At 44.4% G+C, this 288,358-nt stretch overlaps 2 protein-coding genes and 2 long non-coding RNA genes across 11 annotated transcripts; 2 read left to right on the forward strand and 2 right to left on the reverse strand.

Moving 5' to 3' along the window:
* Window positions 1–36,884: 36,884 nt before the first annotated feature.
* Window positions 36,885–37,806, forward strand: TMEM174 (transmembrane protein 174; the record flags this gene model as incomplete). The annotated part of the gene is made up of 2 exons (XM_079917850.1): window positions 36,885–37,510; window positions 37,701–37,806. The coding sequence occupies 2 exons, from the start codon at window positions 36,885–36,887 to the stop codon at window positions 37,804–37,806; spliced, it is 732 nt and encodes a 243-aa protein (XP_079773976.1).
* Window positions 37,807–93,170: 55,364 nt separating this feature from the next.
* Window positions 93,171–220,489, reverse strand: LOC307184652. 8 transcript variants are annotated; one of them, XR_013827781.1, is made up of 8 exons: window positions 220,403–220,487; window positions 219,730–219,821; window positions 216,460–216,618; window positions 175,613–175,679; window positions 174,887–174,957; window positions 162,177–162,246; window positions 121,471–121,628; window positions 93,171–93,249 (listed from the first exon to the last, which is right to left on the reverse strand). It is a non-coding gene; the product is annotated as an uncharacterized lncRNA (long non-coding RNA). The 8 variants fall into 8 exon arrangements; XR_013827778.1 differs by lacking the exon at window positions 219,730–219,821 and having other exon boundaries at window positions 220,403–220,489; XR_013827779.1 differs by lacking the exon at window positions 219,730–219,821 and having other exon boundaries at window positions 174,887–174,962; window positions 220,403–220,489.
* A 12,707-nt stretch (window positions 220,490–233,196) lies between these two features.
* On the forward strand, window positions 233,197–238,314 carry LOC307184249. The gene is made up of 3 exons (XR_013827685.1): window positions 233,197–233,390; window positions 237,600–237,694; window positions 237,922–238,314. It is a non-coding gene; the product is annotated as an uncharacterized lncRNA (long non-coding RNA).
* Window positions 238,315–279,871: 41,557 nt separating this feature from the next.
* FOXD1 (forkhead box D1) lies at window positions 279,872–281,793 on the reverse strand (the record flags this gene model as incomplete). Its single annotated transcript, XM_079918020.1, has 1 exon — window positions 279,872–281,793. One exon carries the CDS (start codon window positions 281,791–281,793, stop codon window positions 280,363–280,365), a length of 1,431 nt encoding a protein of 476 aa, XP_079774146.1. The 3' UTR covers window positions 279,872–280,362.
* Between the last annotated feature and the right edge of the window lie 6,565 nt (window positions 281,794–288,358).

Genomic DNA, 288,358 nt, shown 5'->3' on the forward strand with positions numbered 1-288,358 from the left:
GCTTAGTTGCTCTGCGGCATGTGGGATCTTCCCGGACCAGGATTAGAACCCATGTCTCCTGCATTGGCAGGCGGATTCTTAACCACTGTGCCACCAGGGAAGCCCCTGTGTGTGATTTTGTCTGTATACCTTTGCTTTTACCATTTGTCATAGTGTTCTTTCCTTTTTTGTTTGTTTTTTTGGTTTTTCTTTTTAGTATACTTTTTAGCACTTGTTATCATTGGTGGATTTGTTTTTTGGTTTGGTTGCTCTCTTCTTTCTTTCTTTCTTTTTTTATAACTTTTTTTAATAATTATTTTTTATTTTAATAACTTTATTTTATTTTTTCTTTCTTTCTTCATTTTTTCTCCCTTTTCTTCTGAGCTGTGTGGCTGACAGGGTCTTGGTGCTCCAGCCGGATGTCAGGTCTGTGCCTCTGAGGAGGGAGAGCCGAGTTCAGGACATTGGTCCACCAGGGACCTCCCAGCTCCATGTAATATCAAAAGGCAAAAGCTCTCCCAGACATCTCCATCTCAACGCTAAGACCCAGCTCCACTCAATGACCAGCAAGCTACAGTGCTGTACACCCTATGCCAAACAACTAGCAAGACAGGAAGACAACCCCACCCCTTAGCAGAGAGGCTGCCTAAAATCATCATAAGGTCACAGACACCCCAAAACACACCACTGGACGCAGACTTGCCCACCAGAAAAATCCAGCCTCATCCACCAGAACACAGGCACTAGTCCCCTCCACCAGGAAGCCTACACAACCCACTGAACCAACCTTAGCCACTGGGGGCAGACATCAAAAACAACAGGAACTATGAACCTGTAGCCTGTGAAAAGGAGAACCCAAACACAGTAAGTTAAGCAAAATAAGAAGACAGAGAAACACACAGCAGATGAAGGAGCACGGTAAAAACCCACCAGACCAAGCAAATGAAGAGAAAATAGGCAGTCTACCTGAAAAATAATTCAGAGTAATGATAGTAAAGATGATCCAAAATCTTGGAAATAGATACAAGAAACATTTAACAAGGACCTAGAAGAACAAAAGAGCAAACAAGCAATGATGAACAACACAGTAAATGAAATTAAAAATTCTCTAGAAGGAATCAGTAGCGGAATAACTGAGGCAGAAGAACGGATAAGTGACATGGAAGATAAAATACTGCAAATGACTACTGCAGAACACAATAAGAAAAAAGAATGAAAAGAATTGAGGACAGTCTCAGAGACCTCTGTGACCACATTAAATGCACCAACATTCGAATTATAGGGGTCTCAGAAGAAGAAGAGAAAAAGAAAGGGACTGAGAAAATATTTGAAGAGATTATAGTTGAAAACTTCCTTAATATGGGAAAGGAAATAGTTAATCAAGTCCAGGAAGCACAGAGAGTCCCATACAGGATAAATCCAAGGAGAAACACACCAAGACACATATTGATCAAACTATCAAAAATTAAATACAAAGAAAAAATATTAAAAGCAGCAAGGGAAAAACAACAAATAACATACAAGAGAATCCCCATAAGGTTAACAGCTGATCTTTCAGCAGAAACTCTGCAAGCCAGAAGGGAGTGCCAGGACATATTTAAAGTGATGAAAGGGAAGAACCTACAATCAAGATTACTCTTCCCAGCAAGAATCTCATTCAGATTCAACAGAGAAATTAAAACCTCTATAATAAAAGGTTTTTAATAAAATAAAATAAAATAAAACGTTTTAAATAAAAACAGACAAGCAAAAGCTAAGAGAATTCAGCACCACCAAACCAGCTGTACAACAAATGCTAAAGGAACTCCTCTAGGCAGGAAACAAAAGAGAAGGAAAAGACCTACAATAACAAACCCAAAATAATTAAGAAAATGGTAATAGGAACATACATATCAATAATTACCTTAAATGTAAACGGATTAAGTGCTCCAACCAAAAGACATAAATTGGCTGAATGGATACAAAAACAAGACCCGTATATATGCTGTCTACAGAGACCCACTTCAGACCTAGGGACACATACAGACTGAAAGTGAGGGGATGGAAAAAGATATTCCATGCAAATGGAAATCAAAAAAAGCTGGAGTAGCAATTCTCATATCAGACAACAGAGACTTTAAAATAAAGACTATTACAAGAGACAAAGAAGGACACTACATAATGATCAAGGGATCAATCCAAGAAGAAGATATAACAATTGTAAATATTTATGCACCCAACATAGGAGTACCTCAATACCTAAGGCAAATGCTGACAGCCATAAGGGGAAAATGACAGAAGCACAATAATAGTGGGGGACTTTAACACCCCACTTTCATCAATGGACAGATCATCCAAAATGAAAATAAATAAGGAGACACAAGCTTTAAATGATACATTAAACAAGATGGACTTAATTGATATTTATAGGACATTCCTTCCAAAAACAACAGAATACACTTTCTTCTCAAGTGCTCATGGAACGTTCTCCAGGATAGATGATATCTTGGGTCACAAATCAAGCCTTGGTGAATTTAAGAGAATTAAAATCATATCAAGTATCTTTTCTGACCACAATGCTATGAGACTAGATATCAATTACAGGAAAACTGTAAAAAATACAAATACATGGAGGCTAAACAATACACTACTTAATAACCAAGAGATCACTGAAGAAATCAAAGAGGAAATAAAAAAATACCTAGAAACAAATGACAATGAAAACACAACGACCCAAAGCCTATGGGATGCAGCAAAAGCAGTTCTAAGAGGGAAGTTTATAGCAATACAATGTTACCTCAAGAAACAAGAAACATCTCAAATAAACAACCTTACCTTACAATTCGAGAAAGAAGAAAAAAAAAAACCCAAAGTTAGGAGAAGGAAAGAAATCATAAAGATCAGATCAGAAATAAATGAAAAAGAAATGAAGGAAACAATAGCAAAGACCAATAAAACTAAAAGCTGGTTCTTTGAGAAGATAAACAAAATTGATAATTCATTAGCCAGACTAATCATGAAAAAAAGGGAGAAGACTCACATCAATAGAGTTAGAAATGAAAAAGCAGAAGTAACAACTGACACTGCAGAAATACAAAAGATCATGAGAGATTACTACAAGCAACTCTATGCCAATAAAATGGACAACCTGGAAGAAATGGACAAATTCTTAGAAAAGCACAACCTTCTGACACTGAACCAGAAAGAAATAGAAAATATAAACAGACCAATCACAAGCACTGAAATTCAGACTGTGATTTAAAATTTTCCAACAAACAAAAGCCCAGGACCAGATGGCTTCACAGGCGAATTCTGTCAAACGTTTAGAGAAGAGCTAACACCTATGCTTCTCAAACTCTTCCAAAATATAGCAGAGGGAGGAATATTCCCAAACTCATTCTATGAGGCCACCATCACTCTGACACCAAAACCAGACAAAGATGTTCACAAAGAAAGAAAACTACAGGCCAATATCTGATGAACTGATGAACATAGATGCAAAAATCCTCAACAAAATACTAGCAAACAGAATCCAACAGCACATTAAAAGGATCATACACCATGATCAAGTGGGGTTTATCCCAGGAATGCAAGGATTCTTCAATATACTCAAAGCAATCAATGTGATACACCATATTAAAAAATTGAAGAATAAAAACCATATGATCATCTCAATAGATGCAGGAAAACCTTTCGACAAAATTCAACACCCATTTATGATAAAAACTCTCCAGAAAGTAGGCATAGAGGGAACCTATTTCAGCATAATAAAGGCCATATATGACAAACCCACAGCCAACATTGTTCTCAATGGTGAAAAACTGAAACCATTTCCACTAAGATCATGAACAAGACAAGGTTGCCCACTCTCACCACTATTATTCAACATAGTTTTGGAAGTTTTAGCCATAGCAACCAGGGAAGAAAAAGAAATAAAAGGAATCCAAATCCAAAAAAGAAGTAAAGCTGTCACTGTTTGAAGACAACATGATACTATACATAGAGAATCCTAAAGAGTCTATGAGAAAACTACTAGAGCTAATCAATGAATGTGGTAAAGTAGCAGGAATCAAAATTAATGCACAGAAATCTCTTGCATTCCTATACACTAATGATGTAAAATCTGAAAGAGAAATTAAGGAAACACTCCCATTTACCACTGCAACAAAAAGAATAAAATACCTAGGAATAAACCTACCTAATGAGACAAAAGACCTGTATGCAGAAAACTATAAGACACTGATGAAAGAAATTAAAGATGATACAAATAGATGGAGAGATATATCATGTTCTTGGATTGGAAGAATCAACATTGTGAAAATGACTATATGACCCAAAGCAATCTACAGATTCAGTGCAATCCCTATCAAACTACCAATGGCATTTTTCACAGAACTAGAACAAAATATTCCACAATTTGTATGGAAACACAAAAGACCCCGAATAGCCAAAGCAATCTTGAGAAAGAAAAACGGAGCTGGAGGAATCAGGCTCCTGGACTTCAGACTATACTACAAAGCTACAGTAATCAAGACAGTATGGTACTGGCATAAAAACAGAAATATAGATCAATGGAACAGGATAGAAAGCCCAGAGATAAACCCATGCACATATGGTCACCTTATTTTTGATAAAGGAGGCAAGAATATACAATGGAGAAAAGAGAGCATCTTCAATAAGTGGTGCTGGGAAAACTGGACAGCTAAATATAAAAGAATGAAATTAGAACACTCCCTAACACCATACACAAAAAGAAACTCAAAATGGATTAAAGACCTAAATGTAAGACCGACACTATCAAACTCTTAGAGGAAAACATAGGCAGAACACTCTATGACATAAATCACAGCAAGATCTTTTTTGACCCACCTCCTAGAGAAATGGAAATAAAAATAAAAATAAATAAATGAGACCTAATGAAACTGAAAAGCTTTTGCACAGCAAAGGAAACCATAAACAAGACAAAAAGACAACCCTCAGAATGGGAGAAAATATTTGCAAATGAAGCAACTGACAAAGGATTAATCTCCAAACTTGACAAGCAGCTCATGCAGCTCAATATTAAAAAAACAAACAACCAAATCCAAAAATGGACAGAAGACCTAAATAGACATTTCTCCAAAAAAGATATACAGATTGCCAACAAACACATGAAAGAATGCTCAACATCACTAATCATTAGAGAAATGCAAATCAAAACTACAATAAAGTATCACCTCACACCAGTCAGAATGGGCATCATCAAAAAAATCTACAAACAACAAATTCTAGAGAGGGTGTGGAGAAAAGGGAACCCTCTTACACTGTTGGTCGGAATGTAAATTGATACAGCCACTATGGAGAACAGTATGGAGGTTCCTTCAAGAACTAAAAATAGAATTACCATATGACCCAACAATCCCACTACTGGGCATATACCCTAAGAAAACCATAGTTCAAAAAAGTCATGTACCACAATGTTCATTGCAGATCTATTTACAATAGCCAGGACATGGAAGCAACCTAAGTGTCCATCGGCAGATGAATGGATAAAGAAGATGTGAAGATATATACAATGGAATATTACTTAGCCATAAAAGGAAATGAAATTGAGTTATTGGTAGTGAGGTGGATGGACCTAGAGTCTGTCATACAGAGTGAAGTAAGTCAGAAAGAGAAAAACAAATACCGTATGCTAACACATATATATGGAATCAAAAAAAAAAAAAAGGTTCTGAAGAACCTAGGTGCAGGACAGGAATAAAGACATAGAGAATGGACTTGAGGACATGGGAAGGGGGAAGTGTAAGCTTGGATGAAGTGAAAGAGTGGCATGGACTTATATATACTACCAAACGTAAAATAGCTAGCTAGTGGGAAGCAGCCACATAGCACAGGGAGATCAGCTCGGTGCTTTGTGACCACCTAGAGAGGTGGGATAGGGAGGGTGGGAGGGAGACGCAAGAGGGAGGGGATATGGGGATATATGTATATGTATAGCTGATTCACTTTGTTATACAGCAGAAACTAACACACAATTGTAAAGCAATTATACTCTGATAAAGATATTTAAAAAAAAAAATGCTGGTCAGGGCTTCCCTGGGGGCGCAGTGGTTGGGAGTCTGCCTGCCAGTGTGGGGGAAACAGGTTGGGGCCCTGGTCCAGGAGGATCCCACATGCTGTGGAGCAACTGGGCAGGTGTGCCACAGCTGCTGAGCCTGCGCTCTGGAGCCCGCAAGCCACAACTACTGAGTGCACATGCCACAACTACTGAGGCCCGCGCGCCTGGAGCCCATGCTCTGCAACAGGAGAGGCCACTGCAGCAAGAGGCCCGCACACCACAGTGAAGAGTGGCCCCTGATCGACGCAACTGGAGAGGGCCTGTGCACAGCAGCAAAGACCCAACACGGCCAAAAATGAATAAATAAAATAAATCCATACATTAAAAATATATACTGATCAAAAGAAGCCAGACACAAAAGAAATAAACTGTATTCTTGGATTTATGAAGTTCTTGACCAGCCAAAACTATCCATAGTGATAAGAATCAGACCAGTGGTTGCCTGGGGCAGGAGTTGAAGGGGTGACTGGTTGCAAAGGTGGCATGAGGGAACATTTTCTATATTTTGATTGTGGCGGTTGTTATAAGGGTACATATATATATGTATATACACATGTGTATATTAAACTGAAACTGTACATTTAAAATGGATGCATTAAAATGAATGTTAATTGTACTTCAGTTAAAAAAAGTCTAATAGACGAAAGAAAAATAATAACCAAATGCACTGTGTGAATTCCAGCTGGATCCTGATTTGGTGAAAACACACCTATAAAAGATTTTTAAGATGACTGGGGAATTTTGAATATGGTCTGGCTATTAGATAGTATTACAGAACCATTGTTGATAGTCTCAGGTGTGATAATGTCATTTTGGTTGGGTAGAAGCATGTCCTTACTCTTAGGAGATGCATGCTGAAGTATTTAGGATTGAAATGTCATGATGTCTGCAACTTATTTCAAATGGTTCAATAAGAACAAAACTATGTACACAAATACACACAGAGAGATGAAACAAACCTGGCAGATGTTAATACATGTTGAAAAGACGAAGGACATATAGAGTTTCATTGTACTTTCAACTTTTATGACTTTTCTACATTTCCCACCAACTTTCAATAATAATAATAATAGCTATTATTACTACTGTGGGAAGAAACGTTAACGTTGAGGTGTTATGGCTTGCCCCAAAGTCTACAAATTCTTCTTTAGAAGACACTTATGAAGACATGGCTAGAGTCATAATTTTCTCCAAGTTCTTCTAAGTGCTTGTTTTTGAACAGAATCCGGAAACGAAGAGCGTTACAAATACCTGATTGCAGCTCCGGTGGCTTTCCGGCTCTCTTGGTAGCTCGCTGGGGCAGGGAGGGTCTCGAAACATGTTGTGTCAGGGACACCCAGGCAGGGGCCACTTCTCTGCTGCCCTTGGTAGGAGGGAGGTGAATGGATAACTAGTTACCCTCCCTTCCCCCGCACGGTTGAACCCTTCTCTGAGCCTGCACAGGCATTCCCCAGCTGAATCCTGCCAGCCAAACCAAGTCTCAGGGAAAACAAGACGCAGGTGGCCCTGTTGGCTAAACAGTGAAAAGCAGGCTTATGCAGGCACCTTACAAAAGGCTACACACCCCTTACAAAAGGTTACATTTTGGCATTAAAATGTCTCTCTTCAGACCTCAAAATCACCAGTAGCCTGAGACAGTGCCCAGAGCCTTGGGCAGGTGAGGTCTTGGAGCTGGTGAGGGAAGGGTAGGAAATCTGGAAGTTCTTCCTTAGGAAGGCCCACCTTCAGCAAGTAGGGGGCGGAGCCAGGGAAGGGAGGGGTCTGATGGGGGAACGTGTGATAAACGTGGGAAACGTTACATGAGCGTTTCTGAGGTTAAGGGCTGAAAATAGTTCACTGGATCGGGGCTGCTGGGTGGGCTTGGGGCTCAGGGCCTTAGTAATTTCCTTAGGTAAGGGCTGGGGGGTAAGTAGAAGGGCTTAGAGATTGCCCAGGAAGGAGGGAAATGGGGGCACAAGGTGCAAAGGATTCTTCAAGAAGGTGGGTGCAACACTGTGCTGGTTGTGGTAGAGGGCGTGAGGTCGGGGAAAGGAGGAGAGGGTTTCAGTGTCTGGAGACCTGAGTATGCCCAGAGACCGAGTGGAGAGACTGGGACAGAGGAAGTGGGATAGCTAAGAAAGCCAACGGTTAAGGATGAGATCATAACCCACGTGGAGGGCAGTTTAGCAAGAAGAGACTTCTCTGAGGTGGAGAGAGAGAAAGAGGGGGCAAAGACGTGTGGGTGTTTTGAAGTCCTGGGTAGATACCAAGGCCACCCAGCCAGTTTACCCACTACACATTCTACTTTCATATCTTTAGAAATAAGAGTGACATGACATAAATCACAGCAAGATCCTTTTTGACCCTCCTCCTAGAGAAATGGACATAAAAACAAAAATAAACAAATGGGACCTAACGAAACTTAAAATCTTTTACACAGCAAAGGAAACCATAAACAAGACGAAAAGACAACCCTCAGAATGGGAGAGAATATTTGCAAATGAAGCAACTGACAAAGGATTAATCTCCAAAATTGACAAGCAGCTCATGCAGCTCAATATCAAAAAAACAAACAACCCAATCCAAAAATGGGCAGAAGACCTAAATAGACATTTCTCCAAAGAAGACATACAGGTTGCCAACAAACACATGAAAGAATGTTCAACATCACTAATCACTAGAGAAATGCAAATCAAAACTACAATGAGCTATTGTCACCTCACACGAGTCAGAATGGGCATCATCAGAAAATCTACAAACAATAAATGCTGGAGAGGGTGTGGAGAAAAGGGAACCCTCTTGCACTGTTGGTGGGAATGTAAATTGATACAGCCACTATGGAGAACAGTATGGAGGTTCCTTAAAGAACTAAAAATAGAACTACCATACCACCCAGCAATTCCACTACTGGGCATATACCCTAACAAAACCATAATTCAAAAAGAGTCATGTACCACAATGTTCACTGCAGATCTATTTACAATAGCCAGGACATGGAAGCAACCTAAGTGTCCATTGACAGATGAATGGATAAAGAAGATGTGGCACATATATATAATGGAATATTACTCAGCCATAAAAAGAAACAAAATTGAGTTTTTTGTAGTGAGGTGGATGGACCTAGAGTCTGTCGTACAGAGTGAAGTAAGTCATAAAGAGAAAAACAAATACTGTATGTTAACACATATATATGGAATCTAAAAAAAAAGGTTCTGAAGAACCTAGGTTCAGGACAGGAATAAAGACACAGACATCAGAATGGACTTGCGGACACGGGAAGGGGGAAGGGTAAGCTGGGACGAAGTGAGAGAGTGGCGTGGACATATATACACTACCAAATGTAAAATAGCTAGCTAGTGGGAAGCAGCCACATAGCACAGGGAGATCAGCTTGGTGCTTTGTGACCACCTAGAGGGGTGGGATAGGGAGGGTGGGAGGGAGTCACAAGAGGGAGGGGATATGGGGATATATGTATATGTATAGCTGATTCACTTTGTTATAAAGCAGAAACTAACACACCATTGTAAAGCAATTATACTCTATTTAATAAAGATGTTTAAGAAAAAAAGAAAGAAGAGTGACGATGGTTACTAATACTGTACTGCACATTTGGAAGTTGCTAAGAGAGTAGATCTTAAAATTCACAAGAAAAACATTTTAACTATGTCTGGCAACAGACGTTAACTAGACTTACTGTGGTGATCATTTTGCAATACATGCAAATATCAAATTATGTTGTACACCTGAAACTAATATAATGTTCTGTGTCAATTACACCTCAATTTAAAAAGAGAAAAAAAAGAACAGAAAACATAAACTTTATAAACATATTTTATGTGTAGATGTAGATCTAGTTAATTACAGTTAACTCAGGAAGAAAGTCAGAAGGGAGAGGGGAATAAAGAAACAGATGAGTGGGAGTCTGAGACAATGAGGAAAGTCAAATCAGGAAGTGATTGAAAGGCATGGAAAAAGTAGCAAAGCAGAAAAAGATACAAGGAAAGATCACATTAAAAACCCACCAAGAGGTGGATAGTCAGGTCAGGCACACAGACCCCTCTGAAGGAAGCCCACTAGGAGTGTCCCTCTAAGTGAATTGCTGTTGCTTTTTCGCATCTCTAGGGGCAAGTCACATGGCCTGCAGTTGACTCAGGTATTCTGTCCATCTGCTTTAAAAATGTTTCTCAGGCTTCCCTGGTGGCGCAGTGGTTGAGAGTCTGCCTGCCGATGCAGGGGACACGGGTTCGTGCCCCGGTCTGGGAAGATCCCACATGCCGCGGAGCAGCTGGGCCCGTGAGCCATGGCCGCTGAGCCTGCGCGTCCGGAGCCTGTGCTCCACAACGGGAGAGGCCACAACAGTGAGAGGCCCGCGTACCGCAAAAAAAAAAAAAAAAATTTCTCACTTGGCTTGGATCCATTCTCTCTGAAAAGAGACTGGCAAAACAGGTAGGTCAAATTTCATTTTCCAAACATGGATTGCAAAGCATCATCTTAGTGCCCATACAGATAGAACAATGAATAAAAGAGGCTCTGTCCCTGCAGCAAAACGGTTCGGGCCTCAGGCTGTGAAGTGGAATGCAGCAGTGAGCCTGCTCTCAGAAGGGTCATGGCCGGTAGGCTTGGAGGCAGGTTTGGGGCTCAGAGGTAGTGATGACCTGGAGGGAGGTTCTTTATAGTACACACTGGACTGGGCTTTTCCTGCCTAAAGATGGGGCCAACTTAAGGCTAAAGAGGCCTGCAGGGGCTCTTGTCATCCTTACAGCCATTTACCATGAGCGGTCCCGTGGTGACTGCCGTAGGTAACAATGGTTGTGTTATCCATATTGGGGGCTATAATCCGCTTCCTTCCAGAAATACACAAATGAGGGAAATAATATTGCCCTCTTGGAGTTAAACCCCCCTCAAATCCACTCAACACGTACAGGATGGAACCGAGAGAAGCACATTTACCGGAAGAGGTGTGCCGGAGAACACTGCATGCATCCCAAGAGTGTGTGTCTTTTCCATGTTGTTCCCTTTGCTGGAATGCCCTTCCCTGCATCTCTAGCTACAAAAACACTACCACCCCATGTAGCATTGTCTACCCTCTAGAAGTATGTGTTTGACTTTGTTGTAGTCCATATTTTATTCTATCTTGGAGTAGAGTTTGTGGTTACATGTAAGTCTTCCTTACTATAATACAAACTCCTTGACCATAGGAAACAGGTCTTACTCCACACTCTCTGCATATCATGGGTGGTCAATAAATGTTGTTAAATGAGAAACTGAGTGAATATGGGATGACCCCTCACTATGCATTGAAAGGTCTGGAGGCCAGTCCCAGTACTGCACATTCCTAGAAAGAATGCATTCCTACTAGTAGCCAATCACAAAAAAATCACACATTGATGTCAATCCATAGTATACTATTGTTACTTACTTGCCCGAGGAAAGGTCTGTCCTAGGTTGGGATATGCAGAAACAGCCTTAGAGGGGGATTCTCGTCCTTGTGATATGTTGAGGAAGTGCTCTCAGGAGAAAAGGTGTGAGGAAAGAAGGAGATGGGAGGTGGTGCGGGGACACTAAGCAAGGATGCAGTCTCAGCTGGAGACCAGCGTCAGCCGGATCCCACGAAGCACAGGAGCATTAACTGCCCCGCTGAGCTGGTCTTCCATGAAATAAGGAGACTGGTCTTTTGTACCCCCATGTCAGCTTGACTTTGGCTGGGGGTTCCCTTGGGGGTGGGCGTAAGCCTCTGGGAGAGAAGGCTCCCATTGGCCGGGGGCAGTTCTCTAGATTGGGAACAGCTGTGAGCTGTCAGGAGCCGCATTCACAGCAGCTGAGGGTGGGTGCCCAGGCTCGGCTAAGGAAATCTGGGCCAGAATTTTTAAGCCATTTACAGTGAATCTCTGGTGGTTTCCAGGAGCTCCCCTCCCCTAGTCTTCCTGTCTCTTTCCTTTTCTCCTCCTTGGCTAGCCCTACAGGGTCCTGGTTTCAACTGGCTGGTACCATGACTGATGGCACTGCAAGGGCCACAGAGAATTCCTGCAGCTGATGGTCCCTGATGGCTCAGGTCAAGTTCTGTGGAGAGGCACGCCCACAGAGAAACAAATATTTCATCCGCTAATACCGTTCACCTTTCATAGTTTAACCTTGAACTGTCCTTCAGCTGAACGATCTCTTCCCACTAGTGGTGAAGAGGAGGGGGAATGCAGGGAACAGAGGAGATCAACAACCTCTTACTGCCACCCATGTAAAGGCACCACCTTAGAATTTCCCCTACTTGGTAAAAGAGATATCGTTCCTGCAACTTTGCGACCCTAGTCAGGGTTCAATCTAAGCTGCTATAATAAGCAGACCCCAAGGTTGTTGAGCAAGACAGATGTGTATTTTTCTCTCACAAAACAGCCTGGAGGAAGCTGAGGGCTGGAGAGGTGGCTCTGCCCCATAAGGCTGTCTAGGGACCCGGGATCAGGAATGAGAGTTGCATTGCCATCCCTGATATGCAGCTTCACTGCAGTGGCTGTGCAATTGCTGCCCCAGCTCTTGCTGTCATGTCTGCACTGCAGCCAGGGGAGGGGGAAAGGGCCAGAGGGGTCCCTTGCTTTTATTTGTTTGTTCATTCCTTAATTTATTCATTGTGGTAAAATACACATAACATAGAAATGATTTTTTTTTTTTTTTGCGGTACGCGGGCCTCTCACTGTTGTGGCCTCTCCCGTTGCGGAGCACAGGCTCCGGACGCGCAGGCTCAGCGGCCATGGCTCACGGGCCCAGCCGCTCCGCGGCACGTGGGATCTTCCCGGACCGGGGCACGAACCCGTGTCCCCTGCATCGGCAGGCGGACTCTCAACCACTGCACCACCAGGGAAGCCCGAAATGATCATTTTTAAGTGCACAGCTCAGTGACATTAAGTGCACAGTTCAGTGGCGTTAAGTACATTCACACTGTTGTGCGACCAGCACCGCTATCCAGCTCCAGAACTTCGCCTGTTTCTTTCACGGGCATGATCCTAACTTGGCATAGATCACTTCCACTCACCTCCTTTAGCCAGAAATTAGTCACATGGCTACACCTGCTGGGAGGGAGATGGAACTGAATGTATTCTCTAACCAGACGATTATGTGCTCAGCTGAAACTTGAAACTTCCTTGGTTAAAGGAAAAATGTGCAGCCCTACCGACCCCACTCTATTTCATCCTCCAAGAGGCTCTGCTCCTTCGCCTGTTCTTCCAGTCCTGTGTTTTGTCTCCTGTCTGTGTGCTCTTTATGTGTCTGCCAGCATCAGGGCTGGCTGCCTGGGGTCTGGTGCCTAGAAGACACAGATGCTTTAAACTGCTGGTGGCGGGCCACGTATGAGAATTCAGCACATACTGACATGTTCCCAAAAAGTTGAGTCTAGATCAATTTTTGTAAAGAAAATTGTCTTTAACTTATTTGAAATACTTGCACATACAAAGGATGTTACTGTGAATCATTTGGTAAAATGCATAATTATTTCTAAAAGATTGGCCACTACCTGATCTGTCGTTCATGTAAATGTGGAGTCAGATCCCTAGCTTGGTATGGGGCTACCTACTGCATTTAGTTAGGTTCTTCTGGTCCTGCTGTGGCAGGTGCGGTTCTGAGGAGAGATCAGGCCACAGGTTTTATTACTTCTTCAAGGTCAGCTGATCCTGGTATCTATTGCTGTATACAAATCACCCCCAAACTTAGGGGCTTAAAGTAATAACAGTCACTTTATTATCTCTTATAAACTATGGGTCTCTGGGTCAGAAAGGAAGTAGTGGGTTGGCCTGTCACTTCCAGCTCAGGGTGTCTCATGTAGTTGTAATTACATGCTAGGTGGAGCTGGAAGAGAGAAGGGATGAAGCAGCTGGGGGCTGACCGGGCATTGGTCGCTCTCCTCATGTAGTCTCAGGACCTCTGTGTGTGGTTTCTCTACATGGAACAACTTAGGCTTCCTCACGGCATTGCTGCCCCTGGGCAATCAGACAGCTCCCATGGCGACTAAAGGCTTCCAGAGCGAAAGCACCACTGAACAATGTGGAAGTTGTGTCCGATGACCTAGCCTTGGAGGTCACATGGTGTTGCTTCCACCGTACGCTATGACACGGTCACAAAAGCCCATCAGTGTCAAGGGCAGGGAACATAGACGCCATCTCTTCATAAGAGTAGTGTCCAAGTAGCAATGTAAGAAGAGAACGAGAAACGGGAAATGCTATCGTAGCTACCTTTGGGAGAAAGTCTATTGCGCCAGCTTTGGCTAATTAAGAGCTTCGTGAGCTCCAGAAGATATGAGGCAGGAATCAGGAAGTCACTTGGGTTTCCCAAGTTGAAATTTCTAAGTGTGCTGGGTTTTGCTTGTCTCTTTTTGGTGTGGAAGATAAGCAGCAGTGGTCTGGAGAGAATTGGCTTTTATACAGACGAGTCATCTGCTGTAGTCTTCTGCTTGGCAGTGAAAGCAGAAGCAGCAGCAAACAGAAGCATCTGGAAAGACTCTGCAAGGATCTGAAATTGGCCACGGTGGTTTTTAAGGAAAAAGCTACTGAAAGTCAGTTTTCCTCAAATAAAATCAGTGTCCTCTACTTACTCAGTTTCTGCTCTTAAGTTCTGTTTACACGTGACCAATATGCAGCTCTTCAACTCTCCCTGCCCTCTGTCTATGTCACAGCGCTTCTATTTCAGCCACTGGCATCAATTTTTAGTTTCCCAGTTTCTAACTGAGAATCTGATTTCCCATGCTGTTGTTTTGAACTTGGCTACACAGGTCGTAAGTCCCCTCTTGCTAGGATGACCAACTTGTCCTAGGGATTTTCTGGTTTTAGCACTGAAAGTTTTGTGTCCTGGGAACCCCTTCGGACCAGGCAAAGGTCTGATGGTTGGCCGCCCTTCCCTCTATCTAGGGAAGGGTTGCCCTTGGATCAAATGTTCACCTTAAGAGAAGGAGACCTGGGTCATCTGGTGTCCAGCAGTGCCACTGTCTTTCAGCAGTGTGGGGTAGCTTCTCTGAGGAGGGGTTATGAGTTGGGCCAGCAATGATCAACGTTTCTAGTTAAAACTGTAACTGCATGAATTACTCATTAGAAGGGGAGGAATGGAGGTTTTGTAAGTACACGTGCAGCAGTTTGAATGTAGTTAGGAGAGCAGTGAAATGGGAATCAAAATACCTGGTTTCTGCCATTAAGTGGCAATAAAACCCCAGAGCCAAATAATTCAACGTTATGAGCCTCAGTTTCTCCATCTGTAAAATGAAAAGATTAGACTAAGCCTTGCTTCCTTTTTTTTTTTTTACTTTTGTTCTAGAACTTCACTCTAGAGGGTAGAATTACTCATTCTCTTCAAGACATGGTCTGGTACCCTCATCGTTCCAGCAAGTTTCTCTCCTCCCCTCCCTTCCCCTCTCCCCCCGCCCCGCCCCTCTTCCCTTCCTGCTTTCTCCATTCCCAGCACTGATCCTTTTTCTCCCAAGAGACAACCACATCAATGTGAAAGCTATTTATCTTTGAGTGGGTACGTAGTTTTATAACATATGAGTATTGTTTCGTGTATGGATTTTTAATTTTCCTATGCTATATTGTGCTGTAGACTTCATTTTATTCCTAACTTTTTTTGTTAGTCTCTAAGGCTCCTTCCATAGTGACATTTTATGAACCTTGTTTAATATTGCAGAACGCTGTTATCCAGAATTCTACCTAACTGGAACCAAATGATCAGCGAGCTTTCTAGAGTGACAGAAAAGAGAACAAAGTATCTTTAATCCCCCCCACAACCCCACCCCCTGCCAATTGTACCATTTGGTCTGCATGAAGGGAACCAAATGGTTGAATATGCAGAGAACACTGCTGGGGAATAGAGGAAGTGTTAGATGGCAAGAGCAGTTATGAAAGCACCTCCGGGCTTCTGACTCTCTGGACTATGGGGCCTTCCCCAAACCTCCAGATCCTCTGAACTCTCACTGGGGGAGCTCACCTCTCCCTGAGGCTGGTGGGCATTTTCCTAGGGGAGGCGGGCGGAGGAGTTCCCTGGCTCTGGCTCGTGCTTCACCAGGCACAGAAAAGGAAGGCAGCTGCTTAAGACCTCGGCCGGAGATCCAACTCAAAGAGGGCAGATACTTGCAAGCTCTCGCTTCTCCTTCCCGGGCCGAGGACCCGGGTGGCGTCCTGCCCGGAGAGTTCCTGTGGCTATTGGAGGCTATTAGCAGATCAGTGACTCACAGGCTGAGCCGCTCTCTTGGTGGCAGTGAGGCTCCGGGCGCCATGTGTTGCCTGGGAAGAGGCTGCAGGTGGGGAGCAGCTGTGGGTATCAGCCCCTCGTGTCACTGCCTGCCGACGCCTGGAGACCAGATTCCATTTCGGGCAGCAGCGAGTCACACTGGGTGGCCTCTGGCTTGTCTTCTACGTCAGCGCCATGGAGAACTACCCAGAAGACTGGCAAAAGCAGAGATCCCCTCGGGGGAAAGAGGGCCTCTCCTCTCTCCCAGGTTTCTGGCTCCAGCCTTCACTCTTCTGGCCCCTCAGCAAACTGGGCAAGATCTCGCCAGGCTTGGCTGGTGAGGGCCGGGAGGTCAGGGTGGGACGTGGGGTGGAGGGTGCCTTATGCTCCCCCAAGTGACACACCTTATCACCAAAACTTCATACAGAGGCACATCTGGACTCTATTCCAGGCTTAACGATTTCTGCTTTGAAGATACAAAAACAACAAAATACAAAACCAAAAATAAACAAACATATTAATAGGCACACACACAGATGCAAAGACCTATTGTTTCCAGCCCCTCTCCAAATTTCGGCTGACTCCACATTAAGATATGTGGTTTCCACCTTGTGTTTTTCAGCTTCCCAGAGGAGGAGATAAGTGCAGTCCTAGGAGTACGTACACACTTCACCTATATGTCTTCCTTTGCAGTAATAGCACTTAAGCTGACTCTAAGAATCAGAGAAGGTTCACCTTGGCTTTCAGACCTAGTAGCAGCTGATCCTTTGTACCCAGGGAATGGCTTCAGGGCCTCCTGGCAAGGGCCTGGGTGCTCCAGCCCTACCAGGGACCCAGCTCCTCAAGTACCCAAGGGGGAAGTTTAAAGTCAGATAACATACTTCCCCGTTTCTGAGATTAATCATCTATAAAGGTGTCCCTCACCAGGATATTAGGAAGCTCAAGCAAGAGGATGGGATAAATGCCCAGAATCTGTACAGCAGTGATCCCTGCCCACCCACCCCTCCCCAAGATTCTTGTTATTCTTATAACAAAGTAAAATTCACGGAGACCGTTTTGATTTTCAACATGACTATAGTACAGCTATGATCGGCGCTGAGCTTACTATGCTACGTTCTCTTTCTGTATCATCACTTGCCACTCATACCCTTATGAAGTAGGTACTGTTATTAGCCTCTTTTATAAGTGTGGAAACCGAGGCTCAGAGAACCTAAGCAGCTGATCCAGCTGCACATCTAGTGATTGGTGGAGCCAGGATTTGATCACAGAAAAGACTGCAGAGCCTAAGCTCACTCTTAACCATTACGCTTGTGTAAGCTCACACACACACACACACCACACACGTACACACACAATGGTGTATACACGTGCACTTTGGTTTATGAAGTGTGATCATTTTAATAATATTCACAGAATCATAGGTTGTTGGAAGTCACCTTAGAGATGACCTATCTGGCCCCTCCCTGACTTTTTTTTTTTTAACATCTTTATTGGGGTACAATTGCTTTACAATGGTGTGTTAGTTTCTGCTTTATAACAAAGTGAATCAGTTATACATATACATATGTTCCCATATCTCTTCCCTCTTGCGTCTCCCTCCCTCCCACCCTCCCTATCCCACCCCTCCAGGCTGTCACAAAGCACCGAGCCAATATCCCTGTGCCATGCGGCTGCTTCCCACTAGCTATCTATCTTACTACGTTTGTTAGTGTGTATATGTCCATCCTCCCTGACTTTTGATTTCCACAAAAAACCAAAGTGGGGACTTGCCTTAAAGAAATAGTTCTTAATTGAGCAAGAATCAGAATCACCCAGTTGCTCTGGACCCCAACCCCAGAGCGGCTAATTCAGTAGGTCTGGGGTGAGGCCCAAAATTTGCATCTCTGACAAGGTCCCAGGTGATGCTGATGCTGCTGGTCCTGGGACGGCACCGTGCGAACAACTGCGTGAGAGTGAACTGGACTCGGTAAGGACCGTAAGACCTGCCGCAGTGTTGTTACTTACACTTTCTTAGCAATGTCGACAAAACCTACACATGGTCACTCTTAGCTGAGTCACTTGTTCCTAAATAACTCTCCGCCTCTCAGCAACAGAAGCAGAATGTGGTAGGAAGAATTCTAAAAAAGCCCTTCCCCCAAAGGATTCCATACCCGTTGTTCCCCGAACCTGCGAACGTGATAGCATTCCTGTGCCCGTGTTATGTTATACGGCAAATCCATCTAAAAAGGAATGATCTGAGTGGGGATAATTTAATCACACAGGGCTTTCAGAGAAGCAGAGAACTTTCTGTAACCGTCACAGCAACAGAATAAGGCAGAAGGAGGAGGTAAAACAAGTCAGAGAGATTTGAAGCCTGAGAATGAGGCAAAGTACCATAGCTGCTGTGACGATGGAGAGGGGCCGCAAGAGAAGGGACATGCAAGCAGAAAGTGACCTTCAGCCAGGAACCGGGCCCTCACTCCTGCATCTGCACAGGATCCAATTTGCCAACAACCTCAAGGAACATGGGAACAGATTCTTCCCAGAACCTCCAGGTAAGACGATGCCCGACTCACTATCAATATAATATGAGGGTCTTGTAAGCCTCTAAGTCTGTGGTTGTGACCACAATAGAAAGCGAATACACAAGTACACAGATTCCTGGATCCAGAAGGGAGCTACTGCCCAGTGCAGACCTACCCCATCGGAAGATCCTCAGAAGAGCTGAGCCCCCGGGAGGCTTACCTTATGGTGTGACGAAAATGTCAGGGGCTGTGACCTAAATCCCAGCCCCAGCAAGGTAGCATTCAGTTCAGTCTGAAAAAAGGTTGTCGGGGAGAGCAGCCTGAAGACCGCCTGCCCCAGCGCCCCTCGCAGACAGCCTGGCTCAAGCACTCGCCAGAGAGCTTGTCAGCATGTGCCTGTCCTTCGCAGAGGAGGAGTTTAAAAGCAGTTTAGGAAAACAGATTGTCCTCCTGTGCCGCTACTTGGTCAGATAACATACTTCCCCGTTTCTGAGATTAATCATCTATAAAGGTGTCCCTCACCAGGATATCAGGAAGCTTAAGCAAGAGGATGGGATAAATGCACAGGATCTGTACAGCAGTGATCCCTGCCCACCCACCCCTCCCCAAGATTCTTGTTATTCTTATAACAAAGTAAAATTCACGGAGACCGTTTTGATTTTCAACATGACTATAGTACAGCTATGAATGATTCAACCACTGTGTCTTTTTATTGTAAAAGGTGAATGTAACTCTCTGATGCCACGGTCAGGTGCAATTCAAGTAAATAAAACAGGTTAGCAGCAGAGAACTCCTGCTATTGAGATCCCGCCAGATACCTCCAACTGACTTATAGACACCTGACATTCGTCTAAGTACAGATTCACTTCTCAGGGCTGAGGTTCCACATCTGTTCCACCTGTACTGCGCATCGATCCTCCTGCCACAAGTGCTTGTCCCGGTACTGCTGAGTACCACGTGCGGCCTGGTTCATGTTCCCTGATGTCTGCACCCTCGGCCCTCTGAAGGCACGGAGTTGGTCGGAGCATGGCTTTTGGACCCTAGCCGCCCCCTCCATGACAGCTGCCTGTTTCCCCTCCTCTAGCACTAATGACAGGCACGTCCTGGTGGAAGTACCTGCCTTGTGTGGGACACCAGGACCATTCTAGGCCCTGGACTTCCGAGCAGGGTCAGGAGCTGTGCATTCTGACCTTCTTTTCCTCTCACATCAGCTGAATGCAGAGTTGAGCCCATGGACCAGGTTCCTTGAGAACCCAATCACGCCCTCCAAACCTTTTCTGATTTTGTTGATCTTCTCACCGTTGGGGATGATGGTGGCCATTGACAGATGACAGGCCATTTTGACATTGGCCTACTGTGCAGAGCAGAGCATCCAGCCCCCTTCCTGCTGCTGCTTTGTTTTCCCCCACCCCCTCCGACAGTGTGCTAGGTGTAGGGGAAGCCACATGGTGTCATTTCTACCTAAATGTTTGGGGATAAATTCTTTCTGAATTCTGGAAATCTTGAAGGGTTTTGAGACACATATTTGAAAGCAATACTAGTAGATTGCTATTTTCCCATGTTGTCCAAGCTCATGGTTTTGTTTCATTCTATTTTGCCTTTTATGTGCTTTGAGTGGTTGAGATATTTGGTACTTTTTTGCTATTAGAGAACTGGTGGTATTTCATCTGTAATCAAATCAAAGTGAATATGGCCTGCACTGTAGCAGAAACAGGTTTTGCTGCAGGAGCATGGCCTGAGCAGCTAGAGTGTTGCAAAATGAATTGGTCACTTTACCAAACTTTTTTTTTTGTGTGTGTGTGTGTGTGGTACGCGAGTCTCTCACTGTTGTGGCCTCTCCCGTTGCGGAGCACAGGCTCCCGACAAACAGGCCCAGCGGCCATGGCTCACGGGCCCAGCCGCTCCACGGCACGTGGGATCTTCCCGGACCGGGGCACAAACCCATGTCCCCTGCATCGGCAGGCGGACTCTCAACCACTGCGCCACCAGGGAGGCCCCTATCAAACTTTAAAAAAAAGCCATTTGATCACACACATAACACACACACACACACACACACAAATTCCACAAAGCAATTTACTCTCACCACAATGTGTTCAGTCAAATGTTTTGTTAACAAATACGTGACTGTGTTTTGTTTCACTTCCCACAAGAGTTCTCTGATAAGCTCGGAAAACTCTTGTTTTTGTGGTTTTAGCGTCACTTTTCATTCATCTCTTTGTACTGTAATCATTTCAAAATTACAGTTGTTAACTAGGAGTGTGGATTGGTGGTTAAAAATTGGAAGTTTGATGTTTAAGTCTGAAAAACAGTGGGAATATGCAAGAAACTCAGGACAAATCAGAACTCGGCGTTACTGACGACTGCCACAGAGTTGCCCGAGTAGGTCCGATCCAGAATTTGCCAGTAAAGAAGGATGAGGTTACTAACCACCGATAAGAGAATGAGTAGACAAACATGCTTGATCTGAAATCTTGGGGCATACTTGGATGTCCACATAGACAAACGTTCAAGCAGTAGCACAGACGAAACAGTGAAAAGCCAGTATCCCTCTGTGGAAGATTGTACTTTCCAGAGAGCGGCAGTAATACCTCCTATGCCACATGTTCTTCTGCACTGTGACCTTGACATTCTTCCCCTAGAGAGGAAGAATCTAATTCTCTTTCTTTTGTATCTGGGTTGACTTAGTGACTTCCTTGAGCAATAGAATGAAATGCAAGTGATATTCTGGGACTTCCAAAGCTAGGTCACAAGACGCCTTGCAGCTGCCACCTGGGACTCTTGGAACACTCACTCTTAGGACATTCCCTCTCGAAACCCAGTGCCATGCTTGGAGAAATCACATGGAAAGGCCACAGGTAGGAGCTCTGGTAGACAACACCCATTCAACTCCCAGCAATGGCCAGAGTAACTCTCAGCCGTGTGAGTGAAGCATCTTGGACGTCCAATTCAGTTGGGGCTTACGGATGACTGTCACCCTAGCCAACTGTCCAGCAAAACTCAGTCAAGTTACAGAATTATGTTTTAAGCCACAAAATTTGGGAGTATTTTGTTATATAACTGGAATTTCTCCCGATTCTCTTTCCCAATTGATTATGCATCCTTTCAGTGATATTTTATGCATGTACTTTCAATAACAAGTATACGTCACTCCCCTTGCAAATGGTAGCATAGTAAATACACTATTCACTTTACTTTTTTTTCAGTCAACGACACATCTTCGAGATTATCCCATACTTGTTCACATAGACATGGCTTGCTCTTAAACAGTGGCAGAAAACACACACACACACACACACACACACGCACACAACCAATGTTTGTTCCCAAATAGAAACATAAATAGGGCAGAATCGAACACTCTGTTCTTCTCTCTTCCAAAGTAAAAAAAAAAAAAAAGAAAGAGAGAAAGAAAATAAAAAAGAAAAAGAAACGCAGGGCTTGAGGCTGTACCCCCTCTTCAACAGTGGCAGGATACCCCATTGTTTATCACTGTAACTTATTTATCCAGTCCACTACTGATGGATATTTAGGGGTTTTTTCCCCCAAAGACAGTGATTCATTGTTTATTCTGCTAAAATACTCTTTTATGCAGGTGTCTAAAGGATATACTTGGGTTACATTCCTATAATTCAATTCTATTCTATTGTATGTACATTTTAAATTTTAATAGATATTGTTCCCTTCCAAAAAAGTTGTTTCAAGTTGTACTCTCACCAATTAGATTTTAAAATGACTATTTTCCTATACTCTTGCCCCAACAGTGTATTACCAAAGTTTAAAAATTGTTTACCCTGGATTCCTATTCAGATTATGGATTTTATTATAGTAGCCAAAAATGAACTTAATCATTGATTTCTATTTGATATCTTGATACATCTTGTTTGAGAAACTCCTAGCTATAATTGCATCAAACAATTATTTTTGTCAGAATATTAAAAAATAAATTGTATGGATTGGGAAAGATGGCATGAGCTATTAGGTAAAAAGAGAGTTAATGAATGACATAGTTTCACGTGACTCCATTTCTATGAAATGTGTAAACTTGTTGTAAGAAAAAAATAAGTCTGGAAGTATAGATACAAAGTGTGTTAGTAAGAAGCAAAGTCTATCCAAATTATAGACCACAATCAAACTAGCAATAAAACACTGCCTGAAATTTCCTGCAAGGTCAATGTCATGATTGCTTCAGAAGGAAGAGGCTCTATTCTTTAGATATGGCTGAAAAAAAATTTAGGTTGAAAGAGGGAGCCAAACTGAAAAGGGTGCTCATAACAAAAGATATATATTAATGTGCTAAAGGCCCTATTTACACTGATAAAAATTTTGAAGAGAGAATAGAGAAAGAATTGGTTCTTATAAACTGATGTAGAAAAAGAAGCATTTGCCAGATCACTACATATCAGGCGCCAGGGGCTATGATGATTTTCTCGAGTTAAGATCTATATTTGGAACATCAACTACAATTGGAATCACCACTTGATAAATTTATAATTTTCTTAAGAAGCCAAAGGGGTGAATTAAATAGGGATGTGATAGGTATCACCACCCCTATATCTTTCAAGTCTTTCATGATGACACTGATCTCTGCAGTTTCCTCCAGGAAAGTGTCATTGCTTTTATTTTTCTATCCTGATAGGGAAGGACTTCTACTTGGCTCTTCCTACCATAGTAGCCATGTTCCATGGGTTAGAGAATTAATGTGGGGATTCGCCAGTTGCCACGTATGTCGATTCTAATTTTACATTCAGGAACTGGGGAAATAAACACAGGGTGGTTTCACAGAACTACTGGCCCCACTGTATTCAACAAGACAAAATTCCATTTAGCACCCAACCACACTAAGCCCCCCACTTTGACTTATGGACCACAGTGGCATTTTGGGTCCCTAGAAATAGTGTCAGTTCAGAGTCAGGGTGTATCAATTCCCAGAGGTTTGGACAAATGACTGTATGTCCTTTGAAAAATACTTGGAGGAAGATTTAAAGTATATATACTTGTAGCAGTTGTGGCAGGGTTCTTTTTGAAGGGGAACCCGCCTCTCCTCCAGTCACGGAGCTCCAGGTCTGTGAATGGCTTAGGTTCAAAAACTGAATAAGAAGCCTTGACTTTCTATTGTGATGACACGAGTCAGGTTTTTGGTCACCAGATCTGGAGTTTTACCTGTTATGCACACCAAGTAACATTTTAGTAGGATGCTCACCTTTTTCATTCCTAGGGACATGATGATCAATTAGCCATAACCAAAGGTTATGGTGGGTCAAAATATTCTGACTACCATCCTTCATCCCTGATACCCATTATGGTAAATGCACTCCTCTTGTCTTTGGCTATTAAGTGCTTTCTCTTGGCCTCTACTAGTCTGAAATTCCCATATCAGCCCCGTTAAAATCAGTGGGCCCACCTTATTGGCAACATTTCTTGATATCATACCTGGCCTAGAGAAGACAGCCATCAGTAAACTTTTCAAGGATATTGATGCTTTCCACACTAATGTATTTCTCAACACCTTGGTGAAGGGATCAAGGGGTAGAAAATAAGTGTAAAGGTCAGTCATAAAAAGTCTACTCCAACATCTCTATCTCTCAAAGTCTTTGAATTCCTCTACATTATACCAGAGAATTTCTGGTATCTCAACCTCATTGAATACAAGCCACTGTAGAGTCCAAGTGTCAATCAACCAACCAAGTGCACTAGTAAGGTCACTTCCAGCTATACACATTAATATTAACATTAAATCTAGAATACATTAACATTAAATTAAACAACAATAAATTAATAACACTAACATTAAATCTAGAATATCTGTTAAGTGCACCCATATAAAAATTTACCAATCCAAAACTATATTCTATTAATCCTTAGGATTAATTTCTACCCCTATTCTCCACATTTCTGCTGATATAAATTTTTAAAATTTTATAATTCTTTTGGAGAGTAAGCCATTTTCTCCTGAGTCAGAATAGAGTGTACTACACCCCTAGAGTATGCTGAAATTTGATAAATTACGTTTAGAGGCAACAAGAGGTACCTGGCGTGAATTTTGAGAATAGGCATCCTTTGCTGCTTAAGGTGAGGTTATTGTAGTATATTCAGGTGAAATAAGTGGAGAGAGTTGCTTCTTCTAACAAGGATGGCTCAGAATGACTCAGGGGCTCAAGATTCTCAACTTCATCTGAGCCTACATGTGTGTCCTCATTCCAAGTCTGAGGATCCCAATCGTTCACAATCAACCCCCTAACTTTCATATTAGATACTTGATAAGGCTGTGAATTAAACTTTTGTTGTCATTATGTACCCTGAATATTTAAATTTTGTGTTTGATTTTCAGTGAGGTCAGCCCTGAAGATACTAGAAAGAAGAGGTTCTTTTAGGGCCACTGTAGAAGCCCTTTGGTTTTCTGACCATCACTTGAGCTGATATTTTAAAGACGTGAGATTGCTATTTTTCCTTTTGTAAGTGTTCTAGGGCGCTCAGAAGTGGCCATCTCCATCTCACAATCCTCATAGCCTATCATAACTATCATACTAGTTAACTGTAGCAGCCACTTGGTCCCTAGGGCTCTTCCTTCACTAGGCACTTTTTTTGCAGCCTACCACAGGTGATATTTTGATTAATTTTGATGTTACTACGTGACTTGGGTTACTAATGTCCCATTTTTCATTGAGCTTAGCACTGTATTTGAGGCCAAGAATGTGACCAAACCAACTCCAGAATCCCACCTTTGTAGGTATGTTTCCTAAACCCACTGTTGGTACTACATATCAGTCAGGATCCAGTTAGGGAAACACAAACCATACTAGTTATTTTAATAGAGAGGATTTAATTTAGGAAACTAGTTGAACAGGTATTGGAGGACTGAAAACGCAAAAAATGAACACCGAGGTAACTCAGAGATAGTAAAAATAGGTTGGGGGAACAGAGGGAAGGAGCTGGAGTTACATTAGAATATAGAAGCTTAGAGAAGGGACCCCATGGAGCTGGCGCCTTGCTTTCTGGATAAAGGATGCCATTCAACTTGTGCTGGCATCTCAGGAGTTGGGATAAAGAACCTCTGGGGAGCCTCCATAAAAGCCCAAAAGGACAGGGTCCAGAGAGCTTCTAGGTTGGTGAACACGTGGAGATTTGGGGAGAGTGGTGCACTCCGAGAGACGATGGGAGCTCTGTGCACCTTTCCCCATACCTTGCCCAGTGCATCTCTTCTGTCTGGCTGTTCCTGAGTCATATCCTTTTAAAATAAACCAGTAATCTATTAAAAAAAAGAACCTCTGAGGAGAGAGCATTGTTTGTCAGGTGGTGGTGTTTTTGAAGGGGCACAGTGAGGCTGGCTCTTGGTGTATGTGTGGAGGGAAACCGGAAATTGGAATTGTTCCTACCAGGATGAAGAACTGCTGATGGGGTGACACTGACAGTAGCAGCAAGCAAAAGACGAAGTAGTACAGCTGACCCTTGTACAATGTGGTGGGGTGGTTAGGGATGTCAACCTTCCATGCAGTTGAAAACCCATGCATCACTTACAGTCAGCCCGTGGTGTCTGTGGTTTCCCTGTATCTGTGGTTCTGCATCTGCAGATTCAACCAACCGCAGATTGTGTAGTACTGTAGTATTTACTATTGAAAAAAATCCCAGTATAAGTAGACCCATGCAGTTCAGACCCCTGTGGTTCAAGGATCAGTTGTAATTGCTTTCTCCTTCCTCCCACCTTGCAGTCTCCCTCTAGTACCCCCTACTGGCAGAGTCTAATATGGAGCCATCTGGCAAAGGGAAATATTTGTTCTTGGCAGAGTCTCAACTAAAGCAAAGTATCAAGGGGTGGGTTTGGAGCAGAGTCACAACAGCTTAATAATCAGCCTAGTTCTCTCGATTGTAACCTGGTTGTTAAAAGGATGAAATGAAACCATGTACATTAAATATCTAGAATTGTGCCTGATGCATTGTAAGTGTTCAATAAATCTTAACACTTTTTTTTTTCCTGGTGTGCACTGAGATGAGCCTATGGGGTCTTTTCCCTTCAACATAGTGTATTACATGGATTGGTTTTCATATGCTGCACCATTCTTGCATTCCAGGAATAAATCCCAGTTGGTCGTGGTGTATAATACTTTTAATATGCTACTGAATTCAGCTTGTTAGCTTTTTAAAAAAATTGGTATTTACTATATATATACAGAATTTGAGTTTTTAGGGAGAGAGGCAGAGTCAAGGTGACCTTGAAAGTGTAAGTGGAGGGATCTGAATTGAGAGCTTAGACAAGATGGTAGAATAGGAAGACACTCAGCTTACCTACTCCCATGGCACACCAAAGTTACAGCTATTTACAGAGCAAGTATTGGTGAGAAAGACTGGAATCTACCAGAAAAGATCTTCTACAACTAAAGGTATAAAGAAAGAACCACAACGAAACATGTAGGAGGGGCAGAGTCGCGGTATATTCAAGACATAGGCCCCCAGGTTGGTGACCCACAAATGAGAGAATAATTACGATTACAGAGGTTTTCCCCAAGGAGTGAGGGGTCTAAACTCCACGCTGGACTCCTCAGCCTGAGAGTCCTGCCTGGGGAAGACAAGTCCTCAGAACATTTGGCTTTGAAGACCGGGGGGCTTACTATTGGGAGACCCAGAGGGCTGTGTAGAGACTCCACTCTTACAGGGCACACACAAAATTTCACACACTCTGAGACCCAGGGCAGAAGCAGTAATTTGAAAGGAATCTAGGTCAAACCCACCTGCTGACCTTAGAGAGTTTCCTAGAGAGGCAGGAAGCAACTGGAGCTCACCCTGGGGACATAGACTCTGACAAGAGCTATTTCGGGGAGCTTGTGGACACTGGCACTGGCCAGTTCCATTTTGTAATCCTCCCTGTAGCTTGTTAGCCTCAGGACCCAGTCCCACCACTGCCTACCAACTTGTAGGTACCAGTACTGGGATGCCTCAGGCCAAGCACAGCCCCACCTGCCAGCAGGCAGGCAACCTTAAGACATTCTGAACACACAGCCACCACTGGACACAGCCCTGTCTACTGGAGGGCCCACAGCTTGGCCTCACATATCACTGCACAGGCACTAGACCCGGGACCCCCAGGGTCCTACACCCAGAGACCCCAGGACCCAGTGGGAAGACACCAATCCCAGGACCCCTTGGGCCCCAGTCCTGCCCATCCGTGAGCTGGATCTAACTTGGGATCAGCCTCACCCAACAGTGGGCAGGGACCAGCTCCAGGATAACCACAGCCCTGCAGCCTGCTATGGCAGGACCCAGCCTACCCACCAGCAAGCCAGAACCAGGCCCAGGACCTTCTGAGCCCCAACCCTGCCCATCAGCCGCCCTACACAAGACACCTTGGGGGCTTCCCTGGTGGCGCAGTGGTTGAGAGTCCGCCTGCCGATGCAGGGGACACGGGTTCGTGCCCCGGTCTGGGAAGATCCCACGTGCCGTGGAGCGGCTGGGCCCGTGAGCCATGGCCGCTGAGCCTACGCGTCCGGAGCCTGTGCCCCGCAATGGGAGAGGCTGCAGCAGTGAGAGGCCTGCATACCACACACACACAAAAAAGACACCTTGGACCCCTCAGCCAGCTGCCCTGGGATATGGCCCCACTCACCAGTGGGTTGACACAAGCTTCAGGACACCCTGGACCCCACAGCCAGCTGTGTCAGGAATCAGCCTCACCCACCAGTGGTCTGACACCAGCTCTGAGACTCCTGGGCCCTGCAACCAGAGATTCTAGGGCCTGAATCTGCCAGTGGGCTGCCAGTAGCCTCAGCACCAGGTTTCACCCACTGGTGGGTAGGCACAAGGCCCAGGAACACCTGGACCCCAACCCCAGCTACCAGCAAGTGGACACTGGCTTCAGGACAACTGCAGGACTCAGCCAACATACCAGCAGGCCAACACCAGCCCCAGCACCCCTGCAGCCCTGGCTCTGTCCACCGGCAGGCCAATTCCAGCTCTAGGACAACTCAGGTCCCCGTCCCACCCACCAGCAGGCCAACACCAGCTCTGAGGTACATTGGACTCCTCATCCAGCCATGCTGAGATCTAGCCCCACTCACAAGTGGGCCATTATCAGCATTGGGACACCCTGGAACCCACAGCCAGCTGTGTCAGGAACTGGCCCCACCCACCAACAGGCTGACACTAGATCTGGAAATCCTGGCACCACAATTACCCACCCCAGAACCTGGCTCTGCCCACCAGTGAACCAACACTAGCCCTGGGACCTCCTGGAGTTCACAGCCAGTCACCTTGTGATCTGGCTCCACTAACCGGCAGCTGGCAGCCTCTGCACAAAGCAGGGCCTGGCAACTGAACAGACTGGAGGCCAGACACACCTACCAGACTGTAGTCAGACCCCACAACAGAAGGACCCAGGCAGCTCACATACGGAGCACCCCTAGAGCATATAGCTTTGGCGACAAGAGGGAAGTGCACTGCTGGGATGCCTAGGATGTCTCTTACAAAAGGCCACTTCTCCAATGTCAGGAAATGTAACTGACCTACCAGATACATATAAATAAAAACAGAAAGTTAGGAAAAATGAGGCAACAAAGGAATATGTTCCAACTGAAGGAACAAGATGAAACCCCAGAAGAAGAACTAGGTGACGTGGAGACAGGCAATCTATCCAATAAAGAGTTCAAGGTAATGATCATAAAGATGCTCAAAGAACTTGGGAGAAGAATGAATGAACACAGTGAGAAGTTTTACAAAGCATTAGAAAGTATAAAGAAGAAGCAAATAGAGCCTACGAATACAATGCCTGAAATGAAATATACATTAGAAGGAATCAACAATAAATTAAATGATACAGAGGAATGGATCAGTGAGCTGGAAGACAGAGTAGTGGAAATCACAGAAAAAAGAATAAAAAGAAATGAAGAAAGCATAAGAGTCTTCTGAGACAACATCAAGCGTACTACCATTCACATTATAGGGGTCCCAGAAGGAGAAGAGAGAGTGAAAGGGGCAGAGAACATATTTGAAAACATCATATCTTAATAGCTGAAAACTTCCCTAACTTGGGAAAGGAAACAGACATTCAGGTCTAGGAATCACAAAGAATTCCCAATAGGATCAACCCCAAAGGGACCACACCAAGACACACTGTAATTAAAGTAGCAAAAAGTAAAGATAAAGAGAGAATATTAAAAGCAGCAAGGAAAAAGCAACAAGTTATGTACAAGGGAATGCCCATAAGTCTATCACCTGACTTTTCAGTAGAAACTGTGCAGGCCAGAGGGAACTGACACGATAGATTTAAAGTGATGAAAGGGGAAAACCTACAACCAAGAATACTCTATCTGGCAAGGCTTTCATTCAGATTACAGAGAAGCAAAAGCTTAAAGAGTTCATTACCACCAAATCAGCTTTGCAAGGAGTATTAAAGGGAGTTCTCTAAGTGAAAAAGAAAAGGCCACAACTAGTAACATGAAAGTTACAAAAGGAAAAAGCTCACTGGTAAAGGCAAATATACAGTGAAGGTGGTAAATCAACCATGTACAGAGCTAGTAGGAAGGTTAAAAGACAAAAGTAGTAAACTTGTCTATGTCTGTAATAAGTAGTTAAGGGATACAGAAAACAAAAAGATATGTCAAAAACAGTAATCACGAGGGGGAGTAAAAATGCAGAATTGTTAAAATGTGTTTGAAACTAAGGGATCAGCAACTTAAAATAATCATATCTGTATCTATCTATCTATCTATCTATCTATCTATCTATCCACCCATCAATCTAGAAAAAGGTTGCTATATATAAACCTCATGGTAACCAAAAACCAAAAATCTATAATACACACACAAAAAAGAGAGAGGAATCCAAACATAACACTAAATATAGTCATCAAATCACAAGGGAAGAACAAAAGAAGAAGAGAACAAAAAAGAACTACAAAAGCAATCCCCCCAAATGGCAATAAGTACATACCTATCAATAATTACTTTAACTGTAAATAGACTAAATGCTCCAATCAAAAGACAGAGAGTGGCTGAATGGATACAAAAACAAGACCCACATATACATATACTACTTATATACCCATATATATATAGTGACTCTACAAGAGACTCACTTCAGATCTAAAGACACACACAGACTGAAAGTGAGGGAATAGAAAAAGGTATTCCATGCAAATAGAAATCAAAAGAAAGCTGGGGTAGCAATACTTATATCAGGCAAAATAAACTTTAAAACAAGACTATCACAAGATACAAAGAAGAACATTATGTAATGATGAAGAGATCAATCTAAGAAGAAGATAAAACAATTGTAAATATATAGGCATCCAACACAGGAGTACATAAATACATAAAGCAAACATTAACAGATATAAAGTGAGAAACTGACAGTAACACAATAATAATAGAAGATTTTAACACACCATTTACATCAATGGACACATCATCCAGACAGAAAATCAATAAGGAAACACTGGCCTTAAATGACACATTAGGCCAGAGGGACTTAATTGATAGAACATTCCATTCAAAAGCAGCAGAATACATGTTCTGTTCAAGTGCACATGGAACATTCTTCCAGGATAGATCACATGCTAGACCACAAAAATGTATCAGTAAATTTAAGAAAACTGAAATCATATGAAGCATCTTTTCCAACAACAATGCTATGAGACTAGAAATCAACTACAAGAAAAAACTGCAAAAACACAAACACATGGAGGCTAAATAATATGCTACTAAACAACAAATGGATCACTGCAGAAATCAGAGAAGAAATTTAAAAATACCTGGATACAAATGAAAATGAAAACACAATGATCAAAAATCTATGGGATGCAGCAAAAGCAGTTCTAAGAGGAAAGTTTATAGGGATACATGCCCACTCAGGAAATAAATATCAAATAAACAACCTAATCTTACACTTAAAGGAACTAGAAAAAGAAGAACAAACAAAACCAGAAGTTAGTAGAAGGAAAAAAAGTCATAAAGATCAGAGCAGAAACAAATGAAATAGAGACAAAGAAAGAAAGAAAGAAAGAAAGAAAGAAAGAAAGAAAGAAAGAAAGAAAGAAAGAAACTAAGAGCTGATTCTTTGAAAACATAAGCAAAATTGATAAACCTTTAGCCAGACTCATCAAGAAACAAACAGAGAGGGCCCAAATCAGTGAAATCAAAAATGAAAAAGGAGAAGTTACAACTGACACCACAGAAATACAAAGGATCATAAGAGCTTACTTTGAACAGCTATATACCAAGCAAATGGACAACCTAGAAGAAATGGGAAAATCCCTAGAAATGTACAATCTCCCAACACTAAACCAGGAAGAAATAGAAAATATGAACAAACAAATCACCAGCAATGCAACTGAATATGTAATAATAATAATAAAAGAACTCCCAAGAAACAAAAGTCCAGTACCAGATGGCTTCATAGATGAACTCTACCAAACACTTAGAGAAAAGTTAACACCTATCCCTCTCAAACTATTCCAAAAATTTGCAGAGGAAAGAATGCTCCTAAACTCATTCTACAAGGCCAGCATTACCCTGATACTAAAGATATCACAAAAAAAGAAAATTACAAAAAAAAAAAAGAAAGAAAATTACAGGCCAATATCACTATGAACATACATGCAAATATCCTCAACAAAATATTAGCAAACTCAATCCAACAATATATTAAAAGGACCATACACCATGATCAAATGAGATTTATCCCAGGGATGCAAGGATGGTTCAAGATTTGCAAATCAATCAAGGTGATATACCATGTTAACAAACTGAAGATTAAAAATAATGTAATCATCTCAATAGATGCAGAAAAAGCTTTTGACAAAATTCAGCCCCCATTTATTATGAAAACTCTCCACAAAATGGGTATAGAGGGAACATATCTCAATGTAATAAAGGCCACATATGACAAGCCCACAGCTCACATCATTTTCAACAGTGAAAAGCTGAAAGCATTTCCTCTAAGATAAGGAACAAGACAAGGATGCCCACTCTTGCCACTTTTATTCAACATAGTACTGGAAGTTCTAGCCATAACAATCAGATAAGAAAAAGGAATCCAAATTGGAAAGGAAGAAGTAAAACTGTTGCTCTTTGCAGATGACAGGATACTATACATATACAATCCAAAAGACACCACAGAGAAACTACTAGAGCTCATTAATGAATTTGGTAAAGTTGCAGGACACAGAATAAATATACAGAAATCTGTTGCATTTCTATATTCTAAGTACAAACTATGAGAAAGAGAAATTAAGGATTTACAATTGCATTAAATAGAATAAAATACCTAGGAATAAATCTAACTAAGGAGGTAAAAGACCTATATTCAGAAAACTATGAGACACTGATGGAAGACAGTGTCTGTCTGTCTGGAATGTCTGAAATGGAAGACAACACAAATAGAAAGATATTCCGTATTCATGGATTGAAAGAATAAATATTGTTAAAATGACTATACTACCAAGACAATCTACAGATTCAATTCAATCCCTATCAAAATACCAATGGCCTTTATCCTGGAACTAGAAAAAATGATTTTAAAACTTGTATGGTAGCACAAAAAACCCTGAATAGACAAAACAATTTTGAGAAAGAAGTACAGCACTGAAGGTATCATGCTCCCTAACTTCAGACTATACTACAAAGATACAGTCATCAAAACAATATGGTACTGGCACAAAAAACACATAGAACAATGGAACAGAATAAAAAGCCCAGAAATAAATCCACACACTTATGGTCAATTAATCTGTGACAAGGAGGCAAGAATATACAATGGGGAAAAGATATTTTCTTCAATAAGTGGTGCTGAGAAACTGGACAGCTACATGTAAAACAATGAAATCAGAACATTTTCTCACACCTTATACAAAAATAAACTCAAAATAGATTAAAGAGCAAAATGTAAGACCAGAAACCACAAAATTCCTAGAAGAAAACAGAGGCAGAACACTCTTTGACATAAATCATAGTAATAGTTGTTTTGAATCTGTCTCCTAAGTTAAAGGAAACAAAAATATACAAATGGTACTTAAAAGCTTTTGCACAGCAAAGGAAACCATTGACAAAACAAAAAGACAACCTACTGAATGGAAGGAAATATTTGCAAATGATATGACCAATAAAGGGTTAATATCCAAAATATATAAATGGCTTATACAACTTAATATTAAAAAACAAACAACCCAATAGAAAAATGGGCAGAAGACCTAAGTAGACATTTTTTCCAAATGACCACCTGGCCAATCTGCACATGAAAATATGCTCAACATCACTAATCATCAGAGAAACGCAAATCAAAACCACAATGAGATATCACCTCACAGTTGTCAGGATGGCTATCATCAAAAAGAACACAAATAACAAATGTTAATGAGGATGTGAAGAAAAGGGAACCCTTGTACACTGTTGGTGGGAATGTAAACTGGTGCAGCCACTGTGGAAACAGGACAGAGGTTCCTCAAAGAACTAAAAATAGAACTACCATATGACCCAGCAATTCTTCGGGTATATAGCCAAAGAAAATGAAAACACGAATTCAAAAAGACACAAAACAAAAACTGACCCACAGACATAGAAAACAAACTTATGGTTACCAAAGAGGAAGGTGCTGGGTGCGGGGAGAGGGATAAATTAGGAGTATGAGGTTAACAGATACACACTTCTATACATAAAATAAGCAACAAGGATTTACTGTATAGCCCAGGGAACAATATTCAATATCTTGTAATAACCTATAATGGAAAATAATCTGAAAATACATACACATATATGTATATAACTAAATCACTTTGCTGTACACTTGAAACTAACACAACATTGTAAATCAACTATACTTCAATAAAAAAGATACATGCACCCTAATGTTCAGAGCAGCATTATTTGCAATAGCCAAGATATGGAAGCAACCTAAGTGTTCATGAATAGATCAATAGATAAAGAAGATGTGGTATACATATATACAATGGAATATTACCCAGCCATAAAAATGAATGAAATTTTGCCATCTGCAACAGCATGGATGGAGTTGGAGGGTATTATGCTTAGTGAAATAAGTCAGACAGAGAAAGACAAATACTGTATGTTATCATTTATATGTGGAATCTAAAAAATGAAACAAATGAATGAGTAACAGAAACAGATTCACAGATATAGAGAACAAGCCAGTGGTTACCAGTAGGGAGAGGGAAAGGGGGAAGGGACAAGACACAGGAAGGGGATTAAGAGGTACAAACTACTATTCATTAAATAAATAAGCTACATGGCTATATTGTACAGCAGAGGGAATATAGCCAATATTCTATAATGACTTTAAATGGAGTATAATCTGTAAAATTTTGAATCACTTTGTTGTACACCTGAAACTAATATAATAAATCAACTATGCCTCAATAAAATATAAATAAAATAAAAAGGAAGTATAACTAGAATTTCCTCACCAGTCTGCTCTGAAAGCCATTCCAGTTTTGGATTCACGAGCTGTTTAGAGGAAGGTGCTCTCTCTCCCCTGCTCTGTCAGTGTTCCCAGTTGTCATAATTGCAAATGGATGTAGCTAAAGACAAATGCGAAACATAAACTGAGTGGTTTAGAAGAACAATTTGGAGAGCCTAGCTCTTTCTAAATGCCAGGGACTTTCAGGGGTTAAGAGCCTGTAAAGAATGTCAGCCTAGCTGACCAGAATTTTTACGATTAAAGAGAAAAGTTGGCTCCCCTGGATCTCTGATCTATCCCAGTGGGACAAGGGGCAGACCCCTCCTACTGCAACACCACTCCATCCTTGCTGCTGGAGGACACGCACGGGGAGATACCTGAGGGGGTCACCTGCTTGCTTTCCCTTCTGTTTGGCAGTGAAGTTGAAGATCACCAGCCTTGTCCTGTAGCAGGGAGAGGCATTTTGGAGGGGAAAAAAGTCCCCTGGTTTCCCAGGAGCACTTGGGATAAACGTAGGGTTTCCAAAGATTTCTGATGATAAGAACCACCTGAGGCACTTACTCTCCCTTGGAAATGTTGGTTCTGTTGAGCTGAGTTGGGAACTCACATGCTGCCATTTAAAAAAAGTGGCCCAGGTGATTTTTATCATCAGGCAAGTTTGGGAAGCCCTGCCCTAGGGCAAGAGGGCAACTCCTCCTGGACCTTGAGCTCATGCCTGCAAAAGGGAGCTGATATAATATTTAACCCCTGAAGAGACACATCTGTTTGGAGAAGATCTGTCTAGGAAAGTTACAGGGCTACAGTTACTATTCTGTGGAGGACGAAATTGGTTGGGGCTCTTCTGAAGTTCTGTAGTTATGAATGACAGATCATGTCATTGAAGGGCAAGTTTTCTTCTTGAAATCAGCTTGGGTTTGGTTGCAAAACACAGCAGACTTGAAAATCCAGCTGTTTACTTCACGATGGAAACTGGGGACTGTGCTGCCACTACCGAGCCAGGGTCTGAAGTGCGTGTCCCTGAGACCCCAGGTCATACCTGATGCTCTGACAATGACGTGGTGCATGGAAAGGCCTCTAGGGTGTCTTTCCTCTCCCACAGCTGGAATTGTTCCCCAAATGCTGAAAGCCAAGGCACTTGGAGCTGGCCAGGAAAGAGCAGGACCTCAGAGCTTTGTGAGAGCTGCCATGAAAGTTTAAGTGTCATCACAACTAGGGATTCCTGGGGTGGGAAGGAAAACAGACAGTCATGAAACAGGTCTCTATTTCTAGTGAGCTGACCCAGCAGGAAAGTTGGGTTAGATTCCTGAGCATGTGGTGGACACATCAAGGGCCCCTGCACAACCAGAGGCCCTGCGGGGGGGGGGGGGGGTCCTCTGCTATTTCTACAATCTTGGTTTGGGTAGGATGCAAACAGAGCCTTGGAGCAGTGCCTAACACATCTAAAAAAGTACTGCCTGGCACATAAGATGGGCTCAGTAAAAACTTTCTGAATGAGTGAATGAATGGGAAGAGAGAGAGCTTGTCATTGAATTGCAAATCAGAGGCCTCCAATTGTTGACAAGATATGAGAAAGATTCAGGCTTCATTTCTCAGACCTTTATTCTTCTAAACAAAGTTCAGTGCTCTGCATGTTCTACTCTGTTAAGCACAGAAGCCCAAAGTTCTTCCATAACTAATCTGAACCTGGGATGCCTTTGCTCTGCTCTCAGGAGCTCTCACAACCTCTTTCCCCTTGAAGCAGTGTAAGGATGATGGAGCAGGGCCGCGGCCGCATGGAAGATTTCCCTCTCAACGTGTTTTCGGTCACTCCTTACACACCCAGTACTGCTGACATCCAGGTGTCGGATGACGACAAGGCGGGGGCCACCTTGCTCTTCTCAGGCATCTTCCTGGGACTGGTGGGGATCACGTTCACCATCATGGGCTGGATCAAACACCAAGGAGCCTCCCACTTTGAATGGACCCAGCTCCTTGGGCCCATCCTGCTGTCAGTGGGGGTGACATTCATCCTGATTGCCATCTGCAAGTTCAAAATGCTCTCTTGCCAATTGTGCAGAGAAAGTGAGGAGAGGCTCCCGGACTCAGAGCAGATGGCAGGAGGACAATCGTTTGTTTTCACTGGTATCAACCAACCCATCACCTTCCATGGGGCCACCGTGGTGCAGTACATCCCTCCCCCTTATGGCTCTCAAGAGCCCATGGGGATGAACACCACCTACCTGCAGCCAGTGGTGAACCCGTGTGGCCTCATACCATCTGGAGGGATGGTGGCCACCATGCCAAGCCCTCCTCAGTACTACACCATCTACCCTCCAGAGAATGCTGCCTTTGTTGATGACCAGGACTACCTTTCCTTCGTGGACGGTGGAAATGACAGGTAGGATGTGTGCCTTGGCGATGCTCCCCTTCCAGCTGTGGCAGTCACGGTCTATGGCTGTGTTTGGTCTGTAAGGAAGGTGGTGGGAGACTGCAGATCTCCGTGTGGCCCGTTGCCAGGATGGTGGCATTGGTTCTGAGAGCGGTGCTGTGGGCTGTAACGCATTTTGTGCTTTCTGCTCCCGTTTCAGGACCGGCCCTGATGCTGAGCAGATAGAAGAGACACAGCTGGGAGATGAGGACTCTGCCTGCTTCTCTCCTCCCCGCTATGAGGAAATATGCTCCCTCCCTCGCTAGAGACTATGCGGCTGGGGGCACAGAGTTTTAGTTTTTTGTTGACAACTGAAGTGTTCTATGCTGTGACCTTCAGAAGTTAGACAACAGGGCAGCCCAGGAAGCCTGACAGATACCATTCGAGGTGGGGAAGGGGGAAATGGGAGGTAGAATCTCTCTGACTGTTAAAAATTAGGCTAGGGTGGGGATATGCACTTCCGATCGAGCTAGAAATCCCCTGGATATGGCTCAGGATCAGGAATTTCACCTGTTTATTCACCACCCACCCCTTTCCCACTGGAACGCACTGGTGTCTTAATTTGAGCTCCAGTAGCCAAGGGAAAACTCACTACTGCTGTGACTTTGGGAGTTTCCACAGTAGTGAGAATGGGGGTAGGGGAAGGAAGCAGGGAGTAGAAAACGGGCTCAAATGGGGATTTCCCAGTTCCTGTTCTCAGCTGGGGATCTTCATACGTACAAGAACTTGGTTGCCATCTGGCGTCCCTTGAGGACTCTGGCATCTTAAAGGCGGCAAAAATAAATGAATTAAATGGAATAAAATAATGTCTTCTGTTAGAACAGTATTAGATAGCTGGCTCATAAAATAGACAACTGATGGGAACATACTGTGTAGCATGGAGAACTCTACCTAATGCACTGTGGTGACCTAAATGGGAGGGAAGTCCAAAAGCGAGGGGATATCTGTGTGTGTATGGCTGGTTCATTTTGTTGTGCAGTGGAGGCTAATGCAACATTGTAAAGCAACCGTACTCCAATAAAAATTAATTTAAAAAAATAATAGGACGATGATGTCAATAAATCCTTAAGTTACCACGGAGAGACACATCACAGCGACTCTCAGCTGTCGATGTTCTCTCTTAGCAAGGCTGAAGCTTGAGGTGCCCACCCCAGCATGGGATTTGTGCTGGACCCAGTGGCCAACAGAACACGAGCACCTCCCTACACATAGATGAGATCTGTTAAATTAGACAGAATAGAGCTGCTGTGTCAACACCTGGAAAATCATGTCATGGAAACAATCTTTATGGTCAAGATAAGCTCACCTTCTTTATAAAAATACTTAGGTGCTCTTAATCTCCCAGAATCTGGGCTGTGTAACAACAACCAGAACAGATTCACAGACTTTAGAAGAGACAGACTAAACCATCAGAGTTTAAAAGAAAGTATTTTCCATAGGCTACAAAGGTAGGCCACTCAAGGTAAGGGTGCGTGGCTCATCCCAAAGGAAGACCAGGATTTAGCAATCCTTTAGAGTTTTGGTACTGTGTTCGTATATGGAGTGATTTTTACTAATCTTTATCAGAAGTATCTAGTTTTCCAAGGATATGATTAAAATAAGCTTGGTATATTATTATTGTGATTTGTATTATATCTTAGGGATGAAATCTCTTTTTTTTAATTTAATTTTTATTTTATATTGGGGTGTAGTTGATTTACAATACTGTAACACACTCTCCTTTAATGGTCATGGCTACTTTTTTTTTTGTATCTATATTGTACTTCACTTTTTTTAACATCTTTATTGGAGTATAATTGCTTTACAATGGTGTGTTAGTTTCTGCTGTAAAACAAAGTGAATCAGTTATACATATACATATATCCCCATATCTCCTCCCTCTTGTGCCTCCCTCCCACCCTCCCTACCCCACCCCTCTAGGTGGTCACAAAACACCGAGCTGATCTCCCTGTGCTATGCGGCTGCTTCCCACTAGCTATCTATGTTACATTTAGTAGTGTGTATATGAATATATATGTCCATGCCACTCTCTCACTAGGCACGAAATCTCTTTGTATGAGAATTCATTTTCATGTTCAGTGATAGCAGGTGATTGAAAAATATGATTCAGTTAGCAGAAAACAGCTTTTTGCTCAGCATATTCATGAAATACTGGACTCCTGGCTGAAGGCCATCAGTTCAGGGAGGACGTTAGGTGACAGGGACGTAGTTGAGCACCACCGTGGCATGCCCACTGGCAACGCCCACACACCTGCCTCCCTCATCCCTCTCCCTCGTCATCCTCACCCACTGCATAACTTTATGTTCCTGGATTTGGGTACCAATGAGCATCAAGGGTAGTTCAAAAGGGAAAGAGATGTTAAGAAAGGACAACCACGTGTGAAAGGTGGGACGGTGGGACAGCTACTTTGTCTCAGTGATGCCTGGAGTCCGATGTGCAGGGAAGTGGCCTTGGGGGCTTTTTAGCTCTAGGCTGCAGTCATTCAGCACCAACTGTCCCTGTTCCAAGGCAGACAAAGTGCTAACGCAGAGGTAATTTATGCTTCTGGAGACAGTGCACCAGAGCTGACAGCTCAAGGTGGGAGGTGGGGCTCAGAAAATAGGAATTCAGCACTTATTTATTGAGCACGTCCTCTGTGTCAGGACTCGGGCCATCAAGTAGGGTTATAACATTGAAAAACTGAACCCGCAGAAAAGCAGCTACGGCTAGTCTAGAGAGAGAGACAGCTACTGATCACTTATGCCCTGACACCCAAGAGGGGTCCTGGAGCCATAAGAGGGATTTGGACTAGTTGGGAGGGTCAACAGAGCTGACTTGGGAAAGTGAAGTCGGGACCACGGCCCTGTATAAACCCGGGAGCACCGTTACATGCACAGCCATGACATCGGACTCCCTGGACCTCTGAGGCCGGTGCCAGGAGCTAAAGGAACAGCAGCTGATGCTAGACAAAGAGGAGGAGGAGGGGCCAGCTGTGTAAACCTTTTCATTTTGCTGCTGCTACGGCCCTCAAACAGAGCTGCCGGGCTTCCCTGGTGGCGCAGTGGTTGAGAGTCCGCCTGCCGATGCAGGGGACACGGGTTCGTGCCCCGGTCCGGGAAGATCCCACATGCCGCGGAGCGGCTGGGCCTGTGAGCCATGGCTGCTGAGCCTGCGCGTCCGGAGCCTGTGCTCCGCAAGGGGAGAGGCCACAACAGTAACAGTGAGAGGCCCGCGTACCGCAAAAAAAACCCAAAAAACAAAAAAAACAGAGCTGCCTTCAAGCACCTGGGAAATTATATCCACCAGCTCTCTGGCTTTGAAGCAACCCCACCATGCTCTCTTTCTGTTTTCCTTTGGGTTTGCAGGGGCCAACATAATGGGAAGCCCACCAACTGGCCCCTGGACTCTGACGCCAGGTCTTCGCTGGTCTCTTTGACCAGCGAGGACACACGTCTGGCAGAGTTTCAGGTTTGTTTTCTGGATATTTTCCTTTTCTCATTCTCTCTCTCAGTATCTTATCAGGGCTGAATGGAGGACTGTGATCTGGGGAGAGTGAATTGGGGTCTGTCTGGTCCCAGCTATGCCATCCACCCTGAGATTCGGGGTGTGGAACGTGGCCCTGGCTTTAGGCACATGCTCAAAGGTCCAGTGTCCAGGCCAGAACCCATGGGCCATTGTCGGCCTTGTTAAACATCTTAGTATGTGTCTGCAGAGCAATTGGGAAGTCATTGAAGAGTTTGAATGACGAGGGAGCTGTGATCTGATTCTGAACACTTCCTGGTTAGGGCAAGACCCAGAGGCACACAGGGTGTGATACTGACCTTGCCGGGAAAGTCCAGATGTCAGTGACCGGAGCACCAGGAGACATCCCTCTCCTCTACCCTCAGTCTTCACCGGGGTGCCGTGGCTGGGCATGCGCTGGCAATCTACACATCATTCAGAACAAAGCCAAAAAGGTCTTGTTAATCAAAGGGGACGGGTGTCGTAAAAACTAAATGTTCACATCTCTCGGGAGCCGGTTTGGGTTGGGCCTCTGGTCTGGAGGCACTGATGACCGCTGCCAACCTTGATAGGACAGGAACGGACCCTCCAAGCCTGGGTAATGAGGCCCAGGCACCAAAGGGAAGAAACTTTCACAAAGCTCTTAGCCGTCTTGCTCCTCTCGGGCTGATCTCTCCTGCAGTGTGGGTCTGGCCACGCCCTCTGCAGGGCCCTGGGAGGTAGGTATCCCGCAGGGATGGCAACCGTTTTCCCTTTCGCTCCACTGAACCAGGCACGGGTCTAAGTTTCAAGTGCAGCAAGTGGCTCTGCTCCAAAACAGCCCTTTAAGGGCTCCCCCCACTTTTTGGGGGGGTGGGGTGTACAGCGTGAAAACAAAACACTTGTTTGTGATGAGCTGGCCTTGGGTGGCTGTTTTCAGCTTCGGCCCTCTGGGGTTCGTCGTTGGCCTTGTTTACTATCGGGTCAGTGCTGTGGGGCTGAGCTGAAGGTCCACACCCCCAGGGGGCTGGTGTTCCTCCCCCAAAACGGAAGTGCCTCACAGTGGTCGTGGGATAGACACCTTCTTACCAACCAAGAGAAGGGGGCGGGCAGCCTAGCTCTCAGTAGTGTCCCCGCCTGTCACAAGCAGGCAATGTCTGCAGACTGCCGCTTACACCCCTTGACAGTCACCAACGGCCTCACGCAAAGCCCTCTACGGATGCTTGGTTCCTGGTGCATAACAAATGTGAAATGAATAAACGAAGAACTTTTCAAATAGCTAACAACCACTCTAGTTCAACTTAGCTCTTTTTTTTTTTCTCATTATGTAAAATTTCAAACAAGTACAAGATTAGAGAGAATAGTATATGAAACCCTAGGTAGCCATTACCCACCCTCAACTCATGGCCAATCTTACTTCTTTTATCCTCCCACCCACAATCCCCCACCTGGATTTTTAAAAAGCAAATCCAAACCCTCAAGTCATTTCATCCTAAAACATTTCATTGTGTATCTTTAAAAGATAAAAACTCCAAAAAATACAACACCGTTATTACACTCCCCAAATTTATAATAACTCCTTAATGTCTTCAAATATTTCGTCATTATTCAATGTCTTCAGTTTTCTCTATTCTGTTTAATTTTTTACCTCTTTGTTTTGTTTGAATCAGGATCCAAATGAGATTGGCTTTTGGATAAATGGATCCTTAATTTCTGTCTATATTATACTATATTTTGGAGGCAGAGAGTTCGCAAACTATTCACGGTAGCAGAATCATATTTATTAAATTTCACTTTCCCCAAAAAAATGTTTTTCAAGGTTTTTTGCTTTATATTTCCCTGGCAGTTCCCTGAAACCCTAGGACTCTCCTGGAATTAGAAACTTATTTTTTTCTACTTTTAGCATATTATTAGAGATTTTTCTAAGCACAGTCCTAGAAAAAAAATTACATAAAAAAAATCTTTGAGTGTCTGAGAAATATTTGTTGCATAATAGTTTCAAGAGTTTCAATAATATCAGAAAACTGATAACCATCAGTATTCCTGGCTTGGTTGGTGAAAGTTTTTAGGAAAAAAAAAAAAAAAGTTTTTTACTCCAGAGACCATAAAAACGCCTTTGAACATTTCAAAAGTGGGGACCAGCGTCTTCTCTCTAAGAAATAAAACCTCTTGCTCTGCATTAAAATACCACCTGGTACTATTAAACTCTCTGAGGTTATTGACTGTGGGCCTCTTACCAATGAGTTCTCAATTTTCAAATTAAAAACGAATATATTTTCTGGTCATGCCTACAACTCTTCCTTTGAAGGTGTGTGTGTAGGGGCGTGTGTGTGTGTGTGTGTGTGTGTGTGTGTGTGTGTGTGTTCACCTACACCTTCTTATTATTGAATGTGATTTATGGATTTCTTTCCCACTCACTACTTGTAAATCATCAAGAGTTTTATGTCCCAAGCAGTCAGCAGTTGGTTATAAAATCAACAGAGAGCCGTACTAAATAAACCCTTACTGGATTGCTCCTAAGAACTGATGACAAATCAGAAAGTGAAGACAATTCCATGGGAATGATTCTCACCTGCCTCTGGGATACCACAGAGGTCTCAGATATGGGGATTTTATTTGTCTTGCGCTTTTAGGAAGATTAATAACCAGATGAACTGGGAAGGAAGTCAGTTTTCTAGGTTCCAGAAGTTTTCTTATAACAAAGAATTTTTCCTCCAGCACAAAACCTACACATGTGTAAATCATAGACACAAATATGTGTGCTGGAGTCTGTGCTTACACACAAGGGGCTGGAAATGAAGCTATGTGATTTTCCTGTTTTAACCTTCCATGAGTTTAAAAGAACACATTTTTTTTTTTTTTAAAAAAAGGGGTATGTGTGTGCATACTCTTTTTTAAATATATAGAATATCTCTTGAAGAAGACTTAAAAACTGGTAATAATCATGTCTGGGGCAGAGGATGGGAGACTTATTTTTCACTTTAATTCATGCTAATTAATAAATTTTTTTATCATGTTCATAATATTGCCTGTTCATAAAATTATTTTTAGAATACAGGAAGAAAAGGAAATGATCTCTCTCCATGTGCTTTTAATGTTAACCTCACCTTCTTGAGTCCAAGGATAAATGATTTTCATTGTCACTGCTGCTTATACATGTAACAGGTAAACACACACAAGACACAGAAACAAATGTGGTACGTATGCATACATCTATGTGGACACAAGGCAATGTAATATGAGTAACACTTCTATATACACACACAAAGTCTCTGGGGGAGAGAACAGAGCTTTCACTGTGTACGTGAAAGAATTTTCACACATATATGTTGTTGCTTAAGTCCTCTGCCCATGGGGTAAAACACCGACCAACGTCAGTGTAACGGCAGCGCACAGAGTCATGAATCTGATTCCACATGGTTCTTCCTTGGATGATTTGTCTCAATCCAGATTCCTCCTTCACACTTGAAAAACTGTTCACAGCAGACAGCCATTCACTTACCAAAGAGCACCACCACTGTACCTTCAGAGGTGAAAGAGAGCAATCTAAGTGAACGGATTCCTCATCAGAAGGCGCTCCAGGGATTAACTTTGCATGCTTCCCCTCCCTCCCCACCCCAAGTGGGTGTGAGAGGGAATCGTGGCTACAGCAGCCCCCCCTGCTCCTTTCTGTCCTGGAATTGGTCCGGGGCTCCTCCTCCGGGGCCTGTGGGGCTGGTCTGATCCCATCTCATCCAGGAAGGACGCCCTGATCCCTCAACAGCCTGAACAGGAGCCACACAAGCATGCTTGGAATTTTTCAGAAGGCAAATAGATGGCTTTGTGTGCTGTCTACAAAGCTCAAAGAGGACAGGTTTAGGCTAGAGTGTGTCTGTGCCTCATTAGAGCCCCTTGGAGGCCATGGCGGGGGGGCTCATCCTTGGGGGTCACCTTTCTGGTCCCTGTGCTCAAGTGACATCCCAACCGACTTCCCAGCCTACCCTGTGGTCCTCGAAGGCCTGTGGCAGGAGGCACCATAGTTATTCACTCGTGCATTTGGCAGACGTTCTCAAAACTGAACAAAGTGAGCCTGTCACTTCAAGGGAAATAACTGACAGTATTTGTTGCCAATGATAACATTCAACCTTTCAAGTGAAAATTAGAATTTTTGAAAACTTCTGTTTGTCATCGTGAGCTTGACAACTTCTCCAAAATTGGACTTTTCTTTTGAGATCGGTATTGATATTTTAAAATGTAATTTCTAAAAATTTATATAATGAAATGTGTCAGCATTTGAAAGGTCAGTATAACTCAGTGAACGAATATTTTCCACATGACCACTACATGATATTACAAAATCATGTGTGGGAAAAATGAACTCAGTGTACAAGATAGACCAATGGATTTTAATGTAACAGAGTACAAAATGTTCATTGATACAATTTCAGATTCCACATTGCAACTAGCCTTTCAGAACTTACCACCTGGGTTTTGGTCTGGTATCCAAGAGGAATATCCACAATTACCTGAAAAGCTTTTAAAATACTTCTGTATTTTCCAACTACACATCTGTGTGAGACCAGATTCTCTTCATACAGTTCAACCAAAACAACACATGGCAACAGATTCAAAGCAGAAGCAGATATGAGATATGAGAGTCTGGCTGTCTTCTGTTAAGTAAGATAATAAACAAATTTGCAGAAATGGAAAACAATATCACTTCTCATTTTCTTTTTTCCTTTGGAAAAATATGCTATTTAATACAGAAAGAGTTTATAATTGTAATTTTCATGTTTTAATATTTTCGAAGGTCCTGGAGCTGTTTTAATTTTTTTCCAGCTTTATTGAGGTATAACTGACAAAAAATTGTAAGACATTTAAAGTGTACGATGTGATGATTTGATATGTGCATTATAATTTTTAAATGAATAAACAAATATTTTATGCTTTTTTGGCTTTAATTTCTAATATAGTAAATGGTAAATACTAATAGATAGTCCATAAACAGAAGTTCTTTGGGTTCCTCAGTAAATTTTACAGGTATAAAGGGTTTTCAAGACCAAAAATGTTGAGAACTGCTGGCGTATATTACTGGGGGGAGAGGGAGAGGTGGCAACGTGCCCAGCAAAAGACTACACTTCCCAGCCTCCTTTGCAGCTAAGTTTGGCCATATGACTAAGTTCTGGCTAACTGGATGTAAGGAGACGTTTTTGGAAGGGGCTTCCTCAAAGACTGCTTAGAAAACAGCTAGGGGAATTCCTTTTTTGACTTTCTCTTTTTCCTCATTTTGTTTTTCTTCCTTGAAGACTACGACTTATATGTGATCACAGAAGCTTCAGCAGCTACCTTGAACCATGAGGTGACCTTGAGGATGGAGACCACTTGTTACAAAGATAGAACAGAAAGATAGAAGAAAGCTGGGTCCCCAATGACTATGATGCTGCCTGACTATCTACGTCAGAGTTCTTTTAAGAGAACTTTTTGAGAGAGAGAAATAAACTTTGAAATCTTGTTTAAATCAGTATTATTTTGGTTTGTCTGTTCCACATAGTAGAACCTAATTCTGCTCCTTTTAAGTGTGGCAATGTGCTAAGACCAGCTACAAAGGACCTATTTTATGTGGATTATATAATTATTTCATAGGTATTTCTAAGATTGGGTTTTATTCCCATGTCAACCACTGTCTTAAGGTGTGATGTTGAAAAAGGATTATTCAGTGTTACTATTATAGGCACTCAGAAATTCATTCACATTGTAAAGCAATGATACTCCAATAAAGGTGTTAAAAAAAAAAAAGAAGTTCATTCAACTCTTTGAGCGACAAACATTTAGGAAGCCCATCTCATTGGCAGGCAGTGAAGCAGGCACTGGGTACACGTGCCCTCAGAGCCCTTGTGGTCCGTGGAGGAAATCGCCTCAATCCAGGACCTAGCACTGCCCTCACAGCTCTGCTGCAGGCCCTACACTAGGATAACAGACTATTCTGGGTATGGAGAGAAAAGCAGACGGCTTGTCACTTAATTGGTATTTCCAGGGCGTGACTTAAAGTTCTCTTGAATAAATTTCATTGTCACTACACTCACTGAACCAGAATGGCCCAAATAAACCAAAAGACTTCCCTCTCCTTAATTTTGATGGGTTAACACATCTCACATCCCCGATTAGCCACGTCAGTTGTTGAGGGCCCTCTCACGCTACATTGTCAATATTGTAAGTAACTGCCTGGATTTGAAAGTCTAGTTGTAGGAGGCCATCAAACCTTGTCCATGGAACCACCTGTAACTTAAATCCTCTAAGCAAAGGCAACTTTCTATGGACCCTCAACAGTCTCTTCTCTCCTGTTATACAGAATCTATTACCATTTATGTGGGGCCTCACAGGCGGGGGCTGGATAAAGGAGAGACACACAGAAGCCTTACTTGCAAAGTCCAGTAGATTCCAGAAGGGGAGCATCTTTGGGGTAAGCAAATCTCTCCCAAGCTCCTTGGGTGCAGAATGGATTCAGGCCGGATCTGACCACTGCACAGCCTGCTAAGGACTAAACATAATAATACTGTTGATTAAAAGCTGCACATTCTACAGAGCTGTAGTTATTGACTCATGCTGCACTGACAGGGACAGCAGTGTTAAGTAAACGCATAGGCTGAGTTAGAATACTGCCTCTGTCGCTTATTAGCTGGGTGACTTGAGGCATGTGGCTTAACCTTGCTGAGCACAAGACATAGTTATGTCCATGTCCTCAAGTCATGCTGCTCACTCTAGCAGATGGACTAACATGGGCCAAAGTGTGCTGACATACTATAAGAAATGACTTTTCTGTTAACTTTACCCTATCCTCATCTATCACGTAGGATTAGATTTGTTTTTGTATAAATTAAAACCCCAGATAACTTTAACTTAAACAAGATAAGTTTATTTCTCTCTCACATATAAAAAATCCAGAGGTAGATAGTATCAATACAAGGCTGATCTGTCTGTCATCAGTGGCCTCTTTTTCCGCCACCCTCATTTAGCACCTGGCTTTCCTCCTCCAAGTCATCTCATGGTCCATGACGGCTACTGAAGCTCCAGCATTATGTCTACATTCTAGAAGGTAGGAGAAAAAGAAAAGAAAAAAAAGGACACACCTCTCACCTGATTTGATTCCTTTCAAGAAATCCTTTCTGGAAGTTCCATATCATACTTCCACTTCTACCTCTTTGACCAGAATTTGATCCTGTGGCCATACCAAGATGCAAAGACATCTGGGAAACGTAAATTTTTAAAAATTACTGTTGTTAAATTACAAAGGGAAAAGAGTAGGGAAAAAAAGGACACCATTGGAAGAAAGGATGAAATTGGAGGATGTACTGCAGACTATATAAAAAGAGTAGAACAGATATTGGGTAAGCCACTAGCAGCCTCTTCCATACTTGGTTCTCTCTCTCTCTCTCTCTCTCTCTCTCTCATTCACTTTAGTCAGATTCAAATAACTGCTCAAGAATTTGGAACTTTTCAGAAAATGTTTGTTTTAAATCCCTCTGCTGAACCAAAAATATTAACTCTGAAATGCCAAGTATAAATACACATGCCAGATGCAAGGTTTCAGCCAACGAAGTTCAACTTGTAATTTTAGAATGACAGATGCACTCGTGGTGGGGGGAGCATCAGTGTGTTACAGAGCATCTACGTTGTAAAACAGGCGAGCTTTTGACCGAACCGTGAGTCAACAGATTTGCTTGTATCACATATCTGTCTCACTTCTCTGGGTTTTTGTGGGATTTTTGGTCAGCCTCTTTGCCCCATTTGAAGGATGTTAGTTGTTATAGGAAACGGTGACATTAAATGCAGATGGCAGGATCTGATGATACTGACGTATGCAAAACAAAGTGAGTTCATTCCAGAAGCTGTGATTTAGTAAGTTCAAATTGCTCAGAGTTTAACTCGCTCCCTGAGTTTGGAGAGGAGGTTGGGGTAGGGGGAGTGTGGGAAGCCAGACACCTTTGGGAGCTGCCATAACTTCTTTGGGGCATTAGAGCTATATTTATTGCAATTAAGTTGCTAATTCAGTAAAAACTGCACAGTTCCCTTGCGGCCTGGGAGAGGGAAATGCAGCTGCTAACAGTGGCTGATTTATAATCACGGAATGACCTAGGTACCAGGGGAAATAAGCCAGATTCTTCCGAGGGCCTAAATCACTCTCTCAGCCAGGCGATCAAAACAGCATGCTCACCCTGGGCAGAGCACCGAAGTTGGGTAGCCTCCAAAACCAGGCTTGAAAAATTCCCAGTTTTCAGTGGGATTAGACCCCTGCCTCTCCCTCATCCCTCAGAAGGATGCAGGAAGTGTTAAGAGAGCCTTCAAAGACTCAGAGATCAGTACCTACGCTCTCCTTAACCTCAATCCCAGCCCTAGGGAAAACAAGACTCAAAAAAGTGTGTATTTAGTCTGTGATCTCTCCCACTAGCGAGTTCAGGTCATTGAAGATCACATATGGGGGCGAGCAGGGCCAAGCTGAAGGGCTAGCAGGTTGTATACCCCACATCCCCAGGGCATGCCATTCTCAGCATAGTCTAATTCAGTGGTTCTCAAACATGGTTGCATATTAGAATTACCTGAGAAGCTTAAAAAATCTCAGTGCCCAGACTGTACTTCAAACCAATTAAATCAGACTCTCTGGAGGAGTGACCAAGACATCAATAATGTTTAAAGTCCCCCAAGCGATTCCAGTGTGCAGCCGGGTTTAAGAATCAATGGTCTACCCTCAGAATGGGAGAAAATATTTGCAAATGAAGCAACTGACAACGGATTAATCTCTAAAATTGACAAGCAGCTCATGCAGCTCAATATCAAAAAAACAAACAACCCAATCCAAAAATGGGCAGAAGACCTAAATAGACATTTCTCCAAAGAAGATATACAGATTGCCAACAAACACATGAAAGGATGCTCAACATCACTAATCATCAGAGAAATGTAAATCAAAACTACAATGAGGTATCACCTCACACCAGTCAGAATGGACATCATCAAAAAATCTGCAAACAATAAATGCTGGAGAGGGTGTGGAGAAAAGGGAACCCTCTTGCACTGTTGGTGGGAATGTAAATTGATACAGCCACTATGGAGAACAGTATGGAGGTTCCTTAAAAAACTAAAAATAGAACTACCATACGACCCAGCAATCCCACTACTGGGCATATACCCTGAGAAAACCATAATTCATAAAGAACCATGTACCACAATGTTCACTGCAGCTCTATTTACAATAACCAGGACATGGAAGCAACCTAAGTGTCCATCAACAGATGAATGGATAAAGATGTGACACATATATACAATGGAATATTAGTCAGCCATAAAAAGAAATGAAATTGAGTTATTTGTAATGAGATGGATGGACCTAGAGTCTGTCATACAGAGTGAAGTAAGTCAGAAAGAGAAAAACAAATACCGTATGCTAACACATATATATGGAATCCAAAAAAAAAAGATCATGAAGAACCTAGGGCAAGACGGGAATAAAGACACAGACATACTAGAGAATGGACTTGAGGATATGGGGAGGGGGAAGGGTAAGCTGGGACAAAGTGAGAGAGTGGCATGGACATATACACACTACCAAACGTAAAATAGATAGCTAGAAGCCGCATAGCACAGGGAGATCAGCTCGGTGCTTTGTGACCAGCTAGAAGGGTGGGAGGGTGGAAGACACAAGAGGGAAGAGATATGGGTATATATGTATATGAATAACTGATTCACTTTGTTATAAAGCAGAAACTAACACACCATTGTAAAACAATTATACTCCAATAAAAATGTTATAAAAAAAAAGAATCAATGGTCTGACTCATAGACTTCGCTGTGAATGGCCCCTGCTGCAGCTGCGCTGGGGACAAACTGCACAGACATATGTCACAGCCCTGGGTGGTGGTGAGAAGAAGAGAAGTGGCAGAGGACAGTAGGGAGACGAGTATGCCTTCTGGAAAGGAAGAACTCAAAAGGGAATCTAGAAATTGGGCCTCAAACCAGCAACTTGTGACTAGGGTGAAAAATTAAGGCACTGTATGATTTGCAGTCCCTGAATGGCTTATATGATTGCAAATTTCACTTTTAATTTGCCCCAGTTCCTGAGCTGCATTTCTTGGATATTTTATTTTCTAAGATATGTATTTTATTTCATTAAAACAGCAACCCACACTCAAGTGTCACTTCAGAGTTTGCAAAGCACTGTTTCCATACCCACCATCCTTACTGGGCTGCACACCTTGTAAAGACCCTGCCTTAGTCTGTGGAGTCCGAGCCCCTTTCTCTGTCAGATCCACATGCCATTAGAACTGGATGGTCGGTTTTCCATTTACGGTTTCTGCTGGGAATTTTTTTTTTTTTTTTTTTTTTTGTCTTCTTCTCTGAGTTTTCAATTCCTATGGGCAGACTTAGAGGATAGAGCTTAAGGGAGAAATCAGCATTTATGATGTAGCCTCATCCTCACCAAACTTCACCCTCAAGCTGGACTCCAGGTCAAAGGGCACTGCCAAGCCCCCCACCAAAGGCTCAGTGTTTGGAACAAGGGAATCACTCAGTGATACTTGTGCAACACGTGCACAGGTGAATGGTGCAGCGGCAAACCCCGCTGGGAGGCCACAGGTCAGAATGAAGGCTCTGGGTGCTGAGAGGGAAATGATGGCCCTGGAGAAGAATGGAACATGTGTGGTTATTCATTTATTTTACTGAAGTATAGTTGATTTATGGTGTTGTGTTAGGGTTAGTTTCTGGTGTACAGCAAAGTGGTTCAGGTTTTTTTTCAGTTTTATGTATATATATTCTTTTTCAGATTCTTTTCCATTATAGGCTATTATAAGATATTGAATATAGTCCCCTGTGCTACACAGTAGGACCTTGTCTTTTATCTTTTTTTTTTTTTTTTGCGGTACACGGGTCTCTCACTGTTGTGGCCTCTCCCGTCACGGAGCACGGGCTCCGGATGCGCAGGCTCAGCGGCCATGGCTCACGGGCCCAGCCGCTCCGTGGCATGTGGGATCTTCCTGGACCGGGGCACGAACCCGTGTCCCCTGCATCGGCAGGCGGACTCTCAACCACTGCGCCACCAGGGAAGCCCCCATATCTATTTTATATAAAGTAGTACGTATCTGTTAATCTCAAGCTCCTAATTTATCCCTCCCCCACCACCAACTTTCCCCCTTGGTAACCATACATTTGTTTTCTATGTCTGTGAGTCTGTTTCTGTTTTGTCAATAAGTTCATTTGTATCATATTTTTAGAATCCACATATAAGTGATATCATATTTGTCTTTCTCTGTCTGACTTGCTTCACTTAATATGATAATCTCTAGGTCCATCCATGTTGCTGCAAAAGGCAGTATTTCATTCTTTTTTATGGCTAATATTCCATTATATATATGTACCACATCTTATTTATCATTCTCCTGTCGATGGACACAGGATGCTTCCACGTCTTGGCTACTGTAAATAGTGCTGCAATGAACATTGGGGTGCATGTATCTTTTCAAATTAGAGTTTTGTCTTTTCTGTATATATGCCCAGAAGTGGGGTTGCTGAATCATATGGTAACTATTTTTAGTTTTTTGAGGAACCTCGAAACTATCCTCCATAATGGCTGCACCAATTTACATTCCCACCAACAGTGTAGGACGGTTCCCCTTTCTCCACACTCTCTCCAGCATTTATTATTTGTAGACCTTTGGATGATGGCCATTCTGACTGGTATGAGGGGATACCTCACTGTAGTTTTGATTTGCATCTCTAATAATTAGCAGTGTTGAGCATCTTTTCATGTGCCTGTTGGCCATCTGTGTGTCTTCTTTGGAGAAATGTTTTAGGTCTTCTGCCCATTTTTTGATGAGGTTGTTTGGAACATGTGTGGTGAAACAGTTGCAAATCTGGCTGAGGGTTCTTCTGGCCTCAGTCTGCCCTCAGCCTTTTCAAAGGCAATAGTCAAAGGGGCCTCCAACACTGTCCGGATCGCGGTCCTGGTCCTCGGGTGGCTCTCATGCTCACCTGCAGTCGCCAGGCCTCTGGCCTGCACACAGCAGGGCACAGCGGTCAAGGGTCGACTTCTGTAGCCAAAGGCTTGGCCCCTTACAGGCTGAGTGACTCTGAGTACGCCCCCGAAACTATCCCACCTCTGTCCCCTTTATCTGTCCAGGGGGTAGTCTGGGCCCCTTAATGTTGCCCTGAGGCTCAGCATGGGCCTGGAGCCCTGGTAGGAACCCTGTGAATGGTGCAGTGGTGTCCGGGCACTGTAGCTCCGGGGCTACAATTTCACTGCCTTCACCAGGTGAAAACTGGCAGATGGAGGCTGGTGACCCTCTAGGTCTCCCTGGGCCCTGATTTGATGGGTGCTCTGTCCCGACCATGGTGTAAGTTTCATGGGTCTAGTGAAAGCAAACACTTCTGGCAGATTACATTCAACCTCTAAGGTTGTGGCTCAGTCTTTTTCTTTAAGGACATAGAATGGTGTTTAGTAAAGCCAGTTCTGGAGTCAGAACAGGCTCATCTCTCTCCATTATTCTCTTATGACCTTTGGCAAATTCTTGGCCCTGCTAAGTCTCAATTTCCACATCTTTGGGAATGGAAGCAACATTACTATCCAGGTCATAAGGTTTATTGGGAGAATCAAAGGATATAATGCCTGGAACATAATTAGCACCTGATAAAAAAGAGCTGATATTGCTGGGCAATCTTGTTTACATCCCCCCTCCTCCCCGTGGGCCAGGTCTGGAGGGTCTCTCTGGGCCCCATGGCTTCCCATGGCAGTTCCTGCCAGCTTCAGTTCTGCTCAACTCCAAGCTTCCCCAGGGAGCCCTGTTTTCCAGGAGTTTCCATTCCAAAGTGTTGCCACCTGATAGAAATTCCTGATCTCCAAAAAGAGCTCTTGCTTCCTAGGGAAATAACCACTCAAGAAAATATTCTAACATTTGATCACATTGTCAATGTGCCCCATTAGGTCCCCTCTCTCTTCTTCCCCACTGCTTCTGCGGGCAGACCACGTCCTGTTTCAGCAGGGCTGCTGTATTCTAAGACATTGTGCTATTCAAAATGGACACTTTCTCAGACCTAGAGATGATCATACTAAGTGAAGTAAGTCAGACAGAGAAAGACAAATACCATATGATATCACTTACATGTGGAATCCAAAAAATAATACTAATGAACTTATTTACAAAACAGAAACAGACACACAGACATAGAAAACAAACTTAGGGCTACCAAAGGGGAAAGGGTGGAGGTATGAATTAGGAGTTTGGGACTAGCAGATACAAACTAATATAAAAAATAGATAAACAACAAGGTCCTACCATATAGCACAGGGAATTATATTCAATATCTTGTAACAACCTATAATGGAAAAGAACATGAAAAAGAATATGTATATACGTATAACTGAACCACTTTGCTGTACACCAGAAACTAACATAACACCGTAAATTAACTATACTACAATTAAAACATAATAAAAAATAGGGGCTTCCCTGGTGGCACAGTGGTTGAGAGTCCGCCTGCCGGTGCAGGGGACACGGGTTCGTGCCCCGGTCCGGGAAGATCCCACATGCCACGGAGCGGCTGGGCCCGTGAGCCATGGCCGCTGAGTCTGCGCGTCCGGAGCCTGTGCTCCACAACAGGAGAGGCCACAGCAGTGAGAGGCCCACATACCGCAAAAAATAATAATAATAAAAATAAAATAAAATAAAATGACACTTTCTCCAAGGTAAGCCAGTGCCCCCCCCAAGCCTGGCAGACTGCTCTGCCCAAAACACAGGGCTTGGGAGGGGTGACCTGCACAAACGGACAACTCCTAGACTTAATAATAACTCGTTTCCCCTGTATTGAACTATTTTGTGTTTATTCATGGCCCTAAGCCCCACCTACACCAATTTGACATCACTGTTTCGATAGCAAATAATTTTCAAATGGAATAAAGCAGAAGCTGAAAGCCCCACAAGATGCAGCTGAATGAGACAAACATGTTCCTTAAACAATGGCTACAATGGAGCGGTGTGGCTGCCAGCCTGTGTATTTATGTTCCAGATGACTTCCGTATCTCCACCCCTGTTTACCCCACTAATGAGGAATGAGGAAGGCTGGCTGCTACAAAAACAATACACCACAACTTCACAAAACCCATAGGAGCATATATTTATTTTTTGTTGTTGTTTTTTTAAATAAATTTATTTATTTATATTTTATTTTTGGCTGCATTGGGTCTTCATTGCTGCATGCGGGCTCTCTCTAGTTGTGGCGAGCGGGGGCTACTCTTCATTGTGGTGCTCGGGCTTCTTATCGCGGTGGCTTCTCTTGTTGCAGAGAATGGGCTTCAGGTGCATGGACTTCAGTAGTTGTGGCACGTGGGCTCAGTAGTTGTGGCTCATGGGCTCTAGAGCGCAGGCTCAGTAGTTGTGGCACACGGGCTTAGTTGCTCCGTGACATGTGGGACCTTCCTGGACGAGGGTTCGAACCCGTGTCCCCTGCATGGGCATGCGGACTCTTAACCACTGTGCCACCAGGGAAGTCCCAGGAGCATATATTTATACACAGAGACGTGACTCTCACATTAAAAGTTAAGACTTAAGGCTTCCCTGGTGGCGCAGTGGTTGCAAATCTGCCTGCTAATGCAAGGGACACGGGTTCGAGCCCTGGTCTGGGAGGATCCCACATGCCGCGGGGCAACTAGGCCCGTGAGCCACAACTACTGAGCCCGCGCGTCTGGAGCCTGTGCTCCGCAACAAGAGAGGCCGCGATAGTGAGAGGCCCGTGCACCGCGATGAAGAGTGGCCCCTGCTTGCCACAACTAGAGAAAGCCTTCGCACAGAAACAAAGACCCAACACAGCAAAAATAAATAAATTAATTAATAAACTCCTACCCCCAACATCTCCTTTAAAAAAAGTTAAGACTTATTAATGAAGCCCTGCATCTGGGGCATTTGCTACTCTTCAACATTTCAAAGGAAGTATTTGGACTTAAGTTCTCTACAGAATTTAGAATAGACCCTGGAGTCTCACTCTCATTCACTGTCTGTAGCCCTCCTTTGGCACCCAGAATAGGTTCTTTTATTGGCTGCCTAGATTTTTATGTTTAGGTGTTGACTGTAAGCTCCTTAAGGCAGGGGCCCTGCCTTACAACAGAGACCTTGATGTCCCAGAATCCAGCACAGAGTCTTACACATAGAAGTAGGTGTTTCTGTTTCCTGAGGAACAGGGTGACGTAATACTTGCCCAAGAGAGATGGGAATCCATGTGACAGGTAATACCTGAATACGCTGAAGTACATTTTGTTCCAGGACGTCCTCAAAGGACATGAACTCATTCTCACCTTCACTTCGCAAAGTGTGGTCCACGGATCAGCAGCGGGACATCACCTGGAGCTTGTTAGAGTCTCAGGCTCCAGCTCAGCCCTCCTGAGGTAGAACCTGCATTTTAACAAGGTTCCCAGGTTGTTTATGTGCACATTAAAGTCTGAGAAGCCCTGGTCCGTCTACACTATCTTCACGTGGATGGTTGAGAGCAGTGTTCAAGTCAGAGTGTGTGTGTGTAAAAGAGAGAGCGTGACAGAGGCAGAGAAGCCAATAGTAACATTCTCCGAGCGCTCAAAAAGAGGCTCAGAAGTAGGTACTATCATTATTCCATTTTACTAACTAGCAAGTTGTGGAGATCGAATTAAACCTACGGAGTGTGCACTCGTAAACCATTCTGTTAGGTATCCTAGGAGCTGTGGGAATCCTGTGGCGTTCACTACCTCAGTAACACCTGGAAAGAAGTCTAACTCACATTCAGGTAGCAGCTTCCTCTCACGGGGCATCTACACACTGACAGGACTTCAGGCAGCCTATATTCTTTACCCTTTAAAACATGTTTTACAAGAAATACCTGCTTACTGAAGAACAATTAGAAAATACAGATAAGCACAAAGAAGAAAGTAACGCCCAGTAATAACAACATAGTTAACATTTTAATAAATATACTTCCATATATCATTCTATGAATAGATATGTGTCTGCATGCAGATGTATATACTCATACGTATGAGTATATTTTTTTTGTTTTTAACAAAAAAAATCATTGTATCCATACCGTTTTGTGACTTTCTCTGTTTTAAAATACCTGTAGCATTGTATAATAGATTTCTCTAGCTCTCACCTTCTTCTTTTCTCTGCAACTGTTTTAATTCCCACCCGTCCTTGAAAAAAATTAGCTCAAGGTGCACCTCCTCCAAGAAGCCTCCCCTGGTCACCCAGCCCATGGGTACTGGTGACACTCAGCTGACATGGCCAGCTTGGCCACCTCTACCTGTGTGTCATGTAATGCTCATTCCCAGGTCAGGTCAGCTCAGAACAGGATTCGGACGATATTCATAGGACGCTGGTCTTGTCCTCCAGCTCCTGCGCAGGGAAATGCTTCGGCCACAGCAAGCTCCTTTCTCTGGGCTCAAGGGCTCTCTTGAATATCTCAGGCCTTATCTGACCTCTGACCTCCCCCACGCTGGCTTCTCCCCACTCCCTGTACTTACCCATCCACTGTGTTAATATACCCTCTTCTCAGCCACAGCTGATGCTCTGCTGGCGGCTGAGCTGAATTAGAATTAACAAGTGAAATTGTCAATACCCTTCTGTTTTTGACCTACCTCAATGGCAATTTCATGAGGTTCACCCTGACACTCCCCCTCTTACACTGGATGAGACCACGCCTCTGTTTAGCTCTGACAGCTGTTCCTATTACCTGGAACAAAGACCTCCCACCTACCTTCCACTCCATCATTGGGGCATAAAGCAGGACGAAGCTCTCCTCTCAGTTTCCCTCAAGCTTCTGGTGGACCAGGTCTTTCACTGAACCTGCGCTTTCTTTCAGGTGATATCACGTTCTCCTGAAGAGGCTGCCCCAGAGCCCTTGGGTGGACTGGACTAGAAGACAATCAGAGTAACCTGCAATGGGCAGTGCCGAGAATGGTTCGTCTTCACTGACTGCTCACCTGTGTTCTGGTCTGGCTTGGCCTCCACAGGGGGCCACATCCTTATCAGGTCACTGCCTGGGAGTCCAAGGGGGCCAGCGCTTCTCTCGTGCTTGGTGTTACCGTCACTCCAAAGAGGCTGCTGCCTTCTGACCTCACTCATGCCCAAACACCCCAAATTTCTCAGTGGGTGTCAGCTCGCACCCTTGCTCTGGGGGTTTTGTTATAATTAGCTTCCTCTTTCTACCTGCTTGGCCGGTAGCATGTGTGGGATCGTACTGGTGGGCTCAGCTGGGTTTCGAATTCTGGCTCCAACACTTGCTAGCTTGCATCAATTTCTTTGGTGTTTCAGGGTCTCATCTGTTAAAAGGAGATAATAAGAGTGTCTGCTTCATTAGGTAGTTTTGAGGGTTAAACAGAACCACGCAGGAGAGATGCTTAAAGCAGTGCCCAGAACACAGAAAGCACTTAATAAAATCTAGCCTGGAGGCACTGATGACATTTCCCACCTCTGAGCACTTTGGTGTGTGCCTGAATACATACTCGGTGAATGATTAAGGCTACCTGTAAGAAAACAGAGGCAGCAGTGTCTGTGTTAATTACAGGGCAAGCAGACTGTGGGGGGGGAGGGTGAGTGAGGGGAGACGTAGGTAGAGGAGTCTGTGTCAGAGGGACACTGCGCCCGGTCCCCTAGCTCCTGGTCACACCCATCGCCCCAAACCCCTCACCCCTGGGGGCATTTCTGTCCAGCACCTACATACACTCAGGTAACTGCAGGGGCTTCTGGAAGCCTCAGGCAGGAGCAGCATGAATTCCAGAACCTTGGGGAAAAAGTGTCCTCACCACATAAAAAAGTCATGTACGCCCCCAAGAACCTGGGAACCAACTGCAGAGACATCGTAAACATCAGGATCTGACGACTTCAACAGCGGATTGTTCAGTTCCAAATATATACAAAGACTCCACACTGATGTGTAACTTCTGAAGATCTGTGGAAATCAAACGCCAAGGAACAAGAGGGGACTCTGCAGGGAGAAATGCTCCAAACTGTCAGCACTAGGTGAGCGCTTACACTGGGAGCAAGCCGGACGCTTGGGACACACGTGTTACCATTCAGGCCTCCCTGGACTTTCAACCCCGCTCCACTGAAATCCACCCAAAAGTGCCCCCCGCCCCCCGCCAGCTTCACTTTCATCTCAGCTTCCTTTCTATGCACCACCATGGTCTTCACATTTAGTTTTATAATAATACATATTAAGTTTATATTTAGCTCTGTTTTAGACGTGTGTAGTGATGATTTGGTGAACGAGCATTACTTGTAGACATATAACGGCGCAACCAAACACGAGGTGGGTATGGTGCCTGCGGTGTGCAGTGGGGCTGACCTGTGGTTAGTGTCCTCTTTTTTTTTTTTTTTTTTGCGGTACGCGGGCCTCTCACTGCTGCGGCCTCTCCCGTTGCGGAGCCCAGGCTCCAGACGCGCAGGCTCAGCGGCCATGGCTCACGGGCCCAGCCGCTCCGTGGCATGTGGGATCTTCCCAAACCGGGGCACGAACCCGTGTCCGCTGAATCGGCAGGCGGACTCCCAACCACTGCGCCACCAGGGAAGCCCTAGTGTCCTCTTTAATTGCTCCAGCCTTCAGTGAGGATTTCTGCTCAAGTTGTAAGATTTGGAAACTTCTGCTAAGTGGGGATGCAGCGGGCATGTATTTTTGCAAGACTGGCTACTAATTCATACATGACTACAAAATGACAACGTGGGGCTCCTTGTTCAGAAATTAAGAGTTTCAAGATGGCGACGGCAAAGCATTAAACCAAGTGCAAGGCTCTTCTGAGTGTGAGGCTCTGGGTGACTGCACAGGGTACGTTCCCATATCGTCAGCCCTGAAGTCTAGGCCACAACGTCAAATTCAAGGAATGTCACATTCCTCTATTTCCCCCCAAAAAAATTTAGCCTCCTACGCTGTTGGTGGGAATGTAAATTGGTGCAGCCACTAAGGAGAACAGTATGGAGGTTCCTTGAAACACTAAAAATATCAATCCCACTCCTGGGCATATATCTGGAAAAGATGAAAACTCTAATTCAAAAAGATACATGCACCCCAATGTCATGCAGCACTGTTTACAATAGCCAAGACATGGAAGCAACCCAAATGCCTATCAACAGAAGCGGCATATGTATACGAAGATGTGGGATACACACACACACACACACACACACACACACTCACACACACTCACACACACACTCAGCCATAAAAAAGAATGAAATACTGCCATTTGCAGCAACATGGATGGACCTAGAAATTGTCATACTAAGTGAAGTAAGTCAGACAGAGAAAGACAAATATTATAATGTATCACTTATATGTGGAATCTGAAAATAATACAAATGAAATGAATCTATATACAAAACAGAAACAGACCCACAGATATAAAAAACAACCTTAGGGTTACCAAAGGGGAGAGGAGGAGGGGGGATGGACAAATTAGGAGTATGCAAGTAACAGATACAAACTACCATCCCTAAAATAGATAAGCAACAAGGACTTACTGTATAGCACAGGGAACAATATTCGATATCCTGTAATAACCTATAATGGAAAACAATCTGAAAAAATATATATATATATAACTGAATCACTTTTCTGTACACCTGAATCTACACAACATTGTAAGTCAACTATACTTCAATAAAATAATTTAGCCTCGAAAATATTAGGGTGTTCCCTCTCTTAATCCTGCGATCCTACAAGAAACCGGGCTTCTGTGGTGCTAAACAATGGCGGGGGTGGGAAGGAGGCCAGGAGGCCCTTGGGCCCTGGTGGCTTCCTCCTTTACCATTGCTCCCGGGGGCTACAGGAAGCCACAGCTGACCGCAGTCCTCACAGGCTTTTGGGCACTCCTGAAGCTCAGAGAGGCCCTCACAGCTCTCCTCCCCACTGGCCACAGACTTGGCATCTACTAGCTACCATACCTCTGCCTCTCCATGTTCCCTGACCCTCCCTTCCCCTCTCCAAGTCTGGGAGAAATCAGAACCCTCTCTCAGGACCTGGCTGCTTCCACTCCCCACCCCCCGAGGCATGTCCCTTCACCCTCCTTTCTAAGATGTTTCCAGATCCACCCCTCTCCGAGTGCCTTCAGGAAGACACCGCTGCTCCCTCTTTCCTAAGGAGGGAGAAGGGAAAGCAGATACCTACCTCAGTGGGGCAGATTTTTTATATCCTCACCATGATTCACCAAGATTGTGGTGGGGCCTGGACCTCACGTCTACGTCTTCAGATCTCTGCCATTCTTTGCATACGCAGAGGACTGGGGAAGCCCAGCGGGAGACGGGTAGCAGGGGAGTAGGTGGAGCAAATGAAGTGGAGTAAACAGAGACCTTACTGAATGCTGACTCCATTGCCCTCTGTTGTTGTGACCTTAATTTCGCCATCTGTGCAATGGGCAGCAGCACCTGCCTCCCGGTATGGTTGAGGAAATCAGAGCGCACGCTAAGCCCTTTACCACTATTAGTTCTCTCTCTTCCCTTCCCTTCCTCTCATCTTCTAACCTTGAAGCAACCCCAGGCCAAAGGAAAGGAAATCAGAGGAGTTTTGGGAAACTATCTCAACGTATTCATAACAGACCACTGAGTAAAAATGCAGGTGATAAACTAGCAGAGCCTGATTCCTTTTATGTAACATCACACACACACATTTCCATCAGAAATGCTCAGGATATTCGCCAAAACATTAATGGTGGTTTTCTTCAAATGGTAGGATTTCAGGTGGTTATTACCTTGTTCTTTGTACCTTTATGAGTGATTTACATTTTTTTTACAATGAATATGTCTCTTTTTAAAAAAATTTAAAGCTTAAAAATGTTGTAAAACACAACTGTCTAGAATAAGAGTGGTTGGTTTAGAAGATCTCTAAAGGTGAAATGCATAACATTGTCTGTATTAGGACACTGGGCAAAGCTATGATGTAAGCTCAAAACATAGCTGCCTCCAGTATGAATTGGTCCAGCCTCTTCAAGAATCATTTCGCAGCATCAAGCAGGACCGAAAATCCATATTCCCAACAATTCTATTTTTTGTTACACTCCCTAGAAAAACTCTCACGGCTGAGCACAAAGAGATACAGGAAAGATGTCAACAGCAGCATTGTAAATAATAGTGAAAAACTGGAGAGCAGGACAATGGCCATCGTCTTAGTCTGTTTGGGCTGCTCTGGTGTGGTTTATAAACAACAAACATTTATTTCTCACAGTCTGGAGGCTGGCAAGTTCAAGATCATGGCAACTGCAGATCTGGTGTCGGCTGAGAGCAGATGATTCACATTTTATTGGCCAGAACTAGTCACTTGTCCCTTCCCACTGCAAGGAGTTCTTTTAAATGAAAATAGGGCTAAATGTATCTGGATGTTGCTATTATTCTTTAAAAGTGGTCATATGTAGCTTTGTCTAAACATGGGAATGGGTTAAAGGATGTCGTAATAATTTCTGAGTCTGTTTAGTAAGCTTATTGTTATGCAAAGAAACTGGAAACAGAAGCAGGAAACTACTTTAGTTGCTGAAGAAATCATTGCACTAACCCAGGCAGTGGCAATGTGCATTTCTGAAACTCCTAGGGCCCTGGATCACTGTGGGAAACAGGTATCTGACCCTACACTTTCTTCTATTTCCACATAAGCTTATTTCTGTGTTTATTCCTGCTGCTCTCAAAGAGCAACGTCCATCCCAGCCCATTTCCCTATTTCTGCCTCCATCTAACCTTACAGATTCACTCCTAGCTTTGTTTTTCATTATTAATTTTCATACGTTTAATTGTTATTAAAACGTTCTGCATATATTTACAAGGCATCTTGCCCTGGAGTTGCTGAAATCCCTCGTCTATTTAAAGAACCCGTCTCCCATTATGGGGCCAAGTTCTGGGCAGAGCAAACAGTTGAGGAAAGAAGTGCTCCCCAGAATCTGAACACCCTTCAGGCAACACAGTGCCAGGCAGACAGAGGACCCCGCCTGCAGCATTTGTCATTTAAGGAACTATTATGACACTCTGACTGGGAAGAAGCCCAGTTGAGGCACCCTATGTGGAGAGCCTCCCAGCCACCTGCCAGAGGGCGGACCAATGCTGAGCTTGTCTTCACCCTTCGTACCCTATGGATTCTGGTTCTGTCTGTACAGCCACCGGTGCCCAGTCACCCTCTGGCAAAACCACGGCTCCTCTCTCCCTCTTCTCTCTCCCCCAGGTCCCTAGGGCTGGATAATCCTCGCTTCTTGGAATCTGCCCTTCCCTGGCCGTTGCCCAGCCTCTCCTCCTTGCATCTGCCCCTCTGCAATTGTTTCTTGGCCAATCTCCCAGCCTCCAGTTTCTCCCACACCCAGCGCCCTCTGCCCTTCGCCTTACTGGGACTCCAAGAACTTCCCTCAAAACTGCAGCGGCTCCCCCTACAGGACAAAGGAGGAAACTCAGTGGGGCCCGAGACCCTTCTATCACATCCAACCTCACACCTCTATTTCCGCCACTTTCTTCTGCACAGACTTTCAGCCACACTGTGACAGGGTCTATCCTGGGTGGAAGGTAGGCAGGAGGGTCATTTGGCTCTAACCCCATTTTCACAAAGAACCTCAAAGTTAAACTTCTGAAGTAATCTGCAAATGAGGTTATGCGTAGAGTCTCAGAGATAAACTGACAGATGTCCCCATACAACTTTATCTTAGGTCCTGTTACTGGACCACATTATCTGTGGAGAACTATAAATTAATATATTTTTAATAAATTCTGTAATTTTTTGGTAATCGTAATCATAATTGTTTCTGTAGATGTAAAGCACAATTATCTAGCATTATATTAAAATAATTAATTGGTCAATGAAGACATACTATAAAATGACCACAAACGTTATCACTCTGTTAAGCATTTCTTTCTCATATCCTTTACTTTCTTCCTTTTTTCTGGAGAGGGTGGGGTTAGGATTCATTTCTTAGCATACAGAATCTTTTTTTTTTTTTCCCCTTTAATGGCCTGTCTTTCCTTGTCTCTGCTGTGCATATGGCTTTCTCCCCTCCTTCCCCAAATAATCACCAAGCTCCCCCTGCCCAGAACTGTCTCCTTCCTGCTGATCTCAGGCCAGGCTCCTGCCAGGCTCAGTTGTCACCTCCCAACCTCTTGGCCCTCCCATGATGGCTTAGCTCACTGAGCTGCAGTGCATAGCGCCAGCCCTTGTTTGGGCTTGGTGTAAGCCACCTTGAACTTCATATTGTCTTTCTTCTGGTGCGGCATGTCTTTCCAACTAAACTGGAAGCAGGGGCTGCATCCCACCCTCCCTTTTTGCATCCACAGCTCCCCTCAGTGTGCCCTGAACCCCATTAACCCCACAGCGAACGCCCCATAAGCCCTTCCTCAGGCTGCTGAGGGTCCAGCTTGCTGTCCCTGTTTGTGGCCTCCTCTTAGGGAATGTCCTTTACGATGGGCATTCTTAACCAGAGATCCTAGGGCAGGCTTGGGGGGGCTCCATGAACCTTGCAAAACTGTGCAAAATCTTCTGTGCGAGTGCAGTTTTATGATGAGAGGGTTTATAACTTTCATCGGAGTCTCAAAAGGCCCTGTGACCTAAAAAAACATGGTGAACTGCTGCCCTGAGGTGCTCTGGTTGTTATCAGCACAGAAATGAATGAAAGAACTCAGTTGTCTTATCTGCAAACTGGGAGTAATAACGGGGGCCTATATGGAGGGGGTCCTCAGGAAATAGCAATTATTAGTATCCCTGACCTAGTTCCAGAAATGCCTTAGCTCAGGGGTTCTCAAACTTGGATAGTCATCAGAATCACCTGGGGGGCTTGAAAAATACAAGTTCCTGTCCTGCATTCCAAGACCAAAGGAGAGACAGTCTCCACAGGAGGAGCCGGAGTTCTGCATCTTTATCAAGCCTCCACCTGGTGCTTCTGAGGATCGACTGGACAGGTCTGGGAATCGCTGCTGTTCTGTTCTCCCCTGCCTCCGCAAGGCATTCTCAGCCCCATCTTGCCTCTTTGTGGGAAGTACACGTGTTTAAGGAAACTGCCCAAGCCTCTGAGGGAACAGCGGGCTGCACAAGTCTTTCAGAACAAGGAATTAAGTATCTTTATAATTATATCCAGGCCTATATTTAGGCCCTGGCTCCTATGGCCTCTTGAACTTCAAATAAATACCTATTTTGTTCCTTGTTTAAACAGGTGTAACAATATCAGGGATACTAGATTTATCCAGGCAGGAAGGCAGCTCCCACAGCTGTCAGAAAGCACGCTACCCTCATTCCTCACAAGAGGAAAAGCTAATTATACTGTCATAGAGCAAAATAAATGTACGATGTCTACCCCTGAGTTCACTGAACCACTCGGGACTGCGCTCTGGCGGGATTCAGGGCCAGCTCGGCGGGCACATGCTGAGATATGATAGAAGCCACTGCAGTGGGGCGATTCTGGGTTGGTGAGGTCCGCTGTCCCCAGAATGCTTACACTCTCACACACAAACTCATGCCCACACACTCTCATACGGGAAGGCACAACTCTCACACATACACATGGAACACTCACACACACACACACACTCACACAAATACACACACACTCACACACACCCCTCTTCTGATGCCAGAGCGTTCCCACCCAAGCGTGAGAGTTTACTCCCCGTGGACTTCTGACTTCCCATTCCCTGTCCAAATGCCAGGGACTTTCCTGATTTTAGCACTTAAAATCTTAGGTCTGGGAACACCCCTCTCCCCCAAAGTCCTGGGCAAAATGGGGTGGCCGGTCACCCTAAGGTGCACCTTCTGCTTTCTCGGCTGCGCGGTGTCCTGTGAATGGGGTCACCTGCTCTTCCGAGAGGGATCTGAAGTCCTCGTGGTTACTGACTCTGCAGAGCTGACACACCCAGGCAAGTACGCCCCGGGGCAGCCAGCACCTACACAGCTCCGGTGAAGGATATAACCTGCTGATTAGGGGTCCCGTGGCGGTCCTGACAGCACATTAGAGTCACCTGGGAGACCCTGACCTGCACCTTGATGCCCTGGCCCTACCGTACAGAGTGTGGTTTACCTGGCTGGGGTGGGGCCCGACGCTGCCAGGTTCTTCTAGTTTCTGAGGTGGCCTGAACGTGCAGTCAGGATGGAGAATCGCTGAATCCGGGCAAAGCGTACAGCAGTCAGGTCACTCACTCCCTAGTGCCTTCCTCACACCTCTGCGGGGTGTGGGGCTTATGAGCACGGGCCAGAGGTCCTGTCAGGAGAGAGGAGCCCTGAATCTCCTGCTCCTGCACTTTGACGTGGACATGTTATCCTATAAACCAACACACAGACCCGTGCAGTAACTGAACCTAAGGCCAGTGCCACATTAAGACCTTCTGATTATGCCTCTAGCCAAAGGCTCAACTCCAACCATTTTTTTGCAACTGAAAGAAGTTTCCAAGCAGCAGTTTTGACTATGGCTTGCCACCTATCATGGCAGAAAAAGACACTTGTAGGACTGAGTATTCCTGTGGATGAACAGGTTGGCGTTGAAGAACAGTGGCTCATAATCTGCTCTCCGAGAAGGGGCATAAAGATGGGTTGCAGGAAACAGCAAAGGCTTTGGAATTAGCTGAAGTAGAAGTGGCATCCCTTCTCTCCACCTATCAGCCACTGATGTGTGACCTTGGGGCAGTTGCTGTACTATGCCGAGCCTCGGTTTCCTCCTCAGTAAAAAGTGCATAACAATACCTACCACCAACGGTTCTTGCGGGTCTATCAGTGACTAGTCCAGACCTTGGCTTGGTGTAGGTGGCAGTGGAGTAAACGACAAATGATAACCATTGAAAAAAAGTGAACGGCGACGCTGTTTCCTTCTTCATGTTGTACCAGCTTGCTCCCATCACGTCCTAAAGAAGGTATTCTGTTCTCAAGTCACATAAACAATTAAGTTAATGGAAAGTACTGGTTTCCTGTTGCTGTTGTAACAAATTACCACAAACTTCGTGGCTTAAAATCATGCACATTTTTTATCTTACGGTTCTGGAAGTCAGAAGTCTGAAATGGGGTTTGCTGGATTAAAATCAAGATGTCGGCAGGGCTGTGTTCCTTCTGGAGGCTCTGGGGGAGGATCCAGTCCCTTGACTTCTCCATCTTCTAGAGGCTTCCAGCATTCTCTGGTTCTGGACCTCTTCCTCCATCTTCAAAGCCAGCACTCTAGGATCTTCAAATCTCTCTCTGACTCTGACTCTTTCACTTAGTATCACCATTGCGACTCCATTGGGCCCATCCAGACAATCTAGGACAATCTCCGCATCTCAGGATCCTTGACTTAATCACATCTGCACGGTCCTGTCTGCTCTGTAAGGCAACATATTCACAGATTCTGGGGATTAGAAGGTGAATGTTTGGGGAAGGCTATTATTCTGCCTACTATGTGGAGACAGCTTTATCAATGTTAAATTTTTTATCTTCTCTAGGTTTTTCTCCAACCTTTGATACCTACTCCCAGTCACTGGGTAGCAAATGCTGGCAGAAGGTTAAAAAAATTGCCGAACAAATTAAATTAGCATCACCAGAATATTCAGAAACTGCCCATCAGAGACTTCAATAGTTTCCCGTGTGTGTGTGTGTGTGTGTGTGTGTGTGTGTGTGTGTGTGTGTGAACCTGTTTACTGGTGGTTGTGATTTCGCGGTACAGTACGTGCCATAGCAGGATCATAGTTTTTGCCTGTAAAATTGTTCCTAGAACATTTGAGGGGACTAATTGGTGACACGGTGTCCTGCAGAGACGACTGTGACTTTGCAGGCATTCTAACCTCTGACAAGTCTGAGGGCTGCCCCAGGGGGCTGCCAGGCTTAGAACTTTAAAAGACCACTCCTCCCCTGAGTGGGGGACCACTGGCAAGCCCGGCCAGGAAGGAAAGACTTGAACTGAATATGCAGCGAGCTCTCATGTCCTTCAGATGAGTTGAGACCTCAAATCTGAAGTTTGGATAGGAAACTGGGACTCAGTGGGAGGTCTGCGAGGGTGGAGGACGGGGGTGCTTCCAGGCTTTCAAAACACAAAACAGGTGGTTTTCAGTGGTGCTGGCTGGCTGGGGAGAGTGGGGGAGGTGAGGGGTGAATACGAGGCAGGCAGGCTTCTGGAAGGGTGGGACCCAGGGCTGAAGCCTGGGCTGGCTGCCTGAGAGTAGAGTGACAGGGGAGGGCTCTGAACCTCCCTGCACGGGAGGGACTGCCAGGAGGTTCGGGGAGGAACCCCAACCCCGGCCTGAGAAATGCTTTTCTCGGGCTCAGAGGCCAGGGTGCACGAAAGTGGGAGTCCAGCCAAGCCAGAGGTCCCCCAGCAAAGAAGAGGACCAAGGAGCAGAGTGGTGTGAACCCGTTCTTCTAATGAAGCAGCAGTGATGTGGGTGACAAGGAATCTGAAGGCATGAGCCCAGCCAGAGGTGGGATCAGCCAGGTCTGACAGGCTTTAACTATTTTAGGGTAAGAAATCTGTGCTCGGTAAACACACCAGATGTTTATGCTTTTGTATGTTTTGATTTCTTGTTTGTTTTCCTTGTTGTTGATGATGATGATGTTGTTTTAGTAAAACTCTAACTAAGAAAAGGGTGACGGGGTCCTTGTTTTTGCCTGGGAGGGCCCAGCTGGAGAATCAAGGAATCCTTGTGCGGCTGAGGCCTCCGGTGAGGTGAACCCTAGAAACGTGACAAACCTTAACCCCAGAAGAGGCTGCCCTCAAATCTCCCGGGGAGTCTTTAATTACCTCTAACACACGTGGCGTGAGTGAGGGAAATGGTGATTTTAGTGACATACTGGGCATGGGGACAGCAAGGGCAGGCATCGAAATGGACAACTTAGCCATGTCCCATTTCACTCACACAGAAGGCGGGACAACAGTGCTTTCTTAAGTAGCTTGGCTGACCATGCAAAATGCCTCCTGGCTCACCCAAGGGCCGCCATGGCTGCCCATTTTCCCTTTATCCTCTCTAGCCCTTATACACACAACCAAATAAACAGAAGTCTACATTCTTCCCAACAGACCTGCCTGACATCAATTAACACTAACCTCTGGCGAGTGGCAATCCTCAAGGAAGCTCCAAGATGTTTTCAGTGCGAGGATTTTGATGTGTTCTCTAAATGAGTGTTCTCATGGTCATTTTCCTGACAAGGCAACTGGCCTCAAGATGGTAAATGGAGACACTGGTTAAGTGATCCTGCACGCAAGGGATAAATCTGTGCACAGAATATGGTCCGAGGGCCCCAATTCCCTGCCTATTCCATTAGACAATCAAAATCTCTCAGTCAAGCATGTAGCAAATGGGTGTCCCAGGACTGGCAATGGACTGATACGTCCCAGAGCTCACATTCTAAGCTATTGTCCAGAGAACACCCCGACTGTTCACATGTGTGGGAAGCAGGGGGAGTGGCAGCGGAGAGAAGGGGTGGGTAATTTATTCGGGAGCTGGAAGCTGAGAAACAGATTTGGTAAGCAAATACTTCAAAGCCCACTAGAGAACTCCCATAAAACACAGGCCCTCTGAAGCAACCAGGGAGTGATTTAAATCCACTTGGAATTTTGAGGGGGAAGGGGGAAGACTTATCAACTCTGTTCAGAGCCTCATGAATAATTTCACCTGACACGGGACACTGAACCAGCAGAAAGCTGGGATGTACAAAGGAAAATAGGTTTCCAGCTAATCTTTGGTACTCAAGTCTTATTCCAAAGTGGGGAACCAGGGTGCGTGAAGCCCAGACAGGAAGTTCACCATTTTTAGACACATTATATTTTGTCCTTGTGAGAGAAGTGTTAGATGGGAAACACATTTTCTGGCAACCGAAATTGGGCTGGCTGGTTGGCTAAGGGAAAGGCCATGCACCCACGTACTACCGGGATGTGGAAGTCGTTTGGAACTCTCTCTAGGCTAGTAGAGGCAGTGAGAGAGGGGCCTTAAAATGAAATGAACATGTAAGCCCTGATCTGCAAAGGTGGTGGCTGCCACAGGTCCTCCTGTTGCCCTAAAACGCAGGACACCGTTCCCCTACCTTCTACCTCCACACTTCATTTCTGCGATAGATACTTCAGTTACTGCCAACGAGACGACGAGCCTGGCGCTGGGAGAGGGTTCCCCCCGTTGTTCTCATTTTTGTGGACAGAGTGGGTTTGGGGGACGGTTGCCTGAACCTTCTCGATGATCCCAGGGGGTCTCGGTCCCGCGGGAATCGCCTCCGTCCCCTTAGGAGTGCAGCCTGTCCACCCAGGTGCCCGCCGTCGAGGTGGCAGCGGCGGCGGCGGCGGCGGCGACCCTGGCCGGCCAGGACCGAGGAGCGGCCGCGTGGCTCTCCCCGCGATGGCCGCAGGGGGGCAGGACAGAGGGACCGAGGACACCGGCCCTCCGAGGCGCCGGGCGCTCGCGGAGTGCGGGGCTCGCGGGGGGCCGCGCGCGCTCGGGTCCGGAGCCCTGGGAGTGGCCGCGCGCTCCGCCGCTGCCCGACCTGCGCTGGGGGACGCTCGGGATCGAGGGGGCTGTGCTGGCCGAGGGGTCCCGCCGCCCCGAAAGCCGGGGGGCAGTCATGGCAGCCTCTGAGAGGAAGGCTGCCCTGGGAAGGAAGGTGGCCAGCTGCTCCCCGCGTTCCGTCTGTCTTCAGGGCCGAAACCGCCCTCCCAGCATCTGGCGACCCCGTATTCCCCCCACCCTCCTACCCCCGTTTCGCAGGTATAGAGGCCTGGAGGTGTCATGAGCCTAAAGGACATAATTTAGACCGTAAATCAATTCTGCTAATTCTGAGCCCTGGGGTTCAGAAGGTTTAAATTCAGGAGCCAGGTTTTTACGTCTAATTACATGGACACCTTTTCTTGTTGTTTTCTCCGACCGCGGCCCCTCCACGTCAACTCTTTTATCTTTTAGTACAAACTTCCGCACATTTTCAGCATTCACCCCAAGAAGTTACGGTCATCCCGGTTCTCTTCCCTTCTTCACATAAGTCTCCATTTCTCTTTTTCTTCCTTTTTCCAAATTTATTCCTGACGCGTTTGAGCCGAAAAAGTACTAGTTCAGAGAGCTCAGACACAAATGGAAATGGCCCCGGAAAGGAAAGAGGCAGAGCAAAAATCAAATTGCATCTTTGAGGGTACTGAGTAGGCATTAACTTGTTCAATAAAATATTCTCGTCTTTAAAAAAAAAAAAGGAAAAAAAAGCTTTATCCTAAAATGACTTGCATTGATTTGTTTCACTGATATTTATTTTGAGATGTCAAATATCCTTACAGACCCTGTAAACATTTTATGTTCATTAAACGTAGACCTGGATTCGAAAGGATTGTGAAACACTGCTGTTCTGACGTTATAAACCACCGAGTTAGAAAAAATAAAAAGCACCGAGAGGGGGAGAACACTAAAGTGAAGGCCAGTGGGATTTACAAAGGAGTCCTAAAAATAGAATCTTCGTCTTTTTCCTTCCTCATCCTGGGAGTAAACTGGCAGTTCAGTTGAGGAGAGGGCTTGGATCAGTCCACCGCCTTGGTGCTATGAACCCAGGGAGGAACCTCCTGATTGTAGCTTACTCTTGTTCATCTTGGGTGAGCACACAGATGGTCACACTGGGCAGAGGGTAATGATCTGAGTGTGACAGCTTTGCAAAGTAGAACTACTCTGCTGCTTCTGGCAACTGTAGCCCAGGACTCCAAGGCAAGGCTCCTCCTGGGTTGCACCTTTCTGCTAAGACTCCAGGGCCTTCTAGTTCCTCAGCGTCTGCTTTTCTAGCTTGGCAGTGGCCCAGGCCCCTGATCTCCCACTCTTCTTTCTGCTGGCCTATTTGTCTGGCAGTTTGGCTGATGCGTTAGCATCTCCACCAGAGGGTAGGCAGGGAAACGGGGAGCTTGGAACTCCAGGCAGCCTTACTTTTCTTAATGGTCCTTATAGCGCTGGGCTTGGTGGGAAAAGAGCCGTGCTGTTGGCTAAAATGGGATTTTGGGATTATCTGTGGATTTAATTTGGTCTTCTCACATCTACCATTTCCACAAATAATTAGAGATTACTAGATACATTCAGAAGTTGCATTAGCCTTAAAGAATTTGGAGAAAATCTAAATAGGTTTAAGAACCATCTTGGAGTCCAGAATGTTAAGCTCTATGCTCCAGACAATTAACATTTTTAAGCCCCACCCTCACCCCCGGAGCTAAAATCTCTCCTAGGTAACAATTTACTGAACACATTTTAAAGATCATATGGATATATCTTGCAGGAAGGGTGAGCTGAGTAGGGAAGCAGTAAATGCAGTGCAGCTGTGTTAAGAGAGAAGGCCAGGCAGCACCGGTGATTTGCAGCTTCTCTGTTCTACAAAGGTATCGGCTGATCCTGGAGGTTTGAGAGTAGCTCTCATTATTAACATGTGGGAGACAGGCAGGTAGAGGGCAAATCCTAGAGCCATGTCCTCTCTGTGAGCGTGAGTGCGCGAACCATCCTCCCGGTGAGCACTCTGGCCAGAGCGTCCATGGGGAACGGTGGGTGATGCTTAGAGCGGGAGCATGGCCCTTTCTCAGTGCTCAAAGGGCTCCTTACGGAGAGCTCGAGTGGAGGCAGCGGCATTCTTTTGATTATTTTCTTCCCAGTGGGAATCCTACATTAGCACTGACATGAAAATGGCATCCTATTACTGCAGGATGGTTGAGAATATGATGATAATCGTATCTTGTGCCTCTGGAGTGCTTGACAGTTTTCAAGGCAATTGTATATATGTTCTCTTATTTTAGCTTTGTAATAACTGTGAGGTAAGAAGGACAAATATTATCATCTCTCTTTCTTTCTGATGAGGAGACTTAGCCACAGTCAGAAAGCAAGTTTAAAAAAAATGCAAAGCATAATTAGAATCCAGGCCTTCTGAAACCCCCCTCCACATACTTAAAGTTTTGTAATAAAACATCATAGCTGCTCATTTGACTCCATTATCATGCCTGCTGTATGTTCTTTAAATGTCCACTACACGCCAGCATGCTAATTTCACACTGGTTTATGCAAATTATACTCATGAAAAAATTTTAAGTGTCATTTTTAACACTATGTCTCTTTTGGAATACCATTATTGTAATTCTTCCCACTGGTTGTATTTCTCCTCCCTCATAATCAGCAAAGTGTTAATCTAGCCGTGTTGGACAATTTCCCAAAGTCACTTGTAAAATATCACCTGGTATTCACTTTACCCCATGGATCTTCTTTTCCATCACTGGAATTGAGTGCATACTGAGATATTACACAAAGAAATGGGGCAAGATCACAATTTACCAAAAAACCTCTGGCACAAATAGAATGTTCAGTGTATATAATAACTACAAATTTTTATATCTATAGGTATTTTTAGAAAGACTGATAAAAAATTCTCTGACGTACCCCACATGGAGATAGTCCAATTCATGCTCAAAAAAGCATTTCAGCTTTTTTCCATCAGCACCATTCATAGTTTAGAAAACCGACTTTGCAGGGGTCTCCCCAAAGTATTTCCTTAAACCTCTGCCAACCTACGGGGACAGGGAGTGAAGATATTACATAAATATCTGCATCAAGGTCTTGGATAGAGTTGCACAATGGCCATATATGGTGAAAGGTAGATTTTCCCCTGTGACTATATTCTTGGAATATGTTAAAATGCGTATGTCTCCATTTCTGCTCCCAAGACGCTGGTGCACAGATGTTTAGTATTGGGGTGGTGGAAGCACTGCTGTCTACAGTTTACATGATGTCTAATAGGCCTCTAGAATGTGCTTAAAAGGCAGTGTTCAGAATTAGGCCCCTAACCTTCTTTGACATAATTGTCTTTCTTTGGAGTCACATCTTGAAGGGAAGGATGAAGATTTGGAAAGGGAATTAATTTTCTCAACCAGACTTACTATTTTCCCCCTGCACTTTATAGTAATCCTCTAAACGCAAAAAATTCAGCTAATTATGGATTTCTACCTGAATAATGCTGCCATCTGAGTGGTTGCATGTCACTGTTTCTGGTTTCTGACCCCTTGTCAGGCCAATTCTGCCTGATTTCACTCATGTGCTGCTGCTTTTTATAATCTGAACATTATTTCCACTCAAATGTTTCCAGCTTTACAGAGAACCTAAGAATTTGAAAGGTGGCAAAAGACCCTTCATAACTGTTATTTGGATAATTATCACTTTGAGTTATTCTGATTTTTGCTGCAAAAAGGACACTCTGAGAAAGGCATTTGAAAAATGTTAAAAGTTTTAGTTTAAAACTAAATTTTCGAACTTACATTTTAAAAATAGAGCTTAGGCTGTCTTTCTGGTAATTATAATATGATTTCCCCCTTTTTTTCTATGCTCAGTAAACTCTAACTATTACAATGTATTTTGAAACATAGGACATTAAGTCTAGGGCATTAAAGAAGTTAAAAGGCTTTGAGGGGATTTTTAAAGATCCAGTTTCCTAATATGTAAAGTGGAACCAGGAAAGACTTCATGGTGTTTAATATGTTTTTCCCTATCTTCTAAATGCAATAATATCTGACCGCCACTTGATCGTTAGAGATTTATAGTCATGATAATTTATGTCAACTTATATCTGGGACTCTTTTTTTTTTTTTTTTACAACGTTTGGCAGCCAACTGCTGGTGGAAACTAGAATGTTTCACATTAGTCAGCAGACCTCTTAAATTATTTCTATGAAATAATTTACTGTGGATTACAAATTCTTATATGGCATTTATAGTTAATGATTAGGTAGAGAGATATATCAAAAATATGATTAGTCACATATGTACCTACCTTGCATGGTTTTAACTCTACGCGTGTTTTATAAGAATTGCTTTTTAGAAAGATATTTTAGGGCTTGTATTTTTATATGTTTTTCCAGCAAAAGGCAACACGTTTTTAAAGGAAAAGAAAAAATAGATACACACGCTCTTATAAACATTCTCCTCTAATTAAATGTCCATAAAATTATTTTCTATTTCCTGATGGCCTTTTACGGCATAGGTACTGGTGTGTGGTCTAAAACTACAAGAACTGCTAAAAATCTCTTGTAGCACCACTTGAAGTCGAGATGTACAAATACTAACGAAATTTGAGATAGTCCATGAAAATTGTAATGTCTCTTTTTCACTGCAAAGAATCAGTAATGAAGTCATGTGCCTCAACAGAACACGAAATGAAAGGAAACCCAGAGTTCCTCCTGCTAATCTGAGAATGAGCTAGTTCCTAACTCATTTTCATTCTTCCACATAGGTATGGTTAAGGCTTTTAGAAATTTCTTTGTTCGATTTTACTTATCATCCGGGAAAGTTAAGACGTGGAAGGATGGCTGTGAAAGTTGGGTTGAAATTTTACTTGCATGGAAGCGGCTCCCAGAGCATCTCTTTTGTATCTCAGATATTTTCTTTTCTCGTCCCTTCCTCTCTCTTTCTATTGAACGGTGGTTTTCTTTAACTCAACTATTTATGATTCATTTCATGAAAGCCTAGGTTTTCTCTGAGGGTACTAAAACGTCTTAAAGTGGTTTTAGAGACTAGCAGCAACAAGGAACCATTTTCCTTCGTGCTTAAAATAAAGTCATTGTCAATAGCCTACAACCTGCAATAAACTATTAAAAAAGGAATTTATGGTGGCTGGGTATTATCCTCCTGAAATAATGTTGTTACAAGTCCGCCCTTGTCAGTCATCTGCAGGAATCAGATCTCAAACAAAGGGAGGATCTGGATCCACACAGAGGCTCATGGCAAATTACCCGGGGGTGGCCTGGCCTGATAGGCCCTATGCCCTTCATCACCTTTTCAAAGCAACAAAGTAATAGCCACACATGTATTTTATCCTGATTGCACTAAAAGGCACCTGTTTGTGAGGTGGGGTTAGAATTGGGAATTAGGAAAATATCTGCATGGCTGGTAACAGCAAATTTTGTGGGAGTGCCTTGGGGGCATTGGGGGACTAGCAGGCAGGACTTCAGAAAGACAAATAGAGCATCCTGCACACGCTTAAGGCTGCATATCAACTCTTTTCCTTGTTTTTGACGTTAACGTTAAGTCCTCTTCCTCTCCTTGCCCTGTGAGCACTTCCCTTTGCTGAAGCTGGGTCTGTGTGGTAAGCCCCTTGCAGGGAGGGGAGGGGAGGGGAGAGCACCCTCTGCGTGGGCAGGGGAGGTGGAGGGAGCGAGTGGTGGAAGGAACAGAATTAGTCGTCAGTGGCTGGATTAGCCTGAAGTTGCAGGACCACCAAAGGCAGAGGGTCCACCCTGGAGAGAGAGCTGCAGAGAGTGAAGAATGAGACTGTGTGTGGCTGCGGAAGGACGTGAAATTGTCAAGGAGGTGGACGAGGAGGAGGGAGGAAGAGGAGTAAAGAAGCAAAGGCACGAAAATGGTTTCATTAGATTCCAAGAGCTGAAGATAAAAAGTTCCACGGTCTGGGGCTTCCCTGGTGGCTCAGTGGTTGAGAGTCCGCCTGCCGATGCAGGGGACGCGGGTTCGTGCCCCGGTCCGGGAAGATCCCACATGCCACGGAGCGGCTGGGCCCGTGAGCCATGGCCACTGATCCTGCGCGTCCGGAGCCTGTGCTCCGTAACGGGAGAGGCCGCAACAGCGAGAGGCCCGCGTACCGCAAAAAAAAAAAAAAAAAAAGTTCCACGTTCTAAACCTTAGTAGTATAAATCATCATTCCCTGAAGACAGTAATAGAATTTCACTGGTAAAACCATGGCTTTCTTCAGTTGAAAAAAATTATGTTGTGCCTGCAAATGTGAAAAAAAAAAGAAAAAAAAGCTTCCCAAGGTTTGGGTGTATATTGCTTAATGTTTACTGCTAAACCAAAGAAAATTGGTTTGAAAATGAGAATAAAAATTAGAAACTAAGAATCATCACTTCTTGGACATTAATTTACATAAGTCTACTCTAACATGCTGTGCTGTTCATTACTTGTTTTAGAAAGCTATCAGAAGCATATGTTGAGTACGTTTTGAAAGCCAGCTTCCTTGGTGTTGTGAAGCGATCGCTGAAGTTAGTGCCTATGGAAAACAGAATAGCACACGTATGACTTTAATCCCATTATTCTGGAAACTTGGGAAAGCTTTGGTATCACCTGAAATGGTTGATTTTCTTGTTTTGTGTACTTAGACAAGCACTAGTGATTTTCTTTAGGAAAAAATTATGTACATTTAGAAAACTGAAAATCAAAATCTAGAATTTAAATTGTCACTTAAATACAAAGCCCTAATTTGTAATAGTCGCCATATAAGTGACGTCACTTTACCATTCCCTCATAGCATTACCTCTACAGTTTAGCAAGGCTTTCTAAAACTCATCTCCTGAGGAAAATCTAAATTCTGCTAAAATGTTGTTACACAAATTTGCAAATGAAAGACCTAATAAAATAAATATCATGAAACAATAAATGCCATCTGCCAAAATAATGCTAATTTATATTAATAACCTGTTTGGTTTTTTGTACAAAACGTCAGAACAGCCACTATCCACTAACATGTATAAAATAATGGCTTGTGTAACAGTCCCTGCCCTTCACTTAATCACCCACCCAGTAAGTCCAAAGCGGGAATATTTTCAGCAACATTTATCAAACGTCACTTTTAAGTGATTGAAACTATCGACGACCGCCTTTTAGTAGACTCTCTGCTTTTGGTCAAAATATGGCTAGAGAAGTCATCCCCCTCTGAAGGGCCATGTATTACGTCTGCAATCATGTTGTCAAAGTAAAACGTATTTAAGGCAGAAGGAAGAGAATTTCTTAATTAACTGTGGCAAAAAAAAGCACAGAGGACTATGTTCATTCTTGTAACATAGCCCCATTCTATAATTCTCGGTAAGTTGCCAGAGGAGAGGAGGCTCAAATCGGTGGCCTTCTGGTCAGAAGATGGAAAAACCATTGAAAAGTTATGAGAATTTGTCATCGTCCTAGCAAAATAAAATGCAATCGAAATACAGTTTTCTAAAATATTTTTCTAATTAGCACTTTGGATCTCTGTGGTTCTGTAAAGAAATAGAAAGCTAAGCCCTTCATTTCTTCCTCACGTCAAACTTAGCTACGATACTCCTAAAGGAAAACACAGTTTTCTGGTGTTGTAGATGTCAGTAGCAGTGAAGAACAGATATGCAAGAATTCTAGGAAAGGCTGTGGAGGATGGCGAGAGCAGTCACGGGTGTGCTGGAGAGTGTGGCCTTGTCTCAGGCTGCCCACCCCTCATTCTGACCCACTCACCACTCTTTGCTAAGAGACCATGTGGGACAAGCAGAGCCGCTAATGTCGGTTCATTATCACCTGAAACACCAATGCTATCACCAACACTGCTGTTATGCCCCGGTGGCAAGAAAATGCTGAAATGAGCAGTTGTTGAACCATAGAATGCTAGAGCTGGAAGGAACATTAAAGGGGTCTCTCTGGGTACAGTGTCCAACTAACTGGGGGCTAAACTGAGAATAGAGTAACTCTTGACTCTGAATCCACAGCTCTTTAACATGTAACTATCAGGAATGGGCTTAGCCAAGAAATTAGAGATTATAACATAATTTGTAAGGTTTATACCTAAATATTTCATGACTGTCTACATCATAAATTTGAGTCTAGGTCCTTAGAGTCCCGAATTAAACTGGGAGCACTGTTGCCCCGTCTGAGCCACAGAGACCAGTGCTGTCCAACAGAAATGGAATGTGAACCACACAAGTAATTTAAAATTTTCTAGTAGCCACATTTTCAAAAGTAAAAAGAAACCAATGAAATTAATTTAAATAATAGCGTATTAGTTATTTAGTGCTGTGTACCAAATTACCACCAAACTTAGCTTAGAACACACATGTATTATTTCTCACTTGCTATGGGGCAGCACGCACAGTGGCTTAGCTGGATAGTTCTGGCTCCGTGCTTCTCCTGAGTCTGCAGTCAAGCTAGTGGTCTGGCTACACCATCTGAAGCGTGGACTGGGACAGGAGTGTCCACTTCCAAAGAGCATCACTCTCGCGGCCGGCGGTTGGATTCTCCGGGGCCTCTCTTCTCCATCTGGCATCTTCAGCGGGAGAATCTGTTCTTCACTGATGACTAGGCTCTGAGATGGAAAGAGAGAGAGGGAGCAAGCTATTGAGGGAAAGAAGGAGCACCCAGAAGAGGCGCTGCAGTCTTTCTTTTTGTGATCTAATCTTGGAAGTTACTTCCCGTCACTCCTGCCAAATTCTATGCATTAGAATTGAGCCATGAAGTCCAGCCTACTTTCTAGGAGAGGGAATTACATATGGGCATGAATACCAGGACGCTGGGGTCATTAGGGGTCACCTTAGAAGCGGCTACTACAAATATATTTTATCCCAATATGTCTAAAGTATTATTTCATATATAATCAATATAAAATGATTGAGGTATTGTACATTCTTTTTTTCATACTAAGCTGTGAAAATCCAGTACATATCTTATGCTTACAGCATCTATCAATTTGGACAAGCTACATTTCAAGCAGCAGTAGCCACATGTGGCCAGTGGCGACTGTGTCACAGCCCACATCTAGAGGCTCTGAAGCCACCTGAAGACCCAAAGACCATAATTACGGGGATCTTCCTTACCAGGAACTTAAATGATTTCAGTTATCCATCAGACCTGTATCAAGTGCTTACCATGGTGCAAAACGTGGGGAACCCCAAACCAATAAATCATAGTGCCTGCCCTAAAGGAACTCAGCCAGTCTAGCGAGAATTCAAATTCCGAATCTACATTAACCATGCTGGACCTACCTCAGAGAGCTCTAGCCTGTGATGGGTTCTGGAACAAAGCAGAGCTCAGACTCCCCACAGCCCTGGGAAAGGTGGCTGAGACGGTGTCTGTTTGGTCCAGCCAGAGCCTCCAACAATGACCACACACATCATTCACTCCCAGCCAACCTGAGGCCATGTCTCCGGCCCTAAGCTGGAGCCCATATGTTGGCCTGAAATCTGATTTGCCTTGGACATGGAGCAAGTTAAATATTTGTTTAACTCAGTACATTGTACTTTCCACTATTCTCCACAATCGGGGCCTGTAGGGGAAGAAAGATGCAAGGGGTACCTTAACTATTTCAGACTCCTTGGGTGCTTTGGAGGGGGCTCTGTAGAAATGCTGGTACATCTCATGGTTGCACCAAGCTTCATCTATATGTGACTACATTTATGTGGAGGAAAAAAATGTCCATAATTATTTTACCAGCCATGAATGGATTTACCATCAGGGAGAATTATTTTTAGTCTATTCTCTGTCCTAACTCTGATAATACAAATGTCTTTGCTTTTGCAGAACATACATATGTATTTGACTTGCATCTTTTCACACAATGTATCTCCTGAGGTGTATTTGCAGTAAGTTATAAGCATCTTGAGAGGATAACTCTGTGCAGCCAGGGCCTACTAGAAGAAATTCTCATCCCCCCCAAATAGCACTTACATGCTATTTATTAATGGTGATACGCCTGGCAGTCCAGTTTAAAAATTCCAGGTTTCATTTGCGGGAAATGCAATATACTCTTCATTAGCAGTAGAAGAAAACAGATTCTGGTCTTTCTACTAACGCAAATAGTAGTAATTAATTTTATTTTATTTTTATTCCAGTTTTATTGTAATATAATTGACATAAAGCACTGTATAAGCTTAAGGTGCAGAACATAATGATTTGACTTAACATATATCATGAAATGATATACCACAACAAGTTTAGTGAACATCCATTATCTCAAATAGATACAAAATTAAAGAAATAGAAAAAATTTTTTTCCTTGTGATGAGATTTCTTAGGATTTACTCTTTTAATGATTTTCATATATAACATAGAGCAGTGATAATTATACTTGTCATGTTGTGCATTACAGCCCTAGTACTTATTTATCCTATAACTGGGAGTTTGTACCTTTTGACCACCTTCATCCAATTCCCTCTCTCCACAACCCCGACCTCTGGTAACCTCAAATCTGATCTCTTTTTCTATGAGTTTGTTTGTTTTTGAAGTATAACTGATCTCAAAACTATGTTAGTTCTTGACACACAATATAGTGAATTCCATATTTCTACGTATTTCAAAATGATCACCATGTCTAGTTACCATCTGTCACCACACACACATGTTACATAATTATTGACTGTGTTCTCCACACTGTACATTTCATACCGGTGACTCATTTATTTTGCAGCTGGAACTTTGTACCTCTTAATCTCCCTCACCTATTTCTCTCCCTCCCCCACACCCTTCCCCTCTGGCAACCACCTGTTTGTTCTCTGAATCCATGACTCTGTTTCTGTTTTGTTACGTGTGTTCATTTGTTTTCTAGATTTCACACATAAGTGAAATCGTACAGTATTTGTCTTTCTCTTTGTGACTTGTTTCACTTAGCATAATACCCTCTAGGTCTACTCATGTTTTTACAAATGGCAAGATTCCATTTTTTTGTGGCTAATATTCCATTGCTTGTATATGTGTGTGTGTGTGTGTGTGCGTGTGTGTGTATATATACATATACACGCACATATATATATGGAGGGATAGATATAGAGATAGATAGATACATAAATCAATCTCACATCTTCTTTATCCATTCTTCTATTGATGGGCATTTAGGTTGTTTCTATATCTTGGCTTTTGTAAATAGTGCTGCCATGAACATAGGGGTACATATATCTTTTCTAATTAGTGTTTTCGTTTTCTTCAGATAAATATCCAGGAGCGGAATTGCTGGATTGTATGGTAGCTCTACTTTTAGTTTTTTGAGGAATCTCCATACTGTTCTCCAAAGTGGCTGCACCAATTTACATTTCCACCAACAGTGCACGAGGGTTAGTAGTCATTTATTTAAAGTTAGAGGAAAACCCATGCCTGTCTCAATGGGAAAAAATCAGTTTCATTCAGGTGGTATCTGGAAGAATGATCTTGAATATCTTCTTCATTTTTTGTCTTCGTAAAGTTATTGTTTAGAAAAAAAGAAAACAACTGTGTGAAGACAGTTTCGAGTAAAGGACTACAAATAAAACAATACACCTCTTACACGTAAAGGCCTTCATCAAATTTTTATCATATATGCATAAGCGGTTTCATCAATGTTATAGTAGTTGCATCTTTAAACTAAAATGTCTTTGTTCTACAAGGTGGACACAATTAAAAAAAAAAACATGATGACACATCTCCTTTCTGTGTTTAATAATGTCATGATTTTGGATGAGCTGCCATAGGCTAGGGCTCAACCATACAACCTGGAAAAACATTCAAGGGGTCTGGAACATAGAAAAAATCCCCAAAGCTGTTTGGCTGGAATTTGAATGGTGAAATTAAAGCTTCTGTTCTGTGTAAATCTGTCCAGATTTAGTGTTTTACAGCATCAGGCACTGCTCTGGGAGCCAAGAACTGACTGTGTCTAAGGGTCCCTCCAAGAATAGAAGCCCCTATGCCCTGAAGTCAGGTTATATTAGAGAAAGAAATGAATTTTAAACATTCCACTGAAAATATAATTTATACATGTCATCTTTTCGTGTGTAGAGTGGCTACATTCTAAAAGTACCGTTTGCTCCTGTTTTGGAGGTTCTAAATAAAAACTAAAAGAAAATAGCATTTTAATTGGCCTTTGAGAAGATCAGCATGCTCCAGCATAGCATATGTGATGGGATACATGACTGTATTTTTGCAGCTTTAGGATGCAAATTTAAGTCCACAGTATATACCCAAATATGCGTGCTATCTATACATGAGTGGATACACACACGCGCACATAATGTGTATAAGGACAATGGTTTAAAAAGTCTGTATTTGTTTTGAAAATTTATAGATCTTATTGTCATTAATTCTAACATATCCCACAAAACAAATGTTTCATTGCTGTAGTAGTGCAGGCAGCTGTGAAGGATGGGGGATATGCACCTCTTTGAGGAAAGAGGAAGACTCGAAAGTGGATAACATCTTTTTGCCTTTTCCATGCGAACTTGGGTTTGCTTCTTAAAAGGAGAAGCTGAGTCCATCAGCTAAGCCGCGAAGCTTGAGATTTGCTTTAAAACTGGAACTCCCGCCATTTAGCGGGGTCGGCGACTGCCCGCAATCCCCCTGGGTCTCCGGTTCCAGTTTGCGTGCCCTGGTTCGGCGGAAAGGGGGCCTTCCCAGCCCGGGAAAGATCTTGTTTGCTGCCCTCTCCCCCCACCGCCGGGCCCACCTTGCCGCACGAATCCGGAGACGCGCGCCCTCGGCGGGGGCCTTGAACCCGCTGCACCCAGGCGGGAGCAGACCCGGCTCGGGGGCTCGCTAGACCTGCGATCTTGACGTTGCGCCCTACTCCCGGGGCTCGCGGGGCACAGGTTCAACGGCAGCGGGTCCCGACCCGCGCTGGAAGACCGGGACGGCGGGCACGGCTTCCGGGCAGTCCGCACAGCCTTGGTCGCCCAGCGCTCCCCGGCCGCGGGGCCAGAACGGGAAGCGGGGGGGCCCGTCGAAGCCCCGGGGCTCCTGGCTGGAGGCGATCCGCGCTCGGGTCTCCCCGCTCAGACCTTCCAGGGGGAGCTCCTTAAAAAGTCCCAGACTCCTGGGGGACATTCGTAAATTACGCCGAGGTTCCTCACCGCCCAGGGGCCGCGTCCACGCGGAGCCCACGCCTCGTAGAACCTGCAGGCTTCCACGCAGGCCGGAGCGGGCTGGTGGCCTCCCTAGCGGGGACCTGTGGGACCAATAGATCTATTTTTAAAACTCCAAAGCGACTTTATCATCAAACTCACGAAGCTTAAACTTCTGGGTCCTTCACTTGCACTACCCCTTCCAAATCCCTGGGAGGGGCGCTAGCAACTCCAGATCCGAACTGTGGTCTTTATTTAACTTCCCCCCGCCCCTTCTAAACTCAGACCCGCAACTCCTCGGGGCGGCCCGCCTGCCTCGACGCTGCAGCCGCCGGTCGGGACCCGCCCTCTCCTGCATCGCGCTCTTCGGTTTTCCAGGCTGTTTGGGGTGCGGCCCGCAGGCGTAACTGTGGAGTAACTCCGCAACGCCAAGGTGACGTTTGCGGGGCACCGATTCAGATGTATTACGTCATTTTCACACCTCCTTTTTCGGTTTGTCTCGCCTATTTTGAGCCCACCGAGGGAACAGGCCCACAAGGCACCGTAAGCAGAAGTGGTGTAATTCCGAGGAAGTAGAGATTCGATGGAGGTTCTCGTTTGCCCAAGAATCTTTGTTTTTCTTCTTCTTGGTATAATAATTTAATCTCTTGGCCAAGGTTCTGAAATTGAATATTAAATTTCATGGGTTTTATGTGTTGTTGAAACCAGTGTGGTGTGATGAAATATATGCAATATTAAATCTCAAAAACAAAGCAAAACAAAGTGCCAAACCAAAGCTTTCTCTTCAGGGCAGCCTGATTAAGCAGCTGGAGAGAGAAGACGGAGGATTTCGGAATCACGAGAAAGGAGCAGGAAGGTCTCCTTTGCTGTCATCGGAATAGTCTCCCCTTCCCCCAAAACAAATAAATAAAGCGTTGATTGCCTCAAAACCTGAGGCCTAACCTGAAAAGTATGCCGCAGTCTGAAAATTCAGATAGCATCACCCATTTCTACGAAAGGAGACTTTGCAAATCAAGGCTTTAAAAATTTTCCCTGACTTTTATACTCACAGGAGGGAGGTGTGATAGCTCATTCTTTTATGGTAGAGAAACACAACACTTTCCCTCATTTAGAATCTTCCCAACTATTCTCTGGTCAAGAGAATTCTCCGAAGCCTACAATTACAAAAATTAAAAAATCTACCGACAGTTATAAACTTTATTTTGTATTTAATCCTCAACAAGCTAAAGGTATCTTAATAAACTGGCAATTAGAAGTAAAATGAAAACAGGTATTCAAAAAATAGCATTTTCTCTTATTTCTCGGAAATGTTGCTGTCGTTCGGTTTTCCCGAAAAGAAAGGGGTGAGACGAAGGGCAGAAAAATGTAAGCAAGTGTGCGTTTTGTCCGGATCTGAACCTTTAGATCTTAAAGCTCTGTTTGCAGAATAGTCCTGTCTGGTGAACCCAAGCTGGCTTTGGGTTAATGTAGGCGATCCCTGCGGGGCCTATATCTAACCCGCGGGTGCTCTATCTAAGGCCACTGTGGGAGACCCAGGTGGTCGCAGCCAGCCAGGGGAAGTCCAGAGATCACCCCCGCCGCCTCCCCCAGTCCCAGGCCAACCCGGAAACTTTTAACCTTGAGCTTTATCTGAAGTACACAGTCTTTGCAAGCCAGGTGGGCCAGCTTCTGCTGGGCCAGCAGGCCCCAGCGCGCGTCCTCTGCTGCGTGGGGAGGGCCCAGTCGCGGGAGGATCCGTCTGGGCCACAGCTGCAGGGTCGGAAGCTCGTCTCGGACTCGGCTCCTTTCAGAAAACCTTTTTCTTGTCGGATGTGGTTTCCCTTTAATCAATTACTCATGCCCGCGTGTTCGCCGCGGCGCTTCCCCACTCTTCCTTCAGCCCCGCATATGATCCGTATTTGGAAGCGGAGCGCAGGCCCGAGCATCTGGGGACCGCGCGGTTGTGGATTCCGCCGGCCACCAGGCTGCCAGCCACCTTGGAGAGACCCCAGCTGGTGATACTCTGGAAGATCCACTCCCCTCTGCGGACTTTCTAGCCTGTTGGCCACGCAGGCTTCAGGGTTTTGCAGTTCCAGGCCTCGGTCTGGGTGGTCCAGGTGTTGCCGGTGGTCTCGAAGACCGTATTTCCGTCAGCTTCTCCCCCTTCTCCACCTTCCTCCCTCCCCTTCCCTCCCCTCGCCTTAGGAGCTGGCACCCAGCTGGCAGGAGCCGCTTTTTGCCCCCCACCTCCACCCCACTCCTTCAAGGAAACTTCCAGGCCTGGCTTGGCCTTTTCGGGCCCTGTGGCTTCCTGGACTACAAAGGGCAAACTGGCCAAGCTCCCAGAAAGTTCGGCCCCCGGAGATTGTTAGCCGAGGCCTCTTTGGTCTCCTCCGGAGGGCCCTGGCCCCAAACCCCATCATCAAGCTCGCCTCGGGATTGTGGGCCTTGTTGCCGGGCCCTGAGGCAGCGGGTGTGCATTAAGCTCGTTTCCCTAGTTGCGTTTAATTCTCTTGTCACTTCCAAGCTACGAAGGGAGGCCTCCTACGCGGGCCTTGGCTTCAAGGGCGCAGCCGGATGTGGCTGGGACCACCTTGGGATTCGGGTGTCTCCAAATGGGGCGCAGGCCGCCTCACGCCCAGAGAGATGGGACCGGATATTCATTCCCATTTTGTGAGCTTTAGTGGGTCTGACAAAGGCCACCTGGGGCTCGGGGTGCAAACCTGCGTAGCGGAGCCTCTGGAGCTCTGCCGCACCCGACGCCTTGGGCGGCTCGGGCGCCACGCCCCTGGGTCCCTGGCCACCTTCCCCCAACCCGCCGCCGTGCGCTGGGAGCGGGCCTCTGCTGCCCAGCCCCGCTGCAGGCCCCTGGGCTGCAGCGGGCTTCCGAGGCCGCAAGCGCCAGGCGGAGAGACAACCCGCTTTTTCCGAGCTTCGCGAGGGCCGAGCGCGAAAGCGGACCCCGCGCGTGGACTCGGGCGGCTCCGGGCCCGGAGGCCCCCCCCGCCCACCCGCGGCCAGACTCGGCCGCGTTCCCAGCAGCCGGGAGCGCTTCCTCCCTTGGTCACGGATCCAGGCCGCTGTTCCAGCTGTCAAAACAGGGGGTGTCTCTTTCATTCTGGCTCACAAAGTCCCAAAGGGGAACAGGGGGCCTTAATGCTTGTGTTTGGACACAAGCAATTATCCCTAATTATTCTTTTTCTTTTGAGCCTGCCCGTCCCGCCGGCGAGCTCGCCGCGAAACAGGCCCCGTAATCCTCCCCGGTCGGCGGATCGCAGTGGGTTCTGTGCGGCCCGGGGCTCGGGAGCTTTCATGTCACTGCGGGTTTAGAGCTGATTCAAACTCATTGCGATGGGGGAATTAACCCCGGGGCCCGGGCTTTCAGGGGCCTCTGATAAGAGATTATACGTGTTGATGGCAAGCTTTTCTTGGCAAAATGTTTTCAAAGGGCTTGGAGTTGTTAAATCAAAGCGCCATTGAATTGCTCGGGACCGCCCCCTCCCCCTCCTCTTGCCCTTCCCCCTCTCCGTCTCTTTTCCCTTCATCCCCGCCCCCCGCCCCCCATCGTCGCCCAGGCCTGCCCACCGTGAACTGCCCAGCCTTCCCGGAGTTGCAAGTCACTTTGCTTAGTACGATTTTCCTTCGGTACCTCACCAAGGGAGAATTGTTTTTGTAGGTGCTCCTGCCGCTGGGCACTTTGGTACCCCCTTCCCCGCCCTCTCTCCCTCCGCCGTCCCCTCCCACACACACTTGCTCTGGTAAAGAAAACATATCCCAGATGAAAGACTTTTCTTTTTTTTTTCCAAACGTACATGTGTTTTTTAGAAAACGGAGGTGACAGGGTGGGATAACGAGGAGTAAAAAAGGGTGGTTTCCTTGCCTCCCCCACCCCCCATCAAAGGTCAGCGCAGTCAGAGGGGTAGCTGTAGGGTTACACAGTATTGTGGGCAGAGTTCAGATGTCCCGTGAATCTCACGGTCCTGCCCTGGGGGCGATCTGGGGCTGCCCAGAGGAAGAAAGCAAGTGTTGGGAAGACTGTGTGGGTGCCGGTTCTGTTCTGTGGAAAGTCTCTTTATTCAGGGAATGGGGGCCAAGTGATAAATTACAGAGGCTTATTGGGTACTCTGCTGGGCCCCGCTAGGGTGGAGTGGGGAATGCAACTTTTAGATGGGGGCTGGAAAGGCCCTACAGGGACTAGATAGACATCTCCCCTTGAAAAAACAAGATATTAAAAAACAAGTGCCAAACATGTAAAACTGTGTCCCCTGTCATCTTCTCTAACCCCCACCACCCAAATATATCACATATTCCACACTGTACTGGTCAATTTCCACAGCTAGACTTCTTGGCCATCCAGAGTTTCGTCCCTCCTCTCCTTCCACCCACCCCCATTCCTACCCCTGGATTGGAACCCTGCCCTCCACCCGTTTGGCTGGTCTGACACGCTGGCTGGTCCCTGCCAGGAACCCCTGGGGTAGGTGGAACCGGATCCTGTTCTTTATACATTGGCCAGTGGCTGGGGTCTTGCTGGGAATGGACTGGTCATTGGGAGCGCTGACTGCCTGACTCAGTATCCACACCGTACACTGGATTGGACCCCATGGCACACCAGCTGCTGCCGCTGCTTACTAGAATTCTGCATTGCATCAGGTCTCTAGGCTATTAGTCCGCCCACCCTCTTCCTGTTTACTTTTTCCTTCCCAGGCTGGCTTTGCTAAGACCCAGTGTGCCTGCGCAGAAGCCTGGTCAGGAGCCCGACCAAGTTATAACAAACTTGGTACCAAGTTGGCACCCATTTGGTCTGCTGGCTTCCTGAAGGATAACTGGTTCCTTGATTTGTTTTTCTGCTTCTTTCATGGTTAATGAGCTATGGACCCTGCAGGAAACAGAATTCAGTTATGACTTTTTGTGTTACATTGCCATGGAATCTTTGGCCCTGTGTCTCCCAGTAGCTGGCTAATGTGTAGCTAGCTTTTTCTTTTTTTAGCTTATATTGTCTGAGGTACATATGTTTTTTATAATCTTAATCTATTTCATTGGTAACATTTTATTTAAATTTTTGACTGCATGAATAACTGAGACTCACTCAGTCTTTCTTTTCTCACACTGTTGTCTGGTTTTGGTATCAGTTACACAAAACCCATTGCATTCCAATCCACCAATATTCATTGAGTGCTTCCACTGTTCTAGGCACTCTCAACAGTGAACAAAACAGATGAGAAACGGCAAAAGTCCCTGCCTTTATGGAGTTTACATTATAGCGGAGAGACAGACAATAAAAAACTCAAGAAATGAATGACATAGCGTATTGGAAAATGATAAGTGCTGTTGTAACAATAAAGCAAGTATTAAGAAGATATAATAAAATATGTTGGAGGGGATATGGAAGAATTGCAACCTTCATACACTTTGGTTAGAAATATAAAATGGTGTAGCCACTTTGGAAAACAGTCTGGCAATTGCTCAAAAGGTTAAACATGGAGTTACCACGTGGCCCAGCAATTCTACTCCTAGGTATCTACGCAAGAAAAATGAAAACGTATGTCCACACAAAATGTTGTACACAAATGTTTATAGCAGCATTATTCATAATAGCCCCAAAGTGGAAAAACCCTAGTGTCTATCAATAGATGAATGAATAAATGAAATGTGGTATATTTTATTTGGCCCTAGAAAGAAATGAAGTGCTGACACATGCTACAACATGCATGAAACAAAAACTTAATGCTGAGTGACAGAAGCCAGTCACAAAGGAACGCATAGTGTATGAGTCCATTTATATAAAATGTCCAGAAGGCAAATCCATAGACACAAAAAGTAGATCAGTGGTTGCCAGGGGCTGGAGGGTGGGGTGGAATTTGGGAGAAATGGGGAATGACCGTAATGGGTGTAGGGTTTTGGGGGGGGTGATGAAAATGTTCTAAGATCGATTGTGGTGATTCTGTGACTGTAATAACTAGTATTGCATTGTATACTTTAAATGAGTACGTGTCATGGTATGTGAATTATAGCTCAAGAAAGTGCGTACAAAATAAATCAGGGGATGGTGATTAGGAGTGTGGTGGTGGTGGAGAGGTTGCCTGTGATTTCTGAAGAAGACTTGCAGACATTTGGGCAGAAATGTGAAGTGAGGGCATTACCCACGCAGACACCTGCAGGCAAGCATTACTGGCGGAGGAGACAGTGATGGCAAAAGCTCTAAGTTGGGAGCCTGGCTATTTGAGGAACAGTGTGTAGGCTGGGGTGGCTGGAGTGGAGTGATGGAGCAGGGGGCGGGGGGGAAGATGAGGAAGGAGATGAAACGGAGATAAGGTATGGGGGTGGGGAGGCTCTGTGGGTGCTGTAAGCCTTCTGCTGTGTGGGCCTGGGGAGGTTTGAGTAGAGGAAACACACAACCTTGCTTACTTTTTAGGGGATTTCTGGACTACAGAACAGTAAGGATGACGCAGGAGACCAGTCAGGAGGCTCTACAGGAGTCCAGGTGAGAGACAGAAGCTCAGAGCAGGGCAAGTAGCAGTGGAACTAGTGATAAGTGGTCAGTTTTAGGTATATTTTGAGGTATAGCCAACAGAATTTCCTGATGGATTGGATGTGGAATATTAGGGGGGAAAGGGTTTTAGACTATAAGGTTTTAGGGCTGAGCTACTGGAAAGATGGCATCACCAACAACTGAGATGGGGAAGATGGGTGGAATAGGGTGGTGGGAGAAGGCCAGAATTTCAGCGCTGGCCATGTTAAGCTTGAGGTTTCTGTTGGATACCCAAGCGGGGTTGGCTGTTAGGCAGTTAGATATATGAATCTGAGGCACAGGGGAGACGTGTGGTCTGGAAATTGTTGCATATTGATGACATGTAAAGCCATGTGACTAAGTGAGAACAATGAAGGAATGAGTATAGATAGAGGAGAGGATGAGGAGACGAGCTCTGTGACAATCCAATGTCGAGAAGTCAGGGACAAGAGGAAGAGCCAGCTAAGGAAGAGACAGAGAGAGTGAAGTGAAGTAACATAGAAGCCAAGTGGAAGGCTACCAAGGAGAAGGGAGTGATCCACTGTCTTTATCTTTTTTTTTGACATCACTATAGGTTTTATAGATATTTAAAAAACAAAAAGGGAATATTTTGACAACTTTGTGCCCAAAATTTTGGCAATTTAGATGAAATAGACAAATTCCTTGAAAAGACATGATTTACCAAAGATCATTCAAGAACCAAGAAATACCCTGAATACCTCTTTATCTATTAAAGACTTTGAATTTATAGTTAAAAACCTTCCTCGCTGAGACTGGAAAAGGGTGCTTTCAATGGAGTGGTGCAGGGGAAATCTCCATTTCAAAGAGAATAGGAGGAAAGGAACTGAAGTGAGTGTAGACAACACTTTCAAGGAATTTTGCCACAATGATGAGCAAAGTCATTAAATGGAGATGGTGGGGTCCAAAGGAAGTTTCTTTCAAGATGGAAGAAATAACCATATGTTTCTATGCTAATGGAAATGATCCAGTAGAGAGAGAGAGAGAGAGAGAGCAATTGCTGGAGAGATGTCCTTTACTAGCCCTTAGATCAGAGGAAATAATACCTAGCTCTGAAGTGGAGGGATTGACTTCAGATGGAAGCATGGATAGTTCCCTTATAGTAGTAGATTAGATGACAGAATATGTGGCCCTTAGACCAGAAGGAGAGTAAAATCTGTAGAATTTCTGATGGCTTCATTTTCCTCAGCCAAATGGAAAGCAAGGTTTTCAGTGGATGAGGAGGTGGGATTAGGTGTTGGAAATTTGAGAACAAAGGAAAAGGTATGACATAGTCGAGTTTGAGGAGATAAATGGACGAGGAAATATAGTATGTCTGCCAGGCAGCATTAAGAGCTCACTTGAGGTTTGTGATCCTGAAATTAAAATAGGCCTTTCAGATTGGGGGTGCATTTTTCTTCTGCAGGCTCAGAGTAGGTGGAAAGTTGGGTTTAACTAGGATCATGGTTTTGCTGAGCGAGTAGGACTAAGGAGAAAGGGGCAACAGCACTGAGGAATTTCAGCTGGGTAAGGTGGGAGGGGAAGAGGACATCAGGGCATGGGAGGCAGTGAAAAAGGTGGCAGAATCAGTGGTTGGAGGTCCTGGTAGGTCCAAGGGTTTTTGAATGTAGAGTACTAGAAAGAAGGACCTGGAAAGATACAAGGAGGTGGTTAGAGGTAGTGGTTAGAGTAGAGAGGGGCTGCATGAAATGGAGATTGTGCCCGGTTCCAATCACAGGGGTGAACAGCTGGAGGACAAAATCATCAGAGGGCAGGAGCTCAAAGAACCAAGTGTTCAGACTGTTGGAAAGGTCGTCTAAGTGTATATTGCATTCACCAAGAATGAAGATAGGAGAAAGATTGATAATGACACAGGAGCTAAAATAGTTGAGAAATGAGAATAAGGACCCAGAAATCGTAGGTAAAATAATTTTGGACATTTCCATCTTTCTTTGGAACAGTTTGTGTAATATCAATACTTGGATTACCAGTTCCTTAAATAATTGGAAGTTTTTAAACTAATGATTCAATTTTTTAATGGCTAATACTCTATTCATATTTTCTATTTCATCTGTAGCTTGGATAATTTATCTTTTTCCAGGATTAATGATCATTTTGTTGAAGTTTTCAAGTTTAGTGACTTGTTCAAAATTATCCTATAATTAAAAAAATCTTTATCTTTAGGTAGGTTCCCTTTCTAGTCTCGATTTCTGTATTTGTGCATTTTTTTTCTCTTTTTTGATCAATTTGAAGGAAGTTTGTCTTATTTTATTAGTTTTTTTCAAAGAGCCTATTATTGGCTTTGATGCTTCTCTTTAAGTTTGATTTATCTTTGATCTATTTCTGCTCTTGTTATTTCCTTCTTTCTACTTTGGGTTTATTCAGCAGAGGTGCATTAGTGGTAAGTTATCTCAGATTTTGAGAAGGTCTTTTATTTCATCCTGACTTTTGACCCAGTGGTTTAGCTGGTGTAGAATTCCAGTTGTCAGCACTTTGCAGATATTATTCCATTGCTTCTGGCTTCTGTTGAGAAGTCTGCTAACTGAATTGCTATTCTTGTAAAGATTACCTACCTTTCTTTCTGGTAGCTGTTAAGATCTTTCCTATGTCTTAAGAGTTTCTCTCTTTCATTATGATATGCCTGGGGATGTTTTCATTTTGATTTACACTGTAATTTCTGAAACAATTAGTGACTTCTATTGCTTCTTAAAAATTTTCAGCCATTATCTTTTATAAAAAGCATCTTTACTGACATAATTCACATACCATAAAATTCACCCATTTAACGTGTACACTTCAATGGTTTTAGTATATTCATAGAGTTGTGTAGCCATCACCATCCGTTACTGTTTTTCTTCCTTTCATCTTATTCTCTCTTTCTGGAATTCCTTTTAAATATATATTGGACTGTTTGGGCTTTAGGGGGCCCTCTCCCCCCACTAAAAGTCAGAATTAATTGAGAGGTAAGCAAGGAAATTAAACAGATGGAAATCAAAACAGTTATTGCTAACAAATGCTATATTGGAGGATGTAGCTTAGATGTGTGACAAGCATAAATCTTTCGGAACTAACCCTTAGATGACCCACACCCTCTGCCACAGGTAGCACTGAATTAGCACATGCTCGCCACATGGAACTTGTCTTGCAAAATGTGTGGCCAAGAGTTGTAGGTCAGAAAGCATGTTCTCTGTGGGCAGGCTGGCTCCCAAGAGGAGGGGCCGGCTCTACCCCAAACTCACCAATAAGATAAGTCACTCCAGCAGAAGGAAGCCACATTGTCACACGGATGGATGTTCCTCGACATGCACATGCCTGCAAAGGTACCCAGATCATCTGATGAAGCAAACACAGTTCTGATACTAAATCCAATAAATATAAACAAACAAAAACTATAGATATTTTGAAAATGCACAACTGGGGGAAACAGAATTGAACATTATATGTTGACTATAAAGAATAATATGTAAAATATCATATTTACCCCAAAATTTAAGGAGATTGTAATTGAGAGAAATTTATGAAATATATTGATATAAGTATATATTAATATGAGTCACTAAGAGGGAATGTGATCATTTTAATAGAGGTTCACATAAAAACGTTACAGGATAACAGAAAAGAGGATACTTTCTTAAGCCGGTATCCCAAATTATACAAAGACAAATTTGACATGCTCACTTGAAAATCCAGAACATAGTTGATCTTAATAACATTAATTTTATCTTGGAGGGGTGAACACGTTGTATGCTTTGAGGCAACAGAAGAAATCACAGAGGAAACAATCAACAGATTTAACTCTATAAAAGTTTATACTTCCGTAAAAATAAAAATAATTAAAATAAGAAGACACGGGGAAATACATTGATAACACACACACAGACACCAACAAAAAGTAGGGTTAATGTATATTCATATAAAGAGTTCCCTTACAGTACTTAAATAAATCATATAAAGAGGTCTCTGACAGTACAGTAAATAACCTATGTTATGTTCATACAGTGGAATTCAAGTTAGTCATTAGAAAGAATGAATTGGATCTTACAGTTTGTCAAAATGTAAGTAAATCTCAGCAAGACAATAATGAGTTTAAAAAGAGCAAGTTGCAGAATGCCAAGGTTGGTATATTATCACTCATAAAATTAAAAAACGTACAAATCAATACTGTGTGTGTGTGTGTGTGTGTGTGTGTGATGACTAAAAATATTAAAATGTGGAATGGAAAGACATATAGCAACTCTAAGTGGTTTACCTCTGGAAGAAGGGGCAGAAAGTGGGATCCAGGAAGTTTATAAAAGGAGCTCTAAGTGTATCTGTTACTTTTCTGTATGTCTGAAATATTCCATAATTCATAAAAGAGGACTTATGAATTGTTAAGGAAAAACCCTTAAAACTCCAAAATAAATATGTGAAAACAACATGAACAAACAATTCACAGGAAAGGAAATATACACATTGAAAGATGTATGGCCTCCTTAGTAATCAAAGAAGTTAAGACTAAAATGAGATACCAATCACACTTATTAAATTGTAAAGAAAAAAAAAATTTAAAGGAAAAAACATTGTCCCACATGGTCCAAAAGTTAGTATGATGTTTTAAAATACTTATACAAAGACAGAATCTTAAATTTTCAGAGTGGACGGAATGGCCATCTAGAGTAAGAACTTCAAGCAGTGTTTGAGATTTTTCACTTGTCTTTTTCTTGTCTTTGCAGTTAAGACCACACTCACCATCACCCCTGAATATCAGGGGCAAATTTCTCTTTTAAAGAACTTCAAACTTCCTGGAAACAAAGAAGATTCGTGAAAGTAGCTACGGACGGAGTCTGCCCTTAATGTTTCCCAAATAACCAACTCTTGATCCTTAAATGGCCCTCAAATAAAACTTCTAATTCTTAAATATCCACCAAATCCTCAAAGTTTCCTCAAAACATTCAAGGCAATTCGTAATCCTGCAAATCAAATCCAGACTCTTGTGAAGCCCCCCTCCCACCGATCCATGAGCTTGCGTACACACACACACACACACACACACACACACACACACACACACCAGCACTGACTTGTGCTTTTTGTTTTTAAGGTCTTGTCAGTCTGAAAGAGTACGCCTCTTCTATACCGGCACATACTCTAACCCCCCAGTGACTGCCATCAACACTCGGCTTTTTCCATTTGTTTTTAAAGCAAATGGCGGGGGCGGCGGGGGGGCATCAGTGGAAGAGAAATGTTGAAGCGGCAGGAGGCATTTTTATTTTTGTTTTTGTGTTTTCACAAGGGAGCCCTAAATATACTGAATTTCTGGCTCCTCTCAGGTCCTAAAGCTGTTTCTTTGGGATTCCACTCTTCTGTGAGGTTCTTCATCCTCTCACCCCTCCAAGGTGGCTCAAAAGAGAGAGAGCAGAGAAAAAGTTACATTTCCTTTAGAATCTAAATATTGGAGTTCGTGAGTAAGTGGAGACATGTCTGTGTGACAGTTCTCACCATTCATGCCTCCTAGTGACCTCAAACCAAGATAGAAGGGCAGCCGGCAGTTTGCAGGTTCAAAGGTGTCTAACAGAGAATGCCCAGAGCCTGTGCTGACTGAACCGGGGAGGAGCCAGGATCCCAGGGTCAGTAACCATGGAGACGGCTGCAGCGAAGACAAGCTGAACCGAGGACTCAAAGCAGGTGATTCACAGGGACAAAACGTCTTCGGCTCAGGTAAGGGTGAATGGCAGCAATGGCACAGTAAGCGCCAACTCTCCCAGAGGCTGTGCCGTGTGCCAGATGGTATTCCAAGCACTTGACATCGCTCCACTCATTCAGTCTTCCTAAAAACCTCTGAGGAAGATATCATTATCCCTCCCATTTGCTGTTCAGGACATCCTGTCGTGGCTCATGCTCATGCGAGTGCATGAGAGCTGGGACAGGCGCCTCTCTATAGACTCCGGAGGTTTCATTTTGAGTCGGGTGAAACACACTGACATTTTACTGTCTCATCTCCCAGACCAAAGGCTTTCTTCTTAATACTTTTCTTTTTCTTTTTCTGTGAATGTATCACTAAGGATGCAGAAATTATAACACCCTTCAGCTTTGTATGTCCACTGAACTCTGCCTGTAGTGACTCTCTGGTTTAATTTGATGCATGACTTCATTCTTTTCAAAGGTGATTTTTAAGAAACAGACTTATTAAAACTCAGCGCTAGAATTAATCTTTAGGCTTTGGTTAACTTTACAGAACTGAACGATCTATATGCATACTGAACAAATACATATAAAAAGTGCAATATAATTCATTTAAAAATTCAAACATAAAAATCACTTCGAGTTTATGTAATACTTAAGGCAAATGATATGTTGACATATTTCCATCTGAATCGTTCAGGGAATTTAAAGATATTTTAGGATAAATAATCTTAAAGAAGCTTTAGAAGGTTAGAATGGGACCTGCTTGAATCATAAAGAATATTATATTGCTTTACTGTTTTAAACTAAGATCTCATTGGTTTTATTAAATCTGGGCAATATTTACAAACTGTTCTTAAACGATGGTAATGCTATTTTTACTTTCTCCTCACATCGCTGAGACTGTTTTAACAGTACAACTAGAGGTGGGGTGGTACAAGAGTTACATTCAAGAGAACTTTGTTTTATTTGCTCTACTTCCCTTTCCTTCCTTCCTCAGCCCCACCCCTGCTCCCAGCCCCAGCTGTCTCTTTTACTCAGAGACTGGGCCTGAGATGACTGGGCCAAGGACAGACACCTGACCCAAAGGGGAACCAATTTATAGGCCAGCTGAGCCAATCCTCCTCCCAAGGGCATTTACATATGGAGACAGAGAGACTGAGTCAGCCTGTTGATGGATGGTGATGGCCCAAAGGTCATATGGAGTCAGAGCTGGAGTGAATCTATGCGCCAGTTTAAGTCACATGGTGATCAACCAACAGAAGCAGGAGCAGCTGCTCGGTGGAGGGAGGTGGGAGAGCAGAGCCAAGGCACAGAGAGGAGGAGGCAGGAGCCCCACATCTTTATTTCCTGGTTCAGACAGCTACGGCCAGATAACTCTGGTGTCCTAGTTCTGAAGGCCTGAGGTTGCTTATTGTTCATTTTATTAAGTTCTCTAGGTAGGTTTCTCTCCAGATGAAGATAACGTCATATATCAAATGTCAAGTCCAGGCTACAGAATGGTTCCCTACCCCTTCAGGATCACACCAAGTCACCCAGATTTCAAAGGTCCATGGAGCAACACAGGGAAAAATACAGGAGATAGGCAAGATATAGGAAATGGATATACAAGGGGCTTTGCCGTGTGTTATAGCTTGTAAATGCCCAACTTCCAGTCTGACATCTTCTGATAGCATTTCCCATTAAGCTTTTTCACCTGCAACCTCTGTGGACCAGTATGTATGTTCTGCCAAGATCAGGGCTCAGCACCCTCAACATAGTCTCTGCTGAGTCATGAGTGACATCATTCCAACAAGGCATGCTCCTGTGCTCCTGACAGGCGGTAACAGAACCTTCTAGGGATGCCTAAGAGAAAGTTTCATTCATTCAATAAATATTTATTGACTGCCTGCTCTGGCTGGGCACTGTGCAAGGTGCTAGGGATATAGCAAGGAGCTAAACAGTAAATCTCTTACCTGCATGGAATTATATCCTGGGAGGTGGGAGGGGGGACTTGTGATGAAAACCATGAAGCGTGTAAATAGGGCAGCCTTAGAGAATAACTTGTGATGGGAGGGCTGGATGACAAGCCTACCTAGATGGGCTGGTCAATAAAGGCCTCTCGAGGAGGAGAAAGAGTCAACCACGAAAAAAATTAAAAATTGCCGAAGAGGCGTGCACAAAGGTCCCATCATGGGACAGAGCTTGGAGAGATCAAGGAACTAAAAGAAGATAGGGTGCCTGGAACACAATGATAGGGAGCACGACCTGTTATGAGGTGGGCAGGGGCCAGACCTCATAGGGATGGTGGGCCATGGTGGGGAATTTGGATTTTAGAATATGTGTTTGTCAATCTTTTGATCATAAGGGTGATAATAGTTACCCTCTTATTATGTTGCATTATACTTTCCAAGGACCTCATGTTTTGATACGTTTTTTTCCATTCTAATTAATCCAGTCATTACCGCAAATTACATCTTAGGCTTATATAACTTGGAATATAACTTAGGGTAGTATACTCCCAGCTTTTAAAGACAAAATTAAAGTTTTAATTGATGTGTTGGATTAAAGATGGCTGCAAATTGTTGATAATCTTCCTATTTCCTCTCCCTTTGAATCTGGGCTTGCCTGTGACTACTTTGACCAATAGAATACACAAGTGATACGATGCGAGTTCTGGGCTAAACCTTGAAGATAACTGACAGTTTCCTGCTGGAGGTCTTTTGGAACTTTGAGCTGCCATCTAAAAGGTCTAAGTACCCCCCTAAAGAGACTACATGGAAAAGGAGAGGGGCCCAGCTGAGCCCCAGCCTCTAGATGTCCTTGTCAAGGTGCTAGGCATGTGAACGAAGACACCTTGGAGCCTGCAGGTCGGGCTCACTGCCACCTGAATCCTGCCTCATGGCCCCAGTTAATGCCTGTGGAGTAGAAAAACCGCCCCGCCAAGCCCTGCTTAAATTCCGCACAATGTGAGATCCAATAAATGGCTGTTTGCTTGAGTCAATGGTTGTTTATGTTTCAGGCCAGTTTGTCACACAGCAACAGAGAGCCAGCAGAGTTACCATCTGCATTCTTAACAGGAATGACTAATGCATATTTATATCCAGCTTTTTAAATAACTGCAAGTAGTCCACAGGCCTTTCTTATCAGTGGAAGCCTCAGATTGGGAACCACTGATTTGTGGTCTTTCCTATATGCACCTCCCTGGTGCCATGCTGCCCCACATAATTTCCCTCTTCTGATGCATTTGTCTTATCCGGATTATTTTTCCCCAAGTCTCTTAGTTGGATCTCCACAATCTCTTTCCCATTCCACCCCTCCTCCTCTATCTATCTCGTCTATCTCACACCTGTTGGTCCTGTCAGGCCTCCCTGTCACATCCCTGAACTATTGCAACCACCTTCTAGCTGCGGGGGCAGTGACACAGGTCTGTTCACTGCTGTAGATCAGCATCTAGTGTCTGGCATCAGTAGGTACTCAAAAGATATCTACTAAATGAATTAATGAGATTTCCACTCCTGTCTTCACCCTGCCTCCTGCCTCCCATCCTGCACCCCTATCAGCATCCCGTAAGCTCTTGCCAGGATTATTGCTCTGAAACAGAGATCCAGTTATGTCACTTAGCAACCTAAAAATCCTCTAGTGATTGGTCCCCTTTGCTAAGAGCCCAAAACCTCCAATATCACCTTCAGAATTTGATCCCAATCTACCTTGTAGGCTCATCTCCCCAACACTAAGCCCAGTCACGCTGAAATATCATCTGCTGAGACATCATTCACGCCCTCTGTTCATGCTCTGCTCTCCCCACTGGGATTGCCCACCTGCCACCTTCTCAGTTAGGCTACACATTCCCCATTCTTCAAACCCCAGCCCCCTTGCATGTCCCTGGTACTGCCTTCTCCTGCTAGAGATGCCCAACGTCCCTTCTGAGCTCACGTGCTTAGTCCATATTGCTCCGATGGCCCATCCCACTCATCACCCATTAGCTTGCATATGTCTGTCTCTCCCAAGAGATGGCAAACTCTTCATCTTTGTGTCCCAGTTCTTAACACAGAGGCACATGTGAAATGACTAATGAAAGCTAAAATCTACCGAGTGCTTGCAATGTGCCAGGTAGTTCACACAATTAGCTCTTTAATCCTCAAAATAATCATAGGAGGCAAATCATATCGTGGCTACTATTCTAGAGTCAAGGAAACTGAAGCTTAGAGAATTTAAAAGAACTGCCTGGGGCTGCACAGGTAGAAGCTGCAGCAGAGCCCAAAGGTGAACCCAGGCAGCCTGACTCCACAGCCTGAGCAGAACTGCTACACACGCTGGATCCCAGAGTAACCCCGAGTGCTTATCACAGTCACTCGAGGAAACCCCGTGCCTGGGCCCCATCTCACAACTGGACCACTACAGCAGTGAACTTGGGCATAGGCATTTTTCAAAAGCCCCTCAGGGTTGAGAACCCTGATGACAAGTATCACCTGGAACATTTGTTAAATATGTAGATTACCGTGTCTCTTTTCCAGAAAATTCTGTGTCAGCAGAGGAGGGTTGGAGCCCAGCAATTAGTGGTTTAAGATGCCCAGGTAATTCTCATCTTAAGGGAAGTTTGGGAAATACTGCCAGAGGTCAGGGTTTCAGAGACATTTCAATAGGTCTTTAAATAATCCATCACTGAAAAACTCTGTGGGAGGTTTTTGGCTCTGTTTTCAAGTGAATGAGCCTTAAAACTTCATCGGCATTGCTTTTGAGGGGGGCTGGGCTGGAGCAGCTGAGAGCACCACACAATCACACATCCCTAACACTGCCCACTGATAGTACCTGACATGAAAACCCAGTATTTTGGCAGTACTCACTTGAGCATTCTATATGCTTTAACCGAAAACTGGAAGAGAGGCTTCGTGCCTCCTTAGTGAGTGTCGAAGGAGCTCGTGTAGGGACCAGGGAAGCAGGGCCTGAGGACTTCTCCACCTCCACCTCCTCTTCTGGGGCCTCCTGAACTCTGCCTGCCAACACGCACACGCACACACACATGCACACAGGGTGGCAACGCAGATAATGGAGTGAGACTCTCATCATCACCATAATTTCCTTAGATGTAAACTTATAAAGTGCCTGGATTTGCCTGTCCCCACCCACCAAATAGCTCACATATGTTCCCTTTTGATAGTCTCCTGTCTCATGAATGACTCTCTGGAGCCTTGGTCAGCTCATGTCTGAGCTATTTCACAATCATCATTTTGACCAACCCCATTTTATGCTTCTTAACTGTTGCATTTACTGACCTTTCCCCAAAGTCAGAAGGAAACACCTGCTCTTTCACACACAATGCATATAATGTGACTCCTTCAATCAAGTCAAATCTCTCCTTTGCTGCTTTCTTCTTCTCCCTTTGTCACGCCAAGAAAAGTCCTGAATCTATTTGTGGACAATGTTCCAGTTCTAGAATTTACCCTGCCAGAAAATCTTCCTAATGGGACATCTAATGGGGCCTCCCACTGACAGAGGAGACCACCCCATCTGCAGCTAGGGACAAGAGACACTCCCAGTCCAGATGTAAAGAGATGCAGCAGCAGATCAGGGCTTGATGTATATTCATTGCTTATTTAATATTCAAGCACCTTTTTCTAAAGATATTTCTATTGAACTCACTTGTGGTGTCACCATCTGGAAAATATCAAGCCTCACCCCACTGAGGTAAACCCCTATGGGGTATTCTTTCCCTTTTATGTGAGCCCAGTGGACATGGAGTGTGTATCTCTATGTTTAGCACAGTTCCTTGCCAAGGCAGCCCTCAGGCACATGGCACTCTCTAAATAAATCAGTGTTGTATAGACCCATTAACAGCCCCTCCTAATTGATGCTAACCGAAAGTTTAAACAGGGTTCTACTAAGGAGCCTCCATGACTTCTTGATGTGAGGTCCTTTTTACATTTTAAGGTGCTAGATTAGGGTTTTAAGAGAGAGTCAGCTGTCCAAAAACTCATTTATTTCATTGCAATCAGCTTATAAATCGGGCCAAATCTTCTCCAAAGTCTAGAATTAGACCTGTGTCTAAACCTATAAATAAAGGGTTTATTTAACTCTGAAGGATACAGGCCAACAGGGTAAGCAGTGGGCTACAGACAATTCAACCAATGGAAATTGAAAATCCATCTATGTTAGACAAGAGAGATTAAGATAAAAATTTATATTTGGGTGGGGAGAGTATTCATAGCTTTGTCTTCTGAAAAGTGTTAAGAAAATTAATTTCCATTCTCTGGGTGTTCATACACTGCTGGTTTGGGGAAGTATCTCAGATGTAGTCTAGTTGGCAGATGGAAAACGTCTTGATTTTTAAGTTTGTTGTGGATAAGGCAACAGTAGATAAAATTTATTTATTCAAAAGTTTATGAAACACTTGCTCTGTGCCAGGTAAAATGGTCACCTAGAGAGAATAAGACCCCCACCTTCCTCCCAGGAAGCACTACCCAGCACACTGAGCTCAACTCAGGTGGAGATGATGTTGGGGCAATATATTAAGTCTAACAGTAATGTGCTTCAGGCTACTGCTTTAAAAAATTATCCATTCATTTGGTGATCACCTCACTTTCCCCTATGCCTAGTAAGTATTACATAGAGGTACTGAAAAAAAGTGATTCTAGATAAAAAGAACAAAAGTGAGATTGATTTAAGGAGGAGGAAAGGAGACAAACTTGTTCTACTTTTGACCTGAATTACCATGGAGAGGAAATTATGAAGTGGTTAAGAAGTAACGTAGTCTAACAGGAACCATCCCCTTGCAGGCACTCTCTTCCCTCTCCAACAGGGTGGCCTTGAATTTCAAAGGTAAACCCCCAAGTGAGTATAACAGACAGGTTTGCCTACTCAGAACCCTGCCAGGACAGGGGTCAGAGCACAGAGTTCTTATGCAGTACCCTCACACTTTCATTCTTTTTGTACCACTTGTTCCCACAGATTTTGCTGCTATACTTTCCCATCCCCCCTTGCAAGGCTCCCTCCACGTCATCACATGCTCATTATTTCTGTCATTTGCATCAGAGCATTGCTCTTCCTCAGGCCATTTGGCAACAATTTACCATACAGCATGACATCATTTCAAAAACCATTTTGTTGACATAAGGACTGAGACAATGTCAGAATCCAGATGCGATATTATATCATCTATTTGTCATATGTACGCTTGGGGACTGAATTTTTATCATATGCCTACTCTAAGATAATTAGGTATATCAAATGAAAAAGTATTGTCCTAGAACAGTGGGTCCTAGCATTTTGACATTTCTGAATATTGAAGTAAAATAACCTTTCTCAAAAGGGAAATGACCCAAGTGAGATTATCATTTGCTTTTCTCCTTTTCTTTAGCAAGAAGAGGTTTTGTTGGAAAACAGCAGGTGAAATGAAGTTTTCACCAGAAAGTTTTTGGAGGAGTAACCCACTCTCTGTTCATGAGCACATAACACTGAACAAAAAATTGGAGGTTTGTATGCACCAGGAAAGGTGCCAAGTATCTGGATAAATGTACCTGAGCCACATTTGCTGGAACAGGGGTCTGTAAAATGACATTGGAAGGCCTGAGGAGGAGTTAATAAGACTGTCTGAGAAGGAACAAGGAAGAATCAAAGATGACACTTTTGTATATTAACCTGTGTCCTGCCACCCAGCTATACTCACTTATTACTTTCAGGAGTTTTTTATTGATTCTTTGGCATTTTCTATGTCATCTGAAAACAAAGACAGTTTTATTTCTTTCTTCCAAATTTGTATACATTTTATTTCCTTTTCTTGTCTTGTTGCATTGGCTAGGACTTCCAGTGTGATATTAAAAATGGGGCGGTGAAAGGGTACATCCTTGCCTTGTTCCTGATCTTAATGGCAAAGCTTTGAGTTTCTTAACATGATGTTAGGTATACATTTTTTGTAGACTTTTAAAAATCAAGTTATGAAGTATCTCTCTATTCCTAGTCTGTTGAGAGCTTTTATCATGAATGAGTGTTGGATTTTGTCAAATGCTTCTTCTGCATCTATTGATATGATCATGTGATATTTATCTTTAGCCTGTTGATGTAGTGGAATACATTGACTGGTTTTCATATACTGAACAAATCTTGCATACCTAGAATAAATCCCACTTGATCATGGTATTATAATTCTTTTATACATAGTTGAATTTGATTTGCTAATTTTTTTTGAGGATTTTTGCATCTATGTTCATGAGAGACACTGGTCTGTAGTTTCCCTTTCTTGTAGTATCTTTGTCTGGTTGATATTAAGGATAATGCTGGCCTCACAGAATATGTTAGGAAGTTTTCTCTCTGCTTCTATCTTCTGGAAGAGATTGTGGAGAATTGGTATCATTTCTGCCTTAAATGTTTGGTGGAATTTAACCAATGAAACCATCTGGGCCCAGTGCTTTCTTTTTTGGAATGTTATTAATTTTTGATTCAATTTCTTTAATAGATAAAGTCTTATTTAGATTATTCGTTTCTCCTTGTGTAAGTTTTGATAGTTTGTACCTTTCAAGGAATTGGTCCATCTCATTTAAGTCATCAAATTTGTGAGCATGGAGTTGTTTGTAGTATTTGTTGATTATTCTTTAAAATTTCATGGTAGCAGCAGTGATCATGCCTCTTTCATTATTAATATTTGTAACTTGTGTCTTCTCTCTTTCTCTCTTGGTTACGTTGGCTAGAAGTTTATCAACTGTATTAACTTTCTTCCTAAAGAACCAGCCTTTGGTTTTGTTGATTTCTGTTTTTCTGTTTCAGATTTTGTTGATATATTCTCTAATTTTTATTTTTCTTTTTTCTCCTTTAGGCTTAAATTGCTCTTTTTTTCTCTAGTTTCCTAAGAGATGAGGCTTTGAGACACTTAAGCTGGGTATGTTAGTCTGAATCCTCTGAGAAACAGACACCAAGATAGAATTAAACATTTTCATTAGAGGAGACATCTGTGAGAGAAGATAGAGAAGGAACCCAAGAAGGCTGGGAGAAACTGTCAGACCACTATGTAAGTCTGACCTGGAATAAGAAGAGAGGGAGGGAAGGTTGATCGTCTAAGAAAGGTTCAGCAAGACTGACAGGGAGTCTTCAAGCCAAAGTAGGCTGTTGAAAAGTTCTGTGTCTCCTAAGAAAGGGCCTGCCGTAATATTCTGCCAGACTCTTTCAATAGCTGGGAGCATCCCATGGAATTAGGCCTTACTACAAATGTAGCAATGGATTTCAGTGCATACAAGCTGGGGCCCTGGTCAGTTATGTATCCTGTAATGGGAGGTCTGAAATGTACACTTTCATGTCTACCTCACCAAGTTTTAAAAGGGGGAGAGAAGGAGGCAGAGGCCCCTAGAAGCATGGAAGAACTCAACATGAGTTTGAAATAAGTAATCCTGTTGGCTAGAGATTGGACTAAGTGGTTAAAAGGGCAAGAGATTTGTGTGCGGTGGGCCTTAGAGGACAGCTAGGGAAATTTTGGATTGTATCCTGAAGGCAAAGAAGAACTATTGAGGGGTTTGAATCAAAAGAGTGACAAGATTAGATGAGATCAGTTATAGGAAGAGGATTCTGGCAGCAGTGTGAAGTATTGAGTAGGGGGCAGAAAGTGGAGGTTGGAAGACTACTGAGGAGAGTGTGGCCTTGGTCTAATGAGAGATGATGAGGGCCCGAACCAGGCAAGAGGTGATGCAGAGGGACCAGATTCAGGAGTTCTTTAGGAGGTAAGATTGATATGACTCAGGCATGGGATGGGAAAATTATAAAATGAGCCCCAGACACTTGACTTAGGGGACTCAGGGACAGGGGAGAAATTTACAGAGAAAAGGAATTACAAGAAGGAAAGCAAGTGTGGAGGAGGAAATCAAGAGTTTGGTTGGTTTTGGACAGGTGGCTTCTGAGGTTCATCTGTCTAGCTGGTATTTGCATACATGGGTCTGGGTCTCAGCATCATTGCCTGGACTAAATATAGAGGTTTAGGTGCATTCTGAGGCCATGAGTATGAATCACCCAGACATAGGACATAACTTTGGGAGAAAAGGAGGCCAAATACTGAAGTCCAGAGAACTCACTGGTAGAGAGGCACAGAAGAGGAACCAGTAGAGGAGACTGAGGAATAGTTAGGTGGGTAGAAAAGAAAGAGTGATTCCCTGAAAGTCGGGGAGGGCGAATTCTGAGTGGAGTGTGATCAATAGTGTCAAATGCTGATGCAGGGGAGCCAACAAGATGAGAACTAGGAAATGCACAGTGTCACAGGTTGAATTGTGCTCCCAAAAAGATATGTTCAAGTCCTAAGCCCTGGAACCTCAGAATGTGGACTTACTTGGAAACAGCGTTGTTGCAGATATAATTAAGACATAAATTAAGATGAGGTCATACTGGAGTAAGGTGGGCTCCTAATCCAATATGACTGCTGTCCTTTTAAGAGGAGAAAAGACAGATATGGAAAGAAGAATGGAGGCACAGATTGGAGTTGTGCAGCGTAAACCAGGGAACATCAAGGATTGCTGGCAAACACTGAAGCTAAGGAAAAAAACATGGGGCAGATCCTTCCCTAGATCCTGCCAAGAGAGGATAACCCTGCTGGAACTTTGATCTAAGACTTCTAGCCTCCAGAACTGTGAGAGAATAAATTTCTATTGTTTTAAGCTACCCCAGTTTGTGGTACTTTGTTACAGGAGCCCCAGGAAATGAATATGTAAAGTTAAAGAGGCATTTTGCTGCAAAGCCAGACAGGTAAGTCTTCCTTTAAGGTTGGAGGAAAGGTAAGTGCAGGTGCAGAACTGATACCTTTAGATATGGGGAGTAATGGAGTGGGAGATGGAAAGAGTTACAGACTGTTGGCATTTTTTTCTACAAAGTCAGGGCCGGGGATCATCTGCTGAGAGTGAAGGGGGCTGAAGGAGATCACAACTTCAATTACAACCTGTATTAGTTCTCTATTGCTGCATAACAAATTACCCCAGAACTTAGCAACCTAAACAGCAAACATTTATTATCTCACATAGCTTCTTTCTAAGAGTCAGGAATCTGGGAATGGCTGAACTGAGTGTTTCTGGGTCAGGCTCTCTCGTGAGGTTGTAACCAAGATGTCAGCCAGAGCTGCAGTCCTCTGAGGTTCTGACTGGGCTGGAGAACCTGCTTCCACAGTGGCTCACTCACATCCATCTCTCTATAAGGTTGCTTGAGTGTCCTCACTACACGGCAGCCAGTTTCCCCTATAACAAGTGATCCAAGAGAGAGACCAAGGCATAAACCACAATTTCTTTTATGACCTAAGCTTGGCAGTCGTATACTATCATTTCTGCTGGTGATGGCATATGTATCATCTATTGATTATACAGACCAATTCTGATACAATGACTACACAAGAGAACAAATACTAGGAGGCAGGGATCATTAGGGGCCATCTTGGAGGCTGGCTACCACATCACCTATATGCTGAAGCCTCCCGACTCTTGATACACGTCCTAATGTCTCCCCCTGAGTTTCAGACACATATATTAAGGTATCTTCTGGTCATCCTTTCTTGGATGTCCCATGAGCACCTCAAAGGCAACGTGTATAAAACTAAACTCTTCATTGTACTCCCAATCAGGTTCCTTCTCTAACACTCTCTTAGGCATAAGCTCTTCTAATGACTCAAAACGCCCAAGCTAGAAGGTAGGATCATCTACGATCACTTTCCTTTACCAATTCTTCCAATCCAAACCATCACAGGTCATATCAATTTTACTTTCTAAATATTTCTGGTATCTATTGCCTCCTCTCTATACTGACTTTCATAGCCCTAGTTAACGAATTTATCTTTCACCTGAATCACTGCAACAGCCTCCAAACTATTGGACCAACATACAGCTGTCAAGAACCACGAAGGATCTCAGATTTACCCTACTCAGGCTGGATGCTAGCCATTGCACGGATGCTGACAGAATACATGAGACTCCTGGGTCAGATACGAAGGACTTTATAACTTTCAGTAGAGCAAGTAGCTGGGAAACTACCCGTTTGTTCTGGATTATTCTTTCAAGGATGTTTGTATAGCAAGCATCTTTGGAAGATGGAGATAGAGACTCAAAGGGCAGCAGCTTTGCTTGCAGCCCATTATAAAATTATAAAATATTCAGGTTCCCTAAGCTCACTTGGGGTTTCTCACAGAGACAGAACCTCCACTTCATGTATAGCATCTGCCTGAGTCACTCCATGCTGTCCCTGTGATTCTCAAGAAGCAAGGAGGAATGGAGATGAGTTAGTATCTGATTCACAAGACATGCAGAAAAGTGATAAACTCATGGGGAATTGTCTCCCAACAACAGCCAAAATCTAAATCAGGCCATTCAATGGCTCCCTGCACCTACAGAACAAAGTCAAGTTTCTTAAATGACACTGTCCACCTCTGCCCCTTGCGTTCCTCCTACTTCCTGCCTCACAACATGGCTCAGAAATAACATGCAGCCCCTCAACAATTTGTGTTCATTCTTGCCTCTAGGTCTTTGCTTGGGTCATCTTCTTTGCCTGAATTTCCCCCTTCCCTTCCCTAGAAATTGTTCATCTTAAGCTCTGTGAAGTAGCTTCAGAGGCTCACATTCATTCTGAGTGTTACTGGGTTAATGTTTGTCTATGGGCACATGGGGCCAACCATCCTTACTCTTTAATGGACTAATATTTCCCACTCACAACTGTTTTCTTCTTCCCATAATTGGAACTGCCCTTTGTGTGATGAAAGTGCAGCCTGTTACAGTAAAATGAGTCTCCATGATTTTCTTGGCAACTTCTGTGGTGGGATCGGGTAAATACCTAATTTCTATTCTTACTTCTGATTCTAGTTTGCCTCTCAGCTGTGCTGTCTCCCCAGCAGGCCTGAAGCAGCTCCATCTGGGTTCTGTTTCTGGTTGTTTTCACTATCTCAGAGTCAAAATCAAAGGCAGATTTTCATTTACAAAATAGCCATTCCCACCATAGGTTTATAAATCTCTGACTGGAGCCCAACTGCGTGCCTGGATGGAGCAGAGTAAGGTTTAGAATGGTGGCCCAGGGCCTGCTTGCACAAGACCATCTCTCAAACAGAGCTGAATAGACTGTGTCACAAAAATGGTGTAACTTTGGATAAGACAGCTTTGAGAAATGCTGTGAGAAAACTATTGATATTAATTCATTTCAGAAGTGAACCCTGGTGGTCATTTGACCATATTTTGAGAATCAACTGTTTCGAAAGAATTCTTAGCAACACTGATTTCATTTAACTCCTTTCTTTACTTGCTCCCATTTTGCTTGTTTATTTGTTGTTTTTTGGTTTTTCTGAGAAATGAAGTTAATAGCATGAGGCACCAGCCTGGCTCAGGGTAAAGAAAACTAACGAGGAGTGATAGCATAAGGCTGGAAAGCACTCATGAAACTTGAGTGAAAAACGCTATGTGAGATCATGCTTATGTGGGTGGGATGAAAGGTACAATCTTCCCATTTGGTACTTTCTTTCTGGTTGTGCGAGTGTCACCTTCTGGGGTATCTGCCCAGCTGACAGTGATCCTTCTTACTGAGGCCCCTGCTGGGATTTATAGGGTTGGGCTCCTGGAAACCATATTTATGGAACATAATTCTGGCCCCCATCTCCCACCCCACAGGAATCTTCTTCCTTCCCTTATGTATCTCAAGCACCTACGGCAGTGTCTGGAACACAGTGAGTGTTCAATAAACATTTGTTGAATTGATGGTCCTGGGGACTGAGATGATGGAGAGATCCCTCCTGTGCTTGAGGCTGGGACTCCGGAGCTATGGGAAGCCTTGCCCCCTCTTGGGACTGAGGGGCAGCGGAAGGAGGAGACCAAGGAGACTGGGAGACAGATCTGGAGAGTGAAAATTTGGGCTGGCTCCCACTGATTCTCTAGTCCTGCTACCAGGCCTTTCCAAGGCCAAGCTGCAAACCACTCTCACTGAATCCACCCCTTTGTCCGTGCTTACACTGGCTCCAGAGTGTTAGCCCAAGGAACGTAGAAAATTTGGAAGTTGACATGGCAAAAGTCTAGGAGTGATTAACAGAAAAGTGGGTCACTCACATTACCATATGATCCAGCAATTCCACTCCTGGGCATATATCCAGAGAAAACTATAATTCAAAAAGATACATGCACCCCTATGTTCATAGCAGCACTATTCACAATAGCTAAGACATGGAAACAACCTAAATGTCCACCGACAGGGGAATGGATAAAGAAGATGTGGTACACATATGCAATGGAATACTACTCAGCCATAAGAAAGAACAAAATAATGCCATTTGCGGCAACATGGATGGACCTAGAGATTATCATACTAAGTGAAGTAAGTCAGAAAGAGAAAGACAAATACCATATGATATCACTTACATGTGGAATCTAAGATATGACACAAATGAACCTATCTATGAAACAGAAACAGACTCACAGACATGGAGAACAGACTTGTGGTTGCCAAGGGGAAAGCGGGGGTGGGGGATGGATGGACTGGGAGTTCGGGGTTAGCAGATGCAAACTATTACATATAGAATGGATACACAACAATGTCCTCTTGTACAGCTCAGGGAACTATATTCAATATCCTGAGATAAACAATAATGGAAAAGAATATAAAAAAGAATATATATATATGACTGAATCACTTTGCTCTACAGCAAATATTAACACAACACTGTAAATCAACTATACTTCAATTTTTTTAAAAAAGTGGGTCATCACCAACAGCAGCCCTGGAGCGAAAGTGGGTTGTGACCTCTGGGAAATTCTCAGCGAGCTAGCCGCCACTCATCCCTTTCTCTAGAGGCTGTCTGTACTCACAAGTGTGTTCTGACAGTGACAGGACACTGGCTTAACACAGTAGGGACATGAAATGGTCAAACGATAAAAGCCCAGTTTCCACAGAGATATTTGATAATGTTATAAGGGAAATATTATGCAGCCCATATTGGAGCTCTAAAAGCATGGTCTCAAGTGGACATTTTTTTTTTTTTTTACTCTCACCACAAAATAAAGGCAAACAAACACTATTTCTCACCACCATAGCCCTGGAGACACTACGTCAGATCACAGCATGTCAGGAACAGAAAGGTGGACAAGAAGCTGTAATACCACACAAATAGATCGTGGTCCTGTTCATCGGTAATTGGTGGAAGGCCACTCTGCAAAGCATATTGGAAGTGGAGGGTGCTTCCTAGGTTCTGTGCAATTAAGAACACCTGTGGGCTTCCCTGGCGGTGCAGTGGATAAGAATCTGCCTGCCAATGCAGGGGACACAGGTTCGTTCCCTGGTCCAGGAAGATCCCACATGCCGTGGAGCAACTAAGCCTGTGTGCCACAACTACTGAGCCTGCGCTCTAGAGCCTGCATGCCATAACTGCTGAGCCTGTTCACCTAGAGCCCATGCTCCACAACAAGAGAAGCCACCGCAATGAGAAGCCCACGCACGCCGACGAAGAGTAGCCCCCGCTTGCCACAACTAGAGAAAGCCTGCACGCGGCAACTAAGACCCAACACAGCCAAAAATAAATAAATAAATATTTAAAATTTTTTTTAATTAAAAAAATAACACCTTATGGGACGGATAAATTAGGAGTTTGGCATTAACATATACACAGTACTATATATAAAATAGATAACCAACAAGGACCTACTGTATAGCACAGGGAACTATACTCAATATTTTATTATAACCTATAAGGGAAAAGAATCTGAAAAAGAATAGAGATATACATATGTGCATAACTGAATCACTGTGCTGTACACCTGAAACTAACACAACATTGTAAATCAACTATACTTCAAATAAAAAAAAAAGAATAACGGAGGGACAGCTGATGAAGTTTTGGTATTTCAGCTCTGAACTTCGAACACTTACAAGATAACTCATAATTTTCTGCAGTTAATGTTAAGTATACTATGAAAAAGAAGGACATATTGGTGTGGAACACAAAGAATTCAGATGACAAGAGAAAATTCCGGAAAGAATCAGGACCAAGATATTTCCCTTAGTCACGCCTAGTTTAGTATTTTGTTGACACTAATGAGGAGCCCTATTAGTGGCTGGTTTTGCTAGGTTAGGCTGCAGGAGCAAACAAGTAGGCTGCCTCTGGGACTTACAGCAGCCAAGGTTTCTCCCTCACACCTGTAACCTGTCTGCTTCAGTCTCTGCTGTAGCTCGATCCCTGGTCTGCCCCACTCAGGTCTAGACTGAAGGAGCAGTTTCTATCTGGGACATGCTGCTCGCATGGCAGAGGGAAGAGAGAGGCCAGAACCACACCGTGGCTTTTGAAGCTTCTGCTCCAAGAGGCACCACCACTTCCTACCCACATTTCATTGGCCAAAATGAGTCACATGGCCAAGGCTGCCTGCAAAAAGGATGTCCAATCTCCCAGGGACAACTGCCAGGGTGGGGCAAAGTCAGGACGGGTGGTAACTGTTTTGACAATAATACAATACAGCAGGATTAGGTGTATTTCCAGAACCACACACTCTAGTAATGGTAGTCTGATCTATATAATTATGCTTAGGTTAACTATATAGTAAACAGTTTACAGACTCAATCCGTAATGAGGGCTTGGTCATTTCTAATTACTCCTTTTATGGCTCCCAAAACCTAGGTATTAAAGACTCCCTCAGGTGCTAATAAAAACCACGGATAGACGAGGTGAACCCTAATTGGCAACTGCAGGATTCTGACAGTGAGGAAATGACTTCAATGGGATCCCTCAGAGGAGTGTTTCTCAAAGTGTGGTCTGTGCTCCACCTGCAGCAGAACGGCTTGGAAGGCTGGTTTCACATTGCAGATTCCTGGGCTCCATTCTAGATATACTGAATCTGAGTTTCTAGGAGTGGGGCCTGGGAACCTGCATTTAACTAGCATCGTAGGTGATTCTGATGTAGACCAACTAGTGAGAACTGCCACCTCCGAGAACCTGCCCTCAGCAGGCTCCTGTCAGAGAGCGTTACACTGAAAGGTCCTGCCCTGGGTTGCGGTCCTGGTGCTGGTGTGCATGCCTGTACCCATGTGTTGTGGAATTTCCTGGGGAGTCAGGCAGAAGGAGATGCTTTTTATGGAACAGTTTTTAATGAGGGGCTCTACCCTTCCTTCAAATACATTTTGGTTTATATCGTTCACTATTTTTCTCATAAGTCAACATCTGTGAATCATTTTTGTTATTTGTCTATTTTTAGAAATGAAATGTGACTACATTGAACAATGTTCTCGTAAAAAATCCTCATAACAGTAACAGTTGTTCTAAAACTTATATTTTAACTGCTTCTCCCCAACAATGTACATTTGGAACCAAATCTGTGATGAAAGCTTAACTGTAAGTTTCCAAACCTGATTTTTTGGTGAGGCTTTTGCACGTTTTTCCATGTTTTAGTTATTGATCTCTAAAATGAAAAATGAAATCTAAAAACGTATATTCTGACGGGGCTCTGCCTATGCTTTTCCAGGGCTGCTTTAAAGAGAAAGACAGCAGTGTTCCGTGTGGGACAATTTGGTTTTAGAGTTGCTATTGCAGTGACCTCGGCTGCTGCCTGGGTCATTAAATTCAATACGCTTGTGCTGCGAACAAAGTTTCCTGGCCTCATTCTCCCCTAACTGGGCTGGGCTGGCACCCTGGTGACATAAGCTACCCAGGCTGCCAGCTCATTTTAGGGCAGTTCAACCTGCAAGGAGTTTGGTTAGGCTGTTCTGCTTCCCCAGGACTCTAAGGTCATCACTGCATTCCAGAAGAGGGGACATTTAGGTACACACCTCTTCTAGGTCTATTCTGTTGTCCAACCCACACCTCACATACGAATTCCTTTCTAAACTTAGCTGAGCAAGAGAGTTCACAACATCAGGATCTCAAATGTTATTTTTGAGTTATTTCTTCCTTTTTGAAGTTATGTCTACAGTCAAAGTGAGGAAGAGACAGTTTACTTCAAAATTCAGTTGAGAGGAAGGAAGGGAGAGAGAGAAAGAGGAGAGGAGGAGGAGAGACTTTTTAAAAACTAAATACTTAATTGAATAAATATAATACCAAACAAAATGCTTTCTTAAAAAAATCAATTTTATAGGTCTTTCTATTCAGGCCAATGACAAACACAAAGGCAGATATGCTAGTTTAACATAACTGGCTGATTTTTTTGTTTGTTTGTTCTGTTTTTGTTTTAGTATAGTTTTTAGCACTTGTTATCATTAGGGGATTTGTTTTTTGGTTGGATTGCTCTCTTCTTTTTATTTTTAATAATTATTGTTTATTTTAATTATTTTCTTTCTTTCTTTCTTTTATTCTCCCTTTTCTTCTGAGCTGTGTGGCTGACAGGGTCTTGGTGCTCCAGCCAGGTGTGAGGCCTGGGCCTCTGAGGTGGGAGAGCTGAGCTCAGGACACTGGTCCACAAGAGACCTCTTGGCTTCATGTAATATTAAACAGTGAAAGCTCTCCCAGAGATCTCCATCTCAATGCTAAGACCCAGCTCCACTCAACAACCAGCAAGCTACAATGCTTGACACCCTATGCCAAACAACTAGCAAGACAGGAACACAGTCCCACCCATTAGCAGAGAGGCTGCCTAAAATCATAATAAGGTCATAGGCATCCCAAAACACACCACTGGACATGGTACTGCCCACCAGAAAGACAAGATCCAGCCTCATCCTCCAGAACACAAACACCAGTCCCCTCTATCAGGAAGCCTACACAACCCACTGAACCAACCCTAGCCACTGGGGGCAGACACCAAAAACAATGGGAACTACGAACCTGCAGCCTGCGAAAAGGAGACCCCAAACACAGTAAGTTAAGCAAAATGAGAAGACAGAGAAATACACAGCAGATGAAGGAGCACGGTAAAAACCCACCAGGCCAAACAAATGAAGAGGAAATAGGCAGTCTACCTGAAAAAGAATTCAGAGTAATGATAGTAAAGATGATCCAAAATCTTGGAAATCAAACAGAGAAAATACAGGAAACATTTAACAAGGACCTAGAAGAACTAAAGAGCAAACAATCAATGATGAAAAGCACAATAAATGAAATTTTAAATTCTCTAGAAGGAATCAGTAGTGGAATAACTGAGGCAGAAGAACGGATAAGTGACCTGGAAGATAAAATAGTGGAAATAACTACTGCAGAGCAGAATAAAGAAAAAAGAATGAAAAGAATTGAGGACAGTCTCAGAGACCTCTGGGACAACATTAAACGCATCAACATTTGAATTATAGGGGTCCCAGAAGAAGAAGAGAAAAAGAAAGGGACTGAGAAAATATTTGGAGAGATTATAGTTGAAAACTTCCCTAATATGGAAGGGGAAATAGTTAATCAAGCCCGGGAAGTGCAGAGAGTCCCATACAGGCTAATCCAAGGAGAAACATGCCAAGACACATATTAATCAAACTATCAAAAATTAAATACAAAGAAGAAATATTAAAAGCAGCAAGGGAAAAACAACAAATAACATACAAGAGAATCCCCATAAGGTTAACAGCTGATCTTTCAGCAGAAACTCTGCAAGCCAGAAGGGAGTGCTAGGACATATTTAAAGTGATGAAAGGGAAGAAACTACAACCAAGATTACTCTACCCAGCAAGGATCTCATTCAGATTCGACAGAGAAATTAAAATCTTTACAGACAAGCAAAAGCTAAGAGAATTCAGCACCACCAAACCTGCTTTACAACAAATGCTAAAGGAACTTCTCTAGGCAGGAAACACAAGAGAAGGAAAAAACCTACAATAAGAAACCCAAAACAATTAAGAAAATGGTAATACGAATATACATATCCATAACTACCTTAAATGTAAATGGATTAAATGCTCCAACCAAAAGACATAGACTGGCTGAATGTATACAAAAAAAAGACCCATATGTATGCTGTCTACAAGAGACCCACTTCAGACCTAGGGACACATACATATGAAAGTGAGAGGATGGAAAAAGATATTCCATGCAAATGGAAATCAAAGAAAGCTGGAGTAGCAATTCTCATATCAGACAAAATAGACTTTAAAACAAAGACTATTACAAGAGACAAAGAAGGACACTACATAATGATCAAGGGACCAATCCAAGAAGAAGATATAACAATTGTAAATATTTATGCACCCACCATAGAAGCACCTGAATACATAAGGCAAACGCTAACAGCCATAAAAGGGGAAATCGACAGTAACACAATAATAATAGGGGACTTTAACTCCCCACTTTCACCAATGGACAGATCATCCAAAATGAAAATAAATAAGGAAACACAAGCTTTAAATGACACATTAAACAAGATGGGCTCAATTGATATTTATAGGACATTCCATCCAAAAACAACAGAATACACTTTCTTCTCAAGTGCTCATGGAACATTCTCCAAGATAGATGATATCTTGGGTCACAAATCAAGCCTTGGTAAATTTAAGAAAATTGAAATCTTATCAAGTATCTTTTACAACCATAACGCTATGAGACTAGATATCAATTACAGGAAAAAAATCTGTAAAAAATACAAATACATGGAGGTTAAGCAATACACTACTTAATAACCAAGAGATCACTGAAGAGATCAAAGAGGAAATAATTGGCTGATTTTATACGGCACTTACACCTTTTAGTCTACAAGTACATTCTTTTTTGTTTGTTTTTTGTGGGTTTTTTTTGCGATACACGGGCCTCTCACTGTCGTGGCCTCTCCCGTTGCGGAGCACAGGCTCCGGATGCGCAGGCTCAGCGGCCATGGCTCACGGGCCCAGCCGCTCCGCGGCATGTGGGATCTTCCCAGACCGGGGCACGAACCCGTGTCCCTTGCATCGGCAAGCGGACTCTCAACCACTGCGCCACCAGGGAAGCCCCTACAAGTACATTCTTAACTGATAGAGAATATCTAATACAACCATGTCTACAGAACTAGGAAATAAGTTTCTAAGACAGATTTCACAGACCCCATCTTTTATACCCAACCCTGGCAAGGTCAAGGAAGAAGAAAGGGAGGGAGGGAGGGAGGGAGGGAGGGAGAAAGGGAGGAAGGAATTTCCACTTTGTCCACTTTGCCTCCCTTTTGCTTCCGCTGTGCTGACCTGGCCTCATAGCACCTCTCAACTGAATCCAAACATCCACATTTCTGTGTCCCTCCAATGATGGGCTCTCTTTCCTGTGGCTCCTAGATTCTGCCAGTTGAGCACAGCCAGATACATGTCATAAGATGAAAAGCATCATGCCGGAGGAACTTCTGGATCTCTAGAAGGTTGGTACAGAGAAGGACAAATGGCGGCGTGAAGTCTAAATTCACCCACCATTGTCATGAAATTGTCGTGAGGCTCCCCCACTGGAAAGGAACCCCTCCCTTTTATACTGACCGCAGAGCAACAACTCGTTAAAGCGGCATCATGGTGAGCCACGCTAGTGGCAGACACCATGCCAACTCGGGGCACTGTTTTTTATTCAGCTAATGTAGACTTAATTTAGTTTCTTGGGATTAGAATGTTTCAATATTGCCTTATAAAAATATTCCATTCTGGTCCTCGGGCAGAGCATCACTTCAGAAAAGCTGCAAGGTTTTAGCTGCCTGTTTCTCTTGCATTCCTGTTTTTGTCTGTAATTTCTAAAGACTAGTCAGTAGACGAGGCGCTTTACAAATACACAAAGACAAGGGCCTGGCCCTCAGTCAGAAAAACACAACCCAAATGAAAATAATCCAAGCAGAAGCAGTAACAGACAGTTTGGGGGGAGGGCATTGGCTTTGGAAAGCGGAGTTTAAAGTATTTCTGTTTGTGTTTTTGTTTTGCAATGGGAGTGATTTGAAGGGCGAGGGGGCGGCCTCGTCCTGAGGTTTGCTCTGTGCTTCTTCGACACAGGCTAGCGGTCTCAGGAGGTCACTCAGTTCAAAAGCAAAGTTGTTCAAACTGACCCCCCTCCCCCCAGAGAAACTGCTTTCTATGGTAGACAGCGCCTTTTTTTCCAACGGCTTTGTGGCTGACCTCAGCTCCCCAGACAAGTGTAGGCTTCAATAAGATAATTGCTTTCCAAGGCATTTTGCCTCCCCCATAGAAAATCTTGAACACCGAGCGCACCTCTACAGGGAGGAGACCACACCTGAAGTCATATCCCTAATTGGTTGTTTTATTTGCTTTCATCAGAAAGTTCTACTGACTACATCAAGCAAAAGTCAGGCATTTAACTTCCTAGAAACAAGCCAGTTACCCGGCACTGTGGCATAGTCAGTTAATCCAAGACACATTTTTATGCAAACCTCAAGTTATAACCCACATATGGTGGCAGATCATTATCCTGAGACTCTAAATTGAACCAGTTATGTAGTTGGAGGTGGATCTATCATAATCTGGAAAACTTTTCTTTTACTGGTCTATTTTAACAAGTAGGGAGGAAATAAAACTCAAAAAGCATAAACTGTTTTACATTTTGAATTGAACTTTGATAAAAATGGAAATACTCCAAAATAAAGAAATACTGGCCAAAAAAAAAAAAAAGGAGAGAAAGATGCAGACAAAAATAAAGTAGAAAATGTGGAAATAAAAAGGTTCTGTTACTGCTTTTACATTTCCTGATTCAGTTAAGTGGAAAAGGCAGGATATACAACTATGTAGAGATATTATCCCTAATGAGAGAGAGAGACAAAGAGAGAGGGGACAGGAAGGCAGAGAGAGACGGAGACAGACAGAGGTAGAAGACTAAAATGAAATGGGTCAAAATAGACTCCAGGGATTATCCCTGGGAATTGGAATTACAGGTAACTTTCATTTGTCTTTGGGCTTTTTGTGTTTTCCAAACTCTCTGCAGTGAGCATGTTTTTCTTTAACAGTAAGAGTCAATAAAATATTTTTTAAAATTGTTTCTGATCCAAAATGCAATGATCTTTACACTTTGAGTCCGAGCACACGAGCTGATAGACTTGAGGGTTGTTAAAAGGAGAGTTTCTATCTGTACTAGTGCGCCCCCCAGGCCCAAAGGAACAGGGGGCGCGCACACACACTCCTGCACACTTTGTATACAGCTCACAGATAGATAGACTTTTCCAACCTAAACATATTTTAACCGTTCCAACGCCCCAAGCTGCAGTAACAGGTGACAAAATAAAGTATTTAGTGCCGACCTCCCGCAAATTATTACCATCTCCATCAGTGGACACCATCTGCAAGGTCAATTCCAGTTGTCCACAATGCATTTGCTTTATACCTCACGTGTGCCACATAATACGAGCTTAACACAGTAGGAGCTGATGTGCCCTGTAGAAGCCAGGTTCACCCTGGTGTTGGCTTTAACTGCATTGGTTGTTTCAGGAGCCCTGATCTCTTGATTCTGTACCGTTTCAGTGCCTGGCACAGCCAGAGCTGGGAGAGTGCGCAGAAACTTGCTCTGGACATCTGTTCCATCCACATCATGAAGTTGGCTTGGTCTCCTCTGCAGACCTTTCTGTTTCCTTGGCGTTTGCCCTTTGGATCACTTTGTGGATAAAAGATACCCTCAGAGACAGACTCCAGAGAGTTATGCTGGCCTGCTGCCTAGAATTATTCACTCCATTTGAAAACCCTTGAATTTGAGGTTTATTTAGAACAAGAGCCTTTCCACAGAAATGCAAATACCTTAAAAGGGTTCTGACCCACTGGTCTTTCAGACTTGATCAGATTGCTGCCCCTCTAACACCTAGACAGCTAGATTGGGAATTGGAAATTTCGATGAAATATACAGGGAGCTAAGTGGCAGGTAGGGATGGAAGGATGCAGCTTGAAGAGTATGGCACAGATGGGCCCTTTGACCCCGGGGGGCTGAGGGAAGAGGCACACATATGTATTAGGGGAGGAGCAGAGGCAGCCTCTACTCTCCACAAACCTCTGACCCTCCCTCGCCCCTCACGCTCAGAGGATGACTTTGCCTTCCTCCACAGACTTCCTCAGCTTCCTGCCAGAAACCCAGCCAGTTCTCCAACGCCCTGCACCGCACCCAGCCTCCCCTTCTCCCAGCTGGGCTCTGTCCGCCCTCTGCCTACTGGATCCCAGCTCCGCCGCCTTCCCAGCCACCGCCCTTAGCTCCTTCCCCTCGGTCTCCAGCATCTTCCACTTTTCTCTCTTCACTGGCTCCTTTAACCAGTTTTCCCACCTCGACAAACACAAAATGCTCTCCCTAAACCCACCGTCCACTCCCACCATGCCCCCTCTCAGCCGGGTATCTGGGAAGGGCTGCTTGTCCCCTTGCTTTCCATGGCCTCTCCCTGATCCCGTTTCTCCTGATCCCTCTCTCCTCACCCAGCGTCTCTCTTCTGCTCACCTCCCCACTCGGAAACTGCTCTTGCCCGAATCACCGCTGACTTTGTGACGAAAGCAATGGGAACTGCAGTTCTTGGCTCATGACCTCCCCAAAGCCTTTGACCCTGGTGACCCCTCTGCTTGTTAGCTCTTTTCCTTGACTTCTTTGGTCCTACTCTCCCTGGGTGACTCATCCCCTCTCACTATCCACACGCTGATGACTCCTGAGTCTGTACTTTCAGCCCAGGCCACCTTCCTGAGCTGCACCCCACTGGCACCCATCCGTCTACAGGACAACCCACATCTCACAGACACGTCAACCAACATTTCCAGGATGGAATCCATCACCTTCTCTCCCTCCCCCACCAGCCTGTCCTCTTGTGTCCCGGGGATTTGTCCATGCAGATTCCTCTGCTTGGAGAGTACCTCGTCCCCTTGACCCTCTGACTCATCATCCTTCAGGTCTCAGGTTAGTTGTCACTTCCTCTGGGAAGCCTTCCTTGATACCCTAAGTCCGAGTCAGGTGCTACTATGATTGCAGAAGCTTCCATTTGTAACTCTTTATAAAATCATCTATCCTTGCCACTGAAATATTCGCTCCTTGATGGCAGGGATCCTTCAGTCTTGTTCATTCTCTCTCTTGGCCCAGCATGATGTCTCGCACACAGAATCCTCAATAAAAATGCATTTATTTGAAAAAACTGGAAGAGTCCATTTCCAGCATTCAGGCAGCCAGAGAAGTGGGGGAGGAAGGTCTCCTTCCCCTTCAGAGTCCCCCTCCAATAGTTTCTGTTCACAAGAGCCAGGCTCCACTACCCTTTGCCCGACTCTTCAACCTAAACATCAGCCCATGCAGACTTGTATGTGCCCAGCCCCACACCTTTTCCGCCACAGATAACAATTTTTTTCTACGAGAAAATATATTCTTTCTCCTTAACACTGACTTTAAAATGAGCTTTTAAGGTGAGGACTATCTCTACCATATGTAAATATGGATGACTCAGCACAAGTACATTCTAGGTTGGTTCTTCCAAGTAAAATAAATAACCTTGCCACAGGATAATTCTTAAAAGCAATTTGATTTATGTCTTAGCTTTTGTTTTTCTTTCTGGAGTCTAACTTTATTAAAGAGAAATGCTCAATTCCAATATGGTCATTTTGAAAAATTGTTTTTATTTATTTATTTTATTATTATATATTTTTTTGCGGTACGCGGGCTTCTCACTCTTGTGGCATCTCCCTTTGCGGAGCACAGGCTCCAGACGCGCAGGCTCAGCGGCCATGGCTCATGGGCCCAGCCGCTCCGTGGCATGTGGGATCCTCCCGGACTGGGACACGAACCCGTGTCCCCTGCATCAGCAGGCGGACTCTCAACCACTGTGCCACCAGGGAAGCCCGAAAAATTGTTTTCAAAGTTCCAAAATGCTCAATAGTTTTTCCTTTTGCTTTGGCTGGTTCTATTTTTTATAGGTCCAAATACATATTCTTTGATCCTTTAATTAATACTTGTGGCTAACTTATGAGAGAAAGAAATATTTGAATGAGTTTATACAAATGAGTCATATGATTTCCCCAACCGAAGCCACAACACACAACACCCTGCACTGTAGGACACCTGTTTGTCTCTTTCCAAAGGTTTAGAGAGGGACTTTAAGAGCAAATTTGAAGTAACAGAGCTACACTCACCACTGTGTTGGCAGAAGGGCCGGGCTTTTTCTTCCTGGGCCACTGCATAAAAGGGTGGCAGCCATTCAGGAGGTCCAGATGAGCTGTAGTGTACCTTTTTAAACCAACGATGGGGACAGGGGACATCATGGTATCTTTTCACCAAAGAAAGGTGTTCACTGTGGGAATAATAAGAAAAGTATAAAGAAACTGGAGGGACTAAGTGGTCTGTGGGTAGACAAATTATTCTAGTTCTGTTTGCTACCATTGGATAAGACTTGTTCTTTTTTTTTAAATGCTTGGCTTATTTATTATTTATTTATTTATTTATTTTTGCTGTGTTGGGTCTTCGTTTCTGTGCAAGGGCTTTCTCTAGCTGTGGCGAGCGGGGGCCACTCTTCATCGCGGTGCACGGGCCTCTTACTATCGCAGCCTCTCTTGTTGCGGAGCACAGGCTCCAGAAGCTCAGGCTCAGTAGTTGTGGCTCACGGGCCTAGTTGCTCCGCAGCATGTGGGATCTTCCCAGACCAGGGCTCGAACCCATGTCCCCTGCATTGGCAGGCAGATTCTCAACCACTGTGCCACCAGGGAAGCCCAAGACTTGTTCTTGGTACCACGTGAATACTCTTCTTCCCAACAGAACATTCAAGAAAGTGCCTCATCACACTGCTCAGATAAGCACGGCCTGCTAGCCCCCGTTTTGGGAATGCCTTATGAGCACTTTTGTTTTTCCTTCACTTTTCATGCTCATTTCGTAAGGGTTTGCTCTTGACCTGAACTTGCTTTCCATCTATCATTTTGTTCTCTGGGGTAGGCAACTGTATGGAGTATAGATTGGAGCTTGTGACCCTTCCCTGTTTCTCTGTGTCCCTGGGATTTCCCCCCTTCATCCTCTAGATCTCTGCTGGAAGTTTCTCTTTAACTCCCACCATCCACTCATCAGGAAGGAAGGCATCCTGTCCCCTTTGTTCAAGGCGGGAGCAGCTCTTTCCGTCTTCCTCGGCCCCCTGCACCATGCTGAGGGTGTATTATGTGTCCCATCAATATTTAAGTCAGTGCTATTCAGTCTTGTTTGGGGACCAGCAGCATCAGTCTCACCTGAGAGCTTATGGGAAATGAAAATTCTCAGGCCCTGTGCTTAACCTACTGAAGCAGGATCTCTGAGAGTGGCGCCCGGGAACCTGTGTTAACAAGCTCTCCAGGTGATTTCTATACCGAATGAGCATCACTTAGCTGACAGAGGGGCAGAGATGGGAGATTATTCATGCTCCTTCTAGAAGAAGGGCGTCAAACACCCTGGCAGCAGGTTACAAGGCTCTCCCGACGCCCTAAACAGACACGTTTCTGAAATCGGCAGCAAGGATTAAGGACCAAGTTTTACCAGCTGGGAGGTTTCTCTTGAAAGTCCCAAAGTTTCTGTTCTTTTCTCCCACCGCACCCTCTTCCCCATAACTACTCTGTAGCAACCAGTCTGATGTGCTCATTGTCTGGCAATGCGACATCCTTTGCCCATTTGTGGGTTCCTAAATCTCCAACAATCTAGCACTGCCCACACCCTGTGTCAAGGCTGGTTTCTGCCAGCAAACGTATTTCTTGAGCACTTGATAATGATATATGCAAGGTTTCATTAACCACCCTCCTCCCCTCGCAAACCTCTTCTTCCCACTGCTGCCCGTTCCCTGTGGAACCCCTGCCTGGTGATTGTCTGACCCACAGCAGGGCACTCAGTCTCCGAAACTTAGAAAGCGAGAGCTGAGGCCCCAGAGCAGTCTCAGCTCTCATGATTTTCAAACCGTTTAGTAAAATAACCAGATTAGAACACCTACACAGAAAATGAGACAAGGCAGTATTTTATTAGCATGAATGCATTTTGGAGTTAAAATGAAGTTAAATTGTAGGTTAAGCAATGAGTATAATAAGGCTATCATGACCCCCCAAATTGAAGTTAGATGGATAAGAGCAGTTGGGTCTGCCTCTGCATCCAGTTTATTTCTGGAATAGTTGGTTGCACGATATTGAGGAAAAGAAATCCTCATTCAGATAAGTGGTTGCACATGGTAACAGTTGTTTTTTGTTTGTTTTTTTTTTTAAAGATAACTTACCTTGCAAGCTTGAGATACTCTTCCACTAGACAGACGGCAGAACAGCTTTATTCCAAGGTTTACCCACAGAGAGGTATTTGGAAGGCATTATAATGAACATGCTGGCAGTCGTCAGTTAAAAATTTGCACGTGTCATATTTGTATCCCTTTTTTATACAGTTGGAAAATTTTTTAATGCCATTTCAATCAAATGTCTGTAGAAACTCTAAAAACCTCTGCAGCCCTCAGGGCTCTAACAAAGTGCGACTGAAGTCACTTGCTCAGGTCCTGTGGCCTTTTGGTGTCAGAGCTGGCTGCATCTCATGTCACCTGACTCCTGTTTTTCTTCTATGTTTCACATGGGACATCCAAGCCCCCACCTGCACCCTCCCTCCACCCCCACCCCCCACCCCCCCCGTAGATTCCAAGTGCCTTTTGCTCAGGGCCGAATCTTCCAGAGCAGGAGCTCTGTTTATCCTGCTGAAGTGAATTACAGAATGGAAATTCCCCAGAGCCATCTCTCATCTTGGGCTGGAGAGAGTGCCGGGCAGGAATGAAGATGCTGCTAAGTGACTCTGCCTCTTCCCGGTGTCTGCCCGTGGGCTGGTACACACAGTCCTCTTAAAAGAATACGGTTACCTTTCAGCAGCCAGGGATTGGCATGCTGACTGAGCTCTGCTCGGCTTTTCTTTCATCAGGCCTAGTCCCAGAAAGCACTTGCTCATTTAGATGGGCTGCATCTGGCATGTGCTCAATTTAGCTAACAAAGATATTATTCTAGCAATGTGGGGGGCAGGGAGACGGGGCAAAGAAATGGTGCGGTCTTGGAGGAGAAGCAAATCGATCCTGGCCACTACGGATGGCCTCAGATATCACAGGCTGCAGCTCACAGACCCTTGCTCTTAGCAGCTCACTGTTTGGAAACTAGCACCCTGAGGAGAAAGCCTTATTAGGGTGAGGGCGGCAGAGGGTTCTTGGAGAAAAATGGAAGTGTTCTACCAGGCTTACTGTTTCATGAAGAAAGGTCGAGAAACCATTTCTCTCCTTCAGCAGCTTGCCTTCTCCTTTCGCCTCAGAGGACGGGCAGCAGCAATTCCTCCAGAACTTACTGAGGCCTGGTGATGGGGTGTTTCCCCCGCTCAGAGCTGAAATGCCGCCTACCTCCACACAGCTTTGGAAATTAAACAGGTGTCAGGCATGTCTGTCATCAGGTGAGAGAAATTCAGTCATGTAGGCCCCAAACAGCTCACCCAATAAAGGCCCTCAGGTCTCCTAGCAACTTGCTGTGCTTGGATTTTCCACCTACTTTTGCAAGGTGGAATTTAATTAAAATATATATATATCTGAGGGCCCTGTCAGTAAAACCGAAAGAGCTGGAACCTAGCTAGAGGTTTAGCTGACATTGATCCCTCTAACTGCCTCACTTTATGAAGAAAACTGGCCCAGGACTGATCGTGATTTATTCTTTACTTCCTGGTAGAATTAGAATCAAATTGAATGCTTTAATATTTTTGTCTTTCACAAAAACAGTAATATATCTAACAAGGCTGCATGCTGTTATGTTCAGGCCTAATATAATCACCCCACAGAAGGTACTGCTGGCTGCTTCCCCAGCATCCATTCTCTTCCTCCTCGCCCAGAAATGATTGACAATGTACTCAGGTGAAAATATTCATATCCCCGGACTCTCGTACACATGAGAGCAGCCATACTCCCCAGTTCTGGCTAATGATCTGTAAGCAAAGTCTATGGGATGGGGTTTTTCATGAAAATGTACAGACTCAGATGATATGGGAACTTTGCACGTCCTTTTTTCTGTCTTCTTCTTGGTTGGAATGAAGGCTGGAGGCAGAGCAGCCACTTTGCAACCATGAGGATGAAACCCTCACACTAAGATTGTGGAATAGCAGCTACAAGGGGTATGGGTCCTTGATGACTACCTTGAACAGTTGTAACAGCCCTTGATTGCCCACCTCAAAACTTTTTCTCAGCTGAGCAAAATAAAACCCATTGGGTTAAGACTTTGGGTTTCTCTTAAAGGCAGCTAAATGCGATTCTAACCAAAACCCTTTCAAAACACAAACTTCAGACCATCACTTTAGGCTAAGGAGTGTTCCTGTCCAGCTGGTAGACGGAACAAAAGTCTCTTTTCTCATTTCATAACATGAGGAAATTTGGGGGAGTGGGAAAACATAAACTGAGTAACTCTGTTCCAGCTGAATCCAATTCTACCCCTCATCCATTGACTACCTGAGCCTTTAGCAGCATGTGGGCCATTGGCTACCTCCTCCTCCTTGGAATTTTCTCCTTCCTTGCTTTTGTGACACCATTTGCCATGCTTTTCCCTCATCTTTTTGGCCCACTTTCTGCTCTCTCATGGGTCCCTCTTCTTCTGCCTGCCCCCTTCATGCAGATGTCTGCCAGGTTTCCCCTTCTCTTAGCCTCTCACACTCACGTGGGTGGTGATCATTGTTCACCCGCACATCCATTCTAACTATGCAGTATTGGGAACTAAAATGGTATCTATTGACATTGGATCAAGTTGTCTACAAGGTACTGCTAAGAGACAAACAGCAGCTCCCAAGAGAAGATGGGCTGTTAGATTCCTTTTCTGTAAAGTAGGAGGAAGAAAAGCATATATATATTCATAGAAAGCAATATCTGAAGGATATTAAGATGTTAACAGTGGATAGGTGATGGGGTTAAGGGTTTAAAATCCTTAATTCAAATATGAAATTAACCCTTTAGTCTCTAAGGATTGAGAGGAAGTAGAGATTGCTTCAATAGATTTTCAGTCATTTCCAAATTATTTTTCCTTTTTCATTCCATAGGTACGTTCTCATGCTTTAGTCAATCATCCATCTATTCACTCAGTGAGTGCCAGGTGTGTGAGAAGCATTGTAAAAACAAACCCAAGGTGCGAGGTGCTCTCATTTAAAACAAACAGGGTATATATTATTTCCTTTTTAAGTTGATTGATAAAGGGTATCATTTGAATAATCACATTTAAGGGATTTTCTGGGTAGACCACAATATGTGCTACACAGCAGATCCCCCAGCCTCTTTCCTGACTGAGCACCAGGTATTCTATCCAGGTCCCGGGCCGATTGCTGCTACATGGTCCCTGGAGACTTCCCTGGACTGGGGCTCTGCCCCCAGAATCTGCTGGACCTGTCTTCTCTGGGTACTCTACAAGGTGACAGCCCCAGGATGTTTTCCAGCTTCTCTGATGAATTCTAAGCCCTTCAAAGTGAAAAGTTTAGAAAAATTAGTATACTCTAGAGCTTGTCTAGCTCTAACTTTGCACTTGCAAAAATACTCAGGTGCCATAAGACAACTCTTGCCTACACACAGAATTAGATGTAATGGTGACAGCCTCAAACTCCTTCCCTGCCACCACCAAACCCACAAACCTGATGGCATCTGAGCCCGGGCTTTCCACCTCCCCTCCGGGAACAGTGAAATAAGCCGCCTTTCCCTGTTTATAATCAATCCCTCCTCTTGTCCTCCGGATTCTGGCTTCTTGCCTCCTTACAAATCTCTCTCCATTGATCATTCCCGTTCTCTCCTGTGTCTTCAACCTCTTTTTCTCTGGACTGGGTCTTTCCCATCAGCATTTACACACTCTCGAAGTCTCTTCCGACTGGGGAAGCATACTGAAGGGATTGATTGTGTTATAAATTTTGGATGAGGCTGGAGCTCTGTGTTGTTCAGGCTGTATCTTGCGCATCTAAAAAAGTGCTGGGTCTTCTGGGGGTTGTAGGGCCATTAGCAGATTGCTTTTTTTACTGAACATTCTACAACACGTTTTCAATTCTGAGATCTCCCTTCAGTTGCTGGTACCAGACCACTCCCTTGCAGGTCAGCACTTGGTTTCTCTGGAAAGGCCTCTGGCTCCTCACGTGTGCAGCGTGGCTCCCCTCCCACGGCTGAGCAGCTGCTCATGGACAGAATGGATGTGGACAGAATCTGCCAGCAGGTGATGTGTGCGGCACGCCAGGTCCTCCATCCACTCAGAAGCGTCCTTAAGCCTGCGTCTTCAGGATATGCTGGCTCCATGTGCCACCCGTCCTTCAACTTGGAGGGGCGGGGTGGGAGGGGGGTCTGTATATCTCGTTCCCTTTAAATGGGGGCCACTTAAATGTGTGTTTGTGTCTAAAGAACTAGAACACATCCTGGGTGTATAAGTGGGAAGTATTTGGAAAACTGGCTAAAAACTTCATAAAAATTATTTCCATTTTCTGAATATAAATATCCATTAGCATTTTTTTTTATCCATCCTTTGGAAATAAAGGTTAATTTTTTTCACTTGATGAGTGTGAGGGAAATCAGATACATTTCCACAAAATCTCCTTCACGTACCTGGAACGAGAATTCCTTAGCCATTGAAGAGTGAGAAGGGCTTCACTCAGGTGACCCTCCTGGGAGCTTTCGGGTGACCAGGAGTAAAAATTTGGGTTAGAAGTTGGCCAAGCCGCAGAGTTTTTAAAGAATCTATCATGACCTCCGTCTCCCAGGGCCTGTTTTCTTGGAAAGCTAGAAACTCCCGTAACTATTGAGCCTCCCCATCCACTATCACCACGGGGTGTTCCCCAGTCTGCCTAGCACCCGAGGCGGAGGGAACCACAGCACAAAGCGGCCAGCTTCCAGGGGACTTTTGTGAATTTGGCTCCTGACATTTTCAAAAGCGTGAGTGCTCATCTCTCCATCCCCCCCCGGGCACAGCACCCCCTGTCCCCACCCCACCACTGGACCAGATCTCCTGGGCACCACTGCCCCCTTCCCACTGAAGGATGCCAACCCCACAGACCTGGCAAATCCTGCCTGAGCCGGTCTGCTATTGTGTTCAGTTGTGTTGAATGTCAAGACAGGTCTGAGAAAACAATTAGCTTTGACAGACACCAGGAGAGGCCTGCGAGAAGACCCCTGCAGTCTGTTACAGAGAGGTGACAGCTTTGGACAGCGTGCTTGTTTATCCATGTCTCAGGTCAGTGTGTCCATGTGTGTCTGTGTGTGATCTTTTTGCCTTTGCCCAGAGGTGAGTATGGGCTTTATTGATAACAAGTGATTCTGACTTTGAGGGTATCATGTGTGCATAACCTCTAGTGTCTGTTTGTCCAGGTTGAAAGGACACATATTGGTGTCTGGTCATACACATCATTTTGACCCTTTCCTGCAGCAGCTCTATTTGTTGGAAAGGGAAAGCAGCGCCTGGATATCACTGTCTTTTGCTGTGTGCTCTCTGATCTGTCCTCTGCACCGTCCCACTCCCTTTTCGAGTTCTCCCTTCTGCATCAAACTGCCAAAGTCCACTTTGTTTTTAACTCCAGCAGGGGACTGACTTACTCTATGTTTTTATAGTAAGACACACTGTTGGTTCTAGCACTCCCTACTGCCTGCTTCCCAGATGAAACTTCCTTGGGGCAGAAGAAAAGAAGAATCAGCCTCCCTTGGCTGCACAAATAGATGTGACATTCAAACCCAGAGCTAAATGGAATTCTTGAACGTTTGCAGGCTTGTGCAATGACCTATGAAGTCAGACTCTAACATTTTCTGATTAATCACTTGTGTGCAGTAACTTTAATACTTTGAAAACATGAAAGAAACAAAGAAATGAAATCCTTTGCCATCCTGACTACCTGTGGAGAGTTACTAAGATTCTGATGAGGGTTACCTTCCTCTGATGACACTGAGATCTTTTCTTTGTAAAGAACTGCTGGCCACTGAGGATTTTTGCGAACAGAATTCAAAAGGAGGGAAATATTCCGTGATGGCGTGACTCTGAGCCCAGCACAGCATTCACTGAATGGCTGCCCCGTCAGGTCAGCATGGAGACAGAGAAGTGGCATTTGTCAAATCTGAAAGCCGAGGGCGAGGGGGTTCCAGAGCAGAGGAGGCCGACGCCATCAGCCGTCTGTCTATGCGAGTGACAGCCACTCTGCCCATATAAGGTGGTAAGTGGGACGCTCCAGAGCTGAAGGAGTTGAATGTGAGGAAACATAAGGGTAGCTGAGAGTGTCGGACATTCCAGAAGAGGGCTGGGGAGGGAAGGGTTTCTGGCAGGTCCTAACCCAGTCCTGCTGGTTTGGATGAGAAGTGGGTTTTCTATATAAGCTGACCTTCCAGGGGTGGGAGACAAGAGAAGAGAACCCTTAGCAAAAAAGGGTTTCTGACGTAGGCGCAGCTCAGTCCGGGGGGAGCTGCAGAGCAGGGGTGCAGGTGGGGCTCCCTGAAATGAAAAACCCCCCAGTGGTCACAGCCTGAGTGGAACCCAAGAAGCCACCTGGCCCATGAAACAGTTCCTCTTCCTGCCTGCCACACTGAGGGGATTCTCTTCCCAGGTAACGTGGTAAATTCCCCTGTAATCTTAAAATGCAGGTAACATCTTGGCCCCGGTGAGAAATGGCTGGCATCATGTTTCCCCCCAGTATGATTTCCTGTACATCCAGCGAGGGGCCCTGCCCACTCCCCTGCAGGGCTCCGGAGCTGAGTTGAGAAGGAAAAAACAAGGCTGATTCATGTTTGTGATTAACTTCTCACCTAATGCTGTAATCCCATCCGTAGCACTGGCCCAGCTGTCAGTGCTGAGCTGGGAACTCAGCTCTTGGGGGCGGAAGGGCGGGGTAGGCTGCGGGTTCTGCACCAACCTGGGCTCCAGCCACCCTGCCAATATCACCTTCTGCGGGCTGCGTCTCCGATGTCACCTCCTTTGGGGATCCCTTTTTCTGCCTCCGCCATTGGATCTTTGCCTCCAGATTACCCTGTGTCATTTTTTAAATTTGCACCTCCTGCGTAGTATTGATACTTGCATTCTCTTTAAACCTTCTGAGGTGCCAAGCCCAATACCAGGCGCAGGTTTAGGACTCAGTGACTCACAATGAAGTGAACGGAACCGCACGGGATGCCCGCCCCTGGAAGACCGCACTGGACAGAAAAGAAGCCCAAAGCAAATGCCGCCCTCTCTCTTGGCTGCAACTCAGCTGGCCCGGCCGGCAGTGCAGATGCGACCTCCCTCTGCTTTTCTCAACAATAATCCCAGCCCCTTGTTATGATAAACTACTTGCTCCTTGCTCGCAGTACATTCAGGAACTGGACTGCCGCCAAGGAAAACTCAGGAGCAGTGGTAGGACTATTGAAATAAATTCATGGCCTATGATAAATACAGGAAAAACAGTGCCGGTTAATAAACTTATATGCCAACAAAATCCCATGGTTATTTAAGAGGAGGAGTTTTTACATAAATGTGTATGATTTTAAGTAATAAGGCTGTTTTTTTTTTTCAAGCAAGCAATTCACAACCTATTTAGCCAAGTAGATGCTAGCCCTTCAAAGTGGATATTAATACTGTGGGAAGCTACGACTGCCTGAAAAAGCTCTAATTCCTGTTTTCAGAGGACTTCAGAGCTAGTCCGGAAGGAACATTAGGTACATTACTTGATAACGTGCTTTTTGGTTTCAAGTCCCAAATGGTCTCACCCAACTTGATTACTGGTCTGATTCACCAGACTTGGCACTGAATTATTTTTGACAGTTTCCAAAAATTAAATCCACCTTCAAAAAAAAAAAAAAAAATCATTGCTACTTCTCAGGCATGCAAAAGAAGGGACTGTAAGTTCTGGAGTTCCAGAGAGGGATTCCAAAATTGTTCTGGGCAAGAAAAATGTCAGTGTCAACCTCACAGGTGACCGCTGTAAATATGCAAGTTCTGATTTCTTTGTTTGAAGATCTGTCATGTCATTTTAGAATCAGAGTTCATACCTACTTATTCTGTGCAGACTGTCATCAGGTTCGGTTTGCACAGAAGAGCTGACCCGAATCAAGGAATTTAAACTCTGAATACCAGACTAGCTATGACATTTGGATCAGTGGGAGCCTTTGCAAAACCATATGAAAACCTGAGCAGCCCACACGGGTGTTTCACCAGCTGGCCACCCTGCGGGAGGTGCATGGAGTGGAATAACTAAAAGCAGCCTCTTTACTTCGAACCTGGCATAAATCACCCTGATTCGATTTCAAGGGGGTGGGGTGGGGTGCAGGAGTGACTGGCCAGCCCCAGCATTCAGTGGCCAATGGAGAACCTTGGTGTCCTCCCTGTGGTGTTTAGGGCTGGTTTTTGCCTTCAGGACAGCAGAATGTATGACCCACTTCCAGATGAGAGTCCAAACGCTCCTGGCACTAACTCTGTGCTTAATGCAAAGCAAACCCCAAAAGCCTGGTTAGGAGGGAGATCCTCTCCCTCAGAATAGCTCTCCCGGGCTACACACCTTGGGGATGAGCTGGGCAGAAATTTCTGTTACCAGGACTTAATTCATGTTGCCCCAGGAGGTCCATCTCTCTTTTTTCCCCTCCCTCTTCATCTCCCTCCTAAGAACTCTAATTGAATGAGAGGGTGGTAACTTACTGTGTTAAGTCCCCACTTGTTTGCAAAGCTAAAGGTCTGCTTCCTCCAACCCCCAGCCCCATCTAAGGCAGTGGATAGAACTCCCAGCAAGTCCAGGACACCCCCAGCCCGTAAAGCCCTGGTTCTGGCATCTACTTTCTAGACAGAAGGTGATATGGGAAAGGCCTGACTCCAGGGCTTTCCGGTTAGTAAGACTCCAGCTGGCTCAGCTTTGACGTGTCATTACCAGAGAGCAAGCACACACGCTAACACAGCTGGGGGAAAGAGCCTGCTGGGTTCTTCCCCCGCCACAGGGGGACACATCGGCATAGAGCTCAGAAAAGGGAGGACTGTGAGGGAGAAGACGGTTGTGGTGTATACCCAAAAGTGGCCTTGGCCGTGAAACCCATAAAAGGACATATTAAGAGCTTTTTGGAAGCTCCAGTGCCCGGTAACCTACACTATAACACAGGCAGGTCTATGGCAGGTCTGAGGCAGCAACTCTGTTGCCCACTGTTCTTTAGGGATGTTACTGAGATTCTTACCACTGTGCAGGGTCCATGGGTTTGTGGGGAGCAGATGCGACTGTGGCCCTTCAGGGGCTTCCATTCCACTTAGGATGTTGATAAGAGCATGGATTCTGAAGCCAAACTGCCTGGGTTTGAATCTGGGCCCTGACACTTTACATACACTGCTGTGTGTCTCTGGGCAACGTAGTTTAAGTTGTCTGTGCCTCCATTCCTCTTCTGTAGAAGGGTGTAAAAACAGTACCTGCCATATAGGGTCACTGTGAGGATTCAGTGATTGAATACATAACCAGGCTTCGAACAGAGTTGGACACATAGATTGCACTGTAAGAGGGTTAGCTGTTATTACTTGGAGGGAGAAGACCCATGTCAGAAGTCAGAACCCATAAGGAAAGGCCATCTGTGAGGCTGTGCAGAGAGATTGCTTTGGAGTTGGAGAAAAACCAGGGCTCTGTGGGGTTGATGTAGGCAGGATAGGCTTCGAGGGAGAGGTGGGGACCTCAAGGTTCTGAGTCAGGACCTTGAGGCGTGGTCTCTTCTGACCCTTTTCCTCTAACAGAAGCTGACCACCCATGACTATGGGCCGCCACCCCGCAGAAGGGCCTCCAGCATCTTTTCCCAAGGCTTTGATGAAAGCCGGGGATCCCTCCCCCAGCCATGCACTCTGCCGCTCACCTCCCGACCTGGTCTTTTGGCTTCATCTTTGATTCACGTGGTGTTGAAACAGGTGAGAGATTTCAGTTTGGGTCAACAAACTTTCCAACAGGTCTATTCTGAGGAAGGAGCTGGGGCAAGGAAAGTGAGCATCAAATCATATTAAATATCGCCCTGAGGGAGCTCCCCAGTCTGGTGGCAGACAAGGCAACAGTTTTCGAAGTCAGTGTGTTGAGAGTGGCTGTGCTGGAGGAGGAAAAAGATGGTTTGGCCCAGGGGCAAGAGTCAGCAGCTCTTCAAGGGTGTCTTCAAAGGAAGCACCAGGGCCGGGGGGCCTCAAAGTGGGGCGCAGGGGAAATGGCTGTCCAGACAGAAGGCAGCGCTTGAAGTTCGGTTTGGATCCCCAAACTCTCTGCCAATGCCAGTTGGGACTTTCTTTTTGTCTCCCTCTTCTTCCAGCTGCTCTGAAACTCCCCAGGACCTGCCCGGGGTCCCAGGAAGAGTGCCTGGAGTTTGCCTGAGCCCCCCAGCAGCTCTGCTGGGTGCATCGTGGGCCTCCAGATAGGCCTACTGCAGCCTGGGTGGGTGGGGTGCAGTGGAGGATGGGGCACTCTAGGCAGGAGGCAAGTAGAAGCAAATGCTGCAACAGGAAGGGGAGTAGAGCTGTGCACACAGCACCGGCTTTAAAGCCAGACCCTTCCTATCTGTTAGCTCTGTCATCTGGAGCAGGTTCTTTGCTTCTCTTGAATTTTGATGACAAAATGGGCAGAATAATACCTGGTAGAGTGGTTATGAGGGTTAAGCGAGGAATATATACCTCAGGAATACCTAACAAGCCCCTACAATATGCTCGGCCAGAAGGGATTGTCGAGGTCCTAGCCCCACTCTTTCATTCTGCTGTCTGTTTTTATTTTTATTTATTTTTATTTTTACTTTTTTTGTGGTACGCGGGCCCCTCACTGCTGTGGCCTCTCCCGTCCCGGAGCACAGGCTCCGGACGCGCAGGCTCAGCGGCCATGGCTCACGGGCCCAGCCGCTCTGCGGATGTGGTATCCTCCCAGACCGGGGCACGAACCCGCATCCCCCGCATCGGCAGGCGGACTCTCAACCACAGCGCCACCGGGGAAGCCCCTGCTGTCTATTTTTATAATACCGAACGGCACTTGGATCATTTGCTGTCAAAGAAATCAGGCAACTCAAAACACCTCTCTTTGAAATAGCTTTTAAAAAGAAGGCAGTGTTTGTCAAAGATGAGGCATGATGGTGTTGGTCTTTACCCCAGCAAGAGCCGAGTTGGGTTGTAGCTATACAGACTTTCTCAGAGGGTCCCACTGCCGTGGGAGGCTGGCCTCTGGCCTGGAGGAAGGGCCTGTAGGCTGGGAAGTTATATTTCCTGTTTAGATTAAGGAGGTGGCCAATTAGAGCTAATTGTGGAGAAGATTTTGTGATGTGGACATCTGTTCGGGAGATGCTATATGCAGGCCACAGAGTCATTTCACGGAGGTCACAGAACAGTCATTGGACAAGAACATTCACTCACCACCAACCTGTCCCCTTCAGCGACCTGAGTGAAATGCTCCTTATCTCAGTACCAGCACTCGCTTGACCATCCACATTCCCTATTACAGCAACTTGAATCAGTCTAGCCAGAGATGCAGAAGTTGAGCCTGAAATTGCCCAAGGAGAAGAGAGGAGAAAGAGAAAGAATAAGAATGCTATTTTTTGCTGGGCTTATGGCATAGTTTATAACATTTCTAAAGTTTGAGCTACTAATATTAAAAAGTGATAAAAATGAATGATTCAACATATAAGTAAAGAGGTGAAGAAATAAACACTCACACGTGGCTGATGGGGGTAGAAATGGGTGCAACCCCTGTGAAAGGCAGTTGGCAACGTCTATCACAACTTCATCTTTTGACAAAGGAACATTTGGTGAAGTAATTCCACTTCTAAGAATTTACCCGTCAGATATTCTCACTTGTGCAAAATGACAAACGTAATGTTACTTATTCATTGCAACGTTATTCGGAAAAGATTTTAAACAACCTAAATAGCCATCAATAGAGGACTTAACAAGTAAATTACGGTGTACAATACCATGCAAACATGTAGACGTGTACGCACACGTGTGTATACTTTCTTTTTTCCTTCTTGGCCACGCTGCGGGGCAAGTGGGACCTTAGTTCCCCCGACCAGGGATTGAACCCGCGCCCCCTGCAGTGGAAGTGCGGAGTCTTAACCACTGGACCGCCAGAGAGAAGTCCTGTGTATATACTTTCTATGTACGTAAACATCTCCAAGAAATGTTGTTAAGTCAAAAAAGCAAATTGCCAAACAGTGTGTATAGTATGTCACCATTTCTACATATATGTATGAACAACTCTGGAAGGATATTGAAGAAATGAGTTACATTGGTGGCTTTTGGAGAAAGGAGCTAGGTGGCTGGGGGACAAGAGCAGAAGAGACACTTTCACCATTTACTTTTTTTTTTTTTTTTTTTTCCAGTACGCAGGCCTCTCACTGTTGTGGCCTCTCCCATTGCAGAGCACAGGCTCCGGACGCGCAGGCTCCGGACACGCAGGCTCAGCGGCCATGGCTCACGGGCCCAGCCACTCTGCGGCATGTGGGATCTTCCCGGACCGGGGCACGAACCCGTGTCCCCTGCATCGGCAGGCGGACTCTCAACCACTGCGCCACCAGGGAAGCCCTACTTTTTTATACAGTTTGAATTTTGAACCATGTGAATATGTAACCTACACAAGACATTAAATTAAAAAACTAGTTGTCTTATAAATGAACAGCTGTTTTCCATTGATGGATGAATGGATAAACAAAATGTGGTGTATACATACAGTGGAATATTATTCAGTCTTAAAAAGGAGTGATATTCTGACACATGCTACAACATGGATGAACCTGAAGGACATTATGCTAAGTGAAATAAGTCAGTCACAAAAAGATAAATACTGTATGAGTCAACTTATATGAGATACCTAGAATAGTCAAAATCACAGAGACAGAAAGCAGAACGGTAGCTCTCAGGGGCTGGGGGGAGAGGGGAGTAGGGAGTTGCCATTTAATGTGTACAGAGTTTTAGTTTTGCAAGATCAAAAGTATTATAGAGATTGTGTGCACGACATGAATGCACTCCCTGTGTTGACTATACACCTAAAAGTAAATGGTAAATGTAACGTTGTATGTATTTTACAGCCACTTGATTAGATTGATTTCATCATCCCCCTCGGACTGCAGCCAGGTAGTGTGATTTGCTGGTGGATTTCAGGGATCTACTTCTCTGTCTGGCCTTTCCCTTGGCCAGATTTTCTGATTATCTGATTGCAAATCCGGATGATCTGCTTGCTCTCTGCTTTCATTTTTAATCTGAAAAGTAGGAACACCGTTTCCTAACCCTGATACCTCAAGTAGATTATTACATATTACATATATATGACAGATTATTGTCTAACCTCATTCTGTGACCTTCCCCCTACCCAGGTTTTGAAGAAAGCTACAGAGTTAGTATTCCTGCAATGCTTCAGGTCTCCTAAATTTAAATAAGGCTGAGTATAAAGGACCCTTTTGACGACTGGGCATGCCTGATTGTACGTCTTCTGAACACTATTTGTGATGGTCATTCGCACACCAAGGGGGAAGCAGGAAACAGAGATCACAGAATCCTCTGGCCAAACTGTGAAGCTGGCCTTGAAGTGCAGAAGCAGTGTCAACATCCCGAGCCCCACCAGTTCTGTGAGGAAAGTGGCAGAGAGGTGGGAAAGATGTACAAAAGGCTCATGTTTGTTCTCTCAATGCCCCTGCCAAATACCCTTATCCTGCCCCAAACTGGCAAACCACACAGTACATGCCATCCTCGTGGGCTAGGACTTGTAGGTTATAGTATACCCTGAAATTAGCATTAAAAACCCAACTGCTTACGTAAGTGCTCTTCACAGCCAGCTAACTTAATCCCTGACTAGTGTGGTGAGGAGTTGTCAAGAGAGTCTTACGTCTCCCCACACATCCTAATTAAGAGCCCCCCCATGACCCACCCACCAGCCTTCCCTCCTCAGCGCGAGGACTCAGAATGAAAGAGAGGAGTATTCTCCTCTCCTTCCTTGACCTAGATTGACCTGAGTGGGATTTTTAAGGCTGGTCCCTATTCTTTCTTTGCATACCAAGTCTAAATTCCATGGCCCGCCTTTCCCTGCCTGTCATGACTGGACGCTACCTTTCTATCCAGCCAACTTCTTACTCACTCCCACCTCATCCCCAGGACCTGGAGGGACCTTCTGATTCCCCTCTTATCCCTCTCCTGCAGAGCCAGGCAGCAGTCCAGCCTCCACCAATCCAAATCCATCTTTTCCTCCTCTGAATTCCTATGGCATTTATAGTTAACACCCAACAATTTACTGAACCACTTAATTATATCCTCTTGGTTCTGTTCAGTGATTATTTCTTGCCTTTTAGTCTGGCCTCCTGAGTAGATATTGAACCCCAGTGAGGTAGAAATCATACTTTATACATTTTTATTATGTTCATAGAGCACATAATAATAGTAATGGTGACCATGTATTAAGCACTTAGTGTATACCAGACACAGTACTTTATATATGCTATCTATTTAATATTCAGAATTCCTCTAATGAGGCATCATCATGGTTATTTTTCAGATGGGAAACCAATGCTCAGAGGACAAGAGCTGAGTCTAAAGTCACATCAGTGGTCTCCAAAGGCTTTAATCAAACTTTTTGACAGATATAAGAAAACTGAAGTAAAGAACATACTTTCCCAGGATCGTCCTCTTATGAAGGGAGCAAGCTGAAACTATTCCCAATGTTTCTAAGAAAATGTAAGCTCTGCTATAAAGGAAGATCCCAAGAGCAGGGACTTTTGTCTGTGTTGTTTATTGGCGTATCCCCAACCCTAAAAGAGTCTGTGGTTCACAGTAGGTGCTCAATAAAATATCTGCTGAATGAACAGATGAAATCTAATCAGCAATGCTCAGTCAAATGCCCACCAATAGAGAATGGCTAACACTATGAGAAAAATAATGTAAAAACACTCTAACTTGCTTGACTTAACTTCACTCACTTAGGAATACTTGCACAGGACCATCTAGAAAGAGAAAGGGGATGTGAGCCCAGGTGCCCAACTCGATGCCAAATTTGTCCTTTTCCTACTTGGGAGCGCTGGGGGCTTTCTATTCCTTGTCTGTTCTTCTCGTTCAGTCCTCCCTCCATTAAAGCAATTCGCCACCAAACAAAACACAAAGTCCCAAAATGATTATTGAAATTATTTAGTTCTTTTCCCCCTAGGTTGTAACCATGTAAAAGCAATAAAAACAAAACCAAGACTTTGGGGCCTTATTCTCTCTTGCATGACACAACAGGTGAAAAACCACCCAAGCTACACAAACGTCAACAGGCCTGGGCCCTAATTTAAGCAGGAGAGAGAAATTTGTCTCTCAGTCTCCCACAGATTCAGTCCCTTTATTGTTTTTAATAGAAAAACTTAGAAAACAAAATAAGTGCCCATCAATAGGAGTCTGGTTAAATAAATAAGTAAATGCATGAATGCAACAGAGTCCCATGGGGCCTGGCCATTAAAAATGGTAATACACCTGGCAGTATCTACTGAAGCTGAAAATACATGTACCCTATGACACAGCAATCCCACCCGTGCCTATCCCCACCAGGAACGTGTGTATATGCATCCACCAAACAACGTGCAAAAGAATGCTCACAGCAACCCTAGTCATAATAGCCCTAAGCTGGACCCAAATGTCCACTAACAGCAGACTGGGTAACGCGTAAATGTGGATGCAGAGAATGCCATATAGCTGTGAGGGGAGGTCAACAATGACGTGGATGAATCTGGCAAACAGAATGTGGAGTGAAAGAGGTAAGAAAGAGTCATTCTGGATGATTCAATTTATATAAAGTTCAAAAGCAGGGGCAGATAATCCCGGGATGGTGGAAGTGAGGACAGAGGTTATCTTGGAAAGGGGTGACTGCAAGGGGGCCAGAAGGGCTTCTGGAATGTTGGAAAGGTTCTGTTTCTTGATCTGGCTACTGGTTACATTGGTGTGTTCACTTTTTGAAAATTTGTGGTGTTGTACATGTATGATTTGTGCACTTTTCTGTGTGTATGTTATATACAAAAGGAAAAACGATGGAGATCCACATTTATTGACATGGAACATGGGAAGATGTTCAGGCCCCATCACAGAGAGGATATGTATACCCCTCTGGTATATTCCATTTATGTTAAGTTGTAGATATCAAGCTATAAGTACCTATCTGCAAAGAAAGTCACTCTAGGAAACGGTTCTCATAAATGTTAACAATGCTTACCTTTGAGTCGGATGTTGAGTTTGGTTTTGTTTTGACTTTTTTATACTTTTCCGTATTTGTTTGCCTTTTTACACAGCGCATGTATCATTTTATACTCAGAAAATGGTTTTAATTTTTTAAAAGCTCCTCCTTGATTAAAAAGAAAACTAAAACCTGCTTTTTATTTCCCCTAGTAGCAAACCAGTAAATCCCAAAGCCAACTGACCAGAGACAGGACATATGCCATGTGCCTCTAAGACACTTCTCAATTGCTTCAGTTTGTAAGCATTTCCAACAGGCTCTGGACATAGCAGCCACCATCTTTCCTGTCGATGGACAGTACACACCTGGGGTAAAATCTGAGGGTGTATGAAGGGTAAATGCAGTAGAAATTTTAGGTGATCTGGTCTTCCTCCCTTTGAAGCTCAGGGCAGATGGGTCGGTTTATTAAAGGAAAGTAATCTCCATTTATCTTTCTTCTGCCTCTAATCCACACACTCTCCATGGTGCTACCTCTCTTGCTCCGGTTGAGGGGATTCCACCAGTTTTTTTTTTCCCCCTGTCCTATCTAGCTGGGGAGTGTTTCCTATTTCTTCCTCAACTCCCTTTCCCACCCATAGCCTGCTCCACATGCCCACATACTCGAAATTCTTTTAATGGGGGATAAATTACTTTCTTTTACAATGAAAGCCCAAGCTTAAAATGTAAATAACCGCGGGTGAGTTAACACATGGCCTTAATAGTCACACTAAGGTGTAAATGTCTAATATAATTTCTAAAGAGTAACATTTGCTTGGGGGATGGGCATAGAGAAAGAAAGCCCTCATTTTTGCACAGAGCCGGCCAGGTTGCTGATGGTACCTGCTTTCCCTCCACCACAGTCCCCCGGCCCCCACCCGGGCCTGTCCAGAAGATCCGAGCCACCCAGGAGCAGAAGGCAGCTGCCGTCACCCTGACCAGATCTATATCCATTCCAGACTCAGGATTACAATAATTTGGGAGAGGGTCAACCAAGTCAGAGCCCCAGATGGAAGAAGAGCTGCTTTAGTTTAAGACTCTTAACTCTTTTTCCTCAGGGCAGGAAAGGTTTGAGACAATGAAGGATGAGGCTTTCCAGGCCTGGGACACAACCTTGATCCAAAGCCTAGTCATGGCTTTAATTTTTGTAAATCAAAGCCTCAAGTTTTTCTTCAGTCTTTTTAGCTGAAGACATGTTTCCCAGGGTGCAGGAAAAAAATAAATAAAAGGTACTAAATTGGAGACTGTGTGACATCCTGTGCCACTTAAAGCCTTTGCAGGCAGGCAGAAATCACTGCTTCACTAAATTCCATTTCCTAAGCTTTTTGTTTTCCCCTCCCAACCATTGTCTTCACAAGATCCTCCCATACTTGGAAAACATTTGTCTAATTATCATCACACACGATGGGCCTATTGCCAGCTGCTTTTTATTTTAACTTCAGATTCTTTCCAGGGTGTTTGTTTTTTTTTCCTTGGGGGTGGGGAACGGGAGAGAGGAGTGTGTGTCTGTTTTTGCTATTACACAGAACCGATCAGATTTCCTTTTATAATCACAATTAAACTTCCAGATCCCAACATGTGAATACTTCACGTTTAGAGGATTTGAACGCCCATTGATTTGGTCAATCTCACAAAACTTTCCAAGTCTGGAGGTGAGAAACTGATCTGTGAGGTTGAGCAAACCATTCCTGGCACACAAAGATCACAGTTGGACTCGAGGGCCCCAAGGCTGGCTCCCAACTCAGTGTTCTCCGCATGAGCTGAGACAGAGTGCCACGGGGTTAAAGCCCCAAATACAATAGGAAGGTAAGCCCCACAAGAGCTGGGCCTTTGTCTATCTTGTTCACCAGGGCAGCCCCAACCATCTACTTGTTTGGCATAATAATGGGTGGGCAGCAAAAACTTGTTGAATAATGAATTACCCTGCGCCAGGCCCCCTGCAGTGGTTGGGGGTGGAGGAAGGGCATACTTCATAGAAACTCTATACAAAGCAGGATTGTCAAGCATTAAAACTGGTCAGACCAGTGACAGCTCTACAAGGAGCCTAAGGACAGCAATCTGGCTGTAGCGGAAGGTATTAGGGCTTTGGGATGCACGGGCACAGCCAACACAGTTTTACCTCTATTGCATTTTATTTCAGGGTTCCCGATGGAGTCTATGGGGAGGGGAGAAGGGGGCCTCAAACTTCTTCCCCCACTCCCTGGCACCCCACTGGCTCAGACCAGACTAGAGGTGTAAAGCTGTGCTAATGGGAATCTGGAGTCCAGTGACTGAAAAGATGAAGGGGGCCAGGGAGAGGATTTCCTTCTGCTCCCAGCAGTAGGCTTTCCTACCCCTAAAGAGCAGAGAACATGAAGAGGACCATCTGTGAAATTTAATCTGGCTAGTCATCTTAACCCAGAACTTCAGTTATAATATTTATATGTTCTTAAGTGAGAGCATCTTCACCAGGCATCTACAACCTTTCAGGAGTGGAGCCCTAAGTTACCACTCACTGTTCTGCTGCTGCAAACAATGGCCCAGTGTGGCCCACTGCACCTCCCTGTCCAGTGTGGAGATTCAGTGGAATAACCAGTTCTCTGAAAATGCATGTGAATTCTAGAGGGGTTAATCCTGTACACTGGTCATATCTCAGTGAGATTTACTTCAATAAGATAATCTAACAGATAATATTAACTCATATTTAAGAAAGAAAGGTATTTTAATGTTTATTGAAGTTTCCTTTCTTCTTTTTTGGGGGGTGGGGAGGGAGAGAAAGGAGGAATAGTGAGGGAAGTATTATTAACTGAAAAAAATATTGCTTGCCTTGCATGTACTGGTTTAAAATCTAGGACAGGAAATGGGACAAACACCCAAAGGATCGTTCAACGCACCTATATAAGTGGTGTCAAAACAAATCACTCTGAGGGTCAGGGGAGGAAATGATATCAAATGGCTGGGGAATGAGTAGTTTTTGAGCAAGGCCTGGAAGAATTTTGACCAGTGCAGATGGGACAAGGGTCTGCCAGGTGTTAGAAGGTTTGAGGAAATGTCTGGGGGCAGGAGAGCCTGAGGGATCAGGTGCTGGAGAAGAGGGTGAGACAAATGCTTACAGCAGAGGGCTGGCAGGAGGGAGAGGGAGGGGAGCTGAGGTCATCCCAAGGAGATGGGAGTCAGCCAAGCTGAGACGTGACCATCTGCAATGGGTCTGATGGGTTCTTGACCTAGCAGCAGTCTGCAGCCTGGCAACTTAGTGGCAGTGGAAAGCCTCAGAGGCTAGTGGTCAGATAAGGGACATCAAAGTGGGCCTCAGATGATCGATGTGGCGAGTGCAAGGCGGATTGGAGGAAAGGGAATGGAAGAATAGGAGGCTGGCTGGCAGGCTGTTCCAATGGTCCAAAGAGGACCTGGAGTAGTGGCAGAGGAAAGGGAAAGAAAAGTCCAAAGTCGTGCTCTAGGAAAGGAAAAGCATGGACTTGGAGAACTGCAGGGAGAGATGACTGGACTTCTTCTCTGTGCGAAGGAAAAGTCACAAGCAAATCCCTTCCAACCCTGCTGAGTTTGACAGGCTAGTAGAACTCTAGGCGGATGTGTGGGCAGGATTAGGGAAAGGGAAGGTGACAAGCAACAACCTCTAAGGTGGGGATGGCCCTCTCAGAGGCACTGAACGGTGAGCAAGTGCACAGGGAGTGCCAGAAGGTGGAAGCAGAGCAAGGAAAGAAGTGGATAGGCCTTTTGCGAAAGCTTGCAATTTTCTCCAGAACGATTCCCAAGAATCTAACAGTGGTGGTCACCTGTAGGAAGGGGAATGGGGGAGGCTGAGAGAGACGAGAGGTTTTTCCTGGTATACCCTTTTGTACCTGTGAATTTTGAACTTCTTGTGTGTAGTACCTCTTATAATTAAATTTGAAAACGTTGGGGTCCAGGGCCCTGGCGGCTGCATGCTGCAGTAAGAAACCCTGCCTTTCACCAACCTGAAGCTCATCAACCCACTAAACCAGTTAAGGAATCTCAGTGTTACACTCCCTCGGGCCCCTCATCCCTCCCCAGCTAGTTGAAGGTTTTTTTCCTGGGTTCTAGCTTCCACTTCATTACCGCCACCAAAGAAGCACAGCAAAGTTCTCAGCTTCCTCTGAAAAGCCGAGGGGTCAAGGACGTTTTAGCCAGGCCACCTCTTACTGGGCATCACTGTGCCAGAAGCCGGTGGAGAATGAGAGCGTGAAAAGTGGCAGAGGTGGCTGGCTAGGAAAGGAAGCTGTGGAAACAGGTCCTTCTTATCAGTGCTCTAGTTGGACCGACCCAGAAGCACCATCAGTATCTCCCTCTTCACCATTCCTGCTCCCTTAGGCCAAGCAGGCGGTGGGATGGCACGGTTCGGTCCCGGAACGGCCGCTTTTCAGAGAGTGGGTCTGTGTCCGACTCCCCGGGGTCCCTCAGGTCTTCCTTGGGCTTGGGACAAAGACCCCCAGTCTCCAAGTGGGCTGGGGGTTCACCCCGGCCAGGGGATGCAGCTGCCAGCCTGCTCTCCACCCACCTCGGAAGTTTGCCCACCGCCTCCAATCTTTCCGGCAGATTCCACCACAAACCCTTTTCCCTAGATCATCCCGCAGAGCTCTCCCGCCGCTGGCACCCAACAAACACGTGGCAGGTGACAACCTGGAGAAAGCGCGGGATCCCCGTGGGGGTCGCGCAGCTCCGCCCCCTCTCCGGTCCCCCAGCGTCAGCGCCGGAGCTTGGCGCTGCAAGACCCGCTCGGGCGCGCGCCTCAGGGAGCCGGGCCCGCGGGCGGAGAAGGCCGGGCCTCGGGGCCCCGGGTGCGCGCTTCGCTGAAGCGAGGAGCGCGCCCTCACCGTCCCCGCGCGCTGTTCGCGCCGGTGAAGCCTCAACCCCAAGGGTTCGCGAGGTGCTTCCGCCCAGTGGGTACGAGCCCGGACTGTCCTAAATTCATATTTTTTCCCTCCCTTATAGTCTGTTAAATTGACTAATAAACTCAACACAGCGTTCTCTGTGCGGCTTCAAAAAACTCGGTAATTTCGTTAGAAAACGTTGAAATTCAACCCCAAAGTATTCAGCCCAAATGTTTAGTTAAAGTAACCCCGTGGGTTAATAAACTAAACAAAGGCAACCCATGCAAAACTGGAGCAATGAAAACCAGGCTAAATAAACGAAGGGAAGTTTATAAGAACGCTTTCGGAAGAAAAAAAGAGAAAAGGCACCGGGCACGGAGGTTTAATGTGAAGCATGTGAGCGGGGCTCAGCTTACAGGTACGCGGGCCCACGGCGAAGAGCGCTGTCAAGCGGCCTCGCCGATTGCGGGTTGGTTTGCACCGCCGGGAAACCCTACCCGGGCGGGCGCCGTGAGCGGCCTGGAGGCGCGGGCGCCCCAGCCGGCTGCAGAGTCGTGCGCCCAGGGCGAGGTGCGCGCCCAGGGCAAGGCGCGGCGAGCCACCCTGCGGTGGCCCTCTCCCCTCCCGGGAAGGGTGTGTCTGCTCGCTTTAAAAGAGTGAGGAGCACTTTGCAGTTGGGAGACGCAGAGATAGTGGGTCCCGCGTCCACAGACGTTCTCCTTCCCACCCCTCACTTCCCCACCGCCACCCCCCTCCCGCGCTGGCAGTGGAGTAACAAAGACGCTGCCGCGCCGTTGACCCCGAAGAAGCCCTGATGAAAAGGAGGGCAGGCTGCAGGATGGAAGTTTCGGCAATTATTTTCTTTTGCCTTTACGTTCCCGAAAAGAAGCAGAGGAGGTAGAAGGAAGAGAGATCTGGGAAAGACAAGGCCCAGAAATCAGGAGCCATTGTGTTTCTCCTTGGGGAGAAAAGCTGTAAAACCTGGGCCTCTTGTCCACTTCGCCTTCAAAGAGGTCTAACCATGAAGAGAAAAAGGCGGGCGAAGGAGTAATTTTTCACTCTAACTTCCTTCTCCCAGGCTCCTTCACACCCTCCCTCCCTCCGCTTTCTAGGAGCAGCGGCCCCCAACTTCGGAGCCAATGCTGGGCGCTCGGCTAAGACATCAGAGGAGATACAGGTTCGATGCTAAATGAACCTTCAGTCCGCGGCACAATGGCGCGGACCTCACACGGGGGCACCGTGCCTTCCCCCAGCGGAGCTCGGCTCTCGCCGCTTCTTTATTCCACGTGGTGAATCCACCGCATCTCCCACCGCCGCGGAACCAATGGGCCGGCCGGGGAGAGCGGGAAGCGCAGGACAGGGGTTGAAAGGAGGTGTGGGTTTTATTTTTAAAGAGCATAATTGGGCTGAGGAGGGTTATTTTTTCCCTTACAGGAGAAAAAAAAAGGGGGGGGGGGAATGGGGAGAAATACAACACATTTATCTATCAACCGCTAGACAAGACAAAGAGGTTTTAACAACAGTTTGAAAAGAGCGGCCTGTGAATGGTTACTATTCAATTTGTATTTTATTCCCCGCTGGTCATGGAATTGAGATCAGAAGAAAAAGTGAAAACACATGGCTGAGGTCAGGGGATCAGAGAACCACCACATACAGCAAAGGGAAGGGAAAGCAATGGGAACTCGTGTGAAGAAATGGATTATATAAACAGAGCTTACCATCGCCTGAGCCCCATTATCCTATAATTTACCCTGCATGGGAGCATAGAAATATATTAAACTAGTGATAGGTTTTACCATTTCTTTACAACCCAGCCTCGTGCCAATCAAGCCTACTATATACTTTGAGACATGTTTAGAATTCTTGAACTAATGTGTTTATTTTAAATATCACAGGGAAATTATTACATCACCAGAAAATAATGCCAGAGCGGGGGTCTGCCGCCCTTTTGAAGTCCTGCTGCAACGAAACATGATTTTAATTACATAATCACTTTGAAACTATAATTATACAATAAACGATGAGGATTAAGCGGGAAGTATAGAGTACATTAAAAATTGCTTAGGTCTTGAGAAAACAAACTGAACATGCAGGGGAAAAAGAAAGAGATGAAATCCGAGGTCCTGGGGAGGGGGCTGATAAATTCTGCAATCGCCTTCCTCTGAGCTGCAGCGGGGACCGGGGCCTGGGGTTCGCTTTGCCGGGTCCAAGGGAGGGCAGGCGGACGGCCCGGGCCGTGTCGCCGAGTAAAAACCCGTAAATCTGAGACAGAATCAAAGAGAAGCGCGAAGGACGGCACCAGCGCTTTTGCTAACCTTCCTACACCAAAACAAATAAACAGAGTCGTTGCTTTGGAGGTTACGAAATGCATTTACATTGAAAACCGTCGTGAATCGGAATGCCACGGGGAGGTTGAGCGTTGCCAAAGATTGGTTTGTTTGCCCTTCCCTTCCAGGACGAAAGCCATCCAGCACGAACGGCGTCGTCGCTGCCCTGATGCCCGAAAAGAGTTCATAAACAACAGCGCGTCTGTGGAGGGGGCAAGCGAGCGCGCCGGCGAACGTCCCCGGGCGCGTCGGGTCCCCGGGGCGCACACTCGGGCTCACATTCGCCTCCTCGCCCCGGAGCCCCTTTCCTGAAAGCTGCTCCACCGCTAACTTTTGTTTTTGTGTTTGTCGTGCCGGTGAGGCCGAGGGTCGGCGCTTGGTTCTTCCTTTAAAAGGTAGAAACTTGGCTGCAGCCAGAGGCCACGCGTTCGCGTCTCTCTCTCCTCGGCTACCCTGCTTCCCCAGAGCTTCTACACAGCCTGGGGCGCTGGCCCTCCTCTTCTTCAAATTCTGTTGGGGGCCGCTGCACGGGAGGGTTCTGGGCCTGGGCAAGGAGTCCAAATTCATGTGGAAACACCCTAGTGACAGAAAGCCTCAAATGAACTGCCTGGGAAGAGGCTGGCGGTTATCTTTTTTCAGTGGCACCTACTTTACCACCTGTGCTTTGCCAGGCCACCAGCACCGTGGGGAGAGGAGCAGAGTCCCTGATTTGGGCCTCAGCAGCCATCAGGGCTGAGTTTTAGGATGCTGCCGCCACCAACATTCCAGCCAACGACAGCCTCTGGTCTCCTTTAATATTCCACAGCAGGTGTCCCGGGTGAGGCTGTTTGCCTGGCCCAGCCAAGTGTTACTATATAAAGGGTTAAATGCTCCCAACCGCGGCAAAAAGCGGTACCCGGCGCAGGAGGGCACTCCCGCTTTTTGCTCGAGCAGAAAATTATAATCGCAGAAGCAGCAGTATTTAAATTCACTAGCAACCCGGAAAAAATGTCTCCCCAGGAGCTCAGATGCGAGGTATTGGACGAGAGCAGGAGAAAGTGACAATAAGAATCTTTCCTTGCCCTCTCTTGGGCTTCATGGTGGTTCCCAACCCTGCCCAGGCGGCCCCGACGGCGTGAGGCTAACGGCTGTCTTCAGCTCGGAACCATTAATATTAAGACGCATCAGCATTGCATTAGTCTGCAGAGGACCATCAACGACCAAGAACAAATACAAAAGAGGAATAAAACAGTCCATCTGAAGAGTCCTACTGTGAATGTGTTTATTTCTTGCTTTGCTGAGCCCAGGATATGATTTACTCACTGCCCTATTGCAAACAAAATCACGGCGCTAGCCTGGCAACGTGGAAGAGCATCTTTCCAAACCGCCAAGGAAATTACAACTGGGCACGAATTCAGGGGCCATATTATGTTGAGCCTGAAGCCCCAATTCGCACACGTGCACGTGAGGAGGCCAAGATTAAAAAAAAAAGAACAAGAAGAAAGAAATCTGATTTCCCGGGAGTAATGGTAATACTAATAAATATTATTTATCCACCGCCCACTTAATACAGGCAATTTACCTACGTTATCTCATTTAACATAGCAACGCTGCAAGGTGAATATTATAATCCCTACTTTATTAACAATGTCGAATACTTCTACAGCGTTTATTATGGTATTTTACATTCATTTATTCTTCACAACACTCAACATGGGTGGGCATCTTATCATGCCCATTTTATAGATGAGAAATTGAGGCAGAAATCAAGTAATCTGCCCTGGGTCACATGCCCATAAATGGCAAGGCAGGGATTGGAACCCAGACTTTGAAATCTTGGCCCTTGACACTATGCCACCTGAAAAGGAGTGACGGGCTGGGAGAAATTGAAGCTTATCCGAGGTTCCAGCGTGTGGTAGTGAGCGGGGACTGTGGTGCGTCGCCCCACCCACGGAGACACCCGCAATGCGCGGAGGGCGGTGACTGGCACTCGCGGGTGCACTGCGGGGTCGCGGCAAAGAACCTTGTGCTCAGCCTGGAGCCAGCGCCAAGGGTGGTGTGGCCCGCCAGGCATTGAGCTATTTCCTCCGCCGCCAGCTCCTCTGCGGCCTGGACAACAGTTTGTTTTCTCAGACACTTCGTAGGAACCTCAAGGAGGGGCCGTCTGCCTGGGACCCCGGCGCGACCCTCCGGAGCACGAGACCCCTGGGGCCTCGGGGATCCGGCCTTCTAGATTGACAGAGGCGGGGAGAGGGCCCGGCCGGCGGCTGACCCGCGCGCCCTGCCGGGAACGCTGGCTTCGGGCTGCCTTAGGCGTGCGCTCCCGCGGACGCGCCGTGCGCACCCCAGGCAGGCCACGCGGGTCAGCGCCCAGGCGCAATTCTGTGCTGTACGCTTCCCCCGCGCCGCGAACTGGAACTCAAGTCAGAGTGCAGTTGAGAGGACTAGGGTGGGGAAAGGTCCTAAAAATTGGCCAGGAGAGGGAGGTTTCGAGATTGTGTCTGCGACGTGCTGGTAAAACCAGCCTGGAGAGTGGCCTCCGCCTTCCCTAGCTTCCCCCTGTCTGCAAAGTGGTATCAGCAGTGACCTACAAATCTGCACCGTGGAGACAGCGGTCTGAGACCACTGTTTCCGATTACTGGGGCAGCCTGCAGGCCCGGCCTGTCTCGAAGCTCTTTGCACATGGCCTCTTCCTTATTTCCTCCTCGTAGCTAATAATTTTCAAGGCAGAAGTTACCATCCCACTTGCAGAAGACACACTGTCCTAGCCACTAAAGCACAATGCCCAGCCCTTCCTTTTATACAACGAAGGCACCAAGAGGTTAAACAATCTTGCTCGACAGACACAGTCAGGAGGTACCCGGAATGGGTCTGGGGACAGTCACCTGTGATCAGGAAGCCCTTTACTTCCACTGACCTCTCAGAAGTGGAAGTCAACAGTCCGGTGTTTCTGAAAACTCAGGGAGCCCTAGGCAGGACTGAGGTTGGGGAAAGGGAAGATAACGCTCCCCAGAACATTCAAAAGGAAGAATGTCCTTAAAGGGCCTGTGAGGTTCCAGTAGGGAAGGGAGCTTTGAGTCGTCAACATTATCTTACTCATATGAGAAGTGAATGAATGAATGAATGAATGAACTAGCTAATCACTTGCCCAAGTGCTATGCTGAGCTCTTTATAGCCATGCTTTCCATCTTGGCTGCACAGTTAAAACTGCTTGAGGGAATTAAAAAATCCAGATGCCTGGAGCAACTAAATCACAATTTCTAGGGCTATTACCCAGCCATCAGTGTGTGTGTGTGTGTGTGTGTGTGTGTGTGTGTGTGTGTGTGTGTGTGTGTGTGTGTGTGTGTGTGTGTGTGTGTTTAAGCTCCTCAGGTAGTTCCACTGTGCAGTCATATATGAGAACCATTGCTTTAGGGAAATTGTCTCATTTAATTCTCATTAAACCCCATCTCATTATGATGTCCATTTCATAGGTGAGAAAGCTGAAAGCTTAAAGAGGATTCATGTTTTGTCCAAGGTCAGCCCAGGGTCAAACAGAGGTTTCTCTGGTGCTAGACAACAGGTACCCTCTCTGGCCAAGTCTCTTCTACTTTTAACAACTCCCTCCACCCCCAAATTTTACCCCACTAGGGAGATGCCCCAAGGTGACAGCAGGCAGAGGTAGGAAGACCATGGACATTTTGAAGCTTTAGGCAGAGAACCTCAGACCACCTACATTCAGGGTCTTAAGTAGAGAGGGAAGCAGGATGGGGAGAAGGGGACAAGAACAGCTTTGGTTCTCTTTGGAAAAGGTAGGTCACCAAATGGCCCTGGGCCCCAGATAGGGAGCTCTGTTTGGAAAGGTGATATGTGAAGGTCAGGCCCAGCCACATGGGTGTGGCATAGATCCCTAGGGAAGTCTGGAGTGAAATGCACATTGAACTAGGAAACCTGATATGCGGCTGGCAGTGTTATCTTGGGCAAGCCTCTTAACTGCTGGGCCTCAGTTTCCTGGCCTGTGAAAACGAAGCGGTTGGATGGGATTATCTCTAAAGTTGTTTCCTGAGCACACACTTGATAGTTATTTAAGGCCCTGTGATAAACTCAATTCTGGATTAAATTAGAATATAAATGATAATATTTTAGCATCTTCATTTATCTCTTGCTTTCCACACGTCTCTGAAAGTAGGAATTGCCTCCATTTTGATAGTTAGAGAAATTGAATGAGGCTCAGGGTTCGTCTGACTCCTCTAGTGGCTTCTAATACTGCTCTAATACTGCTCCTAGAAATACATCTCCTGTCAGCTCCTCTGTTCATGTCTTGTTGGTCATTCTACAGTCAGAGAACCTCAGGGCATTGGGAGAAGTGGGAAGCACTTGACTGAATGGGAACCAACTGAGCTTGAGGCCTTAAAAACACCCTAAACCAGCCCCGGAATTCAAGCAGGGTCAGAGGAGGTTTTGTGTTGGGAAAGGGGTGGAGAACTAGTCTTCTGAATCAGTCTTTTCTCTCAGCCTCAGTTTTTTCATGTCTAGCCCGAGGATCAATTTTGATTCCCAATGGGGCCATGGATTCATCAGTTAATGCCTATACAGAGGTTTGAAAAATCTAGGGCCAGAGTTGTGATTTATTTTCCTGGAGGAGGGCCTAGTGTAGGAATGCAAAGGGGTTTCTGTCCAGAGCACTCCAGCTGTCTACCTTTACGTGCCTTGTGCCTCAGAGTCCTAATTTCTTGACTGCTCATTTGAATTCCCTGGGGAGATTTAAAAATAATGATGTCCAGGTCCGATTCAGATCAACTGAATCAGTAGTAGTTCAGGTGGTAAAGCTCACATAATATATATATATATATATATATTTGGCTGCGTTGGGTCTTCGTTGCTGCGCGTGGGCTTTCTGTAGTTGCAGAGATCAGGGTCTACTCTTTGTTGCAGCACGCAGGCTTCTCCTTTCAGTGGCTTGTCTTGTTGTGCAGCATGGGCTCTAGGCGCACGGGCTCGGTAGTTGTGGCTCACGGGCTCCAGGGAAGTCCCAAGAGCATATTCTTTTAAAGCTGCCATGATTCTAATCTAATTCTAATTCTAACACAGAGTTGAAAGCAACTGCTGTAGATGCTTATAGAGGATCCATGAAGGGGCCAGTGGCCAGCCTAGAGCTTTAAAATACAGTAAACAAGTCTGGCTGGCAATCTAGATGTAAGGCTGAAGCCATATGTGTGCATATGATCACCTGGGAAAAGGGTGCAGAGTCAGAGAGCGGGGAATGGAACCTCAGGAAAGCACACCACCAAGAAGTGGAAGAAGAAGAGACAACGAAAGACTGAATTGGAGGAACTTGAGATGCAGGAGAAAACTCTGAAGGCATGAGCTCCAGGCAGCCGAGAGAGAAGAGAATGTCTTGGTGGACAGAGAGGTGAATGGTGTCATTGCTGCCACGGGGATGATTTAAGATTAGGACTAAAAAGCCTTCATTGGACTTGACATCTGCAGTGGCCTTAGCAAAAAGAGAAACCTGATGAGGCCAGGGCGTGGAGAAGTATATCAAGGCAAACCCAAAGAGGCAAGGGAACTCTTTTCCCCAAGCCAAGGATGCAGTTATGACTGGGACAGACCTTGGACAGATCTCCTCTCCTGAGAATGTAAGCATCTCTTTCCCACTCCACTGAAAGCATAAAGAGAATCTGGCTGTTAACCTTGATGCCCACATCGAAATGGATTCTTCCTCACGGGTACCAACATGTACTCCAGCACCCAGGGCACTCTACGCCAGAGGGAAGCCAAACCACAACCTCGGAGCAGAACATGAAACCTGTTTAAAATATGCTCACTTCTCCTCAGGAACAGCATCTAACTTCGGGTGAAACAGTCCACCGCAGCCAGGTGGCCAACTACGCAACACCAGCCGTGACTCCAGGCCACAAGAATCAGAGGGGAAGCTGCCAAGCCATGGAGGCCTGACTCCGCTGCCTGACAGGAAGCTGGTGGAGCAAGACAGCCTCTACTCCTCCCTCGGAATGGCTGACCACTACAAAGCAACTCAGAGAGCCGACAAGGAGAGAAAACCCACAAAAACACCAAAAAAGAAACAGAAGAAGCCCTCTGTGAACAGCAGATGCTGTCAAGTACAACCAAGAGCCTGGACTCAGTGAGGAGACTGGAACCTTACCTTCTCTGGCCTTGGGCAGGCATGGCGGCCCGCGGGCTTGTCTCTCCACCTCCGCTGCCCCCTCTTGTCTTCAGGCCTCCTCTCCTCCAGGTGCTGCCCACGCCTCCTCTCCCAGTCGGGCCCTGTCGAGGTCCACGGGCCCTGTCGAGGTCCACAAGCGCTGCCGGGCTAGCTAGGACCCAGCAGGCTGCCAGGCTAGGCCTGCAGCAATGGAGTTGTGGGAAGAATCTGGACAGTCTCCACCAGGCTGTCTCCTCTTCAGTTGCCACTTGGCTTCCATGGAAAAGACGGGGCCGAATCAGAATAGCAGTGCCCCGTGGAGTGGGGTGACTGGATGGGACCGGAGGGGATGTTCTCTTTCTTGCTCAGGGTGCAGGTTGCCAGTTAGGGTTATAAAAGTTCATTCAACTTTATGATTGTGTACTTTTCTGTTTATACATTGTACTTCAATAAAATGTCGTTTTTGTTGCCGTTGCTGTGGTTGTGTGCGCGTGTGTGTGTGTGTGCGCATGCGCGCGCCGCTGTTTTAAGGCGATGATGAGCATGCCCAGTGGCCCAGTGGCTCCAGGCCCCAAAATACCACCTCGCTGTTTCCCTCCAGGCAACGGCCTGCAATTTTTCTCTTGCCCTGAAGCCACCGCCGTGCAATTTGCACCTCACTAATTTCCTGGCTAAGCCTTAATGCTGTCTGGTCACTGCTCCACCCTCCCTGAAAGCAGCGCTCTGATGTCGCTACTGCCCAGAAGTTTGGGGCTTAGGGGCTGCATCTGATTGGCCACCTGTGACCTGGACGATCCTATTTAGAAATGCAGCTTTAAGGAATCATACAAAGGGGTAGATGCTCTGGTAACACAAAGTAACTGTATTGCAGCTTCCTCAAAACCCGCGGTATGGAGGCAGCTGAGGTGGATTTGTAGTTGTTCTGAGCAAGCAAAATATTACATTTCGCTTAGGTTTGAGGGGGTGCCATTTGGCAGGACCGAGTGATTGACGCTCTTACTCTCCAATTTTCTGCTCGCTGAAGCATTAAAGCAGCAAGCCTGAAGTCAGGAGAAAGCCAACAGCCTGGCACAGAGCACTTAATTCCAATCTGCAAATAAAAAGCTTTTATTAGACCTTTCCTCCTCATTTTGCATCAGATCTCAAATTGTCTCTCCCAGGGGCTTGCCAAAGAGCAACTGTAGCAGATTGTGAAGTCCTTTTGCAGGTGACAGTTAAAACGCTTGGGTTCTTCTTTTCCATAATGAAGGGTTAGGAAAACTATATATAAGTGGTGAGTAAACACTTGACTCCTTATTTATGCTTCCTGATTCTTAAGGCAGGGTGGGTTAGTGGAAGAATTCACTTGGGTTAGATGGCAGAAGAGCTCAGTTCTGGTACAGATTAGGGAGGTGACCTCAGATAACTTATTTAGGCTCTTTGAGCCTCAGTTTTCTAATCTATAAAATGAGAGGGATGGACTAGATAATAGTCAATGGCCTTTTGTCATCCAATGTTCTACTAATCCATGATATAGTTACAGAGCTAAATATATATTCATCCACCTTAATTAAATGTGTTACGGTTTTAAGAAAAAAAATCCTGTCCACTTAGAGATGAGTATTCATTCATTAAGCAAATATTAGTTTACCAGATTCTCTGCTGGCACACGGTAAAGACACAAAGATGAGCACAAGTAAGTTCTTATTCTCAAGAGTCTGTGAACATCCACACAGTGCATGTGCACATCTCCTTTGAAAGATAATAACAGTAATGAACATGTAAACTCCCTCCTGCCCAGGTGACAGTCCTGACCCAGGTTTATGCCCAGATTCCTCCATCATATTCTGTTTAAAAGTCACCTCTGTAAAGTTTTCAAAGTCTAAATGTCTTACTAGAATCTTTGAATGAGTTGATTAAGAAAATTTGCTCAGTGCAAAGCACATGCACATTTGATTCACTATTGATCTTAAATTGCTCAAGGTCTCTCTAGCCACTTTAAGGTTTTTCTGTGTGTGCATTTGTGTATGTGCATATATAAATAAATATATACATATATTTATACACACACACGTGTGTATCTACTCACCTTGGGTATATGCATTTGTTTGTACTGGGTTCTCTTTGGAAAAGGTAGGTCACCCAATGGCCCTGGACTTCCCTACCTAAGAGTTAAAACCCTCCCTATCGGGCTTCCCTGGTGACACAGTGGTTGAGAGTCCGCCTGCCTATGCAGGGGACACGGGTTCGTGCCCCGGTCCAGGAAGATCCCACATGCCGCGGAGCGGCTGGGCCCGTGAGCCATGGCCGCTGAGCCTGCGCGTCCAGAGCCTGTGCTCCGCAACGGGAGAGGCCACAACAGTGGGAGGCCCACGTACCATAAAAAAAAAAAACCCTCCCTACCTAAGAGTTACACGTGTATTTTCACTGTTATGTGCTTGTACACCCATATATTCAGCAGTGTCCACATACCCCACGGATCTCTTGCCCCTCAGTCCATGGAGCTGACACCTATGCAAGCGTGCCCTACCCAGATCAGTCCCCACTAATTCCTGGTCCAGGAAGCTGCCCACTGGCAAGGCCCCCTGCTGGGACTAGCTCCATAATTTGTGGGACCCAGGGCAAAATGTAAATGCAGGGGTCCCTTGTTAAAAAATTATTTAAAATTTCAAAATGGTGACAGCAGAGCATTAAACGAAGTGACGGACCCTTGCAAGATTGCACATCCATGAAGCCAGCCCTGCCCTCCGCTCTGTCTGTGCTGCTGAGAAAGGGCATGCATCAGGGCAAAAGACTGCCCTAATGTGCTTCTAGACAGCTCTACCAAGGGCACTGGCTAAATGTCGCTGCCATGAGCTCACATTCCCACCCGTTCTACCTCTACAGGCTGACAAGGATGGAAAAATAGGAGACGATGGCAGAGAGGGTGCACGAAAGATGGCTTTTGCTCATAGCATCAGCCAATGTCTACAAGGACTGTCAGAGATCATGTCACCCAGCCTCTCACTTTTTTGTTTTTTAATAATTAGAGGCTGCAGGGTGGGGTGGGGTGGGGGGACATGGGCAATAATATTTTGGGCATCTGCCCTTTCTCTCTGTCCTCCTGGGCCTGGATTCTTAGTTCCTCATCAGGCACTGCTTGGCTTGGACCACGTTTAGCTAGGGAGACGGAGCCACCCATGGATTGATCATTCACCTTGAATCAGTGTTTGTATTTCTTCTGGACCTCCTCAGGGCTCAACTTGGAGAGGATGACAGCCCCTTGCTTTCCAGATGAGGAAACTGAGGCCCAGAGAGGCATCCTGATTCTACCAAGTCTACTGAACTAGTTAAAGCCAAAGCTGACGCTAAACCTCAGGCTTGAATGTGAGCCCAGGCACTTCAGAATTGCACCTACATGAATAAGTCTTCTGGGAATGCAGCCCATTTATAATGAAGGACACATGTTCAGACTGTTCTTAAATTCTGAGACTAGCTTCCATTTTTCCTCTTCAAGTTGAAGGTAAGGAAGGAGGACCCAGGATGTGAAGCTATAGTCTTCTAAGCATGTCTTCATCACGCCCAGACTCCTCTTCGTGGGCCCTTGTCACCATGGCAGCAGCATCTTCCCTCCCCAACATTCAGAACCCTTAGGCCCTCCAAGCTCCCCTTCTCCACCTTCGTCCAGTTTGAGGGGTTGAGACTTCTGGTGTGAACAGGTTTCAGTCAGAGAATGGGGCGATTTCCCAGCTGGGGGAGACCTTGGACATTCTAGAGAGCAGTCCTGAGAATGGGATGACAAGAGGAAAGTAGGCAGGTAAGGACAACCTCTTCTTTGGACGTACGCTGAGGATCTCAGAACACCAGATGGAGAAGGGATGGCAGAGGTGGGGCCCAGCCACTTCACTCTGATGTCCAACCCAGAACTGGCAGGTGACTTGTTGGGGTCACAGACTAAAATCAGTGGCTCCTGACTTCCATCCCATCTCTTTCCACTTTGTTTTCTGTTGATGGTCTATCCACTCTTTTATTTTAAATGTTTTATCTTGGGGCTTTTTACCCCTGCGATGTATCTTTATTAAGCAGATGGGCCCCAGACGTCCCTGCCCCCAAAAGTGAGCTGCTGCCTGAGCTGCCAGGGCCCTGATAACCACTAAAACTTTCTAGGACCTGGACTCCTTCCTGGAGCAGGGTCCTCATCTGCTCTAGCTGAGTCAGGACAGTTCCCCTTTCTCACCTCCCCTATTCTTAACCCACCCCTTGCTCTCCTCTCATGGACTCAACCCTCCCAGATTCATCATCCCTGTTTTTTTGGCAGGTTTGAGGTTGGTTCCATCAGTGTTTAATGATTTTCCGTGTCATAACTTCCCCGTACCCGACACCCTCATGCCTCCAGCGTGATTTCTCCTCCAGCTGCAGTTTTGTGTGAAGGCTGCCCACCTCTGGAATGCACTCTCTTGGGTACCAGAAGTGTCAGCGTGCAGAGCAAGGCAGGAGGGGTGGGCGTCTGCGCCTGGAGCTGGCCTCAGCCGGGACAATGGGACTTTTATTTCTGGCCTGGCTCGGCTGGCAGTCTCTCTCCCGCTCTCTTTCTCGGTTGGGCTTTGGTTTAAAGTTACTCTTTCAGGATTAGGTTGGTGTTTTCTTTCCCATGCCACCGGGGAAGTTTCTGTTTCCGAAGTGGACCATACACAGACAGGTCAGTTAGTCACCGGCCTTCGCAGGGCCACAAGCATCGGTGTTCAAAGGCTTCTGTAAATCACCCTGGCAAACAGGGGCCAACCAAACTCGCTTCTTGCCATGTGGAAAGGCGCATTACAGTGCAGCTAATCTTTAAATAGTTGTTTTCTATTGGGTATAGGTTATTATAACCAAGCACTTCTCTCTCCACCTCCCGCCCCCAAACTTTCACAGAAAATCCTGGAAGAACTGCTGGGGGGTGAGGGATGTCTGTTCAAGCAGCCTTGGCTTTTACTCCTCATTTTTATGCCTTCAGTCACCACCAAGTCTGGCCATTGAGGACACCCAGCTCTCCTTTTCTCTGAAACTCAGTGACAAAACAAATGAAACAATACAAAAGGTTTTCTTATTCCCCTTAACCCAGCTGAGATGGGCCAACTTTTTTTTTTTTTTTTTTTTTTAAAGAAATACTAAAAACCTCGGGGGTTGTGAGGCAGCAACACAGAATCTCTGCAAAATCAGGGAAGCTCTTTCGGAAGCCCCAAGGCCCTTATCCTAAGATTTTTACACTCTTGTCCCTGTGAGGCTGGCGTCACCTGCCTCCAGCCATCCCCGTGGCTATGTGTCTGGCCCCCTATTATTCTCTGCTTGGGGAAGCTGTGCCCCCATGAACACATCCCAACCCAGATTATGGGCCCTCAGCCTCCACACAGGGGATCTTACAGAGACTTGCCCCCTTGCAAGCCTGTAGCCTGTTGTTGATTTAACCACACAATAACCACACACATAGCTACACCCATACCAGAAGGGTAAGCACATTAGGAACAAGGGGTGGTCTCTCTCAGCATACCATTATCTTATCCGGGACTTTATCTTTTTTTCTTTCTTCTTCTTCTGAGTACAAAAGTAATACCTACTTATAAGAAAGGGCACAAAGTAAATAAAACAAAACAAAATACATCTCTCTCATCTCTCTTCCCAATTCCTACTCCCTGGGAGGAACCAAAACTAACAGTTTGGTGTGCTTCCCCTCAGATCACAGACACTTCCCATGATCCAAATAAATACTCCTGGGCCAAGTTTTTGTTGTTGATGCTGTTTTCAGCTCTTGTTTTAAGACCAACTTTACTGAGATAAATTCACGTACAATAAAATGCTCCCATTTTAAGTGTACATTTTGATGAGTTTTGATAAATGTATACACCATTATAACCATCACCACCGTCATGACACAGAACATTTGCGTCACCCAAAAAGTTCCTTTGTGCTCCTTTCCTGGCAATTTCCCACCTCAGCCCCAGGAAACCGCTGATCTGCCCTCTGTCATTACGGATTAGTTCTGCTTTTTCTAGAATTTCGTATAAATTGAATCATGCAGCATGTACTCTTTTGTGTATATATATTTTTTCCCCTCGGTATAACATTTCTGAGATCCGTTCATGTTGCTGTATACAGTAGTTTGTTCTTTTCTATTGCTGAGTAGGATTCCATCATATGGATGTACCGCAATTTGCTCATCCACTCACCTAGCGCTGGATATTTGAGTTGTTTCCAGTTTGGGGCTGTTATAAATAGCTCCAAAAGCTGTTATGTTATTTTGAAACATGAAGAGAGGGAGAGAGAGAGGGAGAGAGAGTGCAAATCCAAATGTAGTTCAGGCCTACAGATTTCAGAACTTAGCAACTGACATATTTGCAAGGCAAATATCTCTATGTGAGCAGAAAGCACAGGTAGGCCATTTTAGTCGTGATCACAATGATGATCGTTGTTAACATGAAATGGTTACATGACACTTCACATTTGTAGACTCTGTTTTAGAAGTGCTCTCTGGCAGTGACCTGACACTGTTTGGTAATTCTATAAATGTCAGGCTCTTGATATGTTCTTCCTCAATTTCTGAAAGATTTAGGAACATTTATACATCAAGGCTAAAGTATCACCGTTTCACAATACTTCAGTACAACCGAATCCCTTTTCTAAGAGAACTGACTTTCCCAACACTTTACGCTATGGTCTGAAGTTATCCTATGGTTCCCTGCACCTTGCTTTTTTCTGTCACAGGCAGCTCAGGCTTTTCATCATTACCTTTTGTAAAGACACCTGCAAACACATCTCCTTTCTTGATTTTGTGCGTGTAACTCTTTAAGTAACTTAGAAGTAAGAGCCCTAAGGACTCCCTTATTGAGAGAAGCACTCACTTAATAGCAGCTCTCATGGGCCCCTGCTGCATCCCTCCTGCAGCAGTATACTGGAGAGGGCTTTCCTCCCCCCAAACCCCCATTGCTTTAAACCAAAACTAATATTAAAAAAGTCCACCAGCAAAGCCTGTTTTGTAACGGTTGCTTTAATCACAGTAAAGGAGATTTATTCCTTATTACTCTCAACACTGGCCTTGACCGGCTAGAAATAAGAGGAACTATTCACTCCATAAGGAGAAAACACGGATGATTATAATGTATCAAAACTCTTTTTCAGGGACTTCTCTGGTGGTGCAGTGGTTAAGAATCTGCCTGCCAATGCAGGGGACACGGGTTCAAGCCCTGGTCTGGGAAGATCCCACATGCCGCGGAGCACCTAAGCCTGTGTGCCACAACTACTGAGCCTGCGCTCTAGAGCCCGCGAGCCACAACTGCTGAAGCCCGTGAGCCACAATTACTGAAACCTGCACGCCTAGAGCCCGTGTTCCGCAACAAGAGAAGCCACTGCAACGAGAAGCCCGTGCACTGCAACGAAGAGTAGCCCCCACTCGCCGCAAGTAGAGAAAGCCCGCTCGCAGCAACAAGGACCCAATGCAGCCAAAAATAAACTAATTAATTAAAAAAAAACAACTCTTTTTCTCCCGTCCCTCCTTGTTATAAGTAAAAAGAGAAAAATAAAGCAAAAAGCTGTGCAAAGACCAGGACACGGCAATTCTCAAGACAGTGACAAGGGCCACAGAGCCTAGGGAACTGGCTGCCTCAGTGGTTTTTCTGTGAGTTGCCTGATCAAAGCCACGTCGCTCATGGCATTTAATAGAGGTACCCAGACAACATTCTGTTTCTCCTGCAGCCAAAGAACCTCTACCCTCTGACCCTTTTCACTGTGTGTGTAGACCTGGCCTCCTTGGATGAGTCTTGTGCCTCCCAGGCTGGCCCCCAGGACATGAAGGAGCTGACTGAGTGACTTCCTGAGAATGGGTCCCCAACCTCACCGCCTCCTCCACATTCTGCAAGGAGGGGCAAGGCTGGCTCAACTGGTACTTAGAAGACATGAGGGATTCTATTAAGAGTTTTGCCTGTGAAACATTGACCTGTGTGCCTGCTCACACAGATCATTTAATTCCTGTTGTGGATCAAATTTTAGAGAGTTTAAAAAGAACTATTCCCACAGACCCCTCAAAGATAGGTCGGCTATACGTACATCCATTAATTAAAAAGAACCCGTTAAAAAGAACCATGAAAAAAATAGAAAGTAGAGAGCACCAAAACGTGGTTTGACTTACTTTGCTGATTTCATGAGGTAATTTGGATGATGGAAGACATGCCACCCAAAAAGCAAAATCATCTAGTGAAGTGGTGGAATAAACCTATACATTCAAGTCATGATGTCCATACTTCTAGACAGGAATGCAATTTTCCCCTCTTTCGAATTATTCATTTCCTTTTTAATAGGTCACGTCTCATTTACCTTGATTTAGCATCAGACCAAGTACAGTTATGTATTCGGTGAGGGGGAGGGAGGAAAAAGAACAAGAGAGAACTTCATGTGAAATATGGTGACCCTGTCCTTAAAATGCAGTCCATGTGGGTCAGAAATGGTACTACATCTTTGATTCTTTTTATATTGCGGGAAGAGTACAGGGCTTCCTTATGTTTATATACTTGAAAGAATAATGAGAAGTGTGCTTGAAAATACTGTTTGATGAATAATGCTTTTGCATGTGTCACTGTGAGGAAGTATCATAATGCACATTTCACCACAAGGCCAAGGAGAATATTTAAAAAGAAAACTCCAGTGTAACGTGAAAAATAGACTGATCCTTACATCTGTCTCCAGGACGAATAAATCACTAAACAAATATTTTAATGGCCTTAAAATACAATCAAAAAGAGCAATTCCCCAAGGTGGTTAGCTTGAGTCCTCATTAGAAGGTTTATTTTCTTTGAGTGTGTAGATTGTTATATATCTAAAATTGCAATTATGATAAATTTATAGGAAAAACATCACATGACCACAACATGTTAAATGGGCTTGCTACATGATAAGGAAGAGAAATAAAGCATTGAGATGAAGAACAGGCTAGAATAACCAACCTTGACAAAAGAAATACCACAGTCTGAGGTTCTAATTCTGACAGAAACTTTAGGTGATTTAAAAAAATCCACCTAGAACCCTGACTTCTTAGCATGATACTACCCTTTGTGCCCCAGTTCCTGTTGTACTTACAAACCTATAAACTAAGAATACCATGCAATAAGTTCCTGTTCAATAAATGAATATTGAACCTAATGTAGTTCTCAATATTCTACTAACTTTTTATAGCATTCTTTTTTTTCTTACCACTGGCCTGGTGGTTCAAATCATTTAACGAAAAGTTAGGAAATTATCATGACCTTCAGAACTGATGAACCTTCCTAGACTTTGGTTTCTCTTTGGAGAAAAAATTAAAATTCTTTCCCACAGAATGACATAGTAGAGTGTTTTGAACGTTGTAAGTGAGGTCTTTAAAGAATTCTTATTTTTTTAACCAAAAGGAAAAAAAAAAAAGGTGATACAAACTTGCTCTACCAGGTTGGACAATGCAGAAAGGCAGAAATTACAAAAAAATGTGATAGTCTTCTTACCTAAAGTCAGTCTCAGTCTTCAGAGGTGAACAGCATAAACAGTGCCAGGTGTAGTCTTTCCGTGATTTTTCTATAGAGAAAAATATATAGAGGTGTTTTCTTTTTAATTTTAAGCCAAAAAATGGGTATCATACTACACATACTGCTTTTCAGTTTGCTTTTTTCTTAGTGGGATTTCTTTAAGTTCATGTGATAGAACACAGTCCAGGACAGCCTTCAAAGAAAAGGATCTCTTTCATTCATTAACCCATCCAACAAACAGTTACTGAGTCTTCACCATGCGTGGCACTGAGTTGGGTGTGGGAAATACATCAGGGAAGGGCTACTCAGCATGTCACTGTGAATGCTTGTCACTGACCTCTGGAACCTCTGGGAACACACATTTTAGTTCCTGGCTACAGCATCTGATGGCAAAACTTCCTTGGGGATACTATACACTAAATTCTAAAATTTAATTAAACCAAATATATTTGCTAATAGGGCTTTATTACATACATTTTTGTATAATTTCATGGAAAGCAAAAGATATTTTTATCTTTTGAGTTTAGACTAGAATATATTTCGTCTTTCTGTTGTTTCCTTTGAGGATCGTTGACATGTAATACAGTGTAGCTGTGGTTCTTTAATGTCTAGCGAGGGGGTTAGGAATCCCCCTCGTACCACCAAGTTATGCCTAAGTCAGACCACCAGCCACAAGGAAAAACATTCCTCGGCAGGAAGCAAGCCTGTTCTCACACACTGCAGAGGAACTGCTGCCTGGCTTAGATGATATTCTGGAATGGGAATATTCAAGCATAATGTTTTAGAGAAAAAAGATAAATGCCTCCAGGATTTTCTTGTTTCGTGGGTTTCATGACAAGAGGGGAAAAGCACACTTGCGCGTGTGTGTGCACACACATGCACACACTTAAATCCTTGATTGTGTCTAAAACTCCCGGAACCCTGGGGTCAGCATTAGTTAATCACTGCTGAGGCCCCAGTAGCTTCCTCTGAGGAGTAAAAGCAAACCCCGGCATAAGGAAGATATCTGGGAGGCTGTTTCTTAATGTCATCTCCCTCCTGCACACCTGATCGGCTATGAGAAGAAGCTGAGCCTCAGTCCCTCCCCGGAGGCTGCCAGCCGAGCCAACCTGTCCTCCGGGTCTCTCGTGGGCACCCAGCTGCCCGGCACGGAGGACTGATCGAGGCTCGGCTCTGGCTAGCTTTCTGGCTTTGTCAGGGAGGCATTTACAACTGCCCGCTGACCTTGCTTGGCCCACTGTAGACTGTGTGGGCATTTATGCAGTCCCAAGTGGGAACACCTCTGCCCGATTCTCAACCTTGGGCAAGAACTTTTTGAGCCCTGGCAGCTGAAATGAACTGGCAGCCTGGAGGACAAAGAGGCATTTGCTGGGGACTGAAAGTGAACCTCTCCAAGGCAGACCAAGCCCATTTCTCAGCACTGGTGGGGCTGGGCTGAGGGTGGGAGAGCAGCCTGTGGGGAGACGGAGGGGCTCCATGCTGGGAAGACGCAGTGCAGCCTGGGCCCCGTGTCTCCCTGCTCGTCCTTGTTGAGTTTGCAAGGTTGACAGTCTCTGAGCTATTTCTACAGCTATAGCTAGTCACATGGACAATTACACATGTCAAGGTGACCACAGCGTGACTACCGTACTGTCCACTCACTCCCCAGCAGAGAGGGAGTGGCTTGTTCAGTGCTTGATGTAACAGGAGCTGAGCTCCTGGCCTTGGTTCCTTCTAACTGTAACTGTAAGCAAAGGGTCTTTTAATTACAGATGTTATGGAGACAATACAAATTGGCTGACACCAGCCTTATGATGAGAACAGAACTATATATGGTTAACTATATATTGTTAACTATATATGATTAAGCAAATTGTGAAAATCATAGAGAAGTTTTCTACTATCTGCTACTAATTCTCTCCTCTCTTCAGAAAAGCAACTGGTGAAAACCCACAGCCAGGGTGGTAGCCAGCTTTCAAGATGGCCTCCAATCATCCTTACCCCCTGGTCTTCGCACTCTTGTATCTTTCCCTTCCACACTGTAACAGTGTGAGTCTCTATGACCAATAGAACATGGCAGAAGTAACAGTATATCACTTTCACAATTAGGTTATAATAGGGACAGTGGCTTCCATTTTAATCTCTCTCTCTGATCATTTGTTCTGGGGAAGGCTGTCCTCACGTTGTGAGGACACTCTGTGGAGACGCCCACGTGTGAGGAGCTGAGGCCCCCAGCCAACAACCATGTGAATGAGCCACCCTGGGAGCAGCTCCTCCAGCCCCAGTCAGTGACTTGACTGCAACTACAGGAGAAATCCCAAAGCACCAGCTAAACTGCCCTCGAGTTTCTGACCCACAGAAACTGAGATAATAACCATTTGTTGTTTTAAGCCATGAAGTTTTTGTTTTGTTTTGTTTTGTTTTTATTTTTGTTTTTGTTTTTTTGTTTTTGCGGTACGCGGGCCTCTCACTGCTGTGGCCTCTCCCATTGCGGAGCACAGGCTCTGGACGCGCAGGCTCAGCGGCCATGGCTCACAGGCCCAGCCGCTCCACGGCATGTGGGATCCTCCCGGACCGGGGCACGAACCCATGTCCCCTGCATCGGCAGGCGGACTCTCAACCACTGCGCCACCAGGGAAGCCCCTAGCCATGAAGTTTTGAGGGCAATTTGTCACACAGAAATAGATAACCAGTATAACCAGGAATGGAAACCACCCCTGACTTATTCCTCCTCTGGATATCCTGGCTCAATTAACCTTCTTCTCAGACCTCGCTGCTCTTGCCTTAGGGTGACCTGCATTGAGGTGGGAGCACCTCTGCACCAGGAATCTCACAACCATACCTAGCTTCAGTCCATGGACTTGTACAATGTCTACTCTAAGAAGGGATAAAATGAAAATTATTAAGAAAGATTTGAAAAAAATAACTATTTTAACTGGTAACCAAAGGAGGCTAAACTAATGCAAATATGAGACTACATTTTTTACTTATCAAAGTAGTAAGGTTTTAAAAGAATACTCATACTTAATGGTGAAAAGGTGGTTCAATCTTTGTGAACTGTATTAAGAATACTCAAAAATTTACATACACTTTAATGCAGAGTTGATTACACGTCTAGGAATAGATGCTATGAAAGCAAATAGAAATGCAGATAGAAATTAATAGCTAAAGATGTTCACTGCAGTATTTACAGTAGTAAATCATTGGACACAACCTTTGTCCTATAATAGAGGATTTTTTTTGTTTGTTATTTTAAATTATGGTACATCCATTTCATCGGAAGTAGTGTTGCTATTTATAGATTATGAAGGTTTTTTTTATTATGTGGGCACATATTTAAGTAGAAGTTCAGGATACAAGATTATAAATGTAATATAGTTTCAACTCTAGAAATATAAACATAGATGAAACAAAGACTGGAGGGAAATGTGCTGAAATATTAGTATCACTTATCGTTTGAATAATCCTCCCAGGCAAGGACATAGGATAAATATTTTTCTTTATACTTTTTAGAATTTTTACATTAATAGGTATATTTTAATACGTCTATTTTTTTATTGAAGTGTAGCTGATTTACAATGTTATACTAGTTTCAGGTATACAACATAGTCATTCAATATTTTTATAGATTATACCCCATTTAAAGTTATTACAAAATATTGGATGTATTCCCTGTGCTGTACATTACATCCTTATGTCTTATTTATTTTATATCTAGTAGTTTGTACCTTTTAATCCTCTTCCCCATCTTGCTCCTCCCTCCACCCTTCTCCTCACTGGTAACTGCTAGTTTGTTCTCTATATCTGTGAGTCTGTTTCTGTTTCATTGGTTTGTTTTATTGATAGATATTAGTTTAATAATCAGAAAAAAAAGTGTTAAAATTGCAAATGTATGGAAAATATAGTTTCTTAAAGTCTCTAGTATTTGCCATTATCCATAAACCACAATATACATTTTGGGTGATTTGTGAATAATTCACATGGAAAGCCTAAGCCAATTTAAGCTTCACCCTTCTTTTCAGGTAGGGGACTAACAGGTATTCTCTAATAAGACTGTGGATTGGGCAGCAAGTGTGTGATGAGCCCAGAAGGCTGCCTGGAGGGAGATGTATCCATTGCAGCATCCTGACAACAAAGTGCCCAGGGGGAGGGGCGCTGCAGGAAACCCTGTGAACCCAGGATTCTCTTTTTTCTCTACCTAGGGATGGAAGTGGGAAGATAGAATGCAATTACAAAAAGTTGGTCACTGACTCTGAGACTCAAATTACTGACAGCTTAAAGTAATCAACACTATGAAAGCCATAATTATCCCAATACTGTAAAGTTTGGGGTTTTAAAAAAAAAAAAAGTTCTTCCAAGCTGTGTCTTTCTGTCTGGATCTCTCTGGTTACATAACTAGAAAAGGGCCCGCTCAGGAATGAATCACAGATGGCTCTGCTCAGTGTTTGCTTTGAAGTCAGTTCAACTTGATTTATCTGGTCCGTGGTTTGAGGCTGGGATGCGAGGATCCAACGACACACCAGTGTCCAGGCCCCAAATTAGGGACAGAGTAACTGTTTCCTGGGCACAGTGCATGAGGAAAGGATTTGCCCTTCTGGGGTGTTGATTCTGATCCTGGCTACTTGATGGGGAGGGGTGGAGCCTGGGGGCTGGCTGAGGCCTCTTCTTGTCCTGCTCTGTGAAGGCTGTGGCTCTAAGCATGAACTGGGCTTGGCCTGGCTGATCTCTTCCAACCAGGGAAGCATCAGACCACTGTTAGCTGGGTGAGGTCAAATGAGGCCCCGGGCTTCAGTCTCCACTGTGGGTCTCGGTAGTTACAGCTTGTTGCTCTGTTCACTTTCTCTCAGGTAGTTAATTGTATCATTTCTCCCTCCAGTTTTCTGAAAGGGATAATTGACTCAGGAAGCAGGAGTGTCAAATACTTGTGGAGGGCGGTGCCCTTGAGAGCCGTAGAACCAGAGACAGCCAGCACCAGGAAGGCACTAGAAGTCACCTAGGTCAGGAGCACAGGCCCGATGCCTACAGGGACAGAGGTTACCTGCAGGCGGCCACTCGGGAGGTATAGCACAGCAGAGGGGCTGTGGACTGGAGAAGGCACACCCTTCCTAACAGCATGCAAAGTAAAAACCTTAATAATCATTTGTAGGCCAAAGAAAACACAATCGCAGGTTGGATTTGGCCCAAAGGTCAGCCGTTTGACGTTCTTGGGTGGTCGCACCCTTCAGTGTACGCATAACAAACAGGTCCAGGGAAACCACCCATTCAGGGACCAGCTGGGCCTAGAACCCAGCCAGGGGCCTTCTGGTCCTCTGAGAAACTACCTTGATGGCAGCCCCCCTACTCCCCCATAGGGGCCATGATGACAGTTTGACAGCAAAAACCACTCCGTCAACCACACACCACCTCCTTGTTCCAGGAAATGGCCACAGCCTCAAAATATCTTCCACCCCAAACAAGAGACAATCTTCTTTTGAACTGTCCCCAGAACTGCTCCCTTGCCACTCGGCAGCCGATGAAGGACTTCCACACGTACCCAGAGACCAATTAGAAAGTCTCTGGCTCCCAAACTCCCACCTCGACAGAACATTTACCAGAGACTCTAAATATTTCCTCATTTTACTCTGTGAAGCTCCTTTCAACCTTCCTAACACCTTTCAACCCCTGCTGAAACTAAAGTGACCAGCAGAAGGGTTCCCTGGCTGCAAGTTTGTGAATTCACAGCCTGTGTCCTTTTTGTCCTGGACTTAGTTTTGCGTGGGACACTACCCTATGTGAGAGGACTGAGGCTCTCAGGGATTTTGTCTTGTGTCTGTCTGCTCCTGGCAGAGTAGATATCATCAGTCCCCCATCGCCAGCAAAGCAGTTCACATTCCCAGGATGCCAGCTGGCAATTTCTGCTCCCTCTGCCCTGGAGCTGCAGAAGAGGCGCCTGGGCCCCGCAGGATCCTGGGAACCGGCCCATCGGTCCCCTGGGGCCTTGCGCAGCGGTTCCTGTGTGGAGGGGTGTCCTGGAGCCCCGCTGCCCACTCTACCTAGGCTCCCCACCCCAGGCAGAGCCCTACCTCCTCCCAGAGTCCTCGACAGGGACCTGTGCTCCGTCGAGCCACATAACATCTCTGCACTGCTGTTTCTTCTCAACTGTGGGAACAACATCCAGTCAAAAGCCACTTACTGACTATTTCCTCTGTGGCTCAAGCTGAGCAAAAGCCTTAGTGATCAAGACTCCTCCCTCCTTCCTTTGTGAGACTCTGAGGAAGGCAATTACAACTACAACAGCTACAATAGCATTCATCAAGCACTTCCTATTCCCCAGGTGCAGAGCTAAGCACCTTATATTCTTCCTCTCACTTCTCATGAAAATTTGCTGAGGTAAGCATTGTTACCCACTTCGTGCCGGTGATAACACGGACGACGACGTTCAGAGAGGTTTAATAAGTTGCCCAGGGTCACACAGGGGCAGAATTCAGGTTTGAACCCAGGTTTAAGCTGGACTCCTGACCACCTTCTTATATGGCATGTTTTTCTATCACTGGGAGCCTCAGCCTCTCCCCAGCTCCCATCCCACATCACAGACCCAGTTCCCCTGTTACTGTCATCTCCTAAACCCACACCGGCCTGGTATATGAGTTTGAGGGTGAGGGTGGAGAGAAAGCAGAACCAATTTAAGTCCTTCACAGGTCCAAAGGCATACTAACTTTTACTGGTACCACTCCCATGATATCAACTATATCAAAATACTTCAGCAGCCTATTTTAAATATAAATGCAGTTGAAAACCCTTTTGAAAGGCATTTTATTACTGGGTTGTAATTTCACTTTTTATTTTCACCTGGCCATTTTATAAGAAACTATCTTGAAATCAATTTAATTTTTCATTCTGAAACATTCTGAAGACCCTTGAAAAGCCATAGGCACAGGGCTCATGTAGTGCTTAAATGCTTTTTTTAAATCATGGGGTGAGGAAGACAGCCTCTCCACATAGTTCCATATCCTCACCAATGAGTAAACCTTTGCTTCAATTTCCAGAAGCATTATTTTGCCTCCTGAGCTGGGCAGCACTAAATCCTTTCTGTTAGTGCCTTCTGGGAATTTCTGACCCCAAGGCTGCTGTTTTGGTGTCCTTTGAACATGTCCAACTTGTGGGCGCCATGGGAGGTGAATGTATGGAAACAGAAGAATGGTTTACGCTGTGCATCACAAATTCTCAGTTCCTGGAGCCAACGGGTGCCCTTCTCCCTGAGTGAGGTTCGAGGACTGGCAATGATGCACTTTAGAGACATTGGCACTAGTTTATCTCAGAGATGGTATACTAGTCAGCTAGGGCTGCCATAGCAAAATACCACAGACTGGGTAGCTTAAACAACAGAAATGTATTTTCTCCCAGTTCTGGAGGCTAGAAGTCCAAGATCAAGGTGCCGGCAGGGCTGATTTCCTCTGAGAGCCATGAGGGAATGATCTGTTCCAGGCCTCTCTCCTTGGCTTACAAATGGCCGCCCTCTTGCTGCCTCTTCATAAGGTTGTCCCTCTGTTCCTGCATGTCCCTGGTGTCTCCCTGTTTGTCTTAATCTCCTCTTCTTATAAGGATATCATATGGGATGAGGGCTCGCCCTCATGGCTTCATTTTAACTTAATCACTTTCTTAAAGGCCCCCTTACCAAATACAGTCACATTCTGAAGTACTGGAAGTTAGGACCTCAACATGTGAATTCGGAGGTGAGGCACAATTCAGCCCATAACAGATGGGTTTTCTTTTAAAACACCCTGATGCGCAGAAGCACTCCCTCCATCTTTGCCTAGAGCTCAGGAGAGGGCTCTGCGACGCTTGGAAGAGCTGGAACAAGGTGGGGCACTTCTGCTCTAAGGGTGCTTGTTAAGCACTTGCTAAATAAATGCTTTATTAGTAGTAACTCAACATCCTGTGATGTAATTATTACCCCCAGTCTGCACATCAGAAAACAAAGAGGTTATGCCATTTGCCCAAGGTTAGTCAGCTAATAAGTGACACAGCTGAGAAATAACTTGAAACAGTTATGCTCTTAGCCACTATAATATGCTGGTGTGTAAAATCCCTTTATACATGGGGAGAGGGGAATAGCTTTTCATTTCCAAAAGACTTGGTTTGTTTACTCATTGTGTGTGTGTGTGTGTGTGTGTGCGCCTGTGTCTGTGCCTGTGTGTCTGTGTCTGTGCGTATATATGTGTATGTAATGGAGGGAGGGAGGTGATAAACAACTTCTTTGAGTTTTGTTTTGTTTCGTTTTGTTTTGTGTAGGGTGGTTCAAAGAATTTGCCTGGATGATCACCCATAGTTAGGCCTTAGAGTTCAAAGATGAAGGCCCAGGGAGGGAATTTGGCTGGTGGCCTAATAGTAGGGAGGGAACAGGGGCTGTGAGCTTGAGGTTAAGAGAAGAGACCCCCACCCCAATCCCAGGATAGTCTCCCAAGATTTGGAAGGGGTCTATATAAATAGCATTCCAGGAGGGACAGAGGCCTGAGCCCACCCAGACACAGGAACACCGAGGTGGTGGAATCAGGATGCCCAGTGCCTGAGGAGGTGGACACTGACCTCAGTGACCCAGGACTCTCCATGATGGTCCCTGAGGCCACGTCTGGCATGGAGGGAAGAAGATGCTAGGGGAGCCAGCATCCTTCAAACAGAACAGTGGTGACAGATGAGGACAGACCCTGCTGCCCCACAGGCCCAAGGGTTCTTACGTAGGGAAGATACAGAACCCCAACATCTGGCCCCAGGATTCTCAACATCTGGAAGAGTGGTTATGTGTACCCGACTTATTTTGCTTTAGAAAAATAAATTTCTCATAATTTGTGTCATGGAGCAATTCATATTGTACATTTATTCTGGTTCCTTTCCAATTTTTCCTGTCTTGTTCAAGCGATGGGATCCCAAACTGGGTATGAGTGTACAGAAAGGGGCTTCAAATTCACACCAACCAACCCAACTGTTTCCCAGTCCCCTCACAAGAAGTAGTTTATATACAAGTGTCACGTGTGTGTTTAGCTGCCTCATCTGCATGTGGTCCATTTTTCCAAACCAGGCATTAGGGTCCTCCCAAGTAGGAATCAGATCTTTCCTTGTTCTCTCAGCCCCATCTTGTAATGGTCAGCACAGAGCCCAACACTTGGAGAATGCTCATAGATGGGAAGGGAATGTGCTTAAGATTTGAATGACAGATCTGCCCCTACAATGAGCGTTAACACCAGCCAACTGGGATTTAAGCAGGCATCTTATGCTAGAACCATCATAATCAGAAACAGTCTGGCACCTCTCGGCAGATGCTGGACGGGCGTGCCCTGGAAGTTGCTGGCAGCTTCCTACCTATCCTTGACTTGCCAGCCCCTCACCCGGCTCAGTGAAGACAGAACTGCTTTAGAGTCCAAGAGACTTGGGTTTTGAATTATTTAACCTTGGATGAATTCCTTGGGCAAGTTACTTAGCCTCTCTTAACCTCGTTTCCTGGTTTTTAAAATAGGAAAAGGAGCAATTACATTAAGGAATTTCTAAGAGGATTAAATGATATAACTTATGCAAAGCTCCTAGCACAGAGAAAAGGCTCAGTCATCACGGACAGCCTTACCTTACCCACCCCTGGCCTCTCTCCATCATTCCTCAGGGGTAAGACCAGCACCCGGAACTGTTCCTGAGCAGAGGCAAGTAAGTACTAGAAGGTATTACTTGAGGAAAGAAAACAGCCTGGAGACTCTGATCCAGGCTGACAGGCAGACTCATGAAACTCACACCAAAAAAAAAAAAAAACAAACAGCACAAAGACTTAGGACAAGGGGTGCAGCCCATTTGAGGACTATAATTCATGTCCCCTTGGACATGCTAGTGAGAGCCCTGGACCCTGCTTACCTCCACCTGAGAGCCGTCTAGTTGAAAAAGCAGCTAAACATTGCAGGCTGCCAAGGGGGCAGCGTGGCAGGATGGTTAAGAGCACTGACCTGAGCTTAAATCCTCACTCTGACACTTACTACTTGTGACCTTGGATTTGTTACATAACCTATCTGAGCTTATTTTATCACCTGTACAAGGGGTTGGATGAAGCACTTATCAAGGTGCCTAGCGCCCCCATCAGCTCTCAGAGGCATTAGGGCATCATAAGGTGGTGGTTAAAACTTGGACTTGGGAGCCCGACTCTGCCACTTATTAACTTTCTATCCATGTTCAAGTAACCAGCCTCTCAATGCCTCAGTTTCTTCATTTGCAAAATGGGGACAGTAATTTTACCCAGTATCCTTAGTTTGGGTGCCTCCAGAAGCTCTGAGACAGGGATTTGAGAGTAAGGAGTTTATTTGGAAGGTGCTCCTGGGACACCCTGGTGTGGGTAGAGAAGTGAAACAGGGAAGGGGAGGCAGCTGATAAGGGGTTACCTGGGAGCAACTGGGACTCCTTTGCATGAGGGACTCCAGGAGAGTGTGCACAATGTACCCCAGATACTCCCAGCTGAGGGTTAAGGAAGCTGGGGTATTATCACCAAGTCCCCCCTCTGTCATTCTGAGGGCTGTTTCTGAGGGTCTTAACTCTGAGCACCCCAGTGTCCTGCACGTGGGGTGAGTGTGCTCCGGCAGCCAGGAAAAAATAAAAGGTTATTTCGGCAGAGAATTTCACGTGCTTGCAGTAACAGTCTGTGGCATAGAGGAGAGTGAGAGTGGACATGGACAGACAGCCAACAGCAACTGCTACACTGCCTTGCAGGGCTGTGATCATAACTGAATAACATACATACGTAAAATTCTTAGAACAGTGCCTGGCCTGGGGCAATCGCCCTCCCAGATGATGCGCATACTAAACAGGTCCAAATAATCTTTCACTTAAAAACATTTCAAAGTACTTGTGAATGTTCTTAATAATTTCTTATTTAATGGAAGGGAAGAATTAGGGAAAAGTAATTCGGCTCAATAAATATTTATGAACAGCTCACCTGTGGCTGGGAGGCATTGTGTTCCCATAATAATCAGCAGAAATAAAGAACTCGTATACCTGAGACAAGGTTCTACACCCACCACCTCTTCCTAAGCATATCCTCTGTCTTGTTATCCTTTAAAAATATTCTTTATTCATTCTTGACGTCTTCCTTACTTCGGTTTGCAATTTGCAGGTGGGGTTGCCGGTAATCTTTGAAAATTCATGGATAGTATATGAATTGCCAAAATCATGGAGACAGGCGAGTCTCGCTTTTCAATTCTATAAACTAATATAAACCAATGAAGATTTCAAAGAAAAAAAATGGTCACCAGGAGCTCTCAGCAAACCTACTCAACAGCAAAAAAGATTCACACCATCCTCCCATATTACTAACCTAGTCCTTCCACCCTTAAATATGGAAGACTCATCAAGAATCAACAGACATTTGGGGAAAATCAAGACCACAAAAGAGGACCCAAAAAGAACAAATAGAATTATCTACAACAGAAGGAAGATATATAATACAAGACATAAAGGAGAACCTTTATAATTGCATAGTCACATGCTTTGAGAAACTTGAGAAGTTATTGTGACCACAAAACAAGAACAGGTTGCTATGAAAAGGAAGCATACAGAGAACAGCAACAGGAGTTCTTGGGTATTAAAAAATACTTAGGTGTAGATCTGACAAAGCAGTACAGAACTTGTATGCTAAAACGAAAAGTGATCCATGAACCATGAATCTAAGGAGACTTGGGCATCACCATGCTGTGGTAGAAAGAGCTTAGTTAGACCTGGCTTTGGAACTTGGTGTGTCATTAGCTGTGAGATTTTGGTAAATTAATCTCAAATATCTATCACTGAAATATTTTCATCATGGCTGCTTTAAAATCATTATCAGATAATTCTAACATCTCTGTCATATCAGTGTTAGAGTCTATTGTTTGTCTTTCTTCATTCAGTTTGAGATCTTCTTAGCTCTTGTATAAGTGATTTTCAATAGAAACCTAGATATTTTCCTATTATATTATGAGACTGAGCCTTATTTAAACCTTCTGGTCTGGTTCCCCCAGGTTTCTTTTTGAACACCACTCCAGCGGTTGAAGGTGGGGTGCATCACCTTGTTACTTACAGGTGGAGGTAGAATCCAGATTGCCCAGTTGTCCTCTATGGTATCCGAGGTAGGGGGCTCCTCTTTGCTGCTCTGTAGGAGTAGTAGATCTGGTTCCTATGCTGTCTCCACTGACATTGAGGTAGGGGTGGCCTCGTCACCACTGGCAATTTTGAAATCGCCAGGCCTGACTCTCCACCGGGCCTCCTCTGACAGCACCCCAGTGGGGAAGAGGAGGGATACCTCATCACTTCTGGGCGAAAGAAAAAATCTAGGCCCCCCATGTGGGCTCCACTAAAATTACAGGGGTGGCAGTGGGCCTCACTACCAACTGGCAGGGATAAAAGTCCTGGCTCTCTATTTGGTCTTCACTAACTCCATCATGGTAGCGGGGTGCAGTGCCTCATTACAGCCTTGTGAGGGTGCGGGTCTAGGCCTTTGCTGGCATGGGTAGGGTAAGGCCACAGTTTTTCCTGTAGTATGTGGCTGGAATAGAGTGATTCTTATTTAAGTTTTCTGCCTTGCTGGGCTGCACTCTTCCTAGTGCTTTGGCTAAAAAGAGCAGGCTTCTGTTGGGGCTTTTTATGTCTGCACTCACCGGCATTTCTTGGGTCAGCTTCTGCAGCTCCAAGTGTAGGATATACGGGGCAACAAGAAAACCCAGGGAACTCACCCCCGCATCGTTCCTCGGGGCCTCATGTCTCTGGCTGGTCTGCCTTCTTCTTTCCGTCTTTCAGAGTCTTCCTACGCTTGTTTCATATATAATGTCAGGGTTTTAGTTGTATTTAGTAGCATGAATAGGGAAAAGACACCAACCCATCTTTCCTGAGGTCAAAGTCTCTCATTCTTCATTTTAAAGTAACTAGTATTACTAAGAATTTCATTGCAAGACTTGGAAAATCCTACTGCTAAGAAATAGTCATGATTTTACAGGAACCCATAAAAGCCGATGTTTGGGGGCCAAAACAAACTTTTCTAATAGAGAGACTTTATATAAGTTTTCACTCAATGTTATTGCTTTGTTTGGGGGACCCCTTTTGACCTGTGATAGACATGACATGTCATAAAAAGAATATTAAAAGTGCCAGGCTGTCATTGTGCTTTAAGTGATGTGATAAGTAAAAGAGATTTAATATGTTCAGGAGCAAGCACTTTGAGGTTTTAGGAGGATTCTATGCCCAGTAACTTTGAGTCAGAAGGTAAGTTATTCTATAGTCAGGTGCTACATGTGAGTGGTCTGCTTAGTATCCCCGATCAATTACATCATTTATTTGTGTGCATGTCAGGAATATACACAGCAAGTCTCAAAAGGTGGGGAAAAATGTTCCCTGGGTCACCTCCACATGGGACTGCTTACATTTGGTTCAGGTTAGAAATGAACGGGTTGACTGTAACTTACCGAGCCTCCAAGATACGGTCTAAGTTCCAGAAAGGGAAAGTGAAGATCTGGAGTGTCAGGTCACATTCTGGAATTCCAGAAAAAAAGTATTTCAGGAAGGATCCTATTTTTAAGTTGCAGAATAAAATCATCACTTTTGGAAAGGCCCCCTTCCCTATCTTAAACAAAAAATCTCTCAGAGACTGCTGGGCTGAAACGCAGACTTGGGTGACGAAGACAAAGAAATCATATTGCTGGAGCAGTCAATATCTTGCTGGTGTTGAAATATTTACCTGGTGTTGTTTCAGTCCAAGAGCACCGCATACTTGAGCAATGGGTGAGTCTTGGGATTGGGGAGAGGTAAGGACAATAAAAAAGGAACCCAAAGCGTTCTCGGCCAGAGCTGAAAGCAACTCTCCTTGACACCCATCAATTTTCTTTCCCAGTCCTGGGACAGAAACAGTCCTGTCAGGAAAAGCTCTGTCAGGAAACAGTCCTGACAGAGCTTTTTAGTATCAATTAGATGTTCCCAGAGAGTGCCTATAATCCTTTAGACATCATTGTTCTCTTATGTCAATATGTATATTACCAGCAAAGATCTCACTATTCAGAAAGAAAGAAAAGGTAGATGCTGTTCAACTTCAGAGTAGCTGACTCTGATTTTAGTTCATAAAGCTCTATTTTCCAAATCTTATGGAATGTTACATCTTGGCAATGCATGAAACATAAGCATCTGGATTCTAAATTCCCGAAGACATTTGAACAATGACATATACAGTGGAATTAAAGATATACACGCTAGCCAGGTAGTCTTGCTAGCAAGAGCCTTTCCTTCAAGATCTAACAGTTAGCTCCCTGGCCGGGACCCAGCACACAGACCAAAGGAGAACACTTGACATTCCCAGAGGAAAGGTGCAGCTCTGCCAGCAGCTCTCCTATCCCTGCCCAATAGGTCCCTAGTAATGGCACAGGTCTGCATCTAGAGGTAACATTTGCAAAGCTTGACTTTTTTTTTGCTTTATCTTCTTCAGAGGGAGGCCATTGTTATTCATATCTCTGAAAAGAATATAAAAACACTGTAGGTCTTAACATAACATACTCTCTACTCTCAAGGAGTCAAATTGCCATTGCAAATGATGATATAAGGTAGGAGCATCCAGAAAGACTTAGAGGAAGGGAACAGTCCATTAGCAGACACAACAGCAGGTGCTGTTTTCATAATGAAGTGCTAGGAACTGTAGAAAGAGACAAAAATGAACCAAATGGTAGTCTTTGCACAGTGCACCAGACTCTCCAAGCCACCACACCCATGATGACTATATAGTCCCTCTATAGCCTAAAGCATGCACACAGCTTACCAAGGGACACAGGGTGGATTGTTGGGAAAGCACATCTCTAGAGCCAGGAAGAATCACAACTGAATCCCAATTCCATTGCTTACTAGCTAGGTGCCCTAGTACCGATTGCTTAACCTTTCAGAATCTCCATTTTCTTACCTGTGAGTATTCATTAATTCATTTAGTACATATTCAATGCTTATTATGTGGCAAATATTGTACTAGGTCCTAAGCAATACAGCAATGAATAAAACCTCTTGTGTGTTCTGATTTAAAAGAAATATAGGTGTAAAGCATAGAGTACAGAAACTAGCAGAGACATGGGAGATGCTCAATAACTATTATCAATTCCTTCCTCCTTTTTATCCTTCGAGGGGTGAAGAAGTTTAATCCAAAACAACCACTTGTTCATTAAAAGATAAATTACATTATGTCTACCTCCAACACAAAGAACAATTCATGGACTCCAATTAGGGAAATTTGGCATCTTAAGTGTTAGGACCTTGTACTAGGGCATGAGAGGAAGGGGTGGAGGAAATTCTAAAAGCTTCCTATCAACCATTTGCCCTGGCCATTCCCCCCAATTCTGAATCAACTCTTAACTAACTGTTGTGGTATAGGGGATAGAGTACAGAAAGTGGAGGATGTGCTAGGTCACTTGCCTGAGCCATTAACTAGCCATGTGACAGAAGTCATCTAAGCCAATAATAACAGCAGTCATCACCTACTGAAGTTCTTAAAAGTGCTCACTAGACTAAAAATTCCTTGAAATAAAGACTTACTTATTTGAATCCCTCCTTCAGTGGCTATTAAAAGGCAAAAAGTTGGCACTTAAGCAACATTTGTTGAATGTAAAATTGAGATCATTCTGCCTTGCCCACGTTGTAGGTTTTTCATGAAGATCAAATGAGGCCATTTTTATAAAAACTCTTTGAGGTTGTAAAATATTATGCAGATGTAAGGAATTAATATATGCCTGTCTCAGGCCTGGAAAGGAAGTAGGAAAAAGAGAGAAATGGGAAGGATGAAAGAGAGTTGAGGGCAGGGCGGGCAGTTGGATTTGAGAGCAATCGAAGCTACTCTGAGGTGGAGGAAAGATTTCAGTTGCTGTGAGAATTTGGGGGCCATTTCCCACACAGCCTGACAGTCTTTCAGTGACTGTTCCTTAAGACCTACTCCAAGATATTCTAGCCTATGACCAGACTCAGGGTATTGGGGAAAGGAATTATAACAGTCATATAATATGATGGATACCACAGGCCTTTCTAAGGTCATGCTTCAGAGTGACTGTTAGTGATATGAGGAGATACTTAAGAATAAATTAAATAATTTAAAAAAAAAAGCAATGAGGATCTTAATTTTGTAAATAAATAAATAAAAGGCATATAGAAGCAAGGACAAAAGCAATCTCCAAGAGGAGATATACCAATAAGTTAACAGTAATACTTTATTATAGGTACTTATAATAATTAAGTAATCTTTTTTTTTTTTTTGCGGTACGCGGGCCTCTCACTGCTGTGGCCTCTCCCGTTGCGGAGCACAGGCTCTGGACGCGCAGGCTCAGTGGCCATGGCTCACGGGCACAGCCGCTCCAAGGCATGTGGGATCTTCCCGGACCGGGGCACGAACCCGTGTCCCCTGCATTGGCAGGCGGACTCTCAACCACTGCGCCAGCAGGGAAGCCCATTAAGTAATCTTTGTTGTCTTGTTTATACTTGTATATATTCTATATAATCTTCAATGAATAATTATTATTATTATAATTGGAAATATATCTGTATGTATAAACAGATATTCTCTTCTTCGCTGGTTCTTGCATCCCTTCTGGAAACTGATTCAGATCCAAATCAGCTATTCCAAAAACCAGATCACCAGGAAGTGAATCAGATGTTCCACCCAAGTCCCAACTGGCAAAAATGAGACCTGTAATTCAGCTTTTTGATTTTGTTAGCTGTAAGGCTAGATTGGTCTCTTTTCTCATTTTATCTCGAAAGTCGGATGCCTGGGTTCCAGTCGCAGCTCTAATAGCTGTGTGCCCGCAGACATGTCACTGGCCCTCTCTGGGCCTCCCTCCTCCCCTGTAAAATGAGGGAGCTGGACCCTGACGATCTAGGACCACCTGGGCAATTTTTATACCATTCACCACCTTCCCTTGGCTCTTTTCCTCTGAGTATATTTGTTCCATTTTACTCCCTCTGACAATTCTTCCCAAGGAGAAGAAGTGAAGCACAAATGAGCCTTTCTGAGTTTTTGCTGACACTATTTTTTTTTTGCCTGTATTGGGTCTTCGTTGCTGTGCACAGGCTTTCTCTAGTTGCGGCGAGCAGGGGCTACTCTTCGTTGCGGTGCGCAGGCTCCTCCTTGCAGTGGCTTTTCTTGTGGAGCACGGGCTCTAGGCGCACAGGCTTCAGTAGTTGTGGCGCACTGGCTTAGTTACTCTGTGGCATGTGGGATCTTCTCGGATCAGGGCTCGAACCCATGTCCCCTGCATTGGCAGGCGGATTCTCATCCACTGCGCCACTGAGGAAGCCCCTTGGTTGGCACGTCTAATTGCAAGTTGGAAGACCTTGTTGGCTGGAGCGAAGGGTCTGCTTGTTGGTGAAGTCAATGGGCATGAGCTGGTGCTGCTCCCTCTCCCTCCTCATAATCAGAGCCCTGGCTACTGAACTCTGGGCTGGCGTCAGAACAGCAACCAACATTTGGTTGACATGGACATAATTTTTCATCAGGGGAAAGCAGGAATGAATTCAAAAGGCTTCTTTTTTTCAAGCAATTTTGAGAATCTGCTTTTGGGTTTGTGTCTGCCTGTATCTGGCAGAGCTGGTCTTGGGGAAGACCTGGCATTTGTGACCAAAGGGTCAGTCTCCTTCCTTCTCCAGGATGGAAGCAGCACGAATTGTCCCCGAGCTCCCAGTCAGCCAGAGAGGGGCACCCAATCCTCCTCTGCCCCAGCTGCAGTAGCCCGTGGCCACTCGGCCCCTGAGAGCCACAGGCCTCACATCTCCCTAGCGCCAGCCTCCTTTCAAAGGCCCTTTATTACACCACGAACTATTTGCTGTCGAGACATTTAGGATGAAATCATTGCGTTAAACAAATAAACGCAGCTTCGTCCAGATTTCTGCTCTGAGGAGCAGAGTAAGAAAATAATTTCTGTCTGCTCGCCACAAAAGCGGCTGGAAAGGCCCAAAGAAAAATATTATTTTTACTCCATTGTGTGAAATATTGTCCTGGAGGATCTGACGCACTAAGCGTTTGAAGAGTTTGTGCTGGCAGGTTTCAAAGGTCCCCTGGGTCGGCCCCCTGGGATTGTTTTCTGCATTAATAAACTTAGCATGATGTGTGTTAAAAGGAACATTCTGTTTGCTTTGTAAATAAGGGATGTCAAACAAGAAGCAGAAGCCTTACAGACACTAGGTGATGTGTTCTCGGAGCAGGGACGGGGACGGAGGGAGGGAGAGGCACCCTGGAAAAACGGGTAATGCTGGGGCTCCCTGCACTGAGCTGAGGCCTTGTTGGGAAAACAAATCAGTCTGTCTGAGTCCAAACCAGGCCATTTCCTCACTGATCCTGGTGGGAAAGCTGCACACTTTGCCCCGAACCAGCAGGACACAGGCTTGGGAAGGAAAGTTCTCAAGTGTCTGTCAGCTGTGTGGTGGAGGGGAGATGACGGCGCCTGGCAGAGGGGCCCTCCCCCAACCCTGAACCCCGCCCACCCCTTTTAGAGAAGTTTCCTGGCTTGTCGGGATCTCCCAGAGCTGGCAGGCAGGAGGGGGCAGAGGTGAAAGCTATATCTTTGGGAATGATGATCTGGCTATCGCTCCCTCTATCTCTCTCATGTGCCTTTCTCAGATGTGTCTGCAGCCCCTGTCAAATTCCTGACGGGCCCTCAGGGACGCCGACATCGTGGGAGACACATCACCCTGGCCCTGTGAGCCCTCCTCTGCAGGGAGCCCGAAGGAGCCAGGGCAGGATGTGTAATGCCTCTGGTTCAAGTATTTGCTATTTTCACAGGTGCCTCCCCCTGGTCCCACAGCCCCCTCTGTTGTCTGATCCAATGTTATCGAAGGTTCCCCAGACCTCCCAGGCATTTTCATTTCCGCCCGCTGCCCTGCTGGCTTCTTCCCGTTACTCCCCAAGCTCTCCACTCCCCTCTGCGGTCCTGGAAAGACTTCCTCTGACATCCATTTCTATTCTGGCAAGTCCTGGTTCTCTCCCGCTCAGGAGTTCATACCATTTCTTGAGACTTTGGAGGAAAGTGATGACAGGGAATGCTGAGCTCTCTCTGGTGAGAATCACAGACTCTCAGAGGTTTAAGGGTGTAGACACAGAAACCCGGGGGGGTGTTCACCCTGGACCCTAGTCGAATCACCTGGTGGGTTTTTATAGTTGCTGTTTTCTGAGCCCACACCCAAGTGGTTCTGATTCAGCTACTTTGGGGTGATGTTTTTAACCTCAAAATGTCTTTACGTTTTGGAGATTCCTGTAGCGGGTGACTCCAGTGTGGCAACGAAGAAAGCAAGCCAAGCTGTGTTCTCACCCCACACGCTACTTTCATGGAGGAGTAACTCACGTGTCTGAGGTCCCTGTATTTGTTTCCTGTGGCAGCTGTAATGAGTACCACAAACTGAGTGGCTTGACCAACAGAGTGTATTCTGGAGGCCAGAAGTCCAAAATCAGGGTGTTGGCCGGACCGCACTTCCTTTGGAGGCTCTGGGGAAGGATCCTTCCTTGCCTCTTCCAGCTTCCAGTGGCTGTCAGCATTCCTTGGCTTGTGGCTGCAACTCTCTGCTCTGTCTTCACTTGCCTACTCCTCTGTGAGGCTCTCTGTGCTCTCACCTTCCATCTGTGTTATCTCCCTTTATCTTTTTCTTATAAGGACATTTGTGATGGCGTGTAGGTCCCATCTGGATAAACCAAGATAAGCGCCTCCTCTCAAAATTGCTAATCACATCTTTTGCTCTATAATATTCATTTTTTAACCATATAAGGTAATATTCACAGGTTGTAAGGCTTAGGACATGGGCACACCTTTGGGGGGGGTCACCATTCATCCCACAACAGTCCCTTGGTCAGTGGCAGAGTTAGGGCTAGAACTGGGTCTTTTGACTTGCCACAGAATATGCCTGCTGCTATATCAGGCCCCTGGGTTGCACACGTCCCTTTGAAGCAGTCTAGTGAGGAACTTAAGGGCAGGGTTTTTGCATCAGCAGACCTGAGTTCAAATCCCAGCACTGATTCAGTTTACCACTGATTTTTGGTCTGCAAAATTGGGGATAATCATTTAGCCTAATTTTAAGGAATAAATGACACAATGTATGTAAAGCACTGAGCAGGACCAGGCACATGGTAAAGTCTCAGTGTTAGTATTACTGATCTGGCAGGAATTAAATATTTTATCATAAAAAGTTATAGGAGAGAGTAAATACATGCAATTATATATCTGACAAGGGATTATTACTCAGAATATATGGAGAACTCCTAAAATTCAACAACCAGAAAACAAACAACCTGATTCAAAAACGGCAAAAACATTTCTCCAAAGAAGACATACAAATTACCAATAAGCACATGTAAAGATGCTCAACATCAATAATCATTAGGGAAATGCAAATCAAAACTACAATGAAATACCACCTCATACCTATTAGGATGGCTACTATCAAAACAACAGAAAATAATGAGTGTTGGCAAAAATGTGGAGAAATGGAACCCTTGTACACTATTGGTAGGAATATAAAATGATGATTCTCAAAAAATTAAAAATAGAACTACCATATGACCCAACAATCCCACTCCTGGGTATATACCCAAAATAATTGAAAACAGGGTCTCAAATCAATATTTGTACACCCATGTTCACAGAAACATTATTCACAATAACCAAAACATGGAAGCAACCCAAGTGTCCATCAATGGATGAATGGATAAGCAAAATGTGGTATATACATACAACGGAATGTTATTCAGCCTTAAAAAAGGAAGGAAATTCTGACATATGCTATAGCATAGATGTACGATGAAGACATTATGCTAAGTGAAATAAGTCAGTCACCAAAAGATATATACTGTATGATTCCACTTATATGAGGTACCTAGATTAGTCAAAATCATAGGGACAGAAAGTAGAATGGTGATTGCCAGAGGCTGGAGGGAAGGGAGGTATTGGGAATTACTGTGTAATGAGTATAGAGTTTCAGTTTTGCAAGATGAAAAGGGTTTTGGAGATGGATGGTAGTGATAGTTGCACAACAATATGAAAAAGAACTATAATATGCAACCAGTACATTGCTAACGCAACATTAGCAACCTATGAGCTAGACTTGAATTGAACAAAGAGGGTAAAGGTATTGGAAAGCCCCCACTTGGGAGGTAGCGGGAGAGTGGGCCACACTGGAAAAGGAGCCTAGACTGCAGTGGGTGACAGGTCAAGTGTAGAGCGATTTCAGAGACCTGCACAGAGCTCCTCTCCCTGGTCTCATAGCTAAGTGGTCTCCAAGGAGCTGGGGCTGCCACCTGCAGAGCATCCTGGTGACCCTCAACAGGAGCCACCCCTGGCCTGCTGTTCTCACTGTTAATCTGTTTCAGCATCATCCACCTGGCTAAGTGGGATGAGCCAAAGAAAGGCAGAGAGACCTTACAGGTAGCTTAAGAACAGTCTGAAACAAGAGGTTGTGTGATCTAGGGGCCATTTAAAGATTTCATGTTTCTTTTGTAAAATCTCTCTTCCACCAGCCCGTATTAAGAGAAAAAATTCCTCGTGGCCATAGTTCAGTACAAATCTCCCAGCACCACGGAGTTGCAGACCTTCCCCGATATGTTGCCATTTTTAGTAAGCAGCACAATCATACTGAAAGATCCATTTTAAAAGGCCTTGTCTCCCCTCTGACCCTCCCCCTCGCAGCCTCCACCCCCAAATACGCACACACTGCCAGTAGGTCTCCCACCAAAGCCCCAGCTGAAAATACCCTCAGCTGTTGGCTTCTGTTACAGTTTTAACTACAGACCCACAGTCTCATAGGCACCCAGTGATAACACAGAGGGAATTCAAGAACTGCCACTGAACACATGGGTTCAAATGCAGCTTCCCTGAGCTGGAAGGGTATGAGCAGGCTCCCCAGATCCCTCACAGAAAGAGGCCACCTCCCCTTTGCTGGTGGCCCCCATTCCTCAAAAACTAAACCAAGCAAGGAGGGGAAAGCAGCTTTGGAACGCTCAGGAATCTACACACACCTTCCCCATACCCTGCTGTCTCCCAGGGGTTTCTTTTCCTAATCTGGCTCCGTGAGCAGTGGGTACCAGAAATCCTAATCTGGCTCTGGAGGAAAGCTCAGGATGGTAAGATATGGGTACAGCCTAAGTGTTAGGATCGCTCCACCCACCTTCACAGTGAGGGAAAGCCAGGCTGGTCTGAGCATCACCCAGAGCTTCATACTGGAAGGCAGCCCCTGCAAAACCCTGTGCCCAGAGAAAGCACGAGCTGTGCACACAGTGTACTATATAATCAGAACAGGTGAAAATGTTCTTCCTCTGGTATGTTTAACATATGTCCATTTTCCTCTGCTGGTGAGTACCACTTGTTTTCCTTTTCCTGACCTCTTTTTTTGCTGGTTGTCTTTTCATATAAATTTCAAAGTTGTAGCCAAACAAGAATTAACATCATACCAGAAAGAGCCCTTTAAGATAATGTAGGAGACAAAGATGAAGACTCAACAGTTTCTATGTTATATCCTACACATCTTCATGCAGCTACTTTTAATGACACCTCTGGCCCATCCTCTTTGACTTGCGGTTCCTGCCTGTAGGCAAAACAAAACTTGGCCACCATGGGAGTAATAACAGCTTAAAGTAGCTACAGCTATGGATATAATCAAAACCATGATGTGGTGACAAGGTTTCTATGGAGGTTTAAAATAATGCTAGCGTATCACTCAACAGCTTACAACTGCTGCAGCCTCCCCTGGGGTTCTTGCCCCCAGCACCACACTGGAGACGGGACTGTTAGTCATAAAACGTTCTTGGGACAGTGTGATGGCAACAATAAGCCATGGATTAAACTGGACCAGTTCTAACACCCCTTTCAACTCACGTATCTGGGAATATACAGGTCTTCAGTTTATATGGAGGGGAGGCTGGGGGTCAGACCCAAGCAGCCTCCTGCAAAGAAGGAGGTATCCAAAAGATGACCAGACCTCAGGGTTCAAGACTTCCTATTTGCCTGATGAGCCTGACAAGAGGTTAATATCCAAAACATACAAACAGCTCACACAACTCATTATCAAAAAAATAAACAACTGAATCGAAAAATGGGCAGAAGATCTAAACAGACATTTCTCCAAAGAAGACATACAGATAGATGGTCAACAGGCACATGGAAAGATGCTCAACATCGATAATTATTAGAGAAATGTAAATCAAAACCACAATGAGGTACCACCTCACACTGGTCAGAATGACCATCATCAAAAAGTCTACAAATAATAAATGCTAGAGAGGATGTGGAGAAAAGGGAGCCCTCCTATACTGTTGGTGGGAATGTAAGTTGGTGCAGCCACTATGGAGAACAGTACGGAGGTTCCTCAGAAAACTAAAAATCGAATTACCATATGATCCAGCTATCCCATTCCTGGGCATATATCCAGAAAAAAATGAAAACACTAATTCGAAAAGATACATTCGCCCCCGTGTTCATAGTAGCACTATTTACAAGAGCCAAGGCATGGAAACAACCAAAGTGCCCATCAACAGACGACTCGTTTAAGATCATGTGCGATATAGATAGATAGATAGATATAGATAGATAGATATATGTATATATATATGTATATATGTGTGTGTATATATATATATATATATATATGTTACTCAGCCATAGAAAAAGAATGAAATATTGCCATTTGCAGCAACATGGATGGATCTAGAGAATATCATACTAAGTGAAGTAAGTCAGAGAGAGACAAGTATTATATGATATCACTTACATGTGTAATCTGAAAAATAATACAAATGAATGTATATACAAAAAGAAACAGACTCACAGACATAGAAAACAAACTTATGGTTACCAAGGGGAAAAGGGAGGGAGCGAGGGGGATAAATTAGGACTATGAGATTAACAGATACAAACTACTATACATAAAATAGATAAGCAACAATTATTTACTGTATACCACAGGGAACTATATTCAATATCTTGTAATAACCTATAATGGAAAAGAATCTGAAAAAATATATTAATATATATAACTGAATCACTTTGCTATACACTTAAAACTAACACAATATTGTAAATCAACTATACTTCAATAAAAAAAATTGACGAGGGACTTCCCTGGTGGCGCAGTGGTTAAGACTCCACGCTCCCATAGCAGGGTTCGATCCCTGGTCAGGGAACTAGATCCCACATGCATGCTGTAACTAAGGAGGCTGCGAGCTGCAACTAAGACGCAGTGCAAACAAATAAAATAAAATAAAAACTTAAAAAAAATTGACGAGTGAAGAAACAAAGCAAGACAAAGAAGCAAAAAGATTTCCTGTTTACAGAGAGAAGTAGAATTTTTTTTCTCTTTCTATGCCAATCTAGCTTTAGTTTTTAAATCAGGGTTATAAATTACATAAAATTTATGCTTTTTATTGTACATTTTTGCTTGTTTTGACAAACACACCAATCATGTAACCATTACAATCAAGATATTAAACAGTTGCATCATCCCCCCCCACCTTCCAATTTCCCCATACCACTTTGTAGTTGTCTTAGTCCATTTGGACTGCTATAACTAAATACAAGAGAGGAAGTGGCTAACAAACAACAAACACTTATTTTTCACAGTTCTAGAGCCTAGGAAGTCCCAGATTATGGTGCTGACAGATTTGGCATCTGATGAGCTTTTCCTGGTCCACAGACAGCCATCTTTTTGCTGTGTTCTCACATGGTGAAAGGGGGCATGGGAGCTTCCTTGGCCTTCTCTTATAATGCCACTAATCCCATTCATGAGGGCTCCACCCTCAAGACATAGTCACCTCCTAAAGGCCCACTCTTAACCTTGGGAATTTGGTTTCAACATATGAACTTTGGGGGAACACAGACATTCTGACCATATCAGTAGTCAATCTTTTTTCCATTCCCAGCCCCTAGCAACCACTGTGTTTTCCAGAACATCATATAAATTAAGTCATCAGTGCAGTCTTGTTAGACTGGCTTCTTCCACATAGCATAATGCATCAAGATCCATCCCTGTTATTGGGAATATCAGTAACTTGTTCCTTTTTATTTCTGAGTATGATTTTATTTATGGAATTATTTGCATGTTTGTTTATCTTTTCACCAATTGAAAGATATTTTCCACCTAGGTTTTGGTGATGATGAATAAAGCCACTATAAAAATTAATGTACATGTTTTGGGGACTTCCCTGGTGGTCCAGTGGCTAAGACTCTGCACTCCCAATGCAGAGGGCCCGGGTTTGATCTCTGGTCAGGGAACTAGATCCTGCATGCCACAACTAAAGATCCCACATGCTGCAACTAAAAAGATCCTGCATGCCACAACGAAGATCCCGCATGCAGCAGTGAATATCCCGTGTGCCACAACTAAGACCCAGTACAGCCAAATAAATATTTTTTTTCAATTAATGTACAGGTTTTGGCCTGGACATAAATTTTCATTTCACTTTGGTAAGTACCTGGGACTAAGGCTGCTGCATCATATGGTAAGTGTGTGTTGAACTTTATTCAAAACCGCCAAACTGTTTTCTAAAGTGGCTATGCCGTTTTGCATTCGCACTAGCAATGGATGAGAGTTTCTGTTACTCTACATCCTTGTCAGCACTTGACATTGTCAGTTATAGTTTCTTTTGAAACACATAACAATCTTGTTCTTTAGAAAATGAAGCTGAGGGGCTTCCCTGGTGGCACAGTGATTAAGAATCCGCCTACCAGTGCAGGGGACATGGGTTCAAGCCCTGGTCTGGGAAGATCCCACATGCTGCGGAGCAACTAAGCCCCGTGCGCCACAACTACTGAGCCTGCGAGCCATAGCTACTGAGCCTATGCACCACAACTACTGAAGCCTGCACACCTAGAGCCCGTGCTCCACAACAAGAGAAGCAACCACAATGAGAAGCCCGTGCACCACAACGAAGAGTAGCCCCTGCTCACCGCAACTAGAGAAAGCCCATGTGCAGTAACGAAGACCCAATGCAGCCAAAAATAAATAAATTTATTTAAAAAAAAAAAAGAAAATGAAGCTGAGCCAGTAAGGATGTGTGAATTTTTCAGTTGACTAAATAGTTGGGCCAGAATTTGAACTCAGAACCCTAGACAGTCCTAGAATAGGTTTAGCTCAGTGTTTTAACTTGCTCAAATCCCACCTCCTTCTACACAGCTCTGTGGTAATCAAATAGCACAAAAAGAAAATAAATAACCCAATTAAAAATGGACGTAGGATTTGAATAAGCATTTCTTCAAAGAAGGTATATGAATGACCAATAAGCACATGGAAAGATGTTCAACATTGTTAGTCATCAGAGAAATGCAAATCAAAACTATAACGAGATATTACTTCACATCTACCAGGATGGCTATAATCAAAAACCAGAAAATAACAAGTGTTGGTGAGGATGCAAAGAAATTGCAACCCTCATACACTGCTGGTGGGAATGTAAAATGGTACAGTCACTTTGGAAACAGTACAGAAGTTCTTCAAAATATTAAACACAGAGTTACCATATGCCTCAAAAATTTCTCACTTCTAGCTACCCAAGAGAATTGAAAACACACCTTCATATGAAAACTTGGACACAAATGTTCATGGCAGCACTATTTATATTAGCCAAAAAGTGCAAACAGTGCAAATATTCATCAATTGATGAATGGTAAACAAAATGTGTTATACCCACATGATGGAATATTGTTCCACCATGAAAAGGAATGAAGTTCTGATACATGCTACCACATAGATGAACCTTGAGAAAATTATGCAAAGTGAAAAAAGCCAGACACAAAAGGCCATATATTGCATGATTCCACTTATATGAAACATTCAGAACAGGCAAATCCACAGAGACAGAAAGTAGATTAGTGGTTGCAAGGGGCTGGGGGAAGACGGAATGGAGAGTGACTGCTAATGGGTATGAGGTTTCCTTTGGGGGTAATAAAAATGTTCTGGAATTATACAGAGATGATGATTATTCAACTTTATGAATACACTAAAAACCACTGAATTTCATCTTTCAAAGAGTGAACTTTGTGATATGTAAATTTATCTTAATAAAGCAGTTATGAAAGGAAAAAAGTAGGTGTATATGTGTAAATGTTCTGACTTGGGGAAAAGTGTGGGGAGAGGAAGGTATGATGGTGCAAGAACCAAACCTGGAGATGAAGACCCAACTTCACCCTTGCTGCTCTATGACTGTAAAAATCCACTTACTCTTTTTTTTTTTTTTTTTTTTTTTTTTTTTTTTTTGCGTTATGTGGGCCTCTCACTGTCGTGGCCTCTCTCGTTGCGGAGCACAGGCTCCGGACATGCTGGCTCAGCGGCCATGGCTTATGGGCCTAGCCGCTCTGCGGCATGTGGGATCTTCCTGGACCAGGGCACGAACCCGTGTCCCCTGCATCGGCAGGTGGACTCTCAACCACTGCGCCACCAGGGAAGCCCCACTTACTCTTTTGATTCTTGGTTTCTTCATTTGAAAACTAGGGAAAATATCCCCCTCAAAGTGATTTTATATGGGTCAGAGACAATCTTATAACCTATAAATTGCTATTTAAATGTTAGCTCTAACCCTAAAGTCTTGAATTTTTCTCTGAAATGGTAATTCTCTTTCCATAAAATTTGAGCTCGAGAGTGTCCTTTGCAGATTCTGGTCCTTCCCCTGGCCCTCAGTACTTAACAGAGTGTTCAGCATAGTGACTTAGACTTACTTAACAATTGAGCAGCAGTGTGGGCCTAGGACTATAAACATAAATAAGATTTACTTGTGTCTTCAGGAAGGTCAGTCAAGTGGGGTGGGAGTAGGAGACAGATATCTAAATTTGTAAGTATAATGCATGTGCATGTAATTACAGTGAGATGAGCAGGTGATCATGCGTACACATCCACCCTTTTCAACAAGTATCTCCTGGAGAAAAAAGATGAAGATTTGTTGGTTGGGAATTTGTGTCTCCCACCATTGGATCCTGCATGCTTCCAATAGGAGGACAGGGTTGAACATGTTTCAAAAAGATTTCTAAAGATTTATGATGTTGGCTATTTAAGGAAATAAAAATATCACTAACAGAACAGTATGGAGGTTCCTTAAAAAACTAAAAATAGAATTAACATATGACCCAGCAATCCCACTACTGGGCATATACCCAGAGAAAACCATAATTCAAAAAGACACATGCACCCCAATGTTCATTGCAGCACTATTTACAATAGCCAGGTCATGGAAGCAACCTAAATACCTATCAACAGATGAATGGATAAAGAAGATGTGGTATATATATATATATATATATACAATGGAATATTACTCAGCCATGAAAAGGAATGAAACTGGGTCATTTATAGAGACGTGGATGGACCTAGAGACTGTCATACAGAGTGAAGTAAGTCAGAAAGAGAAAAACAAATATCGTATATTAACGCATATATGTGGAATCTAGAAAAATGGTACAGATGAACTGGTTTGCTGGGCAGGGGCGGAGACATGGATGTAGAAAACAAACGTATGGACACCAAGGGGGGAAAGCGGGGTTGGGGGGTGGTGGTGGGATGAATTGGGAGATAGGGATTAACATATATACACTGATATGTATAGAATAGATAACTGATAAGAACCTACTGTATAAATAAATAAAATTCAAAAATAAATTCTTTTCCAATGGAAATTCTATTCCTGAAACACTCACCAAAATAATAATAGAAAGGATCTTCACCAACCTGATTAAGGCATCCACAAATAACCTACAGGTAACATAACTGTTATTGTTGAAACTCTTCCATTTTGATGGATTTGCAGTTTCTCTTTGTAGTATTTATTCTTGTCTGATAAAGTCAGCTTTATTGAGGTGAAATTTACATACAATAAAATTCACCCATTTTAAGTGTACATTTCAAAGTATTTTTTAAAATATGGTCACACAGCCATCACTACAATCATGATATAGACATCCCCTCTGCCTCTACGCAGAAAATCCTGTCTTCACATCCACCACCTGCTCCAGTCTCTGGAAAGCACTAATATTCACTCACTATAGATTTTCCTTTTCTAGAATTTCATATAAATGGAATTCTACAACACACATTATTTTGTGCCTGGCTTATTTTACTTAGTATAATGCTTTTCACATTCACCCCAAATTTTGTGTGCATCTGTGGGTAGCTATTTTTTAATGCTAAGCTGTATTCCACTTTATGGGTGAATCACATTTGTTTATCTATCCACCAGTTGAGGTTTGGGTGGTTTCCAGTTTGGAGCTATTATGAATAAAGCTGTAATTATTATTTGTATAAGTCTCTGTATGGACATATATTTTATTTCTTTGAGGGAAATACCTAGAAAGGGGTATTGCTAAGTCACATAGTTGAAGTGTATGTTTAACTTAAAAAGAAAAAAAACATCAAATTTCCAAAAGGCCTGTTGCATTTTTATTCCTACAAGAAGTGTATGAGTCCTAGTCGTTATACCTCCTAGCCAACTCTTGCATTTTATTATCTGCTGAGGTTTTAATCTGCATTTTCTAAATAACTAATGATGAGCATCTTTTTTGCCTAGTTGTCATCTGTATATCTTCTTTAGTGAAGTGTTTGTTAGAATATTTTGACTATTAGGTTATTTGTTCTCTTATTGAGTGATTTAAAATCTTTTTATAATGTGAACACAGGTCTTTTACTAGATATGTGTTTTGTAAATCTATTCTCCTAGTGTGTGGCTTATGTTTTCATTTATTTGAGAGTGCTTTTTTTTTTTTTGCGGTACGTGGGCCTCTCACTGTTGTGGCCTCTCCCGTTGCGGAGCACAGGCTCTGGACACGCAGGCTCAGCGGCCATGGCTCACAGGCCTAGCCGCTCCGCGGCATGTGGGATCTTCCCGGACCGGGGCACGAACCCGTGTCCCCTGCATCGGCAGGCGGACTCTCAACCACTGTGCCAACAGGGAAGCTCTGAGAGTGCTTTTAAAGAGCTTTTCTTTTTAATTTTGAAGAAGTCTACAAAAATTATCAATGTTTTCTTTTATGGTTTGTGGTTTTTGTGTAAGAAATGTTTGTCTAACCAAAGGCTTCAAAAAAATTAGATAACTGCTTTGTTTACAAATTAGATATCATAGTAAAATAACGATTGTGTAAAAAAAATATATCACTAACATATGATTGCTAATAGAATGGGAACTTGAAAAATATCATATTTCTGCAGTGAGGGGCCATTCTTAGCTCACCCTCTTTCCTGGTAAAGTTTTGATTATTTTGTCTTTAAAATCCTAATAAAAACATCATGTAATTCCCTCCAACACCATGTTCAAAGCAAAGCAACAGTGAGAGGATCAGCCCATGAATTTTCTAAGTTATTTATAGGGCTAAAGCCCCACAAGGGAGACATTAGATGCACCCACTTCTATTAGATCATATGTTGTTCATAATGGGTTCCTGGAAATCCAGTTGTCTTTTCCTAGGACCCCAGGATGTTATGACCAAAAACATATATTTCAAAACCTCACCACCTCCAAAGCCCTGCTCAAAAGAAGTTTTGCTGCAGCTTTTAGTTGTTAATATTGAAATATTTCCATTGATGATTATTTGGCGTAGCAAGCTTCAAAACCTTGGTATTTGGAATAGTTCGCTAATGTTTTCTTAAATTACATCCTCTTGTGGGTCCATAAAATCCCAAAGTTATTACAAATAAATAAATGGAGTTTCTCTTCATGATGTAAACCAGCTTTCAATGAAGTCATTGAGGGGAAGTTTGGTTTGGATGGAAGAAGCACCTACCCGGGCAAGTGCTGCTTTCCACTCACTGGGGGCTGGAGACTCGGTCAGCAGCTGCTCTCAGGCAACTGAATGGAGCGACCCCCCGCTGCTTCATTTCTTGTTTTAACTTCCAGTGGGAAACTCAATATTTTAAAATGCTCCTTTTTCCTCAAGTCCTCTGCATGTGGTGACCAGGGCCTCGGAGGCAGGTGAAGAGAGAAGCTGTGTTGATGCTCATTGACCATATCCCTACCCCGTCTCAGACTGAGCTAGAGGTCCTGGGGCAATCCTACAGCACGCTGGCACCCCCAGTGCTGGCAAGCCTTGCCCTAAGTCCCAAGGTTGCAGCCTTGCCCAGGCACAATGGGAAATATTTAATTCAGGGTGAAAGGAAGTGGGGATGCAGAGGCTGGATCCTTGGAGAGCAGCAGGCCCTGCAGGCCTTGTTGTGCATGTACTTCTGGGGCACATCCTGGGAGGGGGCAGTTCTCGTGGACCCACCTCATGAGAGCAGCCTCCTAGATACCTGCAGCCATCCCACCCTTCACTGTGGCATGGCTCCAGGGTACATACAAGGCAGAGTGTGACCCACAGTTGGTGTGGAAGTAATTACTACTCACATACACAGTGTGGGTCTCCCAGCCCTCCTTGGATGGACAACTTCCTTTTCTGCTTCTGCTTTCCCCTGTGTTCAGAGTCATAGAGAAATATACTTTTAAAATAATAATACAAGAGGGTTCCAGCTTAAGATGGTGACACAGGAAGATCCTGAACTCACCTCCTCCCACAGACACACTGAATCTACAGATACATATGGAACAGTTTCCTCTGAAAAAAACTTAAAAACTGATGGAGCCACCCTTTCACATTGGGCACGTGAGAGGGAAACCACATCAAAGTGGGTAGAAAAGGCTAAGACACAATCTCTCCTAAACCTCACACCTGGTGTGGCATCCCAAAATCGGGAGGGAACTTAAAACCCAGAGCTTCTCCCTGAGGAGCAAAGGGTTTGTACCCTACATTGGGCACCCCAGGTTTTAAGACCAGCACCTGAGATACGAGCTCCCAGAACATCTGGCTTTGAAAACCAACGGGGCTCATGGCCTTGGGACTCACGGGGCTGTGGCGACTGAAGAACATCTCTTGAGTGGCTCATGTGCAGACTTACCTGGCTCAGGGGCTATTGCAGAAGCTGCCCTTTGAAAAGCACCCAGACTTTATGTGAGAGACTCATTTCCCAATTTTAAAGTGCTGGTCTGAGGGGCAGGGATCTGTTGGAATACTCTCCTGGGATGGAGACTGGGTACCATCTTTCTGTTCTCCCTCTGACTTGCTAAAGCCAGCAGGCGTCATCTTTTTTTTTTTTTTTTCCTCTTTCTCCTTATTTTTCTTCTTTTTCTTTTTTCCCCACTTTTGTCAGGTAGTGCCATCTTTGTACTCCCCCTCTGCCTTGCTCCAACCGGTGGGCACCATCTTTGCACTTTCTCTGCCACACTCAAGCATCTCCTAGAGGGGAGCTTCCACACATGTCTGGTGCCCCAGTTTCTACATCTGGTGATCTGGGTTTTGTGGCTGCCACCCAAAGGATGCCTCTTAATCACCTGGCTCTGGAGGCCAGAGGGGCTTGAGTTCCTCGGTCCCATGGCATTCTAAAAATTGGAGAGACAGCTCTCGTAGGCTACCACTCCTAGGGCACTGCATAGACAGCAAACTGAAACACACCCCTGTCTTTCTGAGAAAGAGGTCTGTTTGCTTGTCCAGGAGCTTTGACCTGAGGGACAGGTTTCAGGGCTGGCACACTCCTAGGGGCTCACAGAAAGGATCTCTGGGAACAGAGACTGGTGAATGCAACCTTTGCAATCTCCGTCCACCTCACTCCAGCTTGCTGGTATCTTACAAAAAGGAACTTATACTTTTTCTGGTTGCCTTGATCTTTGCAGTTGCTGCTAGGCTCTGGTGGACAGTGGCTTATGCTCCCACGTCCTATAGGACTGTAACCAGAAAGAGAGTTCTTAAACAGCTACCATCCCAGGACACAGAAAGAGGCAACAGACCCAGGAGCTCAATCTTTCTCAAAAGAGGCCAATTAGCTTATCATCATGGCTGCACCCTGAGAGGCAGGCTTCTAATTAAACATACATCTAAGGGCTGACTGTAATCCTTTCCTGAGACCTCAGAGAGTAGGCACTATCTTCACGCTCTCCCTCTGCCATGCTCCAGAGTGCCAGCATCTCTCAGAGGGGAGCTCTTACATGTGTTTGGTTTTTATGTCTGGTGCCCTGGTTTTTGCAGTTACCGCCCAGGGGTTACCCCTTGATTGCCTGACTCTGGAGGCCAGGGCGCTTACTAGGTCCTGTGGGACTATAACAATCAGAGAGACAGTCCTTGGCAGGTGACTACCTCCAGGGCAATGCACAGACAGCACACTGAAACACACGCACAGCATTTCCATGAAAGAGGTCTACCTGTTGCTCCTGGAGCACCAGGCTGAGGGGCAGGCTTCAGGTTTGGCACACATCCAGAGGATGTGGAGGTGTTCTCAGGGAACGTAAGTTGGGCAATGCCATTTTGCACTCTCCTCCTGCCTCATTACAACTCACACTCTTCTGGCGCCCTAATTTTTGTGACTGCTGCCCAAGGGACACCTCTAGATCACCTGGCTCTGGGGGTCAACAGGGCTTAAGTTTGTAGTCCCACAGGACTGTATATATTTGCATTCTTTATTTACTTATTTTTTTTTTTTTGCGGTACATGGGCCTCTCACTGTTGTGGCCTCTCCCGTTGCGGAGCACAGGCTCCAGACGCGCAGGCTCTGTGGCCATGGCTCACGGGCCCAGCCGCTCCGCGGCATGTGGGATCTTCCCGGACCGGGGCACGAACCCATGTCCCCTGCATCGACAGACGGACTCTCAACCACTGCCCCACTAGGGAAGCCCCTATTCGCATTCTTTAAAAGCTGTTGCCTGAGGGTCTGGCTTCCAATCAGCCTGAATCTAGGTGCTAACTGAGATCCTCCCTTTTGGGACACTGACTGGTCTTGGCAAACCCTCAACAACTGGGAGCTATTAAAAATAAAATAGGCTGTTTGGATGATCACAAAGGTTTGAGAGACAACCAAAAGCCAGGGCAAAGTTGAACAGTAAGTTTCACCTCTTACTGAAGGCCCGTCCTTCAAGATTGGGAGAAGTGGCTGTTTCATCTAATACAAAGAAACAAACACAAAGAGTCAAGCAAAATGAAGAAACAGAGAAATATGTTCCAAACAAAAAAATAAGATAAAACCTCAGGAAAAAAAAAAAAACCTTAATGAAACAAAGATAAGTAATTTCCCTGATAAAGAGTTCAAAGTAATGGTCATAAAGATGCTCACCTCACTTGGGAGAAGAATGGATGAACACAGTGAGGACTTCAACAAAGAGGAAATACAAGAAAGTTCCGAACAGAAGTCACAAAATTGAAGAATACAATAACTAAACTGAAAAATACACTACAGGGGTTCAATAGTAGATGATGAAGCAGAGGAAAAGACCACTGAACTCAAAGATAGGGCAGGGGAACTCACCCAATCAGAGCAGCAAAAAGAAAAATAGAATTTTAAAAAATGAAGATGGTTTTAGGGACTTATAGGGCAACATCAAGCAGACTAACATTTGCATTATAGGAGAAGGAGAAGAGAAAAAAAAAAAGGCATAAAACTTATTTGAAGAAATAATGGCTGAAAACTTCCCTAACCTGGGGAAAGAAACAAAAATCCAGATCCAGGAATCCCAGAGAGTTATGAATAAGATGAACCCAAAGAGACCCACACCAAGCTACATTATAACTAAAATGTTAAAAGTTAAAGACAAGGAGAGAATATTAGAAGTATCAAAAGAAAAACCATTTGTGACATACAAAGGAGTCCTCATAAGATGATCAGCAGATTTTTCAGCAGAAAGTTTTCAGGGCAGAAGGGAATGGCACAGTATATTCAAAGTGCTGAATGAAAAAACTTTTCCAGCCAAGAATTCTCTACCCAGCAGAGTTATCATTCAGAATTGAAGGAGGAATAAAAAATTTTCCCAACAAACAAAAGCTAAAGGAGTTCATTACTTCAAATGTAAATAGATTAAATTCTTCAATCAAAAAAACATAGGGTGGTTGGCTGGATGAAAAAACAAGATCCATGTATATGCTACCTATAAGAGACTCATTTCAGATGTAAGGACATACACAGACTGAAAGTGAAAGGACAGAAAAAGATATTCCTTGCAAACTGAAAGCAAAAGAAAGCTGGGGTAACTATATTTGTAATGGACAAAATGGACTTTAAAGCAAAGACTATAAAGAAGGACATTACAAACTGATAAAGGAGTCAATTCAATAGGAACATACAACATTTGTAAATATTTATGCACACAATGTAGGAGCACCTAAACATACAAAGCAAATACTAACAGATCTAATGAAAGAAATAGACAGCAGTACAATAATAGTAGGGGAATTTAATACCCCACTTACATCAATGGATAGATCATCCAGACAGAAAATCAATGAAGAAACATTGGTTTTCAATGACACATTAGACCAGATGGACTTAACAAATATGCACAAAACATTTCATCCAAAAGCAATAGAATATACATGCTTCTCAAGTGCACATGGGACATTCTCTAGGATCGATCATATGTTAGACCAAAAAACAAGTCTTAACAAATTTAAGACTGAAATCAAATCAAAATCTTTTCTGACTACAATAAAACTAGAAATCAACTAAAACAAAAAACTGGGAAATCCACAAATGCATGGAGACTAAATGACATGCTGCTGAACAACCAATGAGTCAAAGAAGAAATCTAAAGTGAAATAAAAAACTATCTTGAGACAAGTGAAAATGGAAATACAACATACCAAAATTTATGGAATGCAGCAAAAGCAGTTCTAAGAGGGAAGTACATAGTGATAAATGCCTACCTCAAGAAATAAGAAAAATCTCAAATAAACAACTTAACTTTACACCTCAAGGATCTAGAAAAGAAAAATGAAGCCCAAAGCTAAAATAAGGAAGGAAATAACAAAGATCAGAGAAGAAATAAATGAAAAAGAGACTAACAAGACAATAGAAGAGATCAATGAAACAAAGAGCATGTTTTAAAAAAATCAATAAAATAGACAATCTTTTAGCTAGACTATCCAAGAAAAAAAGAGAAGGTATGCAAATAAATAAAATCATAAATGAAAGAGAAGACCTTACAACTGATATCACAGAAACACAATGGATCATAAGGGACTACTACAAATGATTATACACCAACAAACTGGACAGCCTAGAAGAAATGGGTAAATTCCTAGAAACACACAACCTTCCAAGACTGAATCATGAAGAAATAGAAAATCTGAACAGACTGACTGCTAGTAAGGACACTGAATCAGTAATTTTAAAATACCCCATAAACAAAAGTCTAGGACCAGATGGCTTCACTAGTGAATTCTACCAAACATTAAAAGAAAAAGTAATACCAATTCTTCTTAAACTCTTCCAAAAAGTAGAAGAAAAGAAAACACTTCCAAACTCATTTTACAAGACGAGCATTACCCGGATACCAAAACCAGACAATGATATCACAAAAAAGAAAATTACAGGCTGATGAACAAAGATGCAAAATCCTCAACAAAATATAAGCAAACCTAATTCAACGATACATTAAAAGGACCATACACAGTAATCAAGTGGGATTTATTCCAGGGATGTAAGGATGCTTCAACATCCACAAATCAATCAATGTGATACATCACATTAACAAAATGAAGGATAAAATTCATTGATCATCTCAATAGATGAAGAAAAAGCATCTGACAAAATTCAGCAACCATTCATGATAAAAACTCTCAATAAAGTGTGTATGGAAGAAACATACCCTAACATAATAAAGGCCATCTATGACAAACCCACAGCCAACATCATACTCAATGGTGAAAAACTAAAAGCTATCTCTCTAAGATCAGGAATAAGAAAAGGATGCCCACTCTTGACAATTTTATTCAACATAGTACTGAAAGTCTAGCCAGAGCAAATATAGAAGAGAAATAAAAGGCACCCAAATTGGAAAGGAAAAAGTAAAACTGTCACTATTTGTGGAAGACATGATTTTCTATAAACAAAACCCTAAAGTCTCCACTAAAAGACTATTAGAAATAATAAATACAGTATCAGGATACAAAATCAATATACAGAAATCCGTTGCATTTCTATACACTAATAATTAACTAGCCTAAAGAGAAATTAGGAAAACTATCTCATTTTCGATTGCATCAAAAAGAATAAGATATTTTAGGAATAAATTTAACCAGGTGGTAAAAGACCTATATGCTGAAAACTATAAGGTCCTGACAAAAGAAACTGAAGAAGATACGAGTAAATGAAAAATACTCGTGGATTGGAAGAATTAAAATTGTTAAAATGCCCATACTACCCAAAGCAGTCTACAGATTCAATGCAATACCTATCAAAATTTCAATGGCATTTTTCACAGAAATAGAACAAGCAATTCTAAAATTTCTATGGAACTACAAAAGACCCCAAATAGCTAAAGCAATCTTGAGAAAAAAGAACATAGCTGGAGGAGTCATGCTCCCTGATTTTGAACTATATTACAAAACTAGAGTAATCAAAACAGTATGGTACTGTCATAAAAAACAAACACATAGATCAATGGAACAGAATAGAGAGCCCAGAAATAAACCCATACACATATGGTCAATGAATTTATGACAAAGGAACCAAGAATATACAATGGGGAAGGCAGTCTCTTCAATAGATGGTGCTGGGAAAACAGGAAAGTCACATGCAAAAGAACAAAACTGCATCACTATCGTACACCATACACAAAAATTAACTCAAAATGGATTAAAGATCTGAATGCAAGATCTGAAACCATAAAACTCCTAGTAAAAAACATAAGTGGTAAGCTCCTTGACATTGCTCTTGGCACTGATTTTTGGATTTGACACCAAACACAAAAGCAACAAAAGCAAAATTAAATAAGTGGGACTACATCCAACTACAAAGCTTCTACACAGCAAAGGAAGCTATCAACAAAATGCAAAGGCAACCTACCAAATGGGAGAAAATATTTTCAAATCATATATCTGATAAGGTGTTAATATCCAAAATATATAAAAAAACTCATACAACTTAACAGGAAAAAAAACAGTCCATTCGAAAAACAGCCAGAGGATCTGAATAGAAATTTACCAAAGAAAACATACAGATGGCTAACAGAAAAGGTGCTCAACATCACTAATCATCAAAGAAATGAAAATCAAAACCACAATGAGACATTACCTCACACCTGTCAGGATGGCTATCATCAAAAAGTCTAGAAATAACAAGTGTTGGCAAAGATGTGGAGGAAAGCAAACCCTCCTACACTGTTGGTGGGGATGTAAGTTGGTGCAGCCACTATGGAAAACAGTATGGAGGTTCCTCAAAAAAATTAAAAATAGAACTACCATATGACCCAGTAATTCCACTTCTGGATATTTATCTGAAGAAAACAAAAACACTAACTCAAAAAGAAAACAAAAACACTAACTCAAACTCAAAAAGAAAACAAAAACACTAACTCATATTCATTGCAGCATTATTTATAATAGCCAAGATATGGAAACAACCTAAGTGTCCATTGATGGGTGAATGGATAAAGAAAATGTGGTGTGTGTGTGTATATATATATATACATACACAATGGAATATTATTCAGCCACAAAAAAGAAGGAAATCTTGCCATTTGTGCCAAACATAGATGGACCTTGAAGGCATTATGCTAAGTGAAATAAGTCAGAGAAACACAAACAGCATATAATCTTACTTATATGTGGAATCTAAAAAAATAATAATAAAGTAAAAGCCAAGCTCACAGATACAGAGAACAGACTGGTGGTTGCCAGAGGTGGTCAGGGACATTGGGGGTGAGGGGGGTGGGCAAAATTGGCAAAGGGAGTCAAAAGGTAAAAAATTCCACTTATAAAATGAATAAGTCAGGAGGATGTAATATACAGCATGGTGACTATAGTTAATAATACTACACTGCATATTTAAAAGTTACCAAAGATAGTAAATCTTAAAAGTTCTCACCACAAGAAAAAAAATGTCTATAACTATGCATGGTGATGAATATTAACTAAACTTATTGTGGTGATCCTTTCACAATAAACAGAAATATCAAATTGTTATGTTGTACACTTGAAACTAATATTTTGTCAATTATATCTCAATTTTAAAATAAGGACAATAATTCAGGAGTGTTGTCTAGGATTCAGAGTATGACTTGGAACCATTCTGAGGGCACTGCTACTGATTTTTAGGTAACGTAGGCAGATTGCTGAGCTGCGTCATTCTTTTCCTTATTCATGTGATAGGAACTGGCATTTTATCAAACTGTGAAATAGTTCCCAGACTCAGGGTCTTGCTTTTAGATTGCTTTTTTTTTTTTTTGTGGACAACATCCATGTATTTATTGTTTAACTTTTTATTTTTGTATTGTTTTATTGGAGTATAATTGCTTTACAATGTTGTGTTAGCTTCTGCTGTACAGTGAAGTGAATCAGCTATGTGTATACCTATATCCCCTCCCTCTTGGACCTCCCTCCCACCCCTACCCCTTCCCACCCATCTAGGTCATCACAGAGCACCCAGCTGGGCTCCCTGTGCTATACAGCAGGTTCCCACTAGCTATCTATTTTACACATGGTAGTGTATTTGTGTCAAACCTAATCTCCCAGTTCGTCCCACCCTCCCCTTCCCCCCATGTCCACATGTCCGTTCTCTACGTCTACGTCTCTATTCCTGCCCTGCACATAGGTTCATCTGTACCAGTTTTCTAGATTCCACATATATGCGTTAATACTTAGATTTGCATCTGTAGCTAAATAGAAATTAACCTGAGAGCTAGAGAGCTTAAGGCTATCAACTGGCTTCAGAGTCAAAGCCTGGTTGCAAGAGGTATCTGCTATTGAGTTAGTTCATGCCCAAGATAGAGGGAGAGAACTGAGGATTCTGAATTAACCAGTGCCCTTATTTGCCCAACAGAAATGCACCTACTAGTGCTCAGTAGAGACTGAGAAGCAACTCAGTGTACTGGTTAGAAACACTGGCCCTGAAGTCAGAGAGACCTGCACTCAAATTCCTGCTCTGCTAATTTAGCACCATTATCTTGGGAACCTCACCATTTTGAGCCCCAGTTTGCATATCTCTCAGATAGGGATCAATATTACTTACTGCATATTGGTAGGTGAAGTTAGATGGCATGTTTAAAACAACTGGCACAAGATAGGCCCTCAGTAACCAATCACTAAGACTTCTTCACTTTGGAGTTCAGTTTATGCCACCCCCCTGGGACCTGTGGCCTCATGTAATAACATGTATTTCTTTCCATCCTCTAGAAGGTCAGACCCATGAGGCAGAGATTTTTATTTCTTTCATTTACAACCATTTCCTCATTGCCTAGAACAATGTTTGCAACTTATGTGTTCAATAAATAAATAAATAACCTCATTCATTCATTTGATATTCATGTAACAAATATTGATTAAATGTCTACTTTATGCCAGGCAACCTCAAAATAATAGGTTCCTTGAGGGACCATGAGAAACCATCTGTGCAGAGATGCGAGGCTCACGCAAAACAACTAAAGGTTGTCTTCAGGGGTTGCCCAAATGGAAGAAAACTCCATTTCACATGAGAAATTTTCTGCCCCTGGAAAGTCTGCAGAATGACCAAAGAGAGATTAAACTGATCTTGAACTTCATGGGCTTGTGACCCACTGGTAAATTTATTGGCATTTTTGGTTTTTAGAACGTTTCTGTCTTGGCCTTATCAGGTCTGGGAGTTGAAAGACTTCTCTCTCTAATTTTCCTTAGTACATGACTCGCTTTTTCCTCAGTTTTTTGTTGTTTTTTTTTTAAATTTTTTCCTCCTCTTTCTGACAAGAACATCATTGGGTCCCAAACTCCACAGGTTGAGCCACAGGGAGAGTTGGGACTTAGTGGGGTGGGGACACACCTGCAGAGTTCCCTGTGTTTCCTGATGACCCACCCCTCTGCAGGCCTCCCCTCTCCCCATAACTCTCAGTCTCACCCCTACATCTGACTGATGTGGCTAATCCCATGATGCCCACATTCATGCTGACTTTCTGGGTATTTACCCATCACCACCAGAATCCCAAGATCCCAAACCATCCCTCTCACTAGGACTCACCCCCACAGAGCTTGGTATATCCCCCAATCCACCCAACTCCCTACCTTCCCAACCCCAGACACCTCCACTGGCTGCCCTCTGGAATGTACAGCCAATCATCTCAGAATCCCTACTGACCGTGGACAAGCTCAGCACCATCATCACTAAGCCCAAGCCCTCCACCTGGGCCCCGTTGGCCCCACCTCCTCTCCCTACTCAAGGACAGCACACCTGCATTTGCCCTGCCTTGCCTGCCTCATCTGTGTTTCCGTATCAGCATCCAAACGTACTATTAATCCCCCCATCTTAAAGAAAACGAAACAAAACAAAACTCAGAGACCAATCCAGGCACAGCTCATTTCTTTACTTTACAGCAAAACTCCTCAAAAGAGTTGTGTATTCCTGCTGCCTCTAATTCCTTTTCTCCCATTGACTTTCTTTAAAGTTTTAAAACTTTTTATTATGAAAAATTTCAATCATGTTTAAACATTCAGAATATTATAATGAACCCCATAATCATATCATCCAGATTTAATAATTATAGGTGAGGGCCTTCCCTGGTGGTCCAGTGGTTAAGACGCTGAGCTTCCAATGCAGGGGGTGCGGGTTCAATTCCTGGTCGGGAACTAACATCCCACATGCTGCGTGGCACGGCCAAAAAAAAAATTATGGGTGAGACACTTATTTGCTTTGCCCTTGCTGAAGCATTTTAAAGCAAGTCCCAGATAACATGACATTTCTCTCTTAAATACTTCAGAATGCATCTGTAAAAACTAAAAATTCTTCTTATATAACTTTATTATTATTTAAGAAGAATGATGTAACAATATTGTAATATGTATGATGTAACAATAATTCCACCTTTTCTCTCTTAAAACCACCTCACTCCACTCAGCTTTGTCCACACTTGTCCCCACTATTCCACACAAACTTTTCTTGCCTAAATCACTCCTGACCAATATATTGCTAAGGAATGGCTATTTCTCATTGGTTGGGTGACCAACCATCCCAGTCGGCTTTGGACTCTGCCAAAGCTGGGAGAGTTCTGAACAAAGGAGGGCAGTCGGTCACCCTATTTCTTAGTTCTTATTTTTCTCAACTTTTCAGGAGCAATCGACAAGGGTGATTGTTCTGAACAACATTCTCTTGTCTTCTGGGACACCACTCTCACTTGGTTCTCCACCTCCTTCTCTAGCCACTTCACAGTTACTTTTGCTGATTCTGCTCATCTGCCTGATCTCTCAATCTTGGCATGTTCCAGGGTTCGCCATCCTCAGTCCTCGTCTTTCTTCACACTCAAGTCTTTAAACACCATGTACACAATGACGTGCAGATTTCTATCTCCAGCCCACACCTCTCACCTGAATACCAGACCGTTGTTCCAGCTAACTCCTTGGCATCTTCCCTTGGAAGTCTTAAAGTCATCTCAAACTTACTAGTCCAAAACCAAACTCTTGATCTCTCCCCTAAAATTTGCTCTTCTCATAGCTCTCCTTATGACAGTAAATGGCAACTTCATTGTTCTATCTGCTCAGAGCAAAAACCTTGCGGTCATGTTTGAGTCCTCCTTCTTCACTCACATACAATCCACCAGCAAATCCTGGTGAATCTTCTTTCAAAAATTATTGATAATCCAACTACTTCTTATTAGCTCCACTGGCATTTTTTGCTCAAATTATTGCAATACCCTCTTAATTGGTGTCCACCCCAATCCACCATGCTAAAATGCTGTGATTTTTACACCCTCATATTAAAGCTTGAGGATTGGTAAGAATGATGTATTAACAGAGACTTGAAAGTATTTTCATCTGTCAATCTACACCAGATGAATATATGAAGTCACAGGCATAATACTGATTCTATTTTAATGTTTGATTTTACAAAGAATCAATCCTAGGCTGGATCTAGAGACTTATAATTAAAAAATCAAGTTGTGTAGGACTGTGAAATACTCCTTCTACTTTTATCCATTTCTTAAGCTATACTATACATGAAACAAATAATTTAGTCACTGCTACTTCAATCCTGTTCATACTGACACAGACTTTAAGTATTTTCAGAATGTTTAATAAACTTATATTAAAATGCATGATTCCTATATTAAGATGCCCAAGAATATGACAGAAACCTGCATATTTGGACTCTATTCAGTGTGCCCATTCCTTGAAGCCAAATTTTCTAGAGGTGGGGCTGTATCACCATAACAACTAATCTTACGTTTTAGTTCTTCATTACTAATAGTGCTTCTCACAAACTTATTTTTAAGTTGCCCAGGCAAAACATTAATCTTTAGCATTGCATCATGGTCTTTATTTTAGAAGCCATTCTTTTTTTTTTTTTTTTTTTTCTTCTTTGTTTTATTTTATTTTTTGCGGTACGTGGGCCTCTCACTGTGGTGGCCTCTCCCGTTGCAGAGCACAGGCTCCGGACGCGCAGGCTCAGCGGCCATGGCTCACGGGCCCAGCCGCTCCGCGGCATGTGGGATCTTCCCGGACCGGGGCACGAACCCGTGTCCTCTGCATCGGCAGGCGGACTCTCAACCACCGCGCCACCAGGGAAGCCCTAGAAGCCATTCTTAAAAAAGAAGCAATCCTAATTCTTTTAGAAGAATTCCTTAAGAACTAATAAGACAATTGTTTCAGTGCCATGACAAAAATATGTTTCTAATTATCTTTTCCCAGAAGCTTTCCAGCAAACACAACCATTATTATTCATAATTCTCAATGATCAATAAAATATTAGCCAAGCAATTTATTACTAAGATTATATGTAAAGAGGCATGGAGAATGTTATCTGTGGTTTATCCACCAAGAATCCTAATGGAATACCTACTGCAACCGCAAAACCATGCTGAATACTATGGAGACAAACAGACTTCCCTCTCTGAAAGCCTTGCTGACTTGCTCTGCAAGAATGAAGAGCTGAGTCAATTCTCTGAGAAACCAGTGGGGAAAGAGCAGCTCCTTGAGGAAGGCATCCTCCCTGGAGTGAGGCGGAGGCGTTTCCGGGAGAGGGGGCACTGCCTGGTCCCTTCTTCCCGACACTGAGAAGACTGTGCCTTGGCGAGCACACTTCCATTCTCTCCAATTCGCTGAAGTCACAGCATGTCTCTGGACGCAGTTCTTCCAGCTCCCATTCATAAAACTGTTGCTAAATCTCCCAAGGCTGTTGTGATGTTTCGAACCTCTTCCACAATGTCAAAAGACTTCCACCAATTCCTAATTGCCTGCTGAACTTTACCCTGTGTTTGCTCCACCATATCCTTAAGGGGACATGAGTTGCTGTAAAACTTACAATGTGATCCAGCGTGATCCTCGCCTTTGTTTCTTTAGAGCAGGTCCAGCACCATCATAGTAGACCTTTTTCAGCCATCAACATTTAACACTTTTTTGCCAGAACGAAATGTAGATGGCAGGAGAGGCCACAGCAGGGTAAACAGCCCACTTAACAATACTGCCTAACACACTCTACCCAGGATTACCCAGCAGGACCCTCACGGGCTGACTGTACGTGCGAGATGCTGGGCTGCTGCTCCTTGGGTGACACACTGTTGTCACTGGCTAACAGCATATGTGAATGGGAAATATATAAATATTTGATATTATATATATATATATGTAAACTGTGAACGCTAATGGAGTACGTACAGGTTCTATGTGCATAGTAAGTGCCACACCTCTCGGTACCTGAAGTGCTAATCACCTATTAAATCTTTTGATAGGAAAACATGGCTGAAGACCCTCACAAAGGAGGTTTATTCAGCTCATTTTTACCTAATTTGATTCAGATTCACCGTATAAATGTTCCATTTGTTTGTGTATAAATACCAGCTGACTTTGTCTCCACTGATATAGTCAAGGTTGCACAACCAATTGAGCAGGAAAGCTAGTAACAGTTTTGGATACTCCTTTAGCTCATACTCATATATCACCTTTGCCAGAATGCCCATAAAATTAAGGTCTCATTGTAAACACTTCCCTACAGATGCCTGGACACCCTCATTCACAGAGAGGCTATCTTCATTTGTTTCAAGTGATTTTCTGTACTTCAAATGAAAGAAACAATGGTTGGTTTTGGTCCAATTAGCATGTGCTCCCATTTCCTAATTACCACTCTGATATCTTTTGGGGGAATTACCTCTTCCCCCATGTGTAGTTTTGATGGGGTGACACTCACTTCCCATACAGAAGCTGAGGGACTAGATCCTTTTCCCTCTCATCACAGTAGTAAAGCCACCGGCATACCTGCAATAAGGCCTCAGCCAATTGGATGCTTCCTCTCAAGACTTTGAATATTGAGTGACCCAAGGGTGGCAGCTTTGCCTTATCCAGACTGTTCCAGCTATGGTATCATTCCCATACTACAGGCTTCCTCACTCTGGAGCTTGGTTACTGTCCTCCCCAAGCCTGCTTCTCCAGGCTCCCGGTCAATCTGTGAACACCACATAGCACCAATAAACTCCTTTTTACTTGCGTCACCCAGAATCTCTGTCTGTTGCTTACACCACAGCATTCTGACTACCCACCAACACGACTGTGGAAGACATACTGCTAACTCCACAAACATCTCTTTGGCCTGCAGGAGATGGCGCAGTGTGCTACTAATGCTTAGGGCTATGTGTTTTCATTAAATATGCAGATAAATGTCCAGGCTTGTTCCGCTGGCGCTCCTTGTGGACTAAACAACGGCCAGTGTTCTGTTGTGAATCACTTGAATATTTTTCAATCCACTTGACTACTCTGGGCTTTATTTGTCAGTTAAAAAAATAAACCTAAAGCCTCCACTTTTTTTTTTTTTTTTTTGCGGTACGCAGGCCTCTCACTGTTGTGGCCTCTCCCGCTGCGGAGCACAGGCTCTGGACGCGCAGGCTCAGCGGCCATGGCTCACGGGCCAAGCCGCTCCGCGGCATGTGGGATCTTCCCAGACCGGGGCACAAACCCACGTCCCCTGCATTGGCAGGTGGACTCTCAACCACTGCGCCACGAAGGAAGCCCAAACCTTCACTTTTATTAGCCAGCTTAAACTATTTTGGTCCAGGTGAGGCAGTACTATTTCATTTGCATCACATCTCAGCATGCCTGCTTAAAAGCCTATAGTGGCATGTGATTCCCCTTTTCTTCCCAGAACTATATGATAAGGAGCTTCCCATTTTGTCTGTCCTTCAAATCATCTATGGGAATAAAAATGCTCCTGGATGTGCTTATCAGAAAAGAGTGAAAGATAATCAAGGACCAGGAATGCCTAGATTGAGGCACCTGTGACCGGGAGGAAAGAAAGACATCTACCCAGAGAGCAAAGCAGGAAGTCACATGTGAGAGGTGGGCAGGGAGAGCAGGAGGCTTGCAGCCAGGGGCCCTCAGAGTGGGCACCGTGAGTGCCCCAGCGACCACTTTTATGAGGTTTGTACTCTGAAAAACTCCCCCACTTTTAGCTAAATAGATGTGTGTATTCCACACAAGCAGCCTGAGGGAGGAGCTTGTGCTGACACCTGCTGAGAAGGGAACACGTAGAAGAGCAAACCGAGGGGTCCTCTGGAACCCCGTGATACAGGCATCTCTTTACCCCAAGGCTTTGTCTCAGGACAGCAGCAAAAAACAAAAAACCAAAACCAGACTGCCCAAGTTGGCATTTTGCCAAGCCTTGTTTATCAGTCGGTCTCTTAAACCAGCCTCCCTGCTGTTTTCCAACATTTGAGAAATCCGGCTTCCACAGGGAGCAGCTCAGAGGCAGAGTGTTCCCAGAGACAGAGTGGTGATTTGGGATTTCTATCTAGATCAACCCAGCCCCAAAGACCCAAGGCATACTGCAGGCACAAAAAGAAAAACTCAGAACTGAACACCCATTTGAGTCTCAAAGGATGATCACTTCGAGTGCAGAGAAGTGGCTGGAAGGTTGAAGACAAGAGAAAGAGCCAACAGATGAGACGAAAATACGGATCTAGGGTGTGCAAGTGTGCGAGCAAATTTCCCAGTTGGCTGAGGGAGGGAAGAAAGAAGGAAAGGGGCCTGCTGCTTCCCAGCGACTTGACTTCATTACTTCTTTTTTTCTAATTGCATTTGTTATTGAGATAAAATTCACTATTTTAAAGTGTATAATTCAGGACTTCCCTGGTGGCGTAGTGGTTAAGAATCCGCCTGTCAATGCAGGGGACACTGGTTCGAGCCCTGGTCCAGGAAGATCCCACATGCCGCAGAGCAACTAAGCCCGTGTGCCACAACTACTGAGCCTGCGCTCTAGAGCCCGCAAGCCACAACTACTGAGCCCATGTGCCACAAATACTGAGCCCATGTGCCACAACTGCTGAAGCCCACGTGCCACAACTACTGAGCCCATGCACCACAACTACTGAGTCTGCACTCTAGCGCTCACGAGCCACAACTACTGAGCCCACGTGCCACAACTAAGTGAAGCCCACACACCTAGAGCCCATGCTCCGCAACAAGACAAGCCACAGCAGTGAGAAGCCCATGCACCGCAACGAGAGTGGCCCCCACTCGCCGCAACTAGAGAAAGCCCGCGTGCAGCAACGAAGACCCAACACAGCCAAATTTAAATAAATAAATAAATAAAAATTTATAAAAAATTAAAAAATAAAGTGTATAATTCAGTGTATTTTAGTATATTCACAGTGTTGAGTAACCATCACCACTATCTAATTCCAGAACATTCTGATCACCCAAAAAAGAAATCCCATACCCATAAGCAGTCACTCCCCATTCTTCCAACCCCCCAACCCACTGCAATCACAAATCTATTTTCAGTCTCTATGGATTTGCCTATTCCGGATATTTCATCTGAATGGAATCACATAATATATGGCCTTTTGTTTCTGGCTTCTTCCACTCAGCATAATGTTTCCAAGGTTCATCCATGTTATACCATGTATCAGTACTTATTCCCTTTTGTGCTGAATAATATTCCAGCTTATGGACATACCACATTTGTTGATCCATTCATCAGTTGATGAACATTTGGATTGTTTCCACTTTTTGGCTGTTATGAATAGTACTGCTGTCAACATTTGTGTGTATGTTTTCAGTTCTCTTGGGTGTATACCTCGGAGTAGAACTGCCGGGCCACAGACTTCATTACTTCTTGAGATTCTTGTTGACAGTGCAGGACTATGGGACAAAATGACCACAATGTTGTCCTTGCTGCCATGCTCCTGGATATGAAGCTCTAAGCACAGAGGGTACCACATGATGGTTTGATGTGAGCCCATGTTGTCTGCAGGCATGTAGTCAAGACCACAGTTTCCCTGGAAAGAGGAAGTAGCAAAGGAAGCCAGGCCAGAGTCAGAGGGCCCTTGCAAGGAGTCCCCGCTACCTCCTGTTGTGAGCTCAGCTCCTCCCCTGAACCGGTGGTCCCATCCACATCCCATCCACCACTGCTCTTCCCAGAAACACCAAAACATGGGTCAGGTAGTCAAGTGCATAGGTGCAAAGAGTTGGTAAGATTTTTTAAAGTACTACTCTGATGTCTTAGTTCAGGCTGCTGTAACGAACTACGATAGACCGAGTGGCTTATAAACAACAGAAATTTATTTCCCACAGTTCTAGAGGCTGGAAGTCCAAGGTCAGGGTGCCAGCACGGTTCGGTTCTGGTGAGAGATCTCTTGCTGATTATGGACTGCCATTTTCTCTTTGTGTCCTCACATGGCGTGAGGGGTGAGGGAGCTCTCTGGGGCCTCTTTTATAAGGGCATCAATCCTATTTATGAGGGCTCCATTCTTATGATCTAATCACCTTCCAAAGGCCCACCTCCAAACACCATCACATTGAGGATTACGTTTCAGCAAATGAATCTTGGAGGGACACAAACAGTTCACACCATCTAGAAACTTTACCTATTTATTTTTTTAAGTCTTTTGTCCCTTTATCATTGTGTTCTATGGTGAGAGTCAGAGAACAACTAGGCTGGACACCCTAACTCTTTCTTGTCCCATCTCATGCCCAGATTTTCCTTCTGAGACAAGAGGGATTTAATGATGCTAACTCCGAAGAAAGCACACTCTGACATCTCTGAACTATTATGATGCTCTGTGCCTTTCTCCTTATTCCCTCTCTCAACTGCTACTCTGGCCAAACAGCCAGAAGAGAAGGCACACCTTTCTCCCAATCGAAGTTTGTCTTTCTCTGACCGCTCAGGCTATTTCATGTTCCTCTCATCCAATAAACCCTGTAGGTACTGTTGCAATAGTTCAGATGGATTCTCATCCTAAAAGTGTAGATTCTCAGGAAAGCCACAGGATGATGATGAGGGCTGTTTTTCTGTTGTGGTGGTGGTGGTGATGGTAGAAGAGGTTGAAATGTTGTTTCTAGAGTTAATTAAAATGAAAAAAGGAGAGTCATCCAAATACTGGGTATTAGAGAGCTTCCTGGAAGGAAATGTCTTAACACTTTGAACCTGTGCAGACCCAGCCTCGGTGGCTCATGATGCTGGCAGGTGAGAAGGCCCTACATCTACTTGTGGGAGGACGACTTCAACCACTGGTTTTCAGTGCCTGACTTTATGGGGTGGGTGCTCTGCTAAGAGAAGGGGATACAAAACTGAATAAGACACAGTTCTTGCCCTCACGGAATTTATAATATTAATAGAAATATGTGAGGGAATGTGATGTGTTGGGCAAGAGAAAAGTTGCAGGTTATGAGGGAAAAGGAGGGATGGCAACCAGCAAGGGCAAAGAGCACTTTGCTTCCATGAGTGCCCTGAGGCTTGAAGGTCAGCAAACCACTGTGTGGACATTCCTCCTGCTAGATCACTGCAGTGGGAGGAGGGGGGAGGAGAGGAGTTCTATGGATCTAATGAGTCCACTTGGGCCTTTCTTTGTGGCCTTAAACTCAGCAGAGTCACCTTTCTAGACACTACTGAGACCACAAAACCTAGATAGTCCTGGTGGTAGAATTATCTGCTTAGAAAGCAAAAAGATGTTAGTGGCTTTTTTCAGAAATGTGTATATTTTGTAATTAATTAAATCAAGTTAATCACTACAGTCTATGGTAGGTACCGAACCCTCAAATTCTAAGGGCACTGACAAGCCAAATATTTATACTAATACATTTAAGCAAAAGGGTGCTGGAGTTGGGGGCAGCAGAACCAGCTATAAAAGGCTGCTCCTGGGCTTCCCTGGTGGTGCAGTGGTTGAGAGTCTGCCTGCCGATGCAGGGGACGCGGGTTCGTGCCCCAGTCCAGGAAGATCTCACATGCCGTGGAGCAGCTGGGCCCGTGAGCCATGGCCACTGGGCCTGCGGGTCCGGAGCCTGTGCTCCGCAACGGGAGAGGCCACAGCTGTGAGAGGCCCGCGTACCGCAAAAAAAAAAAAAAAAAAAAAAAAGGCTGCTCCCTCAAAGCCCTGTAGCAGGATGAGCACAGGGCAGGGCTGGAAGGGGCCCCCACAATATACTGCAGCCTGGAGGGCTTTCTCCCACTGGCTTTTGGGATTTCAGCAAATTTTTCAGATCCTTGTCAAGTGCTCTGAAGAATTTCAATCACAAAGCTGTGACTGGAGCCAGCTTTGGTGAGGTCAGCTGTTGGTCTGGGAGATACCGTGATAATGATTGGCTATTGGGAGTTGGCACTTTCTGAAGGACACGTCAGTTCATCAGTCATTGTGTCTTTGAATAATGTTTTGTGTCCTTCGGGGCCTTTCATCTGAAACTACCTTGTAAACACGGATGTCTTGCCCCTGCTGTGAGGTAAGCATCCTTCTTTGAGGAAACTGAAGGAATTCTCCCAGAGACTGAAGGCGAGCTTCACAAGCAGGACTGGAATTCATCTCCTGTCATGGACTCGTGAAACAATGCTCACTGGCTGCACCCCATCGTCTTCCCCTTGGAAGGCAGGGAAGGCAAAACAGCACAACAGGAGGCTGTCAATGCTTAAACTGTTAACTAGCGTTTTTCCAAAATGTGTTTCTGGTTAGTTTAAAGAAGGATAAACAAGATTTAATAGCTGGCAATGAATCACGTTTTTTTTCTCCCTAAATGCTATTTGGATCCACTCAAACGCCTGTCATTCTACTTTTGTACAAATAAATAAATCTCCTTTTCTTTTGTGCATTTTTCTCTGTCCTGAATTTCCTAAAATACAATTTGTTTGACGGATGAGTTAAGCAGTTCTGAGATTTGTTTTTGGCTCTGCAGGCAACTGGGTTGTTTTCTCATCATAATTCAGTGGGACAAGGTTATCACCCCGCAAACACTAACACCTCATTTAGAACCAGAAGCACTCCCCCACCAGAAGAAAGCAATTGCTAATGTTCTGATATAAGTTTCAGTTGTTACATGCGAAGTTTCCTTGTATTAACATCTCTGCCCTGTCCCTTCCCTTTCCTCTTGTTTTAGTTATGCTGGATGTACTTTGTGTATACAGTCATTTTGAAGTGGAATTACAGACAGAAAGTCAACTTGAGAGAAAGCGCAGAGGTGGGCCCCTCATCTGCTTAGGCTTGAGACTCTAGAACCAAGAACCTGACAAATAGGGACAAACCTCACTCTAATCTGAAAGCAAAATGAACAGAGAGTATTTTTTTCTCCTGCCACATAAGCATGGATTTTTTTTTTAAGACAAAGACCTGTGAAACAGTTGAACTGAAATTAAACCTATGTATTTTCTAAAGTAAGTGTACTGAAATGTTTTCCAAATAGACTCTGAATCAAGCTGACATTTCATTTGGTTTCAAGTCCTTGGTTAAACAGAGAGGTGCCTTTTAAATAATTGCCCACTATAATAAAAGATAAGCCAAGTCAATAAAAATATGTTGTAGGTCTTATTTTCAAGTTCTCCTTACTAACACAGAGCCTCTGTGAGCCTGTTTCAAGTGCTCTATCAGTGCTTCTCATAATCAGAAATGCTGTTGCCCAGGAAAGGCAGGAAGTTCCAACAAGAGGGCAAACCCAGAACCCAGAAGTGGGCTTGTGTTTCCACCGGTTCTCAGCTGGGTGGTTGGGAATGAAGAGGGAGTAGTCCTGCCATCCCATCTCTCCCCATTCCAACCACACAAGTTCAAGCACAAAGCCTTGAAGCAACACAGCCAAGTCTGAAGATTATTTCCCCCAAGGTTTTCAGAAGATTTATTTCTACAGCAGTACTGTTTAAATGTGCCTTTCGGTACTTAGCATATTGAATTGCAATAATCTGTTTACAAGCCTATAGTTATCTCAAGAGTAAAGAGTGTACCATCTTTGAATCTCCCAGTATCTAGCACAGAGCATATTAGATAACCTTTAAAGGATTAAATGAGTGATGCATGAAAGAAAGAGTACCAAATGGCATTGATTAATAATCAATTTCCTTTCCCAACGTTCATTTATCAGCCACGTGTAATAAAATATATAGTTTTTTAAAAAAGTAACATTAAGAGTATGATTTTCATTAAGTTTCATGAAATTTTGAAAACAGCTTATGGGGTTTCATCATTATGTCCACTGGGTCCTGGCATCCAAGAAAACTGAGCTGGGAACTACTGGCACAGGCCCGTGGTTCTCAGCCTGGAGTGTGCATTAGAATCACCTCAAGGGCTTCTGTTAACACATTGCTGGGCCCACTTCCAGAGGTTCTACACAGTAGGTTTGGGATAATGCTGATGCTACTGGTCCATGGACCACACTTTGAAAAACACTGGTTTAAGAGAATGAGTAGGGTGGTGGATGATTTCTTGTGCTGACTGAACTGCATCACCTTCAATAGACCATTCACCCATCTCACAGTGGCCCACGGAGATGGAGAGAGACAATGACACCTTATATCCACAGAGTATTTCAAAACACAAACCCTGTACCACTTACATGAGCACACCTTTCTCAAACTTACTCACAGGGATGTAAGCTACAAGTGAGAAAGGAAGTAAAGACAATGGTGCTTTAGAAAATCGGAAGTACTACAGAGATGTATTGTTTTATCATCACAAAGATCCAAACTTCATCTTGGGCTTTTCCCACTAGGGCCTTCCTGGGTTGGACCGCTTAGCATAGAAATACGGATGTTAATTTAAGGAAACAAACCCACTAGGTTAGGAAACATGAAAAATAGCTGAACAGTTTTATGTGTTGGGGTTTGCATGCTGGAGGAATCCATGATTTTCTGGGCATTCTACTGAGCTGATACAGAAGGACTGGCGTCTGTTCAGTATCTGTGCGTTATGTCTCTACCCACCGATGCCACAAGCACCAGGGTTGTTTCCTGGCGATCTGTGCACTCACGTGGCCTAGCTGCTGGCAGTCCTGACTCTTAACATTAATCAACTTGACATCTGGAACCAACCTGAGACAACCCATCTGATTGCCACAGATGCCTTTACTTTTCAGCTGTCAGCAAGGAGATTATTCCGTTTAGGGTGCCACGTCTACACCACACAGTCTGCATGGAGGGTTGAGTGGTGTGTTAGAAAGTAAGCTGAATAATCTGGGAGTGTGGGTGAGACAAAGATTTCCCTCAGTAATCTGTCAACTCGAGCCTAGCCCAGGAAAGCATTTTGCCTGCAGCAGCAAAATTACTGTGGTTGGGTAGAGCTGACTAGATTATGTTCTACATATCCTTGGAGTGCATGTTTTGCAAATTACAACATCCTTGAGCTAATTATATAGCAGCGGCAGCAGCTACTTTCAAAACCCTTTAGCACCCATTGGTCAGCTACAGCTAGGACTGCTTTCTTTAGTGGCACTGGGGAAGATGTCAAAACCTCTCCTTAGGTGAGTTCCAAAGAAGCCTAGGCACTGCTTGGTGACTAGTAACCCACTCATTGTCATCATTACGACAGCAGTATGGGACTGGGCTGGTGGGCATGATGTCAATTACACCCCTTTTCTATTTTAGCATTTCATGCACTCTAATATGGGAAATGAGGCCCAGGACATTGTCCATAAGAGCAGCTTGTTGGAAATTGCTCTGTGATATGTTAGGATGATGCAGGCAGTAAGAAATCAAACTTTCCCTCATGGAGGCAAAAGAAATATGTAGATAACACTGTAAATCAGTCGGGAGTCAAACATCTACCTGGATTGTCACCCACCATTTCATGGCATTGATTTCTCAAAGCCTAAAACCATAAAGAACCTAAACCAGGGCGGAAGGGCATCCTGGCCTCCCATGTTCACTGATTTAATTTTCTCCTCAGAACACACGCAGCCCCATAATTAGAACATTTACCAACCATAAATACAATTTAAACTCTGTACATGTGTGCCTACATGTGTGGAGAAACTTAGGCTGAGATACGGTTTCAATAAAAACTGTCCTTCTGCGCTGATTAGAATGTGTAAAGAGGAAATCTGTTTATACCACAATCTACTCAAAACTTGTGTTGGCAGCAACACTCTCGGCTAATAAATGTCAATAGCAAAGCTACATGGAGGGTATGAATTAAACTACTCACAGTCTGGAGATTCAGAGCTCAGTCTAAAATGGCATGTCCAACTCGTTCTGCCATGTCCGCCGTGAAGGAATGCCATGAGCCCAGGGCCTATGAAGCTCAGACTGCTAACAAAGGGGATGTGTTCAATGATGTTCCTCCGTCTGTCGAGTTCAAGTCCACCTGCAAACAGAAAGGAGGTTTTAGAGGAAACTGCAGAGTCCTGCAATGTTTTGGTAAGGCGTTAGTATTTATTCTCCGTCTTTTCAAATAATGGCGGTATCATTCTGGATCTCTAGTAGCATGAAGAATGAGATAATTGGATTAACTAGAAATCAACAGGGCATTTAATTTTTTTTTATGCTCCATTTTTCATTTCTGGTGGATTTCATAAAAACCAGAAACCAAGCACTGTCCATTGAGTGCGTCCGCCCATGTATTCATCCCGACCAATAGCAGCCCTGGTCTGATTAATGCAAGATCCCCTGAGGGTCTATGGAACTCAGAAGAACCCTTGGTCACACTCAAGAACTAGTAGGAAGAGGAAAAACACAAGTAGAGGAGCTGAAGGTGGTGAAAAATCACAAGTGAAAAATAGAGAGTCTAGCCAAAGGTAGAATGAGGGTGTGGTATGGGGTAGCCTGCTGGGAGGGGTGGCTGTGTCTCTTCCTAGAGGATTATTAAAGGATGACACTGGTATGTCCAGGGGTATTGGTGAGAGCCATAGAAAAAATTTCCAGGTGATAGAGTCTTCTCCTTCAGGTTGGCTGTAGGATAATCTACATTTATTGAGTTGGAGGGAAAGGTGAGGGGGCAGCATGCCTGTAAAAACAGTAGTAAAAGACAACAACAATAATAATATCAGCAAATATGTGCTACCTGCCAGACACTGCTTATTAACACATTTATTAACTCATTTCATCATAACCACCACCACCCTAGGAAGTAGGTATTATTATCACCTCCATTTTACAGATGAAGAAAGTGAGGCACAGAGGTGCAGAAAATTCCCAAAGTCATCTAGTCAGTAAGGGGTGAAGGCAGCCTCAGGCAGCTCCCTCAGAGTCCGGTGCATTAGCTTGAGTCTCTATTGCCTCTCGAAAGAACCAGGACCCAGCATACTGAGCACTGTTCTAAGCCCTTTGCTTGCACTCACCCATTGAGTCCTCCCTACAATGCTGTAGGCAGGTACTATTAGTCTCCCTATTCTGCAGATGTGGGCCTCGGGCACTGAAAGCTAAGTATGCATCACTGTTAAGAAGAGCTCCAGAGCCCTCGTTTGTAACCATTGCTCCATGCTGCTTCCCCACAGGCTGGCGAAAGTCAACTGAACATACTCGAGTCCCCTCTATCTTTTCTTCTGCCCCATTGCACTTTCTCTCACTCCAGGCTCTGCCAGAACCCCTGTTACACTCCTGAGTGACTGAGTTCTTATTTGCCTGCCCAGTGCTGTCAGAGGCGGTATGACATGGGGCCACCTCCTCGGACCAGCTACTTCTCTGGGTTCTTCAGGCATTTGCTCAGATCCGATTCACAATGGCGAAGGCTGTGTGCACCCAGCTAAAGACAAAGAGACAGTCCAGATGATTTAGACTCAAGGAAAACTCCAGGTAGCAGTACAGTCATGTATGATATAAAGCACTTTCAATATATTACACCAGTGCTTTCACACAGGTTTTTTCATTTAATTCTCTTACCAACTCTGAGAAGCAGCCATTGTTGTCTCTAATATTAAGAGAAATACTTAAATTCAAGAAAACCTTTGCGACTTACCCAAGATCACACATCTAGTAAAAATCACAGCTGGGACTCAGAATCCATCTCTATATTATGATGCTGCATCACAAAAGAACAATCTTTCCTTCTGCCCTTTATTAGCCCTAAATAATAACAACAACAGAAAAAAAAAAAAGGGCTCTGCCCTCAGCTCTCGGGACAAGAGTGGTCATCAGCTCTAATGGACCACGTGTCTATTCATCCATGCAGCCCCAGACATCCACAGGAGGTGGGACAGGCTCTCTGTTGCTTCATTTCTATGACCTCTCTTTTCAAATGAGATCAGTCTCCACACCCCACCCTGCAGTGCATTTCTGGGGAGCTGGAAGCAGAGGGTCTTCCATAAAGGGCGCTCCTCTGTAAAATACCATTCCTCTGTTCTCCTGAGAGCCCTGGTTAGCTGACCTTTCAGGCACGATGAAAGATAGCTCTTTTTGGTTTATTTTCCCCAGATAGTTGGAGGAATGTTGTTCTGGGCTCGTGTTCAGTGGGTTTGTGTTTTTTGTTGCTGTAATGGTGTTTTGCTATAGTGGTATTACCATATTTTGGAAGTTTTCTAAACCATTGCCTATGCACCCAGGGGTGACTATTAAAATGATGAGGCCATTTTTATAAATCACAAAAATAAATAAATGTATAAAAGTGCAGTTAATAAAATGGGCAAAGCTAACTCAGCTAAAGAAACAACTGAAAGTGTTTTTCAGAATGTAAAGTGAGTTTCATGACCCAAAAGAAGTCTATAGAATTAAAATTCTGTACATTTTAAGGGAAAAAATAAGTATATATGAATAGTGTATATGAATGATAAGATAAATGGTAAATGCTGACTTTGATTTTATATTTTATCTCGGTATCTATTAGATGGAAGAAATATAAATGGAAAAACATAAGCATACATGCATTAGGAATAACTATGTTAGTCTTATTTAAATATAATCATTGTTTTAATAGAATCAAAACATGCATGATAGTTTTTTTGAGTTGCTTTTTTTTTTTAAGTGGCTTTTTGTTCTTTCTCATCCAATATCTACAATCTTTACCACATAAGATATCATAGTCAGAACCTGCCAAGAAACATCAGAAATTAGACTTTCTGGATCACATACCAACCTTCCTCCCTCTCTCCATCCACTGCCTCTACCTGCCTCATCCACTGCTCTGCCCGGAGCATGGCCTCCACTAGTTGGGGTTTCACTGACTGTACAGAAACTTACTCCTAGTCTCCCTGGTCATCCCTGAAAACTCGCATAGGTGGTTTCCCAAAGGAGAAGAAACTGACTGCCAAATGCTCCGTGTGCTGGGCAAGATTTCCATGAACATATGAATACATTCATGGAGGAAATAAAAATTAAGTACTTGATAATTTCATCAACGGGAAAAAATTCAACTGTTTACAGGTTGACCAAAGTTTTTAAATGTGTGTTTTGTTTCAGATATTTTAGGGGCAGGCAGGGCTTTCGGCCTTCAGATGGTGGGGGGGGAACAGGGTGAGTATGGAGGTTCCAGGCAGTATCTCACCTGCAGGGCTCCTCCAGGCTCTTTCAGGCTGCCCATCAGTGGTGCTGACCATGGCCTGGGCCTCAGTCTTCTGGGACAGGTGCTGGGTAAATCTGACAGCATAGGCTCATTATAGATGATTACAGATATAAACTTTGGGCAAGATCTGAAGAAAGCAGGTTTCAGACCAATTGGACTTAAACGAGCTATGTTTTAAATGACAGAGGTGATGGGCCATGAGGGTCATCCTACCACATCCCACATTATTAAGGGAGGGGGGCACCTCTTCCCACAGAGCAATACCATGAAGAGGCAAGTGGTCAAAGATCAAGTCTTCTGCCAACTACAGAGCTCATAAGACTCTGATCACCTACAAAACATTCGGTCCTCTGTGTGTGTGGTCTGAAAAATCAAACCAGACAAAGTGAAGGTTTTGGTGGAGGGTGGCAGGGGAGGGAGAGGGTGAGTAGAATCAAAACAGCAACTGTATCTGGATTTGTTTTTAACTCTCCCAAATAAATGCATGTGGAGGAACAGAATCAAACATTTTTCTCAAGCAGAAAGAATTATTTGCCTTCAAACACCAACCAGGTAGATATGGTCCCAAAAATGACTAGAAATGCAGCGGTGTTCCACCGCGGTTGTTCTTTCTAATCACATACCAAATTCCAAGTACTTTTTGTAAATTACTCACAGGCAATTAAGTCCTTTAGATTCATCCCGTGATGGTGGCAGTTTTGTTGGGCCATGTTTGTCGTAGAGCAGCTGCTGAGATGCTAGCAGGAAAAAAAGCCACATGATTCTTCAGCTCATAATCCAGTTAGTTTATTTTCCTGAGATTACATTTGGGCATCATATCCATGCAAATAGCAAGGCAGCCAGAAAATGAAGCTCCCTAACCTCCCCACAGGTACAGAATGATCAGATAATGTATTTGGCCTTTTCCTCCCCACCTCACCCCTACACACGCAGACACACACCATGAATTCCAGATTTGCCCTTCAGTTGTTTCCCGTGCACGCTGCAAGAGCAGAAGAGGCAGGGGAAAAAAATCACAAAGCTGAGCCAGGCCCCATCTGGTTGCTGGCTTCCCAATCTCCTCATCTAGTTTTCTCTCCACTGTGATCTGAAGACCACTTGGGTGACCCGGAAAAGATTCCTGTGACCTGTGCCGTTCCTCACGCTCTAACTGTGCTGCCATTCTCACTCCGTTCCCTAAGCAATACTGTGTTGGCCCTTCTTACCTCTTTAATGGACATGAATACACTAAGTTTTCTAAGTCTTTTCTCCCCAAGCAAATGAGAAGCTCCAAAAGGGCAGGGAACACATCTGATCCTTTCCTACCCTTCATTATTGCTAGTACAGTGCTAAGCAAATAGCAGTCTCTCAAAAACAAATTGTGTGAGGAGTCTCTTTGGTGTAGGTTTTGTCAGCTGTAGTAGATGGGTAAGGAGGACAAAAGAAAGCAAACATCAAGGAGGACAATTAGTAAGGCAGAGGCAGCCTCTACCAAGAAACCCTGTTAAACTAAAACCCTGTTTTTACAATGGCCCTGATATGTGAACACTATACTCTGAGACAATTCTGTTGTCTTTCTACACTTTGCGGCTACGCTGACCATGAATAAAAAGTATAACCTTAACCTTAAAATCATTGCTTTTCAGGACAAACCTTCCAATTTGTCTTCACCGATTGACTAAAACTAGTTCCTATAGCTGGGATGCTTTCACGTTCTCTGTGGATTTGTTTTTGGTAGAAAGTACTGGAAAGGCCACAAAATAAAATGCTCAAGGATCTGAAAAGAGAGATTGCCCCTTATAATTTAGACCTATATTCAAGTTGTTATATAAATTTAAATTCTCATTGCTTTTGGGGGGCAGGGAGAGGTGTGGTCATGAGTTAATGGATTATTTGCCTTTTGAAATTTAAGGGATGAAGTAGGTTGGAATTTTCACTCCTTTTCCCCCAGAATATTTTGCTTTTTAAAATTACTCATTTCCAGCATAATAATAAGTCATATGAGACATGAACTGAAGGTAGTAGAGGGAACTGAGGGCTGGTCATCATGAGGCATTGTAAGGGAGCTTTTTCCTTCCAACTTTGGAAAAGATGGACTCTTTGTGGGATGTGGGTTCTGGCCTTAGATCTTTGCTTTCCTGCATTTGCCCAGGAGCAGGCCTCCACCTTACTGGAGTTATCCAAGGTCACTTTAACTGCTAGGACTTAAATTTGGGTCTTCCTTTGTAGAGGAGCCCCTTACTGATCTTATGGCCTTCCACAGATAATTTTGACTGTTTCTGGCACTAAGGTTTAAATGATCAACTGAATATTCCTCTTCTTGTACCTTCCTCAAGTTAGCCTTGGTCACATTTTGTACTGTGTAAAATCATTATGGTTTTTTCCTCTGCCAACTACTCCTCCCCTTGAAAGAGTAAGTTAGCATGGGATACAGAGGAAATGGCTAATTTCTACCAGGACACTGGGACAACAGCCTGAATTAAGGCGGCAGACGTCTGTCAACAGCTTCATTTTCGCATTCTTTTTTCACTCCTCAATCCTTGGGCCAAAGAAGCCCCAGCATCAGACTCACACCCTTACCGGTCACCCCACCCCACCCCACCCTGGACGCAGAGTCTGCTCCCCAGAGCAGACCGAGAAAGAAGCCTGGCGGTGGGAGGTGAGCGTGCCACCAACCCGAGGCTTTTCACCGCCGGCGTGGATTAAGTAACACCCGCAAAATCAGCATTTGCACACATGCCAGGGGCTGATTACGGGCCTCTCAGCCAGGGCAGCCGACGCTACTTCAGAGCAATTTCTCCAATTTCTCCGCCCCAGGAAAGTCGGGGCGCGGCTCCAACGCACACTCCCGGTCTCCGGAGCCGGTTACGCAGCCGTCCCGCGGCTGCCCACGGGCCAAAAGAACGAGACCGGCCCCCACCCACACCGCTGCGGGCCGGCGCTTCACGCTACATTGACGAGCTCCCTTTCCTCGACACACAGGCTGAGAAAGGAGACTTGTCCCTCCTGGGAGCACCGAACCATCTCTTTGCGGCTCACAAAAGGGCTAGATGGCCCTGAGCCGTCTACACCTCCATCCATCCTCAATCTGCGAAACACGCAGGGTCAGAGACCCATCTGTTCCGGGCTTGCACCACTTCCCTGCGGTTTCACGATGTGTCACTCGGGAAACTGGGCCCGAAGCTCCGGATCGCGGTTTGGAGAAAAGAGACGCAAACGAGTCTGCGGGACGGAAGGAGGGGGCTGCTGGGGGTCGTTCAGTATCAGCCAACCTAGCCCACGCCACAGCAGACAGAAGGCGTCAGGGCTTTGCCCCCTGCGACCCGATTGCTCCCGGGCTGCCCGGCCACCTCCCCTGACCCATGCGTCTGCGTCTCTGGCCAAAGACCAACTGGTTTTCAAATAGTTAGATAAACCCAGGATCTAACTTTCCTTTACAGCACCAAGAGGCTGTGTAAATGTCTCGTGACAGTCGTAATGGAGGGTTATTAGCAGTACAAAGCCTGTACGATTCGTAGCGTTGGTTCAATATTTCGGTGTCGCACTGAAATTGCTGCGCATGTAAACCAATTTCCCCGACATAAGGGTAAACAGTATCGTTTGAACTGCGAGATGAAAACAGATGGGCTATCGCAAACAGTTCCCCAAAATACAAGAGACTTCTGGGCCAATTACACGTGGTTAGCTCTGAATAGCAGAGGAAATAGGTTTCTTTGCTGCTAAATGTCACAAAAGTCACCTAAAGGCACAGAAGCCGCTCTGTTTCTTGCTAAAATTAATCTGTGCTGGAGCACTTGGATAAAGCATAACAACCCTTCTCCCCCCACTCCTAGGCCACCCCAAGGCCACCCCGTCCCCACCGCCGGATTTCAGGCGTTTGTGAAAGAACCGTTTCGCTTGGGGAGCCAGGCTCTAGGGCTTCGAAGTCTAAACCTGCCCGTCGAGAAAACTGGAGAAGGGAAAGAAAATTCGGCAACCGCTCGTCAGCATGGAGGGCCCAAGGAGCACGCGGGGGAAACAGACCCAGAGCGCCGACGGTGCCTGTGGCCTCCTCTCCCCGCCGGGAGGCGCGCGTGCCTCCTCCCGCACTCACGCCTCGACCCGGCGGAGCGGGAAGACAGAGGACAGCGAGGCTGCTTTCGATGCCGGCCGACTGTCAGGGCTCCATGCGCAAAAGAACACAGAGCCCTGCCTCACAGGCGCCCAGGAAAACTCCCGAGAGGCCACAGAACCCGGTCGCGGGGCTGCCGGGCGGAAGCCTGGCTCGGGGCAGGCTCGGGCCGGAAGGAAGCGGCGAGCCCTGCGCTCCAGGCCGGCCAGGCGACTCCGGGCTGGTGCGGGGCGCGGAGACTCAGGGGAGGCGGTGGGCAGAGCCGGGCCTGCGCCCGGGGAACTGAATCTCGGAGGCGGGAGGCCTTGGAGACGGCCGGCCCAGCCCGCCTGAGACCCTCCCGGAGAGAGACCGGGTGGGACGCGCCGGCTCCGAGCTCCGCCGGGCGCTGCGCAGGGCCCGGGTCACCGCGCTCCCGGGCTCCGGAAGCCGCGCTGGCGGGGCGGCCGGGCGGGAGGAAGCAGCTTGGGCCGCGCAGCCCCGCGCCCGGGAGCCGCGTGCAGGGTTCAGCCGTGTTTCGGTTGCCCTCTGACCCGACCCTGGGCGCACAAAGGCCTCCCGGGTGCGCCGCCCTGGCCCAGCCTTCCAGTCGCTGCCAAATTAATGAGCCCACGTCAGGTTGGGTTTACAGCTCGGCCGGGAAGCAGCCGAGTGGAAAATGAGCCCGGGCCCGCTCGGAGGTACCCGCACGGGTGCAGAGGCCGCCTGGCGTCCTTGCGGCCAGGGACGTCGAGGCCCGCGCAGGGTCGTCCTCAACTCTCCACACACCCTCTCCCGCTGGCCCTGAGGGAGCGGACCGCCCAGGGAAACCTGCCGGTCTGGGAGAAGCGGCTCTCCTGCTTTCTTCCGACAACACAAACTCCACAGTTAACATCCCAGCATCACAGGCTAGGCGTGCTCGACACGGGTCGTTGGGTTGCGGCTTGGCGACCCTTCCGCGTCTTTGCTGCGCCCCGGGCTGCTGGGCTTTGGCGGCCACGAAGCCGTTCGCCCTGAGCGCGGAGGACCCGGGACTCCGGGCATGCGCAGAGGGGGGCATAGGACCCACCCCTTCCAGCAGCACGGGTCTGGGAGGCGTTTTTAATCTGTTGCTGGGTGCTCGGTTTTGAAAGCCAGAGATCAAAGTCAAAAAGGGATTTGTTTGTTTTGAATAAAGGTCGATCTGCTAGTTCATCCCGAAGTCTTGAAGACTGGCTGATGGCTCTGCTCTCTTACTGCCCTTTAAACGCTGTGATGAATTCGGTTCAAGAAACATGATTAAATCTGAAGCTGATAAAGCTTGAGGTATGGATTTATCTTATTCCCTCCAGATTTTTCAAATATATTAAAAGAAAGCACTTTCATCTAAAAAACACTCAAAGTGTCAGAAAAGCCATGTTCTGAAGAAACCCTCTTACCCTGCAGCTTTGTTTGCTGTTGAGAACCATGCAAACAACAGCGTTGGGAGCAACTGGTGTGACAGTTATCCCCTCTAAAATGCTAATCACTGGAGTGGTGGTGGTGTGTGTTCATTCTAAGTTATGTCAATAGATTTGTTTTTCTTCTGAACCCAAATTGAGGTAGTACCATTGAAGAAATTGAAATTTTGATTGGAGGAGGAGAAAGGGAGTGGGGGAAAAGGAGAAGAAATATGGGAGGGCAGAGGATTTTGAAAAATAATAGGGATGGGTATCAATACAAACAGAGGATACCTAAGGAAACCAGGAGGGCACCAAAGAATTAGGGAGAACACCTGAAGGTGGGCCAGTGAGAGAGAGAGAGAGAGAGAGAGAGAGAGAGAGAGGCGGTGGGCCATTACAAGGACAAGTTTCACCTACTAAGAGGCAGTATGGTATTATGGTTTAGAGCTCATGTTCACCACTCTCTGGCTGTATGAGCTTCAGTTTCCTCACGTGCAAAATGAGGATAGTAATAATACATATATCACAGAGTTATGAGGAGTAAATAAAATAACAAGCACTTAATAAACGTTAGCAATGACTGCTGCCAGTTTCACCTGGAGCACTATATCATAATGTCATTATGCCTTTGGCATTCCTATCTCCTCTGTTACAGTGTAACTTATGGGTAGATAGTGAAGTGGGATAAAGTGCTTTTTTCTCTTATATGTGAGAAAGTGAAGAAGAATCACCAGATATTTTAAGGAAAATATTTAACAAAAGACAAAAAGCAAATTGGAAAAGTAAGTGGCTGGGAGGAATTAGAGAACTTTTTAAAGAAACACACAAACACACACACACACACACACACAAATCTTCCAAGTAAAATCCTTGGAGAGATGAGGAAAGGTATTGCATCCATAAAACGTAAAAAGAATGGTCTAAAAAAGAAACATTAAGAGAACAAGAGAGAAATTTTTAAAATTAAAAATATGGTAGCAGAAATAAATTCAGTAAAAAAAAAAGTCAAGATGAAGTTGAAGAAATATTTCAGAAACGAACAAAAAGACATTTGGAAAATAGAGGGGGAAGATAAGAAAACTAGAAGACCAATACAGGAAATCCTACATTCAAGTTAAATTCCAGGAAGAAAGTACAGAGATAATAAAGGGGGAATTTCTTTTTCAAAGAAACAGTACAAGAAAATTTCCTGGAACTTACTAAGATAATTTTTCAGACAAGAAGGGCCAACTGAATGCCGAGCATGAAGACTAACAAAAGACTTATACCAAAAGGCATACTCACAGAATTTCAGAAACTTGTGAATAAAGAGAAACCCCAAAACCCTTCCAGAAAGAAAAACAGGCCCCATACCAAAAATCAGAATGGCATTGAACTTCTCAAAAATAACACTAGAAGTAAAAGGATAATAGAGCAATGCCTTCACGATTCTAAGGAAAAATCATTTCCAGTCCAGAAGTCTACATCCAGATGAACTACTCACGTGTGCAGACAAAATAAAGACATTTTCAGCCATGCAAAATTCTAAAAATTTTATTTCCCTGTACCCTGAAACAGACACTGCTGACTCACCCAACAGCCATCTCCATCTTTCTTTCATGTTCTTTTTTAAGGCATCACATAGCCATGTGCTTCTGGGAAGGCAAGCCTTTCCCCAGCCCCATGGAATAGTCTTGATTCATCTAAGGCAGCAAGTTGTAATTCCCTACCCCCTGCAAATGACTGGCTTAGAAATAGGCATGTAACACAACTGAGATCAATTAAATATCAGGAAAAGTCTATAGGGGTATGGGAAGATTTTCTTCACTTCAAAAAGAAGAAAGGGACTTACTCTTTCAGCCAGCCTTTGTATGTAGTTGTGTGAGGACATGATGATCCAAGTTGCAGCAGTTACTCTATACAGTTATCTTATCAAGGAGGAAATCCAAATATCAAGGATGGCAGAGAAGAAAGATTAAAAAGAACCTGGGTACTTGATGATGTCACTGAGCCATTGCATTCATCAAACCTGAACCTAGGCAATATCCAGACTTCTTGTTATATGAGTGTCAGAATGCAAACTCTGGGCACTTGAGCTCATCTCTCAAACTGAATTGTATAGTGAAAGCAATAATAATTAATAAAAATGTCTACCATCGATTGAGTACTTAGGTACTGTTCTTTTGATTATTGGCTACAATAAGCCTGTGAAATAAGTATAGAATTATGTCCATTTTGCAAATGAGGACATATAGGCTCAAACAAGCACATGAATTAGCCAGATTTGTAACCATCCAAGGTTTGAATATTTAACTCTGATTCTATGCTCAGGACATGTGAATGGAGCATGGGAAAATGTTTGGAATATGCTGAGTTCAAACATGTACTTAATAACCAGTTTTTTTTTTTTTGGCCACAAGTGCAGCATGTGGGATCTTAGTTCCCCGACCAGGGATCGAACCCATGCCCCCTGCAGTGGAAGTGCAGAGTCTTAACCACTGGACCACCAGGGAACTCCCATAACCACTTTTAATTCATTAGTTACTTGTCAATGTAGTTCTGATTTGTGGTAAACCAGCCCCCAAGACAGCCATCCTCACTTGCTGGTATTCACATTTTTGTGTAGTCCATTCCCATAATGAATAGGGCTGACCTGTGTAACCAGTAGGATATCCTGACAATGTGTCGCTTCCCAGGCTAGGTCATAAGAAACATCATGGCTTCTGCTTTGCTTTCTCTCGGATCACTCACTCTAGGGGAAGCCAGTTGCCATGTCACACACACTGAAGAAGCCCAATGGAGCGGTCCATGTGCCAAGAAACCAAAACCTCCTGCCAATATCCATGTGTGTGAGCCATCTTGGAAGTGGATCCCCCAGCCCCAGTCAAATGTCAGATGATTACAACCCTGGCCAACACTTGACTACAACCTCGTGAAAGACCTTGAGCCGGAACCATCCAGCTAAGCCACTCCTGAATTCTTGACCCACAGAAACTGTGAGATAAATGTTTATTGTTTTACAACCTAAATGTCCATCAACAGATTGAAACAGAGCAGGATGTGGTCCTTCCCCCTGTCCTCCGCCTGCCTTTTGTCTGTGAAAAAACTTTAGCCAAAGAATAAGTTTAATCAGAAAAGTGAGAAAATGCAGAAACAAAGGAAGACAGTCCAACAAGACTAAATAATAACAGTTTAGTCATTAAGCATAGTCAAGGACCTATAGTCCCTCTTCATGGGCTATAGATAATATTCTGAGCCATATCCTGTGAGCTGTCTTATAGATACTGAAACCCACACCAGGTGGAAGAAGTGAACTATGTGATGGATGACTATAGCCATGACATATGCTGCCACAATTCCAAGAATTGGCCTCAAAGAAATGGGAACAAACCGACCCTAGAACTGAAGACTAACTGTACCTAAAACAATCAAGATGACACTGGTCAGACCAACACATGACCAATTTCAAGATGACTGTCAGAGCTGACTGTGCTGTTTCTACATGTAGCCCCTTCCCTCCATCTATAAAAGCTCTTGCCCACAGATTGTCGGGTGTGGGGGGCGGGGGGGGGGAGGAGTCAGCCTTTGGACAGGAGCCCACCCTCCCTCCACCCCCCAGTTGGCAGCACCCAAAATAAAGCAAACTTTCCTTTCCACCAACCTTGCCTCTGTAATGGCTTTTGAAAGGCAAGCAGCCAGACCCCACTTTCGGTTACAAGATGAATGAATAAAGAAGATGTGTTACATATATACAGTGGAATACTACTCAGCCATAAAAAAGAATGAAATAATGCCATCTGCAGCAACACGGATGGACCTAGAGATTATCATACTAAGTGAAATAAGTCAGAAAGAGAAAGACAAATGTCATATGATATCACTTATATATGGAATCTAAAATATGACACAAATGAACTTTCATACAAAGCAGAAACAGACTCACAGACCTAGAGAACAGACTTGTGGTTGCCAAGGGGGAAAGAGGAGGGGAGAGGGATGGATTGGGAGTTTGGGATTAGATGCAAACTATTTTATATAGAATGGATAAACAACAAGTTCCTACCATATAGCACAGGGAACAATATTCAATATTCTGTGATAAACCATAATGGAAAAGAATATAAATAAGAATGTATGTGTGTATATATATATATGTATATATATGTAAAACTGAGTCATTTTGCTGTACAGTAGAAATTAACACAGCATTGTAAATCAGCTATACTTCAATAAAATAAAATTTTTTAAGTGTTTATTGCTTTAAGCTGCTCAGTTTTGGGGTAATTTGATATATAGCAATAGATAAATTAATACACTGGGTAATTGAATAAACTTCTTAACCTTAAAGGCAAAAAAGGACATTAGATTTGTTTATCAACTTATATTTTTCAAGGAGATGTATATGGTCCTCACCACAACACTGAAAAAGGAATAGAGAAAGTGCCACTTCAAAAAACTGATCATCAGACACACTTGCTCAAGGTACTCAAGTTAGCCAGGGACAAAATTAATAGAAGAACATTCTGGGCCTTTTTCACCAAGCCTTTCCAGTATCCCTGTTTGGAAGTTGGCTCAGGCAGAAAGGCCCAGAATTAATGCAAAATAAAACAAAAATGAAAGAAATCCCCAAAGAGTCCCTAATTTTAAAATATCTCCTAAGAGGCAGTCAGCCACATATAACATTCCTGCTGCTCCCAGCCTCACTGCCCTTCTGGTTCTCATTGCACGCAAGAGTTTACGGTCTTGGATCTTGCCCAAAATTGTAGATAGTCATCAATTTTGAGAACATTCATATATTCTGAACGGTGAAACTGTTAATGGTTATGGTGTTTATAGCTTGGGTTTAAATAGGAAACTAATAAAGATAACATCTCTGTTTGATAAGGTGTTCAAACCCCAGTCAATGGAAGTTTCCTGTTGCACAGTGAGTTCTTTGAGTCCATCATTGAGCCCTGGGTCCAGTCTCAGAAAACGCAGTTAGGAGGGAGTTAAAACTCACGGAGCTAATGTGCTTTTTGTAGAACTAATATTGAGGTGGTAAGTGCTACTTTTGGACAATAATGAGCGAGTGAGTGACTGGCTGGGTCTGCTTTTTGTTAGGAATGAGCCCTATCGAGTTTGTTCGGGTTTCCTGTGTACTTTGAAAGAGCAAACAGAATCTCCGGGGCCAAAACTGCTCTGACAGAAACCTTGGTTGATGACCTTGGCTTGAGTTGGGCAAACCCTTGCAAATGAGGTCTCTTCTTTGCTCCAGAGGTAGTAAAGTTGTAAGGTATGTGGCCTTTCAGGAGTAATCATCTACAGCAGGGAACTTGGCACAAAGGCAGCTTGAGTTTGTTTCTTAGAAGTAATTCACATTAAAGTCTAAAATGGACTGCAAAGCACATACCCATCTGCAGTAGATGTTGCTACAGGTGTAGGATGTTGTGGTTTCTAATATCTTACATATGTTCTCTAAACAATACCTCGAGTGTCTTTTTGTTTCTGGCCTGTGTGGTTTCCTGCATTTCCGGCAGATGATCCTACGTAGAAAGACAGCTGCCTGCAAAGTTTACTGAAAATTATGTATAAAGACACATATGCAGAAAATGATATTGGCTCTGAAAGAAGCTTGGAGTAAGAGTGGGATGGAGCCTGCCACACTTGTCCAAGTAGCTGAAATAAGCAGCGTGATCAACGTCCAAGCCTGAGCAGCTTCCCAGCACCTCCAGGAATTCCTCCAGTTCCCAAGCCCTTAAGCCCTGCAGCAGACCAAGTAATAGAAATCTGAATTCAAAATACGGGAGCATGCTAGAGGGTAAAGGAAAAGGACATCCCCGTTAGATGCGAGCTCTTTCCAAAACTCCATGCCCAAGCAGGAAGTCAAGAAGTTTTTGTGTGAATCATCCACATCATAAATCAAGCAAGGTTTGGCTCTGGAGCCGTACTCTTGGGAGCCAGAGATATTGCTGGGACACAGCAGGTTGACAAACGCCCAGGGTGTGGAGCGTAAGATACTAGACGGCCAGGTGGTACTTTAAAAACCAAACACATAGGCAATCCTGAGGCCTGTCTACATACAGTCAGTGCATTCAGACTTTCATCCCATGCTGGCCAAGCCCAGGGTCCTCCCTTCCCCCATCCCACAAATACCCTCTTGAGACTACGGAATTCCCATTTTGAGGATTCTCTCCCATTACAGGTTTGCCTGATATTCATTTAGGTCTCACTTACCCTATATAAAAGCATTGAGGGGAGTGTGTGTGCGTGTGCGTGTGCGCGTGTGCATGTGCGCGTGTGCGTGTGCACGCGCGTAGATAGTTGGAAGCCCCACATGTAAACTCTCCTACAAAGAACTGACCCTGTTGAGAGTTCTTATCTTTAAAAACTTTTACATCTTCTTTTTCTTTTTCCTCTTCCAAAGAAGTAATGCAAATGGGGGGCAGATTAAACTGTCTCCTTGCAGGGCTGTATTTATCCACTTGGCCTCTGAGAATAGTGACCTGGCAGAATTCTAGTTTCTGACCCCATGAACTGGTCAGTCCTTAGTGGAGTAATGAAGTATGTGGTTCTCTCTTCTGTCCTGGAGTTGTGAAGGTGACCAGGGGAAAAGACAGGTCAATAAGGGCAGCGGAGGAGCAAAACCATGGCTATGCCACAAGGGAGGGGAAGGGGTGCATTTCTTAGAGTTTCAGATCCTCCTCTTCCATCCCTAATTGGGGTCTCTCCTCCTATTTGTAGCTTCCTTATTATTACCCAGCAATCGGCCACAGGTGGGTAGAGCAGAGTGCTAAAAGGAGAGGCTGAAATCCTTCCTGAGACTCTTGCGTTGTTAGTATAGGCCCAAAGGCACAGGACTTCCATAGGGCCCCTGGCCAACAGGGCAGTGATGTGAATCAAGGATTCAACCTACAGATCAGATATTAGAGAGAACAGGCAAAGGTATTATTTTTCATTTCATTTAGCAACTTACAGGAAGCCCTAGATCTATGCATGTCAGGCACACAAGGGAAGCTTTCTCTGTAGAACATGACTTCTATTTTTTCTTTAATAAATATATCAGATTACTTAATGGACTTCCAGTTGAAGATAGTTGGCTAGATACGCATCTACCTCCACTTCCTCCAGAAACTCCACTAAAGTAACAACTAAGGAATCAAACAAAGAAAAAACAAAAGGTAAACAAAGAGAAGAGAAACAATAACATTCTAGCAGCTGAAAAGCATTTGGAGGAGTGGTAATGACTTAGCAGACCCTAGAAAGTAGGAAAAGCTGAGAGGCATAAAATCCCCCATAGGTCTGAGAACTGGCAGTACGAGTTACCTCTGGAAGTGGGGATAATGCTGGGGCTAATACCCAGAGGATTTGTTGAGTTTGTTTAAGAAGCAGTGAGGGGACTTCCCTGGTGGCGCAGTGGTTAAGAATCCACCTGCTGGGGAGGGGGAAGGGTAAGCTGAGATGAAACCTTTAACAAATGACTACCACATACATGAGACAAGAACAAGGTATTATATAAAAAATAAAAATCTTCAGGGAATTAAATGTGGGAAGTAAAAATGAAATTCTCAAAAGTTTTGAAAATGAAGTTGAAAAAATATCCCTGAGGGTAAAACGAAGAGACAGAAAATAGGAGAAGAATAGTAAGAAATTTAGAGGACCAGCCCAGGACATCCATCATCTGATGAGTAGGAGTTCTGGAAAAAGACAAAGAGAACAGTTGCGGGGGAGTGTGGATCATCCAATAACTTATTAAAATCTACAGAGTTAATGACCTACCGCATGCTGGCCAAAGTGGATACAAATAGATCCACACACCAGGCTCATCATTGTGAAATTTTAACACTTTATGACAAAGAGAAGATCCTAAAAATTAGGTACAAAGTATCAGGAATTGGAATGGTGTCTGACTTCTCAACAGCAATGCTAGAAATATGAAGGCCAAGAAGCAATGTCTTCCATTCCTGAGGGAAAATTATTCCCAGCCTAGAATTTCTTACCCAGCCCCAACACTAATCAAAGTGGATTGGTAGAATAAGGATATTCTCAGAAATGCAATTCTCAAAACACTTACCACCATTTACCCTTTCTCAGAAAGCTCCTGGAGGATGTGTTCCATCAAAACAACTGAATAAATCAAGAAAAAGGAAGACACAAAGTCCAAGAAACAGGGAATTCAACATGAGACAGAGGCCAAGGTAACTCCCAAGATGGTGGTGAAGGGAAAACCCGAGACAGCAGATACGTAACCAGCTTAGGGACAACAATCAAGATTGGAGGGGTTTAGAAGGCTTTTGGAGTGACATCTGATGGAATAGCTAATGTATTTGAGCTTATTGAGAGATTTCCATAACTGGAAGGGAGTTGGGGGCTTATTTGGTGATAAATAAGCAAAAGAAACAGTAAGGCAGTTATTGATGCCAGGGAAAACGGTAAGTTGTGGAGAAAAGGAAGAGCAATCATAGTGTACTATACAGCTCAGCTGACAATAGCATTTTAAATGGTCATAAAATGGCAACCTATATATTGATCTGACTACAAGCATGTAGAAATATTTGGGAGTATAGAGTTGGAGGGTGATGGATCATGTGAATATGGGCTGTAGGAGGGGGTGAGAAAGAGTGTTAAATCCTTATAGTCTATTGTAGGAAGTCCATAGATAATATTTAAAAGTGAAAATTCAAGAAGTAGCAATAAAATCATGTGATTTGGAGATAAATCACATGACGTGAATAACAAATAACTGTTTGGAAAAATCGAGTAGGTTTGCCTTCAGAAAGTGGGAATGAGGAGAGGCAGAGAGTGGAGGCTTCTCTTTTTCATGCAAGCCTTGTAACAACTCCTTGCCTCTTTACACATGTGCACATGTACCTTTGATAAGAGTAAAACTAAATAAGAAACAACATCATCGCAGGGCTTCTGAGTGACACTTTCTTGAAGACTACCTGACACTGAACACAGATGGATAGGTGCTGCTTTCCAAGAGCCTTGGTGGTCTCGTGCACCCATTTGTTTTCATTCTAGTTGAAACTTCTGTGATTTTTCATGGTTTCCTAATCCAGCATGATGCTCCTCAAAACCCTCTGCAAGGTGAGGCTGATCAGTTAGAGGTAGAACTGTTAGTTACAGCACTCACCCTCTTTTCAGAGCAATGAGGAGGGAGATTCTTCAGCAAAAAACAAGGCAGCGGCAAGGGTCGCTGATAATAGTATCAAAACCAGAATGTTTAGGAACCCTTTTACTTTCCATGTTTCGTTATGAAAACTCTGACATTTAGTAATCTTACCCCCAAAACCAGATTAAGAATTTGGGCTATTTATGACTTTTTCAAGCATTTTCAACTAATTTCAGCTGTTCAAAACAGTTTTCTCAAAAGCACAGTCCCTGTGAGGTTTTCCAGTTTGAGATACCCAGACAATACAAGTCAGACATAAAACAGTCCAGACGACAACGTGGTGAGGGCTCCAAGGATGGACGTTCCAGACTTGTTTCTGGTTATCCTGTGAGGAGGCAGCCACTGAAAAACTTCCCCAAGGAAACAAGCCTTTCCGGGAAGTGGGAGGAGCAGAGTAAGCCATGAGAGGATACCGGTTTAAGGAGGAAGGACTGGGGGTAAATTGGGGGAGGACTTTTTTCCTTCTTTTAAAGAGGAAAGTTTAGAGAGAATACATTAAAAGAGAGCCAGGGGCTTCCCTGGTGGCGCAGTGGTTGGGAGTCCGCCTGCCGATGCAGGGGACACGGGTTCGTGCCCCGGTCCGGGAAGATCCCACATGCCGCAGAGCGGCTGCGCCCGTGAGCCATGGCCGCTGAGCCTGCGCGTCCGGAGCCTGTGCTCCGCAACGGGAGAGGCCACAACAGTGAGAGGCCCTCGTACAGCAAAAAAAAAAAAAATCTATCAGGCTCCAGACAGGGTTGGGCATTCAGTGGTGATCAAAACAGGCTCAAAATCCTGCCCTTAGGGCACGTAGACTCCAGTGGCATGAACTCAGAGATTGTCAGAGCAGGGGTCTATTGTGTTCAAAAGTTACAAACTCAGATGGCTCCAGGGGCCAGACTGGGAGTAAAAATGCACAGAGGGGATAAGAATGGGTGGCAACTGCAGCAAACCAGAGAATGTGTGTCCCCAAAGGCATCCACATACAGTTTTTGGAGCACTGTGCAGTGTTTGTTGTTGTTGTTAAGCAAAACGCTTTCGGAAACTCTCAAATGTCCTTGGACCAAAAACAAGGCCCAGAAAGGATACGTGCCTTGCTCAAGGTCACACAGCCAGGCAGCGGCAAAGGTAAAGCCGGAACTCAGCTCTCCTGGCCCTGGCCCAGTGCTTTTTTTTCACTACGCTATACTCCCTCTGGGCCCAGAGTTCAGTTCCTTGGGCATCTCAGAAAGTTTCTGACATGATCTTGATGAACAACTCATTCATTCTCTCAACGATTATTTATACAGCTCTATCATGTGCCAGACACCAAAGAAAGTTTGAGAGTGTTGAACAAGACCAACGTCAGAAATGGGCCTTAACCTCCCAGAGCTGAAGAGTGTATCACTTCAGGGATCTAAGATTATAAGTAGGAAACAATAAATTCCTTTTTTCCCCTTTGAACACTTCTGAGGCAGTAGTTATGACTCCAGGCCCAGATATACAAATGTGCTTAACCTGAATGAGAAATAAATGTAATTTTATGTAATTAATGTCATATGTCCGTAAAATTAACCTAGCTCAACAACTGGTATAAAAAGATGACTGTGGAATAGTAACTGGGTACATAGTAGCTGATCAATACAGACTTGTTGGCTATAAGTGGTCATGCGCTATGCAATCTCAGCTGCTGGGCAGATGCATGAACTTGTTCTGCATTTGGCTACTTTCTAACAACCTCAGCAGTAGCATGGTCAAGGCTATCCAACCATTGCACAAATATTGATGGAGCGCCTGCCTACCATGTGTAAGACTCTGTGTTAGAGTGCATATGTAAGCGCTGTGGTATTCAAGGATCAGTGTTTGTGAACCAAGGTAAGTTGGAAACCATTTTTTGCTAAGAGTTTCCCAGGAGTGTGGTGGAATCCTTTGGAAGAAGCCAAAGTTAGCTTTCCTAGGTTAGCAAGTCAGTGTGTACCACCTGCTATGGCTGGAAGGAGAAATGGACAGAGGTATGACCACCATGATTCATGGGCTATGGCTAATGGTGTGACTGAATGGTCAGGGACTTAGAAGGAACATGATTGAAAACTGGTGACAAGGAAATATGAAGAAACGGTATGTGGATAGACTTTTCTGAATGGGCGCGGAGTGTGAGATATTTGTGTCTCTTGTGAATGCTTACAGAAAGGTGACCTCAGATGGAGAGGAAGGCCTTTCTGTGGACACCAGTCAGTATCTTCTCTATCTACTCTTGGCTTTGCACAATGGGCTCGTGAACAAAGTGGCCATGGTAGGGATGAAGGGATAAAGGTTATGTGTAGACTCAGCAACATGGACTTCCAGTCACCAAGGCTGATCTGGCTACAACCACTGCTGAGTGCCCCAACTCCCAATAGCCTTTGCATTCCTAACATGGCACATTCCCCAGGGAGATTAGCCAGATGTTTGTTGACAAGTTGATTATATTGGATTATTTCCATAATGAAAGGGGCAGCACTTTGTTCTTACTGGTATGAATGCTTTCACTTCTTGCCTTCCTTGTCTGCCATGTTTCTACCTAAACTATTATCCGTGGACTTACAGAATGCCTTATGCACTGTCATGGTATTCTAAACAGTGTTGTTTCTGACCAAAGAATTCATTTCATGGTAAATGAAGTTGCAATAATGGGCCCACGCCCATGAAATTCACTAGTCTTATCATGCTCCCCATCATCTTAAAGCAGCTGACTTGATGTAATAGTGGAATAGCCTTTTGAAGACTCATTTGGGTGCCAGCTAGGTGACAATGCCCTGCAGGGCTGGGGCAATGTCCTCCAGGAAACAGTACAGCTTCAAACTGATGTCCAGTATATGGTGATTTTTCTCCTATAGGCTGGACTCATGAGTGTGGGAATCAAGGGGAGGAAATGGGGTTGACTCATCACTATTACCCCTAGTGATGCACTAGCAACATTTTTTATTCCCATCCCTGCAATTGGGCTCTGCTGGTTTAAGAATTTTGGCTTCAAAAGGAGCTAAAGGTGGAAAACGCTTCCACCAAGGGACACAGCAATGATTCCACCAAACAGGAAGCTGAGACGGCCACCTGCACACTCTGTGCTCTTCATGACAGTGAATCAATGAGCAGAGAAGAGGGTCAGGTACTGGCTCTGGGGAATGACCCTGATAATCATGGGGTAATTGGGATTACTACACAACAGGACTAAGGAAAAATATATTTGGAGTACGGGAGATCCTCTGGGCCACCTCTTACTATTCCCGTTTCCTAGGATTAAAGTCAATGGAAAACTACAACAACCCAATTCAGGCAGGATCACAAATGACCCAGACCCTTCAGGAATGAATGTCTGAGTCCTCCCACCAGGTAAGGAACCATAAGCAGCTGAAGTGCTTGCTTAGGGTAAAGGGAATGGGTGGTAGAAGAGAGTAATGCTGTATACCAGCAATGACCATGTGACCATTGCATAAATGAGAGTTTGAATGTTGCTTCATCATTTTGATATTTATATGTTTATACATATATTAACCAACAATTTTTGTTTTCTTCCCCCCCTCATCCCCGTATCATCTAACCTAAAATGTTTTATATAGTAATTAGCTTTATATACCAATATTCAAAGAACAGGGATTGTGAATCATCTAGAAGAAAAATTAACAACATCCAAAATCAAAAAACGGACTTTGTATCCTCTTCTGGGGAAAGGGATACTGTGTTTTTGGTTGTATGTGTGATGGTTGCATCCCATCTGGCTGAAGCATGACTTTATTATGGTTTTAGAGATAAAATATGGCTTAAGAAACCGTGTATAGTGTAAGCTGACAAGGGTTGACTGTGGTGGCTTTGTAAGGTGTCAACATAGCTAGGCTGAATTCTACTTCCCAGAATTTTACTCCCTGTATGTTTCCAGTTAGAATGTGTCACAGGAGAGATTCTCATGTGAGATTTGGGGGGCGGAAGAGAAGCAGCAGCTGCTGTTGCTGATCTCCTGGGTCACCCTGATGGTGTGATGTGGGAGCCAGGCCTGCAGCTACTCCACCTTCTCCTGGATCTGCCTTCAGCTTCTCCAGCTCCTGGGCCATGTGTGCGTTAGGTCCATGATGAAGGACATCAGCTTCTCCTGCAGATGCTCATACCATCGAGGTCAGAAGCAGCCAAAACGCCAGCTGGTGCCGACTGGTTCCACTTTATCCTTGCTCTACCCTGCAGACTCACCACTCACCTTCCTTCCCTACTATCTGCCCTGCAGACTTTGATTTCTAGCAGCAGTCACAAAGCCAGCCCAACAGAAACTGCTTCTCCAGCTCCCACAATTGCTTAAAATCTCTGTAACAGATCCCTTATCATATTGTATTTCCTCATGCTTTTGCTTTTCCGAATAAACCCTGACTGATGCAATGGCTTAAAGAATAGGGGACTTTATTTCTGTTACGTATAACAGTTCAAAGGTGAGCAATCCAGGTGGGCAGCACAGCTCTGCTCCATACGAACATTCAAGGACCCCAGTTCCTTTCACCGTATCGTACCACCATCCTAGGGCATTGTCTTTAGCCAGCTGGTCAAAGCTGAGTGTCCACATCCAAATTCCAACCGGCAGGAAGAGCCAAGAGGGTACGAAGGAGGTGTATTCCACATGGAAGGCCTGGCCCTGGAACGGCACTCCGCACTTCTGTGCACATTCTGCAGATGAGAATTTCATCACATGGCCTTCCCCAACTCCAAGAAAGTCTGGGAAATCTGTTCCAGTGAGCAGCCATGTGCCCAAAGGGAAAAGGCATTCTGGTGAACAACTAGCTGCCTCTACCCCACATATACAGACTAGTTTTAATAGTGTGAATATTATAATGTATATAGATAATATTAATAGATAACATTATATATTACTATATAATATATAATGTTACATATTATATGCTACATAATAAATATTATAGAATATATATCATGTTAGATATAGCTATAGTGTAATATCTAATATATAATATTATAAACTATGGTGCTGACCCCAAAGTCCTAAAAATAGCAAATAGAACCACTGAAAATGAGCTGAGTTACCCTGCAAACCAAAGCCAGAAGCAGCCCGTGCAATGAAAAATTGAATTGAATGCTTCCAGATTTAAGAAAATTTTTGTGCCAATAAATAAATAAACTACTACTGTAATGACAAACCCCAGGAACTTCCCCAACTAAAAAATCGTAATTGATTACAAGCTGTCGCCTGCCGTATTGAGTTACACTTTGCCTTACCAACTAAATGCCTCAGTAGTTAAAATGATTTTGTTTGAGATTCACATGGATTAAATAGCCTAGAACACATCCACCCTAGACTTAATCTAAGAGAGAGGAGATTTGGTTCAAATGTTGCTTCTCAGCATGTCAGGAAATGTTTTCTTCAATTAAGTAATCTTATTTTAGAGTTAAATCTGTGCCAAGAAAATAAACAATATATCTTTCATGAACACATCCACTCTGTTGTATAAAAACTTTTATTTTCTGGGAGGCTGCTCTTGGAATTTGTACATATAATGAGATCAGAGCTGGAAAAATCCTGTTTTCTTTAGCATTTAATGGCTTTGGAAACTATAAGGGAGCCATGTGACACAGTATAATGACAAAGCTCTGTGAACAAGTGAATAGCAAAGATCAATAGATAATCTTTTTTCCCCACCCCAAACCCTGCATTTTTAACAGAAACCCTGCATTAAGTACAGTGGGATGTTTCCACTCAATCTTGAGCTGTGTAAAAATTAGTTGCAAGAGAGTCTGTTGCTGATCACAGACCAAATGCTGTTATGCTTTCAACACATTTTAAGGGATTAGGCATTATGACTATGTACTTCCAAGATCAAGTTGCAATAAGGGAAGTCAGGCAAAATCCTGAAGATCCCAGTGCCTGGCTGTCTGAAGGACGGCATCGTAGAAGGTAGAACGCTAGAGGACTCTTTTTCGGAAGTCTTTGAGCCTCCACCCCCAGAGGATGGCTCCGGATGGCAGCCTAGAGCAGAAGCTGTGTTCCCAACACCCCATGTTATGCTCCAGCAATACCAAATGACTCCCACTTCTCCAGACGTGCAATGCTGCTGCTCTCCTCCATGCTTTTGCATGTGCTTTTTCCCAACCCTTATTGTCCTCCAAGACCCAGCTCCAGCATCACCTCTTCTATGAAGCGCAGGCAGTTAATCGCTCTCTCCCACTAAATCTTTTTCTATTTTCCCTGCTGGTGAGCTTCTTGAAAACAAGAAACCTTATCGCTATTGTTTATCTTACCTTCCTGTTGCCTAACAAACCCAGACTCACGGTGAGTACATGCCATATGTTTATGAAATAAACAAGTAAATGTTTAATCGAAAAAGGGTGGGATAAGGGAACTTCCCGATTAGCCAACTTTGGCTCCCTTTCTGACATAGTAAAGGACCAGTCCCAGAGTTCACTGGGAAAGAAGGGAAGAGAAGCTCCTCTGATCTTTCGCATTCTCCCCTCAATCTGTACCTGGGTCAACCAAGACCAGTGGTTTACTTCCAGTTGCCGAAAGAGTTGTGTCCCTCGTGTGTCTTCGATTGCCCACGGAAGGCACGAATGAACATTTGCTAGTAGGCACATGTGACAGACCCTCCACCCTTAGAGCCTCGGTGGCATACTCCCTTTCTGCAAACACTACCGCGGCAAACACTAAGTGAAGTAGCAGCACAGAAGAAAACTTCCTCAGACCTGCATGGCAGAGCTTTCCTTTCTTCAGAAAAAAGAGGTGGCTTTGCTCTGCGCAGCTTCTGTGAGCAGAATTTTGATGAGCACTTGGGACAGAGGAAGTGAGGGTGGGGGCAGCCTTAACAGATTCATCAGACTCGTGTACGCTATTCCATCACTCCCAACAGTTGCTCCACGGGCCTTTCCAAGGGGCAGCCACCAAGACGGGAATCAGGAGAACGGTGTCTAAGGCCTGCCTCCATCACTGTTGGTGCAACCTTCGGCAATCCTCGTAATTGCTTGGGCCTCCGTTTTGTCACCTTTTAATGATATTGGTGGCTATAATATCCACCCAATCATTTTCCCACAAAGTGCTAAGTTCTGAAAAAGTTAGTTTCTGCAAAATCTTTTAAAAACTTAAAATTGTTACATCAATGCATACCTTATCTCCCTCTGCTCCCTTGTGAGTATTCGCCCTGTCAGCCCACCTGGACTAATCAGGAGTTCACAAACACACCTTGCTCACACATACCCTTTTCACCTGTGGGTCAAGTTCCCTCATTAAAATTCTCCTTCTTGGCTGTGATGTCATGTGTCTGTCAGGTACCCCCTGACATGATGTGGTAACAAGGGCACTTCTCTGTGGTCTCCCCCCAAATGCTTAAGTCTAGTCTAACCATGAGAAAAACATCACACAAACCCAGATTGGGGGACATGCTACATACAGGATATGTGGCCAGTACTCCTCAAGACTAACAAGGTCGTGAAGACAAGCAAAGACAGAAAAACTGTCCTAGACCAGAGAAAGCTGAGGAGCCATGACAACCAAATGCAATGTGGTTCCCTGAAACAGAAAGAGGACATTAATAGGAAAACTGGTAACATCCCCAACGTGTGCAGTATAGTTAGTAGTAATTCATCGATGTTGGTTTTAGTTTTAACAAGTGTTCTGTGGAAATGTAAGATGTTAAGGAGGGGGGAAACTGAATGAGAAACATGTGGGAACACTCTAATACTTTTGAAACTTTCTGTATATCTAAATTTATTCCAAAATTTTAAACAAAATTCTGCTTCCCCTTCAAGCTTCATCCAAAGATCACCTCTTGGGCTTCCCTGGTGGCGCAGTGGTTGAGGGTCCGCCTGCCGACGCAGGGGACACAGGTTCGTGCCCCGGTCCGGGAAGATCCCACATGCCACGGAGCGGCTGGGCCTGTGAGCCATGGCCGCTGAGCCTGCGCGTCCGGAGCCTGTGCTCCGCAACGGGAGAGGCCGCAACAGTGAGAGGCCCTGGTACCGCAAAACAAACAAACAAACAAACAAAAGATCACCTCTTTTGTGATGCCTTACTGAATCCTCTAGTTAGCTGTGAACTCTCCTCCTAAACCCTCCTAGCACTTTGCTTCCTCCTCAAGTGGCATCCGACACGTAATTGTTTGTGTACTATTCAACCCCCTCAAACATACACATATGTACCTACTGGTATGTGAGCAATTTGAAGGTGATTTTTTTTAATCTGCGGGGCCCAGCAGAGTTCCTGACACATGATAAATATCTAATGAGTGTCTCTGAATGGATGGATGGATGGATGGATTGCAGCAGCCTATGCTGTCAGAGTGTAGGGTTACTGCAGCATGTTCACCCTCTCCAGGCTTAGCTGAACAAGACATTTTCCCCAAACAGAATTTTTTCTGTGGGCTGAGGCAATGTCTCTTACTAAAGGCCATATGTTTGCAAAAGACCTTGCATATCCAGACTTTTAAAGCGATTTAGAAACCACGACTTCTTAATCTTCACACCCCCCTCACATGAAATGCTTTTGGCGTAATTTAGTAATCCAAACTGTACATACCACGGGAGATTTGAAAAGTGCCTAATTAAAGACACAATGCTGTGCTCACCTTATCCCGGGCTAAATCCACTGAAATTAGTGAGCATTTGGATTCAGAGGAAGAAGAACTGAGGCATTTTTTATAGCTATGGATTTGAAGGGATTGGGGGCATCAGTACACTAGGCTTGAATGAGAAAAACAGGCTAAAAATCAGGAACAAATAAGATGGTTGTAAGCCAAACAGGTTGTCAGAATTAAGACAAATTGGAAAAGACTGTAACTGGACTGCTAAATGAGGGGTATGACAGAGGCCAGCGGGGGGGCGGGGTGGGGTAGATTGAAAGAAATATAACAAATGTTGTCTTCGCCTAATTTTCTCCTTTCTAAAAAGCAGAGCTTGAGACATGGGTTTGCATGTAGGTGGTTTACTTTTAGAAATGAACCCAAGCAACAGGAGTGAAGAACTGGGGATCATGGACCTGGCTGGCTCATGTTCTCATTGTGGAGAGAATTAAATTGTGAATACAACATATAGGAACAGGGAATGCCCATGATTATGATAAGTTGCTATTGTATTCATGCAAATGGTAACAGTTAATGGTGATTTAGTTAAATTTTGTATGTTTTAAGGAAAATTTTCAAAAGCAAATTTTGTAAGTTTGAAAATCCTATGACAATGAGTAGATGGTAAGCCACCCTTACTAATTGACTTTTCTAGGTTACTTAGCCCTATTTTTAAAAGTATCCCACGTGCTACAGAGCAACTAAGCCCATGGGCCACAACTACTGAGCCTGTGCTCTAGAGTCAGAGAGCCACAACTCAGAAGCCCGAGCACCTAGAGCCCCTGCTTGCCCCAACTAGAGAAAGCCCACGTGCAGCAATGAAGACCCAACGCAGCCTTAATTAATTAATTAATTAAGTTAAAAAGAAACAAAAAAAGCAACGAAGAGTAGCCCCCGCTCACCTCAACTAGAGAAAGCCCGCACGCAGCAACAAAGACCCAACACAGCCAAAAATAAATACAAATAAAATAAATTTTATAAAAATAAAAATAATACTTCTAAAAAAAAAAAGTTTATGTATCTGTAGACCAACCAGGTCCAGAGGCTGTAGTACTTTTATAACTAACATCATTATCTTTATTTCTAAACCAGCTAAATGAAAGCACGACCCTTGGTAAAACAGCAATTACTACGACTATTGTGTTATTGGGAGGGGATTCATTTGTCCCCCCAGATTCCCGTATGTGACAGTGCGCTCCTCTGTGACAGCCACCTCCTAGAAACTGATTCCACATATATATGACTGTAATCTGCTTGATTATGTACTACTTCAGCCTCTCCCTCTGAGCTGTTCATCCAAACGTGGTCAGATTAAGAGGCTCGAGGTTTCTGAGGTCAGAAAAGAACTCCAACTGTCAGAAACAGAACTCTACGGAGGTAGTGCGTCTGGACCTCAATTATTATAACACCACTGCTATTGTTTCTGTGGTATGGCAACCCAGACTTTCAAAGTGGCCCAGGGCCATCGGCCCTCTTTCTTTCTTTCCCCTTTGCTGTCTACCATTCTGGTCCTGGTGTGGAGTGATTTGAGAAAGGTGCTTTGAATGAGTTCTCCATAGCAGCTGCTGCATTCAAAACCCTAAGCAGCTCAGAAGCGCAGCCCCAAGATACACGCTTCTGGCCACCAAGGCAACAGGAGTTAACATCGTTATGCCTTAACGTTGAACACAGACCAACCTCCTCTCCCCAGAACCTCCCCAAACTTAGAGCTTACCCAGGCTGCGCGCTTTGTGAAGAAGACTGCCCTTGGACCACAGGTAATTCACAATCTCCCCAGACCTCAGTTTTCCCATCTATGAAATGTGAATGGAAGAATAGAAGGTCTTTCAGCTCTAAGATGTTATGATGTAAAAATCCTGCCAAGGCAAATCTTTTCTTGTATTTCCCCACCTCCCTCCTCTACACTTGACCCGCACATGGAAAATAGCTGCTGACTCACCCTTCCACACCCTCACCAGACACTTGAGAAAGTTGGGAATGTTTCTTTTATAAAAGAGCTTGAACCATATTTTCTATACATTTGGCTCTCCTTTGCCAGTAAAATCCCTGACACCTCTTCAAAACATAGGAAGTAAGCATTGCATCAGAAAGAGAGCTCATTCTCATCTGGTTCCTTCAGCCTGGTATCAAATTTGGCTTTTTCACACATTTTTTCTCTGTGGATCAGGTGATGGATGCCAGTCTATATATTCATCTCTGACTTACACCAAGAGAGTTTGAAGTGGGATGTTTCTCACGTGGGGAAAATGTGTTTTGAGAATTCCTTTGGCTATTCTGCTCCAACAGAATTCCAGTTGACAACCTCTGGGCAGAGTTACAAACCTACATTTTTATTTCCATAAATGTCATTTATCATCAGAACGTTATAGGGAGTTGATTGGGGGATGGTGCTTAAAAGCAACGCTTTTGTTCCAATCTTAAAAGAAAGTTAAAGACCAACTCTTTAATATATAGCTCGCTTCATCAGAATCCACCGAAAGTATGAATTCTGACAGCTGTGGCAGCTAAAGATACAGAACATCACAATTACAGGACATTTCCCATTTGAGTGAGGATGCTCCCCAGGCTGGTTTCCTCTGGAAAAGCCCTTTTGGAAGCCTGAGGCAGTGGCCCACCACTGCTTGTGTTCAATTCTGATTTGCAGTGCGGTTTGTGACTTGGTTGATGTTAGACGATGTTAATTAGCTTCCTGACCATGCAATAAGAAAAGTGCCTCATTATTAAAATTAATCATCAGCTTTCGCTGGGACAGCAGCAGCGATGAAGGTGCAGAGAGCAGGCCCATCAGCTTCCCCAGCAGAAGAGTAGGAATTTGGTTGCTTAGAAGACGTCGAGTGTGTGCCAGGATACCCTGACTTCAGAGGATCTGAAAGTTTGATGCTGAAGCGAGGGAAAGGAATATGGCAGCCAGTGCTTTTTTCAAAGTGAGTTGGGAAAAATCAATGTGAGGTCTCCCTTATTTGTGTCCTAATAGGGTCCAGAGCTTTCTTTCTTTTGGATTCTTTCAGTGTTTTTCTTGGCTCATTTATGGTGCATGAAGAAGCTTCTTTTCAATATGAGGGTGAAAACATTTCTCTTTGTTTAGACACTTAGAATGTGAATTCGTTTTGCAATTCTGACCCAGAGAAACTGGTTCTATTCCTGGCTCCACCAGGTAAGTCATTTATCCTTTCTGAACCTTATTTTCTCATCTAAAAAAAAAAGAGAGGTTTAGAATAGACCATCTATTGCAGAACTAGCTACATAATTTGCAGGTCCCAATGTAAAATTAAAATATAGGGGGTAAAGTTCAAAACTTATTTAGAATTTCAAGAGGATAACAGTAGAGCATTAAACCAAGGGCAGGGCCTGTCTACACACAGGGCCCTGTGGGGCTGAACAGATCACACACACAGAGTGAAAGCTGGCCTTCAACTCCTCTGTGCCCTGTCCAGCACCAAAATGCTCTGTTATCAAAGTTTTTTGGTCAACTCCACAGGCACAATTCTTACGCAAAAATCAAACAACAACAAAAAAGCAAAAACAAAAAATTTGAGTTGCATTTTTTACCTGAAGTCTATCTCACTTTTTTCAAATTCCTTTGACCATAAGTCCTTCCTGACTTCATTTTATTCTCCAAGATGGATTTTTCTTCTTTCCTGTCTAAAACATCCAAATGACCTCTGCTTTGGACTTTTTCTAAATCACCATATGTTAGATAATTGTGCCCAAAGGAATTACTTCCAGAGTGGCCTAAACACAAAAGAAAAACACACAGCCAACTTTTTCTCTAGAACAGTGCAAACATTTCCTTAAACCTAAGTGTCTCAAGAGGAAAATTGACAGAATAAACCTTTCACCCAGCGAGTCCACTCTGCATAGTGCTTGTACTGAATCCTTCTTTTTGCATTTTTACATCTCTGATTTATCTACTGCTTTGCCAATAAAAGCAGTCATGTTCTTTGATTTAAGTTTTTTTACAATGGAAAAGTGGCCAGAGAAAATGACTCAGTTGAGTGTTTTATTAATGGAAAGAACTGATATGCCAGCAACAATCCAAGTTCTTTGCCCCTTCTCTATCATGTTACACCATAATACAGCACCTCCCTGAGAAGTCGGAGATTGCAAGTTAAATGCTAGCAAATCAATGGTTTGTCAGATGTTAGGTTCACTAAAGTGCCAACCACAAAACACAAGGAACTGTCAGCGTTGAGAAGTAAAATCTACTCATATAATTTTACAATTACAAAGCAGCTACCAAAAAAGGGGAAGATTCTCTTAACATGTCTTAAAAGGAAATAAGTTTGATTTCTTGCATGAGTTTTTCTGCTAGGTTGAAGTTACTGAAGTCTCATTCAGGTAGACAAACTCACTGTACAAAATTTTACCGTCACTTCAAATAGATGGAAACTCAGATTTATTCTTGAAATTAACTTCCGGAATTTTAAGAAGAGAAAGTGATTACTTCACATCTACTCATGACTGACAACCCAACCTCAAAATGAATTTATTTTCTATGATGAAAGTTTGGGGTGTTCTGCTTATTATCAAAAACAAGTACATTTACTCTTTTTCTTTAATCTTATCTAAAAACATCAAAAACCCATTTGTCTCAAATATTCAAGATCATATATGTTCTGTTTTAGGGGGAAATTTAAGGCAAAGATGTTATAAACACTGATAAACCACTGTCTAGTTCATGATAATTCCAAATATTTGAATACATATACCCTTCAAACTATGAGCAAACAAGTAGAAAACAATAAACGCCTTTTTTTTAAAATAAATTTGTTTATTTATTTTTGGCTGCATTGGGTCTTTGTTGCTGTGTGCAGGCTTTCTCTAGTTGCGGTGAGCAGGGGCTACTCTTCATTGTGGTGCGCGGGCTTCTCATTGCGGTGGCTTCTCTTGTTGCAGAGCACGGGCTCTAGGAGTGCGGGCTTCAGTAGTGGCAGGACACGGGCTTCAGCAGTTGCTGTGGCACGCGGGCTCTAGAGCTCAGGCTCAGTAGTTGTGGCACACGGGCTTAGTTGCTCCACGGCATGTGGGATCTTCCCGGACTAGGGCTCGAACCCGTGCCCCTGCATTGGTAGGCGGATTCTTAACCACTGCACCACCAGGGAAGTTTCCTAAATGCCCATATTGAGAGCTCATCTACTTCTCTGTCTAATGGAAGGATTATATCTAAACCACAGCATTAGTCTCTTAGGGCTGCCATAGCAAAGCGTGACTTCAAACAATGGGAATTTATTTTCTCACAACTTAGGAAGCTAGAAGTCCAAAATCAAGGTGTCAGTGGGCCATTCTCTGTGGAGGCTCCTCCCTTTCCTCTTGCTGGCTTCTGGTGGCTGCTAGCAATTCTTGGCATTCCTTGGCTTGTGGCTGCATCACTCCAATCTCTGCCTCCATTGTCACATGGCCTTCTCCCTGTGTCTCTCCTCCTATTCTTACAAGGACCAGTTTTATTAATCTGCCTGGCCTGCTATAACAAAATAGGATAAACTGCGTGGCTTAAACAACAGACATTTTTTTCCTCACAGTTCTGGCTATAAAGGCTAGAAGGTGCCGGCTGATTTGGAAGGTAATGAATCTGAGGGGAACACTATTCAACCTGGTACATTCCCCTAAATAAATATATAATAATCTCTTCTGTGTTTAAATGAAATAAAACAAAATATCTTTGCATACCGGAAAAAGAAAGCCCAGTGAATCCCCTAAGAATCCATTCCATTCAGTCATCCATCCCATCAGTTCTCAAAGTGTGATCTAAGGACCCTTTGCCCCAATTCAGCTTTGGGAGGGGCTGATTAAAAATGCAGATTATTAAACATAGTGTAAACTGGGAGATTTTCTGGAAGGAGATTTCTCCAGGCGAAAGAAATGACTGTCCAAGTGAATCTTATTTTCCATTGCTATTACCAAACCTGAGATATTTCCAGAGTTGCATTGTCTCCTGGAAGTATCACACTTTGATTCCAATTGCCTTTGCCATGACTGGCTCCCCGGAATACCCAGTTTCTCCCTTAAATTCAGCATGGGCACAAGTAAATTCCGTTTCTTGAGTTGCCCTTCATGCAGCTAAGACAGGCTGGCATTCAAAAATGACTTAGCTGGGAAGCAGCCACATAGCACAGGGAGATCAGCTCAGTGCTTTGTGACCACCTAGAGGGGTGGGATAGGGAGGGTGGGAGGGAGACGCAGAGGGAGGGGATATGGGGATATATGTATATGTACAGCTGATTCACTTTGTTACACAGCAGAAACTAACACACCATTGTAAGGCAATTATACTCCAATAAAGATGTTAAAAAAATGACTTAGCTGAATATGATGGGAAACCAAAGGAAAATATAGGCAACATTATAATAGTCACTAGGTTTTCAGGGTATAGAGAGAATTCAGAGTCAACGTCGACAACAGTGGAAGGACTAGGGCAATGTCAGAAGCACCGTCCTTCCCTGCTCCCTGCCGATCTTCGTCAGGTGTCCTGAGGCCACAGCTCGTTTTCTAACCTCCAGGAGCCGGGCTCTTCCCTACCAAACTGGAGTTTCTAAAGACCAATCAGAAGTCACTAGTCTCCTCAGCCAGGCGCTTGTGAGGGCTTGGCGGGGTGTGGGGTCCATGAGCTCCCACTAAGAGCAGAGGGTAGAGTCTGTTCTTCCTGTTGCCTCCTTGCCCAGCATAGTACCCCGTACATGCTGGGGCTCAACGTAATGTCTCTTGGGTGAACATTTAAAACTTTGCCTCATACAAATGATCAGAGGAACCCAAAGTCTTCCCACTTAATCCCAATTTGAGATCTGAGGGCCACACTTTCCTCAAGTTGTTGGGATTGTGATAACGAGCTTCGTGACTCCCTTTATCTGCACCACCCACTTCGGGGGCACTTGAGGGCCCTTCTCTCAGGAGAAGTTCCTTCTTCACAACTGGACAATTCTACTCATTAGAGCTCTCCAACCACGTGTCCAGAAAGCAGGAGTCCTCATACTCTGAAACAGGAGCTGACTCACACATTGACCTGAGGTCAGCAGACCAACCTTTTCATTTTTAAAGAAGGGAGCTCACGCCCAGAGAATGTTCAGGAACTTTCTCAGGCTCTCACGGCCATTCCATGGCAGAGATGCACCTGGAAGCCAAATCACTGAACACCCAGGTCTGGGCTTGTTTCCCTCACCACTCCTCATTGCTCTGCCTCTCTGCTTGTTTTCTCTAGAACAGCGACCTCAGAGAAGCTGTGGGAGGCTGCTCTCACCTGGGGCCCATTGTCCCTCCACTGCCTTCAGAGTCTGGCGAGCCTCTTGTTGGTTCCCAGATGCTGTCCCATGGCTCTGTGTTCACCCAGAAACTTCGCAGTTTAAGACGTAAAAACAGATGCTGCCCCAGCCTGGGCTCACCTGCAGAGGCCCCTGGACACTAAAAGAAGATGGAGTTGTTTTCTATCTGGTCCAGAATGGGTCATAAATACCAGAAAGCACCTGTTGAAAGTAATGCTGTCTTATTCATGTGGGTGTGTGTTTTATTTTTTTCTCGTTTTATTTGCTTTTTGCCTCCATTGGCCCACCTCCACCTCCCTGAATAAATGCAGGCAGACCCTCTGAATGCCTGATCGCTAGGTTTCGAACGGATAAGCCAGAGAAGCCAGTAACTGCATGCCTTTACTGAGTATGCTGCACTGAAATGAGTGCTTACCTCAAGAGGATCAACATTGTTTAAGAATAACCTTGTTAAATCCTAATTTTATCCGACTCTAAAAATAACATACACTTCTTGGGCCAGAACTTGGGGAATGTGACAGAGGAAAGAGCAGAGAAATATAAAAAGAAAATTTTCAAAACTGTAATCCTACCACCACTGTTCATGTTTTAGGGTATTTCTTTTCCATCTTAAAAAACACACACGCACACAGAACTATCATATAGTTTCAGGCAAAGTAATGGTTAAAAAAGAAAGTCTCCAATCACAAGAACAGGCATAAGAAGAGGCCTGCACATCCCAGGAACTGTTGACACATGTATAAAGATAGGAGAAGAGAAAGCTTCCTTTTTCAACTTGGAAAAAGAGAAGTACGTGTGGTATTCATGTTATCATTGTAATTGATTCTTTTCAATTAAAAAATGGTACTAATGAATTTGTTGGTAAGGATGAGAATCCGTATTTGCTGTGGCTCTTGACCACAGTCCGCTTCTGTTCTGTTGCTGATGTGGTATGTACCCATCTTATGAATCGATGTGCTTGTCAGACAGGGCTTGTGGCAGAGGCAATGGCGGCGACAGCCTGAACACAGGAAATCACCTTCGAAGGGGAAGCTCTGGGCTGGCAGAAGTGTGTTAACCTTTCATCCATGTCATTGGGTTTAATATGTTAACTTTGTAGTAAAAGGTTCTTCTTTGAGCTCAGGGTTCATAAAAAATGTTACTGGTCCTTGATGTTCCCAGTTGAGGATAGTAAGGAAAACAGAACGCTGAAAGCTCACATTGATTGAAGCAAAGACAGAGCTGGGGGGTCAGCCCAGTGCCCCAGCGCCTCCCCAGCCTGACAGAACTGAACGGCTATTCATAGCAGTTGGAGCACATCCAAGCTACGAGTGTAAATTTACTTGTATCATCTTTGGAGAGGAACTGTGTAGTCCCCAGTGCCTCCCGGTTGATTCGGATCGACTGTTTATTTGTTTAGTCCTGTAATGATATTATCCACAGGGCTAGAGCCACACAGGGAGGATGAGGAATTCCTGAAGGAGGGAGGCTGCATGTGTTTATTGCCCTGTCAGCCCTTCACGACAAAAGACAAAAGTTGCTGTAATTTGTGTGTTCCCACACACGTGATCCATATGGACAATATCGAGTATAGGTGCTGAGGAAGAAAAAAGAAAAGGTTTACCGGAAATCAAGATGCCAGCTGCTTTGTGAAAAATGCAGAGAAATGCTCTCTAATTAAACCCACAGTTCCAGAGCTGGAAGGAATTCTGAGATGTTACGCATAACCAGAAGAAAAAAGAACTACCAGCTCTTAACTGACTTATGCCTTGTGTTGCCTTGGACCTTGAGCCTAATTTCTTTTCTTTTCAAGCTCAGCGGTTAGCAGGTTTCTCATGGCCATGCCTGTTGGGGTGGGGAACCATGATTTCCCCTTATCCTCAGCACAGTTATTTATAGCTCAGTTTCAATGGAGTTCCTCGCTGTGGGCATATTATCGGAGCCAATTCTAGTTCATCTCCTCAGCATCAGATTGAAACTCCTGAAATATGCTGCCAGTTGGTTCCTGATTGTTTTTCTGGAAGCTTACAGCTCTGAGAGCATTTTACCTCAGGAACGTGCTGTCCATCCAAGAAACACACAGCTTGAAAGGACAAAATGAATCAACGGAGTCAGCATGTCACTCAGTGGGCTGGCAAACAGTGACCTGCTGAGGGGCAGCTGTGCTCAGTCTTCTTACTATGGGGCCATTATGGCCCTGCCACGTGGATGCAACCATTGCACGGTTTGATCCGTGCCACCTAAGAGTCTCACACAGTTTATCGATGCCAAGACAATGAAGGGCACTGCAGTGAGGGCTGACTGGAATATGAATACAAGTGGGATGGATAGCTCCCACAGGCCTTGAGAAACAACAGTCAAGGACATGCCCATACCGCCCCAGCAAAGTGAGGCAATGCTGCTAGATGCCAGTGAGGAATGATGGCACAGTGGGTAACCTCAAATGGCCTGGGCTCATTCTGATTAATGGGACAAGGCAACCATAGATGCATCACGAGTAGCAATGGTCCCAGAAAATAGCCACTTGTGGTTCCCAGACAATGGAGACATTTCGTGACCAACAAGAGGGAAAGGAATATGAAGAACCATCTCCATCTTCCCGGCAGCAGTATTCACTATAGAGCCCCTTCCAAATGACATCGACATCTCCAGTCTATAACTAGCGAAAGCCGAACTGTGCATACGTAATTATAAAATAGTACGATAAAAGAGGGTAATGCCCAACAAGTGAACCAGGGGTCCATTAGTAATCCTCAGTGCCCCCGAAATGGTGGAAGAGGCAGCAGTTTCGAGATAGACGCTGCTACCCTTTGGATTTAACTTCAGGCTGGTTGGTACCCACGGGCCTCTGAGTCTGACTTTTCAGTTCTTCTAAGTAGGGAAGAAAGCCTAGAAGAATCGCCTCACTTCGCTCACTGGGTGTGAATGGGAGGCGGAGATGGGAGGTGAGGGAATAAACTTGCCCTAGAACAAAGCAAACAACCGTATTAAACAGAGGGACTGTTATAAAAGCAAAATATAGACAGTGCATGTATTTTTAATGACCAGGACTAGGGTGCCCTGTGCAAACATAAACAGCTCCCTGCCTGCGGAGCGCTAGAAACCCTCCAGTCATGGAGCTCGGGTTCCCTGCCACCCCCTCCTAAGGGTGCCTGGCCCTGCCAAAAATCATTTACAAATAAAGAGCTCTCAGAAATGTGCCCGACCTTCGGCCAAAGAGGAGAACCTCTTTTCCAATAAATATTTGGCCGGGAAGGGGGGAGGGGAGCCAAGAGTAACAAAGGGAGCCCGCGGCCCGGGTTTGTTTGGATTGCCCGGGCGGCGCGGGAGCGGCCGGGCGCAGCTGACCACGGGTACAGATAGGTTAATTTCCACATGGAGCTGCAGAAACCCAATCCGCGGGTTGCGAAGCGTGGGTCAGCCAAGGCATGTTAATCTGTTTAGCATGTGCGCCGCGCGGAGGAGCCAGACCACCGGGGCGCAGGAGGCGCGGCCGCAGCCGTGCTGCTCCGGGGGAGTTAATAAAGAGCTTAAGGCAAGTAAGTGTAGCGAGGTGGCGGCGGCTCGGAGCCGGCCGCGCCCCGCGGGCCCTGGGGAGGCCGAGGCCGCCTGCTGCCCGCCGCCCGCGCCCCGCGGGGCCCTCGGCTCCGCGCGCCCCGGAGGCCGTGCGAGCGCCGGGACGGCCGAGGCTGGGCGCACGGCGGCGCGGGCGGGACGCGGGGACCCGCGGGTCCCGGGAGCGCGGGCCTCCCGCCCCGGAGGGCGGGGGAGGAGGGGGAAGCCTCTTCTCTGCTCTCGCGCCGTGGGGGAGAGCAGGGGAGCGGGGCGTTCGCCATTTCGAACATTTTTAACTAATCAAAATATTTGCTGATGAGTATTTATTTTTACAAGAGCTCGGTTTGGCTGGAGACTTCCCGAGCAACAGTATGGGCTGCCGTATTAGGTTTGTGACGGAGCCAAGTGCGGTTGGGCTTATTGAATCTGCGCGCCGGAGATCACTCGCTCTGGAGATGTTTCTCTGTACTGGGGAAGAAGCTTTCCCAGGACCATCTTTCCGCAGATGGCGCTTAGAACACAACCACATGTGTTCCCCCCCGCCCCACGCCACCCCACCCCCCAAGCACGAGAGGCTTCGTGTATTATGTTTGGGCTGAAAGAAAAGCGGAACGCATGCCCTTTCCTAGCCAAGCAACAAAAGGGAAAATAGCGGGAAATGCCCCAGTCTTGAGAAGGGAAAGTAAACACTAACAACAAAACTGGATTAACAGTACAGGTCTACCTCAATACATCCTTCCAACATGCTAAGCTTTCCTTCCTCCCTGTCATTCTTCCTCCCTACTCGAGAAAAGACTCACGTTTAACTTCACTGAAGTACAGTTACTGAGTCGAGTCGAAGGTAATTAAGCAACTATATACTTCATTCGAGTCATTGCAAAGCCACGATCACTATCTAGGAAAACCCATGAAAGATCAAATTGAATCAAGTTTGAAAACGGGCAAATGAGGGTGCATAGTAAACAACCTTGGATTGTAAAGATATATGCAAAAATACTGGATGATAATTTTTTAAATGCTGTTGACTGAAAACCGGATTTAAATCTCCAAATTCATAGCAGTAGTAGTCATTAAGAAAAAGGACTGCTGTGGCATGAATTCCTAATCTTTAACCTCAAACGATTTTACAATGGGTTGAAGAGTGTTTCCTAAAGAGGACTTCTCCTGTGGCTCTGCCTTGAGAAAAGGGGAAGTTGGGCAGGGGTTCTCCTGAAAGGGGGCATGCAGAGCATCACTGCCAAGAAGTACCTGTAGAAAGTGTAATGAGCAGATATTTAAAATATGAAATTGGATCAGAGAAGCAGAAACTAAATTTACTCATCATGAAAAGGAAGATTTGCCAAGTGCAACGTGAGACAGGACTGTTTCAAATACATTTAGAAATAAAATACCTAAAGCGTTCTAGAGAGCCTAAGCTAAATATCACTTGGCAACGCAATCTGGTAGCTTTCAAAAACAAACATAATACTAGGATAAAGAAAGGAAAATGAACCATTAGGAACCACGCACAAACACACTTCTCCCTTTATTCAAGCTTTTTATTCAGTCTGGGGAGCCACAGCTGAAGAGATTTAGAGAATTAAAACAGTTTCCCTTTTCTCCTCTACTTCCTTCACTTGCTTGGTTTACATTGGTCATTAAGTGTCCAGATCTTAATGACATTTGCCACCTGTCTAATTTTGGCCCAAACACTCCCTCCTCCAGATCAAAATTAAATTATCTATGTCTCCATCAAGTGTGAAAAGAGCTTGTGGCTTCTTTTGATCAAAGATATCCATGGCCCTGAATTTTAAAAAGAAAAGGACAGACAACATTAATAAAAATTGCCCACATTTCATATTATTTTAAAACCGGTTGGCAGAGATGAAGGGACTAAGGAAAGAAAAAGTTTCAGAGACCCAAAAAAAGTCATAGCTGAGGAACTTAAATTCTTTGGAATCAAGGAAGAGAACAGGTTTCAATATTTCAAACTCAAATTTCCTTTACTCAGTGACCCCAGCCAACAGAGGACACTTTGCTCCTGCCGGTCAAGAGAAAGACATCAATAAAATGCCTGGATGTCCCATAAACCAAGGAGACTGCCTACCTGGAAGGTGACACATTCTTATGTCCAAGCTGATTCTTTTGACACCCCCTCACATCCATGTGAGAGTGTCTTAGTCAGCTCGGGCCGCTATAACAAAATACCATAGACTGAGTGGCTTACACTTAGAATTTATATCTCACAGTTCTGGAGGCTGGGAAGTCCAAGGTCAAAGTGCTGGCAGATTCATTTCTTGGTGAAGGCCCTTTCCTGGCTTGCAGACTTCTCCCCGTGTCTTCACATGGACATGGAGAGGGAGCTCCAGTCTCTTCCTCTTCTTATAAGGACAGTAACCCATCATGGGGGTCCCATCCCCATGATCTCATCTAAACCTAATTATCTCCCAAAGGCCCCACCTCCAAATACCATCAGGGGTTAGTGCTTCAACATGTGAATTTTGTGGGGGCAGGGCAGGGGTAGGAACACAAACATTCAGTCTACAACAGGTAGGCACTACCAAGTTGGTGCAATGCAGCTATAGAACTGGTAGGACAGGATTGGGTGGCAAATCCCTTCCCACCTTCAAGGTGCAGACCAAGACACTGCAAAGGGCCCCCTCCCCATTTGAAGCTTTGTCCGTCTTCCTTCCTTCCTTTATTTATTTATTTATTTTTATTTTTGGCTGCCTTGGGTCTTTGTTGCTGCGCGCGGGCTCTTCTTCGTTGCGGTTCCCAGGCTTCTCATTGTGGTGGCTTCTCTTGTTGCAGAGCACGGGCTCTAGGCGCACGGGCTTCAGTAGTTGTGGCACTCGGGCTCAGTAGTTGTGGCTCACGGGCTCTAGAGCGCAGGCTCACTAGTTGTGGTGCACAGGCTTAGTTGCTCCGCGGCATGTGGGATCTTCCTGGACCAGGGCTTGAACTCGTGTCCCCTGCACTGGCAGGCGGCTCCTTAACCACTGCGCCACCAGCGAAGTTCCCATCTTCCTTTTATGAAACCCCTTATTCCTCTGTTAAAACTTTTACAGCACTTACTTTTGCCATCCTTGTTTAGTTCCGAGCATAAGCTGTTTTGGATTAGTTATATTCCATGGCCCCAACTGGAACTTTACGTCAATAACAGTGGTGATATGATGAGGACAGCAGCTGACATTGATTTGGCCTGTCTCATGTGCCAGTGCTTTGCATGCATCATATTATATAACTTTCACAATAAACCTATGAGGTAGGTATTATTAGTACCCTTTTACAAATGAGAAAACTGAGGCTCAGAGAGGCATATTCACCGGGTTAATAAGTGGCAGAGCTGAGTCTCAATCCATTGGCCTTCTGAGCCTGAGCTCTTAACCAGTGCACTGTCATATGAGCCCTTCCTTGTGCACACGGTGGGCCCCCCTCAAATGCCTGTGGAGGATGGTAATATAAAATTTCATTTCAGTGCTCCTGGGATCAAAGAAAGCCTAAAATTTTGAGCACCAACTTTTTTCTTACTGGGTGAAAAAATTATATTTCCAGCCTCTAGAATGTATTAACGCTTGCTCCCTCCCCCTTTTTAAACTAAGGTCTTTCTCCATCACTTATAACTAGATTCAGTTGTGTACCTTCCCTGAGCCTGTGTCATTCTGTTTGCTGCAATGAGTGATTGATAGCTTAAATTTTTAGTGTATTAAACACCAGACTAGTGGGAAATTTTACTTATCCCATTTGTTGTTCTTAAAAAAAAAAAATCTAAGACTGATGAGATACAGGGAAAAAAGTCAGGCTTCCATGGAACTGAGTTTCCCAGGGCCCCCAGTAGGTAGCTGGACTCGGGGCAGGAAGTGAACCCAGAGCATATGCAGAGCTCCAAGGGAAAAGAGTGCAGAAACCCAGTTAAAATGCTCAAGGGGTCTGGGAATGGCTCCTGCTATAACAATCCTTGGGGTAAGGGTTGGACATCCATCAATCAGAGAAAGAGAACAGGGCCTGGGATCTTGATTAGCTCATGGGTCTCCTGCCTACAAAGATGGAACTGGTAATACTGCTGCTTCTCTTCTAAGTAAATATGCTGTCAAATTGAGGGGCAAATCTGGTCAGGTACCTTGGGTACCTTGGAGGAAAGTACCGCAGAAAAGTTCTTTTCGAAAAGGACATTGCCTCGCTCCATCACCAGAAAGTATTTTTTCCCTAATAACGTGATTGATGAACGGAATCACTTTCAAATCACGATGGATCCATGTCATTCAGGTAAGCCATTTGTCTGGGGTTCCAAATGGAAAAGAGGACCAATCCCCCAGAATTCCTCAAACACCAGGTGCACTTATACTGGCCAGACTTGCCTGGAAACGAGAACAGAGTGATGCTGCTCGGTGAATCCCCGAGGCTTCACATTCCAAAAATGTCCTATTAAGTGAGTCCGAGCAGTCGCTTCTGAAATCATAAATTCCAAAAGACAATGAGCGCTGCAATCACAAGGGGTAACAGAAGCCAAACACATTAGGAACATGTTCCTTGAGCAAATAGCATAATTCCGGACACGCGGGAACACATGGTTTGCTTCAAACATGTTTCATTTTGTCATCGCACTGAGTGCACAGTATTTCTCTTTGGGTGCAAGAGTGATTGATTTCGCTGGGAGAATTGTTTGTAAGAACATGAAAGTTGCCAAAGCAAACACGTTGGAGGGAAGTGTGGAGAAGGGGAGTGAAAGTATTTGGAGTAGATCTGGGTTTGGGAAGTTCATGCAGAGGTGAGACAGTGCGATGTAGAACAAATAAAAACATTCTGCACACTTCATCTACATAAATTATGTTCAGAAATTCACTCTCCGTAGACATTAGCTGTGTAGCTACAACTCTCCCTAGTGTGCCTCTAGAATGTGGGCACAAAGCCAATTTTTAAGTGAATGATTTGTAACTTTTCCTCTCCATAAATTAATCTATTAATATTTAGATCATCCTGATTTTAATCCACAAAAGTCATGTAGTCACTGTAAAAAAATACCAAAAACCCTAAAATCTATTTGTCTTTCATGATAAAATTCTATTACCAGCTTGTATTAATAGATTGTCTAAAGATATGTTGACAAAATGAAAAGCATTAAGAATAGTTCCTTTGATCTGTTTCTCTACCATGGGGAAAAAAAAAAAAGAAAAACCTAAAACTCTACCTAAATAATACACAGCAGCATTTACAATCATGTGAGTTTGAAATGTTCCTTTTGGTCATTTACTTTACATGTAAATTTTATGTTAGAAATGAGAAATTTCTTAGCTCTTACCTGCCTGTAGGTATTAGCTTCTAAAAGGTATAAATTTGTTATAAAATTCTCGTGATTCTTAGATGCTTAAATGTGGTTACACCACAAACTAACAGATGGAATTTTTGTTTACTCCATTAGCAATTTTTTCATATAGCAATCCTTAGAGTGCAAAAAGAAAACTTCTGAAAATTAGCAATAAACTATCTGAATAAATATTATCATTTAAAGATGATACTCTAAGTACAAAATAAATAAAGCCAAGAGAATAGAGACTTTTTAACTGACTCTGTACAGTACCAGCATAGCTCTGTGTACAGGAAGGTTTTCATCACTCATGCTAAGGCACGGTCTCTCTCTGCCTCCTACTGTTGTTCTACTGCCCATCTAGTATTTCATGGAAGGGCAGGAGGTCACTTGTATTAGTTATCTATTGCTGCATAACAAATGACCCCCAAACTTAGCAGTTTAAGGCAACAACATTTATTATCTCAGAGTTTCTGTGGGTCAGGACTCTGACCACAGCTTAACTGGATCCTCTGGCTCTGGGTCAATCACATGGCTGCAGTCAGATCTCGTGACATGACTGGGAAGGATCTGCTTCCTAGCTCACTGACATGGTTCAGGATGTCAGGATTGGTGGGATTCAGTTCCTTGCTAATTGGTGGACTGATGCCTCAGTTCTTCCAGGGCTGTTAGCTGGTGGCCTCCCTAGGCGCCTTCCCACATGGACCTCTGTGTCGAGCGTCTCACATGTCAGCTGGCTGCATCAGAGTGAGCAAGTAGGTGGGCAACAGAGGGGACCAGCAAGATGGAAGACACATTCTCTCATATCCTGAGCATGGAAGTGACATCCCATCACTTTTGCTTTATTCTCTTTGATGGAAGCAAGTCACTATGACCAGCTCACACTCAAGGGGAGGGAGCTATATCCTTGGGAGCCATGTCAGAAGCTGCCTACATTTCCCTGATGACTATTAGGGGTATACTTCCCTGGCATCCTAGGTCCTACTTTATACTCTAGGACAGTAATGCTCACAGTGTGATTCCTGAACCAGCAGCATCACTTGGGAACTTGTTACAATTGCACATTCTCAGGCCCAGTTCAGACCTACTGAATCAGAAACTTTGGGAATGGGGCCTAGCATGCCGACAAGCTTGCCAGGTGATTCTGAGCATGCTAAGGTTTGAGAAGCATCACCTTCAGAGCAAAGGGAGCAGAGCTGATTGGACATCCCATTTTCTCCCTTACAAGACCAAGACCTCAATCATGGAAAGGTCTACCCACGTCATCAGCATACTCCTGACTGCTGGTGGTTTGTAATGTTGATGATTTGCAACGTAAACCAAGAGGCGTCTCACAATGGTACCTCATATAGCATATCTGGAAGAGATTTTTGGTTTTTCTTTACCTTGGATTTAAGTTTTTCAGCTTAGTGGACCTCATGGACCTAACCCCACAGGTTTGGGGACCAAAGGGAACTATATTTATTGAACAAAGCTTCAAAACAGCTAATCAACAGGAAAAAATTCATCCGGTCATCTACATGCCAGATTGTTCACATACTTTGATTCTCTAATCAATTTCTTCTTAAATTCTCTACCTGCTCTTAAAAAAAAAAGTTGTTAATGGCCGCAAGTGTGTTTCTAAAGTGTGAAGTGGCTAAGAAAACTAATTCTATATAGTAAGTCCTTCCAGTAGGAATGCAAACTCTGGAGTTGGCATCATAGCCACAGAATGCTGTGGAAAATTCTCCACTCCTCTCCAATTATGTCCTTCTGGTCTCTTTACCATCCTCTCAAACTCATCTTTGGGAGGCCTCCATGATGTTGCTGAAATACAGATTCTGGGGTTGAAAGATCTGGGTTCAAATCTGAGCTCTGCTACTTCGTACCTGTGCGGCATTAAGCAAGTTACTTAACCACTCTGAGCCTTTATTTCCTAATGTAAGACAGGCCAAACCTCTATCTCATCAGGTTTGATGGATAAATTAAAAGTGATATCATGCAAAAAGTTCCCAGTACATGGCAGGTGAATAATAAATGTTATTCTCCCCTCCCTTTCCTTTGCATTCCCCCCTCCCTTTCCTTTGCATTCCCCCCTGGTTCTTAATATAACACCTTGTACATCTTAGCTCTTCAATAAATGCTAGAGAATCCAGAGCTGTGTCCTCAGGTGGTTGGACATTTTCAGAAAGTAGACAGCAGAGCACACGATATAGCCAACTTCTTATCCTTCTTAATATATATATACACATATTATATATATATAAAGAACATATTCTGTGTCCTTCTTAATATCTCATGAGGTGGATTCTCCCAAAGAATCACCCTCCTTGATTACATGATGTATTAAATTTGTTAATCTGAATAGTGAATTCAACAGCCCTATGTGATTCTATTGGTGATGGTGTCTTGTCCCCTAGAGCACAATAGTGTATCTAATGATATCTCAGTGCAGTAATCCGTAAGGCCTCAACTGCCCCTTGACACGGAGGTCATAAATATGGAAAATGAATTCCACTGTTGTAACTTGACACCTCTTTCCCAGATTTCTGTGGATATAAATGATAGTTTCCCCATACTATATTTACTTTAATTTTGAAGAGTGTGGCCCTACTTTGGCAACTGTGTGGCCATATGCTGAAAAAAAAAGCCTAAATGACAGCTATTCCAACCCTCCTATTGACTGATGGCAAGTTGGTGACTTCATTAAAAAAATTCATGTTAACAGGGACAATTCAGAAGGAAATATAGCAAATCTTCTAGTGCAGTTTTATAATATTCTTTTATTAAAAAAAGATCTTGGGCTTCCCTGTTGGCGCAGTGGTTGAGAGTCCGCCTGCCGATGCAGGGGACGCGGGTTCATGCCCCGGTCTGGGAAGATCCCACATGCCGCGGAGCGGCTGGGCCTGTGAGCCATGGCCACTGGGCCTGCGCATCCGGAGCCTGTGCTCCGCAACGGGAGAGGCCACAGCAGTGAGAGTCCCGCGTACCGCAACAAAAAAAAAAAAAAAAAAAAAAAGATCTTGTAGTACAAATTCCTTGCCTTATAATTAAAAAGAACCTTAAAATAGTATAATGACTGGAAGACATATATCAAATGGATGTTTTTCAGTTATTGATTTCTAGGTGTGTAGGCATAACTTTTGCTTATTTAATACAAATCAACTTTTAGCAAGCAAGTAAATGAAAGTACGAAGAAAAGTCTGCTCAATTTGAATGGGAAGATCTCTTAAAAGTCTTTAAAATTATAAGAGGTCTTCTTTCATGTCAGGTAAATTAGAAATAGATACATTCATACTGTCTATGGCTGTTGGTCAAACCAATCAATAGTCATCCCACATAGTAGTACAAATGTCAGGTACCCAGGAGCATAACTCATCATAACCCTACTGCTCTAGTTGGACAGTATAGCTCCATTAGGCTAAATTGTATGGTTAGATCAGTTTCTTTACTGTTTTTCCTCGAGACAAAGCCAATCAACTCCAAATTATTTTACCCAGATTTTTCAGTTGAATGGTAGATTCGTCAATTTATTCATCAGTCAGAAAATATTTGTTGAATGCTAATTATGTGCAAGGCATTATGGGAATACAAAGGGAATTACAAGTCATAGGCTTTCTTTTAAGCAGCTGAAAACACAGTGGATATTTAATAGTGGACAGTGCATATGGACACATCACAAAAGCTCATATAAAATTAATGCCAATTAAGTAGCACATTTAATAAATTCTTCGGGTTTAGACAGAGAAGTCCTTCACCGGAGGCAATGAAGAGTAACAGAGCCCAGGTTCTGAAATCAGAACCTCACCCTAGCTCGTCTATTTAAGGATATATGATAGTGACAAACTGCTTAATGTTATCATGCTTTAGTTTTCCCCTGTGAAAAACAGGGGTGTACTTTGTAGGATGGTTGTGAGAATTAAATGAGATTATTTGCATAACATAATTAGCAAACACTTAGCACAAAGTGCTCCATACATGTTAAATATGTAGTAATAGTATGCATGTAGCAACAGTATTTGTGTAGTATTTGTACTCATGTAGTAGCAGTATTCATGGAGAGGGGAAGCATCTCAGCTAGGTCTTATGTGATGTAGACTACAGAAGAAGAAAAGATAGTACAGGTATGGAGAATAATATCATCAATAGTGGAAAAAGCAGGAAAATTATAGTGTCTGCTGGGAGAGTAAGTTTGGCCCAGTTGTGAAAGTTCTCGATTATAAGGTAAACCAGTAAGTTTACCTTAAGTAAACTTACCTTAAGTAAACCTTAGTAAGTCAGGATAATAGAAATATGCTGGAAGAGCTAAACCTACAACAGTTAACCACATACTCAAGTGAAGAGACCCCCAGTCCACCCTTCCCCTGATCTTTACCTCTGAAATGATTCTAGACGCTGCCAAAGAAACCTGATTTTGGTGATCAGACTAGGAGTATCCATTGATTATATGCATTTGGTTGACTCAATGTGATGAGATTTCAGTGTTCAGTTACAGGCTCACTGAAAGCATCCTGCTTTTTCATGCTGCTGTTTTTTTATAATTCTCTTCCTGTGTATAATTTTCTTCTTTCTTCAAGGCTCGTCTCAAACATTTTCTCCCCTACAAAGCCTTTCTTGACCCTCCCAGACAGTTATTTCTTCCACTGTGACTTTACATTTATCTGTTCATATTTCTATTGAAGCATGTCATATAATATTTTAATTAGTATACATGTCTTCTCCCGCTACCCTCCAACCAGATGTCTCATTTTTCCTTGTATCCACAGCACATCACACCATGCCTGAGACACACTAGGTGCTCACTAAATGCAAGGTGGGTAAATGAATAATCAAGTGTAGGTCTCTGGTTTCCCTTGATCATTTGTTTTAATATCAGTATTGTAATGTTATCTTTATTTGTACTTGCTTCAACCCTTATTTTATGTTATGCCTGTAATACTATTGATATATAGACCCAAGAGTCTGGTAACAAATTCCCAAGTTTTGACACTTTTATAGTCTTTCATAAGAAGTGATCTTAATTTGCTATTAATTTTTCATGTATTTTATTAAATTTTTAAATGAAAATGTTTACAATCTTTTCAAGAAGTTCTGTTGAAATTAAGCAAAGTAATATTTCTTAAGTTGCTTTTTTTTTTTTTTTTTTTTTTTTTTTGCGGTACGCGGGCCTCTCACTGCTGTGGCCTCTCCCGCGCGGAGCACAGGCTCCGGACACGCAGGCTCAGCGGCCATGGCTCACGGGCCCAGCCGCTCTGCGGCACGCGGGATCCTCCCGGACCGGGGCACAAACCCGCGTCCCCCGCATCGGCAGGCGGACTCTCAACCACTGCGCCACCAGGGAAGCCCAGTTGCTTTATTTTTAAAATAATAAACTGTTTTCAAGCAAATCAAGAAGTGAGCAAAATTTTTTGATAAATTACTAGAGATTTTTCTATAATAAAATCAAATTTTTGTCAGATACTCATGATCAAGTTCTTCTGCTCAAGTCTTAGATTCTGTGTGGTCCCTTCTGGCTTCTTTAAACAGACAGGAGCCCATCTATGTGAGCAGGTAGATGAATGGGTGGAATAAAGAGGCCAGTCTCTCTCTCCACATACAAATCTCCAAAAATAATAGGATACATGTGTATAAAAGTGGTAAACCACTAATAATATTTAGAAGTCCACAATTCCTAGAGGAAGTAAAATAATGAAAGCAATAAAACATTCAAGGAAAAGAATAAGTACCATAGTTAAAACACTGGCATCAGGACTCAAAACTTGTCTGATATCCAGTCACTCATGATTTGGTCTGCTTACCGTAGGAATTTAGATTGTTTTTATGTCATGGTCCACTTCCACATAGGCAGGCCAGATCTCATGGGCGGGATCTGCATCAAGTCCATGCCATAATGGTGCCAACCACTGATTATGCGGGCTGAACATACTCTTCATCGATGGAGATTTTTAACAACGTAACTAGTGGTAGTACTGGTTTAGTCACCCTTCCACTTTGGTAGAGGGAGTAAGAGAGTCACAACCATGTCTAGAGTTAATAAACATTTCATTTGCCTTAGTTCAAATTACAAAACAGATAAGGTAATGTGTACTGCTTTGCTTAGAAAGAGATTAGTAACTGTTACCCTTTAAACACTCAATACCTTGTTTAACGTACTATTTTCAAAATAAGACACACATTTCCAAGATCCGAATTTACAGCTAGACTAGAAATGAGGCCCAATTTTTAAACCTTCATCAGATCTTATGCATGCAAATGAGTGTTTCCTTCTAAGCAAGCACCATAGGAGGCCATACTGATACCAGTGATGCTTTCACTCCCGAGGACTTTTTTTTTTCCCAAGGACATTTTGAGATCTCTTTTTGTGACCAGTTTATACAAGATAATAAATCTTAAGGGACCCTTTGGCTTTGCAAAAAAACTGTTTTACCCAATTTGGTCATCTGGCTTGTTCATGATATTTGATTTTTCAGTGACACTTGGCTAGTTACAAAAATCAAATCTACCCTCAAAGAATGAAGTTTTTCAAACAAATGGGCAAATTGTTTTATGTTCCAAGAAATTTTCAGCATTGGGGCTATCAATAGAAAATACTATTGAAAATGATGAGTCTTTTAAGCATTGCTTATAAAATACCCATTGCAAGGACAGGGCTAAATTCATTGCCATTATTAATTATGAGAAATCAACCAGTGAAAGTTCTTGTCATTGGCTGAGACTCCTATTAATGAGACACCGACTAAAGGATCTCTTACTTCTTTTTAATTTTTGATTGTGAAATAATTATAGACTCAGAAGAAGTTGCAAAAATAGTACATAGAGTTCCACGTACCCTTCACTCAGCTTCCTCCAATGGTGACATGTCATATAACTAACTGCAGTACAATATCAAAACCGAGAAATTGACATTGTCTAACACCGTTAAGTAGCTTATAGGTTACAAGAGATCTTACTCAATCTTCACCATTTTTTACGTGCATTTGTGTGTGTGTGTAGTTCTATGCAATTTTATCCCTTCTATAGATTCATGTAACCACCACAACAATCAAGGCCTGGACTCTTTCATCACTACAAAGGAACTCCCTCCTGCTACCCTTTTATATATGAACCCCTTCCACCCTTTCCCTGTCCCATGGCAACCACCAATCTGTTTCCATCTCTGTAGTTTTGTCATTTCAGGAATGTTATATAGAATCATCCAGTATGTAACCTTTTGAGGTTTACTTTTTTCACTAAGCATAACGCATTTGAGATCCAGTTTTTTGTCTCACCAATAGTTTACTCCTTTTTATTGCTGAGTGGTATTCCATTGTATGAATATTCCAGAGTTCCACCCCTTGAAGGACATGTGGGTTGTCTGTTTTCTTTTTGTCTCTTGCTATTACAACTAAGGCTGCTATGGACATTTATGTACAGATTTTTCTGTGAACAAAAATTTTTGGTTTTCTGGGACAGATGCCCTAGAGTATAGTTGCCGGGCTGTATGATAGGCGCATGTTTAATTTTGTAAGTAACTGACAAACTGTTTTCCAGAGTAACTATACCATTTTACATTCACACCAGTAATGTATGAGGGATCCAGTTTCTCTGCATCCTCACCAGCAATCGGTATTATTGCTCTTTTTAATGTTCAGTATTCTAATAGGTATGTAGTTTCTTTTGCTTATTTTCAGAAATTACTGATTCAGTTTATATGACTGGTACTGTGATAGTTCATTAGAGATGACTTTTTGTCTTCACGGTGTTTTCCTGAGTATGAACTCCATGGCTTCTTTTATATGTATGTTAATTTTTTAGATTTAAAGATTATAAAAAGATGTGTTCTCTACTTCAACTTTACCAATATCGAGTAATAAGCAATCAGAACCTCACTTCAGTCTCTTCTACCCAGTCTCATAATTTCTCCCATGGCACAAACATGCCCATGGCTAAAAATGCTCTCCTTCCTGGGGAAAACATTCCTACTGGCTGCATTCTCTTGTTTTTTGGAAGGGAAGGAGCACTAATGATGGGCTGCACTGGTTGTCTCTGGTTGGTCACCCACAGCATGAATTCATGAGAGACCAGGCTTTGGGGCTGCATGGCTGGGGATCCTGGGGGACAGCAGGACCATTGTAATTCTGCAGGTTTGCTGTGCTTCTTTCATTTCTAGGGAACAGCTTTCTGTGTTCAAAGTTAACTGGCCTCTATGATGACTCATAGATGAGACAAAGTGTAGACGGCTAGGTTACTTGCAAAATGAACACTTTACTTTCAAACAAAATTCAAAGTGCACTTGACAGGCTGTTGCACTAAGTACTTGCATGTCTGAGATAAAACAAACTGGATGCAATTTATGTTCCCCCTCAAGTTCATGCCATTCTTTGTGAAGAGGCCCAAAGTACTTCCTACTGCTAAAACGGTGAGTAGGAAATAGAATCCAGTGACAAAAGCGGCTTGTGGCTTCTGCTTTCTTTATATTTACCCACAATTGCATCTTGAAAATGATGTAACTAACAGTTATTGCAGGTAAAACATTTCATCATATTTGTTTACTTACATACTTGTAATCATAAAATTACCTCTGCTGGTGGATAATGATGTATTTTGGAGGGGGGGTGGAATTGGGGTGTTGTTTGTTTTTAATTTAATGTTGTTTGTTTTTAATTTCAGAGTAAGTTAAAGCTTTCCAGTGTCTGTCTGCCCTTCTTGACCTATATGAATTGACTTAGAACTTAAATTGTCTTATAAATAGGAGTTTGAGCAGATGAATCTCAAAAACATACTGATGAGTAAAAGAAGCCAAACAAAAGAATATATACACACTGTATAATTCCATTTATCTGAAATTTAACAACATTTAAAAATAATCTATGGTGATAGAAATGAGAATAGTGGCTGAGGGTGGGGTGGTATTGGCTGGAAAGGCGCATGGAGAGATTTTCTGGGGTGTTTAAAATGTTCAGTAACTTGATCTAAGTAGTAGTTGCAAGTTGTATGCTTAGGAGTTGAGCACTTTAGTTGTTGTTATTTAATTAAAATTTGTCAGCAACTGAAATGAAAAAATAAGGTTTGATTATTAAAAATCACAGACAATCGATTTTGGTTTCTCACTTCAAAATTCCCAGGAATTTAAAATTTTGCAAATTGTAATTTTCCCCAGCGCAAGTGAACCACTGTGCTTGTCTCTTTTCCTCTTCTCTGCCCCTCCCAGCTTCTTAATAGTTAGATTTATGTTGCAATGTCATACATATTGTAACTGTTAAAATATTGTGAAGCAGGGTGAGGAAGCAATAAAAATCTATTAAGATCAGTTTAGGCCTTTAAAAATTCCATGATTCCTTTCACTCACATGACATCGTTCATTCCTTTTTTTGAAGTTTGGATCCAAGGAATTTTGCATGCTGTGGGCTGACATTTAGTTAATAGCATATTTTGCTGAGGTTCCATTTTCTAAATTAACAAGATCAAGAACAGTGACCTGATGATATTTCTTTGTACATCTGGCACTTTTCCAAAAGGGAGGATTAGAGAAAAGAAAGATAGAAAGAAAGAGAGAGAGAGAGAGGGAGGGAGGGAGGGAGGAAGGAAAAAGAAAAGAGGAAATCAAACTTTCTCAATCCCCTTTATTCTAGGGCAAAATGTGTTTCAAATTTTTGTAAAAATATCAGATATCACCCTCCCACCAAGAAAATGAACAAATAACCCCACACATATACACAAAATCTGTAGTTGAAATGCGTCTGCTATTTCTCATTTCTATCACTTGTTTCCCTAATACCTTGTGTCTTGGTACCTTCCTACTAAGCCATGAAAAAGATAAAATCTACATAGATCTACATATAAACCCCGGGGATAGAATCTACAGCTTGAGAAATTGAGCCAAGTCAAGTTCAGCTTCCTAAGGCATATCTGGGGATGGGTTAAGAAGGAAGGAAGAAGGCTGAAGTGTATAGTAAGAATCTGTCTAGGCACATAGTAGGTGCTCAACACACATTTCTTAAAAAGAAAAGGCTGGTGACAAAAAGTACAAATTACTTATGCAAGTGAAGAACTCCTACAGCAAAGTGTGCGGCTAAGATAGTATAGTCGATAGGGAGGGCACCTGAGACTCCCATTCCCAGATTCTTGACTTAGAAATTTCATGTTTAAAAAGTGGGGTAGGGAGTAAGCCCAAGCTATACTTAGACAGTGTGAGAAATACCGAGGAAACACATTCAGAGGAAAATCTGGAGCCTGCCGAATGCTAAAGTGTGCTTTCCGTCCGAGACATTAAGAGGGAACGAGAAGCCTTTTCCACTAGGCTGCCCCCAACTTCTCTGCTTCGCTGCGGGTCCTAACACAGTTGGCTGGGCCTTCAGCCTCGGAAGACTGAAGGGGCTAGGGATGCGCGGGAAAGGCGGGCCAGCAACAGGTGGGGAGGTGGCGGACTTCTGTCTCCGGGAAGGAAATCGGCTGCGCTGAAAGGGCGGAAAGCAGTAGCGCGCAGGACTTGTGTCTGCGGGGTTCTGGCGTTCTCAAAATCGCCCCGGGCTCCTCTAATTAGAGAAGGGATGCAGGGTGGCATTAGTTCCCAAACGTTTTAATCGAGCCTCTTTTCAATGGCCAGGGATAAATGTTGCCACTGTTACTCTGTGCTGAATGAGTCGCAAAGACCCCCGCCCGGCCCCCAGCGTGGCCATTCAGGGCCCTTTTCACAACCTCTAAGCGTTTCAGTCCCTGGGCCTAACGACACCGCAGAGCGCTCCTAATTAGTCTAATTAGAAAGGTGGAATGATAGACGGAAAGAAGACAAAGTTGGGTTAAGAAGATGCTCAATGCTTCCAACTTCGGTTGGGTTGCCGCTTTTATTCTCTCTAGAAAGAAAAGGCCGAAAAGAAGGAGGCTGGAGCAGGAGCCAACCCGCCCGCGCCGCGAAGTCTCGGCTCCCGCCGGATTCGCGGGCTGGGCGGTCGCTGACCCCGCGCTTCCCTTGAACAGACGGGGCCGGCAGCGGGCACCTCCCGCTTCTCCAGGGGGAGTCTCCGGGCCTCGGGACGAGCAGCCTTCGCGGAGAGGGGCTGGAAGGAAGGGCCGCAGAAGAGCGGCGCACGGCCTCCAGCCCCGGCCCGCCGCCTCTCCACTCCTCCGCGCCCCGCGGCCGCCCCTGCCTCTCCCGGAAAACCGTCCAGAGGCGCGGCCTGGGCAGCGCGGCAGGCGGGCCCCGGGGAGGGAGAGTAGGGGGGTCGCGACCGGAAGGACAGTGCGGGGCCTCCGCGTCCCGCCGCGCCACGTGGCCGCTCCCGGTGCCCTCCCGCCCCGGGCCTTGCGTGCTGTCGGCGCTGCGCCTCGTCCCAATAAAGCCGAAACCCCAAGAAGGAAATAACTATTGTTCGGGGATGAGGCTTAATTGCGTGCGCCTGTTGGGAATGTGCGTGCGAGGTTCCTTCGCCCTTCTCCACGAGCAGGCCCCTCACCGGCGCCGCCGCCCCTCGGGGTCCCGAGCGCGTCCCGCGGCCGCGCGCTCCCGGTCGTCCGGCGCGGATCGACCGGCCCCGCGCATTCCTGCGCTCGCCGCGGCCCGCGGGAGGCGGGGAGGGGAGCAGCGCGGGTGGCTTCAAGAACGCTGAACCTTTAATTGGGCCATAAATCAGACAGGGGAGTCGGTGGAGTTTGTGCAGGTGTAAAAACAGAGGGGAAAGCCCGGGCTGAGCAGCCAAAGCGCCCGGGCAGGTCAGAACCTCCAGCAAACTAACATCTTGATAAGTCCGCTGACAACAAAATAAACAGTGGAGAGGGCCGGGGGAGGCGGGGAGCGCGGTCGCCCGCGGCCCGCTCGCAGCAGCACAGCGGCCGTCTTCTGGGAGACGGCAGGCCTCTCCTGGTTTTTTGTTTGGGGCTTCTTTTCGGGTGAGGGGGGTGGTTAGGGAGGAAGGAGAATCTAAATTATCTCCCTTTTCGCCCTCTCGCTTTCAGCCTCGCATCCTGGTGGACAAAGGGCCCCAGGAGTATCAGACGGTGAAGGGTTAGGAAGTGCGCGCTGCCTCGCCTTCCCCTGCCAAGTCCGGGTGCCCGGGCTGTCGGCAATCAAGGGAGCCGGTCGTTGCGCGTCGGACGCTGCCGCCCTCGGCGAGCCGCGACGGGTCCCTGGGCCCCCTCCCAGACGCGGCGCCACCGAGAGACAAACCACCCGCTCCCGCTTCATTTCAGGGACTGACGTTGGGAAAACACTGCTGCGCCCCTGGCCGAAGGAAGTAACAAACCAAGTAGACAGGGAGATCCAAAATTAATTCGGTGCACTGCTCGGGAGCAAAACCCTGTCAAAACCCTATGGAGACGTTGGCACAAGCGGCAAACGGATTCACATACAAAGGAAAACAATACAAGTCTCGTTAGATCATTTTTCTGGACATTGTTTAAGGTCTGAAAGGGACCAAATCGTTTCAAAATGTTGCCAGTAAAAATTATCCTATGTGGAATGCAACTAATCCTTTTAGGTTCCTGTCAACTGTTTCCACAAAAGGAATCCGATTTTTCAAATCAAAGATCCAAAAGTCTTTGGGGAGAGATTTATTACATGCCAGAGCTTTAGTTACAGAATAGAGTTACAATAACAACTCGCACCCACCAACTCCCTAAAATGAGGGATCCCGTCCCACATAATTCTAATGACGTGTGGGGGATGGTTTGCTTGAGTCCTGCTAAGTATGCAGATGGGGGGGTATGGGGGGGAGGGGGAGGGGGAGGGGGAAAAGAGGAGGAAGGCAAAGAAATATTAAATTCCTTAAATAGAAAAACAGAACACAGCGCCTCAGCATTCTATTTTTGTCCTCTGTACCCCTGGTTCCTTTTGAAGAAGAAAACAAGACCCAAACTTGGTGACCTGCCCTAAGTTCCTTGGCGATAACTTAAAGGTGAGATTAATGCTTGAGTACCAAAAAACTCTTCCAAACCCTGACTTCTCTGAGTTTGCATATCAATGTGTCTACAATTTTTGCAAGTGGAAAATAGTTTAAAATTATGAAAGAGTACAAGAAAAATATTTTTTCTTTATTTAAAAAAAATTTAAATTTATTTTAAAGTTTTTCTTTGATTTGTAATAAAATGTTTAAGAACGGGAAAAAAGTGTCCTAGGGCTTTTCATTGTGCCTCTGTATTTGACTCTTTCACAAACCCATATGAACATAAACTCATTCCTTGTAGGTCACAGTCTCAGTTCACAGTAGTCTGAGCATTTTTTGATGGGCCTGATCACAAACCATCCTCCCCCGCCTTTTCAGTTCTTCACCGAAGAAGAACTGGTGGCTAGGGATAAGACTGATAGGTGAACTCTTAGTAGAAAGCCTTAAAAACTTGAGAGGAAACTCAAATTCCTAGTTCTCTGCGTGGAGGAGTTTTGCACTGAGTTACGTCTATACCACATACGCCCCTATAGCTGTTTTAAGCACTTTGTGAGAAAACTGCCACACTAGAAAGATATTTTCAAGAAGCAACTTCAGTTTAGTTTACAGACGATCGGGATTTTTTTTAATGGTTCTGTTAAATGGGGAAACGAAAAAATTATCTTCCTAGTCTTCCCTCCACCCCATTGTTTCCTACTGAAATGGCTTGTTCCTCTGGTTGTGCGAGTATATGTTTCTGTTATCAGAGGCAGCGTGGTGGTGGGAATTCTTTCATTTGTTCCCTACATTTAAATTGGGACTAAAGGGATTTGCAATGTAGCAGGTGCTCAATAAATACTGAAGACTAATCCCACTTTTCAAAGCTTAGAGGTTAAAGAGATGATCAGTAGATAAATAACTAGAGAAAAGAAATAGAACAAGAGACTAGAAGAGTGGATTTAAAACACCACTGGTTTGTTTATTTTAGAAGGGAAGAGAAAGTTATCTGTCCAGATACACATCTGGCTGAGGTAAGAGAAAACACAGTGCCACTTCTTTTCTTCTCATTATTTCTAGAAAGGGTTAAATAACAATTTATTTCATAGATAGGGTGGGAATGTTGAAGAAAGATGAGTCTTACAGGAGACCAGAATTTTCTCTTATCTAATTTAAGGATTTGGGTATACTCCAACGGTTAGAAGTTTTTCTTTTTCTTTCCTTCTAAGAATAAGGATGTGGGAAAGAAGCCACAAAGGAATCATCATTCCATGCATGTGTATAGGTTTTATGTTTTCCAAAGTATTTTCACATAAATTGGCTTACTGATTCTCGAAACCCATCACCACATTTGCCAAAAGTATAAATGAGTGTGAAAACTGATCTAATATTTTTATTTTTAACTGAGTCTTATTTCTTCTGTTGCAGGCTTTGGAGGGTTTTTATTGTTGTTTTTTGGTTTGTGATTTTTCCCCCCTCTTCCCAGTCAATCATTTAACAGAATATAATCTCGTCACAGTCATTTTCATATATATGAAACTGCATAAAAATAATAAAAATAGAAATAGAAAACGAAGTTATCTTTCATTCATTATAATCCTTCATTATTGACTTGTCAGAAAATGTATCATATCCTTTTATTGCTGAAAATATCTGCGTTTTAGTTATATTAAAGGGAATTCCTAAGCAAGTGTTCAAAGAAGCTTCTGCTTTCTGCCATGATTATCTGCCCCCCCTTTCTTTGCCAGTCTTTTATTGATCAGAGTTGTAATTAAGAGAGAATTCGTAGTTTGTTTCTGTGTCCCTCTCGGACAGACAGACCCAGGCAAGGCCCATGGCCTCAGATCCATCCTCTCCCACCCAGGCCTGCCTGATCCTCTCTTGGTGCTGGGGGACTCACTGGACCTACGGATGCATTACATAGAGTTGCATTCCGCCTAACGGACTAGATAGATTCTCCTTAACGGTAGCATGCTTTGTACAGGGAAACATCCTATCTTGAAAAAGAGTCACTCTCACTTTAAGATTAGAAAAATATCCTTCCAGACCTTCTTCTAATTTCAAATTCAGAATTAGAATATTCCAGGTTCTCTAAATAAAGCTTCTGATTTTAATAGACTGTGTTTCTTCCTGAAGTGGGGTTTTCTTGTTTTTTACAGCCTAGAATTTAGAAGAAAGAGTTTTTAAAAACACTTTCTCTAGAAAATCAGTGTTACCTTACATTAAGCACTGTCTCTTGAAAAAAATCACCGCCTACACTTTCCTTTGTGGTCTGCAGCTCACAATTAGGTGCGATCCCCGCATTGACTCCAGCCTGGATGTCCTCATAAGGGACAAGTAGTGGCTCCTGCGCCTGCCCGAGGAGGCTGGGCTTCAGTGAGGCTTCTGGTGGCGACTGGCAAGGATGGGCTGTTCACATCAAGGGAGAGATGTGATTCCAGCAGGTGGTCTGGGATGCCCGCACCACCATCATCAACGCATTTTAGGGAGCTCTGTGGCCCGGCAGTTTGGAGCTCCAGGAGGGGCCACCCCTCAGGAGGCTCCGGTGCAGTGCCTTAACCGTGTAGGGGCTAAAAGAACGCACTCAAGGCACATCATACGCAGCTGTTCAAAGTAAACTCTTCGAGAGTGGGGGGAGGGCACAGTCTCGGGAAAATAATTTGCTTTCTCATTAAATGTTAAATCAGTTTATCTGACCCTTACATACTCTTCCCATTTCCACATGAGAAGGATGTGATCCTAAGTCTGGTTATAAAGACCTACTTAGCATCTTAGCAAAACGTTCTGCCAGTTTGGCAGATTCTGAGCATTAAAAATCAGTGAGAGAAGCCGAGGAAACGGACAAATATTACAGAGGTGAAAAGGTAAGCCGTGTGTGTGTGTGTGTGTGTGTGTGTGTGTGTGTGATGTTTTAAAGAAGATTGCTGATGCAAAAAAAAAGAAAAAAAAGTGATATTAGGAGAGTGTCATGTAGAACTAGGTGAAAAAAGCTGATATATCTGAAATAATTAGCTATCAATTCCAAATGCATCCAAAACAGGGGCTGCGTATCTCTGGGAAGCCCTGAGTGGAAGTGGCAAGGGGGAGAATCTAGCGAAAACACCGAAAAAGCGTACAAGAAATAAATGACTCTTCTACACAGTGACCTCTAAGGCAATCACCCTACCACAGTGGGCATTTAATCAATCACAATGATGGTAACACAGTGGCGGCGTGATGTAATGGCAACAAAATGGGATTTAAATGCTGACATCCCAGTAGCTGTGACCTTGGGCAAGTCACTTCATATCTTTTGAGCCTTGATATCTTTATTTGTAAAGTGGGGTCAATAACAATTATTGTCCTCACTATTTCACAATGTGGTTGAGAGGAGTATTAGTGAAAATCCTTTTGAAAAGTTAATGTGTGCTGAGGGTGGTGACTGGAATAGACAGGAAAGGGGTTCTTGGGTACTGGTAACATCTGCTTCTTGAGCTGAAGCTGGTTACACAGGTGTGCTCACTTTGTGAAAAGTGGTTGAGATTTGTGCATTTTTCTGTATGTATATTATAATTCCCTGAAAGGTTCACTTTTAAAAGGTAGAGTAACTCAAAACAGTTTTTAAAGTTAGGATGATAATGCTAAGGACAAGAAAAATTATAAATATGACGCTTACAGTCTTTATCCTCACTTTTCTTCCTAGCCACCTTATCACACTTGGAGACTCCGGACTCTAAACAGGGGCTCGATGATAAGAATCAGCTGTTTTCTGTGTGTGTTTTTGCTTGTTACTGAACAGTAGTTTCCTGGTAAAGGAAGCAGGAGGAATGAACCAGGAAGTTTCCTGCATGCCAGAGGGGTCAACAATAAAAAGAAGGGAGCCCAAGCTGTTCACATCAAGGGAAAGATGTGATTAGAGAGATGTGACATGCAAAGAAATTATCTGAAAAGTGAATTCAGTTGGCAAAGTATAAGCCCCAAAGAGCCCTGAGCAGCTGGTCATGATCAGATTCTCCATCTTTCTGTCAAATGTAATTGTATCCGAGTTGGCAGGGTATTTATTGCTAAAGTCGAAGGGCCAGATTTTACACTAAACATATTTACACATTTACATTCGTGGCCCTATAAACACTCCACGTTTCACTGGCCATGACATCAAACACATTTACCAACAAAAAGCATATGCCTAATTACAAAATCATAGGGGAGAAGGGAGGCGAGTGGCAGCTGATGGGCAATGAGCGTGCATGCCTGCGTGTGTATATGTGTGACCCAGCTGCAACACCAGGAAACCAGTAGAGACAAGAATGGATACTGACAATGCCGGGCCCACTTCACTTGTCCTCTGCTCCCCAGGCCTATCTGGTTCAGTTCTAAAGAGGGAAGGGGACCCCTGGCATTCCAATTAGTCCCAGGGCTACCCTCCCTTGGAGAAGCCCAGAGAGACCAGGGTCCTTCCTGGGCAGATTTCTGATTTGGATTGAGTTTGATGCTGATATGACCTTTAATTTGCCCCTAAATGACTTTTCTCAGTCAGTTATAAAGACAGGTGTGAGCAAAATGTGTAGCCAGCAGAGAATTTCTAAACTAAAATTAGAGTTCTTAATTCCTAGCTCTGGGTAGTAACATCAGATCCCTGCCCATCAATAGCAGTTGTAATAACACTGTTAGCTGCTCCAAGCTTGGTCCTCAGTCAAGCAAGGAAATCAGAGCCACCAGAGCCAGAGAGAGAAAAACAAAACAGGCACAGCCACTGGCCTCAGACAGCCTTTAATAAATGGCACAGGCTGGTATTCCATCAAAATAATCACCTCCCCCAGCTCTCTCAGAGGACAGGCTAGAGGAAGAAATGGTGGGTTAAAAACAAACAAAACTGTGAAGGGCAGAAACCTTCCCCCCAAAGAGATGCTTACTACATTCACTGTAAGAAGTCTGATAACAAATATACCCCAAATTCCAATTCCATCAGCAGAAAGTTAAGGCAGGAATGGGACACTGAGTAGGGGACAGGGAAGCGGAGATGTGCAAACAAGATGCCTTAGTGTGTAAAAAATGGGGAAAGTCCTCACGATTTTTTTCCTTTGCCTCCTCAGTTTCTTTTCTTTTTTAAGAGGAAGGGAAGTAAGTGCCTCTTAAATAAATTCACGGGATGGGGATGGAGAGGAAACACGTTGTTGAGCAGAAGCGCTAGCTTCTTATTTTAAAGAAATAAAAGAATTACCCAATAGAGAAGAAAGAAATCAACCAAGAAATGATCTAAGGTCATGACACCATGTGTGGTACAAGGAGCAATTCAATCCATAAGGGCTTCATTACCCCCGCAATAGATAACATTTGGCTAAATCTAGCTGCAGATTAAATCTCCACAGCACAACACAGCCCTGAATGGAGAGGCTCCTTTTTGTGTGGTCCTTCTTCGGGAGCTGCCTGAACCATTAGCCCCAATATATCCCTCTCCCTATTAACTGCAATTCCCTCCCAACTGCGCTTCGGTCATTTGTCTCCAGGCTCTACGGGGGCGTTTGATGAGCAAAGAAACAAGGAGAAGGGGAGAAAAGCGTCGGGTTAATGAGTTGTAGCAAATCCACACTTTGTAGTCGGGAGGAGGAGAGCTGGTGGCCAATGTTTGTCCAACTGGTTTATTTTTCGAGACCCAGCCTATTGAGGAAGGCTTGTTGAAGCAGGCTTCGTCCTTACAAACACACAAACATCCTTCTGTTTGCCTTCAAAGAAAAGGGGACCGGAGCTGGATTTGCATGCGAATGAGGAGCCCCGGGAGGAGACGTCCTTGCCCATCAAAGGCCGCGGTAGCTGGCGTCCGGGCGGTCTTTGTTCCAGCACCTGCTCGCCCCGCGGCCTGACGGGGCGCGCCCCGCTCTCCTGGCTCACCGGGTCCACGGCCCACGGCTCACTCCTCGCCTGCCCCGCGGCCCTCGCTTAGCGGCCCACGGCCCACCCCTCACTTGCCCCACGGCCTTCGCTTTCTCATTTGTCGTCCGCCCGTCGGCCAGGCCCACGGAGCCAGCAAAGAAGATGGTGGAACCCCAAACCCTGAGGGTGGAGGAGCTGAACTCTTAGGACGCAAAACTCGAGACTGAGGCAGGCAGGTCTGCTTTACCTTTTCTCAGGAATCAGGGCTCACGATGCTCTTGCGGGGGAAGCTCCGGGTCCAGGACCGAGGTCAGCGCTGGATCGCCCAGGCCTTCTTGCCATTCTCTTAAAAGCACTGACAACCTGGGGGTGAAGCCCGTCCCCGCACTTTTTTAAAGATGCAGGAATCTGGACAGAGAGAGGGATTAGCCGGGATTCCCAGGTTTCAGGACATCCAAGCATCATGCAAATAATAATAATAATACACACGGTTTTGTTCTTTCGCTCTCTCTTCCTAATTACTTTCAGATATACATTTCAGATTTATGCGTTACAGAAGGGTGCCAGGCCCGTCAGCAGTGCTTGTGCGGTTTGGGCTTGGCCTGCTAACGTCTGTTCACCCAGGGTGCCAGTGGCATCTGGACGTTCTGGGTTCCAATGTCTCCTTTCCCTTAGGTGGGCTAGGGTAAGAGTAACTTTGCATATAAGATTTTGTTCTAACGAATTTCAACTTATATCTATATATTTAGTGGTAAATTTGGGGGTGATTGTGTTTACTTTAACCTCTTATTTAACCTCTCCCTAATATCTCATAGGAAAAAAAAAACAACACAGAACTTAATTTTGAGGCCATGAGAGTCAGTTTTTTTCCTCCCTAAAAAGGGAGGGAAGGACAGGGCATCAAGAATGAACGTCACTGCAAAATACTGGACTATAATGAAGTCTTTGTTAATTTGCTAGGTTAAATCTCCAGCTCTTCAGATATATACCTGTCCAGATATTTTTTAAAAATTAACAGATTTAACCTCTGCAACTCACTGATATTAAGCATTTAAATTACACATTACATATGCGTTGGTTTTATCTGAAGCCCACAACATCGGTAGTAATCAAAACTAGAGTTTCACATTTTTTTCAAAGAACTATAAATTGCCTGCAACAAGTAGTCAGTGAAAGCAAAATCTGAAAAAAGATATCCTAAATCACCCAAATTGTATAAATATAGGTAGTTCACTGAACACCTGATGCAATTTCATGTTTATTCTTTAAAGAGTATGCTATCCAAAAATTAAAGGTTTCCCTTACATACTCTAAGTTTTTCATTTAAACTAGAATTTCAAAGTTAAGTTTGCCTTTTAGGATAAAAACTTCTTTATGCAACTACTGGAATCCTATGTGTCAAAGAAAATAGTTTTAAATACTAGAGCTTTCAAATACAATTCATTTTATCTATGTAAATAGTTTCTTATTCATGACTTTAAAGCTATTTAACTAATGATCAGTTCTATTAAATTTTTTCTAATAAATTTTTCATCCAAAAATTCCCTATTTGCTTGTGTTGCTTCCATTATAATATAACCTTATGTTGCAGAGTTTTTACATATATATACAATATTGTGCTCAAAAAAGAGTGGCAGTTAAATGGAGTGAGAAACTCAAAAATAAATTTTAAAGTTCTGTAAAATTATCAGTATCTTAAAGATCTGTGGCTTTTATTTTGAGTAGGCTCAATGCTCTTCAAAATGGAATCAAATAAGATTTGAAATGTATACCAAAGTAACTTTTATTTGTAGTCGTTTAAAAACAATTTCTGATCTCCTGCAATGGTTTTGACTTAGAAAGTATAAATGAAAAATCATGGCATGATGCTTTTGTTAGGTTGTCTTTGAAAATATTATTTTTCTATTTCATAATGGGTTCCTACTTATCTCACAAGGAAACTTTTTTAGCAGAAAAGACAATAAACTAAGAAGGGGATGACTGAAGCCGATTCTTTTTGAGAATTTTCTTTGAAAATTAAGCATTTATTTCTAAAAAAGTGTAAAAATCTTACATTAGAATAGTACAATAATAATTGCCAGTCAAAATTTACAATACTCCTTGCAAAGAATACGCAGTAAGTACAAAATAAAAATTCCTCATGTCTATTATGATACAAAACACAGGTTAAAATAAGAAATGATAATTCTGACTTTTTTCCTTATGTAAACATGTTAATCATTTTTTTCTTTTCATGAAAAAGTACACCAGACAAGTGTTCTCAAATAAAAACTATTGCTTCTCTGGCATTCTTCGGGACTTTTACTATTTTTTGTATTAATCTTCTTTTGAACATTATCGATCTTTTTTTTTTTTCCTTTTAACGCCTGGACCTGAGACTCTCTAGACCTCAAAAAGGCTTAGGTTTTAAAAATTTTCCCAAAGTCAAGGAAGCCCCTTGTGCCTAGACAGGGCGGATCCCCACCAGCACCCTCTTCCTCCCCACCCGGGGTTGGGGGGCTGCAGCATAGGGCGACTTTGCATAAATAAGAGGGACCTGCAGAGCAGAAAAGCGCGCCCTAGCAGTTGCCAGACAGTCTCATCTGAGAATCCAAAGCGGTGAAATGGGGGCGCGAGGTCGGGAAGGGCCGCGCCGGGAGGAGGGAACAAAACACAAAACCACCCAGATGAAAAAAGGAGCCGGGATTCCTACCTTCTCTTTCTCAAGCGCGCTAACATAGCGTTATTAACAATTTGAGATCCTAGCAGTAAAGTTCTCGACACTGGACAGGGCAGTCCCTTGGTGCAGAGTCCCCAGGGCGGCGGACGAGGAGACGGAGGAGGCGGCGGCGGCCGCGGCGGCCACGAGGGAACGGGTGAGCGCGGCGGCCGGTCCCACGGCCGCCTGAGCCGCGCAGCCGCCGCCGCCGCCGCCGCCGCCGCCGGACCCGGGCGCGGACGGTGTCCCGGGAGAGGGGGAGGGCGAGGCCTGCACGGCGACGGCGGCCTGCGCGGCGGCGGCGGCAGCGGCGGCGGGGCCCAGGCTGCCCCCGATGATGCTCTCGATGGAGAAGGGGGAGCGCGCCAGCGCCGAGGCGCCCGGGCCGCCCGCCTTGGCCGCCGAGGCCTGCAGGGGGCCGGGCAGGGTGGCGCCGAGCGGGTGAGGCCGGTAGCCGAAGGCGGTCCGGGCCAGCTCCGCGGCCGCGCCGTGAGGCGGCGGGGGCGGCGGGGGCGGCGGGGGCGAGTGCGGGTGGAAGGCTGCTGCGGCGGCGGCGGCCGCGGCGAAGAGGGCCGAGGGCGGCGCGTAGGGCGGCAGCTGCAGGCCGTAGCCGCAGCCGTAGGGGCCGTAGCCGTAAGCGTGCGGGGGCGGCGGGGGCGCCGGCGGGAAGAGCGCGGCGGCGGCGGCGGCGGCTGGGTCCCCAGCGCTCCCCGCGCCCCCCGCGCTGCGCAGCAGCAGCGACTCGGCTGCGGCGGCGGCGTTGGGGGGGAGCAGCGGCTGCCGCTTGAAGCGCTTCCTCCGGCGCAGGAAGCTGCCGTTGTCGAACATGTCGGCGGACTCGGGGTCGAGCGTCCAGTAGTTGCCTTTGCCGGGGTTGCCGGGCTCGCGGGGGATCTTGACGAAGCAGTCGTTGAGCGAGAGGTTGTGGCGGATGCTGTTCTGCCAGGCGGGGAACTTCTCCCGGTAGTAGGGGAAGCGGCCGCTGATGAACTCGCAGATCTCGCTCAGCGTCAGCCGTTTCTTGGGGCTCTGCAGGATGGCCATGGTGATGAGCGCGATGTACGAGTAGGGCGGCTTCACCAGGGGGTTCTTGACGCCGCCGCCCGCGCTCACGCCGCCGCCCCCGCCGCCGCCCGCACCCGCGCTGCCGCCGCAGCCGGTCCCGGCCCCTGCCACCGGGGCTGGGCCCGGGGGCGCCGGCGAGCCCCCTGTCCGCGGGGCCAGCAGGATGTCATCGTCGTCGTCCTCCTCCTCCAGGTCCTCTAGCTCGTCTTCCCCGGCGTACGAGCGCCGCCGTCGCCGCCGCTGCGCGGGGACAGCCAGTCGGGACACGCCACCGCCGCCCTCGTCGTCGTCCTCCTCTTCCTCGTCGTCTTCGTCCTCGCCCTCCCCCACCACGTCGATGTCTGTCTCCTCGGCGAGGCCGGAGGCATCGGACATCTCCGTGCTCAGGGTCATAGCTGTGGCGCGGCGGCGGCGAGGTGGCCCATAGGGGCGCCGGGCTCCGGGCTCCCGCCGCGCCCCAGCCCAGGTCCCGGGCGGCTGGCCTGGCCTGGGGGCGCCACAATGGGGGGCGCCGCCGCTGCTCGGGCTGCGCAGCGGTGCCCGAGGCTTGCGCTGCGACTTTGTAACTCCTGCGCCGCCGCGGTAGCCCCAAAACCTCCGCGCTTGTTTGGCTCCGCGCGCACCCCGCCCGAGCGGGAGGCTTTATCTTCTTCCCTCCCAGCGGTCCTCGCCGGCTCAGTCGAGGAGGGGTGCTGGGGCTCCCGCGCGAGCAAGTCAGAGCGTCGGGCGCGCGGGAGGATGCGGGACGGTTGAGAGTCTAGGGACAGAGATCGGCGAGGAGAGGGCTGAGTCCAGGAGAGGGCGGACCTTTCCTCTGCTTATAGCAGAAGGAGGCCTGTCACATGGTGTGCACGTCAGAGCGCTACCGAGGCAAGGGAAAGGAAGCCTAGGAAAGCAGCCCCGCTCGGGAGAGAAAGTTCACCCAGAGGAGGGAGCAGCAACTGAGAAGAGGGGGGAGGAGATAGGACCCCACCATTCGTTACCAAAGGGGCTGAGACCTGAAGTACGCGCAGGCCCGCGGTGGTCTGACCAAGGGACGATGCAAGAGTTAAGAGTTCCCAGTCTCCTCTTCAATTAGCCCTCAACCCAAACCTCAGCAGCACTCCCGGGACGCGACGGTTTGACCACTCGATGGCCTATCGGAGCCGTCCAGCCAGGAGATAACCACCCCGTCGTCTGAGGTGGTCCCCAGGGAACGGCCCTGAGGTCTGCTGCGTTGTTCCATATCCCCCAGATAGGGCGAGCGGCTCCCCACCGAATCTGATGAGAAACCCCCCAGTTTAAGCACAGTAATAATTGTTTATTGACCTTTTAACCTGTCCCCTTCGGTTCTTCTCCAAAGACGTTTGTTTTCCACCATCTGTTAATAAAAATGCTGTTAAGCTGGCGTTTTAGTCACTTATCTGCAACTGAATGCCCTAGAAACTTGACAGCTAAACTAAGCTGCTCTAATGAGAGGATCTGACAAATTTCATGGAAATAAAGAAAGTAACCATTGAATGCAGAGAAGGAATAGAAATTTTTAGTGAAAACCCAAATACACACCAGAAAAATGCATCTAGGAACGACTTTTAAAAGTTCTTTCATAATGGGGTAAGGGATTCTATAGTTATCAGTAAGAGGAACGTTCTAATCAACACTCCACAGTAATCTCGAAATAAATTACTAAACGTGTACACATATCTCTACTCAGCCAGGCTTAATAATAGAAACTACAATGATAAAGACTTTCACACCAGCTTTAGAAAAAAAATTTTTTTTAATCCACTAAATATTTCCAATAGGTACTGGTGAGCAGAAACGAAATAATTTTTTAAAAGAAGATTCAAGTTCTGTTCAGCCCAATTTTCCTTTTCAGGTGACAAGGTAGTGGAAATATTTCAAATACGATGGTATTTTAAGTACACCTATCTTTGTCACCAGCTGATTTTATTTTGGCTAGTGGGAAAATCCTAATAGTTTGTGGAATTCATACATAGCCATACCTTTTGGACTTTTGCATTTCCTAAAACACTTTTATTTCAAAGTGGGGACCTTGCCTCAAAATTTTAGCTTCCTGATTAAAATGATCACTTGACAAGAACTGAGGATCAAAAATCAATGGCTTTATGTAGGAACAATCATCAGCTGCCCTTGTGTATATCATATTATGGATCAAGCAGTTTTCACGTTTCCAAACGTTTCATTACTCCCCTTATCAATTACAGAGGCTCAAAAATACACTGTTACCCCACCTACGACTTATTTTTAAGTCAAGTTTTTGTTGCTCAGGACAGCTATCAACCAGTGATAGTTACAAATGACCCATAAAGTCCATCATAGATCTTTGGAAGATGTATGAGAACGTCTCAAAGTCCTAAATAATTTTTCATTGACTCTCGTTTGATACATGGCTGAACCATCTAATTATTGTAATGGGCTCAGCATTAACCTGAGCCAACATTAATCAGCACTATTAATCAGGCATTACATTGCTTTGTTGATGTAGCCAGGAGTCCTTACCAAGGAGTTCACTCTTACATTTGAAAGTTTAAGTTTTATAAGTACTCAGTCGTTATCTAAATAAACACCATGATTTTCGCTGCACTGAGGGTTGGTGTGTGGCGAAGTGTTCAAAGCTGAAACAGGAAGAATTTGTTCGCAGACCGTTAGTTACTTTAGATGATCAGTTACAGCCGTCGTTCCGTTCTGCTACCACCTCCGTGGACTTGTCTGACCAAGGAGGGCGGGGAGATTAACTTTGCAGTTCCGTGTGTAACCTTGCCCGAAGGTCCTTCCCCAAAGGGTTAAGAGCTCATCCCTGAAAACCTTTGAAAAAACGTGGCAAGTTATCTTCTGGCCACTCCGGTGAAAGTGTTAGGATTTACTGGAGGTTAGAGCGGAATTTCAATCCAGGAGAAGCGCTGCAAGGATAGAGAGCGTTAACGGAGATTTGGGTGAGCTTTACTAAAGCCTCGTGTTTGTGCACGCCACTTGTTTTGTTTGCTTTAGTTAAGCTACACGTTTGTATGCCACCTTTAGCTCCGCGCTCGTGAAATTCCCCAGCGCGGAAACCCAAGCGTTTCTTCTCCCGCGCGTCCCCCTTTCGCCTTCCTTGTCCCCTACCCGCGGGCCTTCCGTCCTAATGGGCTCCCAGCTCTCGGCCTCGGCTGGGAAATCTCCACTCCCACCCCTCAAGCTGGTACAAGATCAAGAAACTTTTCCTCGTCGCGGGCGGGGGCCGTCGCGGCGACCCCCCTCCGGCGCACCCAGCTCGCGCGGACGCGGAAAGCGGCGGGGCTCTTGCGGGCCGGGCGGTGCCCTCATGGGGGAGGCCTGCCTCCTGGCGGCGGCGCGGAGCTGGCCCGGGACTGGCCCCGAGCCGGCCCCGAGCCGGAACGCGGGAGGCAGCGGGCGTTTTACGAGTGTGCCAGGTGGGCTCCCGGGCTTCCCTCCCCCTGGGCTTTGGGCGGCAAGGCTTTTTCTTTCTCGAGGCCCCACGTCGCCTTCTCTGCGGCAACTGGAGGCGTGTCCCTGGACTGCAGGTTTCGGATATTTTCCCCTGGCGGTTTGGGCGCTCCAGAAGGCGTTCCGAAATTATCGGGGATAAGGCGGCGCAGGGGCAGAGGAGGCGGCTGAAGCCTCGAGAGGCACCGCTTCAGCCCTTTGCCCTCGGGCCCCGGACCGCGAGCTCCACAAGGTCCAGGGACTTCCTTCGGTGGGCGAAGGCTGGCAGACCCGGGCGGGAAACTGGACTACTCTCTCCGGCCCCTAGAGCATCCCAGGCGTTTACCCATGAACGTGAACATGAACGCGTTTCCAAATTACGCGGACATTTGGGGCTCTCTCTCCAAGAGTCTTTCCACTCGCCTGTATTGAGATACTACTTTGTGCCAGGCATTCTGGTTTTTGGAGAGCGTAACAATAAAAGAGTTCCTGGTGTGACTAATGTCTCATGGGGAAACCAGGTAAACAGATTATTATGCCTACTGAGAAGTACTTTCTGAGTACCCCAGCCTAAAGTGGGCTATGCCTCGGGGTCCCTGCCTGTCTTTGGCTCTGTTCTTTCATCCTGCGCTGCCCTTCTTGTGGCTGTATGCGTCTTCTCTTGTTTTTTTAAACGCAAGCGCCTGGAGACCAAAAAGGGCTCTATTCGTTGCTTTTTGTTTTTCGGTGTGTGCGTGTTCACATATGCGTAGCATATAACTTGCCATTTTAAGTGCAGGGTTCAGAGGCGTTAAGTACATTCACCTTGGTGCAACTACTGCCACTATCCATTTCCAGAACTCTCACATCATCCCAGACTGAAACGGTTTAAAGAATAACTCCCATTCCACACCCCCCCCCACAGACACACACACAAACACACACACACACACACACACACACACACACACACCCGCCAGCAGCTTGGCAACCACTATTCTACTTCCTGTCTCTATGAAATTGACTATTCTAGCTACCTACCTCATAAAAATGGAAGCATACAATATTTGTCCTTTGCGTCCGGCTTATTTCACTTAACATAATGTCTACAAGGTTCATCCATGTTGTAGCATGTATCAGAATTTCATTCCTCAGGCTGAATAATAGTCTGTTGTATATTATGTATACCACATATTGGTTATTCATTCATCCATCAGTGGACATTTGGGTTGTTTCCTCCTTTTCTATTTATTTTTGAATTTCCACTTACCTAGCTCTTTGTAACACTCTGCATGCACCAGGCACTCAATAAAGATGTGTCTGTTAGTTTTCCTACACCTTTTTCATTCCAGAAATCCTCAAAGGATCCCCATTGTTTTTTGCTGTGCCCTTCTGGATTTGTCACCTTAACTTGCTCACAATTTTGAGACTTTCAGACTCAGACTCTGCCTTCAGACTCAGACTCTGCCTCAGACTCTTCAGTTTAAAAAAAAGTAGAAGTTAAGACTCTGCCAGAATTAGTTCCTGGTAAAATTAGTTACACACACACACACACACACACACACGCACACTTTTTACATCCTTTTTACTTTTTATGCCTTCTTACCTGTCCTAAATCCTTGAGGGCCCAAGATGATTTTTAAATGTTTCTCTGGCTGTCCAGGCCCTCCACTTCACCATTCTCCTGTGGTGTAATATTACCTGCCATGAATGTTGGTTCACACGTGCCACTAAGCTAATTCCAAGGTACAACAACCAGTCAAGTGGGTACCTCATGTGATGGCTGAGGAAGCAAAGCAGGCTCTTGAGAGTTGCCGCTGGCCATTATGGAGGCAGCAATGGCAGAGCAGAACTTTCCAGCACCATGTCCCAGTTCTAGCGGCCTCTCCCTACACAGGACTCCATGAGCCAGCCTCTTTCCACCCCCCTCCCCCCCGGCAACTGGTCTTCAGGACCAGTTAGGTAGTCTGAAAATAAGTTCAAGGCAAGGTATTACTGGCTGACAGTGGCTGGCACCTCTCCCAAGAGTCGATGCATTTTAACCCAGGAATTCTGTTGATAAAATGCCATAATCCAGTTTCAAATGGTGCATCTTCAGGCAGTGTAGTTGGGAGGTGAGATTCCTTTGTGAAGAAGATATGTTAGTGGTCTCCTGGGTCTTACTAGGCAGTCTATGCTTGCACAACAGCTCCTTAAACAAGCATTTCGTGGCCTGAGCAGGATTCAGAAATCCTCAAGAATTCAGAATGTCAGCAAAGGTCTAAATCTGTGTTTTATAACAGTAAAATTATTTACACTGACTCAGGAATTTTCATTACTGCAGTTCAGCTGGACTAGCCCTCCTGCCCCAACACACACCAACACAGACTTATTCAACTCTGGGTCTCAGTGGTTTGCAGTGACACACATTTAAATTTTGCACCCCCAAATCAAAAGTTCAAAAGATATTTTTATCGTGAATTTAATTGCAAAATATACACAACTCCATTCCAGAAAGAACTCCTCCATTTGGAAGTCGTCTTCAATACAAGACCCTCAAGAGTCCATGTGTGTGGTGCTGTAATCATCTAGTGTTTATTTACACTGTTTAATAAATTAATTTCCTGGAAATATATATAGTACTTTAAATTCTAATATAAGAATTTAAAAATAATATTACCACATCTAGAAAGAGCACATATAATAATAATAATAATATTAGCACATCTAGAATTAGTTTTTATTTGTAGTTCATCCAGGGGCTGTCTGTGAAGAGAAATCTCTCTGCTTGGGAAGAATGGGGCTCTCTAAAGGGATTCTAGGGGTGCAGCTATCTACAGGACACACTGAAAATGAAAAGAAGTCTTACAAGACCATGAGAAAGCCTTGTCTTGAATTGAATTTTTTTTGTGTGCTTAAAATGTATACGGTGACCAGCCTCCTGCCTCCCTCCTCTCTCTCTCTCTCTCTCTCTCTCTCTCTCTCTCTCTCTCTCTGTCTCACACACACACACACACACACACACACACACACACACACACACATACACACACACACTCACTCTTTTTAGCCTGATGTTCAGGCTTAAACCAAGGCTGAACTACATGCTCTACATATGCAAACACACCAAAAGCTCGATGTCTGCCCTCAGGGGCAACCCTGCACCTGACACCATGGTCTGACATCAAGCTGTGGGAGGTGAGTAGAGACAGGGGGAGGTTTGTTGCAGTCAAGTACAAACATACTCCCCTGTGCAGAAAGCACTTTAGATGTCTTCCACTAGAGGCACATGTGAGTGAATCTCCTTTGCTAGAAAGCTTTGGTTGGCAGCCTTCCAGAGCAGCAAAAAAACTGAGAAAGGTCCTAAACCCAAAATTTACAGAAGAGTAAATGCAAATAATGATCAATAGTTTTTTTTTAAAAAAAAGATATGCAAATTAGAAAATGATGAAATGCCATTTTCCTCTATCAAATTAGCAAATGCATGAGGGTGATGGGTGTGATTGTAGGAACTCAATCATATGCTGCCTTTGTAAAGTGTAAAGTGGTGCAAACCTTCTAGCAGACAATTTGG

Source organism: Stenella coeruleoalba (assembly GCF_951394435.1).
Source record: "Stenella coeruleoalba genome assembly, chromosome: 3".
NCBI classification, from domain to species: Eukaryota; Metazoa; Chordata; class Mammalia; order Artiodactyla; family Delphinidae; genus Stenella; species Stenella coeruleoalba.